Genomic DNA, 230,327 nt, shown 5'->3' on the forward strand with positions numbered 1-230,327 from the left:
ACAATTAATTTTCATAATGGTATGACAGGTTTATATATATATATATATATATATATATATATATATATATATATATATATATATATATATATATATATATATATATATATATATATATATATATATATATATATATATACACACACACACACACACAAAACAAAATATGCACATGTACCAATTTTCCCACAGGAATCAGCGGATGACTGGAGAGCCGGTCTATATAAGTCTGTGGTCACCAATAAAAGACTTTCCCATGCCTGGAGACTTTCCAGCATATCTGCAAAACTCCAAGGTGTTGGAATACCTAAGGCTCTATGCAAAACACTTTGACCTTTTGAAGTACACACAGTTCAGGTGAAGTAAATTTCTCACTCTCATTGATGAAAACTGAATGTAGTTCACACACCATAGGGAAATAGGATCATGGCTTTCTGATCTGCAATGGTCACCATACCAAGCATCATTTACCTCTAGACTCTTTCCCAGGTACGTTTGCATAATAGTATGTAAAATATAAGAAATGGATATGGAATGGCTTCCAAACAATTCCACATAATAGGACATGCAGATCTCAGAGTTTGGTTGTTTCCATCTGAAATGCTTGAACACTTCTTCATAGTGAAGGCACTAATTCAAAAGTTTAAACCTTTACAAATCGCATGCCATTACGTTAAAGTTGAATTTAAACCTGAACAGCCAATGACAAGTGCAAATGGTGGGATCAGGGGACCTTGAAGTAGATTATGTAGAATGACTGGATTGCCCAAAATGGCCATCTTTGTTTCTGGCAAAATACTCTGTACCAAACAAATTGATTGTCTTATACATGGTTCACATGTAGTAGCCTTTCCTTTTCTTAAAAAAGAAAGAGCTGGCGAGTTCAGAAAAACAACACTGTCCATATTTTCCATGCATATGTTATCACCAGAGTAGTGCTACCTATTAGATTGTTGTTCATCGTATAATATAGAGAGTGATATTCTGAAACAATTTGCGATTGGTTTTGATTTTTTATTATTTGTTGTTTTTAAGTCATTTCACTTGTTATTCAGCAGCTCTCCAGTTTGCAATTTCAGCAACCTGATTGCTAGGGTCCAAATTACACTAGCATTTGTTTGAAAGGGACTGGGATTTGTCGAAGAGGGGCCCTGAATGGAAAGATTAGTAGCCTTACAGAGCATTTGTTTTTTTAGATGGGGTCACTGACACCCTTTTGAAAGCAGAAATGAGTCAAAACAAGGCAAATAATGAAAAAACTATATATATATATATATATATATATATATATATATATATATATATATATATATATATATATATATATATATATATATAAAAAAATATTGAAAAGTTGCTTAGAATTAGCCATTCTATAACTAAAAGTTGACAAAGTTAAACAAACCTCTTAAATTTGCACTTATTTACAGCAGTATGAACATACAGTAAATGCAAATTCACTATACAAGTTCTGGTTCTGTCAGATTTGCTGCAGTTTTTTTATATTGCTTTCGTGGAATTCACTCTAAGAAAAAATTTACATTGTGTGACATGCCACTGGCCTGCACAGGCACTTTTTGGGGGATTTAGTGTTTGGTAGGCAGGTAGCATAGGATTTGGAGCTTAGAGACAGGGAAACCAAGGTTTTGGACGAAACACAGCTTTATTAAGCACTGGGCATTCCCACCAAAAAGGCAACAGAAAAATGTTCAGGTTACAGGTTAAGAGAGTTTCTTTTGGGGTGGCAATGTGTTCCGCCCCTGGGTCGAAACAGAGGGGGAGGATATGTGACAGGGTGTTTGGGAAACACCACTGTCTTAGAGGAAAAGGCACATAAAAGAGTGCATTTAAACTGCATTGTATGTGCTGTAAAGGAATATTCGGCTCAAGTAGGGTTAATATTCCCTCTTAGCCAGGTCATTAAGTGGCAGCTGAGAGAGGAGCTACCTGGCAATGTAAAAGGGCTGTGTGAGCAAAGCTCAGGGCTCTCCAGGGAAGTGAGGGGCTGTGAGAGACAGAGCTGGGCAGAAGGAGCTTTGCTGCCAGCAAGAGAGTTCCAGAGCTTGGAGCCTAAATCCCTTGTGGGGAAAGAAAAATAAAAGGACTGGCAGAGGCTATTGAGTGAGTCCCAGGAGGGTAAGCCAGCAGGGCTGAGGGTGAAGCCCAAATACTTCCAAGTGCAAGAGGGTGAGAGTTTCCCTAGATGGTGAGCGACCAGAGGGGGGAAAACCCTGAATGTATTTGCTGAACTGTACCCTGCATGTTCTACAGTGAAGTTGAACTGTAACCTGAACATTTTTCTCTCAACTCACTTTCTTGCAGACACGCCTGCTCTGCTTTCAGGTGTTCCCCACTGTGAATTACCTCATTCACCTTCTCTAGGGGAACATTTACATTGGGGGTCCCCCTTTCACTTTTTACTATGGGTGTTACCTCACACCCCACAGTCACACACGGAAGATTCACATCAGGACATTTGTCAGCAAAATTACACAAGATTTTGCATATCACTGACCTTATTCACTACCTGGTTTGATTGAGCAACATTCAGTGGTTTGTTGTTTCCCCACAACTCCCAGAATAGGGGAAAGTCTGTTCCCAGAACAATTTCCACTTCACCGTCACTCGCAACCATAAGTGAGTGGATAACAGTCCCTTTGGTGGTTTCAAAAGACAGACATACATTCGGTTCAGAGTTCAATTGCATCTCAGGGACCTCCTGCCGTGGTAGAATAAACATTAACAGTTCATGCAACACCACTGACTTAGTTGCGTTAATGTCCAGTGTGACCCAGAGTGAAATCCCATTCACTTTTACCTCTGACTTTTCAGCAATATCTTTAACAGGCACAGTGCACTCTGATTGCGCACTTAACTCTTTAGGTCCCAGGACCTTGCCTTTCCTCACACAGTCCCAGTCTTTTATCCCCCCAGCCTGCCATTCTCTTTCAACCACCCCTTTAAGAACAGTCTCACCATTCCTGTAGGGCATCCGGTGTGGAACCGCTGGGGATGAACTCTGGCCAAATATGCCAGACTGGACTTAGAAATCAGCATAGCCCCTCTCCTGGGACCTGCTGCACTGATGCCACCCGCGGGGGCTCCAACCTTGGGGCACCTCCTCCTTGGAACTGGTTTCCTTGCTTGGATCCAGGTGTAGGGGTCTCCTTTGGCACTCGCAAAGTTGCTCTAACTTCCTTGGCCATCTGTTGCAAACCCACAGGTTGCTGCACCTTTAAGGAATCCTGCTGGAAAAATTTGCTTTGTGGTAGGCAGAAAAAATGAGTCTTTTTTCCTACTCTTGATAAAGGGCCCAGCAGAGGCCTGAAACGTTGCTGCTTTGTTTTGTGAGCTGAATAAAACACTGATCACTGAATCAACCACATCAGCTGTGCCACAGGTTTCTTGTTTTGCATTTTTCCTACTCTTGGCACTCTGACTCTCTACCAGTCACAGTGAAACTGCCTCCACCCATCGCCATATTTCTGCTCCTGTTATTTCTCACAGAACACACTGCCTCCTGCTGAACAGCTGAAGCACAGGGATTTACAGCACCAGTTGCCATATTAGCACAGTCTCTTAAGGGTAATGCTTACCAGGCTTTTAAACAGGTGTATGTCTCTTTAAATCTCTGCCCGCATCCGAGCACCAATATGTGACATGCCACTGGCCTGCACATGCAATTTTTGGGGGAATTAGCGTTTGGTAGGCAGGTAGCATAGGATTTGGAGCTTAGAGACAGGGTACAGTTCAGCAAATACATTCAGGGTTTTCCCCCCTCTGGTCGCTCACCATCAAGGGAAACTCTCACCTTCTTGCACTTTGAAGTATTTGGGCTTCACACTCAGCCCTGCTGGCTTACCCTCCTGGGACTCAGACTCACTAGCCTCTGCCAGTCCTTTCCTCACAAGGGATTTAGGCTCCAAGCTCTGGAACTCTCTTGCTGGCAGCAAAGCTCCTTCTGCCCAGCTCTGTCTCTCACAGCCCCTCACTTCCCTGGAGATCCCTGAGCTTTGCTCACACAGCCCTTTTACATTGCCAGGTAGCTCCTCTCTCAGCTGCCACTTAATTACCTGGCTGAGAGGGAATATTAACCCTACCTGCTGTTTGCAGCACATACAATGCAGTTTAAATGCACTCTTTTATGTGCCTTTTCCTCTAAGACAGTGGTGTTTCCCAAACACCCTGTCACAATTGGTTTTTGTGCCATTTTTTTACATGGCAAAATGTTTTGATACGTGGTGTATTATCCCACCGTTTTTTACACGGCATAATAAATATACTGCTTTTGCTCCCACACACCTTCCTGTTACAGCTAGAGCTGCAGCATTTCTGGTCAGGTGATCTCTGAGGCAGCACAGAGACCATCACAAAATGGTGGTTCAAGGCAAGAGAAGTAAAAAAGAAATATTTACTTAAATACTCTATATATCTGTTAAGTATTCATTTTGGGGGTAAAGTTTTCCTTTAAGTTTAATAATAAAGTTATTAGTATTCCTTTAAGAGTATAATAATATCTTTGCTCGCATTCCTTGCCACCACACTTGGCAGTTAGGTACCAAAAAAATGACAACTGCGTAACAAAATGGAATCGATATGATCCAAAAGAGTATGGGGCATTTTTATCAAAAGTCAAGTGATTTTTTTTAACCTCAAATAAACTCGAATGACCTCGAAACTTGGATGGTATGTTATTTAAGAAAAAACTTGATCAAATTTTACCGTCCCGAAAACCCAAATCGTATTCAAGCGCAATTCAAACACAATTTGAATCGAGTTTTTCCTCAAACTCAAATGTCAGGAAGGCTATTAACGTCTTCAAATAGGTCAGCGGATCTCTGCCATTGACTTCTACATGAACTCGGCAGGTTTTAGGTGGCAAATTATTAAATTCGAGTTACTTCCAGGATAGGGGAAAGATAAATCCCAAATTCGAGTTGATGGTTTTAAACGCAAAATTGGGAGTTTTGACCAAAAACCTTAAATTTGAATTTGCTATTCGAACCATAATAAATCTGCCTCTATGACTTGAGCACTTTTAGGGGGTTATTTATCAAAGGTCGAGTAATTAGAATTTTTTATAAATCTATTTTATTCACAATTCAAATGGTATGTTAATTATGAAAAAATTCGAACATCTAAGATTCGATCTAATAGTCCAGACCCAAAAACTTGAATCAAGGTTGAATCAATTTTCCGCTGAAAAAAACCCTCTACTTTTGGCGCAAACATTTATTTTGATGTGCGACACGCACATTTTTTTTCTCCCATTGGAGCCTACGGGGGGTCATTTTCGCAGTGAAACTTCATCACTACTATTAACATCTTCAAATAGTTCAAGGGACCTCTGCCATTGACTTCTACATGAACTCACATACTCACTAGCTTCAGAGCACTGATCAAAGCACATCCAGGAAGATGGTCAATTTAGTAACAACTTGGCTTTATTAAGGCGCATATTTAGATTACATTCCAACAGTGAAGGTGCAAAACTAATGCGTTTCGTGCCTACATACTGTACTTGGCACTTCATCAGAGTGCCAAGTATGTAGGCATGAAAAAAGTAATGGTTGTTTCCCTTTAGAGACCATTCTCTATATCTGCGTCTGTGCAAAAGAGGGCTGAACATCCAAGCAATATTCTTCTAATAAAACGGAGGTGACCAGTAAGAAAAATACAGTCTTTATAGTTGATAAGTTTCCAGATCTCAGGGAGTGGGCTCTATTAGGAGGAAGCTACAGCAGCTTCTAACTAGTGACCAGTAGCTCCTAAATAGACAGGATTGTGAGAGACAGAGTACCTGTATTATATTTCACACTGGATACATAGGTAGGAATATCGAACATATTTTCTAGTTTGCTCTCCACTTATTGATTTGATTTTTATGTGGGCCTCAACAATTGCCCCCCAGAATCCTTGTCTCCCGCCTGTTCGATCCACAGGTCTCCTACATTCTCCCTCGCAGGTAAGAAAGCGAATGAGAAGGGGGTGAATAATTTCTAACCATAGTGTAACTACTTACCCTGGTGGTCTAGCGGTGCAGTGGGGGCCCCCACCTCGCCGCTCCTCTTCCTCCGCTCCGCAATGGCGCGAATTTCAAATGTATTTAAAGTGCCAGTTTATATTTTTTCATTGCCAGTTATAGGTTCTAACTTTGAGAGTTCCTGGTGCTTCTGTAGTGTTTTCCTATCTGATATCTGATTCCTGTTGTGACCCCTGCCTATTTTTGATTATTCTGACTTCTGTATCCTGACCCCTGCCTGGTAACCAACTTTGCTGTATCCGTATTCCTTCTGATTGATCTCCTGGTTTGACCCTTGCCTGCCTGACTCCGCTTGTACTCTGCCTGCCCCATCCCGGCCTGAATTGACTACACTTTCTGTCTTCGCCTTGTACTGTGACCTTCTGTCCAAAAGACTTTGCCTTACCGTCGTGCCCCTTTGCTCGTTCAGAATCCTTCGTTTGGCACCTCTCTTAATAAGACCTGGCGGCATCCGATTAGCCGAGGGCTCCTCTCGAGGTGAAAGGCGGCTGTTAAAGGTGGAAGCAAAAGCTGAGAACAGGGTTAGCATTGGTTCTGAATTTAGGGTGCCGACCGTGACACATAGAGGAACCAGATCCCATGGTCTGGGCCTCCTTGGTTCCCTCCCGTGACCACTTGGTCTGCTTTCTCTATAGTTATGCCACTGAAATGGGTTAATATAATATAGGTATGCTTGGTTTCTGACTAGGTTTGTTTTCCCAGCAACCAAAACCAGAATATGAAGCGAGTGCCTTAAATGTAATGGAAATTTTCATAAAACATTTTTGACTGGAAAGAAAACAACTTAATTGTAAAGCATAAACAGAACACTTAATCTCATTATGTGAATCAGCTTCCACCCTGTCCAAATATGTTGTGTAACCTTATGTAACATTCAGAGATAAAAGTGTACCAGTTATTAAGCTTTTTAGCTGTAAACAATAAATCTTTTATTCCATCACACTGTAAAGATATCTGCCTAATGGGCCAAACAGTATGCTTTGGTCAAATAAAAGGACAAGGGAAGTCTAATGCAATATGTTAGGTACCCCTGAATCCCCAGTGAATCCTATCCACTTACAGCTGGCAAGTTCAGTATTGTGACTTATAGGCCTCATTAGAATGTGATCCCTTAACAAGCCTTCAAATAATTTGCCAGCCATGGATGTCAAATTTACTGGCCTATAATTGGCAGGCTGAAATTATAATCCCTTTTTACATATAGGAATTACATCATTTTTTCTCCAATCCATAGATAACATACAAGCTGAAAGGGAGTCTGAGAAAATCAGAAATAAAAGATGGCCTAAAACTGAACTAAGCTTTCTTATTACCGAGGATGTTTTCCATCTGGCCCTGGTGCCAAGTTCACATGAATTTTTAGTAAAGTTTTATGAACTATACCCTGAGTCAGCCAAATACTAAATGAGATCACATTATGGCCACTATTAACCAGGAGTTTGATTGCTTGCACATTTACTATACATTCTGGGTCATTACAGGTAATTAGATCTAGTATAGAATGGTTTCTGGTGGGCTTTTCAACAACCTGTGCCATATAATTGTCATGCAACAAGTTATAAACGTGTCCTTGCAGTACTGTCTGTCCAGCCAATATCTTGGTAATTAAAATCCCCCATTATCATTACTTTACTAGCAGCCTTTTCCATTTGAATTTAGGAGCTTAGCCTCTTCCTCCTCACTTACATTAGGGAGTCTTTAGCATACTCCTACAATTAATTTGCTGGACACTGCAATCAGTGAAGACCACCCATAAGTGAGAAGAGCTCAACTGCCATAAAGACCTCCTGGGATCAATTTAGGGTTTTTTCTGAGAATTTAAATTCAATAAAAATTTGATTTGAATTCAGTTCAAGTTTGTGGGTCGATCCCATTCACCCGAGTTTGAAATATTCAATTTTGTTTTAATAAATTGCTGTTGGTCGCATTTTTGTCAAATTTCGAGTTCATGGGAGTTTATGGCAGTTTCAAAAAATCCCATGAACTCTAAATTTGACCCTTGATACATCTGCCCCTAATAGTAGAGAGATAGAAATGGAAATATTCAGAGACACTGTGATTTACATTTGTAATAAGTTTCTTGTTTAGTATTATTATTATGAAACGGATCACTGTATAAAAGACATTTAGGAGCATATTTAATGATGAAAAAGTTCTGTGTAATGATAACACTCTAGAATCTCTATCACAATACATAGCTCTGTCTATTATAGTTCTCTATCACAATGCATTACCTTAATTCCTGGGTAAGGTCAAGTATGTTCCATTTATTTTACACTATGGGGCCGATTCACTAACTTCGAGTGAAGGATTCGAAGTAAAAAAACTTTGAATTTTTGTGCCTCGACTATCGAATTGGCGTAAATTCGCCTGAGTAGAATGATTCGAATAGATCGAGCGCAAAAACGCTGCGACTATTCGCCATTCGATAGTTGAAGTACTGGATCGAGCACAAAAACGCTGCGACTATTCGCCCATTCGATAGTCAAAGTACTGTCTCTTTTAAAAATACTTTGACTGCCTACTTCGCCACCTAAAACCTACCGAATTGCTTTAAAAGCCTATGGGAAAGTTCCATAGGCTTGTTTTCCAAGTTTTTGATCGAATAAAAAGGCATTCGATCGAATGAAATTCCTTCGAGCGAATATTCGATCGAGCCCCTATTCGCCTGGCGAATATTCGCCAATTCGACTATTCGCCAGCGCGTAAATTCGCCCGAATTGCCTATTCGATTCTATTCGATTCTATTCCCCAGTCGAATTTCGAGGGATTTAACCCCTCAAATTCGACCCTTGATGAATTTGCCCCTATGTGTTACACAGTTTAAATAATTCTATACAGCTTTAAAGGAACAGTTCAGTGTGAAAATAAAAACTGTGTAAATCGTGTGTAAAAAAATGTTTCTAATATAGTTAGTTAGCCAGAAATGTAATCTATAAAGGCTGGAGTGAACAGATGTCTAATAAAACAGCCAGAATCCAACTTCCTGCTTTTCAGCTCTATAACTCTGAGTTAGTCAGCGACTTGAAGGGGGGCCACATGGTACATTTCTGTTCAGTGAGTTTACAATTGATCCGTAGCATTCAGCTCAGATTCAAAAGCAACAGAGATGACCCATGTGGCCCCCCCTCAAGTCTCTGATTGGTTACTGCCTGGTAACCACGGTAACCAGTCAGTGTAAACCAAGAGCGCTGAAAAGCAGGAAGTAGTGTTCTGACTGACATGTTCGATATCAAATCACTCCAGCCTTTATACATTACATTCTTGGCTAACTATATTAGAAACATTTTTTATTTTGCACAGCCAAAAATCGACCTGTTACACAGCAGACAACAGATCAGCTCCATAGAATAAAAGAGGTTTATTTCTTACACCAGAAGATAAATAGAGGTCAAATTCCATTTATGTCTTTACAGAAATATAGAATGCTTTCCCATATACGTAAATATACGTTAAAACAGTTTGTTCCATTTATTTTACACTATGGGGCCGATTCATCAAGGGTCGAATATCGAGGGTTAATTAACCCTCAATATTCGACTAGGAACTAAAATCCTTCAACTTCGAAGATCGAAGTCGAAGGATTTAGCGCAAATGCTACGATCGAACGATCGAAGGATTATTCCTTCGATCGAACGATTAAATCCTTCGAATCGAACGATTCGAAGGATTTAAATCCAACGATCGAAGGAATATCCTTCGATCAAAAAAACTTAGGCAAGCCTATGGGGACCTTCCCCATAGGCTAACATTGACTTCGGTAGCTTTTAGCTGCCGAAGTAGGGGGTCGAAGTTTTTTTTAAAGAGGCAGTACTTCGACTATCGAATGGTCGAATAGTCGAACGATTTTTAGTTCGAATCCTTCTATTCGAAGTCGTAGTCGAAGGTCGAAGTAGCCCAAAAAACACTTCGAAATTCAAAGTTTTTTTACTTCGAATCCTTCACTCGAGCTTGATGAATCGGCCCCTTAGTGTTACACAGTTTAAATAATTCTATACAGCTTTAAAGGAACAGTTCAGTGTGAAAATAAAAACTGTGTAAATAGTGTGTAAAAAAATGTTTTTAATATAGTTAGTTAGCCAAAAATGTAATGTATAAAGGCTGGAGTGAACAGATATAATAAAACAGCCAGAATCCAACTTCCTGCTTTTCAGCTCTATAACTCTGAGCTAGTCAGCGACTTGAAGGGGGGCCACATGGTACATTTCTGTTCAGTGAGTTTACAATTGATCTGTAGCATTCAACTCAGATTCAAAAGCAACAGAGATGACCCATGTGGCCCCCCCTCAAGTCTCTGATTGGTTACTGCCTGGTAACCACGGTAACCAGTCAGTGTAAACCAAGAGAGCTGAAAAGCAGGAAGTAGTGTTCTGACTGACATGTTCGACATCAAATCACTCCAGACTTTATACATTACATTCTTGGCTAACTATATTAGAAACATTTTTATTTTGCACAGCCTATCCATTTACCCAGTTTTTATTTTTATACTGAACAATTCCTTTAAAATGTATGCCCTTTTGTGCTAGCATTTATACTTTGGTAAGAACCCACATTGCTATAAAATATACTTGCTTCTGAGGGTTTGGAGGCATTTAAATTACTTACCAAAATGTAATTTTGTACGATAATTTTCATGTCTGTAATAAAACTATCTTAACTTGAATTAACATTCCTGTTGGGTCACTTGAGGATAAGTAAACCATTTTTAAATAATCATCAAAATGTTAGCATGAAGTTGCTTGCTGTCTAAATAAACTCTAAATGAAACCGATATGACAAAAGTGTTCATTATGGAATATATGTCATGAGACTATAATTTGAGGGAGTCTGATTCCATGTGATGCATCCTTCTAAAAGTGTGCAGAGGATCACTAACTCCATGTCTAAAGGGTGTCCAGTTGTTTTCCCAGGGAGCAATAGAGGACTTTGGGGCGTATCAGGAGGCAGGGCACCACCCAGGGTTTTTGGCAAAACTAATCCATTTACCACTTCTGACAACCATTTCAAGTTCTTCCACCACCACAGAGGGTTCACAGGTTTGCCTGACTGCCAGCGACAGCAGGTAGGTGCTCTGTGTGTACTGGAGTGTGTTCCTGCTCTAGAAGTGTTACATTTGGGTATGTCCCTTGATCTAACAACTTGGTCACCAGATATGTACTGTAAACTGCTGTGAGTTGTGAAAAAAAACCCATTCACAATTGTTATTTTGGGTTGTTTACGTATCTATGAAAAAAGTTGAATCAGTTGTTTCCCACAACTCATGTTGTGGGAAATTATTCCATGCTCTATAAAACATATTTAAATCATTTCAAAAAATTCAATTGCCATTGACCTCCGTAGAAGCTTGGCAGGTTTTATCTGCCAAATGTTTTCATTGGAATTTTCAAGATTTTGAGAAAAAATTCAAGATTGCCTCACTTTTCAAGAAAAACACATAGGGGCCGATTCACTAAGCTCGAGTGAAGGATTCGAATGAAAAAAATTCGAATTTCAAAGTATTTTTTTGGTACTTCGACCATCGAATTGGTTAAATTCGTTCGAATACGAACGAAATCGAACGAATCGAATGAAAAATCGTTCGACTATTCGACCATTCGATAGTCTAAGTACTTTCCCTTTAAAAAAAACTTCGACCCCCTACTTCGGCAGGTAAAACCTACCGAAGTCAATGTTAGCCTATGGGGAAGGTCCCCATAGGTTTGCTAACCTTTTTTTGATCAAAGGATTTTCCTTCGATCGTTGGATTAAAATCCTTCGAAATCGTTCGATTCGAAGGATTTAATCGAACGATCGCAGGATTAGCGCTAAATCCTTCGACTTCGATATTCGAAGTCGAAGGATTTCAATTCGAGGGTCGAATTTCGAAGTATTTTTTACTTCGAAATTCGACCCTTAGTGAATCTGCCCCATAATTTCATTCACCCCCTTGGTATGTAAATGTCAAAATCTTACATCTGGAGACAACTGGAAAATGATGCTGTAATATAATACTTCTGTTCAAATCTCTTCCATAGATAAACATCTTCAAACCATGGACATACTCTTATTTATTTCTATTATTAGTCTTGTTTTATGAAAAGTGTACCTTTTTAAAGAAGCCAAGCCTGTGAGTGAGATCTGTGGGGTGGATGTGGCATGAGTCCAAAATTGTTTAAACAAATCTAAAGGTTGGGTGTAATATATATCTTATCCATAATCTATAATACAACCCTCCTCATAACTCATTCAGCAGAAACAACTTTCCTCAAAACCTGATAGTATCTGAATATAACAGCCACAGACCGGAAGGGAAGCTAACTGCAAGTACCATTTGCTCATTGTTTTATTATAAACTCTATTATGTGCACTTCTCTTTCTAAAGCTGGCCATAGACGCAGAGATCTGATCATACGAATCAACGTACGATCGGACTTTCCCATCTCCCGACCTGCCCTAACCATAAAATCTTACCATTCAGAAGTAGTAAGAACAGATCAGCCGATGTTCTGCCCCTGACAGCAATCGTACGTAGTTATGTCCGACAAAGCTAGTGACAGTCTCCCACTGAAAATCATACGATCGGCAATACACGCAGAGATATAACCTGCAGCCGAATTTTCTAACCTGTCCGATCGACCAAACGACCGATCTCCGCCGGAAGAAAAATGTCGGGACTCTCTACACATGGTCTGAATATCGTACAAATCCTTAATTCGTACGATCGGATCTTTGCGTCTATGGCCAGCTTTAATCAGTTCATTTATTTCCTTGGCTCTCTATCATAGTATTATTTTACACTTGACACTAAGGATGGTCGAATTTTTTCACCTTGTTTTGCCGCGGGGAAATGATGGGAAATGAAGCCCATAGAGTTATATGGTGTTGTGCGTCAAAAAAAAAAGGCCCACAACAAAAAAAATTTCGCCACGCGACGCCCAAAGACTTTAATGGACGTCTGCAACATTTCACCGCCGGCTAATTTTTGGCGAAACGAAAAAGGTCAAATTCGCCCATCCCTACTTGAAAAGTGTATATTTCTATAAGCAGGGGCGCTCCACCGATGAGGCGAGTTGAGACACTCACCTCAGGCGGCAGCGCCCCCCTGGTTACCAGGTGAGCGCCGTGAGGAGGGGTCGGGGCGGCAACGGAAGGCCGCCTCTGGCGGCATAAAGACGCGGATCGGCGCTGTCTATAAGTGTTAATGCACAAGGCTATTGCCCTAGTCATTATTATATTAGACAGGCTGCCAGCACTGCATGGAAATACATAAAAAATCAGAACAAAAATAAATATATACATGTATGGCAGGGATTTTTTAATAATAAATAAGGTCCAATCATGGATTCTAGTTTGGCTGGACTTTTTTTTTATTAAAAGACTCAGACTTTGATAAATACAGTTAGGTCCATAAATATTTCTAATTTTGGTTCTGTACATTACCATAATGAATTTTAAATGAAACAACTCAGATGCAGTTGGACTGCAGACTATCATTGTTAAAATAAATGTATACTGGAAAATTGCTTAGAATTGATTTTGGTTTCAAGTATGCAAAATTTTGGATTTATTTAACCTTTATTTAAATTAGGTTAAAATGCATCAATTCAGTGAGCAACAGAGGCCTTTGGTTAAAATGTGCCTTTTTCAGCAGTAAACAAGTGGAGAATTTGGGGCTTATACTGTATATGTTGATCTTTTGTTGATTGACACTATTACTATACAGGTATGGGACCTGTTATCCAGAATGCTCAGGACCTGGGGCTTTCCAGATAAGGGGTCTTTCTTTATAGGGATAAGGGATCTTTATACTTTAAATCAACTAAAAAATCATTGTCTTAGCTGGGATCAAGGACAAGGTATGGTTTTATTATTACAAAGAAAAACTAAATGATTTTTAAAAATTTGAATGAGTTTATTAAAATGAAGTCTACGGGAGATGGTCTTCCTGTAATTCAAAACTTTCTGGATAACGGATTTCCAGATAACGGCTCCCCTACCTGTATTATAAATGTCAGCAATGAAATGCTGTACATGTTCCTTAATTCTGCAGAGAAAAAATGGTTAAGAATGTTGCAGTGATTGGAGCTGGAATCAGTGGTTTGGCTGCCATCAAATCCTGCCTGGAAGAAGATTTGGAGCCCACATGCTTTGAAAGAAGTGATGATATTGGAGGTCTCTGGAGATTTACAGTATGTTTTATTGCTGTACACAGTATACAAAATAATGTGAAATCATTTACTTGTAAAGATAATTTGTTTGGTTTATACTTTTCTAAGAAAAAAAAAATTATAGTATACATGTGTAAAGCATCTTATAGGGGTCTAGTCGAGTTTTTTTAGTGAAAAAAAACCAAACTTTTTAGAGATTTAATAAGCCCCAAAGCAGCAAAAAATCCTAGTCTGAAAATACTCAATGTAAAAGTCAATGAGAGAGATCCCTTTAACCATTTGAAGATGTTTTTTGCCCTAGTGATTTTCGGGTCATTTGGGGTATTTGACGTTGGATTTTCACTCAAAAACTCAAATTATTCAAGTTTTTCAGGTGTCAGACTCAACAAATTTGAGTTTGTTGCACAACAATTCGAAAAAGTCACACAATTCGATTTGACATTTGATTTTTTCTAGGTTTTTTTGATCCGATTATATTGATTTGAATTATCAGTAAATTAGCCAAGTTTGTGGATGGGAGTTAGGTCAAGTTTGTTTTATTCAAATTATGGGAAAAAGTTGTGTTGCTCAGGCAGGTATTACTGGGCACTCTTAAGTTTGTGAGTAGGGTATCATTCACCAGATGTGTTGGTATTTTGCTTTTACATCATCCTACTTGGAAAACAGTGGCAGCCATTCAAGATGAATAGGCCAAAAATCCACCAGTTACACAGCAGACAACAGATCAGCTCCATAGAATAAAAGAGGTTTATTTCTTACACCAGAAGATAAATAGAGGTCAAATTCCATTTATGTCTTTACAGAAATATAGAATGCTTTCCCATATACGTAAATATACATTAAAATAGTTTTTTTTGAAGGTGCTGGGTAAAAATGTTAAATTTAAATAAAATATTTTAACTTTTTTTCACTTTTTTAATGTCATCTGTTTTAGAGAAATTTGAGACCAAACTGGGAAGTATCACACGATAACTTTCCATTCCTTTTGCTCTAGAATTCCATAGTACATTGAAATATTTCCTTCCTGCGCTGCCCATATATATAATTGAACAGGGGACTCCTGGGTACCAAATGCAAATACTGTAAAATTATATTCTTTCACATTAGATCACCGGTGAGAAAATGTTAATTGCCATGACATTTTGACATATTCATCAAGCTTTCTGAGTATTTTTATTTTGATGAAAAAAATAGAAAAAATTTAATAACATGCAAGACTTTGCATGACAGGCAAATTTATCAGGGGTTTGTTTTTTTTTTCAGGTAAAATTTTGTTTTCTTTCATGCTTTTTGGTAAACTTTTACCAGCTTTCTGAAATGTTTCATGTCTTTTGTTTTTTTTGAAAAATGATCAGTCTTGGCCATTTATCAATGCATTTTTGCTTTCACAAAATGTATTGAAAGGTGTTTCTTTATTGTAGTGAAAGTCTATGGGGAAGCCATGCAACTCACAAATATTTTTTTTTGTTCAGGTAAGTTTATTGGAATAGTCATGGTTATACAACAATGTGATCAGCATCATGGTATGCATATACATATTATCCACATGTTATCAAGTCAGGCATTTAGTACAAATAAAAGAGAAACATAAAAATTACAAAAGCATTTGTGATGGCCTGTATCTTGCCTCAGTAGTTCTTTACTGTACCTCGAGGAAACATCTTCAACCAGTGTCAGACCACCAATATTGGTGAGGGGGGAATTTCACTAGCCAGGGGTCCCAGACCCTATGGAACTTGTCCTGGCGGCCCTTTCACTTAGCTAAAAGATATTCTGTATTGGCAAGGCTAGCCATTGCCGCCACCCACTGGTCCACACATGGGGGTGACGCCTGTTTCCAATTCAGGGTGATCAGTCTACGCAATTGGAATAGAGCTTTGCAAATGAATTCTGTCATGTGGGAATCTACTCCCAGCCCTATCTGTATACTTAGTAGGCATACTATTGGATCATTAAGAGTTTCACACCTTGTCAGTTCACCTAGAATCACAAGGGCCTTGTCCCAGTAGTTACGCAGAGCCGGGCAGCTCCAGAGGGTATGCATTAAGTCCCCTACAGCTTGGTCACATCTAAGGCACTGAGATGATGTGTTTGGGTACATTTTGCTTAACCTGCTTCTTGTGTAGTAGGCCCTGTGTATCAAGTATAGCTGCAGCAATTGGTGCCTAGGGATAAATGAGACCTTCCTGGGGGCTCTAAGGGCTGCTTCCCACTGGGTGTCAGTAAGAGCACCGAGGTCGCCCTCCCAGAGATCCCTGCACCCTAACTGGGTGCCCTTAGATCTGTAGTCCACCATGAGTTTGTACACCTTGGAAATCATACCCTGGGGCTTGAGCTTATTAAGCAAAGAAATGAGCGGATGTGCATTTAGTGCAGTTGGTTTGCCTTTAAGCCACTCCATCAACTTACCCCTAAGTCTCATGTAAAACAGCCAGTGTGAGGACGGTACGTTCCACTTATTTCTTAGTTCCAGAAAGGTAAGAGGGCCCCTGAGTCCCCAAACATCAGCTAAGGTACAAATCCCTGTATCTATCCAGTAATGGGGGGTACGAGATCCGCCACTCCACCCAGTTTAGAGTTGTGCCAGAGGGGGGTGGATGGGTCTATTTGAGTAAACCCTGTAGTTTGGTTAATTCTGGCAAATATCCATTTGACATTCCCCAGGACTGGGTTGAGTTTTGCCCTGTTCGGTCCTGTGGGAGCCACTAAGAGGGCTTGCACGGGGGATACACCTGGGGGGAGTAAAGTATGCCATACCTTGAACAAGGCCGAGCAAGGGCCATTCGGTTTGAGAGCTGTCAGATGTGAGATCTGCAAAGCAAGATAAAGGGCCTGAAAGTCAGGCAGAGCCATCCCTCCCACTTTAACCGGTCTTTTTAGTGTTATCATACTTAGCCGGCTCCTGCCGTTCCCCCAAATGAATTTTCTCATTTTCATGTCTAATTTAGTGAAGATACTAAGGGGGAGAGGCAGTGGAGCATGCCACAGTGCATACATTAGCTTAGGTTGTATAAACATTTTGATCAGTTGAATTCTGCCAACTGGGCCAAGAGGAAGGGCCTCCCATGCGTTCAGCTTCCCGTCCACCCAGGCTAAAAGAGGGATGACATTCAGTTCGCAGTAACTTGATATCGGTAGTGCAATTTCCACACCTAGGTACGTAAACTTATCCGATAGCTGTAGGGGGCAATTGGTGAAATCCTCAACAACAGTTAGGGGGTCCACCAAGAATAGTGTGGATTTTGAGGGATTTACTCTCAACCCCGAGACTTTCCCAAACCTCTCAGTCAGGTTAATAAGCTCTGCTAAGGACTGTCCTCTGTCCCCGAGGTATACCAGGGTATCATCTGCATATAGCTGAATTTTATCTTCACCCGCACTTGAGACCCAACCGGTCATACGTGTGTTTATCCTGACCGCCGCAGCAAAGGGTTCGATGGCTATTGCAAACAAGAGCGGGGACAGCGGACAGCCCTGCCTGGTGCCTCTAGTCAAAGCAAAAGGAGTAGTCAATGCAGCCCCCACCCGCAATGCAGTTATTGGTTTGGCATATAGCAGCTGTATAAGGTTTATGAAGTGGTCTCCAAAACCCATAAGTCTTAACACGTTCCACAAATACCCCCACTCCACAGTGTCGAATGCCTTGGCGACATCTAATGCCGCCACTGCACGACCTCCTCTGTTGGAGTGCTCCATAGTGAGGTTAACCAATAATCTGCGGATGTCCATGGCCGTTGTCTTGCCTGGCATAAACCCCAGTTGATCATCTGGTATTAGGAGGTGAATTACTTTTTTTAACCTATTTGCTATGATTTTAGCTAGTATTTTTGCGTCTGCTGTTAGGAGGGAGATTGGCCTATATGATTCCGGTAGGGTTGGATCTTTACCTTGTTTAGCTAATAGTATTACCGCTGCTTCATACATAGACGGTGACAGTGCTTTCGCTTCTAAAGCTTTTTCATACACCCTAAGTAGAAAAGGTGCTAGCGTTTTGGAGTGGCATTTATAGAGTTCAACGGGGAGGCCATCAGCCCCCGCAGCTTTCCCGTTAGGGAAGGAGTCGATTGCTTCGTGTACCTCAGTTAAAGTCAAATTAGAATCTAGATATTCGCTATATTGAGGGTCAAGATGGGGCAGCCTTAGCGAGCCAAGAAAAGATTCCACTTCTGGGAAATCTGCTGGAGTCAAAGTGGAGGTGTATAGCCTAGAGTAAAAGTCCTTGAGAATACTTTGTATTTCTAACGGATCCGAGGTTGGCTTACCGGTGGCGTCTTTTAGGAGCGTGATAGCAGGGGGGGTTGAGTGTTGCCTAGATAGGTGTGCTAAAAGTCTGCCGGCCCTTTCCCCATGCTCCAGGATGTTAAGTTTTGAGAATAGGTGTTGGTGTTTGGCCTTTTCTGTTAGATATGTAGCAAGTGCATCCTGTGCCAATTGCAAGTCCCTGAACCCTTGAGTATCAGGAGCTGTGGTTACAAGAAGTTCCAATCTAGTTACTTCCCCTTCAAGCTGTTGCTGCCTATATGCGAATTGGGCCTTATAGGCATTTATTTCTGAGTTAAAGAATTTTCTGAGGTGGTCTTTCATTATCTCCCAGGCTACAAGATGGTCATTGGGGTCATCCATTGCCTCAATTAGGTCAGTAATGATTTCCTCTACTCTATCGTGGGTCTGGAGGATATTTAACCAGATCGGATTTAGTGACCACCTGGGAGTATTCTGGTGGGATTCCATTCTGAGCACTAGTTCTAAGGGGGCATGGTCTGAGATGCCTCTCGGGAGATATTTAATGCTTTTCACCAGGGGGAGAGCCCTATGGTTCACGAAGGCATGGTCAATCCGAGACAGGGCCAGGTGAGAGGTGGAGAAACAGGAGTAGTTTCTTTCCCCTGGGTGATAATGCCTACATGCCTCCTCCAAGCCCGCCCCTCCCGTTATGGCTAATAAGTTATGATAGGGTGATGTGCCCGGTTTCCCATCCCTCCGTAACCTGTCTAATGTGGGGTCTAAGACAGCATTATAATCCCCCATAGCCACTACTGCGGCATGCGGAAATTGAGCAACAAACTGTATTAATTGTACCACACAGTCATCAGAATATGGGGGAGGGATATATATGGATGCAAACACCACTTCCTGAGCTTGGAGGAAGCCATGTACAAACAAAAATCTGCCTAATTTGTCCGTTTTTATGGATACAAATCGAAATGGTACTGTCTTGTGGATTAGGAGCGCCACCCCCGAGGAATGGGTAGAATAAGGGGCATGGTACATCCAGCCAACCCAGGGGCGCTTAAGGGCCAGTGTCTTTACACCTATCAGGTGAGTTTCTTGCAGGAACATAACCTTAGCGCCGGATTTTTTAAGGTAATCAAGAGCCAGCCTACGCTTAATACTATCATTCAGGCCCCGCACGTTCCAGCTAATGCACGTCAAAGACATTTGTACGAGTTGACATATTATATACCTGAGAGAACACACATCTAGCAAACATGACGACATACCTGAACCATATGCAGCTGACATAGTCTAAGCTACAAAACATACCCCATTCCCAATCCACCCTCCCCACCCCTTCTGCCCAATGCCCATTCCCCCAACTTGTGGCAGAATTTTTCCCAAACTTGCATAACTGCTTAGGAGCGTGAACTCACGCTGGGCCAATATAGGCCGTGAACTGGCAAATACACTTCACCGAGAAATTGGTGATAGACAAGTGTAATCCAAAGTTAACGCATCTCAGTCTCGGACGCTAAAGGTGAACAGCACTAGTGTTGCGAAATAGGATTTCGGAGGCAACACCTAGGGCAAAAAGATCTTACCGTCCCCTTCAATGTCCAAGCTTGTGATATATGATAAAATATAATTTTAAGGGCTGTAGCGGGCCTGCTGGTGCACCCGGTACTCAGGGTGGTATGGCACAGTCCCGACAGTCGCTGAAAGATGTGGGGCATTTTAGGAAAATGATTGCTTGGGAGATAACGAGAAAAAACAAACTAAGTGGAAGGGAGAACTCCCCCACCCACCCCAAAACAGTACTCACGGGGCACTCTCCAAGTGCCGGATTACGCCAGGAGGATGTAGAGTGGACCTGCTCCTTCTAAGGCCTGGGTGTTTCATGCCCGGTTCTGCTGGGTATCCAGCCAGGCACTCAGCTCAGTGGGCGAGGTGAAAAAACGGGTCTGGCCTTCTGCGATGACTTGGAGCCTGGCGGGATATAACATCGCATATTGCAGATTGAGGTCACGTAGCCTCCGTTTCCCATCAAGGAACTTCGCTCTTTGGCGCTGGACCTCCGCAGAGAAGTCTCCAAACACCGAAATCCGTGCATCTTGAAAGTTGAGGGCGTCACGCTTCCTTGCCATCGTCAGTACACCGTCGCGATCCCTGGCGTTGAGGAGGCGCGCAATCAAAGGGCGCGGTGGGGCCCCCGGTATCGGGGCTCTGGTGGGGATCCTGTGGGCCCTCTCGATGGCAAACATTGTGGAGAAGTTGTTTCGCCCAAATTGATCTATAAGCCAGGCTTCTAGAAAGTTCTCTGGGGAGTTGCCTTCAGCCTTTTCAGGAAAGCCAATAAATCGAAGGTTGTTGCGTCGCAACCTGTTTTCCAAGTCATCCGACTTGGAGGTGCATGCGACCACCGCTTGTTGTAAGTGCTGAATACGTTCAGGCAGGGGATGACATAAGTCCTCCACAGAGCTCACCCTTTGTTCCAAGGCCGCCGTCCGTTAGCGCACCTTTTGCAGATCAAGCTTAATAATAGAGAGGTCAACTTTGAGTTCCTCCGTCTTGGAGCAGATAAGGCTGTTGCTAGATTCCTTTGATGCTCTGATTTCATCCAGTAGGTCTGCTAGGGTCGGTTCTTGCGAGTTGCCATCTGCGTGGCTTTGGCCTTCCCTTGCATCCGGCCCACGAGACTGCTCTCTAGCGCCATTTTGATCAGAGAGATTCTCCCGCGCATACTTTTCAAGCTTCGATGCAGCCTCCGAGGCTCTCTTTACTGCCCGGTTTTGCCCCATCAGTGTTCTCAGGGGTAGTCCTTCGGTAGGGGTTGCCTCTGCTGCCGTGATTCTGCTGTTCGTTCAGGATAAAATCAGGGATAATGTGACCGATCACCGGAGCTGCACTAACTCACGTCTGTTCACATGCCGCTCCAAGCCACGCCCCCAACTCACAAATATTTACTACAAACATTGATAAATATGGCTAAAATTGCTGGAGAACAATAATTAATATGGCAATAACTTTTATATCTTTTCCACTGGTTAAAGAATGTGAAAACTCCCTTTTCAGAAGGGGTCTCTTCATATTATAATATTGATTGACATCCTATTACATATATGACTTGTAACTATGTCATTGTGTTACAATTTCTAACCAGGACAATGTGGAGGATGGCAGAGCCAGTATCTACAAGTCTCTAGTCACCAATGCTTCCAAGGAATTAATGTGTCTCAGTGACTTTCCAATGCCAGAGGATTTTCCCAATTTTTTGCCCCATCAGAAATTCTTTGAGTATTGCAGAATGTATGCAGAACATTTCAAACTGCTAAAATATATCAGATTTAAGGTTAGTGATAAAAATAACTGTGATTTAATGAAATCATTATTAATAAAAACATAATTCTAAGCAACTTTCCAGTATAAATTTATTAAACATTTTCAGCACTTTTAAAGTTATTTGTAGAAACAATTGCTATTTTATGTCTTTTCCGAGCATGAGTCTATAAACATCATTCCTTCCAAATCTGCCACCTAAGATGTTTCCAGGTTTGTAGGGTAATAAAACATGTCTCCAGATTTTATAGTGTTTGAGAGCACTTCTCTAAATAAATAAGGGGACATTTACCATGACCCCCTGATGTTTATGCTAGTGCACTAAGGGGTGCAAAATGGCACTGCTTAGTGCTCATTCAAGAAGCATAGGTGTCCATGGTCTTCGACTCTCTGCGTCTCTTGGATTAAAAGTCTGGTGCAGTGAAGGTTGAATTTGATGGACTATTCAGCTCTCTTGGTTTACACTGACTGGTTACTCTGGTTACCAGGCAGTAACCAATCAGAGACTTGAGGGGGGCACATGGGTCATATCTGTTGCTTTTGAATCTGAGCTGAATGCTGAGGATCAATTGCAAACTCACTGAACAGTTATGTACCATGTGGCCCCCCTTCAAGTTGCTGACTAACTCAGAGTTATAGAGCTGAAAAGCAGGAAGTAGTGTTCAGGCTATTATGTTAGACATCCAGTCACTCCAGCCTTTATAGACAAGATTTTGCAAGTGTTTGGATGTGTCTAGTATAACTCCTATGCAATGTGCTTGTGTGGTGGAATGAAAGGTGGTGTTGTTTACTGTGAGTGATATCTGAGGGACAGGGGAAGATTTTGGAGGAAATATAATGAGTTCTGTTTTTGAAAGGTTCAGTTTCAGGTGGCGCTGTGACATCCAGGAGGAGACAGCAGAGAGACAGTCTGTAACTTGGGAAAGGACAGAAGGAGAGAGGTCAGGAGTAGACAAGTAGAGATGGGTGTCATCAGCATAAAGGTGATACTGAAGTCCAAACGACTGAATACGTTTTCCTAGCGAAGTAGTATAGTGTGAGAACAGCAGGGGACCTAGAACAGAGCCTCATGAACTCCAACAGAGAGAGGGAACTCAGTAGAAGTAGAGTTAGAGGAGGCAACTTTAAAGGAATAATCAGACAGATAAGATGTAAACCATGAAAGTGCAGTGCCAGCTAATTATAGAATGGCTCGGAGGAGTGGGTGGTCAACTGTGTCAAAGCCTGCAGAGAGATCTAGAAGGATTAGTATGGAATAGTGACCTTTAGACTTTGCCAGGAGAAGATCATTAGTTACTTTGGTGAGTGCAGATTCAGTTGAGTGTGTTGGGCGGAAGCCAGATTGCAGGGGGTCAAGAAAGGTGTTGTGAGTGAGATGCTGGACCAGACGTTTGTAAACAAGCCTTTCAAGTAATTTGCATGTGAATGTTAGAAGGGAAAATGGATGATAGTTAGCGGGAGAGCTGGGATCAAGGGAAGGTTTTTTGAGGATAAGAGTGATTAGCGCTTGATGCAAAAGTACCAGTAGAGAGTGAAAGGTTATAGGTGGGTAAGTGCAGGAGAGAGTGTATCAGAGATTGGATAAAGGAGGCGAGAGGGTATGGGGTCAAGGGAGAAGGTTGTGGGTTTTGAGCAGGCTAGAAGTTTGTTTACTTCATCTAGTGTTGCAGGGGCGAAGTAGTGCAAAGTGGATGTGAGTGGTTTTTACGATATCTTGATCTGCGATGGGTTTCGCTCAATAATCCAAAGATTTTGTGGTTCTGGGCATCAAATCCAAAAATGTTGAACATCATAACAAATCCAAAAAAGTCACAGTTTTTGGCAACACATCCAATGGGGGGGGGGTCCGTGTGGATTTGTTCAGAGTGGTTTTCAGAAAATAGTGAGAACATTTCGGATTTTGATAAATAACCCCAAAGTTTGCCCAGGTGCAGTAACCCGTAGCAACCGATCAGCTGGTAGCATTTACATGTCACCTGTTTAAATTTGATTTGGTTTCTAAGGGTTCTTGCACCTGGGTGAACTTTGTGCTTTTTATTACAAATGAGGTCAGGTGTTTCTCACCAGAAACATGAGGAAGCTCCTGAAATTTCCACTGCTGGTTAACTTTAGTAGGGTATTGTTTCTTCTGAATAATAAGATAGATGCTGCTAACATTACCAATAACAACAAAACAAATGTTTTTTTTTCTGACATACTGTTCTGGGCATGATATTCACTCGATATTGATATTGCTATTCATTCATTTATATGTATTTTACATTGTTGGTATATTTCTCTTTTTGATTATTCATATGATGAAAAGAAATTGCACAACAGAACAATGTCAATACAAACATTCCTGTCCTGCAATAAATATTTTGCCTTTCTATTTAAGCTTGATTGAAGAATCTCATTTTCTGCCTGCTTGATAGAAAATTCTTAAAATGATCCAGTTTTGATAACTACCAAAAATATATGAAGAACCAATGCAAGCCATGTCATATGTTTTTATAATCATTTCTATGAACTTGATTTGAATACAAGATGTAGGTGATTGTCTATATTTTGTCTATATTTTTTATTTTCTTACATAGACGGAGGTTTGCAATATTCACTGAAAATCAGATTTTTCTGTAACAGGACAATGGGTCATAGAGACCAAAACCAATGGGAAAACAGAGACCACAATCTTTGATGCTGTTATGATATGTACTGGTCAACATGAACAACCCGTGTTCCCTTTGGATTCATTCTCAGGTATACCATTTATTGGAAATTAATGACGTTTATCTTGTACCTTTTAGCTAGACTAGAGCATTGAAACTTGTCCTATATTTCTTTTAAGGTGAGAGGACAATCTTAAAAAGGCCCATCTGTACGAAGTGTAATTTTCAAAAGCATTATACTTTAAATAGAAAGCCTGTATGTACCATATTTAATTTCATTCAAGATAATGGGGCTCTGTAAGTAACAGTGAGCCTATTGGGCACAGTGGGAAGTCTAAAAGAGACTGCAAGATGAATTGCACTGCACCGAGCAAAGCTTTTCTCGGACCTGATCTCAGCATAGGTCAGGCTTGGAAACACTGAAAACAGGAATGTCCTAAACACAGAAGCCTCTTAGGCTAGAGACCCAATACAACTTTTTATTCGAGGTCGATTTTGGGACTTAGTTGCATCCCTCCAATAAGGTCAGGGCAATATTAATACAACTGAATAGAACACTATAGAATGCTGAGGTGGTGGTCTACAAAACAACTACAACATTCATTTATAATATATCAGAAAATTTGATATATATGTTCACTTAGCTACACATATTTGCTGTCAGCATTAGGGTACTATAATAACATCATTTAACAGTCGATTATGACCTTGGAGATCCTCACTCACATAAAAGCAGGAATTGAAACAATAGGGTAAAACTAGGTTGCACGCCAAGGATGCTAGGGTTGCAGCCGGTCGTGGAGAAGAAGAGAAGCTGCCAGCTTTGGAGGATGCAAGGGTCTGAGATAGGGGAATGCGGCAGAAGAGGTATGTGCCTGGCGCCCCTCCACCTTTGCGCCCTAGGAACGTGTCTCTTCTGCCTACCCCTTAGGAGTCATTGCAAATTTACAAACAGAAAATGTGGTTGGCCTGTAATATAAACTGATGTTGCAGGGATGATTATTCAATATTGATGCTAGTTGCACTGATTTCTTTGCTGCCATGTAGGAATTATCTGTATTAATTACTAATCACCCTTATATTGTGACATTTCTATTCTATGGTGCATATTTATTAAGTTGTGAAAACGAAATTCCCTAAGAAAGCTGTGTAAAATATTGCATGGTGTGTGTAAATTTACTCCATGAGAATGCCAGATTTGCCACCGTTATTTTACATTGCTTCTGGCAGAAGTCACTCCTAGGGGAATATTTATTATGCTGTGGGAAACGGAATAATACACTACACATCGCCAGGCTTCGCTGTGTAAAAAACTGTGTAAACGTTTTACACGTTTTTCTTATGTGACTTCCACTGGAAGCAGTGTAAAATAACGGCATCAAATCTGGCGTTTGCATGGAATAAAATTACACACCATGTGATATTTTACACAGCTTGTTTACACAGTTTTTTTCCAGCAAATTTAGTTTTACACAGCATAATAAATATGCCCCTAAAAAAAATGTGTAAACATTTTATGCCATTTTTTACATGACAAAGCCAGGCAATGCGTGGTGTATTATCCCACCGTTTTTTACACAGCATAATAAATATGCCCTATGCGTATTGTATATTGTGAGTGGGTCCCTAAGCTCAGTAAGTGACAGCAGCACAGAGCATGTGCAGTGAATCAGCAGAAAAGAAAATTGGGAGCTACAGAGACACAGATTATTACTGAAAAAAGGGCTGTGCATGGTTGCCTTGGGCTGGTATACAACCCAAACACGCAGGCCCGGATTTGCGCGAGGCCGCAAAGGCCCGGGCCTAGGGTGTTATAAAATAAGGGGCAGCATGTCTCCCAGCCGCTGGGTAATTCTGCTCGATTCTGGAGCACTAAGCAATATACGCTTACCGCTCCAGTCAGATAGTATGTGCGTGCAATCTTCAAGAAGGGAGGGGGCGCCGGAGGCCGCTGGCCTCTGGGCGCCCTCGGCTGAAATCCGCCCCCTGCCAACACGTGGAGACTGGCTAATTTTAGTGTTTTTAGAGCTATTTGAACCCATGACTAAACTCACAAACTCTAAGGGGTTTTTGAAATATATTTCCCCTTATTTATCAATACATTTTCCCAAAAAATTCCAGTGCAGGACAAAACTTGAAAAAAAAAACGTGAAAATCATGCAAAATTTTGAATAGTATGAATTTTTCAGATTTTCCTCCCGAAAACTCGGATTTTTTTTGGATTTCTTTCAATTTATGCACGAAAACCACAAAATCTTATTGCGCAAAACCCAACGCATATCAGGATATCTGTAGGACTTCTCCCATTGACTTATATACAACCTCGCAGGTCTGAGATGCTGGATTTTCGGATTCAGATTTTTTCCATCCTCGGGGGTATAATAAATCCCAAAGAATTTGAGCATTTTTTTCCACTAAGAATTTGGATTTTTATAGTTTTTGGCAATTGGACTTTAATTAAAAAAAACCTTAAACTCAAGAGATTTATTAAAAAATCCAAATAAACAGAGTACAAATGAAAAAGAAGCACTGCATGACCCAAAAAAAAACCCAAATACCTTGAAAACCTCAAAAATTTGGATTTTACAAGCAAGAAAAAAAAGAGAAAAAAAGAGAAAAAATCTGAAAAGTCTGAATTGATTTAAAGTGGTCCAATAGGATCAGCGCAGCTCCCATACATCCATAGCACCTCAACGGCTTTTACTTGGAGACGTTTTGCTTTAGAGATTTTTTTTTGTTTTAATAAATCCCACATTTTTCAAGTTTATTTAGAAATATAGAGAAAACTAATTTTTAGAAATACTTAGAAAAAGCAAATAAAACATGACCCCAGTAATGTACAACATTTCTAACCTACATTTTTATTTAAGCTTTAGTTCTACTAAAGTCTGGCGTGTGGAAAAAAGGACTTTGATAATGTACAGTATCATTGAAAACTTTTGTTGGTGTTTCATAAAAATATGATTGGATTCCCATCTAAGGGTGCTTCTATCTATAAAGGCATTAAGAAGTTTAAGGGGCAGATTATGCATTGCCGAGAATACAAGAGACCTGTTGGTTTTGATGAGAAACAAGTGTTGATTGTGGGAATGGGTAACACTGGAGTTGACATTGCAACGGAGCTCTGTACCAAAGCTGCTAAGGTACTGATGCATTTATTTTACATGTTCTTCATTTACCCAGAAAGTAAACATCAACATCACATTTGCTGAAATATTAGCTAGTAGTAACACACACCTATATAGTATAGGAGGCAGCAATGGAAACGCTGCAGCACCACAGAAACAAACAAGTCTTTCACTGCCACCCAGCCACATAACTAGAGTGCAATGGCCACCCTGCAAAGGTGCAATAAGAGGGCTGCTATTTGACACGCTTTGGGGATGTCACAATGATACAAAAACATCATTGTGAGACCATCTTAAATTTGCTTCCTAAGGTATCTGTCCGATTGCCTTGTGCTTGAGACAGCCCTAAGGTTTCCTGCGTTTAATCGATCGCAGCCAATCAAGAGTAAAAATACTACAGATGAGATTGTGAATCCCCCTGTCTTGTATTTATAACATTTTGTATAGACCATCATTTTCTATAGACCACCATATTTTTGTACGACACTCCCACCATTGTAATTTGGGGTCAATGGGCCCAAATTATATTAATGCATTTTATACAGTAGTAGTCTTAGTAAAACGGAATGCGGTGAAGGTAATTTTGTAAAATGTTTACATTTCTAAATAAGAAGCAGATAGACAAACATGGTGCAACTCTAATCAAGAATATGATTTCAAAGAAAACCAGCAAAAAAAAAAACCCCACACAAAGCACATTTTATATGGCTATTGGCCTTATATTAGTACATGGAACTGTGCACTGAATCTGCAATCTCAGGGTATGTTTGTATAGCAGATGAACATATTTTTAATGAAAAAATAAAACAATTTTTTTAATCATGCAGGTATATCTTAGCACAAAAGCTGGTGTCTGGGTAATCCGTCGACTTGGACAAGATGGATATCCTTGGGATTTAAGTTTCATCACACGATTCAACAGTTGGATTCGAACCATAGCGCCACCATCAATAGTACGATGGCTTCTTAAGAAGTATATGAATGATCAATTTGACCATAGTTTTTATGGAATACAACCTGAAGGGTAAATTGAGGTTCCCAAAATGTGCATGAATATATTACTGACTGGTACCACAATTCCCTTCTGAAGAGCAATGTGATATTGGAGCAAACTGTAATTATATACACTTAGGGGCTATCCACCATCTCATAAAAATTTCAGATCTCTCACAATAGATTATTTGTTAAGAAAAAAAAAAGCAAAGCAATACATGTATGGATTAATTATTCATCTACTCCTTTACAAGGACCCCATGCCACTCAGAGTATAAGGGGCCTAATTATTAGCCTAATGCTGTGTAAAACAAACTCTCCAGAAGAATGGTGTAAAAATAAATGGCGAATTTATCAAGGTGTATGTTATCCTGCACCATAAGAATACCATATTTGCTTCCATTATTTTACACTGCTTAAGACCTTTGTGAGTTTTGGTGGAAGTTGAAAAAAATTACAAAAGTTTTACAACATTTTTTAAATGGCGATGTCAGGTGAATTATTCTACCGTTTTTTATACGACATAATAAATCTGCCCCTAAGTGTTAGGTGACCAGGGTTGATGCTACCTGAAACACATGGTCCCTTCAAAAAAAAGGGATCTGGAAGCTCCTTCTCTATGTTCTGCTCTGTGGACTTGTGGGTGCATTAGTATATGAACAGGGCCTGGGGATTGGCAGAAACAAGTAACAGCATGAAGTTGAAAACCATTAGGCACCAAACAATAAAAAATGCCTTAGCACCATAAACTACAAGAACGAGAGTGTTCTACGTAATACAAGAACGAGAGTGTTCTACGTAATACAATTGTGTAATCATATGAAAATTCAGAAAGAATATTTTTCACGGGATTTCACGTTTGAACTTGTATTTTCCATCTGGGAGTTTGTTGCCTGTGGGGAGATGATTCTGTCTGGACAAACAAAATTAACTGCATCACATTGCCCTGACACACACAATTAAGATAAAACAGGGGGTACTCTATCGTAACAGTTTTTCTAAGACTATAGCACACACATCATGTTGATTAGTGACGACCATAAAGCCATAGGGATCATTTACTTTACCTGGTGGCGAAAGTGCTACTGGGTGCAAGTTCTTCCTAGATAAGTGCTTATGTCCCTTAGGGTAACGGCACAAGGGCAGATTCGGGGAGGAAACTTCGGGCGACTTTTGAAAAATAAGCGCCACGAGTGCCATCCAACTGTCGATTTTTCTTTATAGCCGATGGGAAGGTAGGGGAAGGCAGTTTGGGAGATTCGCACTTGGTGCAGAAAGCTGTTTAAGGAGGCACAGCAGCCCTTTCCTTACTGCCTGCCTCCCCACCACCTTCCCCTCCCCTTCTTGGATTGAGTAGTGCCTAACATAAGCAGTGCTCAATATACGGGCATGAAGCAATATAGGTAAATAACTATGCAGTGTGAAAAGGGCTAATAAATAGGCAATTGCAGCTTTTTTGCACTTACAATCTGTGTGGTGCTCTGCAAATGATGCCTCATGTATTTATGTGGACTTTCACAGAAGACTAAATATGTATATAATACACAAGAGCCATGAATTTCCTGTAAATTATATCCTGTTAAAGGCTTAGTGATGTCATCAGTGCGCACTGAAAATAGAGTATTTTAATAAATAATGTAGCCCCTGCTGAAAATAATGAGGGTATTAAAAGTTACCTTACACTTTGGGGGGAATTCAGTAAAGGGTGAATTTTCGCCAGTGATCGCTCCTCCACACTTCGATCTGCCACACTTCTCTCCACTTTGCCAAACGTAAATTCATTAGCACTTCGCTAATTCACTAAAATGCGAAGATGCGTCTCAGCAGCCGAACAATGGCGAAGTTTCGCTAGCATTAATTCGTCAGCGCGATCATTTCTTAGCAATCTTTTTCTATGGTTCAATTCTGCCTAGCAAAACGTCATTAGTACTTTTACGCTAAGGTCAATTTGAATAGAAAGCGTACACATAGGTCGTATAAACGTCTTTATTAGAGATGCTGGTTAAAATGCTTGAAGTGTCCACTTATTATCACACATGTCCAAGGAAGCAATATAAAGACAAAAGAGATCCTCTAATGCCCTAGACATGAGCCCACCCTAAAACAAATGTGGCATGTCCCTCAAATTGATAAAAAAAAATGTTCAAACTAGGACTTTTGAAGGCAAGTCCGCCACTGTTTTTTACAACTTTTATGACTTTTCGGCATACAGGATATGATGTCACTGACATAAGATTGAGGAGGATGTAGCTTAGTTTTATCAGTTCGCCTGGTCTAAGGTGGTGAAGAAAACTCTGGAAAAAAAGGGTTATTTTCTGTAAAATTTGCACTTTAGTGAATTTAGTGAGTAACGACCGTTCGACTGAGCAAAAATGACCCTGGCGAAAGCTGCACTAGTGACAGTCTCTTTCACTAGAGAATTGTCTTCAACGCATGTTAGTAAATTGGCGATGTCTCTGCGGATGAGATTTCTGGGGAATTGTTGCTAGCGATGGCCACTTCGCCCTTTAGTTAATCTGCCCCAGTCTCACAGTGCGGCCACTGATAGAGAGAGAAAGAGAGTTACAAAAATGTCCCTAAAAAACACATGCTAGATAATTGTGCCTGCAAATATTCAATCAATAACATTGAAAATGTTGTTATTTAATTGACAGCATTGTATGGAAGGAGCCTTTAGTAAATGAGGAGCTCCCAAGTCGCCTTCTTTCTGGAACTATTGTGATAAAACCAGGAGTAAAGGAGTTTACCGAGACGTCAGTCTGTTTTAAAAATGGTGCCAGAATAGATAACCTTGATGTTGTGATCTTTGCGACTGGGTATCAGTTCTCCTTCCCCTTTCTGGAGGAATCTGTTATTAACGTGGATGACAGCAAAGGATTTTTATACAAAAAAGTAATTCCTGTTGGCCTCCAAAAGCCAACCCTTGCTTTCATTGGTCTTATTTTGTCTGTTGGACCAGTTATGGTGGCTGCTGAACTTCAGTGCCGATGGGCCACCAGACTTTTCAAAGGTAAGGACAGTAATTGTTTAACTATTACCAAATATTTCAGTAAAGAAATAAAAATCAAATTACTCACTAATTTTGGGGGCTAATTGAAAAACCACAAAGAGCATAAACATAAATATTAATTTTTTTCTTTCTTTTATTTCATCTCTGAGGCAAATTGGAGAGACTTTTTAAAAAATCAGCTGAGATCACCAAATAATATGTATTTTGTTTTTATATAGATTTTGTATTTTACATTTGCATAACTGTATTACAGACATAAGGCCACAATTAATTAAATCGGTAAGCCCATAAAGAAAGACAGTGGGAGGAGGAAGTTGTTCAAGGTTTCAGTGTAGGCTAATATTGTTTAGATTTAGGCCATTATACTGTAGACTGTATTTTAAAGCTAAAATAATCAATAACTCTGCTAAAACTTTTTGTAGAACTTCCATTTCTATTTACATAAACCTTAATTAGCCTTGCAATGCACCCATACTCCCTTTATATATTTACATGAAAAACTTTGTCTACACATCATAACTGCCAGCTTAGTAAATGTAGTCTACTGATTTCTGACTGTGTCTTAACTTTCCATGTAATATTTTCCAGGATTCATCAAGATGCCTACAGCCAAAGAAATGAACCAAGATTTGGCTAGAGATGAACAACTCAGATACAAATGGTAAGATGACAGCTAAAAGACACCTGTGACTTGTGAAAATATTATATTAATAAACAAATTGTGCTATGCAGAAATGCAGAACAAGTGTAGCATATTGGGTATCACTAACTTACTTTGCAACTAGATTAGTAAACAGGACAAGGAAAGTACCCAGGTCCAAATTTGTGGTGAGGCCATAAAGGCCCGGGCCTAGGGCGGCAAAATATTAGGGACGGCATACCGCCAGCTGCTTTCTGGGGAGCACTGGGGACGCGCATGCTCCCCAGTGCTCCAGCACATTCACACATGTATGAGTGTGCTCGCACAGGGTAGGGGGGGATGTAAGTGCGGATGGGTGTCCAGTAAATCCGGCCCTGAAAATAGCTTTCAGAGGAACATATTTCTAGGTAAGAAGGCAGTGAAAAGGGTTTCCCTCACTGTCAGATTCTGACGGACCTCAGCCTCCTTCACATACTGTCACTAGAATAGCCAGTGAGGAGAAATTGAACACCGCTGTATGGATGGACGCCCTTTCGCCGTTTTAGAAGAGGAGCGGAAGTGGAGTTTTGGTAAGTTATCTCTTAATAAAGGCTTTGCAATTTAAAAGTTTTATTTGCCTTGGTGTTTATTTTTGTTCTATACTAACGAATTTTGAAAAAAAAATATTTAATGTTACTGGTCCTTTAAGAAAGAGGCTAAATAGATGGAATAATAGATTATAGTATATAAAGAAAAGAGACTAGGAGAATAGAGGTTGAGTGAAGAGAGGAAGAAAATAGTACTGAGAGTGGGCCCCTGATCTAAGGTCTTTTGGTGGGCCCCTAGTCTAAGGTTTTTGGGTGAGCCCCTGGTGTCCAAGTCCGATACTGCACATACTGCAGAACCTCGAAGAAGTTAAATAAATATAGAAATGGAGGACTCCAATTGTAACACCATCCTCTGCTAAATGTTATCCATTGATGGAAAGTTGTGAAAAGAAAATGCATCTCTTAATCTAAACATGTGCAAGTCTTAGTTATATACCATCTTAGTCAAGCAATTGGCTTTGTTCCACAAGTCAGTCCATATGTGCCAACTAGGTGCAGCATAAGAAGTGAGATTATATAAACCCACACACAACAGAAGCGAAACAAACAATTCACTACTCTCTCTATAAGTGACTGCTAAAACCATTTAACTGTCTAGTTGATGTAGCAATATTCATATTAGATCTTGTGGTTCCAACTGAAAAATACTTCAGATACTTACAGATGGCACTCAGGATAGTCCATCAAGTTCAACCCCTCCAAATGAAACCCAGCATCCATCCATACATACACACACTCACACTGACCCCTGCATACACTCACATAAACTATATTTAGCCTTGGATATAATGTTTGTCCAAGAAATCATCTAAGCCCCTCTTAAAAGCATTTATAGTATCAGTCATCACAACATCATCCGGCAGTGCATTCCACAACCTCACTGTCCTCACTTTGAAGAAGCACCTACACTGCTGCAATTGAAGGTTCTGTTTCTTTAGTCTTAAGGGGTGGCCTCTGGTGCGGTGATCCATTTTAAGGATTTTCTCACCTAACTAATGACACCAGTGAGGTGTGCTACTACCACAATATTCAGAAACCTACAGTAAATGCAGGCACACTGCTTAACCTGGTAGCCTTCACTGGATCTAATCTCTGATAAGGGGCACCAAATTAATTCCATATCTATTTTAAACCTCCCAGCCTTGAACACTTAACAGACACTTAGGGGCAAACATATTGCAAGGTGTGTGTAATTTTAGGCCATGTGAACGTCAGATTTTCTTAAAATTTTATATAGCTTCCGGCAGAAGTCACTACTAGAACAGGGCTGTCCAACTGGCGACCCCCCCTTCTGTGGTCCCCCACATGCTGTGTCTGTTTACCATATGTAAACTTTAAAAGGTATCAGTACAGAGATTAACTGGCCCCTGCATTGTTTAAACCTCAAATTCGGACTCTAATCCCCTGTATTGTTCACACCTGAGATCCAGACTGAAACTGCCCACATTGTTCACCTGTTCACACCTTATTCAAAATGCTAATGGGGCACCAGCACTGTGTCACTATATGTAGTACATATTAGAATGATAGCTTTCCCTGTCTCCTGCTCTGTTCTGCCTTCCCACCCTGTGTGTGCCATTTTCTGCTTGCCCAGTGCTGCTTGTGTGTGCCATTCTCTGCTTGCCCAGTGCTGCTTGTGTGTGCCATTCTCTGCTTACTCAGTGCTGCTTATGTGTGCCATTCTCTGCTTGCCCAGTGCTGCTTGTGTGTGCCATTCTCTGCTTACTCAGTGCTGCTTGTGTGTGCCATTCTCTGCTTGCCCAGTGCTGCTTGTGTGTGCCATTCTCTGCTTGCCCAATGCTGCTTGTGTGTGTCATTCCCTGCTTGCCCAGTGCTGCTTGTGTGTGCCATTCCCTACTTGCCCAGTGCTGCTTGTGTGTGCCATTCTCTGCTTGCCCAGTGCTGCTTGTGTGTGCCATTCCCTGCTTGCCCAGTGCTGCTTGTGTGTGCCATTCCCTACTTGCCCAGTGCTGCTTGTGTGTGCCATTCTCTGCTTGCCCAGTGCTGCTTGTGTGTGCCATTCCCTGCTTGCCCAGTGCTGCTTGTGTGTGCCATTCCCTACTTGCCCAGTGCTGCTCTGCTTGCCCTACTCTACCTCTGGAGTGAAAGCCTGTTACGGGTTTGTTCTTGGGGTTTGTTAGCATTTGGAAATTGTTGTTAAGGGCCCCTAAGGTGTTTAATCATGTGTTGGGGGGTTGTTGTATTATCCACAGGGGAGGATGAGGCATATGGATTTAAGGGTATGTCTTACCATGACTTACATTTTTCACATATGAGTGATTTCCCTGCAGTGAGCACCAACCATTTGGTTTTTTGGTGTGCTACCACCACTAATGTGGATATGATCTTAAAAGTTCTTATGGTAACATGGGTGTGGTTTACAGTGGGTGTGGTTTAAAAAGGGGAGTGGCCATTACTGACTTCTATTATCGGCCCTCCACCACATAGGCCAGTAAAATGTTGGCCCTCGGTACCACAGAAATTGGACAGCACTGTTCTAGAACAACACTAGGTAAAAGTAATTGCTAGCCTCCCTTCTATCTTGTACAATGTGTTGTCTCATTATTAGAAAACAAAAGCACTCAAAAATTGTTTGCTTACAAGTTACAACATGTCTTTTCATGTGTGATCTGCGATATCACTTTGAGAAATAAAGGAAACAAAAGGTCCCAAGGGAGACCAAAACAATGTATAACATGAAATTAGGTGATTTAGTTAAATTGTTTTTTTACAATAGACCTTACATCCATTCTACAAAAGACATGTATGAACAATGGATTATTATTGTCCGTTCTACTCAGTAAGACCATTTTTACCTCTTATTTTGGTTATAGTTGTAATCTGAATGTAATTCTGGTGTGCAGAGCTGCATATGTGTTATTAAATAATAATAATAATGCGGTTAATCCCATGTTTACCCATTAGGTTTGCAACAGCTAAAGATAATTCTCGACAAACTGAATACACTATGTATATGGATGACCTTGCTTTGCAGATTGGAGTAAAGCCAAACATATTTTAGATGTTTCTTACAGATCCAGTTCTGGCCACAAAAGTTTTGTTTGGACCCTGCAATTCTTACCAGTACCGTCTAACTGGGCCTGGAAAGTGGCTTGGTGCCAGAGAAGCAATATTAACCCAGTGGGAGAGAATTAAGAAACCCTTGCTGACAAGAGTTGCAGAAGATGACTCACATTTGCCTTTAACATTGCATGTTCGTTGGTTTTTTTGGTTTGTGATTTTGCTTGGAGCTGTTTGGATAATGGCATGAGAAAGCCGTAGCGATGCTGTAAAATGCAATATCAATGCTAAATTAGCCTGTTATACCGATTGATAAGATATGTAGTATTGCTTCGTTAAACTATAGAATGTCCAAATTGATTGTTTGAGGTCCATCAAGCCTTTCAGTGCTCATGCCAAACAGAAGATGAACACAAAGTTGCTCACTACCTTTACTTGTGAATATAGGGTAGATGTAACATGAATGCAGATACAGCTAAAAGTGGCCAGGCCTTCATAGGACAGCAAGACCGAATCCTTATCTTTTACAAAGCACTGGGATGCACACTAAATCCCCAGTGTTTGGCAGAAAACCTGCACATGTGTGCACATACATGTGTACGAATGAGAGTGAATCTGGGCCCATGGGTGTCCACAGAAAATTTTCCAGGGAGGCGCAAGGAGACAAAGAAATTGTATATGTATAGCATTCTCATTCTGTTACTGAGACTTTACCATCAATTAGATCATTCCAATTTGGCCCAGTATGTGGGTGGCCTAACCAGGCTTAGATATGCTCATTTAGGGGTCCGTTTACTAAAGTGCGTTAAAAATATTCGCACAATATATAGAAAGAATTTTTGCCAAATATGTTATCGCCAGTTTAGTAACCTGCGGTAAATATGAATTTGCAAATTTTCTTGCGCAAGAATAATAGTTCGCCAGTTATCGCATTCCCTGAAAATAACGCTACGTACACATTAACGGCCGGTTTACTAAACAGCGAAATGTGGTAAAGACAAAATTAACGCCAGAATATTCGCAAAATTTTACCGCCACCTATGTAGTGGCGTAAAAGTATTTTTTTTGCCAGAAAATTCTCAAGGGACAGGAAACATCCCATAATACTGTTTTTTTTTTACCCATCATTCTTTGCTGACAGGAGACAGATCTGTAGCTATTGCTGACAGGATGTTTTGGCTTCTGCTTCTATCTGGTGCAACAGCAGCAGTTTCAGCTCAGAGGCGTATTATTGGCAGCGGCATCACAGTCTAAGGATTCTCAGCTTCTACACTTTTTTGGTTTCATTGTGATTGGCTACATTAAACTGTGCATTTCTATGAAGCAAAGAGATTGACTGGTATGATTTCTTGTTCATATGATTTTATTGGCAGAAGGGTTTATATGATGCAGACATGTTTGATTGGTGTTACTCTGGTAATGTTGTTGGATGGTATAATCATCAGTCAATAAAGTTTATGAGTTTTGAAGATGCATTTCTGGCCATAAATGCCACAGTAAAAATGGTCATGATAACCACCATAAAACATGACTATTTTATAGCATAAATATTCGCAAAAACAATTTTTTTTCGCCAGAAAATGTGCTAAAATTACCGCTAACGTAAGCTGGTTCGTTAATGTAGTTACCGCAAGTGATCACAATGACTTCTGAGCGCATCGCTGTTTAGTAAACTTAGTCGCTGCGAATATTCTGGCATAAAAATATTCTCATTGATAACATGCGGAAACTTAAAGTCAGATTTACCGCACTTTAGTAAACGGATCCCTTAGTGACCTCTCCAAGTGAGCGGATATTGCAGTGTTTGGCCAGCTTAATTGTATTCAGTTCACCAAACAACACACAGTTTACAAGGTTAATTTGAATTCTTTCATAACAGTCTATAATTTAAAGTTTTTCCTTGTTCTTTTCTGTTTTTTAAACCCCAGCATAATAAGGGTCAAGGGTGTCTGCTCTCCGGATTTAAATTTTGACTTTTTGCTATTTCACAAAGCTGGCCAGCATTATACTTATACACACATTATTCTGCGCTAATGTAGCCATCTATATTAGTCAAATCAGTACCTTTGGCATGTAAATTTAGCAAGGTGAGTACGTCAGATAAAATAGCCAATTTGCTAGTCTGTGTATAACCAAAGCAGTGTCTTACATTCAAGAAAAATAAAAATGTTCTTGTGGACTGAGAGTTTGACAAACTGATTATTAACCAACTTTTTAAAGTAACGACAGCAGGAAGATGTGTACAACAAATGTCCTTTACTTTGGCTGCCAACAACCTACTTTCTAGGTGGTTCGCAATGGGGTTACCATAATGACAAGAGCGAAGAATTTATGTTTAAGCATCCGGTTAGCTAGGGGAAAGCTGCATTATTACCAGAGTGGTATGGTGGTTTAGAAGGCCAAGGGTTAAAAGATCCAAATGATATGGCATGATAGTACAGTACTTACATTGTGGGGAGGAATAGGCAAAGGTGGGCTTAAAGCAGAAACAAAGAGGTAGAGGAAGGACAGGAGCGAGAAAGTCTGAGGTTCAAATATATAGATATATTAATATTATAAATCTAATATTATAGATATTTATAGCTATACAACTATATAGATATATTATTATAAATCTAATATTTTAGATATCTATAGCTATACAACTATATAGATATATTATTATAAATCTAATATTATAGATATTTATAGCTATACAACTATATAGATATATTATTATAAATCTAATATTATAGATATTTATAGCTATACAACTATAAAGATATATTATTATAAATCTAATATTTTAGATATCTATAGCTATAGCTATACAAGTGCCCCCCCCTGCCCCTATTTGTGGCACATATTAAAATGCACCAGAGGACACCACACTGAGCACATGGCAGATAATCCATCTGTGCTGTTAGTTTTTGAAGAGTGCAAAAGGGCAGGATGCCCTATTTTTAGACATTAATTCAATAAATAGCACTTATGCTTAATTTTTTTTTGCCTATAGTTTTAATTACAAAGTCAATTTTTACTTACTGAATCATAAAAGCACAATCAAAACAAATCAGCAGTCCATTGAGAAGCTCTGTGTATTAACTGCCCCCCCACCAAATTCCCTAGGCTGCAGCCTGTACAAGGAGCAACTCATTATCTACTGGCTTCTCAGTGAACTGCTGCTTTGCTTTGATTGCACTTGAGTATGGAATGCATCAAAAATGTTGTTTTACTTATTTCTTCTCCTCAAACTTTATATATGCTAGTATTTATCACAAACTGGAATATTAGCTACTATGTTCAAGGCAAGAGATGTAGAAGGACAATATTTACTTAAATATATATTACAGTTTGGTAAGATTTTTTAATATGTCACTCAATATGATATAAACTATCTGTTGCTTAAATATTAATTTTGGGGGTAAAGTTTTCCTTTAAGCTGCATTGAAAAAAGACCAAAGTCCATCAAATGCAACCCCTTCAAATGAAACCCAGCACCCACACATAAATAGGGGCAAATCCACTAAAAGGCAAATTCATGCCAGCTAAGGCTCCATGCCACTTGGCGCTACTTCTCCAGGCGTAAATTCATTACCACTACACTAATTCACTAAAATGCAAAGTTGTGTCTCTGTAGCCGAACGCTGGCAAAGTTTGCCTAGCATTAATTCGTCAGCCTAAGCATTTGATAACAACTTTTGCTTACGTTCATTTCTGCCTAGCGAAACTTCATTATTACTCTTACGCTTAAGTCAATTTGAATAGGGAGGGTACATATAGGTCGTAAAGACGTCTTTATTAGTAATGTTGGTGCAAATGCTTGAAGTGGCCACTTATTACAAATAAAGACAAACGGTAGACATGAGCCCACCCAAATATGGCATGCCCCTCAAATTGGTTAAAAAAATAACACAAAAATCTTTATTAGTTAGAACTTTTGAAGGCAATCCCACTTTAAAATATCCAAAAAACGCCAGCGCTTTTTAGAACTTTTATGACTTTCCAGCATACAGTATATGATGTCACTGACATAAGAATGAAGAGGATATAGTTTCATCTTATCAGTTTGCCAGGTCTAAGGTGGAGAAGGAAACTCCGGCAAAAGAGGTAAGGGCAGATTTATCAGGGGTCGAAGTGAAAATTCCAATTTTGAATTTAAACTTTGAAATTCGAATTTTCGAGTTTATTTAAGTTAAATTAGACTAGGGAATAGTTAAAATTCGATTCGAGTTTTTAAAAAAAAAATTCGGAATTTATCATGTACTGGCCCTTTAAGAATTCGAATTTGCCACGTTAAAAACCTTCTTTTTATTGAATTTGACGTTTTCTTGGAATCCCATTGACCTATACTCTGGAAACTAAACTGGAGTGTTTTGTTATGTTACATTCCAATGTCTGTAATAGACCAATTCAGATACCCTGCTATTATTCTACTTTCAAACTGTGAAAACAAATGCAGCTGCAGTTTTCAATCAATGCCTCAAAAATGTCCAATTTTTTGTGGCACATATATATCCATCCTTCTTCCCCTGTATTTTGGATCAGTAGACAGAGCTCATGAGTGCTAACTCTGTGGTCAGCCCACCTCCATGTGCCTTTTATCAGGCTTTCTCCATGCTCCTTCCTTTATCTTATGTCTACTCTTCTGTATCATTCACCCTAACTCTTAGAGGCCTGTTTATCAAATTGCAGTTAGAGCTGTATATCTAGTTGAAGTAACTCTAGAGCAACTAGACTTGCTGATTAATCATTGAAGACATTTCATTATTCATCTGAGCAACTTCTTCAGTTCAACAAACGTAGTTGGCCAGCTTAAATATATTGCAATATATGGACAAACAATCCCTGTTTTGTTTAAAGGGAAGGGCGTTGTAAGGCACAAAATGTCTCAGTGTCTTAAAAATATTGATAATGGGTTGAGTGCAGAGGACTCTTGTATTTGTCTGTATGAATTTTGTGGTCACAGCCTCATTGCACCCCACTGAATGGTTTAATTAAAATTTTTGGTTCCTTATTTGTTATAGCAGTAATAGACCAACATGCAGAAGACTTATTAGAAATACTCTGACAGCTGACATCCTCCAGCTCACAAAATAGTCACTTAGAAAGGTTATTGATGATTTTCTCTCATATTATTGTCATATTGTCCAAGTATGTCCAAGAATAGATGAATCTAGGAATGTAACCTGGGAATGGGTCTTGTGTGTCAAAAGAAATAAGCAGTACATAATCAGAAAGAGAATTATCGAGTATTCAAATGGGCTGCATTTTTCATCTGCTGATTATTAATTGTACAATGTATGGGTGTACATTATTGATGCAATTGTGCACCAATTGATCTAGCAGACCCACCCTTTTTTATTGGGCTCAGTGAATAACATAAGTAAGTGTTGATGTTATTGTTATTACTATTATGAATGAATGAATGAATGAAGCAAACAACTTTGTAAATATTGTAGTGTAAGGAATATTAGTGCACAGGTTCAGAGAACAATATGTGCTTGTATAGTGAGGTATCTTTAGACATTTGATGCTTGAAATGTTTCCTTTGGTTACAAACAGATTTGAGAATGACCATGTCCTGGAGAGAACCATACTCTTTCTCTATAACCTGTTCAGACGTTCTGTCACTGCATCATTCTCACCAAAGTTTAACATGTCATGAAGTTAAATATATTTTCCTTATCATACTAAGACCCATAAAAATCATCTATTTTAATGTGTTTATTGGTAGGAAAGGGCTTTGGGCTGTTCCCTGAAAAGCCTGTTTATACATAAAAAAATGCAAAAATGCAAAATAACTTCTGTATACATCATTGGAATTAGCTACAAGTATTTGCATACATACATATTTTTCCAATTATTATTTGTAGTTTTACTTGCAGTCTTTCTTATTTCCTAAGATTTTTTCGAGGTCTAGTTAACACAATTTTGATTTACTACTTATATTACATCAACAAGGGTCTTTCAAAAGGATCAAACTGTAGAGCTTTATTTGAGCCTAAATTAAAAATAACGTATTTGCAATAGTTATTTGGATTTCCCCAGTGTCAGAGTGGGGGTTCCGGGCCCCCCTCACTCCAGAGCCCCCCCCTACCCCAGCCATGAGGTTCATCCATCACTGAACTCCACTCCACCTTTGTCTTCCCAGCAGGTACCTTGTTGCATGCCTTGTTTTGTCTTTTTGAGGCTGTAATCATGGCCGGGGGGAGGTCAGGGGGTAGCACCCAGGGTATCAGAGGGAGTGAGACTCTTGGGGGCAAATTCACTAAACTTTGCCAGGTGAAGTTTTGACAGGGCGTCGCTAATTCACTAAAATCCGAAGTTGCACTCAGGGAGGCGAAAGGTAGCGAAGTTGCGCTAGCGTTAATTCGTCAAGCAAAGCGAAGTTACACTAGCGATGCCTAATTTGCATATGGCCCCAAGTTAAAGTACAATGGACGTATATGTTGCAGCAAATACATTACACTACACAAGCCGGGAAAGCTTCATAAAATAAAATAGAGTTGTTATTTTGCCCTATACATGTGCCCACTGTATAGTTTAGGTGCCAAATGTAGGGGGAAAGGAGGGTACCCCCAAAACAATTTACAATCTTTTTCAGCCTATCACCCTTCAAAAAGTAAAAGACGCCACCGTTTTTTGGGACTTTTTTGAAGCAAGCCCTATCTACTCTATTGCACTTTGCCTGGTCATAGGTGGCGAACGCAAGTCTGGCGCAAGAGGTAACGTTCAGTTAAATGCGCAAGTTAGTGAATTAGTGTAGTTACGTCCCTTCGCCATATCGCAACTTCGCCTAGTGTAAGGGTGCGAAGTAGCGATAGAGTAGGTCCACTACACCAGCGCCCGTTAGTAAATCGGCATAGTAATGAAATGATGTCACGCTGGCGAATTTGCGCTAGCGTTAGCCGCTTCACGCTTTAGTGAATTTGCCCCTTGTGGTCCATTGTGGTAATGTAATGGACATTAAACAATGAAGAAAGGGTCCAACAACTTGAAAGTAACTCACCAAGTAATGGAAGAGACCCAGGTGCATTGCCGTGAGCCTTCAGCAAAAGGGAGTGGTCACAATCAGGATTTAGTAGAGCAGGTACTCAAATAAAGGAAATCTTCTCCAGGCAGTAGAATTCAGTAAAACTATATTTATTATGTCATCATTAGCTTTACGCGTTTTGTATTATACACACTTAGTCAGAGGCTACATGTAAGCATACCAAATCACAATATTTAAACACAAATGCACCAATCCGATTAACCAATCCACGGACATCATTAATTAAGAGCATACATATAAATTGGGGCAGTGGCCACACCCATATGAGGTAGTGGGTGCCATCTTTATACTCCTTTAGCCTGAAGAATGTAATGGACATTGCCAAGATCCACTTTAAAAGGCATGAAAAAAGAATGAAGATAGAACACATAAAGAGGACACCAGCAAAGAGACTAGTAGAAAATAAATAATTTTCAGCATATCTGGATGCTGAAATAGAACAATAATGAACGATTATAATCAGTGACTAAAATGTGATAGTGTCCACTTGAATTAGTGCATCACCACTGAACAGAGCCAGATGGGTTAGCAGTTGATAATTTATTATAGAAATAGATTCTCTTAGAAAAAACACAATTGGATGAAACAGACATAATACAAAAGCAAGTCTATGTTTACAAGATCTTGCAGAATAAAAAGGTAAACACTTAAAAGGGATTATTTGCCAAGCATGGCACATGGTACAAAGGAAAAACCACCATCATCTTTGCACTTCTGCCTCCTGCCCTGCAGTTAGTATCAGAAGGCACAGCTCTTTGCACTCCCGATAGCTTTTCAAATTAAAGGTCATAACACAGCTACTGTATTTAATTTCAAATGTATGTATTTTTCTAATTTTGGAGCAGCTTAGAAATTACTCTTTTAGAGAGAAATCACATTTATTGTTATAATATATTCCCTAGAAATATTTGCTGTTTGCTATACTGAAAATGATAATAAGAGGTAGCCTTATTAGTTTTAGTTTAGATGTAGTTATTACTATTATTAGTTGTATGATCTTTTTCATGGATGTTTGTCAGTCACTTGTCACAAAATTACTTCTGATTCCTATATGTATGACAATTTTATACTGTAGTGGATAAAGTATAATTATACTCTGGACTCTGGTAATTAAATCCCAGTTGGATCCATATTTTTAAAGCACCAGGCTTCACCCTTCTTCCTTCCAATCAAAAGACAAATATGGCAACCAGAAGCAATATAAAGCCTAAGATTATTAAAGAGGCCATGGAATTGCCACCTGCTTTATCTACAGTCCGGGTTTGCAGAGGCTTCAAAGCACGATCCCATTGAGTAAGGATGGCCTCCCTGGCTTTTGGCCACTTTCCACGGCCAGTTAGCCGATACTGATATGGAGTACAAGGGCCAAAATACACATTCCAAGCAAGCTTAGGATCTGTGAGAAAAAGATTCCGCAAGTTGGGTTTTACACCCAACAACTCTGCAAGTTCATCCATGTATTCCATGTAGTCCACTTGTATTGTGTGACGCTGACTGGCCACATAGCTGTTAAAAACAGACACAAAGATAACATAAGGCTACAGCACAAATATCACAGAAAGGAATAATATCAAGGACAATCACTGTAGACATATGTGAATAGGTGTCAGGTTAGGCTGTACTATAGATCATGGGGCAAATTCCCTAATCGGCGAAAATTCTCCATCGCCATCGCAACATTCGTTAGGACAACGGCAATTCACTAAAGTTCGAAGTTGCTCCCATTAGGGAATCGGCGTAGTTACGAAATGCTGTCCCACTGGCGAATTTTCGCTAGCGTTAGTCACTTCGCCCTTTAGGGAATCTGCCCCCAATGTTGGGGGAAGATGGAAGCATAGTTTAACAATAGCTGCACATGTGAAAGTGAAGTGCTGTTACCAGTAGGAAATCAGATATAATTGCTGACTGATTGCTATAAGTAATAGTAATGATGCAATTTACCATCTTTATTTGGAAATGTCTTTGTGTTCAGCAATATCTCCATTCCTATACAGTATGAAGGGATTAAATCACATGAAGCTGAGCTGCACATTGAAACTCACAAAATGTAATGCAACACACTCATTTACTAACACTAGGAAGAATTCCTTTAGTGGAGTTACCCACAGCTACCAATCAGATTTTTCTACCCACAGCAGGCTGATTAAAACAATTGCCTATATGGATTACTGTACTGAAACTATACATGAAACTTTACCGTTTTTCCATCTCTTCTTTCTTTTTCATGATATCTTCTTTCATGGCACTGACAGAAGGAAGCAGCTTTTCCCCTGAACATAAAATATTATTGATAGAGTACACTTTCTACTTGGTCTATAAGAATTGTACTATGCTTTAACATATCATTTTATAGGGCTATTTTACATCTACAGTTCGCACAACTTGGTCTTCTAATGGTATGATATATACCTATTTTATTTTTTATCCATAAACTACGATGATTTTTTTCTTTTGCATAGAAAGTCCGGCTTGTTTAATTTAAGCAATCCATTTTTTGTTTTATAAGGTCCCAACCTTGGATCTTGAATGTGTTTTATGTTAACTCGCCTGCCTACTTTTGCCAAGTAAATATCTGAAAGATTTTTGTAGGATTACTATCTATTTACTCTTTATAGAGAAAGAAATTTGCCAGGCATAACTACTGAATTTAATCTAGCATATCATTTTATATGCCAAAGATAATCCAAATCCTTTGTCGGAATGTTCCTCTGTGGGCACTGTGTAATAAATTCCACAAACTTTAGCCCAGGTTTTGTAACTTGCTATGGGGTAATAGGTAAGGTGCAAGCGTTGTGGCTGTTCATTGCATTTATTACATTAGTCTTTGTCTGTTTTGTAAATTGGGGCCCAATTTGGTCAGACAGGGAATCTTCTTTCAAAATAGTAGAGTGCCAATATTTTATTATTATAGAGTGTGTTTGTGTTAAACTACTATAAAAGTGTCAATTTGACAGATTAAGAGATATTTTTTACAGGCTTTAAAACTGCATAGTATGCTCAAGTGCACACCCTTGCACCCAAGTACTGCAGTACTGTACCTGCTTTGGTTTGTTACATGGGTTTACAAACGTAAGTGCATGGCACTAAAATGGGTGCAAACTTTAGCATGCATTGTAACTATTCACAAAGGTACTTGCATTCAAACACTTTAAAAACTCATGGTGAGCTACAATTTGTCTATCTATCTTTTTTTAGGAATGGCACAAAACTAAGTGTATGAATGCAAAGGAATCCTGGAATTACCAGCAGCCAAGACTTGATGGCAATGCATCCATGGTCCTGACTCGTGTCTACTTAATCAAACCCTAATTTAGTTAAATATAGTTTTTAAAGCCACATACCAAAAGTGACATCAAATTTGCAAATTATTTGCCAAAACATGTTAATTTGTGTTGTTGTGTTGCCCACAAGTTTTGGCAGATGCTGCTTAATATTATGCTGGAATTCTAGGGTGTAAAAGAATGACAATTATTGTCTGAATTTTGTGTTTTTAACATTGCACTGTGTTTGTAAATTAACCCTCTAGGTTATACTGTAAATAGCCTGACTCCCAAATCTTCCCCTTTTTTTAACTAAAGTAGATTTGTATCCTTTGATGTATAGTTAACACTAACACGGCTCACTAACATTGTACTGAATATTCACTACGTAATTACAATAATTTTACAATTGAGATCACTTACCATTAAAAATTCTAGTGGCAAGGCGGACTTGAAGTTCTGAGATGGGCATTATAGCCCCGAGTGGCTGTATTAAGCCAATGACAGCTAGTGTTTGTTTCTCAAGTTCTGGTAGAAATGTATATTTAAATAAGGACACCTTGTTGTTTTGGACTTTAAGGTCTTCACAAAATGGGAACCCAAATGTGTATCCTGTTGCAAAGACAACCACATCAATGTTTTTCTCAACTGAACCGTCTTCAAAAATGGCATCTGTCTCTGTAAATCGTTTAACGTTGCATTTCACAACTACTGCTCCCGCAATTATTCGGTTTGGAAGGTCATCATTCACCATTGGGTGTTGGCTAAATATTCTAACACAGAAAACAAAAATCATGTATTTTGCAAATGAAAAGTGTATATATATATATATATATATATATATATATATAAAGCAACAAAAACCGCACACAAAGGACTTGTTTAAGTGAAAAAAGATAACCAATTTATTGCGACGTTTCGGCTCCTGTACTTGAGCCTTCTTCTATATATAGAATTACAATTCAACAAAGAAGGTCCGCACTCTCAGGTCTTAAAAATCAAAAATGGTTTATTAAAAAAAGACTAACGTTTCGGCCTCTCTGAGGCCTTTCTCAAAGAAAGGCCTCGGAGAGGCCGAAACGTTAGTCTTTTTTTAATAAACCATTTTTGATTTTTAAGACCTGAGAGTGCGGACTTTCTTTGTTGAATTGTAATTCTAAATATTTTGGACACTGCACCCAGGCACGCTTATACCATGTTACGTGATCGCTGACTTCTCCATGGATCGTTATATATATATATATATATATATATATATATATATATATATATATATCTCCCACCCTTCCCAGCTATAGTCAGGTGATCCCACTGGTGTCTAATAAAAGGGCAGCCAAGTTTGGGAGTTTTACTTTGAAAGCAGCAAGTAAGTTGCAGGTAAAACCTAGTCCCTTTGTAAAATGTATAATGAAGCAATAGAATTCTTAATGAATCAGATAAAATTGAGCATAGGACTGGCCAGATATGGGATGACTTTGACGTAGTTGGCCAGCTTAAATATATTGCAATATATGGACAAACAATCCCTGTTTTGTTTAAAGGGTAAGGCATTTTTCAGTAGCAGTATGCACAAAATGTCTCTGTCTTAAATATATTGATAATGGGTTGAGTGCAGAGGACTCTTGTATTTGACTATATATATATATATATATATCTATATATAGATATATCTAGATATATATCTCTATATATATATATATATATATATATATATATACATATATATATATATATATATATATTTATATATATATATATGGTGCGCAATATTATGTGACAGCAAGCCTGTGATTAAAATGTGTTTAAAATTGAGCAAGAATCTGGCCTCTTCTACCCTTGGTCTCTTTAGACACTATAAATTCTTCACAGAAGGTCTAATCAAATTAAGAGCATAAAGGTCAAAACATACTATGCTGAGGATGAGTGAAAGTACTGTTTGCTGCTTAAACAACCTGAGAGGAGGATCACACAATTTTTAACCAGTTGGTTCTTATGTAGTTAAGTAAGAAAAGCATGCACAATGAATATGTAGAAATACAGAATGAAAATCGTTACCTATGATTAGGCTTTAAGCCGTAATTAGCATGATCAAACCGTCTGTTAACCGTAGACTCCCCGATCCAGTTCAACACTGATATGGGTAAAGCATTCTTGAGAGTGTTCAGGAAGCGTGTGAGATTCAGCATGTCTATGGGATAACCATAGTCTGAAACACGATTCAGAATCCAGGATCCTTTTCTGGTGCTAAGAAACACCTACAAATAAACACAATCGGAGTTCAGCAAAATATCACGAAGCCTTATTTGTATGCATTTAATTGATTCATGGTAAAATAATTATCAGTTTCAGTGTTTTTGCAGGTGACCACTGCTAGCTAAAATACCTTGAAATAGCTATATATTTAGGTGAATCTGCTAATGAGTCTGAAATTTGCAAACTATGTAGAACAATTACAGTTAAATGGGAACAGAATAACTCAGAAGAATCTCAAGGCATCATCCCATTATTGGGAAGATTCCAGGGCCTGTGTTTCAGCAGCAAGAGGCCCAAGTTAGCAATCACTATGATTTTGAATATGCAATGTAGTAGTTTTAGAGGCTCAAACCTGGGATGCAGTCCTGCTAAGTTCCACTGCAATGTCTCCACCAGAATTACCAATTCCAATAACGATCACATTTTTCCCACTAAACGATTCTGGGTTCTTATAATCACGGCTATGAAAATACTGTCCTTTGAATATCTCAATACCTATCAAGAAAGAAAATAGATGTAAACGCTCTCTCTCTCTTAAAGGGGTTGTTCATCTTCCAAACACTTTTTTATCCGAGTTGTTTTCTGATTGTTCACCATATTTCAACAAAAGACTTTTTTTAAATTGCTTTTTTTGCCGTTTCCCCAAAATTCTAGTGTCTCACTCTGGCAGCCCAGTGATCCAGGGAGCATTCTGAACAATTTGCTACATTTGGTTGATTTCTCCGCAGTATATGTAGGATATTAGCAACTATTGTATCGATACTAAGCTTCCTTTAATGAAAATCAGGGATTCTGGTCAGCAGGGCCAAAGATAGAAAATATATCAACTAAATGTATCAATTTAAAACAGTTAAAGAGTTGGCGACCCCCCCCAAGCTAATTTAGAAGGGGTTAAATGAAACTTTACACTTCAATTTCAAGAAAAGAGCCACAAATATCATCATACTTTTAATGCATCTTCAAAATTTAGGGCCTTATTTTAAAAATCCGGATTTTTCGGACTATTTGAATAATAAGTCCGACCAAACTTGAATCCACTATTGGACCTTTTTTAGTATTAAAAAAGCACAATTTAATCGGATCAGAGGACAAACCCCGAAAAAATCAAAGCAAAAATCCGAATCGTATGATTTTTTCAGAGTTTTTTCCAGAATCGCTAAATCTTTTTCTGGCTTTTTCCCAAAAAGCCCACATTTTTCAGATTTTTGCCCAAAAAGTCAGAAATAGTCGAATTTCCAGGGCTAATTCCAGCACAGACCAAAGGAACTTCCAAATAAGATAGGAACCTCTCCCATTAACTTATAAACAAACTCTGTAGGTCTGAGAGGCCGGAGTTTTGGATTCGGATTTTATGTTAAAAAAAAAAAACTTGAATTTTTCGAGTTTTTGGCATTCAGACTTTATTAAATAACCCTCTTGATTTCTGATGATTTCTGCAAAACAAAACATTACAGTACTTTGAAATCTAATAACTTCAGACTTATTAATAATTCGCTGAACATTAGCAACTTTAAATACTGTTAAACGTTATGCACTTAAACTCAACCTTATCAGTGACTGGGAGATTACCTGGAAATGAATCCAGAGGAAGATGAGCATTTGTATGGTGTCCAGTGCAAACAAGCACAGCATCATAAATAGCAGCCTCCTGGTTTCCTTCTTTTTCAGTGACAACTTCCCATTGTCCAGTCGTTGCAAAATCTGGACATTTTTTAATACTATGAACTGAGGTCTGGTAAAGAAAAAAAACATTATATTAGGTAAATATTTAGTACTTAAGATTTTATTTAGGCCATATCTGTACCTATTTCTCCCTTTAGATGTGCCTATGACCAGGCATTTCAGCTTTTAGGTGCTTTGCATGGTACCAACTCACCTTAAAAATATCTTGCCACTTAGCTTATCAGTTCATTAATCATAATGATTCCTATTGATTGTACTTTAACAAGTATTGCTTATTTATACACAACCTATACAACCAAGAGTCAGTCTATTTCAGTGTCACCAGATGGCAGCAAAAGGAACGATAACATTGAGTTTATATTGCTGTTCATTAAGGCAGTGGTACATGATGACACAGACAGATATTCCAATAGCAAATCTTACCTAATTTATAAAAGAGTTTTTGTAATAGCTTTATATTTTATGCCATTATTGGAGCACCCCTGTGTAGATGGGAGAACCATGCAGAAAAGCACACGCTAAGACTATGTCAGTGTTAGTTGCTTTTAGAAATCCAACAGCGTAGCATTACATTTTGCATACAGCTATCAGATCTCCCCCAATAACTCGTCTTGGTAATCCGTGGCGGAGCCCACTCCGGCACGGCGTCTCGTTGTTGGTCGCAAGCTCTCGCGAGATTTCGCCAACTCGCCCGAAGCTTGAATCGGAAAAGACGATTTACTCACGTACTGAGCGCTGACCATGTCATGTCATTTGTAATTTCAGTGCGGCTTTATTACAGCATACAGTGCTTTACATGCAGTGGGTGTGTAGAAAAATCCTAACCCACTGCATGTAAAGCACTGTATGCTGTAATAAAGCCGCACTGAAATTACACAAGGCGTCCCTTGACATGACTTGGTCAGCGCTCAGTACGTGAGTAAATTGTCTTTTGCTCCACCAATAACTACATATATACAGAAAATCCCACAGTATCAGAGTGTTTGCACATATACTGAATATATATATATATATATATATATATATATATATATATATATATATATATATATATATATATATAGGCAGTGATTCAACGGCACTCACCACTCCAAAGTTAAAGCTGGGTGCTAACCAGAGTATAATAACAAATTGGCAGTCATGAAAGCACTCACAGCAGTTTTCTTCAATACTAAGTATTGAAGAAAACTGCTGTGAGTGCTTTCATGACTGCCAATTTATATATATATATATATATATATGAGATGACGCCTACCATGTACTGTATCATTTTCTTGAGTACAAATATTAACAAAGCAAGCATGCAGATATGATGGCTACCTCAAGCATGATACCTTTCATACAACAAAATTTTCAGGGCCCCCTGGACCTCGCCCTTACAAGTTAAAAAAAATTGGGGCCCCAATATTTTTTAAAAAAACATTAGTGACATGGGCATATAGAATAATGGAATAAAACATTGGTGGCCAGGGGATTTAAAAAAAAACAAAAAAACACACAAATTGGTTTTCAGTAGAATTGAACTCATGGCTTCAGGACTTCAACTTCGCCTCCTTTCGTGACTTTGGGTCTTTTTGCCACTTCTGGACTTCGGTTTCGGCTGTTTTCATGAGTTTTGTGTCTTTTCACCGATTTGGGACTTCAGCTTCGGCTATTTTCGTGGCTTCAGGTCTTTTCGCCACTTCGGGAGTTCGGCTTTGGCTCTTTTCGCCACTTCTGGACTTCGGCTGTTTGGCTTTTCGGCACATCCTCATTTTGGCTGTTCGGGAATTCGGAAATGGCGGCACGGCTTCGGCGCTGTCAAAGGGGGCTCAGCTCTTTTGAAAGTGCAGCACTGCCTGGACCCCCTTGAGGTCAGCCTTTATACATTACATTTTTGGCTAACCAACTATATTAGAAAGATGTTTTTTTTGCACAGCCTATCTATTTATCCAGTTTTTACTTATTTCTGATATGTAATTAAACCCATACATAGAAAAATCCTGTGGATTTCAACTGTTACATAGGTAACAAAAATGAGTTAGTATTCAAAAGCATTATGTGAAAATGTGTTCATAAATATAAACATGCATCACATAAAACACATCCAGTTACCTTGAAGTGGATGTACTTTAACAGCTGGAAATGCTCAGCATACATTCTGAAATAGCTGAAAATTTTGGAATTGTGCATGAAGTTGGGGTAATCTTCTGGAATGGGAAAGTCACTGTAGCACATCATTTCCTTGGAGGTGTTAATAATAACAGATTTGTAGATACTGGCTCTGCCATCCTCTGGGTCACCCTAAATCAGTACAAAGAAACACGGTCAAGTACCAATGTACTTGATTGGAAGTCATGCATGTATAATTTTCTAAGGAGGAAAAAACAAACAATTTAATTTAAATTTTTATCATTTATCATTGCACCACTGCAAAACTTTTATATCGTGAAAATGTAACAGCATTTGAGTTTACAGTAAATGTTAAATAAGCAGTGTTTTTCTCTTACGTTGAATCTCCAAAGTCCACCAATGTCATTGGTTCTTTCGAAGCAAGTGGGCTCCAAACCCTCATCCAGGCAAGTTTTAATCGCAACCAAACCACTTGTTCCTGCTCCTATCACAGCAACCTTTTTGGCCATTGTCCCCTATGAAAAGAAAAAGAAACCTTTGTTAAAATGACTGTTCTGCTCCAGTCCAGTATTACAAAGCATTTACATCACATTTCTCATTTGAAACCTAAAACAGTACACAGTGACAGATGAGGTAGCTTTACATTCCTAGGGAATTCTATGCATAACTTGTCAATGGGAACCACTTGTAGTCTAAGGCTCACTCCTCTCCTGGAAGTACCAAGAAGTGGTGCTGACTGATTTTCAATTGGAGACAAAGAGCAAGTAGAGAGGTTACTTGTTTACCCAGTATAGAAGCAGTGAGAGGATATATAGCATTTGATGCCTTTGAACAGTCGCCTCTTTGTGTTCCTGTGCAGATCAAACTTTGTAAAGATTGGTCACAATAAGGCATCATTATCTCCACAGTTGTACAAAAGCCCTTTGACTAATGTTCCACAATGTAAAAACATACTGCACTCTTTCTGGAGTTACCTTCTTTAGTCAGACCTTATCAGTAACTACTACTATATTGCCCCAAGACCTGCAGTCCCCCACACCACCCTCTCCGCTGGTGAGTGTGCACATATGTGAGCTAGACATTTGCAGGCGCACTGGGGACTTGAGGCTGGAGATTAAAACAACTGTTAAATCTCCTGCACACCAAGTTCCAAGTGGTCTGGGAATTTATACACAAGTGGCCCAGGACTTTGTGGCCTTCCTACAGATCCAGACCTGATTAAATGAATATAAACTCAGTTAAAGTAAATGGCCACTTCAGTGGTTCATTATTTGTATTTATTTAGGGATTTGTCTAATGAAAATATTTGATTTTCCCTCTAGTGCCTGTAAACGTGTTACTGGCTCAACTTGCAGTTTCAGGCTATGGCAATTAAGACCTTTGATCGCTGCTACTTGTTATGGTGATCAAAAGGTTGGAGGCACTTAAAAAGAAAGCATAGGCATTGTCTGTATTCTGCTTCTTCTGCATCAAGCCCACTGCACTCTATTCATATAAAATAACAGGTGGGAATACATTGGCGGCCAAATGCAATCAGTGTGTTTATATGCAGGTTCCTTTAATGAATGGTGTTGATTGTGCAACTACAGAATTGCAATTGTGATTGTTAAATGAGTCCCACAGTGTGTAGGAGATATAAATGCCAAAAGGCTCCTCACAGAAAAATGCCATGGAATCAGACATGTCAACTCCCTCCACTTTCACCATGAGATAACTGGTTTGGTCTTCCTCCCTCTGGTCTCCTGTCACCACTGTTCCCATCAGCTTAGATCTCACCTTAGTTGACCATTAAGTCATATATTTGGATTGATTGGCTGCTATTTCATTGTAAGCTCTCTTCATCCATTCTGTATCAGTGTTGAAACATAACCTGTATATATTCCTACTGTACAGGTCTGGTCGATATGCCAAATAAATGAACTGAGCATGCTAGCAATATACACTGATGTCTGCAGACAAAGTTTCAGTTTTCTCCTGCCTCCCCTGTGTGACACTGTTATCAGGTCAATACAATTTATCACACCTCAACCCTGGAAACAGTTCTAATTAGACTATTCTCCACAAAATACCTCCCACGCTCATGTAGAAGTCAATGGCAGAGGTCCTTCAAACTATTTGAAGATGCTAATAGAAGCGATGAGCCAAATTTTTGCCAAGTTTTGCTTCGACAATGAGGCCCCATACACTCCAATGGGAGGAAAAAATGTTGCGTGTCCAAAAAAAATTGACGCACAAAAGTCGAGTTTTGTTTTCGGAGGAAAACTAGATTCAAATTTGATTGGAGTTTTTGGGTCGTGACTATTTTAAACGTTCACATTTTTCATAAATAACTTACCATATGAAGTGTGAATACAATTTATTAGAGAAATTCACATCACTCTAAAGTTTGACCTTTGATAAATAACCCCCTGAGTTTCATTCACTTGGTCATTGCTTGCACCTTTCACTACACTGTAAACAACACGTACATACCTTGCTCAGGCACTTCTGGAATAGTACAGCAATGATACTTCCTACTTGTCAGCTTGCAAGACCTTCTGTGTGTGAACTTTTAACTGCTTATTCTGTGTTACTAAGCAAGGGGCACGTTCTTTTTCCTCACAGCTTACTGCTCATGCAGGGTTTTCCAGCACTAAAGAAGTTATGGGCTGTGTGTGAGGCCAGTTGAAAGGGACAGCCCTTATTTTCCTAAGCCAATCACAGGCAGAGAGGCAAAGGACATATTTGTAAGAACAGCAACAAAACGGACATTTAGCACTGTACAAACCCAGCAGTGCACAATACTCTTAACACAGACAGCAAATATGACCAAAAATGTGCTGCCTGCATATAACATATAACACATAACTGTAACAATGGCTACAGCACATACAGAATAGTCATACTGTATTAACACCAGACATGTGCACCTCCACCACAAAGCTAACATATTTCTGCTACGTTTGAACGTCACTCTTTTGAAATGAGATAATAAATGAATTGTGGCATGTTAAAAGTAGCAATTTAAAATGAGAAAGAAAATGGCATTTCCTAGTTTAATACTGTGTGAGAAAATAACTTGCAAATTTAAGAAATATATATATTTTTCAAGACCTGCTTGATGTGGACTTATTTTGTCACAATATAGTGATTTTCTAATAAGAGGGGTTGATACACACACTCTGCATTAACACATACAAAAAAGCAGGGGCATGTTTACTAACATTGGAGATATATATCTGGAGAGATTTTTATGGAGATGTTGCCCATGGCAACTAATCAGCAATTAAATTTAAACAGCCACCTATAAGTTAGAAAACAAAAGCAAAGATCTGCTGCTATGGGCAACATCTCCAAAAATCTCTCCAGATATTTATCTCCAATGTTAGTAATTTGCAGGGTCACCAACACACATTGTTTACAAAAAGCAAAATATATGCACATATGTGTTCCCATTAAGGACTAAAATGACATTCCCATCAACCGACAAAAAAAACCTTAGCATTCACAACTGACGTGAGCCCAGAGGCACTATAAAAACAAGGGAATGTTTACCTACGGGGGTCAACTAGAATCACACAGCTATATGCTAAATTGGCTGGAATTCTAGGGAACTATAAGGCGGGTACTACTTTGTCATTGGATACAACTTAAATAGCCCTCAGAGGGTAGTTTTACAAGTTCTTAATCAGTTTAGAACTTGTGTATCCAGAATAACCAGAAACGGATCCAGTTACAAATTCCAATTTCTAATGTTTTTAAAGTGATGAGTTTCAGATAACTACAAGGATAGACCATTACAGGTAAACATACAGTTTTCTTTTTACAGGTGTGAGTGCATGAACCTAGGCTATAGGTAATACCAAGATCTCCCTCCTATGGAAAACAAAGGTTGATGGGTAAAGGCATGATTTATTTATTTTAGAGTAACAACTCCAAGTATGAAGCTGTGCCAAGTCAAAATATTTTTTATCATGATCCTCAGTTCAGGACAATACAAGTGAGAGAATAGGAAGGGCTTGTGACACTTACATTATTTCTGTGAAGCCAGTGGTTGAGGGTTATGAACCGTGCACAAAAAGTGCAGCATGCCACCTTATTGTGTTTGGGCTGCTGGCAATACAGCCAGGGGTGCAGAAGATGACAGGTGTAATTTCTGCCAATATGTTTAAGGGACAGGGCAAGTGCCTATGCAAAGCCTGTTATTTTGCTTGCTCACTGTAATGCTGCCTGTGGGTATTAAGCTGTGGCTAAACAGAAACAATACTTGGTAACTTCCTTTAAAGGGCATGTAAAGTCTAAAATAGAATAAGGCTAGAAATGCTGTATTTTGTATACTAAATATAAACATGAACTTACTGCACCACAAGCCTAATCAAACAAATAATTTATGCTTTCAAAGTTGGCTACAGGGGGTCACCATCTTGTAACTTTGTTAAACATCTTTGCAAGACCAAGACTGTGCACATGCTCAGTGTGGTCTGGGATGCTTAGGGATCATCCTAAACAAAGCTTGAGTTCTGCATGGCTTGGAAGTAAGACAGGGGCTCCCCCTGCTGTTCATAAGTATGATTGTTTCCCTGCTCAGCAGTTAGGGACCATCTGACAATTCCTATCCGCAGCAGTAAATGAAGGGAGAATTTCACTGCATACAGTCAGGTTTCTTATAAAAACGGTACACATTTTTTAATTAAAGTATATTGGACATAGGATTCTTTTTCATTAAAGAAAGTAAAAATGGGATTTTATTTTTTTGCCTTTCATGCCCTTTAAAATGTTAAGGGGATTTAGCTGTGCAGTGTCTCAACAAGATACTGTCTTAAATTGCCACCGGATCTGATAAATATAAATGTAGGTATCAAAAAAATTGCATAAAAATATTAAATTCATCTACCAACATCAAACTGAAGCACACAATATGTTGAAAAGTGATCACAATCATATGTATCAACTTTGATAAATGATTTAGATCATATATATATCTTACCTTGTATTAATACGTTTTTACTCTAGTCGATTGTTGTTCGTTTAAAGTCTAACATAACCAGTATCTGCCTTTTTTCATTGCAGCGTTATCTGATGCTGTGACTTACGTAAGTAACCTTTATACAGAGTAACCAAGGAGATAATGATAGTTTTTATGAAGAACAAGATAAGGGTTGATTAAAAACCTGGGTAGTTCTGGGAGCTTTAGTCTCAACAACATCTAATGGAGTCACAATGTTAAAAGTGAAAAAGTCTGGCAATAAACAGGCTTTATTATACATAGGAAACTGCATTTTCAGATGTCTTGCCACCTACAGTATACTTTAACAGTTTTTAGGTTATGGTGCACCTTGTGTTTGTTGACATGAGATTCATCATACTGCCCAGTAGGGGACCTTCTGAACATTAATGTAACTGCTTCTATTTGGGCACACAAGTCTATTGGATCTCTTTGTACTGCTGTCATGAAGCACAGATTAAACATACTGTACTCTTGGGGATTATGCAGCAAATGCATGCACAAACTCAAAAATATAGAAGCTAATAGTCTCACTAATAAAACAAAAGTGGGGTTGTCTTCACAAAGAGTCAATCCTGAGCTTAAAGTGGCTATTCTATAATATACTTTTAGCATGTTATAGAATGGTAACTTTTAAGCAACTTTTCAACAGGCCATCATATTTTCTTTTCTAATGGGGTCACTGACACCATCTAAAAAACAAATGCTGCTTTGTTTTTGCTACCTTTTATTACTTATCTTTCTATTCAGGCCCTCTCCATATCCCAGTCTCTTTTGTAAACCAGTGCATGGTTGCTAGGGTAATTTGGACACTAGCAACTCAATTGCTGAAATTGCAAACTAAAGCGCTGCTGAATATAAAGCTAAGTAACTCAAAAACCATAAAATATTTTTAAAAAAATGAAAACCAATTGCAATTTTTCTCAGACTATGACTCCCTACATCATACTTAAAGTTAATTTAAAGGTGAATATCCCCTTTCAGGTTCAGCCCAGTGTCAAACATTCTACTTTATAAAACATATTTTCAACATTTTGTACATCTAGTCTACTTTTTATGCTGCCGGTAATATGGGAGAGTTATCTCTTCTTTTTTCACTGAGGTTCATGGCAGGGTTGCATTTTATTTATAAAACTCCTCTATGTTGTGGTCTTTCTTTATGGTATAGGATTATTTTTCTGAATTGTTCCTATGGAAAATACAATTAACCTCTTTGGTTACCAAGCAACATTGCTTAATATTGGGTTTAATGTTTATCTACAGCAACAATATCCAGCACCACAGTGGTTCACACATTAACCTCTTCAAGCACTGGCTGCTGGAAATATGGAGTATAGCTAATAGATGCTAATACCCTTACCTTCTTGTAGCGCCATAGTGAGGTTCCTAAAGTACCCCTTTCTTGAATAGAATCATAAACTATACTGGTAAGTTGTACGAGGTGCCATATGTAGGACCATAACACAAGGTTATGGTCCATAAGTATGTGTCAGAAAATGTATGAAAATACATAATTATTACAGGTACAGGATCCATTATTCAGAAAGCTCCTGATAACAGAAAGGCTATCTCCCATAGACTCTATTTGATCCAAATAATCCAAATATTTCAAAATTATTTCCTTTTTCGCTGTAATAATAAAACAGTACGTTGTACATAATCCAAACTAAGATATCATATAATACTTATTGAAAGCAGAAATAGCCTATTGGGTTTATTTAATGTTCACATGATTTTCTAGTAGACTTAAGGTATGAAGATTCAAATTAAGGAAAGATCCCTTATCTGGAAAGGCCCATATCCCAAGCATTCTGTATAACAGGTCAGATAGCTGTATTTTGTTTACCTGTCAATGAACCATATCTCTTAAACTTCAATTCTAAACCTAAACCCAAAAGACTTCTAAGCATGAAATAACAAATAGTACTCCAATGACTTTATGTAAAGAATGACAAATATCCAGGTAAATACATTTTATTTACACATTTTTTGAGCACACAATGGACCCTGGTGACCAGGCCCCCTTAATTAGGGGTCAGGGTCCAATTCAATAAACCAGGAATGTTTGCAAGGTTGAGTTCGTAAGGTGGAACTAATTTAGTACCAGTCTTTAGTGACACCTTGTGGTCATTTTTAATTATTTTGAAACAATAACATAAGTAACACTGGAGTTTGCAAAAATGAGAATGATACTTATTAATGAATTAATGATTGTTTACTTCAGATTTGTATACTGTAAATAGATAGATAGATAGATAGATAGATAGATAGATAGATAGATAGATAGATAGATAGATAGATGATAGATTTCATTGACCAGCTCTCATTTATTAAGATCTGTGTGAAGGTGGCAAATTTTTCTTGGTGCAAAATAACTTTTTTTGTAGTAAGAAGTTTTATTACGTACACCACAAGCAATGATCAAGCAAGCAATTCTATTGGTGGGTAAGTCACTGTGTAAAACAAAGACTAACTATGCACACAGGAAAAATAGTTTGAGCTGGGGAAAAAATATATGTGTATTCATGATTTTGTTTGTTTCCTTGATCTGCATTTTTTGGTATGACCATGTATGACCATGTATCTGCAATTCCTACTATAATACTAGTACTATAATACTATTTGCTATAACCAGGACAGACACAAACTTAATTAAATTCCCCTAAGAGAATCAAAAGTGAAGTAATTTTTATTTTTTTCCTCTGGCTTCTAACAGGCTCATTTTGCTTCCTTTCTTCCTTTCTTCACTGGATTAGTGCATCTTGTGTGTTTTATCGATTTATTTTATTTTTTTATCTTTTTATAATAAATAATTGTTAATATTATGATATGAATGAAATATTGTTGGTTTTCAAATGCAGATATGTGGTAAGTATTGATGGGAGAGTTAAAGGAATAGTGGTGATATGACCCTGCCATCCCAGAATTTGTATCCCTGAATTTGTATTCCATGTTCAAGCCATAATCCCTCTAGACCAGGGATCCCCAACCTTTTGAGCCCGTGAGCAACATTCAGAAATAAAAGGAGTTGGGGAGCAACGCTAGAATGAAAAATGTTCTTGGGATGCCAAATAAGTGCTGTGATTGGCCATTTAGTAGCCCTTATGTGGATTGTCAACCTAAATTAAGGCTCTGTTTGGCAGGACACCTGGTTTTTATGAAACCAAAACTTGCCTCCAAGCCTGGAATTCAAAAATAAGCCCCTGCTTTGAGACCACTGGGAGCAACATCCAAGAGGTTGGAGAGCAACATGTTGCTCACGAGCTACTGGTTGGGGATCACTGCTCTAGACTACCAGAAGCTGGGTTGTTGCTCACTCTATAAAAATACTAGCAACCCAACTGCCTAAAGAGCTTCTTAAGCAAGTATTTTTGGAATGCTGTAGAACTGCAAACAAAGAATTGCCATATTGGGATGGGATAGTGTTCTTGGGAATGGTTTCTGGAAATATTGTTTTAAAATTACATGTTTTTACAAACATTCATAATGGCTAAATTGTCTGGACATATTGTTAGAATGGTTATTTCATTTTATTGAGCAATAACTAATAACACTCAGTATGCTGTAGTTAGCAACTCCGGTTTTATTGAGCAAGAAAAACAAAATACAAAACTTCTACTTTTCCATATCCATTGCAAGTATATATGCATTAGAAGGTCCATGGAACATACTTACTGCAGGTTTAAATTAACAACACACAGACAATTATTACTAAACACTAAAGGCTCTAGATTAAATATTAAATATAAATAAGACAACAATTATTGACATTAATGAACTATTCAAGTTTTTTGTAGAGAACTGGAAGCTTGCCAATAAAAGGCAGGAATTTATAGCAAGAGTTCTCAGAGAAATACATAATAACAGGTTTAGCCTCCATTTCTCTGCTACTGATTTTCTAATGGTTGCTAGTGGCATACACCTTAAATCATGGCATACATGGCAACAAAAACCATCAGGATTCCAAGAATCTTAAAGCCAAAAGGCTTAAAGCCAAAGGGAAGAGAGGCCTGAGTTATGTCATCATTCTTCAGGACTCTTGTTTTTGTTGGCTTTATGATACGATCCATCTGAGTCAGAATGGCTTGTCTGGCACCTTTCCATTTCCCTGGTCCAAACAGGCGATACTGGTAGGGGGAGCAGGGGCCAAAGAATAGTTCCCAGCCCAGTTTAGGATCGGCCAGCATGACTTTTCTTACATCTGGCTTGCAGCCTATCTCTGTAGCGATTTCATCCATGTAAGATACATAACCCACTTGCAAGGTGTGACGCTTACTTTTGAAATACCTGGAAATGTGATTACAAATTGAAATGTCATTACAGAACTTAATTTTGGATACACTGGGCATATTTAGTGAATTTAGATATCGCCATAGTCCGCTAGAGTGAAATTCCGCCACTCTCCATTCAATGGAGAGAGGAATTCCACTCTAGTGAACTGTGGTGATCTCTTAAGCCCACTTTTTGATAAATATGCTTCATAGTATTACATTTTGTTTTAATGGTTTGTATTCTACTTTACATATACAATAGTTAAACATCAGGCCTGGATTTGTAGAAAGGCTAAAATTCTTACTTAGCTTTGGCAAACATGGTTGGATCCTGTCCTAGATCTTATTAGTAAGATACATTGTTCATTTAAAAAAATGGCTGAGCACTGAACTGTGAAGATGGCTCAAGCAACGCTTGCAAAGGGCTGTTAGCCAATCTGGAGTTAATCAATATCTTCTACCATTTGGAGAACGTTCAGGATAATTTAGAAAAAACAAGGAAGAATAGAATGCCAACACAAGGTTTAGTATTGGAAGCCAAAAGTGTGATTTCATACACAATGTAAGTGCACTTACACTTATTGCAAAAAAACCAACATTGGTTGTTTTGGATTGTATTGCATTGCATTGCAATTCGGTACAAGTAGGGGCAGATTTATCAAGGGTCGAATTTCGAAGTACAAAAAACTTCGAAATTCGACCATCGAATTTAAAAACTTCGAATTCGAATATCGAATTCAAAGTTTTTTCACTGAATTTGGCAATCCTACGACTGAATAAAAATCGAACGATTCGAACAATTTTAGCGTACGATCGAAGGATTTTTATTCGATGTGTAAAGAAGTTGCAGAAAGTCCCCATAGGCTAACATAGCAATTCAGCAGCTTAAATTTGGCGAATTATTGAAGTCGAAGTTTTTTTAAAGAGACAGTACTTCGATTATCAAATATTCGAATATTCAAACTATTTTTACTTCGAATCGAAGTAAATTCGAAGTCATAGTATCCTATTCGATGGTTGAAGTATCCAAAAAATTACTTAGAATTTCGAATTTTTTTACTTCGAAAATTCCCTCGAATTCACTTCAACCCTTGATAAATCTGCCCCGTAGTGTTAGCCCTTAACAATTGCTTTTAGTCTGATAGTGTGGTTTCTGGTCTTTTTTCTTCTTTTAGTTTTCAATTAGTTTGGATTGGAAATCATCAGAATTTCTGAAAAATGCAAGCTGCACCATGCAGTCGATAACTTAAAGTGGCCAATGCACGACCTTCTTGTAGTAGTTATACATACATACATATATATATATATATATATATATATATAGATAGAGTTCAAGAGGACCCGCACACCTTGGTTAGTGAACCAAAAATTTCTTTATTTTTCAAACTTGTGCATCCCACACCTTGGTTAGTGACCCGCACACCTTAGGTGTGCGGGTCCTCTTGAACTCTACATAAATACTTTGACCCAGCACCCACGTTCATGGAAGACTGGTTTAGAGTGCAAGCGTCTGATTCAGGTTATATATATATATATATATATATATATATATATATATATATATATATATATATAGCATTAGCCATTCAACAGTGTATGAAAAAAGTAATGTCATTCCAGTCTCTAGACATTTTACTAAATCTATTTTACTAAGAAATACATACCTGCTCTGTATTTTTTGTTTTCTTTCTGTAATTTCCTTCCTCATTCCTTCCACTAATGGCAATTGGTGAAGGCCTACAAATAAGTATATATAACATTCACATAAAGATTTACTGAAATATTCATACACATACATCATAGGACATTTTATAAAGTATTTATATAACAATGCTTCAATAGAAGACATTGTGTTGATCTTAAAATTATTTGAGTTACCTTTGAACACTCTGGTTGCCCAGCGGGCCTGCATCTCTGCAATGGGCATAAAAGCTCCAGAAGGCTGGATATAACCAATGCATCCCAGAGTTGGCTTTTCCAGGTTAGGAGGAAAGATCATTTTGTACAAAGAAATTTCATTATTTTGGACTTTCAATACTGACTCTTCCAAAAATGGTAAACTGAAAACATAACCTGTGGCAAAAATGACCACGTCTATATCTTTCTCTACTGTCCCATCTTCAAAGATGACATCAGTCTCAGTGAAACGCTTAACATTGGTTTTCAGGAGCACTTTGCCAGAGATAATGCGGTTGGGTAGAGTATCACTGACTGTTGGTTGCTGGCTGAGGAACCTATTGTTTTATAAAATATAGAAGAAGAGAAAATAATTTTTAAAGTATTGTAGAAACACTTTGTTTCATTATTTAATCTGTTTTTGGTACTGAACAATTCTTTGACCATTACCTGTGCTGGGGTGTAAGACCATAGTTGTCATGGTTTACCCTGGCATTGATTTTACTCTCGATTAATTTGTTTGTAAGCACTGGAATCATGCCCTGAACGATGCAATTAAAACGAGTGGACTGGACTGTATCCAGGGGGTAGCCATTGTCACACACACGATTTACAATCCATGCTCCTCTCCTGGTGCTGAGGTAAACCTGGGAAAAAAAGTTCAAAAATGTTAACTTTTGTTAATGATGGCAAAAGATGGTATTATGCTATTTAAAAGCTGGAGCAAATTTTAATTAGAAGTAAAGAAAATACTTGCCATATTGTAACATAGCAATGATTCATATGTTGTAATACATCTGGTAATTATATCCTAGATAATTTAGATTTGATGTGTTTTTAGGGTTTATAATAGGCAATGCATGTGAATACATGTCAAAACATGTAACACACAACATTTTTCTGCATTTACATAGTCATACTGAAGTGATGTTTTCTGCCATTTCAGTTCCAGTGATAGTACTCAGATTCTGCCTTGGTATTTCTTGCATTTAATAATAGTTTAATAATGTTTTGGTGTTTCCAGGGTTGTTAACCAGCTCCCAATAAGCTTGACACATAACAGATTCATAAGTCAATCCAGGTTTAAAACCAATCAGATGTTTGCCTTGCAACATTGAAAGACTAAAAGATACCTGCTGATTGCTATGGTTTTGGAGACCTGGAGTGATATTGCTGCTGCAATTACATTCTTCACTGGCATTTGATGTACATGATACCACTGACTGCAATGCAAGAGTCCTGAATGCATTTCTTTAGATATCAGTTGCTAACTTTTAAAACACTGCTCTCATTTTTATTTACGTGAATAATTTATATTTTTGTCACTCTAATTATGTTCATTATGTTATGTACAGAACCTATGATGTCATTGGTAATTTATTATTGCAACTTCATTTGCTTACCTGTTTAGCCACAGAACTTAATTCCACAACCAGATCAACAGCTGTATTCCCAATGCCAACAACAATAATCCTTTTGTTCTTGAAAGGGTGGGGGTTTTTGTATTGCCGACTGTGCAAATATTGGCCTTTGAAATTCTCAATACCTGCAAGGATAAAGGAAGTTAATGGAAAACAATCACATTATGTTATTTTCACAATTCTAATCAGATTTGCCCTAAGGCATCCTGCACATATACATGTACAGTAGGAATGAGTAGGAACACATTCTGACTATGACATCCTATACGTTTCTATGCACAACATCACCTTAGTATTGCATTATGCTGCAATGTCCATGGGATGGTGCACATCAGATTTTTTATTCTGAATTTACATTATTAGATGCAAGTTCTGGGTGCTCCCGTGAGCCTTGCACACTGTTCTGCATGTAATCATTTATTCTGGGTGCATTCTATATAAATAATATTTATTGCCAAGGCCTAAATGAGGCCATACATGGGCTTCTATGCTATTCCAGTGGATTAGACCATGGATTGAATGAACAGAGAGAATATAAGGGGTCACACATGCTATGGCATCTTTATACCATTCCAAACTGTGGTTCTTCTTCACTTTCTCTTCTGCTAATGTACTATGCACTGGTTGACATGGTGCAGTAGCAGCTGATATTTTCATGCCTGGCCACAAACAAAGCAATAATGCCTGATGAATGATTTATAAATAATACATAAATGAATAATAATCCAAGTCAGTTTTTAGCTGCTACTTGTTACATTTCTGTTCATTAAAAAATAGAAGAAAAATATTATCTGTGCAAATGAGAGTATCATTTTCAAATTGCAAAGTCTAGTGCAGTGGACTGTAAACTCATTATGTAGATTCCATGTAATTTGGAGCAATATCTGTAAATGGTTAACCATGACAGATCCATTTACTCTCTCAGCAGGATCATAGCAGAATCCATGTCTACAGTATACATTGGGATCTGTGGCAGGGAGACGTTCTCCAGGGGAAACAAACCTGAACTATATAAATGTATGCACTGAAGTATACAGTAATATGCCTCTTGCCATTGCATTTTCTCTGCTGTGTCTGTCACCTGCATTGTTCTGGGAAGGCCTACACAGACTACAGGCAGTAAATTAATAGATTTATTGTAGTTTTAGAGGCAATACATCACTATACTGCATTGCTTGTTACAATATTGGTTATTGTACATAAGTGAATGGAGATCAACATATAAAATTTAGAGAGTGTCAGTCTAATGTACATTAAGAATAAAAAAAAAAATCACTTTCATCATACTTCAATTTCCAGGGAATGGGATCCTTGACATGTGGCTCATTAAGAATTGAATTCCTTGTTAATCCACTAGTTTGTAAATTCTTTCAGTCTTTAAGGCTCAATAACAGTTGTTGGAGAAGCCACCTCCACTTAGTATCATAGATGTAATATGGACTGGAGAGCCTTTCAATGAAGTCTGAATTTCTTTATTGAAGAACTACATGTTTCAGACTGCAAGGGTCCTTCCTCGGGTGCATGTTACATGTGGATCAAGCCCAGCTGGACTAAAAACTCTCTGAGTAAATGTATATCATTTACCACTGGACAGCCCATATAATCACAAGACAATATCGATCACCCTTTCTATTAATAGTTCAAAATTATTCAACCCCATGTGAGAAATTGCTAAAAAGCCAGTATTTGAAAAAAACTGCATCCTAAAGCTAAGCACCTTCACTGTATACTTAATAGTTACCTGGAAAGTTATGAAGTGGCAGGTTTTGGGTACAGTGATGTCCAATGCAGATTAAGACAGCATCAAATATTTCTGTTTGTTGTTTTCCATTGCATTCTGAAGTAACATCCCATTGGCCAGTCATGCTGAAGTCCGGGCGCTTCCGTATGCTGCAAACTGTGGTCTGGAAAGTAAAATAGACCAAATATGAAATAAAGATAAGTTTGTGGATTTAATTAGTCTTCCCAGGTTATATTAGTAGAATTTTAAATATTGATGTAGCATAAATAGTAGTTGGATTTACTTGTGCAAAAGCTTATACAGTGAGAAACTGGCCTACACCTTTCCACTACTAGTCTACTAATCATTCACACTTGCATGTGAAATGTATTCCAGGAGGCATCAGTTGAATATTGACAACATCAAAATCTAGTCTAAATTCTAAGCCCCAAAAAGCTAAAATTGACTATAACAGAAGCAACCAGTTACCCCAAACTATTGGGTAGAAGATCTGCTTGACAAATATATATTTAAATTGTGTCACAGGGTCTGCTGCATCTATTGTGTTGCCATCGGGTACCATTACTTCAACAAGTTCTGATGAACTTACCTTGAATCGAATATACTGCAAAAGTTTGAAGTGTTCCGCATAGAGACGGAAGTACTGCAAAAGCTTTGAATTATGCATATAATTTGGATAATCCTCAGGCATTGGGAAATCGCTGTAACATGTCATTTCCTTGGAAGTATTGCTTATAACAGAATTGTAAATGCTGGCTCTTCCCTCCTCAGGGTTTTCCTTTTAATTATAAAAAATACAAAGAATTGTCAAATACCGCAATGTTTGTACATTGTTATACAAGGGCTTAATTGGTTCAGGTATAGGGTAGAATACACAGTCAAAAACGTCCTACTTGTAGTACAAAGTAAAATACACATGTGCATTTATAACTTAGATTTTAACCAATCAAAGTTAGTTATTTGGAGGGAAATATATTTTTAACAATACATAGAGGTTTATGGGAAATCTTACCGCTTTACAGATGCCTAAAATATCTGATTTTTTTCACTATTACATACAAAGTATATTTAATCATTTGGTGCAAATATCTTTTAATCATAACTTAATCTATCTTAATAACTATCCTGCATCTATAAGCTATTCCATAATTTGTTGAATGCATATTATCCAAACACCCACTAATGTCAGTCTCTACTAGAAATGCTGGCAGGTAGATTTAGTTGTTGGTGAATGAGTGTATGTCCCATTATAGGCGTAAGAAGGGAGATTAGAAAAAAAATGGAAACTTTTCCCCGATAAGAATAAGGAAAGTGTATAAATATAATGGGTCTAGTTCTCTCTGGAATTGGCTGGCATTGTAATGAATGGCTAATCTGTAAACATTCAGCTTCTGCATGAAGATATGAGAGCAAGAAAAAGTCACTACCTTAAATCTCCAGAGTCCTCCAATGTCTTCAGTTCTTTCAAAGCATGTTGGCTCCAGTCCTTCATCTAAACAGCATTTAATGGTAGGCAATCCACTGCAACCTGCCCCGACCACTGCTACCTTCTTAACCATTGTATTCTTTATGGCTGACACGTTGAGTATGAAGGCTGTGATGAAAAAAAATAAAGACTGGTGAGTTGGGCAATGCATATTGTTCATTATTATTATTATTATTATTATTAACAAGTATTTGTTAGAGTGCCAACATATTGCACAGCGCTGTAAAATGAATGTGCTTAAACAAAGAAATCACATGAATTACATACATGTAACATACAGAGTTACATACTTAACAAACATGACCGGTACAAAAGGTGAGGAAGGCCCCATGCAAAAGAGCTTTCAATTTAAAGGGGAAGGTAATCAGACACAAGGTGCGGGAGATGAGAGATGTAGCATTTGGTATTGCATTGGGTAGCTAAACAGTGAGGGTAGGCTTCTCTAAATAAGTGTGTTTAAGAGATCTTTTGAAAGTGTAAAGGTTAGCAGAAAGTCTGACAGACTGTGGGAGAGAATTGCAGAGAATGGGTGCAGCCCTTGCAAAGTCTTGAATGCAAGCATGTGAAGAGGTAATGAGAGAAGAGTTAAGGAGCAGGTCAGTAGAGGAGCAAAGTAAGCAGATGGGTGAGTATATAGAGATGTAGGGAGGGCAGAGTTATGAAGTGCTTCAAATAATTTAAGATAATTTAAAAAAAAACATTTTCATTTTCACATCATGTATATCCTGTTACCCAGTCAAATTATTGAAATGTCAGTAAAAAGATATTCTGTAGAGTCTCATTGGTACAATCTGCAAGCAATTATTTGCAATTCTTTAAATACCAGAGCAGAGACTCTAGATGTTGCAGAACTACAATCCTCTGCATCCCTCACCTGCTCTGGGAACTGTTTCTGCTACAGTGGGAGCTGCAGATTTTCTTCTCTCAGAAGACTTGCTTGATGTTTCCAAGTGAAACCACTTCTCTGATGATTCTCTGTCAGATGGGATCTCCAGTTATAAGACCCAGACTCAGAAGCCCCTCCCATTCCTATACGTAATTTATGACGATTACAGTTGAGAAACAAACTTGGCACTTGGTTGAACCTACATTTTTTATTAACGTTTGCAAGTTAATAACCTGTGATTCCTGCCTACTGGGCTGCAGCAAGCATAGATACTGGAAAAACAGCTTTGCATGTGCTAATTGTGAAATGTTAGCAGATTCCACATAGGATTAAGTAACCAATTTACTGCTGGGGAGGTGCCATACAAATGCAATATTCTGGGGACAGGTCATTATTTTCCACAAATTATAGAAATTTGTGTGATACCACAATATTTAATTACAGTAAAGACAAGTAATATTAAGGCCATTCCACTTCACCTTCGTATAGAAGCTATAGCTATGTATTGTAAATCTGTGCTTATTACATATATAATAAACTATTTTGGAAATACATTGATGCTAAATATTCTGTACCCAATGCATCAAGCAAATATCATCTTTTAATACATTTCTTTAGAAAAAAATCCATTCCAACATATAATGCCAACCTGGAACTTAATCACGTTAAAGATACATGTTGGTCTAATCTTATGACAATGATTTGCTGTTGCACACAATTATTTTCATATACTTAGAGCAAAGTTATTTCTAAGCGCTTTATACTTGTACTAGACATTAAGCCCGTTAAATTAACGGGCGCTAGAGGTCCGTGGGGCACATGCGCAGTAGCGCAATCCCACGGACACAAGGACTGGACGCAGAGACACTTCAACTTTATTATATAGGATTATTGATTGTGGGAAATTGCTCATCCTGCCAGGCAACAAAACACAAAAAAACAATTGAAAAGCCTTGTAATTGTTCGTTCCAAATCTAATGAATTTCATAATCACAAGACATTGCTTTGTACAACAAGATTAGAGAAGATTGAGAGAAGATTTTTCTCCCTAATCATTAAAGTGGCAGGACTCCAGGGGAAATCTGTAAATGGACATGTCTTTGTAATGGTTGTTACAAAGCTCCCACCTCTAGTTTAAGATACAAAGCAGAGTAAAACATTACATTTTCACATAAACCTACATTTTTCACATGAAGAATGAGAGTCATTACTTCATATAATGTCATAAAATACGACATAATTGTGCCACACACTCATGTGCAAATCCATTAATTCAAATTTCTGCCTTGACTACAGCTTAGAACCAGCAGCCTACATATTACCATTTACCGGCGTTTACGTAACAAGGTACATGAATTGTTTCCTGGTTTCCCAATCACAGGGTGTATTTTTTTTAACCAGATCACACACGCCTTTACTAACTTCCCATTTCCTGCTGAGTCTAGCATTTATTCTCTACTGACTTTAATTACTGCAGGTCCTGACTCACTGTCAATGTCAATCATCAGTACAAAATAGGCAAAGTACTCTGCCTAATTTGAATCAGTTTACTTATGCTGAATGTTGTTTCCTTATTTCTTTCCTCCTAATTAGTTTGCAACACTGTATGGGGCAAATTCACTAAGATTCGTAGTTGCGCCAGGAGTAACTTCGCCGCACTTCTCCGCACTTCGCCAGGCGTAGTTTCGCCAGCGCTCCGCAAATTCACTAAAATCCAAAGTTGCGCTCAGGGGTAGCGTAAGGTTGCGAAGTTGCGCTAGCATTGATTCGCTAAGCGAAGCGAAGTTATGCTAGCGATGGTTAATTTGCATACGGCGCCAAATTCAAATTTCAATGGAGGAATACGTACAATCACTACAAATGCCTGGGAAACCTTCAAAACATCAAATAAAATTGTTATTTTGCCCTACACATGTGCCCACTGTATAGTTAAGTTGCCATGAGTTAGGAAATGTAGGGGGAAGGAGGGGAGCACCAAAAAAATTTACGATCTTTTTCAGTCTATCACCCATAATATAGAAAAAACGCCAGCGTTTTTTGGGACTTAGAAAAAATGTGAACTTTTTTTTAAGCAATCCCTATCTACTCTATTGCGCTTCGCCTGGTCTGAGGTGGCGAAGGAAGTCTAGCGTAAAAGTTAGCGTTCAGTACAATGCGCGCGTTAGTGAATTTGCGTAGTTACGTCCATTGCGCAAATTCGCCAGGCGTAAGGGTGCGAAGTAACACTAGCGAATTTACGCTAGCGTTCGTTAGTGTCTTGCTACAAGTTCCCTTGGCAGACTTATCACAAACTAAATGTCTAACTGAGCACTTCCTCCAGCAGACTTATCAAATATAGGGGTGGAAATAAAACACACACACATTGATCATCATTAGAGAAGAATAATATATTGTAAGAAAAGTAATACAATACCGATTGAAGACAACGCAACGTCTAGCCGAGCTTCCCTTGGCAGACTTCTGAGAGGAACATCAGCTGGGGGACCCCGGGCCCAAATCAAATACAGCGACTCCCAGAGCACATCAATCGGCCAATGGTCCTTACAAGACCAATTATTCTACACAACACGTCTGCTTGTAGATGAAGTCCCGAAGCCCCCCCCCAGCTGAGCTCCTTTTTATATTGGTACAATAACAAAGTAATAGATCATTACACATAGACATATATAATAATAATAATGGCTACATGCCCAGGACATGGCCATGAGAATGACCATGAAAATGGAAATAACCATGTGAATGAAAATAATTGCTGTGTATAATTGCTGTGTATTTTGATTATAACTATGTGAATAAGATATGAGCTTCCTCCTTAATAAACATATTTATATGTTTATGAGTCTATTACCTTAACTCCTACTATTCCCTGTTCTCCTGCTAATGACTGAATAACTTAACTCCAGTTGTTCCCTGGTCTCCTATTAATACTACTCCGGCTGTTCCTTGGTCTCCTGCTAATATCAGTACATCCATTTTACAACTAAGGAGCCATATTGAATGCACTTGATCACACTCACATTCATACATGGCCTGCCATGTCACATTTGTATCACAGTTAGTGAATTTGCGAAGTAACGAAAATGACCAACGCTAGCAAATTGACGCTAGCGTTAGGCGCTTCGGCGCATAGTGAATTTGCCCCATATGTTTTGTTACTGATGATTTACATTGACATTTCAAATTGCACTTCACTATTCTTATTTCCTTCCACCACCAGATCACTGCACCTGTTTTACATTGGTTTCCCTGGTTACCAAGGACTGGTTTTGGTGCGTTGGATTTTTTGTAATAAAACCTTTTTATTTTTATATTAAGTCCCAGTGTGTGTAGTACTCTGTCTCTCTCTCTAGTTAAACCATGCAACATTTTACATGCCGTATCACACAATATTTTGGATTCCACAGTGCCAGAGTGCACCTTGTTCCCGATAGAACAGATCAGTGATTTCATAGGACATGTAACCATGATTATAATTTTTAAAGTTCAAATGTTTAGGTTTGGTGATGCCTGAATGCTAAGAATGATAGGTATTTGTGATCGGTGAATTGTCTCGGCACAAAAAAACGCCCATAGTTTCCATTGTATTTTGCACTGAAAAAGTTGTCTCAGATTGGAAAAAATTGCTGTGAAAAAACACCCATTGACTCTCTATCTTATGGGCTTTTATTATGAATTATTATTATGAATAATAATGATAATAATAGTAATAATAATGATAATAATAACAATAATAATACATACTTTAAAACACTCATTACGTTTTTCAGGGGACCATAAAAAAATGGTGTAAAAGCCAGAAAAATATAAAACCAGGAAAATGCATTATGCATTATTTATTGGTGGGACCACAAAAACAACAGTGTAAAGTAATGGAAACCATAAAATCACGGTATGTAAAATACAGTTTCACTGTAGATCTCTTTGCTTTTGTTACCAATAAATAAACAAGATTGGAATTCTATATCATTCATTTTCCATTGGATCATTTATTTCTTGCATGATTGCATCCATTAAAGTAGCGAGAGGCGGAAATTTAAAGTTAATACTGCTCAGCTGTTAGAACTTTGCTCCTAATTAATTTTTTAAGCTCCCTCTGTAGATTTGATTCTATTACGCTTTTGAAGTTAATTAATAAAAGTTGTGTTTTATGCTCAGTTAAGACTACAACTCTAAGACAGTATTGCTCTTTTATTTAGTTAATTGCTGTTGAATGGACTTTTACTTCTTATGTGAATGTACAGAATTTGCACTGTAGAAGCAGCTAGAAGTGTCTTGGTTATGTATTAAAGCACAAGTAACCTTAACATGGTGACCATCACAACTTATAACAGTTGAGGTCAAAGAACACGTGTCCATCATATTTCTCTTCTATGTCCTTCTACTAGGTAAATAAAAACAAAAATGTAATTTAGTGCAGCCATAAGCAAGGAATAAATAGGGATCTCCATGCAAATAAACATTTAATTCTGAGTAGCTTTCCAATATACATTAAAAAATAAATAATCCTTATTGGAGGCAAAACAATCCTATTGGGTTTATATAATGTTTAATTATTGTAAGCAGATTTAAGGCATTGAAATCCAAATTACAGCAAGTAATCTGGAAAACTCCAGGTCCCGAGCATTCTGGATGATAAATTATCTAACTGTATATGGCAGACTATAGCAATTCACAGTTTTAGCCAACCAACCATTGTGCACAGTACAGGGAACAAGATACTGAAAAATATAAAAGTGCCCAATATTGCTTGATATACTCAGGGCCCTCAACGTTTTATTCAGGTGTATCAGAATGCTTTCCAATTTATCACAGGTTGACAAGTAAGTAGATATTAATGGCAGCCACTCATTCTCATAAAACATTTATTTACATATTATATACAGCACATGTGCAAACTGCTGCCAGATCTGTCATTTATGAATCAGCACGTTTCTCACTATTTGTGAAAGGCTCTCATTAACTGGCATTACTCAATAAACTGGAGCCATTCTAGGAAAAGCTCAATACACATTGCCACATTTAAAAACAAAGTAGCTTCCTCATTGTACAGTGTTACAGGCCACCAAACAAATTAATTATGATGATATCAATGTGATTTTTTTTCCCTTGGGGCAAATTCTTCCTTTTGTGTGAAATGTAATATTGCTGTGCATAAGAATATTGAGTACATGCAAAACACACTACATCAAAGACATTCAAATTATTGTGCAGGTGTGAGGGGGTGGATTGGTGTTTTTATACCACAAGAAATTAACATTCTTACTTCTCTGAAGGAAGTTAAGTCCTAAAGTCATTAGCTTCATTTGGTTGTTACAATAGGGCACATATACTTAGGTCTGAATATTCGCTTCGGAAAGCTTAGCTATACTTTGCGCAACTACATCAGGCGTTAATTTGCTACGACTATGCGTATTCATTAAAATACATATTTATTTCTCAGCAAAAAAACGATGGCGTACTCATGTCAGCGAAGTTTCTTTGGCGCGAATATTGTTTAACTTTTTTATGCTACCGTAACTTCCTTGGCAGTAAACTTCACACGCTAGTGTCAATTCAAAATTAGTGGGTGTATATAAAGGTCAGATGGAGAGTCTTATTTTTTATGCTGCTGAACTGGAAGCGTTTTTAGCATTGCTCCTGATCTGCTATGGTTTCTAATATTTGGATTAAGCTCCATGATTATCAAGCATCACATATTTCTCTAAACTTGTGCCCTTAAACCTACTGTCAGAGATCAGTAAAAGTACTGTGTCGTTGCTATGGTACATGTACAATTACATTTAGAAATCTGTGTTCCCATGGTGCCATAATATGATGTAACAAAAATAACTTCCAATTAGGATAGGGGCCTCTGCCATTGACTTATACACAACCTCAACATTAAGGGGCAGATTTATCAAGGGTCGAAGGGAATTCGAGGGATTTTTCAAAGTAAAAAAATTTGAATTTCTAAGTAATTTTTTGGTTACTTCGACCATCGAATAGGATACTACGACTTCGAATTTACTTTGAATTAGATTCAAAGTAAAATAGTTTGAATATTCGAATATTCAATAATAGAAGTACTGTCTCTTTAAAAAAACTTCGAATTCAATATTCAGTAGGTTTAATATTATTCAAATTAAACCTACTGAAGTACTATGTTAGCCTATGGGGACCTTCTACAACCATTTTCTAAGTCTTTATACATCGAAGTAAGATTATTTGATTGTACGCTAAAATCGTTTGAATCGTATGATTCGAACAATTTAATCGTTCGATTTTACTTCGATCGTTCGATGGCCAAATTTGGTGAAAAATACTTTGACTTCGATATTCAAATCCTTTGATCGATCGATTAAAATCCTTTGAATCATTCGATTCAAAGGATTTCATAGATTTTTCCTTCGATCGTAGGATTTGCGGTAAATCCTTCGAATTCGATATTCTAATTCGTAGGATTTTACTTTGAGGGTCGAATACTAGGGTTTATTAACCCTCGATATTCGACCCTTAGTAAATGTGCCCCTCAATGTGTCACATATATAGCCTTTCGTGTTTCGTGTTACCAACACAGTCATAGGCTAACTACACACAGTGAAAAGAAAATCATTTATAGCAAATGCAGTACACAGGGGATATAATATAAAATGCTGTATAAAGTGCACATCAGAAAACATCATTTACTGCTTAGAATGTCCTTGTGGACTCCAATACATAGGAAAAACAAACAGGAAGGGAGTGAATAAATAAACATGTAAGGGATATTAAAGTTGGAGTAATGAGTCATAGTGTGTCAAAACATTTTAAAGAACAGCATAAAAAGAACCATCAGGGACTAAAATTTTTGGTTGTATTGAAACTGTTGGAAAATATTGGAAGGAGGGACATAACGCTAAAAACACTGCAAAGGGAAAGCAAATGGATATATGACATGCAGACTTACCCTAGGTTTAAACATTGATATTAATTTAAGTGCTTTTTTTATAGGATATTTTAGACTGGTTTTAGAATTGCTATATTATTATATTTGTATAAGGTATTTATGTATTGTATTTATTCATTGATTGAAGTCAACCTGCGCTCTAAAGGAAAATGTAGTACTTTTGTAGTATAAACAGCCTTTTTAAGATGGATTATATATGGACTGTATGGAGAGGGGTTACCATATCACTGAATGGACTTGCAAAAGAAATGTGGTGACTGCACTGAATATTAACAATATTGCACTAGGTTCTATTTGGGTTTTTTTCCATGGTGCTGAGCTATAATTATATCTTGATTTGAAGATCACAGCAGGCAGACTTTTATGTAAGGCCACACAAGGGGGGGGGGGTCACAGGCCAGATGCAGCCCTTGGGCCGCCAGTTGGTCATCCCTGCTTTACAATATGCAAACATTTATTGCAGTTCACCCTTGGGGAATTCTGCAGCTTTCTGTCTATTTATATGGGATTTTATCCCAAAGGGGAAACCCTCACTTTGACCCATTGATAAAAAAGTCACACAGAAATGAAAAAGAGACTTTGTCAAACCACTCCTAAAAAAAGAGACACTAACAGACAAATAACATTTTAGTCATTAGTAAAAATTATATTTTTATCCAAGGATCAGTTGGCAGCCCAGGGTTAAAAAACTTTTTCCAATGGTTTGAAATTTTTAAATGCAGTTTAGAAGTCTACTTCTACATTGTAAAATGCCTTCCTTCTTTTTTACTTTGTCACTGCTGATATGTGCAATGAGCTGGTTCTAAGAAGAGTATGAATGTCACAGCAAGGCTTTAGGCCTATTTATTTTCTGCATGAGCAATCTTTAAAGGGGACCCGTTTAGTGACGGCGAATTTATTCGCCAGGCGCGAATTCGCGGCAAATTTGCGCGATTCGCCGCCAGCGAATAAATTCACAAAACGCCCACGAAAATTCGCTGCAAAAATTCGTCGGCGTCAAAAAAATGTTTTCGAAAAAACAGCGCCGTTTCGCGAATTTTTCGCCCATCAATAGACCCGTCAAACAAAGAAATTATTCAAAATCCTATTTTATCACATTAATCAAGCAAAATGAACTTTAATTACACCATTTAAATTATTTGAATCTTGTTTCCTTCAGTCTGCGAATTCATTAATAATAGCAAGCAGGCAGGAGCCATTTTGTGGACACTGTTATTAAGGCAAACCTTGCATCATCTCAGAATCTTGTTTGTGCACCAGAATGGGGGGACCTGATGTCTATCACCATGCCATGGCTACGCAATTAAACGGGGAAGAGAACGGGGGAATGTGTAGAGAGCAGTGACATCTATGAAGTGCTGAGTTTAAAGTAAAAGTAATTGTCTGCCCCGCCTCTATGCCTATGCATAAAGGAGGGGCAGACAATATTTGATTGACAGCTGAGATTTTTAAATGGCTATGAATTCTTTAATAAAAATAGAAATTGGATTACATATTTAATTTGAAAAGGACTTTTATTATACAGATGTTTGTGTCTGGGTGACAGGTCCACTTTAAAGAAACCCCTTGTGAGTTTCCTAACTAATGTAGGGGTTGGGGGCAAAAAAGCTTAGCAATATTCATATATTTTTTAAATTTATATCGAAGAAAAACTTTGTCAGCTTTTAGGAGCCAAAGCTTTAATTCATTCCAACAGATGTTCATGGAACATTTAGGATATTGCACATCTCAATAAAATTATTTCAATGTAGTACATTGCAGAATATAGCAAAATTACTCAAAGATATTCAATTTTAACATGAACATGTTGTCAACAGTATCTTTATTTTATAACTTACACCAATTTGAATCTGGTGTATTTTTGGGAGCTATAAAAACATCACATTCAGAAAGATGGATATAAACTGGCAGAACTGGTGAAATTGCATTACTCCAACTTTTGATAAAAAAAAATATTGATGTAGGGTAGAGCAAAAAAATAAATAAATAATAAACAAAATATATATGTAGAAGGGTGTGAATTTGCTATATTATTATGCTGTAAATTAACATTTTACTCCATTTAATGCCAAAGTTGTCTTATCAGCATGTTTGCAAATTTTCCTCAATGAGTATAGATGAAGTGGAAATTACAAAACTGGAGATTAATGTAAATGACATTATTAATGCAAACAAAATGTAATTAATAACACCAAAAAACCAAAGAACAAAAAACCCCACCAACTTCATGTAATTGCAGCATGTTGACAGTCTGAAATAATGTGGTACTCCAAATTCATAAAAGAGGCATTCAAAACAACACATTTACTGCAAAGCGCACAACTGCTATATTTTTTGTTAAGATGTTTGTTCTTTTAACAACAATTTCAAAGAAAAATATGTTCTTGTTCCAATTTTACTTTGATCTACTTATGTGAATACCACCATAGATCTCTCTCTAGCTAGCTTTTGGGCCCCATCCATGGTTTAAGCAAAAGAATACACAGAGGTACTAAAGTGATATTGTGTAAAATTAAATGGATTACACTGAAAAGTTAATTATTGTGTTGGGAAATAATCCATGTTATGTTAAACACAGAGAGTTAAAAGGGAAATACAGCATTATGCAATAGGAAGAGAAACTGGGAGGTGGTACAGTATATGTTCCTAATTAAATTTAAATATGAGCGTTGTTTTGTAAAGTGTATATATATATATATATATATATATATATAACAAACAAGGGAAAGTTGTGCTCACCACTATTTTTTAAAACCATTAGGCGGGGGTGCAATGAGGGTGTGACCACAAAATACATATAGTCAAATACAAGAGTCCTCTGCACTCAACCCATTATCAATATATTTGAGACAGCGACATTTTGTGCATACTGCTACTGAAAAATGCCTTACCCTTTAAACAAAACAGGGATTGTTTGTCCATATATTGCAATATATTTAAGCTGGCCAACTACGTCAAAGTCATCCCACATCTGGCCAGTCCTATGCTCAATTTTATCTGATTCATTAAGGGGCCGATTCATCAATAGTCGAATATCGAGGGTTAATTAACCCTCGATATTCGACTGGGAACTAAAATCGTTCGACTTCGAATATCGAAGTCGAACGATTTAGCGCTAATCCTACGTTCGATCGATCGAAGGATTTTTCGTTCGATCGAACGATTAAATCGTTCGAATCGAACGATTCGAACGATTTTAATCCAACGATCGAAGGAAAATCCTTCGATCAAAAAAAGGTTAGCAAGCCTATGGGGACCTTCCCCATAGGCTAACATTGACTTCGGTAGCTTTTAGCTGCCGAAGTAGGGGGTCGAAGTTTTTTTTAAAGGGAAAGTACTTCGACTATCGAATGGTCGAATAGTCGAACGATTTTTCGTTCGAATCGTTCGATTTCGTTCGAATTCGAACGAATTTAACCAATTCGATGGTCGAAGTACCCAAAAAATACTTCGAAATTCGAATTTTTTTAATTCGAATCCTTCACTCGAGCTTAGTGAATCGGCCCCTTAGAATTCTATTGCTTCATTATACATTTTACAAAGGGACTAGGTATTACCTGCAACTTAACTTGCTGCTTTCAAAGTAAACCTCCATACTTGGCTGCCCTTTTATTAGACACCAGTGGGATCACCTGACTATAGCTGGGAAGGGTGGGAGCTACAACATATATATATGTACCTAGCAGTCTTTCCTACGCCAATTACAACATATAAGAGCAGCACAATCTATTCTTAATTAATTGCATCTGATTAGGGCAGCACAAGGCAAAAATATTAAATATATACGTACAGAAATGTACATTTGCCACATTCCATTTGGCAATATACTAAATCATAACTTCAAAAAACGAAGTAACTACTGTCAAATGTTTTGAGCAAAGGCTGTTTCCTGGAAGACTGTAACATCAATCCTGTGATTTTTTTCAAGGTTCTTGGATTCTAGCAGGTAGCCACTCTGCCCATGTAGGGGCCTATTTATGAAGCCTCGATTTTTTTCTGGGGGAAAACTCAAATTTTTAGAGGGGAAAAAATAAATTTTTACAGATTTATTATGCTTTAAAACTGCTAAAAATCCAAAACCGAAAATACTCCAGCTAAAACCTGTTGAAATCATGTAAAAGTCAATGGCAGATGATTCCTTTAACAATCTCAAGATCTTGCCTTCGTGATCTTTGTTTGATAATCCAAAAAAGTTGCATTGTTCCTGCATCAAATCATATAGTGAGTGAGAGTATAGACGCTGACTCCCTTTCTGCCCAGAAATAGAGATTCCTCTGACAGAATGTACTCTTATCTGGAAGAGAATAATTCAGCAGTCAGTGAAATATGCCATCTGGATAGTAGCTTTAATCTAACTAGAACTTAATATTGTTTCCCCTTGTTTTTTCATGAAAAACCGATGAAGATAATTTTATCAATTCTGAAGTTTTCAGTTGTGGTTATATAGAAATTTCAAATTCTTCCTTTAAAAAGACTTTCATCTTGCTTGTGTTCTTCAGAGAAAAAAAGTAGTATTATCTCCTGGTTTAAATTGGATTAGATGCCATTTGAGGTCTAAAAAGTGGAATTGTTTTCACAACAAAATGAAATCCTATCTGTGGTTCCTTCACAGTTGTAAGTATCTGACTCTTTTGAATGAAGTAATTGCAACCAGATATAAAGTTTTGTGGGAAATGGATTTTACAGGAGTGTCTCTAAGAAATATGGAGTTTTGGAAGACAATAAAACTTAAATGGAAAACAACTCTAAATGCATGTGTGTAAGGCAGTATGGTTGCCCCCTTACCTCTTGAAAAAGAAATATGTTTTAAATCCACATCATACGTGACTAAACAGCAATTAGTTTAGATGCACGCTGCAGACCACTCATTTCGGAATAGAATGGAGAAAAAAAAAAATCTGTCCTACAACCGGATGTAAATTTTCCATTTAATGAGTTTCTGACTTAAGTGTACTTATATGGGGTTATTTACTAAAACTCTTTTTTCTCACTTTAATGAAAAAAAAATTCAACCAAACTTACAAACCTGAATCCCCTTTATTTATCAATCAGCAATTTTTCAAACTGATGCTCTGAAAACTTGACAATTTTTGAGTTGTTGAGTAAAAAATTGATTAATAGATTATCGAAAACCAGCGAAACAACCCAAAATGTTTACCATGAAGGCATAACACATGTTCAAAAGGGACCATCTCCCATTGACTTTTACATGATTTTGACAGGTTTTAGCTGGAGTATTTTCTGATTCAAATTGCTAACAGCTTTGGGGGTATAATAAATCTAGGTTTTCCCCTTTAAAGAAAAATTAGAGTTTTGTTAAATAACCCCCTAATTGTTACTCACAGCGTTGGACTGGGGGCCCAGGGCCCACCGGGCCTGCAGCCTCTGGGACCCCACACCATCCGCCGGGCCCCCCAGCTGCAAAGTTGCCTCTGCACTAACCCCCTCCCACCCCAGAGTGCAATCCCACTCACGTTTATCTCTTGCCAGTGAAGTACGTCCAGCTTCAGGGACGGATGGAGAGGAAGTGCAGTGGGCGCAAAAACCCTCCCCCCCTCCCCTGTGTTGCTTCCCCTCCCCCTGGCCTACCTGTCCCGCTGGGCAAATGCCCCTAACTTGTTACTTACCCTTCTGCGCAGGTCCAGTCTACGGAGTTCACAGACGCCATCTTCTTCCAAGTGATCTTCTTCCTGCTTTGACCGGCGCATGCACAGTAGGAGCATTTCGCCGGTACGGATCTACTGCGCATGCGCCAAAAGTCACGGAAGACTTCGTGACTTTTGGCGCATGCGCAGTAGATCCGTACCAGCAAAATGCTCCTACTGCGCATGCGCCAAAACGCTGGTCAAAGCAGGAAGAAGATCGCGTGGAAGAAGATGGCATCTGTGAACTCCCTGGACTGGACCTGCGCAGAAGGGTAAGTAACAAGTTAGGGGCATTTGCCCAGCGGGACAGGTAGGCCAGGGGGGAGGAGGGAGGGTGGTCAACACGGGGGAGGGGTTTTGCGCCGAGGGGGTTTCCTTCTACTTTAAGTTTCAGCTTGTCAATAGCAGTAATGATCCTGGACTTGTCACTGGTACAGAAGCCCAAAACATAATGTACAATATTTCTAGCTACTTCTTTAGTTACGCTTTAGTTCTCCTTTCAATTACAAATCATGTGCTTTATATTAATGTACATTTTCCTCAGCAATGACTTTGCTATTGATTTTTAAAGGCTACTGCCACGTTTGGAAATTAGTAGCTTCTACAAGAAGATGGTTACATATGGTTGCCAATGTTTCCAGTGTGGCAGGTCACATAGGTTTCTACTCATATTTTCTTTGTCCAACGGCAAAGAATTAAACCAGTGAAGTACAAACAATAGCTACTTATGGTTACGTGTGCCATTATTAGTTTATTTATATTCTCTTAGCATTGCCAACTTTATGTCTTTGGAGATGCTTACTGCAGCCTACATTGCATTGCATTTGACATAATTTTTGTTTCGAAATGCTAAAGTAATGCCCTAAGCACTAAGGTACACATATAAGCAACTTCTAGCTGACTACTTGCAGCAGATTAAAAAAAAAAACAATATCAAGGGCAATGGTACACATTGTTCTTTGTCTCCCCGGGGAGATCTCCCTGCAGCAATGCTTTGTCACCTATGGGAGAGGCCATCTCCTGCAGGCCACAAGCTCTGTGTATGCTATTGCCCTGTATTGGCTATTCAGTGTAGTTCACTATACAAAACAATTAAACCTATTTTAGGCTCCAAACATACAGTAAGCACATCCAAGCACATTAGTACACTCCAGAGGTAGTGTAACCAGCTTTGATACACATCATAACTGTCATTCTTTATCGGACATTACAAGTTGACAAAGAAGTCAATTCTAAATGAATATATTAAAGGAAAACTATACCCCCAAAAGGAACACTTAAGCAACAGATACTTTACATCATATTAAGTGGCATATTAAAGAATCTAACCAAACTGGAATATATATTTAAGTGAATCTTGCCCTTTTACATCTCTTGCCTTGAGCCACAATTTCGTGATGGTCTGTGTGCTGCCTCAGAGATCACCTGACCAGGGGTGGATTTATATAGCAGGCACCCCTAGGCCTGCTGCCGCTCATCGCCCTGTCCCCTCCCCTTCCTTTGTGCACATGCACAAATTTTCAGCATCAGGTTCAGAGTACTGGGGATTGGTGCACAGGAAATTTTAAAAACGATTATATCTCCTGCGAATCCCCAGTGCTTCTTAACCAATGCGGGTGTGGTTAGGCAGCATGCCACCCCCCTAAAATTCTACCGCCCTAGGCCCGGGCCTATATGGCCTTTCCACAAATCCGGGCCTGCACCTGACTAGAAATACTGCAGCTCTAACTGTAACAGGAAGAAGTGTTTAAGCAAAAGACAGAACTCTGTCTGTTAATTGGCTCATGTGACCTAACATGTATAGTATGTTTGTGTGCACAGTGAATCGTACGATCCCATGGGGTGGCCTAGAAATGGCAATTTTCTATTAATCATTACCCAATGGCACATACTAGTAAAAAAGTATATTATTATGAAAATGGAAGCAGGGTTTTACATATGAGCTGTTTTATGCAATATCTTTTTATAGAGACCTACATTGGGGGTATGATTATTTCTGATGCTTTTTCTTTTCTGTGAGTTGCCAGAAATTTTTAAAAGTGTCACTTTAAAAAAATTGGATTCAAATTCAAGTAAAATGTTGATTTAAAACGTATTAAACAACAGATTGACAATCACCTGAATATAATTTTTTTTACTCCACTCTACTGCAAAACATTTTATTTTAACATGTTGAAATAAAACAATTTCTCTAATTTAACTTAATCATTGTTAATCATTGGGGTACGTAAAATTGAGGTTTTACTGCATTTACACCAGACAAATTGAGCTACTAACTCCAAAAATCTCATATCAACTTCAGGCTGGTGTAAATTGTACTCCAGATTTGTCTGGTGAAATTTGGTACTTATATTCACTAAAGAAGAATGACAATCCAACTGCAGAGTAAACAAAATGTTCAGGAAAAAGAGCAAGGCTTTTGTGAATCTGACATTAAAATAACTACAATAATATTTCTTACTTTATGTTTGTGAATTCCTTCTATAAAGCAGAGTAGGATAGCACTGTGGATATGTCAGCCGAAGTATATAGAGAAAAACAATTCATGTACATTGCCAATATTGCTGGTTTAATAATATAGGTGACATATTTAAAGTTTTCATGCAAATTATATCTGCCCTGTTGATTTTGATTACTTAAAAAGCATTGCCAAGAGGCCATTATGAAATCTTACAATGAAATTATACAATATGTGGAGCAGAAAACCCCTGTGTACACGATGCTTTGTTGGCTCCATTTTCCCTTGAGAGAGGATCACCTAGAAAAGACTAGAAAGACTAATGTTTAATTCCAGCAGAGGAAAGGTTTGACCTTACGGTTAAAATGTTCATTTATTTACTAGATTACTGAGCCTTGTTTACTTCTGCCTGCGTCATACGACGCTGACTGTAAAATCTGCCCTTTAAATGATCCTACTTATGTCATCTGCATACCTTTTAATTAAATACTTCATGGTTTAAACTCACCTGAACCATGCACAATAAAAATTAAAGCTTGTTTGGCTTGGCAAAAACCCTAATTTTTAAACTTAGGGTAATAGATGCTTAGATTGCACAAACTGGTTGAAAAACTAGAATTTTGAGACAAGCTAAATATATTAAAATGCAATTAATTTGGAAAGTTAATCCATACTTTCTGAAATGATATTGCTTTTCTCTTTATAACAGAAATTAAATTGCACACGGAGGGGTAAGCCTAATGCAGTGTTTTAGGTAAGTAGTGAAAAAGAATAGGAGAAGAATGCTCCCTGGGAGGAATGGAATTGCAGAAACATTTATGGTCTTCCATAAATAAGAATTACAATTTTAAACTAATCCTTTACAATTGGCCATGGCACTGTAATCCCTAGTGAGTTTGCAAATGATCCTTAGCATGCAGTTCAGATTCATAAGCAAACAGTTATTACCCATGTGCGGGGGGGGCTCAAGTCACTGATTGGTTACTGCCAGTGGAAACTAAGCAGTAAGTAGTGTTCTGGCTATTATGTCACTCCAGACTTTATAGATTACATCTTTGGCTCACTAACTATATTAGAAACATGTTTTATTTTACCCAGTTTTTATTTTTATAATGAACAATTCCTTTAAACTGTTGTTGTTCTCCACTACTCCCCAGCTGTACATTGCATCCCATGACCTGTAGTAGGGGTATGGGAACTGTTTTGCATATTTTAAGTCTACAAAAAATGATTTAAACATTTAGTAAACCCAATGGGATTGTTACTCCAATAAGGATTAAAGGGGTAGTTCACCTTTAAACAAACATTTAATACGATGTAGACATTCATACTAATTTGTAATTGTTCTTAATTTTTTACTTTATATGTTTTTTCAATTATATCGCTTTTTGTATACCAGCTCTCCATTTAGTATTTCAGCTGCTAGGGTTTTATTTGCCCGAGCAACCATGGCAGTGGTTTGAACAAGAGATGGGAATATGAATAGTAGAGGGCCTGCATAGAAAGTTAAGTAATAAAAAGTAACAATAACAATAAAAATGTAGCCTCACAGAGCAACTGTTTTTGGCTGCTGGGGTCAGTGATCCCCATTTAAAAGCTAGAAAGAGGCAGAAGAAAAAGGCAAATAATTAAAAAAATGAAAAATAACCAATAACCAATAACAAAGTTGCTAGGAATAGGGCATTTTATAACATACTAAAAGGTAACTTAATGCACTATTTCATTGTTATAAAGAAAAAGGAAATAATTTATGCATGTATTTATACTTTATAATTTATTTATTAATGTAGTTAAGTGAATTATTTGATTCAAATAGTAGATGGCCTTCCTTTAATTCAAAGCTTTCCAGATCTTACCCATACCGGTATAGTTCATCATTCAGTTCCTACTGCACTTATTTGCATCACACTTAATACAATGTACAAACAGTTATCTAGCAAAACAATGGATTCTTCTGCCCCTGAAAAACATTTCTTTCAGTGACCCTGTCATGCACTGCATATGAGACATCTCCAATGTTCTGCACCCAACACACCAACATAATCCGGCACATTCTGCATTTCTCTGCAAAATATTAGATGGCCTCAGGCATGCATGTACATTACACAGTCTTAATATGCCCCTTTAATAATTCACACCCTATCTTTAAGCCTCATCATTAAATGGTTCTTTCAACAGACTGCAATTTCCTCTCCAGCCCGTGCTGTATTCTCGGCATCTGACTGTTCATATTTTTATTTGAGGAATAATTTGATCAAGAACAAAGAAAATCACATTTTTGGACAGCTTTATAGAGAAATACTGATAGTTATAAAAGTTGAACAGACTGTATTTACAGCCATACGCTGTTTCATGAGGAACCAGGAAATATAAGAAATAAATTCAAACCGAGGGATTAGATATTTCAGCTTCACATCCAAACTGACAGCCTTTCACAAGAAATGACTTCTCTGCCAGATAAAAGTAGTACAAATACCTATAACAAAATGGGCAAGGTTTAAAAATATTCATAAGCAAGCTGATGCAAATTAAATTCCTCCCTGAATAAGTTACTACTTATTCTGCTTATAATAAAAGTAAAAATGCAGCCCCATTTTTGAAACTTCATACTTACATACTGTAAGGAAATCATTTGGAATTACCATAACTACCTCTGCACTACCCAAAGCAAAATCTAAAAATAAAAATCATATATATTTCCTGATTTAAACCATTGGCAAAAAGTATGTTCATCATGAGCCAATTCGTTAAAGGATATGTCCGATTTATATAACAGCAATTTTGTCCCCTTATTGACAACACTTCAGGACAAGGTAAATAAATGGAATAAAATAAACCTGTCATGGATGGGGAGAGTACAAGCATTGAAAATGTTCCTGATGCCTAAACTGAACTACTATCTACAAGTTCTGCCAATTAGATTACCATCTGTTTTTTTCAAGAAAATTAAATCCTTGTTTATAAAATTTATTTGGAATGGCAAACAGGCTAGGATCCAATATAGACAACTAATATAACCATTAGACAGAGGAGGGTTAGCTATTCCAGACGCCAAACTATATTTCAATCCAATTAACACGTATAAAACAATGGGCAGGAGAGGAAAGGAAGAACATCTAGAACATCAGTGGGCCGGGATACCTTTGTTAAATTTTTTATGGTGTGATAGGGTGAAGGCCCACCCTCTTATAGCTCCCACACTTAGGATTTGGTATAGCAACAGAATAAAGATGAACCTGACTAAAACGCCCTTTATTTTACAACCCTTAGTATACAACAGTTCATTTGTACCCAGTTTAGAGAATGGAGCCTTCAAGGATTGGCGGGTACTTGAGGGGAGACCAACAAGAATCAGTGATTTTCTGGAAAACAATAAAATCATTTCATTAAAAGAAATTCAAAAGAAATGGGGAAATCATGTTAGAGATGCATGGAACTACTGCCAATTGCAACATTATATTTATAAATCTAAAGAGGAAGATTGGGATAGAGAACTGACCAAATGGGAAAAATTATTGGAAAGTAAAGAGGTTCCTAATAAAGCAATATCTATTATATATAAACTTTTATTATCAAATATTTCTCTGGGCAAAGACACAGCTCTCAGGGAGTGGGAAAAAGAATTGGATAGTAAGATCCCCCCCGAGATGTGGAATAAGATCCTGTTACAAGCCCACAAATCATCTAGAGCGGTAAGAGTGAGTGAAATGAATTTCAAAATAGTTACTAGATGGCACCTCACACCAACTAAGTTGAATAGGATGTATCCTGAACTCACAGATTTATGTTGGAGATGTGGTAGGGAGAGGGGGACACACGCGCACATATGGTGTAAGTGTAAGGATGTGCAAGATTATTGGGGTAATATCTTGAAAGTAATAAAAGAAATAACGAACACCAATTTGTCGATGGAAGATGTCCCTTTGATTCTGTTAAGCCTAGATATTGATAAAAAGGGTTTATTAAGGGACCCACTTACCTTACATTTGCTGGATGCGGCTAGGTCAATAATCCCAAGACACTGGAGGAAGTCAGTTCCACCCAGCAGCATGGAGTGGCAGCAGGTAGTAGAGCATACTAGGAAGATGGAAGAAATAACACATATTATTCATAATAAGAGTGCTAAATACTGGGAAACCTGGGAACCATGGGTTAGGTTTATAAACAAATCGGGATAAAAGGGACTTCAGGTTGAACGAGGATTAAATGGAGGGTCCTTCTGTGTATAGATAGGAATGTCCTGGGGATGGGGTAAGCGAGTCAGTTGGAGTAATAAAATTTGTAATTGGTCTAAGTAACCTTGAAGGTTTAGGAGATGGCCCGCGGGTTTAGCAAGTGAATTTCGGAAGCAAACAGCTACGAGATAGCTTGGGTCTTATATATTCTCAATCTACTCTATTTTATTCTCATTTTCTTTTCATCTTTCTATCTATTTATATCTATGGTATTGTATTATTTTTGTAAAATCTGTTTAAAAATAAAATAAAAAAAAAATTTGTTAAAGGAACAGTAACACCCAAAAAATGAAAGTGTCCCAATGTAATGAAAATATAATGTACTGTTGTGCTGCACTGGTAAAATTGGTGTGTTTGCTTCAGAAACATAAGTCAAGGATTGTATGCGCTTCCTATACAAAATAAATTGTACCCACGTCTCGTCTCCCTATTAATCATAAGCGGCTTAAATGTCTTTAAGGTATGCAAAGTTGCGAATTAATTCACAATCCTCATCCGATCGTCTGCCAGTGCAACCTCAAAAACATAAGATAACGCACATATATTGAATTTTTTCATATTTGTTTGTTTATATGAACAAGCTGCTGTGTAGACATGGGGGCAGCCATTCAAAGCTAAAAAGGAGAAAAGGATACACAGCAGATAACAGATATGCTCTGTAGCATACAATGGGATTCTTGAGAACTTATCTGTTTTCTTCTATGGGTCCTGTGCTTGAATGTCTGTCCCCAATGCTACACAGCAGCTTGTTTATATAAACTATAGTTGTTTTTCTGAAGCAAACACACCAGTTTTGCAGTGCAGGGCAACACTACATTATATTGGCTTTCCTTTAACACTCTTTCATTTTTGGTGTTACTATGCCTTTAAACTCATGTTGAAAAAAGGACATCATTCCCCTTTAATGAAATTGCCAGTAACATTTGCAATAACCTCTTGTTTTGCCCCTTGCCATCCCACATAAGCCCTAATCATGCCCCAAATGTGACTCCTTCTTACATACAGTATCTATGCCTTCATTGTCGGACTGGGACACCAGGGGCCCACCAAAAAACCTTAGACCAGGGGCCCACTCTTCTATTAATCTTCCTCTCCTCAACCTCTATTCTCCCAGTCTCTTTTCTTTACATACTATACTCTATTATTCCATCTATTTAGCCTCTTTGTTGTCATAGAAATAGAGAATGGCCATGAAATAGGCCAAATGTTTAGCAGCATGAGGTCCCACTGACACCTGGGCCCACCGGGAGTTTTTCTGGTATCCCAGTGGGCCAGTCCGACACTGTGTGCCTTATGTCATCAAAACTCCTAGTCGTGTCAATAGCTTGCCCCTATGTCACCAGACTGCCCGATCACATCCCTTTTTATATCACAGTCCCATCATTTACATCATTGCTCTGTCCCTATGTCACCAACCCGCCCACCCTGGCTGGTAAATTCGTTTTTAAAAAGTGACATCCTCTTTGTCCTGTAAAAATTTAGGGTAATGTAATAAGAAGTGCAAAGTGTAATGTGGCTAACTGTCACATAAATTCATTCCCATTTACTTTGCGAATAGCTTAAACTGGAATGAAAATTAAGAATCTATTATCCAGATAATAATCCACTTTATATCATTAGCACTCTCACTTTAATTTATTAAACTTAATTTCAAAGTCCAGCAGTATTCCCTATTTAGAACTTCCTGTTGAAATTTGCCTTGCATTTATGAAAAAGTTGTTTAGTAATTACACAATACATTGCCATCCAGTAGAGGAACTACTAAGGTGGCTAGGGGTGGCTACCAGCCAGGGCCCACTGGAAGGCTGTCAGTGGCACAGTGATGGTGCAAAGAGAAGTGTGAGGTGGTATGATGATTAGGAAGCAGCCAAGGGAGTTCCTGGTGCAAATTTCTCACCATTGAAACACCATTCATTTCTTTTTTTTTTTTTTAGCGTAAGTCATTTACACGCCTGTAAAAAATAGGCTTCTAAGAGCACAAAGCTTTACTGCCATCTAGTGGATGGTAAAAGTATTGTCCCTCTAAATACTTCAGAATGTAAACATTTTTTTACATAGAGCCAGATTCAATTCAGTCAGAAAAGATTTCTGTCTGAATTGAATCTGACCCGTAGTTGGGCACTGTATTTCCTAGGTGCTAAAATCTGTGTAGCTTTCATCTACAGTGTATTGTACCCACTGACTACCTATGGACTGCCTCATCTGTATGAAATTAAAAAAATATTAGTAGAAGAGGAAATTTATCATGGATGATTAATCCTCTTTGTGTTTCATTGGTCTAAAGCAAGGGCAAACATTTAACGGATACATTGTTGTTTAATATTTTTTCTTCCGCCCAGTAAAGGAACTTTGAATTACTCTGTGAGACTGATTCAAGGGTTGCCAAGATAATACGGGAGCAGAGACAGACCCTCAATATACTTCTACTGACTGTGCCATTGACTGTGCCAAGTATCATTAACCTGATACTTGATACTAACCTGAAACACTTTTTTTTTTAGTTCAGTTGTTTTCAGATTGTTCATCAGAAATAGACTTTTTCCAATTGCTTTCCATCTTTTATTTTTTGCCATTTCTCCAAAATTGAAGTTTAACATTTAAAGGGGAATTCCACACAAACATAATTTAATCTTTTAGAAAAGTCAACATAATTTCAAGCAACTTGTGAAGAAGAACTGAATTTCAGCATAGAAAATGGCATGCATTCTTACTTTTTGAAGAAACATGTAACTGTGATGGATATATTAGGGGTTTCTGTGTTGTGTGGGCCTTTTTTATCAAATTTTGGTTTGGAAGCCGGAGTTCCCCTTTAATGTTCGTGTGTCTGGTATTTCAGTCTGGCAACTCAGTGATCCACATGTAGATTCTAAACGGTTACATTTAATTGTAGCAATTCTTACAATTTGCTATATTTAATTGATCTATTTCTCAGGTGCCTCTGTGGAATATTAGCAATTATTGTATCAAATCTAACAGCTGCCTGTAATGAAACTCAGGGATTCTGCTCAGCAGGGACAAAGATAACAAATGTATCAACTTAATGTATCAGTTTAGAACAGTTACAGTTATAGGAGGAGGGAGTCAGCGACCCCCTCCTCCTATAGCTTCTTTAGAAAGAAATAAGAAGGTGAAAATTGAATCTTCAAACTTCAATATTGGAAAAATGATTGCAAATAGAAAGTAGAATATAAATGGGAAAAAGTCTTTATTTCTTGTGAACTATTTTAAACCAACTGAACAAAGTGTTGGAAGGTGAAAACCCCCTTTAATGATTATGTGCTTAATGTCTATAATATTGATATGCCATATGGTTTCTATTGCATGAGTTACTGGTGTAAAGTATATGGCAATCCAATGAAATTGAACTTATTTTTGGACATTATAGGCATATTTATTGGAATCTTTTTATTTGTTTAAGCCTGGTAATAAAGAAATTTTGCCCTTGCTCTAACAAGGCAATATTTTTTTTATGAATCCGCTAAGGTTAAGGGAAAACTATACCCCCAAACAATGTAGGTCTCTATAAAAAAATATATTGCATAAAACATCATATGTAAATCCCTGCTTCATGTAAATAAACCATTTTCATAATAATATACTTTTTTTTTTTAGCAGTATGTGCCATTGGTTAATCATAGAAATAGAAAATTGCCATTTTAAAAAATAAGGGCTGCGCCCTGGGATCCTAGGATTTGCGGTGCACACAAACAAACCATACTGTATGGGGCAGATTTATCAAGGGTCTAATTTTGAAGTAATGAGAGTTTTTTTGAACTCCAATAACTTGAAATTCGAATAAAAAAAGACCAGCCGAAATTTAACAACAAAATCAAAGGGGTTTTTTTTCAGGTGAATAGGCCGTTTTCATTTGAATTGTACGAATCTAAGTAACATTGTATTTGATCGAATTTGATTAGAGGTTTTTTTTCAATTTTTCAAAGCCCACCAATTGACTCCAAATAGATTCTAGGAGGCCCCCCATAGGCGAAAGCAGCAATTCGGCAGGTTTTAGTTGGCAAATGGTCGAAGTTGAATTTTTAAAGAGACATTACATGATAAATTTTGATATTTGAATTTTCTATTTTTTTTTTAAATTCAAATTGAATATTCCCTAGTAAAAGAACAGAAAAATAGCTTGAAATTCAAATTTTTTTAATTCGAATTTTCACTTTATCCCTTGATAAATCTGCCCTTACACGTTAGGTCACATGAGCCAATTAACAGAGAAAGTTCTGTCTTTTGCTTCCACAATTCTTCCTGTTACAGTTAGAGCTGTAGTATTTCTGGTCAGGTGATCTCCGAGGCAGCATTTTGTGTGTGATGTATTAATTGATCTTGTACACTGATTGTATGTTCGGGGTATTTGAATGTTAATTCACTTCCATTCATTATCCTGATGACGATCCCTTGGGAATCAAAACACGTTGATATACCATGCAATATTAAAGATTTACTGCAGGACATTTGTATCCAACTGCTATCACTGCTTTCTTGGATTGAAATATATATTTATACACACACACACAACAATGACAGATAAAGAAAACCAAACAAGGAATACACATAGATACATAACAATATGTACAATAGTGTTTTTATGCTGTTTGGGGATGACCAGGAAAGATGTTTGGAAATACTGTATATTTTCTTTATGCCTCTGGTCAGGGCCGGACTGGGGGTAAAAAGCAGCCCGGGCAAAAAAAATCAAAGCAGCCCACTTGTAATGGTTTTTGTACACATCCACTCATATATTGGGGTAAAACTGCAAAAAACATATGTGCGTAAAGAGCTGCCTTGTAAAATATGTTTAAGATTCTGCAGCCTTGTGCCTTTATATTCCTTGATAAATATAGTGGGCTGTCCACTGTACGGCACAAGAACCATGACTGGGCCAAGCAGCGTTGGACTGAGGGGCCCCCCAGCCGCTAAGTCCAATCTGCCGGGAAACCACCTCTGTGAGTGTGCACACCTTATCCTTGCGCGACCGGGGTCCGGGAGGTTAGGAGTAAGTACAGGGAGTGGGTCTGGGCTGGCAGGGGCCCCACCGGGTGTACCTACCTTTTGCCGGTGCGACCAGGGTCTGAGAGGTAAGGGGGAAGTGCACGGACTGGGTCTGGGCCAGCAGGGCCCGCCCTAGTAACACGGATACATTGGACAACAAAACATTTTTTTTACTGTTTTATTCATTCTTATAAAAAAAAAAAAAAATGAAGTGAAAAAGTGAAAACAAACAGACAGTCCAGGTTAAATTTTTAAAAAAGACAGATTTAGTCAGTACCTGATACTTTCAGCACAGTTGACTCTTCCTACCCCATAGTGATTTTGCCTGCTCTACAGAAATCCACACCAACCTGATGTTACTGTAACTGATGTGGTGTGTTCACAGGCAGGGAGGATTATGTGCAGGCTCAGCACAGACAGGCAGGCAGGGCAGCAGCTGCAGTATCTCCTATTCATCCGGCTTCCATGCTCATGCTGAGAGTGCTGGGACATACAAACAGCCGGCAGAGGCAGCAGCGTCCGAGCAGAGAGGAGTGGGAGGGGCAGAGCCACAGTGTGAAAAAGGATGGAGGAGCGGTCCTAGAGCCCGCTGGATCAATCAGGAGCAGCAGCCCACTGACACTAAATAAAGAGCGGCCCGTCGGGAAAATGCCCGAACAGGCCAATTGCCAGCAATCAATAGTATCTCGACCCTGTCCTGAATGACCTTCTGCAGTGTATGAAGAATGAGTGGGAATGGAGGAAATGCATACACTAGATGACCTGACCAGCTCTGTAGCAGTGCACTGCTCCCGCTTTCAGACAGAACCTCCTGGAAAAGAAGACTGAACACTGGGTGTTGTGACTTGAAGCCATCAAATTGACCTCTGGTAAGCCCCATCTCTCCAACAGCATCTGAAACACTTCCTGATGCAGAGACCATTCGTGAACCGACAGTGTTTTCTGGTTCTCTATTTCCGGAAGGTAAGCAGCCGTCAAAAGCACCAGATTTCTCTCTGCCCAGGACAGAGTCGGCTGCACCTCTTGGAGCAAGGATCTGCTCTTGGTTCCCCCTTGTTTCCTGATGCAAGCCAACGCTCAGGTGTTGTTTATTAACATCTGGACTGAGGAAACCTGAAGAACTTGGGCGAAAGAAAACAGAGCATTCTTCGCAGCCCTGATTTCCAAAAATATTGGATTGAAACTCCCCTCTGCTGGCAAGACCACTGTCCTTGAACCCATTCTGAGTCCAGATGCGCCCCCCACCCCAACGTGGAAGCATCCGAGACTAGTGTCCTCCATTGAGGTTGAGTTAACTGGAGTCCTCTGCTGAGATTCTTCTCTGATAGCCACCATCTGAGAGACAGCTTAAATGTCCGTAATAACTGGATCTGTTGATTCCAATCTCTCCTCATCCTGTTCCATCGATCCAGAAAAAGCCATTGTGCTGGTCTCATATGCCACCTGGCCCATTTTGTGACTGGAACAGTTGCCGCCATAGAGCCTATCAGGGACATTAACTCCTGAGCCGAGACCTGAGACCTTTCCAGAAACCCTGATGTTTGGCAGATTAAGTCCTGAATTCTCTGTGGAGGCAGAGACACTGCCCCCCCCCCCAACGTGTCGAACAAGGCTTCCAAGTACTGCAATGACTGGGAGGGAATAAGATGGTTCTTCTCCCAATTTATTATCCATCGGTGGGCCTGTAAAAAATTCAAAACTTGATCCCGATGACCAACGAGGGTCTCCCTGCTCCTTGCTGACGCTAGGATGTCGTCCAGGTAATGTCATATGGAGATCCCCTCCAATCTTAGAGCTGCAATTAAAGTTACCAGAACCTTGGAGTAAACCCTTGGTGAGGTTGACAGGTCAAATGGCAGGCAATGGAACTAAAAATGTCTTCCTGCCACGGAAAAACGAAGGAAGCGCTGATGAGCCTCTGACTGGAATATGGAGGTATGCATCTCGAAGGTCTATAGAGAGAAGCCAATCTTTGGGTAGTACTGCTGAAATAATGGAAAAGATGTACTCCATCTTGAACTTCTGAAACTTCAGGTACTTGTTGACCTCCCTGAGATTCAAAATCGGTCTCCAACCTCCTGAAGCCTTTTTTACCAGAAATAAGACCGAATAGATTCCCCTTTTCTCCTCTTGAGAAGTCTAGAAGAACTAGAAGTCACTGAACATACAGAACCAAAGCTTCTCTCTTCTCTCCCGTAGCCGGGTAAGGTGATACCACAAATCTGTTTTCTACTGGGATTGCCGAAAATTCCAGATGATAGCCTCTCGTCAGGATGTCTAGAACCCATTGGTCTGAAATTGGCAAGGTTGTCTTTTTAGGCAAGTGAATGACAGCAGGATCAACCGATGGAGGCACCATCCAGTCTTTAATCTCCGCCTCCTTGAAAGGATACAATGTAGCAAATCTACTGCCTGGAGAAGCAAAGGAGACTTTCTTAGCCGCCTTCTGACATTCTGCTTTAATCAGGTCTGAAACCTCCCCGAACAAAGGAAAGGTTTGACGATTCTTGGAAGGTGTAGGTAAAACTTTAACTGTTTTGGAACCCTCTACTTCCTCTTCTACCCCCAGAGTGAGTCTCAATGCTTTAATTAGGGGAGACACTAAGGAGAAGTCAAAAGACTAATTCAAGGTGTCAGAGTCGTCCTCTGAATCTCTAAAGGTCTCTGTTGCATTCCCTGGGAACCCACTTTCTTCATCAGAAAATTCCTCATTTACTTCCCCTGATTCCAGGACTGGTCCCTGTTCCTCTTCCAGGACCTCCCTGCCCAATCCTGAGGATTCAGAAGCAGACCTGCTTCTAGGAAGGCTCTCTTCAGACAAACTAAGACTAAACCAGAAAAAGACAATCAGAGGAGAGAGAGAGAGAAAAGAAAGAAGAGAACACCCACAGAAAAAAAGGAGGGACTTACCTAGCTTGGAAGGCAGAGGCACCTGAGGCTAAAGGATCCATAATATAACTTCCAACCAACACAGTCTAAAAGAACCCAAAAGAAAACATAAGTCCAAGAAAGAACAAAGAAATGCCACACAAGAAACAAACATACCATACCAGTCCTATAATTCACTCCCCAGAACAGCAGTGAGAATCTCCTCTAGAGATCGCACCAACACTGTGGAGACTATTATAAAACCTCCTAATGCTGACTCCTCCCCCAATATGGCCGTCACAAACTCTGCTGACAGCACCGCCACGCCATCTTGGATGTGGCATTCTAAAACAACCGGCTCCCCGCCTCTCCCCTCCCCATGCACCCTATCTCTCCCTGTAATACATCAGAGATGCACCGGAAGCAGCAGGGAGAGAGAAAAGTAACCGCACTTACACAGCACGTCTATTACCATGATCCGAAGTCAGATGTAGAGGAACGGGGTTAATAAAATGCGACTGCTCTGCTCAGAGGCTCCAATGGGGGAGAACCTCACACAAAAGGGAGATGCGGCAGTAAAAGGGGTTCCTACCAAAAGGAATAAGCCTAATACAAGAACCGCCAATGCCAGTAACTGATCCTCTGTGTCACAAGCAGGGCCGCCATCGGGGGGGACAGGAGGGACAAGTGTCCCGGGCATGAAGGGGGGCCCGGTAGTGCTGCAGTTTAGAAAAGAGCCGGCCCCCCTTGAGAGCGCCGAACAGCCAAAGGACCCGAAGCCACTAAAAAAGCCGAAGCCGAACTCCCGAAGCAACGAAAAGACCCGAAGTCACGAAAATAGCTGAAGCCGAAGTCCCGAAGCAAGACCTGAAGTCACGAAAACAGTCGAAATTGAAGTCCTGAAGCGGCGAAAAGACCCGAAGTCACGAAAGGAGGCGAAGTTGAAGTCCTGAAGCAACAAGTTCAATTCTACTGAAAAACATGTGTGGGTTTTTTTTTTAATCCCCTGGCCACCAATGTATTATTTTAATATTCTATAGGCCCCTGCCACCAATGTTTTTTTTTTTTTTTTTAATTTGGGGCCCCAATTTTTTTTAACTTGTAAGGGGGGCCCTGCTACCAATGTTTTTTTAAAATATATATTTTTGGGGCCATAATTTTTTTAACTTGTAAGGGGGGCCCTGGCACCAATGTTTTTTTAAAAAAATATTTTTTGGAGCGCCAATTTTTTATAACTTGTAAGGGGGGCCCTGGCACCAATGTTTTTTTTAAAAACTATTTTTTGGGGCCCCAATTTTTTTAACTTGTAAGGGGGGCCCTAGCACCAATGTTTTTTTTTTAAATATTTTTTGGGCCACCAATTGTTTTTAACTTGTAAGGGGGGCCGTGGCACCAATGGTTTTTTTAAAAAAGATATTTGAGGCCCCAATTTTATTTTAACTTGTAAAGGAGGCCCTGGCACCAATGCTTTTTTTTAACTTATACCATCAATAGCTTTTTATAACTTGTGTGTGGGGGGTTACTTTTTTAGCGCTGATGTCTGTGTGGTCTTTCGGTGGGATGGCGTGGGGCTTGGGTGGAGTGGGCGGGATCTGGGGTGGGGCTTGGGCGCTAGTGTGGGCGGGGCCCATGGGGCCCTGAAAATGTTGTTGTACGGGGCCCCATGATTTCTAATGGCGGCCCTGGTCACAAGCAACCTACCTGGCCAGTCACATGACACGCCTCTCAGGACAGGAGGAACAACTGACTTATAGTCACTCTAATAGTCAGTAAACAACCCCCTTAAGCATATTCTGCTCCAAACCATACCAGGAAAGGAGGAAGGGTCCCTTACTCTGCCCCATGTTCACCTGCAAGATTTGCCACTCATGCAAGGAACGCAAGCCAGCCCTCCAAAAGTCTAAAGGCAGAAACAGAAAAGACGAGGTAGGTGAGTCTCGTTAGTACCTTTAAAGGAACAGGAATGTCAAAAAATAAAAGTGTTTTAAAGTAATGAAAATATAATGCAGTGTTGCCCTGCACTGGTAAAACTGCTGTGTTTGCTTAAGAAACACTACTATTGTTTATATAAATAAGCTGCTGTGTAGCAATGGGGGCAGCCATTCAAAGGAGAAAAGGCTCAGGTTACACAGCAGATAACAGATAAACTCTGTAGAACATAATGGTGTTATCTGTTATACACTATTGAGCCTGTGCCATATAGCCGTTTTTCAATTTCCGCCATTGCTCCACAGCAGCTTGTTTATATAAACAATAGTAGTGTTTCTGAAGCAAACACATCAGTTTTACCAGTGCAGGGCAACAGTACATGATCTTTTCCTTACTTTAAAACACTTACATTATTTGGTGTTACTGTTCCTTTAAGATTTTTGGAGAGGGAGGGACTATCTGGTCTGGGGGCATGGAAGGGAGGGGCCTCCCGGTTGTAATGCTGATATGGAGTGACAAGGAAATATAGTTTATTTACACTTTGGATGGTGTGTGTCTGAAACAGCAGGTTAAAGAATGTTTTCTCTCTGCAACTTGTTGTACTGAGTACCTGAGGTCTCCATCTCCAGAGCCATGAGACATGGTCCATCCTCTTTCAATGTTGCTATATCCGTCAAGTTCAACTCAAGTCAAGCACGGAAGAGCATTTACATGTTGCTTCTGCCACAAAAGTCTTAAATAGCATTTATTGACAAATAACCCTGCCCCCCCCCCTTAATCTCATGCTAATCTAACCAGACATTATGGTGGCCATTTTAGGACACTGCCAAAGAAAGTCCTGCCTCTAGTATCTCAGTCTGGCAGCTCAGTGATCCAGGAACATTCTGAACTGTTAAAATTTGCTCCATATAGGGGCAGATTTACCAAAGTTCAAGTTTTTGTTTTACTCTAATAAATTCGAATATACTCACAACTCAAATGGGAGGTTATTTAAGAAAAAACTTGAAAGTCTAAAACTCGAATGAATATTACAGAACCAAAATCTCAAATCGAATTGGACTAAACTCGAATCAAGTTTTTTCTCAGAAAAAAACTTGAATGTTAGGAAGGCTATTAACATCTTCAAATCGGTCACTGGACCTCTGCCACTGACTTCTACATGAATTTGGCAAATAGTCGAATTGGAGTTGTTCTCAGGGTCCAAGTATGATAAATCTCGAATTCGAGATTGGACTATTTCCAACTCGAATATGTGAGTTTTGACCAAAAATCCAACTTGAAAATTTGAATTCACAATTTGACCCTTAAAGGAATAGTAACACCAAAAAAGGAGTGTTTTCAAGGAATGACAATGTAATATAGAGTTGCCCTGCACTGGTAAAACTGGTGCGTTTGCATCAGATACACAAATATAGTTTATATAAACAAGTTGCTGTGTAGTCATGGGGGCAGCCATTCATGCACAGGATACACAGTAGATAACCTCTCAAGAATCCCATTGTATACTACAGAGCTTATGTCTTATCTGCTGTGTATACTGTGTCCTTTTTCAGCTTTGAATGGTTGCCCCCATGGCTACATAGCATAGCTACTATAGTAGAGTTTCTGAAGCAATCACGTCAGTTTTACCAATGCAGCACAACAGTACATTACATTTCCATTGCTTTAAAAGACTTTCATTTTTTCGTGTTACTGATCCTTTAATAAATCTGCCCCTTAGTTGATAAATTTGGTTGATAAAATTTCGCTTCTTCCTGTACTGATCGGCGTTTGGTGGCGCATGCGCAGGAGGCATTTGCCAGTTGGATCCAGGGCCGGGCCGCACTGGCGCCCAAGGCAAGCCGCGGATGCGGCGCCAGCTTAGCGCTCCTGCGCATGCGCAGGAGCGCAAAGAGAAGTAAAAAAAATCGGGCACAAAGGGGACCGGACTGGGGGTAGTCGACAGAGGAGGTAGGTGCCTGGCACCCCCCAGCTTTGCGCCCTAAGCACATGCCTACTCCGCCTATCCCTTGGCCCGGCCCTGGTTGGATCTACTGCACATGTGCCCGAATTTTACGATTTCTTTTTTCAGAAACTTCGTGACTTTCAGCGCATGCGCAGTAGATCCAACCGGCAAATGCCTCCTAATGCGTATGCGCCGCAAAATACAGGACAAAGATGGCGCCCGTGAACTCGGCAAGAGAGGACATGCATGTTTGGGGCATTTGCCTGGGGAGGGGGTAGGAGAAGGGAGTGGGCCTATGCAGGGGAGGGATTTTAGCGCTGAAGGGGTTGACTTCTCCTTTAATGAAATGTGATTCTGGTCAGCAGGCACAAAGATAACAAATGGATCAACTAAAGGCATCAATTTAGACCAGTTAAAGAGTCGGCGACCCCCTTCCCAGAGCTGTTTTAGAAGGTGAAAAATGAAACTTTACACTTCAATATTAGAAAAATAGAGAGTAATTGGAAAAAGTCTTTATTTGTAGTGAGCAATCTGAAACCAACTGAAGTGTCTGAAGGTGAACAACCGCTTCAATTACATATCTAACAATTTTATTGTCATATTATTTACGTTTGTATTTGACATACAGTTCACGTTTATGACAAAATTAAAGTATTGGATATGTAGTCAAATAAAAAGAAACATAATTAATAGCACTATTATCACCTTTCAGGGTTCGGTATTACAATATTATAAACAAGATACAGTATACCATCAGTAAGTAATAATAACAGGGCTAAACTGCAAATGAGATTTTGTAGGTATTTTGCACCTAAAATTAGGGGCAATATGATAGATACCAAGAAGACTCCCGGTGGGCCCAGGTGTCAGTACATATTTATGGGCAATATCTTGGCTGCTGCTTGCACAGGTAAACAGATGATATGGGGCAATATGATGGATTGTTGGCTCCTGCTGGCACAAGCACATATTTGGGGGCAATATTGTGGATTTTTTGGCTGATGCTGGCATTGGTACAGATTGAGGGCAATGAGGGATTGGCTGCTACTGGCTCAGGTACATGGGGCAATATGGTGGCTGCTGGCACAGGTACACAGATGTTTGCAATATGATGGATTTTTGGCTCCTGCTGGCACAGGTACAAATTAGGGGCTATATTATGGGTTTTTTTTGGCTGCCGCTGGCATAGGTACAAATTATGGGTAACAATATGATGGATTTTTTGTCTTATGCTCGCACTAGGGTTGCCACCTGGCCGGTATTTTACCGGCCTGGCCGGTAAAAATGATGCTTGATCCCAAAGTTATTAATAGGAAAAAACTGCAAGACTATGTGTGTATGTATGTATATTTTTATTTGTAAAGCGCTCGAGGGCAAAGCACTGTACAGCAAAACAATAAATTAGTAGTAACAAACAAGGTGTCATTGAAATAAAAAGTAACAATTAGTGCATTATTAGAAACACAATTCACATAAATATAAAAAATATAATTACAATACAGATTAAGTGCTCAGTGTCAAGGAAACAAAAGGCTAGAGGACCCTACCCCGTAGGGCTTACAGTCGGAAGGTCGGTATTTTTTTCCAGAAAAGGTGGCAACCCTAGCTGGCACAGGTACAGATTGGTCCAATCTGAGGGATTGACTGCAGACCCGCGCGGTACAGGTACAAATGGGGCATGATAGGTGATGGTACAGGTGGCAACATGATGGCTGCTGGCACAGGGGGCAATATGTATGGTAAGGTGGGAAATAGTAATGCAGGACAGGGTGGGGGGCACTGATTGATGCCTTGCCTAGGGTGCCAAAATTCCTTGGTCCGGCCCTGGCGGAGGGTGGAGTAAAGAGGAGCGGATATCACATAGCGTGTTTACTTTGCTAATGTCCTAAAGTGGCCACCGTATAACGTGCCGCCTTTTTCTCTTCAAGTAGCCGCCCACGTATTTAATTCTTCAGTGTCACTGCATGCCACGCAGCACAGGAAAAGGGGCGGGCTGTACTGTTCACTAACAATAGGAAACGATCAAATGATGTCATAAGACTCTAGCCTATAACAGGGCTGATTTACGGCCAAGCCCATTACTACGTGAGTTCTACGTGTCATGAGGGCTGAACCGAAAGCGCCAATCCCAACGTCACTAAAATGCTATCGCAACCCACCTGGTGTCGGTGTTTATGGGCGGTGCCAAGAGCTGACTCTATAATAGAGCCAAGAAGGCAGTGGGCGTGTCAGTGTGTCCGGCTTTGGTGGGTAAGTATTAGCTGTAAGAACTGTAGTCTCCAAAGCGTGGTGTAATGTAACAATGATTCTAATCATGTTCGGACAGTTTTGGAATATACCAACAGGGGGGGGGGGGCAGAATTAATAGACTGTTCTGTTTGAGTGACTTTAATATTGTACCTTTGCTTCAGGCGTTTCCTTATTGGGAAAGAACATAAACTTGCAGGGCGAGTTGCAGTGTGAGGTCCCAAATAATAGCAGTCTGTTCTTAGACATTCAGCAAAACTTCAGAGATACTGCCTATTATAGGTCCATGGGTGACATCTGTAAGGAGTCCCCAGCCCAGACCCAGAAGGGCACCTTGGCAGGAGGAATTATGCACTTTGGCAAAAATAATATAAATGCAAGTTATACACTAAATGGCAGTGTGTTGGGAGTTTCCTTAAATGAGAAGGATCTAGGGGTCTTTGTAGATAACACGTTGTCTAATTCTGGGCAGTGTCATTCTGTGGTTACTAAAGCAAATAAAGTTCTGTCTTGCATAAAAAAGGGCATTAACTCAAGGGATGAAAACATAATTATGCCTCTTTATAGGTCCCTGGTGAGGCCTCATCTGGAGTATGCAGTGCAGTTTTGGACTCCAGTCCTTAAGAGGGATATAAATGAGCTGGAGAGAGTGCAGAGACGTGCAACTAAATTGGTTAGAGGGATGGAAGACTTAAATTATGAGGGTAGACTGTCAAGGTTGGGGTTGTTTTCTCTGGAAAATAAGGCGCTTGCGAGGGGACATGATTACACTTTACAAGTACATTAGAGGACATTATAGACAAATAGCAGGGGACCTTTTTACCCATAAAGTGGATCACCGTACCAGAGGCCACCCCTTTAGACCAGAAGAAAAGAACTTTCATTTGAAGCAACGTAGGGGGTTCTTCACAGTCAGGACAGTGAGGTTGTGGAATGCACTGCCGGGTGATGTGATGGCTGATTCAGTTAATGCCTTTAAGAATGGCTTGGATGATTTTTTGGACAGACATAATATCAAAGGCTATTGTGATACTAAGTTCTATAGTTAGTATAGATATGGGTATATAGAATTTGTGTGAAAGTAGGGAGGGGTGTGTGTATGGATACTGGGTTTTCATTTGGAGGGGTTGGACTTGATGGACTTTGTCTTTTTTCAACCCGGTATAACTATGTAACTAACTATGTAATTTAAAGGTCCTCAGACTTATTATTTGTTGTTGCATATGATAATAGATGTCTTCAGTATATGCATCCACTAAATTGCATCTTCCGCCATCCAGTGAAGAGCCAGAGAGGATGTGGGACTTATAGTTCAGCCAGACTGTGTAGGGAAGAAGCACACCACATTTTCTGGCAAAGCCTTTATGTCATTTTATTTGCAGAAATTTGAAGCACAAGCTTTCAGGGAGGAAGGGTTGGTCCCCGAAAGCTTCAAATTTCTGCAAATAAAATGACATAAAAAAGGCTTTGCCAGAAAATTTGGTGTGCTTTTTTTCCTACACGGTCTGGATGACATAATTGACTTGGAAGCAGCTTGGGATACAAATGCACCCTGAAGTGATAAGTAAGTGTTGTGCTGCAAGAAATAGTTGTTGCTGGACTTGTAATTCAGTAACAGGCAGAGGTTTCAGTTTGGATATTCCTGAATACTGATTTATTTATCTACCCCCACCTAGTACATTACCATGGTTGTGGGTGCTGGAGCAATGAGTGAATTAGGAATGCTAGAGAGAAGGGGATGCAGAAAGGGAGAAGGACTGTTGGAAAATGGAGAGATGGGAAGCGATACTGGATGATGATGGTTTCCAGGTCAGGGCATACTTCCTAACTTTAACCTTTAAAACAGTCCACCTCTAAGAAAGGAACTATGCACAGTGCACTGAAATCTCTGTAGTGCCAAATCATTCATTCATTGAGACATCATTTTTAAAAAGAGTAGCATTACATGTTAAAGTTGTAGGGGGAAAGAAAGAAAGAGAATATACAGCTAAAAAAGGATGCATAAGAATTAAATTAAATAAGATCAGGATGCAGAAAGGAAGTATATTACACAAGGCATTTTGTTTTGATTTTATTGGAATGGGAAACCCATGCAGTTGTCTCTGCTAACTCTACATTGTGGATACTACAAAAGATGGTATGGCACACCTTCATCACTGTTATAAGAAAACACAGATGGCCATGTTTCCCAAAAAAAACAGTTGTGTAGGAATGCCAGTTTTATTCATGTTTGGTCACTTGCCTTTGCCTGGAATAAGTGATTTATATATGTAGCTAAATAAACAGTGATCAAGACTGTTTGGTGAATTTCTTTATCAGTACAAATTGCAGTTCACATTTGTAAGCAAATCATATGGCCTGCCTGTGCTTGTTGATAAAAATTGCTGACAAAAATGTTTGGGTTAGTTAGAACAAAAGATAATTGTCAAACATTAATTTTCCCTGTTATAGGTATGTAATGATTTGAAACTTGATTTCAGTAAGTGTGATCATGTTTTGCAGATATGCGGCACAGTATGGATGTGGCTGTTGTTCGTCAGCACCTGTCTGAAGCAGGTCAGAGCCACGTGTTACAGTTCTGGGATAAGCTATCCTCGGACCAGCGCAGCAGTCTTTTAGAAGAGCTTCAAGGTTTAGACTTCCTGGAGCTAAATGGCTTCTTCAAACGGGCAATGGCAGGATTTTCAGCCTCCTCTTCCCAAGAGAAAGTAGATACTAGAATGGAGGCTGTGCCTCGGGAGGTTCTTGGCAGTGTGACACGGGACAAGGAGCATCTGCGAGAATGGGAGGCACAAGGTAAATAACAGCATTTAACTGAAGCAACCAAATGAAACCAAGGAGCATATCTAATAAGACAAAAAGTGGTCAGTGAGCTGTTTGGTTCTGTAATCATTGTGGGTCACTGCCCTAAATCTAAACTTGTATTGATTGCAGCACTTCGTATAAAGGCATCGTTGTATTATTACAAACAAAATTGGTGTGGGACCCTACATAACTATGTTTACATACAGGCATGGGACCTATTATTCAGAATGATTGGAACCTGGGGCTTTCCAGATAACAGGTCTTTCCGTGATTTGGATCTTCACACATTAGGACTACTCTAAAATCACGTAAACATTAAATAAACCCACTAGGCTGGTTTTGCTTCCAATCAGGATTCATTCTATTTTAACGGGTTTCCGGATAACGGATCCCATACCTGTAGTGTAGTGTGAGCTGAACTAGTCATAGTTGACTAGGCCAAGAAGAAAACCAAGCTGTCAGGTGACCACATTCAGCATATGTAATGGGTTCCATTTCTGTGTAACAATACAAATAATTTGTTGTGGGCTAGTTGGTCATAAGGTTGTGCATGAGTGGAGCTAGTCACATGTGGCCAGCTTTAGGAAGCCTATGGTATTGAAACTTGAGACCACACACAACTGTCTTTTTTTTAAAAGGCGGGGAGTTGTTAGGACAAAGGTGAATATAAGATTATCCCTATGTCAACAAAGACAGTGACTTAATATTTACTGAACAATCAAAAGTGACGCAAGTGCTTTTAACAGATTTTAAAGGAACGGCTTTGGCAACCAAATTGTAGTGTTAAAGGTAAGTCCACAAAGGGCGTTTTGGGGAGATTTGGTCGCCTTTCGACTAATCGCCTCTTTTTTGCGGCGACCAATCTCCCCAAACGCCTTCCCTGAATCTGCGCCGGCTAAAATGAAAAACCGACGAGGAAAGACCAGATGGTTGTAGAATATCTTTATCTGCAACTTATTAGGCCAATGGCACATGGGATATTTTGTGATCTGAGATTAATCTTAGCTTCCGTAGGAGACAAAATATCACTTGTTTCTTTCCACCGCCTAACATGCAGATAGCCAGTAAGGAAACATATGTTGCATTAAGTTGCCTACATACAGAGTGGATTTTGGCAAAGTATGCGTTTTCATAGATGCAAAGACCAACAAAAAGCCTGCTGTGCCACTGGCATAATCAGTGATGGGAGAAAGCAGAAAATGAGCTGCAAGGGGTCACACTGAACGATGCAGCTAAAAGCTAGCAGATTCTTTTTGATGTGATAAAGGAGAAAGAGTTGTACTTGCTAGTCTATCAATCATTATTGTTCTTTATACTTCCTTATTCCTGTTTCCCACAATTCAGTTATCCACGTGAGTTTACAGAAGATAATTTGTATTATTTTCTTAACAAATATTCCATTAGCCAGGAGCCTGGATCTATTTGTATAATCCTTTCCAACTGTGTGTTTGTCTATCGCCTACCCTATATTGTAAATAGAATTCCTTGATCAGATTACATTTGCTTAATTATGATTGTCAGACAGTCTCCAGCCTAACTGAAAGTTTATATACACAAGTCTTTATTTATCCTGTGGGTTTTTTTTTTAACCTACCTTCCTTCCACAGATATGCCCTTTAAAGGGAATTATACCTGTTTTTCCACATAAGTTCAGTGACTAGGGTTTGTGCTGAACATACATTTTGTCTACTGATTTTAGATCATTAAATTATCAGTATACAACCTTCACTTTCCATTGTGACGTTTTTATTTTTAGTTGGGGTTCATTATGGGGGGGGGGGTAATCAGTGCAATGGTAATCTATCTCACAAGGACCAAACATGGGGTAGATTCAGTCTCCCTTTCTGCCTTTTTCAGCTCAAGAAATGACAAAAACCCATACGTTTTCTGTGAGTGTAAAACAATGGGCAAAAAGTATGTTGAGTACAAGCCCTATTTATTGCACTAATGTTGAACAATGATGTATACCGGCTCTTTAAAGCTCATGGCACATGGGGGAATTTCCCATTCGTGGAAAATCTGTTCTACCTGTAGGTGAACAATTGGCTGATAATACCATTATTTCTGTTTAAAAAAAAAAAAAATCAGTAGTATAATCATGCAAAGTTGCCTTGGAAGAAAACTTTGCTTAATTGCCAAACTCATGCTTTTTACCGGTGAAGCTTCTATTGGCTTTGGCGAAAGGAATTTCATCTAATTTGTTACTCTGGGGTAGCCTAGATTTCCCAGAGGTGACAGATCACCCCATGTGCTATAACCCAAGGGATATTTCATCTTTTTTGCATGTTATAGAATATTCTATCTCTATTTTTTTAATAGTTTTTGAATTATTTGGCCTATGGCACCCAGAGTCTTCCTATGGCACCCAGCTGGTGGATCACACCCATCCCATGAGGATAGTGACAGGAATAAATGTGATCTACTTGTCACTGTGCAGATGGAGCTTATTTCGTACAGATAATGCTAACACAAGCTAACACTAGCCTAAATCATTTCAGTTTATTTTCTGAATCAGGAGCCACATATTAATCTCTAATTACACACACAGGCAGATGGGGGCTGGATCAGCCTTTTCACCACCAACATTTTCACTCTAGCAGAGAAACTGCACATGTGTCATAGGCCTTTCCAGCCTTTAATTAGGGGCCAATGGCCGTGACTATTACTGCATTTTTGCCTGGTTGCTAGGGTAATTAAACCATAGCAACTAGATGCTAGCTGGTTAGTTAAAACGGAAAAAAAACCCCACAAAAAAATTAACTTTTGAAAATCACCATTAAACTATTTCACTGGAAAGTACACGAGCAGGCAGATTCTAGTACTAATATGATAAATGTTTTACTGGTGGTGATTCATACATGCACCAATGGAAAAGTATTTCCCTAGCAGAGCAGGTAATAGATGTTGCATCATTGCCACAGTCACACATTGTACCTTTTTCAGAAAACACATAAACTGTGTTGAGCCTACAAACCATCTTAAGTTTATTCTTTTGTAAGCTCCCCAACGGCAATTGTAAAAGTAATGTGTGGCTGTTTTTTATTCTTTTCCAGGTCTTTTGGAAATCTCTCACGGTAAAGTAGCTGTACTACTGCTAGCTGGGGGGCAAGGAACACGATTGGGGGTATCCTATCCTAAAGGAATGTATGATGTCGGACTGCCCTCTCATAAAAGCCTTTACCAAATACAAGCTGAGCGTATTCTGAAACTACAAAGGTTGGCAAAAGAGCTGCATGGTCTAGAATGCACCATTCCCTGGTGAGACAATTTGTTTTTTTTTTACCTCATTCAATAAAAGCATAAAAGATGGCTAACAATGTAACTTAGTTGACCAAGCTATTCTGTTTCCTATCCTCATTTTGATCAAATGTTATAATAGTCTTTATAGTGCAGGGATCCCCAACCTTTTTTACCCACGAGCCACATGCAAATGTAAAAAGAGTTGGGGAGCAACACAAGCATAAAAAAGTCCCTTGGGGTGCCAAATAAGGGCTGTGATTGGCTATTTGGTAGCTCCTTTGTGGACTGGCAGCCTACAGGAGGCTCTACTTGGCAATATACTTAGTTTTTATGCAATTAAAACTTACTTCAAAGCCTGGAATTCAAAAATAATCGCCTACTTTGAGGACACTGGGAGCAACATCCAAGGGGTTGGAGAGCAACATGTTGCTCACAAGCTACTGGTTGGGGATCACTGCTATAGTGTATTTATGTTCTTGGCAATGAAAAACAAATGAGAATTCATAAATTCATTGTTTCCTTGCAGGTACATCATGACCAGTGGACGCACTATGGAGTCTACTCGTGAATTCTTCCAGAAACATCACTATTTTGGGCTTCGTAAAGAGCATGTAATTCTATTTCAACAAGGCATGCTGCCAGCCATGAGCTTTGATGGCAAACTCCTTTTAGAAGACCAGGACAAGCTCTGCATGGCTCCAGGTTATTAACACAATGGTATCTCAACATTTGTTTTTCCATGTGTCTGTTACTGTTACAATAACCAGTATGCTCTTTTATGTTCAGATGGAAATGGTGGGCTATACAGAGCACTTGGTGCACATGGTGTGCTGAAGGACATGGAGCGGAGAGGAGTGGAGTATATACATGTATACTGTGTAGACAACATTTTGGTGAAAGTGGCAGATCCTGTTTTTATTGGGTTTTGTGTGAAGAAGGAGGCAGACTGTGGGGCCAAGGTAAAAAAATTAATCAGAAAGCAATTTACCTGTACAAGGAAATGTTCTCCTTTGTCAGGTTGTTAACACTTGACATTGTTTCAAGCTATAAAATGCTTGTAATAATATTCGTTATCTTCCCAGAGTGCTCAGATATAAAACATCTTTTGTATGACTCATTGTGTTTAAGGGTTAGTTCACACGAGGAGATTCGGGGAGATTTTGTCGCCTGGCGACTAACCGCCTCGTATTCTGAGCGTCAATCTCCCCGAACTGCCTCAGTGTGTTTTCCCATAGGCTATAATGAATACAATGGATACAATTACCTAAACATTAGCAATAGTTTTGTGTTAACTAAACAAGCAGGTGAATATTGTGATTTGGGTATGTAAAAGGCCAAGTACAATTGTTCAGATGTGAAAAGTAGGGAGGAATAACAAACCCCCCCAAATGACCATGCATTCTCAGCCAAACTGTCTGAATGCATGCAGGAATTTGGCTTAACGCAAAAAGCAGAAATCCTTTGAACGGTAAAGGCTTTATTTCTATCTATAGGTAGTGGAGAAGATGAATCCAACAGAACCCGTGGGTGTTGTGTGCCGTGTGGATGGTGTGTACCAAGTGGTGGAGTACAGTGAGATTACACTGGCAACGGCACAGGCTCGCAGTGCAGATGGACATCTAATGTACAATGCAGGAAATATTGCCAACCACTTTTTCACACGACCGTTTCTTCAGGAGGTTGTGGAGTAAGAACTCTTGCTTTAGTAAATGTGTTCAAAAGTATTTTGATTTGTTGGAGTTAGGTTGAAGGGGGAATGCAAAAGTCTGGTTAAAAAGGGTTGCACTGTTCTTGCACTTTTTTCTTCTTCAGATAAATAGAGTGGAAACATAACATGACAGTGTGACAGTCTGTGTGTACTTGCAAGTTTTAACTTCCAAATCACTGTGCTTTTGTATGTAAACCTTTAGCTGTAAAGCACAGATATAGCCTTTCCCCAGCAGCGTTTGAGAGTTTCTCATAAGATACTTTGCATTTAGTTGCACCCTTAACTGCAGCCAAAGGGAGTTTGTCAAGTATTCCTAAGGTGGCCATACTGCTGCTGTGCAGATGCTGCCCCCCCCCCCCCGTTCTCCTGCTCTCCGCTTAAAAATCAGCGTCGGAGTGGCTCATAGGGGGGCAGCACTGATGTAATGAGCGCAATAGTGCTCTCTGCACTAGTGGAGCCGAATTTACAGGTTAAAACCCAGAAATTTGTCTCTTAAAGAAGAACTATCGCGAAATGAAAATTTAATATAAGGGTCATCCTGAAATAAGAAACGTTATAATTACAATTAATTAAAAATTCTGCATCGTTTCTGAAATAATCAAGTTTATCTTGACGGTTAGATCCAATATATCTTATAGGGAGGGCTTCTTTTTCTAGCAGATGAATTGGAACTCATTCAAATAAAGGATTCCAGTACAAACAAAATCCAACAAAATAACTGCCTTTTGCATAAATTCTACATGTAGAGAGACATGATGTCTGTGATTCTAATAGTTAGCTCTAATGCATCTTCTAGGCAAAAGGAAGCCCCCCTATACGATATAACTGTCTGATTATCTGACACCCAACTACTGCATAAAGGGAGAATGAAGAGAAACGGATGATGAGAGAGGGGTAGTGAAGATAAACTTGATTATTTCAGAAACTGTACAGAATTTTTTATTGTATTTAGAAAGCTTCTTATTTCAGTATGATGAAGCTTATATTAAATTTTCACAATAGTTCCCCTTAATCAGGTTTTTTGCCGCCCCACATACACAGGGCAATAAAAGCTCCTTCTGGCCAAGTCTATAGCTTATTGGCCCATGTATGGGAACTTCGAATAGTCCTGCTCGACAGGAAATTGCCTAGATGTTGTTTGGGCAGGTCTAAAAACAAAAAAACCCATTAGAATGTGGACTGCATTGGATCATGTGGTCCTCTCCCAGTGGCCTGCATTCTCATTGTTGTGATCACTCAGGCCAAACGATCAGATAATTTTGATATTGCCAATATTGGGAAAAGATCTGCTCGTTGGGTGACCTCGCCAAACCAGCAGATCTTTAATTGTATGGCCCATCTTAGTGAAAGCCTCAAATCTGTCCTGGGGAGCACTGATAGTTTTGCTTTCTAATGTTGTGCTTTCTTTATAATTTTTATAGAGTCTATGAACCTCAATTGCAGCATCATGTGGCACTGAAGAAAATTCCATATGTGGACACACAGGGTGTGCGTATTCATCCAGAAAAACCAAATGGGATAAAAATGGAGAAATTTGTTTTTGATATTTTCCAGTTTGCCAAGTAAGTGTTTAATAAAAAAAAAAGTTGTGCTTTTTTTTTTTTTTTTTTTTTAATCCGTTCTACATTTTCAGTAAAATCATATCCACTTTTTTCCCACATTTAGAAAATTTGTAGTTTTTGAGGTATTGCGAGAGGAGGAGTTTTCACCTCTGAAAAATGCAGACAGTCAGAATGGAAAGGACAATCCAACTACAGCCCGCCATGCCCTTATGTCCCTTCATCACTGCTGGGTGCTCAATGCTGGGGGACACTTTGTGGATGAGAATGGCTCAAGGATTCCAGCCATCCCTCTGTAAGTAACTGGTATCCTGGAGAAGATTCAAAGTCAGATAAAATATGGCATATAATAGTTTGTATATGGATATGAAGCACAGTTAGTGAGAAAGTTAGTTGTATTTTCTGTGCATAGTTTTCATAGCCATTAGATGGCAGGAACAGAGTATTCCTGCAATGTAGAAAAAATTTGTCTTTAGGTGTGACTTGGAATGTAAGCTTTGGAATAACTAAATTACTTATTAAGCGAATATTACCCATATACTCTATTTTAACGCTATGTATATGAACACATGGATTTTAACACTAATATTTTGCATTGTCCTTTCATTTTATCTTCACCCTTTTTTGTACTTCAACCTACCTGGGTAGTTATTGGCTTGCCAAAATTTTATTAGGGATGGTTCCTCTGTGCCAAAAGACTTTGTACCCAAAGCTCTTCTCAATTATTTAAAATGCAGTGAAGGTTTTTAATACAAATATTTATCAAAAAATGACTTTACAAAATGACTGGCCAGTATATCCTGAAGCTGTTCTAAGGGCTTTACCTAAAATCCTATATTCATCCTCTTTAGCTGAATGAAAATTCTATTTGTGGTGTTTGGTGTGACTTCTTTCAAAAAAATACTCAGACAAAAGGCTGAGAATACTTTCTAACACAAGACAGATAATCACAGTTGTTATGGCTCATGTAAGTGGACATCATGTGTGTCTGCATCTTCAGAGTAACATCTTACCTGTGTGATAGCAAAGCCATTTTCACTGGCATTTCTTAAAAATGTGTATTTGTCTTGGGAGTTTTTGTATCATTTGTCCACAGGTTAATTTAATCACAGCTAATCCCTTTCCACCATATTAGTATAAGGAATGATCACTCTAGAACTGGAAGATGTCAAAGAAAATTGTGGCAATTGAAACACACCATTTTCCATTGCCCTCCAATTATTCCGTTTTAGTAGGATAAAAAAAAATTCAATTCACACTTTTATGACATTTTTATCTTCAAAACAGCCAAAGCAATGGAGTGTGTGGAGCAGCACAGGACCATGCAGAGAAAAAGTAAATATGTTTGGTACAGGTTCTGTCCTACTGTCTGCTCCTGACGGTGGAGGGGAATAAAATTAATCTTGCTTTTACCTTTTTGACCATTTGCCCTGCATTGCATGCCTTTGTATTAACTAACTTTTCTTCTCAGGCTGAACATCTTAAAAAAAAAAAAAAAAATCTCTCAAAAGGCTGTAGAAAAGGTTTTCACAGTTGGTACTAAATTAAAGTTGGGAATTAAAAAATGTATGAATTCGTTTTAGGTTAGCAACACACATTATCATATATAATCTAAAAATAATTTGTTTACAACACAGTATGGTTAGATATGAATACACCTGAGCTGCTGCTTGGCCTTGACAAACTCATTCTTCATAAACACTGCCCCTTGATATTCTTGATGGCTTATAAAATCTTTTTTCAGTCTGTAATATGTTACACCCGAGCAAGCTAGGGTGTAACCTATTACTCGCATATTACTAGAAATTTGTTCTCTTGTGACTGAAAAACATTTGTGTAACCCTTTTCTAATTTGCTTGTATACACTAGAAGGACATGCCAAACATGCCTTAGATTTGCATGTAATGCAGTGTAATATTATTTCAGCATATGCATAGATTGCTTGTAGGGAGAAGGAGGGGCTTTATCCACAGATATTTAGTACAAGCAATTGCAGTTGACATGCCAGGAAATATTCATATTCTTTCTCACATTAGGTTCAATCTAAAATGTAAAGGCTGCTCGGTAGAACTTGGTACCGCATGGTTACAGCTTCCACTGCAGCTTGTCCCTAATAAAACATGGATGGATTAGCAGTGAATAGCAGTTCTGTGCCACTTATGTAATTTCATCAGACATGGTTGGATCAGGCCATATTAATCACTGACAAAGTGAAAATCTTTCATTTAAAGGGAACTATCACGAATACTGTAATAAGAAACTTTCTAAATACAAATCAATTAAATATTTTGTGTTGTTTCTGAAATAATCAAGTTTATCTTCACTATCCCTCTCTCAGCATCTGTTTCTCTTCATTCTGTCTTCTTGAAGGAGCTGGTGTCAGATATTCATTGACAGTTAGATCCAATATATCTTATGGGGGGGGCTCTCTTTCCTAGCAGATGTATTAGAGCTCACTCAAATAACTGATTCCAGTACAAACAAAATCTAACAAAATAACTGCCTTTTGCACAAGTTCTGCATGTAGAGAGACATGATGTCTGGTGATTTTAATAGAGTGAGCTCTAATACATCTTCTAGGCAAAAGGAGCCCCCCTATAAGATGTATAGGATCTAACTGTCAATGATTATCTGACACCCAACTCCTGCATGAAGACAGAATGAAGAGAAACCGATGCTGAGAGAGGAATAGGAAGATAAAATTGATTATTTCAGAAACAGTACAATATTTTTAATTATATTTAGAAAGCTTCTTATTTCAGTATGCCGAAGCTTAAATTCAATTTTCATTTTAGAGTTCCTCTTTAACCGGGAGACATTGCATAGTAATTGTAAGTCTCAAGTGATCTTTTCTTTTTCTGGCTGTACTCTCTACCCTTATTTTGCACTTTACTCTGCCTATAAATGTACATTTATTTTTTATAGGTGTTATCTGACTTTTCTTTCTGTTTTCTTTCCTCTCCAGTATGAAGGATGTTGGCGACTTGCCAATTCAGTGCGAAATATCCCCTTTGACTTCCTATGCTGGCGAGGTAAGGTCTTAATCCAAATGAAAGTGTAAGAATTCGTATTGGGGTCTTGGGGCATATAATGCCAACTGGTTTCTTTTTACACTTAACGCTTTCTGAATATAGGCTCTGTATTTTGAGAACAGTGATTGAGCATAGCATAAACAGCATCACCTCTGCTTTAATCATTGTATTCCTGGCATGGCACAACAATGAAATGTAAAACAGTGGCACTCCTACCAGGCTGTCACTATTTTCCATAGTGATCTTTGGGAAAAAAAATCAGGTCAATCCCCCATTTGTAATAAAAGGAACTAAGTTTGCCCAGGAGCAGTAACCTATAGCAACCAATAAGATGTTTGCGTTTGATTCCATAGGCTTCTCTGTAGCTCACCCTTGGATTAAATATTGTTCATCCCACAGGGTATCCTGTGCCGATATCCCAAAGTAGATAATCAAAGAGGTTGTAGATGCAGGATGCATCCAGGCAGATGTTTTAAAGCTGCAAAATTCCTTAATAAAGGAAGTGTATCCCACAACATGTTTCGGGCGAAGATGCACTTCCTTAATAAAGGAATTTTGTTGCTTTAAAACATCTGCCTGGATATATCCTGGATCTACAACCGCTTTGAAGATGTTTGCTTTTGAACAGGTGACCAGTAAATTCTACTGTGATTGGTTGTTATTGGTTACTGCTCCTGGGCAAACTTAGTGTCTTTAATGACAACCCCCAAAGTACTTTACCCCTCTGGCCTTACCTATAGAAGTAGAGCAACAGTTAATTATGCTCAAAGCCTTTAGGCGAGCAAAAAAAAGCAGCATTGTAAATTATACCACATTTATTTCCTTGCAAAGAAACTGCAGATTCCAGGGATTGGCTTTCATGAGAAAATTGTGGTGTGTTTTTGCTACTACAGTAAATAAATATTGTAACCTTTTAATAGAGGAGGAACATAACAAATACAAATGCTACTGGATTATGTTTAAACCAAAAAAAATTACGTTTTTTTATAGTAATTGGAATATAATGTACAGTTGGCCTACACTGGTAAAACTAATCTTCAGAAACACTACTGTTGTGTATATATAAAAAACTGCTGTGTATCAATGGAGGCAATATAAATAAGGCTAAATAGCACAGGTTACATAGCTGATAACAGATAATCTCTAAAGAACACCATAATATTCTACAGCGCTTATCTGCTATTTAAACTGAGACTTTTACTTCTTTTAATGGCTGCCCCCAAGGCTACACAGCAGCTTATTTAAATACTGCTATATATCTATCTATAGTAGTGTTTCTGAAGCAATCACCAGTTTTGTCAGTGCAAGGCAACAGTATATTATTTGTAAATTACTTTTAAGGGGTGGTTTACCGTTGAGCTAACTTTTATTATGTTATAGAATGGCTATGGGACATAACTGTTCTGTGAGTTTGCAATTGATCCTTAGCAGGCAGCTCACATTCAAAAGCAAACAGTTATGACCCATGTGCCCCTCCCTCAAGTCACTGATTGGTGGAAACCAAGAGAGTTGAAAAGCAGGAAGTAGTGTTCTGTTCTGTTAGACATCCAGTCACTCCAGCCTTTATACGTTGCATTTTTGGCTAACTAACTATATTAGAAACCTTTTTTTTTATTTTGCACAGCCTATCTGTTTAGCCAGTGTTTATTTTTATACTGCACAATTCCTTTAAAATAAATGCTCTGCACATTTATTGTTAGTTACTTTTTATTACTCATCTTTCTATTCAGGCCCTCTACTATTCATATTCCAGTTTCTCCTTTAAAACAATGCATGGTTGCTAGGGTCATTCAGACCCTAGTAACCAGATGGCTGAAACTACAAACTGATTAAAAAGCTTCTGAATAAAAAACAACAAATAATAAAAAATTAAAACCAATTGCAAATTGTCTCAGAATATCATCCTAAAAGTTCATATAAAGGTGAACAACCCCTTGTTATAAATGTTTCTGTCTTCTGTTGCTTTGTCTCTGCTAGATAGATAGATAGATAGATAGATAGATAGATAGATAGATAGATAGATAGATAGATAGATAGATAGATAGATAGATAGATAGATATCCTTGTGGACATTCAACTAAAAAGCCACGGTCCTCATTTATAAAATAATGTTCTCTTTACTTTAGTTCAGCAGTAGCAATACGCAAAATTTTTCGCCAAATTTAAACTTGACACCCATAGACTCCAATGGGTAAAAAAACAAATGGGTTGTGTCACCAGTAGAATTCAGTGCTTTTGCAGAATTTGTTGCAGTTTCGCCCATTTTTGATGAAATGGGTCAGATTCTCCCATCACTATTGAGCAGGTCACTTTCTATTAGAACTAGGCCAATTTATTATCCCACTTCTCTTTTAAGAGCAAGGAAAGGAAAACATTAATGTGTCCAGCAAAACTCATATTAATTGACCTGCAATATGGGTGCCCAGCCCTCTACTTTGTGTCTCTTCCTATTTCATGTTACCTTCTCTTTTGTTGTTCTTTCCTTTTTTTATCTCTTTTCTTTTTACGTCCAATATTGCCACAAACATGTTTTAGTTACATTCTCGCCTAGTGAATAGTCACTATTTTATTGGATTCTTCTTACTAATATCTGTTTTTATTTCAGGGTCTGGAGCCTTATGTTCACAAACATGAATTTCATGCCCCTCTGATAATAGATGAGAATGGAGTTCACCAGCAGGTTATGAATGGCATCTGCTGTTAGAAACTGAGAGACCTAAAAGTGTCATACGTGATTTACTGGGAGTGGGTATATGAATTGTAAGGTACTAAAGGACAATGTTAATCACTGGGTTCTTCATCGTCATTCTTCTGCCACTACAGGAATGTGAAGGTTTTATTTGAAGCTGGTTTTACTTGCCAAAACATATGTAAGCAAATATAAATATTTATTGCATGTTCTCCATCTTAAAGCAAACATCTATTTTTTTAATATTGTACATAGTAAATACTCTTTTACATTTACAAAATATTTAAAATTTTAATGGTACTAGACAGTCTTTTACTTTCATCTGTACAAGGAATTTTTTTTATTATTATTTTTGAAAGGAATCGGCCGTTTTGAAGTTCAAAAAAATAAACATTTGATCAGTAATGTTATTAAACATCTGTTGTGAATCTTATTTATACCCAAAATGAGCAGTTCATTTTGGGTAATTGTCTACAACTGTTTTTGTACAGTGTCCCTCACAGGAGCTGGGGTGTCTGCTTGTGCTAAACAGGGAATCTTGGAAGAGGAAGAAATGGGGGAATTATAGCATTCTGCATAACAGGTTCCATACCTGTACCAAAATGCTAGACTCCCCCCCCCCCCATTTCTTTAATTAAATAACCCCAATAGAGTTGTTTATCCTCCAAATAATGATTAACATTATCTTGAAATCAAGTGCAAGCTGCTGTTGTATTATAACGGAGAATAGGGAATATTTAAAAAAAAAATTATAATGAATTATATAGGAGATGACCTTCCAGTAATTTGGAGCATTCTGGATATCCCATACCTGTATTTGCTTTTCCAAAATGGGGGCAGATTTACTAAAGGGCGAAGTGGCAAATGCTGGCAACAATTCGCTAGCAAAGGAGATAGACGCTAGCGTTCAGTCGCACTCAATCGCCATCGAAAATTCGCTCTGGCGAATGGACGTTACTCGGCAAATTCACTAAGATGCAGATTTTACTGAACGTTGGCTCTTTCGCCAGACTTGCCTTCGCCACCTCAGACCAGGTGAAGTGCATTGGAGTGCATAGATCTTTCTCATTCTTCTATTACTTTCATCATATTTTGTGAGTGGAAAAACGCTGGAGTCTTTTCCTTTTTTCAAAATGATAGCCTGCAAAAGTCCTTAAAATTTTTGTTGGGTAACCGTGTTCCCCCCATACATTTTCTAACATATGGAACATTAACTATACAGTGGGCTCATGTGTAGGGCATTTTAACAACTCTATTGACTTTATTAAGGTTCCCTGGACATGTCTAGTTATCAGTGTCAATGTAATGTATTAGATGTAACATGTAACAAAGAGGTCTATTCAACTTTATATTTGCAGCCGAATGCAAAGTAGCCTGAGTGCACGAGAATTTGTGTTAGGCAGAATTGAACGCTAGCGCATCTTTGATTTTATTTCCTCGAATTGCCAAAATAACGCTAGCGAAAAATTGTCATCAGCCAGGACGAAACTTTGCATTTTAGTAAATCAGAGTTGTCCCAGTGAATTTTCACCTGGCAAAGTGTTGCGATGGGAGCAAAGCCGTCTCTGGCGAATTTTTGCCACTTAGTAAATATACCCCATGGAATGACTTTTATCTGATGGTTGTATTTTCCACCAAGGAGGGATAAGCACTGACAAAACTTTTGTACTTTTTTTTTTTTTTTACTACTTTTTATACAGCAGGTTAATAGGCATAGGTTTAAAGCTAGTGCAGGTAAAATGTATTAAAATGACAAATTGAATAGTCTTAGTTGCAGTACCACTTCTTCCGCTGATCTTACAGCAGACACCCAATGAAAATCTAATGGAACAGCACCAGATCTGTGTAACAAATAAGACATTAGGGCTTATTTACAACAGACACAAGAGCATGCCCCTTAGTGCTCATTCATGCTTGACTTGTGGCAGGGCCAGTGGTCTTGATCTGCACCATGAACTAGATCAAAGTCCAGTGTGAGATGAAGGACAGGGTCTCATTGCAGCCTTAGCCCAAAACTGCTCCCTAGCTTGTGCATCTCAATGTGCTAGTTAGGGGTTAGGAACCACTACAGGGGATCATTTATAAACACTGGACAAATTTACCTTTGGGTAAACAGCCATTGGCTTTTTTCAGCTGCTGGTTAAACATTGAAAGCAAGAATTTTATTGTTTGCCATGAATTACACATTTGCCCTGTGTGTGTCTTCATCTCATCAACACAGCTCTGCTGAAGATAAACAGGGGCTGTATTCAATGAAATACCTACCAACATTTCGGAAATAAAAAGATTTGCTGTGCGGAGCACTGTAAAATTTTCGATCTCATGTTCATTTTACAAAATTTGGCAGGTTATGAAAGTCTGAACACATTTCGGTGGTTTTTGTGTTAAAACCGTTTTGCTAATTAAGGTGAATTGTCCTTTAAGCTGTAAGTCACAGTTTCCACCAAGAGACCTGCTTATCTTAAAATTTTACAATTTCATCTTTGCTTTAAGTATCCAAGTGCAGCTGCCACATATTCTGGGCTCTGCCAAAAGCCTATTAGACACTTTGTATCTTTTTCTGACTGTTCAGTGCAGGAGATCAAAGAGAAAGTCGCTACATGTCGGTAACAATCCAGGACTGCGGGTTGAGATGTCAAAATCGGGACTGTCCCGTGAAAAACAGGATAGTTGGGAGGTATAAGGGTAGGACTCCAGGATAGATTTTGTCATGATCCGACACGCTGCGACAAAACGCATGCGAATTGTCCCATGCGACAAAAATAAGGTAAGAGATAGAATTGTCATATTGGTTTCGCAGCGTTGATACAACGCAATCTGACTGTCTGATGCAGACACTGCGCACTGCGTCTGCATCCAACAGTTGTGTCGCGTCAGATCAACGCTGCGACACCATGCGACAATTCTATCTCTTACCTTATTTTTGTCGCATCGACAATTCGCATGCGTTTTGTCTGATCGCGACAAAATCGCTCTTGGAGTCCTACCCTAACATTGGGGAGGCCACAGGTCCCTGTACTCCATAAGGAGCAGAGATACCTGTGCCAAATCATTGAGCAAGCAGGGCAAGATGCAAAATGTCAGATTGTGCTTGTTTTTGAATTTTCAACATTGCAAATGAGCCCTATTGACATGGAGTCATTAATAATCCATCTCACAGAACAATAATTTCATCAACTAGAAGCTCCTGAGCGTAAGAACTTCATCAGAAAGCTTCCCTAAGCTACTGCTTCCCAGGCCTAAAGTGCAAAAAACAGTAATGCTTTATTTTATGACTGCAATAAAACAGATGTTAATGTATTTCTAACAATATATAAATGAGACAAAGCATTATAATTATATAGATGTTTTATTGTGCAGCTTATGTAGGAAAGATTACAAAAGTACAGTACAACTCTGCTATAAAATATAAATAAAACATGTAGTCTCCCTAATTTTTAAAGCTCAGAATGGATAAATGGCAATATCTTTAAGAAACATAATATAATTTTACATATACATCATTTTATATATATTCAATGTTTGACAATTTCCCATACAAAAACAAGTGTTTTCACATGGCCCTGCCAATGTGATTTATCCAGTACAGCAGCCTGCCCTATCGAGTTGACAGGTTACTATCCAAGGCACAGCAATATAAAGTCACAAAAGGTAACAGCAAAACAAGCCTGGACTTCACTTCTTCAATATGAAGTGTTTTGTATGAGCCTTTATTTGACAGAACTTCACTGTGTGTCTCAGACCTATAAGTCTGCACTTTGTGGGAATTATTGGTGAGGAACTACAATGAATATTAAATATAAAGCAGCTATTATATCATGTGGGTCCCTAACTGATTAGCAATGCTATAGAGATGCCCTTAAATAGGCAATTTACTTTAAGCCGTCACATGTGAAAATGTTCTGCCTAAACGGTCAGTTCTCTTGTATCGAGCATTTTTACCCAGGTATATATATTGCCTTTTCTGTAATTCATTGTAATCACCCAAAATATTGTGCTTAAATGTACATTTCCCATGAAATAAGGCATTTTGCTGGTCACCTACACCAGCTTTTGGGAAGTTACTATAAAAAAAAAAACAGTAGGCAAGTATGATGGCATTTTTTCTGCCTGAAAATGCACAGTGTGGTGTTTTATGGTACTTTGGGACCCAAACAAAAGCAATTTACACAAACGACACAGACAGTGCTTCTTTGAGAAAATGTGACCTATGACCAACAAAATAGGGAAACATATGGGGAGGCAATTGTTGCAGGTATGGGTATGACAATCCATGCTTTTCTTATTCAGTCTAACAACAAACATCATTCCATTGTGTTGGTTTGGGAAATGTAGATTTTCTAATTTTCTACAGTCTGCTTTCTGGTCACAATTCTTTTGCTGTTTAGCATTTGTAGAGCATTCTTGTGTGTGATTGTAGGGAATCAGATTCAGTTGGTATCCCCCCCAGGTGGCAGTCAAGAGCAGCATTAGCTAAGAGTACTCGGGTCATGGTGAGCCCCACCCCCTGGAATGGTAGTTAGATTATAATGCTACATCAAGCTGTTCTGAAATTGCAAAGGAACACGGCTTGTGATACAAGAAGCATACACTTGCCATTGCAAAGGACTACAGAGCAGATGAGTGTAAACTGCAAGGCGCTTCCGGCAAACTGAAATTCTGTAAGGGAATAAAAAGCAAGAATACAGTATAATCTGCACCATCCAGTTCATTGCTTAAAGACATCATGTGGGATCTATACTATCTCGGTCTAGACATGCTGCCCCTCACTCCCCTTGCATTTTTCCTTATTACTTCTTTATCCATCTTTCACCACTAATCCTTCTAATAATAGATTTACATCCTATTTTTCCTTTTACCTGCTTCTTTCTGGCCACATATGCACAGACAACAGACGACCCAGTCAGGTGTATGCGTTGGGGCACAGGCACATGATTCTGCTGAGTGATCCTATTGGCTAGTTGGTGTCTCCATTAGGGCAGTCCATTTGATAAGCCTTGTGTGTAAACAAATTGCACCGATATACAGCTAACTAGCCCACAGTACAGTTACATATCTAGTAACTTTATCCCAGTATTGCCAACCTTACTGTGTTTCCTGTCAAGCCCCATATTCACCAACACAACCCATTCACAGGCTGTTGTCAGCTTGATTAATTGTGTGACTGCACACAGATCAGATTCAAATCAATAGAGTAGGGACACTGAGCAGAACTGCTTCTCTCAGCCTGCAAAAATACTCAGGCTGACAACAGCTGCTGAAAACAACCTGTGTGCCCATAGCCTAATACTATATATTGCTGTATGGGCACACAGGCTGTTGTCAGCAGTTGTCGTCAGGCTGCGTATGTTTTCAGGCTGAGAGAAGCAGATCTGCTCAGTGCCCCTGCTTCATTGATTTGAATGTGATCAGTCTGCGTGCAGTCACACACAGCGGAGCTGAAGCCGAGGTCAGTATCTGGGGTGACCTCAGCCTGTATGTGACCACACACAAGCTGATCAGATTCAAATCAATGAAGCAGGGGCACTGAGCAGATCTGCTTCTCTCAGCCTGAAAACATACGCAGCCTGACAACAACCCTGACAACAGCCTTGTGTGCCCATAGCCTACAACTATATACTGACAAGACTCCCAAGTGGGGAAACATTACATGGTTTGCACTAAATAAACATGCAGGGTCTATCCCGCTTGCAATGTCTGTTGTACCGGTCTCCATATTCATACATTTTGTGTAATTTACCATACATTCTTTAGGGCTGGTTTGTATTTTATTTTTTCCCTTTTCCCCTGAAGCGAAAAAAAATTGTTCCTAAATATTTTAACTACAAAAAATTCAATATTTGGAGGCACATTTAGCAAGGGTAGAATTTCAAATTCGTTTGTTTTTTTAAACTCCCCTAAACCCCCATAAACTTGAAATTCGACCAATCGAAATGTATTATTAAAATCTAATTTTTTAAAGTCTATTTTTTTAAAGATTAGAATCATAAGTACTTGAATCAAATTTAAAAAAAACTCGATTTGAGTTTTTTTCTCTGAAAAAAACTCGAATGTCAGGAAGGCGGCAAACATCACCAAACTGATCCCTGGACCTCTCCCATTGACTTATACAGCAATTCTGCAGGTTTTAGGTGGCAAATAGTCAAATTAGAGTTCTCAAAGGGCCAGAGTAAGATACATTTTAAAATTCGAATTAAAACTCAAATCAAGTTTGGATAATACACAATTCAAATTTGAGAGTTTTGACCAAAACAAAAATTAGAATTTTCACTTTGGCCCTTAATAAATCTGCCTCCAAGTGTAAAAACCAAAAAAAAAAAAAAGGATTGGGCCAAGCAGACCAGTCGCCCTAGGGTTGTTGGCCCAAGAACACTCCCCTCCCCGCCATGCATGCCCGACCGCAATATTAATGTGCAGTAGCTATAGGAAGAGTGACAGAGGGGAGGGAGGGAAGAATGAAAGGAAGAGGAGAGCGAACATGGGCTAGGGGTAGGCAGAAGACACTTTAATAGTTGCGCCCTAGGCAGGTGCCTCTTTTGCCCACTCCTAGTTCTGGCCCTGCGATAAACGAATATAAAACATCACCATCTAAAAACTGGAAGGTCATATAGATGTCAATGGGAGCTGTGCTTTTCCAGTTGTAAAATCTTTCCTTGCTTTGAGCTTTTAGAGGTTTTCAGGGTGTTTTTTTTGTAATTACACAAAAATTCTTACAAAAATGAGGATTTCATACTCTTATTTGGATTTGTTCCTCATTGTTATTTGTTCATGCTTTTTATATTCAAATCTTTTATTAAATAAGTAGACGACTGTGCTTCTTTAAAATGCGAGTATAGTGGTGGTTTAAAAACACTCCAACTACGCGCACAGGCACTGACTGGCAGAGTAGCCCAGATCACCCCGTCTGCAACAATCATCTAAAAGACACATTTGCTTACAAAACTGACTCAATAGGTCTTCATAGAATTAGACATATAAATTGGATTTTTATTATCCAATTCAACACATGCAGTGCTTAAAAGCACATAATCACCAGATTTTCAAAAGCCAATTCCTTTTTCCTGATATAAACCTGCCAGTTACAAAGGCTGGGAGATCTGAATTCTAAGCATCAACAAAACATGCAGAGATGTTCCCTAGGCAAACACAACTGCTGCCAATAAGTTTAACTGACCCATTATATAGTAAACCTATACTATATTTTTAAATAAGGAATCTATTTCCTCTAACTCATTTCACAATCACCCATCCTACAGAACTGTGCAAGTTTGCACAACATTATATTTTAATTTTAAGCACTAGGGATTTTTTTTCTATTTCTATGTAGTGTTATAATTTCTGGAGAACCTGTCTGGAGAACTCAGTGTGCCCCCAAGACTTGATATTAGCTTTGTTATCATATCCATTGCTGGATTACAATTGTTAAATTACAATAACATGTGAATAACATAACGAGGGATGGCATATTTTTTAAAAAAAGGCTAACATTGTATCTGTTTAACAGAGAACAGAAGAAAGACCAAGACGTGGCAAGCAAAGAAGTATAAAAGTGAAACCAATTTAAAATGTTAAAGCAATTTAAAGCAATGGACAATGGCACACATCCATTAATAACTCGCTCAACCAGCCAATGGTAGGCAACCCGCACCAGCAACCTGTGCAGCGCTCTTTATAACAAACCATTTCTTTGCAGGGGAGACAATGTTCATGATTTATAATAACCATCAAGTTAAAATTCACATTTAAGACATTCCCATAGAAAATAAATGATAAATATGTTTAGAAAATTCACAATGTTGAAATAGTCAATATATGAATATTGGCCCTTTTTGAATTAAAAAACCTTTAATATGAAACAGCAGGAATATCTGTCCCATCAAAGATACCTCCTGCAAGCACTACTCAGGCTTAGCAATATGCTTACAATACTTAAAACTGGCATCGCTATGGACATTAAGACACTGGCACAAACTCTCTACACAAGAGAAAATTAAACAAATGACAGATTTCCATATTACAGTGTATACTAATTGAGATGTATTTCCTTCACTCTCATTTTTATGGCACTTTCATAGCACTAGACTGATATAAAACATACTAAATACATTCAGTATGAAAAAGTTCTAATTAGTTCTATTAGAGGTCAGTGCTTACAAAGAATGCAAAATGTCAGAAAAGTTGTTTTTTTTTTAAAAAAAAAAACAGTTTTACCCAAAAACCCTGAAATGTTTAACAAAAACATGGATATTAAAATGAAGGTCTTCCAGTTGTTTTCCAGTACAGCCCCCACTAGGTACTGATGATGGGAGATATAACACAAAAAAGCTTTGGTAGAGCCTTCAATAATAAAGGCACGCAAGAGATGATTGCAGAATTCTCTGTACCAATGTGTTTGCACAATACAGTTATTGTAGGTTAACTGCAAAGAAGGCATCATGGGAACAGTCAGTGATATGATTTACCCATCATGAGCATACACATAGGTAACTAAATAATGTACTGTACAGCAAAATAGTGAATTGTGGTTCCAGTGATTGGACAGACATCCACCCTAAACTCTAGTCAAAGGAAAGGAGGTCTGGGTGTGGATTGTCGATGTCTAAGGCAGAGTTTCTTGGCCATAAACCCAAATCTGCATTATTATATTCCCCTTCCAGCAGCTCAACCTGGCTGATACTGCTCTTGATGCTCATGGTTTCTATATGGTTGGAGGAAATGACTTTTAGACTTATCTCTGACTTTTCTTTGTGTATGAGGTCAGGTACAACCTCCAAATGATTTCCCTTTAGACTCTCTGTCTGTTGCATAATCTCGCCATCTACTTTTCCATTGATTAATGTTTCTTGCTGGTGGTTGGGCAGTAGTGGTTTATCCTCTTTTGCACGTGATTCAGTAAGTGTTTCTGTAGGCACTTCAGTAGCGGCAGATACAGGCTTCTCTGGGCTGCTTATTATAGGGTTGGGGGAGATCATCATATCTTGGGTGGTTTTCAGAGCACGAGGAATTCGCTTTTTCACAGTTGGTGGAGGAGGTTCAAGCCTAGGAAAACTTTCTAGATTCTTGGACCTAAAATATTTAAAGAAAACACAATGTATTGATTGACTACAAATACAATTGTAAGAAAAAAAATGGTCATACTCTTAACACTCACACTTGTCCCTCTTCAAGGTTCTCACTGCACGTTCTGTCACTGCTGGACCATTCTGCAGCCACCGTCTTGTTGACTTCAGTTACGCCAATGTCTCCTTTATCTGCATCTTTCCTTCGAAGGAAGTCGTTCACCTTGGCTCCAACTGCCTTACCCAAGTTCTTCAGGTGTTGTGTGCTACCGGCGAGAATACTGACCCCTGAAGGTTCTGAGCTAGTGCTGCCGAGTCTGGTCAGTTGCGTGAGAGAATGACTCTGCTGTAGCTTTGGCACTTGAGTTGCATTTGAGTTCTTGAACATGCTTTGATCAACTGTGAATTGAACAGCAATGGAAAAAATAAATGCCAGTGTATTAGCAAAAGCCAATGGAGAATAAAAGCTCAGCATGGATCTGATTAGGACATTGTCACATAATAAGCAGATTACATATAAAAATACACATATAATAAATAAATAAACCAATGCTGTTCGAAGTGAACGTGTTGGAGTTGGGCATTTATATTTACATATAACTCATCAAACTATGAGTGGTTTATAGAGTGTTCTAAATATAGTTATGGAAAATATATGCAAAAAGCAAATATCTTCCATGAAATACAGTAATCATAAAAGATACACAAATACTTTAAGGGTAATGCTACACGGGAAGGGGAGTGTTGCCCATGCAAAATTGTCTTTTACGTGGACTGAAAAAAAAAAGACTGAAAATACCTTTGTACAGAACAAATAAATGGCTCATCCCTGTAAATTGGATTATGTTACCTCAACTGAACTGGTAAGGATACGACAACTCAAATGTTGGTCTTGAGGTTCTGTCATCCGTGGGAAACACAAAATAGCCATTGTGTGCCACTTGCCTAATAATCCAAAAGTGGATCATATTAAAGCAATATATAACACACAAAAGAATGCAAGGTAGTAAAGATGAAACTTATGGAATGCTCTACATGGGTTGTTAATGCCTCAATTATAGAAGAGACATGACTGCTAAAAGGCCAGTATGTGTGTAGCCCAATGGTACAACACAACCTTAAAAGTGGACTCTCAATATTATAGAAATTGTAGCACAGGTATGGGATGTGATATCCCGAAACTTCCAAATTACAGGAGGGTAGTCTCCCCTAAACACAATTTTAATAAAATAATTCACATTTTTAAAAAATGTTTTCCTTTTCCCCTATAATAATAAAACAGTACCTTGTACTATATCCAAGATAAGATATAATTAATCCTTATTTGTGGCATACCAATCCTTTTGGGTTTAATACATATTTAAATGTCTTTTTTAGTAGACTTAAGGTATGGAGATAAGGTATGGAAATTAAGGATGATCACTTCAAAAAAATTAAGAAATTAAGGATGATCACTGAAAACCTCAGGCCCTGAGCATTCTGAATAGCAGACCTGTAGTTGTTTCTTAAATCTGTTTTCATTTTTTTTTTTTATTATACTGCAGTTCTGTATCAATTGGTTTGCAAGTTGCCAACCCAACATTTTTTCCTGGCTACAACCAACACACTCATATTGTGAGTCACTGACAGATTTCATGGGGTCTAATTGGCTGATTTCAGCAGGAGTCAGACATTTATATTGCACTACAGACAAACAGCAGACGTTGAGGAAACAAAAATAAATAATTAATAAATTATTTAATCCATTGGAGAAAAATAATTATTAATCATCCATTACAGTTAAGTGGATTTATAATAAGTGAATATAATCCTTCAGTAGTTGCTGGAAAAGTCTGATTAGGGGTGGAGTAAGTCAATTTATTCAGCCACTAATCATTTACACACACACACAAATGCTATTATTGGTCCTCTATACCAATGATAAGGAACAAAATGTTTAAGCCAAACATAGAAATATAGCATAAACAAATAATACCCATTGTACTAGAATACAATTAATGTATATATATATAGTTGTGTTTAGAATAATAGCAGTGTGTATAAAAAAGTAAATAAAGCTCAAAATCCTTATAATTGGGAACACTGCACATTCTATTCCAAATAAAAACATGAAGAAAACTTGATCAAATTTGTTTTATTCCTTTACAGAAAGTGAAGAAAATGGAATATTAGGCTGTTCCAAAATATAGCTGTATGTATTCTTTTTTACAAACTCATTCACTGTATAAACTGAAAAATATTTCAAGATTTTGCTTTCCTGAACTATTAGTTAGTTGTATAATCAGTGTTTCTGAGAACTGCTGCACATCTGTGTTACATGGAGTCCACCAACTTTTGGCACTTGCTATATTCCACAATTCTTATGCATTTCTTGGTTTTGCTTCAGAAACAGCATTTTTGATGTCACCCACACATTTTCTATTGGATTAAGGTCAGGGGATTGGGCTGGCCACTTGTTGATCAGGAAACAAGATGTTGTTCATTTATTGGTGAGTTTGGGGTTGTTGCCTTGTTGAAACCCATTTCAAGGGCATAAGGCAACATGACCTCCAAGTATTTTGATGTATTGAAACTGATTCATGATCCCTGGTATGAGATAAATAGGCCCAACACCATAGTATGAGAAACATCCCCATATCATGATGCTTGTGCCACCATGTTTCACTGTCTTCACTGTGTACTGTGGCTTGAATTCAGTGTTTGCGGACCGTCTGAAAAACTGTCTGCGGCCCCTAGACCCAAAAAGAACAATCTTGCTTTCATCAGTCCACAAAATGTTGCATCATTTCTCAAGGCCAGTCAATGTGTTCGTTGTCAAATTGTAACCTCTTCAACACTTCTTTTTTTCAACAATGGGACTTTGCGGGGGCTTCTTGCCAATAGCTTGGCTTCAGATAGGCATCTTCTGCTTGTAACAGTACTCACAGGTAATTTTTTTGATCTTCCTGGAGCTGATCATTGGCTGAGTCTTTGCCATTTTGGCTATTCTTTTATCCATTTAAATTACAGTTTCCAGTTTCTGGTAGTTTTGCCATTTTAAAGTCTTTGAGATCATTTCAGCTGAGCAGCCTATCATTTTCTGCACTTTTTTTTACATGTATTCCCTCTCCAATCAACTTTTTATTCAAATGACAATGTTCTTTTGAACAATGCCTGGAATGACCCATTTTACTCTGACTATCAGAGAGAAATGCACTATAACCAGCATGCACAGCATTTGCTCCTTCCTTCCTTAAATAAGGGCCGTAATTGACACCTGTTATTTCACAGAATGAATGACCTCACTAATTGATCTCCACACTGCTATTATTTGGAACAAGCTATTATTATTTTGAACACTGCTGTTATTTTGAACAAGCTTCACTATATGATTCAATTATACAGAATCAGTAGCATGTATGTCATAACTGTTGGGTCTGTTGGTTTTCTATTACTCTACTACACCTACTACTAAATTATTTGCCATGTAGAAATATAATTCCTGTCAAAAACAGTGATTAAACAGGGTAGGACTGCTTTTATTCGAAACACAACTGAATATGTAGTATTTGTATCCTATAAACCAATAAATTAAGTAAAACATAAAACATAGCAAGTAAAAACAATAAAGTATTATTTATATAGGGTACCACACAGGGTTTGATTCGGCTGAAATAGCCACCCGTTTCTCTATAACTTGCCCTGAAAATGTTAGCCACCCTCCACTGAATTAGAACAAACAACATTTTTTTCTCCCCTCCTCTTGGCTTGCAAAAGTCTTCTATCATAAGAAGGCATTTGTCAGAGGAACAGTGCTTACAGCTACCATATTACAGATACAATAACTCATTCACATTGAGAAATAGAATCAATGTAGATATATTTCATGCCCCATAAAGATCTTCTAGTTTGCTGACATTCTACCTCTTCTGTCTTTCTATTTAATATGTGAACCAATTTCTTGCAGATTCTTTTGTGTCACCAAGACAGTTTGTAGTATGAATTACTCCCCAGGAGACAAACACAGTGTTAATATTGGAAAATGTATTACTGCTCACTGTCACTGTGACAAATGCGGCCTGCTTGAACAAAGCCTCTTCTCAATGTCTAAAATCAGATTTATTCAGAAACAGATATGGATGGGCTGTGGAATATCAACAGTGACAGCACACACTGGATGATAGAACTAGAACAACACAATACTATGGCCAGAGCAAATTAGATTGTGCTTCTTAACACACACAATGAGGTTTTACAGGAAAAAAACAGCCAATACTAAAGCTCAGTAGAATTGGGCCACCAGTGGGAGCCACAACATTCTTACCTTATACACACAGCACGGTGTACTCAGAAAGCACATTAGAAAGGAGAGATATAGAAGGCATTTTTTAGACCCAGTGACATTATACACATCAACAGACAGTACTAACAATGAAATACACACAAATTAACTGAAACCTGATTAGTGAAAATCTATGAACAAAGAAGTGGATGCCACAACAACTACTTGTGGCCAAGAGAGTGCCAACTAATCTCCCTACTCTTCAGGCACACAACTAAAGGTGGCCATACACTACAAGATCTGCTTATTTGGCGTGGTCGCCAAAGGAGCAGATCTTTCTCCCAATTTGCCCACCAAAAGCAGGGCAATATCGTGCTACAACAATGGAAATGGGTGCTGACGCAACAAGGTCCTCGATTGCTGGGAAAATTAGACCTGCTCAATTGATATCTGTTTTTTTTTTGGCCCGTTGGAAGGCCCCGTACACTGACAGATAAGCTGCCGAATCAGTCTAAAAGACCCAAATCAGCAGCTTAAATCTGCATGTGTATGGTCACCTAAAGACTGAAAACACTATTGGTCAGGAAAAACAGTGTTATATAACTTATCTCTTAGGAAAAGACCAGAGACACTGTCTTTACAGTTGTGGAACTGCTTAAACCACATGTTTAACTGTAAGCATGATTTAGCCATGGTGCAGCAGCTGAACAAGAAAAATCATTAAGGGGATCAAGTCACAGGCACAGCTGGACTGAGAATTACTTATTGATCTGTAAAATGACAACACCTAGGGGCAAATTTACTAAAGGGCAAAGTGACTAACGCAGGCGAAAATTCTACAGCGTGACGTCATGTAGGTACTTCGCCGACTTACTTACGGTCGCTGACGTAACTTCGATAACGAAGGAGATAGACTCTAGCAGTACTTCGCTCCCTAACGCCTGCCGAATTTGCTCTCTGGCGAATGGACGTAACTACGCAAATTCACAAAGGTGCGGATTTTACTGAACGCTACCTCTTGCACCAGACTTGCCTTATAATATAGCAAATTTATTTTATTAAGGTTTCCCAGGCTTTTTTAGTCTAATGTATTTGCTGCAACATATCCGTCCATTGAACCGATGTATACAAATTAGGCAACGCTAACGCAACTTTGCTTCGCACAGTAACGCTAGTGCAAATTCGCCAGCATTCGGTGCCCTGGACGCAACTTCGGATTTTAGTGAATCAGCGTTGTCCTGGTGAATCTACGCCTTGGAGAAGAGTTGCACTGTGAGCGAAGCCGTCGCTGGCGAATATTCGGAGGTTAGTGAATTTTCGCCCTAGACTGTGAGTGCTGGCACAATGGTTGTAACTGAAAAAAATGCTTCCAAATCAGACTGTAGGACAGAGGCAGTCAGCACTAGATGTCTGTAATCAGTAAACCGTTGTTCCAAGGGTTTATTCAAAGCTCAGAAAGTTTGCTGTCCTTAAGCAAAACACTTTATACACTGACTACTTTTAATCTCATTTGGATGGATATTGGATATGGATGGATAGTATAGAAAGTCTGAATCAAACAGAATGTCTCATTTAAAGGTGAACACAGTCATGCCTGTAGCAACATAAAACTTACCCAGATCATCACTGGGGACAACGGAGCTGCTAGAAAACTGTTTCCACAAAAAGTCATTGAATGTTAGCCAATATGACTGTAAGACCCGTATACACCTTGTGGCTTATTCATCATACTGGGATAGAATGGTTCAAATATGCATTTATGCTTGCTTTTTGATGTGAAACTGGACTTTGGACAATAATACCAGGACATGGACTTTGAGTGTCAAGCCTCATTTTGGAATACCCTGGTGGATTATGGGTAATTGGGCGGTACTCTATGTATCCCTATGCTTTAAAAATGTTTGTAGCACAAATGTTTGTATCCTGACGAAGGGTGGGTTAATCCCCCCCGAAACGTTGATGCACAGGTGATCACTTTAAATAAAAGGGGTAAGCTCCCCACCTGCAACATACATGGCGTTGTGCAATTCTCTTAAATTTTCTACATTGTACTGACGAGTGCCGACCGTCTAGAGAGATCGGCACCACCAGGGCAGGAAACATCGTGGGAAGGGTGAGAGGTGTGGTTCATCTACACACAGAACCAAACTGTACAGAGGCTTGACTTCTTCAACTGTTAGCACACTAGACCATCTGTGTTCTTTCAGCTTCTTCAGGGTTGCAGAAGAGTTGGTTGAAAGTGACCCTCAAGCTCAGACGCATGTCCATGCAGCCACAGCAAAAAATGGTCAAAAGTGACTTAACTTACTAAATTTGTGTCACCAAATTTGTATGACCAGATCAGTCAATTAGCACTTGGTTTACTAAGAAAAACTAAGGAATTATGATGTCTTGAAATATGTCCATGACAAAAATAACATTTAGCAGTCGTTACTAAACTGCCCTTCAAATAATCTCTTATTTTAGATGCCAAGTATGGAGTTTCAGAGATCAGTTTGTCTGCAACAGCATTTAGCTTTGTCATTCTTGATGAAGATTTCTATTATAGAATATTAATATTTATATTTACAATGTGTCTCTTGAAATCATTGTCAAACTTGCCTGAGAGTTTATACACTATTATACTATTCTTTTTCTATCTGGGTTTTAGATAAGGATATTATTATGCTTGGCATTACTTTTAAGTATTCACATTTACTTATCTTCATGCCATAATTCCAGCAGAAGTAAGGAATGACTACATGTAAAACTCTAAAAATAGGCTGAATGTTTGTCTAGATTGCACAGGTCATTATTTCAAACAAATGACTTCACTTTCTAGGCAGAGTATTTCCACTCTACATATCAAGGTCCGCTATGCAGATTTCTTGCTAATAAAAGTTGCACTTAGCCCAGCTCGTTACCTAATCTAAAACACTTCATTAATGACAGCATGTAAAAGTAATGTGCATCTCATTGACTAATCAAAATAATAATAAATATGATTATAGCTGCTGTGCAGAGTCACTGGTCAACACACAGAGTAACTTCATCGAGCTTCATCCTCCCATGAACACATACTTCTGCTGATACAACAGACTGGCCTGTTCTAGTACTTACATTCAAATGGACAAAAAGGTGCTAGAAAAAAAAAAAGCATTCAGGTAATATGATGCCACAAGAGGAGATGCTGATAATTCTTGGTATCCAGAGCGCTAAGGTCAATGACCATAAATTTAAATGATAAAATGATATGCAAGAATATTTGTAAAAATAATAATGATGTTGCACATGCTGCACATAAGATGTATAGATCTATTTTAAGTAAGTACATGATTATTGATCTGATGCTTAGCACAACATTAAGGGGCAGATTTATCAAGAGTCGACGTGAAAATTTGAAGTAAAAAAAAATAGAATTTCAAGCTTTTTTTTGTGTACCTCGACTAAGGAATAGTCCAAATTTGATTCAAATTTGAAAACTTCGACTTCTTCCATTCGCAATCTAAAACCTGCCTAATTGCTGTTTTATCCTATGGGGGACCTCCTAGACCCTATATCTAGTCAATTGGTGGACTTTTTTTTTTTAAATACTCGAATTCCATCTTACTTTGATTCGAATGATCGAATACAGCCTATTCATCCGCAAAAAAAAAACTGGTTGGTCTTTTTTTATTCGAATTTCGAACTCGCATTACTTCGAAATTCGACCCTTGATAAATCTGCCCCTTAGTGTTGATAATTAAAACACTTGTAATTAGCATTGTGGTCATGGTACCGTTACATAGTCATATAGTCAGGGCAAATGCAATAAACATACCCATTTTTATCTGTATTGCTATACATGTGTGGGTGTATATGTGTATATATCACACACAAACAGATTCTTCTCACATGCGTGTTACAATATTAGTTAGTCAGAAGTGATGGGCGAATTTATTCGACAGACGCAAATTCATGGCAAATTCCTGTGATTCGCTGCCGGCGAATAAATGTGTGAAACCGCCGTGAAAATTAGCCAGTGTCAAAAACAAATGGACGCTGGCGTCTGTTTTTTGGAAGCCAACGCATTTTCGCCAGTGAATTTGAGCTGGCGTCGAAAAAACGGACACGGGCGTCAAAAACGAGACTCTGGCGCCGTTTTGCAAATTTTTCGGCGAAGCAAAACGCTCCAAATTCGCCCATCACTTTTAGTCAGGAAGGCAGAGAAAGACAGTTGGAAATCAAGGAAAGGGATTATCATTTTTAATAGCAAAAGAGCTGTTACACAGTGAAAGAAGAGAATACAAGAGGCAAGAAGAAGTGGTAGAAATATACAAGGTTTATTTTTGTTATAACAAAGAAGAGGTAAGTGCACTTAACAGACAACACTGCTCTATAAAGTCACCAACACATGATCTAAGATCCAAGTACCTTCTCTGCAATAGAGCAAAGTAAGCACCATAACACAGACTATAGCCAGTGCATAAACAGACTATTATCCAGTACCTGCCAATGTAAAATATTCAGTGAGTTGTATATATAAGTCTGGATACTGTTTATTACAGTATAGTCCTGTGTGGTTTATTACTTGGTCATATTGCAGCATAGGGCTCATCAGCATCTTGTGCTATTGGGATTAGGGCACTTCCACCTACCATTACATAACAATATTTTACCATCGCTCCTCGATCTAAATTCAAAGAACACACAACATAAATAAGCAAAGAGTATTACCAGAACAGCATTTACTACTTCAAAAAAAACAGTAAGTCCTTGGTTACGCATAGAATCTCCTGCTGGTGACAAAGATGATTAAAACAACAAGAGCAAACGGGAATCAGAAAGACAGCAGAGACATAAACATAAATGCCCTGAATTAGAGAATGTATCTGTCTGCCGAGACACAATAGGACAGCTTTCCTTATCCTGACAGACACATAGGAGCCAATTTATGTATCAGAACAGGTTGCGGTTTTGGACTAAATTTAATAATCATATAATAAAAGGTGAAAGGGAAAAATCAGTAAACACTACTTTCTGAATGGTTGCTAAAGGTGACTAGACCTATAGCAAACTTTGCTTAATCTTATTTATAAGCTTCTTTATATTATTAATACTATTTATACGGTTAATACTGACCCTATTTACCAAATCAAGCCCTGATATGAAGCATTATTAAAGGGCATATTAAAATAAGTATTTTGGCTACAGAGACATGTGAAAATTTTAAGAAACTGAAAAAAAAAATGATTTTTGTTTTAAACAAATGCCCAGTGCCTTTAAGCAATTGATATAAAATGAAATATATTTAGTAGGGTTTTGTTCATTTTTTATTTTTGGTAAATTATAAGGGCTCAAGCTTCTGTGCATATGTTTTCTGAATATCAAGTGAAAATGTTCATGCTGCGTGCACCAGCTGCGCTCAGTTTATTGATTTTATAGAAGTCTACAGTGAATAATCATATTTCATCCTTGGGAAGCAGCATGGCAGCTTACACCCATTTATATCAATGTAAAAAAACTGGGATTTTTATTCACAAATTCACTGCACTTACAGATGTTTAAATGAAGGATATACAGTAGAAAAAACGTACACTTTAGTACCTAGTAAGCTGTGTGTGTATGTGTGAGCACCTTCTAGCTAAGGCATAAAAACTCACAGCAAATGGGGGTGCACAGAAAATGAGTTCAGAGTCAAGCACCACTCTGCAAAATATGATTGAAATTAGAGGGAATATTGTAGTGCTCCTATCTACACATTAAAAGCAATGGCACACAGTGTGTACCAGAAGGACCAATTAACCCTGCTCTATATGTCTCTATCTGTATTACTCCTTCTATACTTTATGTATGTTTCAGTTTGCTGCTTTGTCTGTGAAGCAGGAACAAGCCCTGCAGCCTGATTAGGAAATAAACAAGATGCAATATGACCAGGAAAGAGAGGAAGACAGAGAGGAGATGTCACCTGATTAAGGCAAAAGGCATGAGAAAAGGGAGGATGAGAGAAGATTTTAGTGGAGATAGAATGGAGGTAACAGGTGCTAATAGGACTTTGTCTGTGGAGGTATAGCTTGCAGCAAAGTTAATTGGCTGTGTGTGATCTTACTGTGTAGAAGTATAATCATTTGTGTAGTTTTCACCATGTTTGCTTCCGCCTCATACTCAGGGTTCCTCCACATTCCAAAAACACACAGGAAAGATAGCTGGTTCCCAATGACTCTAATGTGTGAATATGATAGGGACCTTTGATTGTAAGCTCCACAGGGGAATGGAACAGGTGGGAAAGATTATCATCTCTGTAAAGCACTGGGGAATTTACTGATGTCATATGAATATACGGATAATTATTCTATGTAAACCTGCCATCTTGCTGTTCACATGGCCTATGCGGAGCTTAAGCCATTCCTTTGACTTAGTGATATAGATATAATTGGAAACAAACAGACCAAGACATGCAGGATTAACACTGCAAGCTGAGTCAGTAAATATCTTCTGGCTTGGGAAAAAGTAAATAATTATACAGTTGATTCAATAAAGCTAAATAAACACAACAGTATATTGGTCCTTTAAGGGAAATCAATAGTGTAGTATATAATAAGCCTTTACTGGAAATCAATCATCTTTCTTCCTTCTGATAATTAACCCCCTGACATTACAGAAACCTGTCCTAATGACAGAGCAAAATTTCTCCTGACATTACAATCAGTAAGATTTTTGGAAGTTTAGTAGCCAGACTGCCACAGGCTAGCTTATCCCAATATTATTAAAAATGTAATGTGATACTTAAGTAGGTAGTTCAAAAAAATTAATAAACCAACGACAATCCCCAGTATTGGCTAAGGATGCTGGGAGTAAAGTTAAAGTGCTGGAGGGCTGCAAAATAAACATCTGTTTTAGACTGTTCTGATACATATAGATAAAGCACCGTTACATTAGACTGTAATGATGGTGTACACACGTACAACTGTGATGATATCATTGGCAGCACAAAAATACATTAGACTGTCTTTATAAAGACAGATACTACTGAAACACATTAGACTGCCCTGAAGTCATAAGACTAAAGCATAAGATTGTCCTGGTTTTCAGAAACAGATCAGATGTGTACTGTCCTGTGTAAAATAAAACAAAACCCCACAGTGTAGCATCCCTACTGGCAGCAGCCCTTAAAGGGCTACTCCAGCAGAATTCTGCACTGAAATCCATTTCTCAAAAGAGCAAACAGATTTTTTTATGGTAGTAAGACAAAACAGAGGCGCCAAAAAGGATAAAAATAGCTAAAAGCACTTAAAAACCCAATGGGTAATTCAGAGGAGGTAGTAATGAACTTACCTCCTCCAAGCAGACACCAACGAAAGTGGTAATTTTCAATAATAGTTTATTCACAGCAATACTGTTTTGTGAATAAACTATTATTGAAAATTACCACTTTCGTTGGTGTCTGCTTGGAGGAGGTAAGTTCATTACTACCCCCTCTGAATTACCCATTGGGTTTTTAAGTGCTTTTTTGCTATTTTTATCCTTTTTGGCGCCTCTGTTTTGTCTTACTACCATATCGAGTCCACCCCGAGTGGAGGGGTATCATCCCCGTTTTCTTCTTCTACAGAGAGCGACGTTTTATTCCTGAGTGGGGTCAGGATAATCTCCCCACCTGCTTATACAGTGGTTGCCTATCGGTAACCCTGGTTTGTGAGTATTAACTTGTTCACTCTACCATTACTCCTTGTAAAAACATATTACACTATTGGGGCTCTTGGTGTTCCTTTTTGTCTCAGATTTTTTTATATTCAATTTTGAAATCTGACATGAGGCTAGACAATTTTGTCAATTTCCCAGCTGCCCCTGGTCATGTGACTTGTGCCTGCACTTTAGGAGAGAAATGCTTTCTGGCAGGCTGCTGTTTTTCCTTCTCAATGTAACTGAATGTGTCTCAGTGAGACAGGGGTTTTTACTATTGAGTGTTGTTCTTAGATCTACCAGGCAGCTGTTATCTTGTGTTAGGGAGCTGCTATCTGGTTACCTTCCCATTGTTCTTTTGTTTGGTTGCTGGGGGGGGAGGGGGGTGATATCACTCCAACTTACAGTACAGCAGTAAAGAGTGATTGAAGTTTATCAGAGCACAAGTCACATGACTTGGGGCAGCTGGGAAATTGACAAAATGTCTAGCCCCATGTCAGATTTTAAAATTAAATATAAAAAAATCTGTTTGCTCTTTTGAGAAATGGATTTCAGTTCAGAATTCTGCTGGAGCAGCACTATTAACTGATTCATTTTGAAAAATGTTTTTTCCCATGACAGTATCCCTTTAAGTGTTGTACAGGGCGTTGATAAAGAAGAGGAAGCAAAGCTAAAATGGAGGCCGCAGAACATCCACAAATATACTTGCTAATGTAAAAAAAATGGGACTGTTCACACATATGGTAAATCAGTTTGGGAAGTTTCAGTTTATCAATTGTGTGGGCCCTTGGTGTGTGACCCATATGTTTTCCTGTGCAGTATACATACAGTGTGCTGTGATATTGAAGGCAACTCAACTGGCTGTTTGGCCACAGGTAATTCAGTCCCACATTTGGATACATGAATTTGAAAGTGCATGTTATCTGCAGCAGAGGGAGGCAACTGTCATTTGGTCCTGACGGCATCGGAACATGTTCCTAAAGCTGCAACCTATAGTTTCTCTTTAATTACTCTGACTGCCCTTTTATTAAACAAACACAAGGTATAGATAAAATAAAGCTTGCCACCCCAATACAAACATTACATACAAAGCAAATTTTCTTTCAAGTTCTGCCCCATCATTATTTACACTGCAATCTCATCCTCCAGGCTGTCCCCCAGCATGTCCCTATGCAAGACATTTGCCAGTCTTCCTCCCTCATCCTGTACCCAAGAATCTCTCTCCTCGCTATCATCTGTGTTAGATTCATATTCAGATGCTATGCCAGACTCTCTAAACCTATACAGCTCCAGGCTCCCCAGCAGCTCACCGGCCCCTTCCCCATCCCCTGGAAGAAAGCGGTAACACTGCACCTTCACCAGGCAGTCTGTCCTACCTAACGGACTGCAAACTTGAAAAGATGAACCAGGATCAGTCAGTGGGGGCACATCTTCTGGCTTTGGAGTTGAAGGGTCACAAAGCACTGGCAGAATACTTGAACGGAATGTAATCTCTAGGAGGCTGTCCTGAGATCCCACTGCAATAAAAAAAAATTACATCACATCTTATCCATTAGCAATGATGAAATTATCAAGATACTATCTGCAATGCATAAATCAAACACAAACAGTCAATTTATTGCATCGGGAGTGATTTCACCTCTAGTCAACAGTTATGCACTGCTTTGCTAGCACTACATAAGTCTATAAACACAAACATAAAAAAAAAAACATTTACAAAAGGGACTGGAAGAATGGTGAAAAAAAACTGGAAAAGTAGAAGGAGGCATATGAGGATATGGGGTCACGATATCATCGGTTAGAAGATAAGCGGTTCAGGGTCGAAAAGGTAATGAGGAGAGGAGCACAAATAGTAAATAGGTTCCTTCAATATTTTTCCAAACCTCAATATCCTCCACCTTAGCATGTACCTTTCTAGGGGGGGGATCAGGACACTGTTGAATGCTGAACAATAAAATCGATACCTAGCTGCAACATTCCACCATCTAAAGGACCGATGAGAACAGAACACTGGCATTTCTTGGCTTGATCCTGTGCAAAACTACCACTGGATTGAGAGCTGGCCCCACTAAAGTCTGCACAAATTGTGAGAACAAATTTGCTTCCTGTGGTATTAGCAACTTTACTGTATTTTGGCACTTACTGGCATTGTGTCCTGATAGTTTATACTCCAGTTCCTGCACTTGTCTGACCAGCAGGGAGATATGCTGCAGCAGGTCTTTGTTCTGCAGGAGCAACTGATGGACCCTGGCTTGAGATTCCAGTCTTGCAGCAGCCTCAGCAGACAACTGGTCTTTCAGTAAATGGACCTGATGGAAAAATGCAATGGTGACTTTAAATTAAGTGGTTGGAGCTAAAACAAATGCAAAAGTGTGGGCTAAAGACAGCACCAGATGGATATGTGTAGCAGGATAGGGAAGACTTTCCAAGTACAAGAGATATAAAGAAAGAAAGATAGAAAGAAGATATCATGCTAAAAGGCAGGAACCATACACAGGTTATGGAAACACAAAAAACAAGATAAATAATAATAATAATAATGGAAAACAGTGTACTTACCTGAGCAACTGCCACCTGGGTCTGTTGCTGCTGCTGTTGTAATTGCTGTTGTAGAAGCTGTATCTGGTGATGAACAGATAGGGGGGTCCCAGGGGGCATGTCACTGTTAGATGGAAGTAGCATCTTGGGGAAAGCTGGTATGACCTGCTCCTAGAAAAAGATACGTCAATTCTGTATGTAGCTATAGTGCAATGGAGACAAATATAGGGCGTATTAAAGGGGTGTTACCATTTCTTAATTCTATTATGCCATTTTGGTCTTCCACATAAACATCTAATTATTGCTGATACTTGATGTCACATAGGAGATTAGGGCTTTCTTTTTTCCTCATTTTAAAAGGACCTTTACACGAGTCCTTATAGATTTACTATTCACCTTGTTCTCAATAGTGCCGTCATTCTCCTTATGTACAGCGTCCAAATCGGTCACTCCCCGGTTGATCACTGGCTCCTCCCTCTCAGGCAAAGGAATATCCAGTGCATCAATATCTGTCTCTTCAGCAGCCTGAACCACACTGGCTACAGTTTGTGTCACTGGTAAGATCAGGGACAAATAAAGAGCTTAGGAAGGGACTGCCGTCACAAAGCAATTAACAACATTACCATAATAAGGCAAAATGTGGGTGCTGGATAATGAACCGGAACCGGCACAAAGGAAACTGAAAGCAAAGAGAAGCAGCTATCTGACAATACACTTCTCTTCTCTTCTTACTGTGCATCTTGCACCAAATAAAGATGCCCTACATATCTCATGTTCTGCTCCTTCAGCATGTGCACCATGCACATAACATGGGGTAACAAGCCTTGTAAAACTGGCTTGAACTGCAGATGACAGGCCCATTACTGCATATTAGGACTAAATGCTGCATAAGATGCCTCATCAACCCTCCTACCTTCCCACCTTATTCACCAAATGTCTGCCCCCACACCTCTCTTTCTCTCTCAATGGGCTTGATTGGGCTTGTGGTGCAGTAAGTTCATATTTATGTTTAGTACACAAAATACAGCATTTTATAGCCTTATTCTATTTTAGACTTTACTTCCCCTTTAAAAACACATTTAAATAGTGGAAAACTTGCAGATGTAGACTTCAGACTGTTAATATTAACTCCACTTAAAACATTTCCCCATTTATGTCAAAATACAGAGGCTTTTTTGCCTAGCATAACAGTGAATAAGTACAAAAAAAAAATATCTGATATCTTACAAAGAAATATTAATTTGCTGTCTGTCAGTTACCTTGCCCTTCAGAGTCTGTGCTTCTGTCACTATCTTCATCCTCTCTCCCATCCCCATTCTGCTCAGTGTGCTGTAGGCTCAGCTTGTGACAAACCTCAAAGGCTTGGCCCACGGTCCGCACAATACGCATTGCATGGCTCTGTTTGATAAGGCACATGAAAATAAGTCTGTCACCAAAGGAGAACATGTCATTCCAAAACACTGTACTAATTAGACAATCGTCAAACATGTCATAGGTCTTTAGCTCCTGTTACAAATCCCAGCAACCAACAGCAGCAAGGCCTTGCATCTCACATGTTAGGAAAATTACATTATATGACCTGTGCCATTATAGTAACCCTTCTATTAAATGCAAGTATTTTCCTTAGGTGTGATGGGGAGATATAGCTTGCAATTCTGGCCGTGAATAGTGAAATCCAAATGCTAAATATCACATGGATATCACATTAATATTCTTATCACATGGAGCTTGTAGGGATTCACTAGACTGTTATGACTATGGCAACAACTATGGTTCAGTAGAATGCATAGGCGCACAAGACAAACAGAACTTATTAACACTTTCTTAAAAGCCATCTTTTATTAATCCAGCATTAAAAACATATACATATAGGCAGGGAGAGGCTCTGGCCTAACTAGTTTTGTGGCAATAGAGAGGCTCTTCCTCAGAGAACATTCTAATTTTGACCATGAATGTGTGTATTTTTAGAAGTAAGGTTGGTGAATGAAGGGTTATATCACTACACAAAGTACTACACATTTATAAATCAGTCATGTCAGCTAAATAACCAAAGGGATATTTTTTAAATACCACTGCCTCAAACAGTTAATAAAAATGATATATATTGCTCCATAAAACATTTTGTTGCGGAGCTCATGTAAATGCTTAAGGCTAAATGTAAGCCCCACTGCCATCAGTTTCTGGGAAAGACAACAGCAGGTTCTACCTCTACTCCCATTTAAGCACAGAAGTCCCTGAGGACCAATCACTCCCTAAACTTTACCTTTTTCTTGGACTTAAATACATTGCAGCGGAAGATGTTATTGGCCCCGTCCCTTGCAATATAACTAAATATCTTCAGATCCTGGGAGTCATGAGACACATAGAATATTCTGTAAGGGAACGAGAACAGATTGGAATACGAAGCATAGGGAAGATAGGAATGGTCGGTTTGTTATCATTATAGTGCTGACATGATTCAGAGAGTTATACACCCTGGCCAACTATGCAGAATTAAATGGCAAGTAAGTGAGATCCATTTGCACAAATTAGGTTTCTTTTCCCTAGATTTTACATATGAAACTACATATAACTACATATACAGGAGCAGTGACCAGCTCCATGTTGTAGCTCCCACCCTCTCCAACTATAGTCCGGTGATCCCACTGGTGTCTAATAAAAGGGCAGCCAAGTTTGGAAGTTTTACTTTGAAAGCAGCTAGAAAGTTGCAGGTAAAACTTAGTCCCTTTGTAAAATGTATAATAAAGCAATAGAATTCTTAATGAATCAGATGAAAATTGAGCGCAGGACTGGCCAGATATGGGATGACTTTGACGTATTTGGCCAGCTTAAATATATTGTAATATATGGACAAACAATCCCTGTTTTGTTTAAAGGGTCAGGCATTTTTTAGTAGCAGTATGCACAAAATGTCTTAAATATATTGATAATGGGTTGAGGACCTCTTGTATTTGTCTATATGTATTTTGTGCCTCATTGCACCCCCACCTAATGGTTTTAAAAATTAATGGTGAGCACAACTTTTCCATGTTTGTTATAGTTCCAATGGAATGTCCAACTTCAGTGATGTCACTTTCCCTGCAACTGGTAGCAAAAAGAGGAACATAAAGGCTTCTGGGAATTCTTGGGGGGGTAATAGGAGTACTAAAGGACTTTTAAGAAGTGGGGATGGCCAAGGAGGAGCTTAAATTTAGAACCCTTGAGGAAGAGGGTTCCCAGAGTCCACTACAAGTCCTAGTAACCACCCTGTTCAAGGAAACTAGGAAGGAACTGCATGGAAGAACCTAAGGGTTAGTCACTGCATTGATGGGCCAGGCCCACACTGAAGACGTGGAAAATGTGTTTCAAAGCACCATATTATGGCACATAGTTTTTTTGCATACAGTACTTATAAAGCAAACAAGATCTGTGGCACACATACGTTTAGGAAAACAATTAGACATTTCTTGGCAAAACTTATTGATGCTTGTGCAAGTTAAGGCAAATGTGGAGGATTTGTGTCTCAAATACACCTTTGTTAACACCTTTCTATGTGCCATAACCACAAAGCTTATCCCTATTTTCTCAGATTATTCGCTAGCATTTTTTCCTTGCAGCTTTTTACTGTGAGCCTTAGAGAAAGGGTATGACAAGGATGAGGTGTAGGGAGTACAACAGGATGAGCAACGTTAGGCAGGAACTCCAATACTTATCCTACACTAAAAATAAAGGATTTTGTCTTGTGTAGACTGGCAACATTTAATTATTTTTCAGAACATTGGTAACTACCGGCTCTATTTTTATTTCCCACATAAAACCATAAGATGCAGGCAAATATATTTGTATGGCATTTTTTTCTGGGTACCCAGTAGGAGTGTTTGAAGTGCCAGTCACAAAATGTTGTCACTGCAAATAAAATTAAGCACCAAGGATATAATGTGACTTTATCTGAGCAATATCCCTACAGAAAATAAGATCTCCTGGTCCACTTCATGACTTCTCCAAAGGGTATAGGGATTCTGCAATTTTAAATGAATGCACTTGTATTTTAAACAAAGTTTTATTCCATAATTGGTAGTCTGTATGCCAGGAACACTAACCTGTATATAGGATCTTGCATAACCAGCATCTTGCTTTCATCCCAGACCAAGTCATTTTTCTGCAAAAAAAAAAAAAAATATTTTCATATGTACATGAGAAAAATTATGCTCCAGGACATAAAAACACAGAAAAAATGGGAGCACATTCCTACTGGATTGGACATTTGAATGTTCCTCTATGCTACGGGCTCAAGGCTGCAGCACCTGGCCCACCTACACCTCCCACTGAGTTCTAATCTACAGATGGGATCCATACAGTCACATAGATATGTTTCTGTACACACATAAAACAATCTAATTCACATTGTCACATCTGATTAAAAGTCATTACAATGAAATGTGATACTTTTAAAGAAAGTATGGCGGGTGCTTTTGGGCAAAGACACATAGAGATATGAGTAGCAGCTACTTTTTGTGGCTACAAAATACCCTGCCATAGACAATACCGAGAATTGCCTCTGCTAAAACTTGTATGGGGGAATGCAATAAAAGTTGCAAAAAGTAAAAAAATTTGCAGATATAAGATAAAACTGGAGTTCACCCCCTCAAGTTCATCATTGAGACAGATGCCACACCTGTGTTAATTATCCTGATAGCAATAGCAAGAATAGACTGCATTTTTGGAAAGGCCACAAAGGCCCGGGCTTAGGGCAGCAGCATTTTAGGGGTGGCATGCTGCCCAATCACATTGCAATGGATTCAGAAGCACTAGGGACATGCAGGAGATTTTGTAGATAAAGTACAAGGAAAGGCTAAAACGAAGTAAGTTTTATCAGAAATGTCTATATAAATACACCAGTAAACCCTCAAAGCAATGCTGCTCTGAGTCCTCTCTCAAAATAAACACAGCATTTCTTTCTTTCTATTGTGCATACATGGGCTTCTGTATCAGACTTCCTGTTTTCAGCTTAAACCTCCAGGGCTTGGGCTTGAGCATGCTCAATTTGCCCCCCTCCCTTTTTTCTCCTCCCTCCTCCCCTCCCTGCTGTAATCTGAGCCCAGAGCTATGAGTGAGCAGGAAGAGACTAAGGCAGAAAGTGATGTCACACCAAGCTAATACTGCAGCTGCTATCCTAAACAGACAGAGAAAGCTTCTATAGTTGTTTACTCAGGTATGGTAAAGCATTTTGCACAATAAATATAGTGTTATAGCTTGCACTATTGAGGCTAATCTATTGGCAATAAACTGCTTCGGTAGCTTTCCTTCTCCTTTAAATCTCCATGCTCCGGACCTGAAGAGGTAAGACTTGGATGGGGGAGGCAAGAAAGGGCAAAGGGAAAAAGGAGGCGACTAGTGGTCCCAGCCTAGAGTTGGCCAAGGTATAAACCCAGCTCCGGAAATAATGTCACTCTACAAAAGCAGACTTACCCACTTGCTGGTGAATAACCTTAATCACTCTATGATATAGACATTGCTATAAATACTCAGCTACACGACAATCAAAGACAAAAGAGGACTTACTTTTCTCTTCTTCTTCCTTAGAATGACTTTCACACCATCCACTGACACCAGGATGCTTACTTTCTTCTTCTTGATGTTTTTTGCTTTAAATTCATACTGTGAGAAAAAACATACAATCAGACATACCCCAAGAGGTAAAAAGACAGGGATGCAATTAAGAGTTTCACCAACACGAAAAAAAGGTGTAATCTACTGAGGGACAATTCATTTATTTTTAACCTGACACTGTGAATAATGTCAGAGCTTTAATTTTTATTGTGCCAGCTCAGTGCAGAACATTGGACTAGAGAGGTACAGAAACCCAGCCATACTTTAATGATTATTGCTTGCTCTGATACTTTTTTATTAGCTTTGCACACAACTTCTGTGAATGGTTATGTAAATGGTTTATTTGCTGAGAAAATAATTATGATTAGAATGCCTGTACTACAAAAGCCAAAGTCTAAATAATAAATTAATTGCATCAATTTAACCCATTCCAGACTGCCGCTCATAAATAGGTACACAAGTGAATCTAGGTACCCCTGCTATTGTACACATCCATTTCTTAAAAATTAAACGTAATGGCTGACCTATTTCGTAATTCATTGTAAGCCTGAGAATAAGACCAACCATCCCCAAACTGAAAGTCATATTCAATTAATTGCCATGATAAATACAAATAGAAGAGGATATATAAAAAGCTAAAGAAATTCTGTTTATGAGCTCAGTAACATACATTGGCTAGAATAGGAGGCACTGTCACAACTTTGAAAATTCATATAAAGTGGCATGATATTATATTGATGGAATGTATAATGATATAAGTTAAATGTGGTATATATAGTCATATAGGTTTAAAAAAGCCTTTACATACAAAAGGATGCATAATTCTGAGCATTATATGTGTGAGATATATATCACTTAGACTGTAAGCTCTATGGGGCAGGGACCTCCTACCCACTATGTCTCTTACCACATAGCACTTAAGCACTTTGTCCTATGATTCTGTATATATTTATTATGTGAATTGTCTCCCCCATGTATACTTTTATATATATATTGTACTTTTACTCACTGTACAGCGAGTAAAAGTATACATGGGGGAGACAATTCACATAATAAATATGTATATATATATATATATATATATATATATATACACACACACACACACACACACACACACACACACACACACACACACACACACAATCTTTAAAGTTTCTGTTGAACAGGGATGTAAACACAAGAATAATTTTTGGCCTAATGAAAGAAAATATCTTTGTAAGAAGCTTTCCAAAATACATTATTTGTAAATGCAATTTCAGTTCAAATAAGTAGATTTTTGTCTCTCTCTCTCTCTCTCTCTCTCTCTCTCTCTGCACTGCTGTTTCTGTGTGAAGTCATCCATGCATGTCTTCACTACAACAGTTACTACTCTAAACAGCAACGATATATTCAATTAACTTTACAACTGATGAAATGTTGCATTTAATGTATGCTGGAAAGATTATTTGAATTAATTTGTTTTAAAATGTTTGGGGATAACATGCTCTTTAAAAACAAAAAGGGTACATGGCAAATCTGTGGCTCAATAAAAATGGATCAAAGCCTTATATGAACATAGTGTTGTTCCTGTTGTTAGTTATTCATGATAATGCTTAACCACACATTACTATTCCTGTATCACCCATACTATGTCCATGGCTATACACAAGTGTTTCCTCTCCCTACCCCTCATGTCCATACAAGTCTTCAGGTTATAAGCGAATACTTCACATTATATTCTGTATTCTTTTCAAGTTTAGTGGTCAAACATTGCTTACTGCTGAAGGATTTCACAGCTTAAATAGAATTTTAGTCAGAGCAGAGGTAGCTGTAGGAGCTACATGTCAAGATTTATTTAATGAGATTTTAAAAAGAAACTGACCTTTAAATATTTCTGGCTATGTATAAAATGTATATACGTTTTTAATTAAGATCCACTTGTGGCAGGAGGTGCAGAATAAAATGCTAAACATGCTACTGTCCCCTTAGGCCAGAAGACAAAAGATACAAATATAGCACACATTTGTTGTTTCTTAATTTTACTCAGTTATTCATTTGACGACACATTCCATTAGAAATACATGATCATTGTCAAATCTGTTCTTCAGAGTCTCTTGAAATACTTCAGCTCAGGCAATTTAGACTCCAATATAAATGCAAATGTTGCTTTTGTCTGATGTGCTAACACTGGATAACCGGGCCTGTTTCTACCAATGGCTCCTAGAGTATACTTTAAAGTTTATGAACTGAGGAGAGAAGTAGGAGCTGAAAATAGTTTTTAATCAACAGATGTGTGTGGAGAGTCCCGACATTTTTCGTCCGGCGGAGATCGGTCGTTTGGTCGATCGGACAGGTTAAAAGATTTCTGTCGGCTGCAGGTTATATCTCTGCATGTATTGCCGATCGTACGATTTTCAGTGGGAGACTGTCACTAGCTTTGTCGGACTTAGCTATCGTACGATTGCTGTCAGGGGCAGAACATCGGCTGATCTGTTCTTACTACTTCTGAATGGTAAGACTTTGATCTTTATGGTTAGTGGAGGGTCGGGAGATGGGAAAGTCCGATCGTACATTGATTCGTACGATCGGATCTTTGCGTCTGTGGAGAGCTAAAGTAAAATAAAGGCAACCTGCAGCCGTGCTTTTGGATGTCATGGGGGTTTCAGAAGTTTCACTAAATAAACTGCTGCAGAATAACCAGTTGCTCGTATATGGTGCCCGGTCATTACAAGGCAACACAAGCGAAAGTTCTAGTACCCAGTTTCCTAGTTTGACACTGCTGGTGAAAAAATAGAACCTCAAAAATAATTTAAGCAGGGAAAATTGTGTCAATTGTAGTTCTTGCCCAGTTGTATTTTGGTTACAGCAGCTTTAGTTGTAAAAGAAGTAAACTGGAACAGTTATTTCTGCACATAGAAGATGGTTATTTCTATTTAATTTCTTACATTGATGCAGTTGCCAACAAGCATGCCATTAATCCAGAGTCTCCCAGCCCGCACCCCTCTGGCTGATGTTGGTATGCACCTCCCAGCTTCCCCCAACAGCCACAGCAGCTGTACAAGCTCAGGTTGGACATATTTGTAAACTGATTAACTAATAGGGTAGAACAGGGCAATTCATGTCCCATTGTATTGGAGGAAAACCAGAGCTAAGAGTCATACTTCCCAAGAAAGGCAAGAGTCACAGATCCCTTTAATATACATATAATTATTAAAATCCACCCGTGGTGAGCAAGTAATTATACAAATGGGCAGGAATGTAAACAATATAAGGGGGTAATTTCACTGTACATTACCCAACCCATTGGGAAGACATGCAAACTCCAGATCCTTATTAACTCATAACTAGGCAATACTAATAGACTTTTTCTGTCTTTCAGAAAATTAAAAGATCAAAGCCGCACAGATTGACAGTGCTAGACAAAATCCCAGAGTAAGGATTTCCTGAGATAAAGGAAAGTCTGGCAGATGTGGCAGTGCAGTGATGAGACAGCCCTAGACAACTTGCAGGACTGCAATAAATATAGAATAAAAAAAAGAGTCTGCTCTAAGAAAAGCTTGGCAAAGCAATGATCAGATCAAGGCTTATTCTAATACTGATTGGAAAACCACAAAATCCAGGTGAATGAAAATATTTTTGGTAAAGGCTATTAATAAAAGTGTTTTGATTCAGCATTCATACTGTAGTAATAAAAGGAGCAACATAAAAAAATAATTAGTACATCCCATCCATTTTAAAAAATGTACCATGCAATACACAGCACTAGAGAGGTCAGGAGAGAGCAATCATACAATGCAAATTATCAACACATGCCCTCTAGAATGCACTGATAAAATATGACAGGCTATATAAATATGAATATAATACATTTGGGGTAGTGAAATGCAAAGACAGAAGCTGCACATTAGCAGTACTTTAAACCTCAGCAAAATGGTTGCAAACAGATTTAGAGAACAGGTATGAGACCTGTTATCCAGAATGCTTAGAATAACGGATCTTTCTATCATACCTTAAGTCTGCCAGAAAATCATGTAAACATTAAATAAACCCAATAGGCTGGTTTTGCTTCCAATAAGGATTAATTATATCTTAGTTGGGCTCAAGTACTAGCTACTGTTTTATTATTACAGAGAAAAAGGAAATCATTTTTAAAAATCTGAATTATTTGATTATAATGGAGTCTATGGGAGACGGCCTTTCTGTAATTTTGAACTTTTTGGATAATGGGTTTCCGGATAACAGATCCTATACCTGTACAAACAGTAAAATAGGTTTCTATCATAGAAGTATACTGGACACCTCTAGTAGAACACTGTCTGAATCGACATGTAAAATCTGCCTTCTTGCAAGCATTATCATCAGCATATGCTGAACAGGCACAGCAAACTCCCAAATTAATTCAGTCCCTACACAGACTCCCCTCCATCCAGTGACCCCTCATGAACTCTGCCCAGTGAATTCCATGGCTCACCCTCCCACACTACGGAATTCTTTAGATTCCTCTATAATATTGAAGCCTGGTACAAAACTTTAACCTCCCACCTCTGCTTGCAACAGCCCTTCCCAGCCCATTTTCCAGTCTTTTGTAAGGGTTCCATTCACAGCTTTTTGTTCAGAGAATAAAACATTTAACAACTACCGCTTATGACCACGAGCTGAATGCTCTTATGCGGAAGCCTGGTAACAAAGCTGACATCAGAGAAAGAACACTGTCTGCACTATGTTGCAAGGTTAAACAAAATTATGGGCAAGTTACCCCATCCTCAGAACTAATACGGCTTAATGAAGATGCCAAAAGGTCCTTCAGTTGGTCGCAGTAAAAGCTTTGCAGCCTTTATGAACAGAAAAAGGCATTGTGTAACATAATAGCAATGCTTAACACTACGCTGAAGTCACATGAGGAGACAGGTCAGGAGATATATCATGACCAACTTCTCAGCAAACTCATTGCAACTGGTCACTTGGTAACTAGGCTGGGCAGTTAACTGCTACTTCTACAATATATCTTACCAGACTCACAACCATTGCCTGGATCTTGCACGCAACACACAAGGCTTTGCCAGAGGAGTGGTCAGGGCCGGATTTACATAGTGGCCACCCCTAGGCCCACCGCCGTTTGTCGCCCCTATCCCCTTCCCTTTATTTGTGCAAATTTTCATCATCTGAACTGGAGCAATGGGGATTGGTGCATGGGAAATTTAAAAAAAATATTGTATCTCCAGCACATCCCCAGTGTTTTTGAACCAATGTGGTTGTGGTTGGGCAGCATGCCGACCCCTAAAATCCTAGGTGGCCTTTCCACAAATCCGGGCCTGGGAGTGATCATCTGTCCAGGGCAAAAGGAGACAAATTAAAAGGCCCAGACTATTCTGGTAGATAGCGTAAGCCTACATTATTTCATAGCTGTCAGGTACATTGAGCAGAACTGCAATCTACTTATTAGAAGTTTTTCAGTAAGTCCACAGGTCAGCACATACAAAGTTCCAATAACTGTAACAACAGCTTTTTAATCTTCCATCTCCCAAAGGACACAGCATTCCCGATCTGAGGCAAATTGGAGAGGCTTCAAATGGGGTTTTCGACTTCCTCTGGATCAACTAGCAGTTAGGCAGGCTAAAATAGAGTTAATAAGGTTGAACTTGATGGACTTGTGTCTTTTTTCAACCTACTATGTTACTATGTATGTAATACTCATTAGTGCTCCAGACTTCTGTTGCAGTGTGGTTATGTGCTAGAAAAGCTTCTTTTGCTATTATCCCCAATATCCTTTGTAACCTAAAAGTACATTAAAACTCACATCCCTCTAATCTCAGCGGATAACATCTGTCGGTGACAGAATAGAATCAGAAACAGAAAGCCTGTATTGAGCTGAACAAGAAGGAAAAAATGTTATTCTATGTAATGACCATTACCTTCCTGAACAAACACAGCAATATGCAAATATATGTTTTTTTTCCCTTTTATGTCACGCTTAACTTAGCATGCCTGATTTCCTCGACCTTGTGGATCCAGGGTTTGCTTTCAATCTGTATATTCACCACATTTCCCTCTCTGGATTAAATATCTGGCACTACATGGCAAGTTACAGTATTCCGTAACCAGAAAGCAAAGAATATGACATCAAACCCACTGCAGACAATGAGCACTAAAAAAAAAAGATTAAAAACATCCTGACCAACTGCAAAAAAAATGTATTACTAATGGAAGCGCGTCGCCTTCTTACTTTTATACAAACGGTTCATACCATTTTAGCCATAACCTTATGGGGGTACTTTTTAAGAACTTTTTTTTGGAAAGCGACACTGTTGCTCCTTCTTTTTAGCCCTAACTAAGGAGATCTTCTCTTTATTCTTACAACCTGTTTTCACTATAAATGCTCTGGGATTTGTGGTTTTTTAGAACGTTAGCTCTCAACTACAGCTAGATAAGGTTAAAATTTGAGACCACAATCCCAGAGTTCTCCCTCTTTGTGGGGTCCAGCAGTTAGCCAAATGATCAGTCAGATTACACAGGACTTCTCCACCCTTCTTTATTTCCTTTAACTACTTTTCTCACTAAATCAGAGCTACCAAATCCTTTTTTTAAAAAAAATGGATTAATTGGACAACTTAATTAACTTTTTTGGCACTGCAGCACTCCATTATTGGAATATTAATTATTTATTAACTCTTTAATGTTCACAATTTGAAACAAGAACTGGGAATGAATTACAAATGAGTGTATATAGTAATTAATTGTAAATCAATTTTATTTATTTATTTACAAACCATTTCAGCTCTGAATCACTTTATAAATACAATTTTTTGTTTAAAAGCCTCAACAGAGATCGATGAATTAATTAAATTAATTCAAGCACGTGCACTTTAATAGAAGTAATTACTTGGTGAGAATTAGGGCTCTTACTGACGAGCGGTTGAAGCTGCGCTCCCCTGCGTTCTGTTTTTCTGCGTTCATCCGCAGGGGAGCGCAGGAATAGACGCATTAAGCTTTTTTCAATGGGGCTGTACTCACACAGGCGCATGTAGGTGCCGAACGCAGGAAAAATGCAGCATGTTGCGTCTCAACCTGCGTTTGGCGCCTACACGCGCCTGTGTGAGTACAGCCCCGTTGAAAAAAGTTTAATGCGTCTATTCCTGCGCTCCCCTGCGGATGAACGCAGAAAAGGGGAGCGCAGCTTCAACCGCTTGTCAGTAAGAGCCCTAAGGAACATAGAAGGAGCCAACTGATCTAAGTGTTAAGCACAATACAAACTCACTAACAGGGCACATTCATTACCCCCTGTTCCGTGTTTAGTCGCTTCAATAGAAACAGTGGGGATTAAAGATTCACCCTAGGTGTTTCCTTTGATTGAAAGGGGATACTTTCTTTCTTTTTCTTTCTTCCATACAAACTAAATATACTGACATAAGTCAGATCCCTTTTTCAATCTATTCATAATATCTGGCATTAGATCAATTTTCCTTTTAATCCAGCTGCAATAAAATGTGAAGGTGGAAGGACAGATGGAGAAGGGGTTTGGAGGTTAAAGCAAGTGAAAGAAAGCTTACAAAATATGAACAGAGCTTAGAAAAGTGTCAGTCTTAATGCCTTACTGTTTACTATGTACAACTCCCAAGCATCCATGTTCTAGATACCTATCCTCAAGGCATTTATTGAACTGCCACATTATACCAAAACTCTGTTGCTGTAGACAAGTCGAATACCGAGTTCCTGTTTTCACAGCTGTTCAGTTACACAAAAACAGTGGCTCCCAAGCTGTGGGCCTTGCCATCATAGGGGTGTTTGAAGCAGGGACAGTGAGTTAGGGTGAAAAAGCCATTTTGCTCTCCTAGATTAATCTTAAAGTTCATATTGAAGGTCAGTTAGGGTGGGGTTTGGGATGAAAACACAGTTTCATGAAATGTCTAAACAAGTGATACCCCAATGTTATCCTGTAATCTTGTCATTAGCTAGGGGGCCAAAAAAACTCCGACTTCCAAGAGGGCAATGAACAACTACTTCTCTAAAGCATGGGCTTTTAATCTAGTAATTGGGTCTCATGCGATTTAGGTTGGTTCACCACAATCTCGTTTAAACGGGTGGTTCACCTCTAAGTTTACTTTTAGTATGCTATAGAATGGCCAATTTTCAGCAACTTTTAATTAACCTCATCTTTCCTTTCTTTTTCATAGTTTTTGATTTATTTGCATTTTTCCTCTAAATCTCTCCAGTGGTCACTGACCCCATCTAAAAAACAAATGCTCTGTAAGCCTACAAATGTATTGTTGTTTTTACATTTTATTGCTCATCATTCCATTCAGGCATTCTCTTATTCTAATTAATGCATGGATACTAGGGTAGTTTGGACCCTAGCAACCAGATTGCTAAAAATTCCAAACAGGAGAGTTGCTGAATAAAAAGCTAAATAACCCAAAAACCACAAACAATAAAAAATGAAAACTGATTGCGAATTGTTTTAGAATATCACCCTCTACATCATACTAAAAGGTTATTTAATGGTAAACAACCCCTTTAATACAATAACTCTTCCTGCATGCAATATTACAGCAGCAATCATGAATTCTGTACTTAATCTTGATTTGCAAAGCTGATCCCTATATTTAATTTTGCGCCTATATGAAGGAACAAAAACAAAGAAACATGGGTGAGAGCAACTTGTGAATGCAAAACAGTTCCTCTAAATTCATCTGACATTGATAGAGCAATCCATCGGAAGTGTTGCTCCTAGAAGGCTGATACAGTAGTTTAACTAGTATGTAAGAAACATAGAACAAACTTTAGACTGACCCTTGTGGCCACCAGAGACAAATGTATCAAATTCCAAGAGGAAAATCTGTTCAGTTATGAGTCTTGTGGCTCCGCTTAGACAGGTGCTCTTTTTCTCCCCAGATTTCCAATTAGATTACTCAATATAATTACCATTGATCAGCACTGAGTGGCTGCTAATCCCTTCTTATTTGCTCCATGAAACACAAGACTCGTCCAGCTGCTGCGGTTTAATGATAAATACTGTTGGCATTTGTACACTGTTTGGAGGGCACTGAAAATTCCCTTTTAAACATGTGCAAATCTAGTATTGATACATCTGCTTCTCTACATGGAAAGGGCATGCTCCCTTTATATTAATTTTAATATGTTAAAGACAGGCTTATTATTCATTCAGTTGGTCTTTATTAGCAAAACTGTATGGCATTTGAATCAGTGTTCCTATTTCTTGACAACAACTGAAAATGCTTTGATCACTAACTCCAGCACCAGAAAAAAAGACTGACCGAGGGCTCATTTTAGTTGTTTAACTGTTTAATTTAACTGTTATGATGGGCCTCTTACTGTACATGAAATCTATCAGGATGTTTACCTTGTCAGTCTCCTAATAAAAGGTAATCCTTTCTTGCATTTGATTTGATACTCTTGTACGCAATTTAACCCTTCTTAACAATTTAGGTCTACTCCTACCCCAACAAGGACAGTACTCTGTTTTTGATAAATTATGATACTATATTAAATAAAAAATCATGTTAAAAGACTAAAAAGATACATCTTCTTACTGGCAAAAATAATCATTATCAATATTTGCCCAGACAGATGCATCTTTCCCTACGTTTTCAGAAGTTTGTTTTGAAATGGTTGTGTATATCCAATTGCAATTTTAAAATATACTGTGTGATTGCTTATGTGCTAAAAATTCAACATAAAGCTGCTGCTGCCAAACCATTCTGCGCTTGACAAGAAGTGGCATTGTGTAATGGCCACAAAATCCTGGACATTCAATATGTGGAACAAATGAATCAACTTATAGGGCAAGCACAGGCATCTGTGATTGAGATCCAGTGCATTTTGGCAGTGAATACGTTTGTCAACAAGGCAGTAAAACACTAGTGTAGAAAATTACAGGAAAACCTGAATGCGGTTCTGAGTCACATACTTCCCATTGGTGTTTCATCTCAGCAGGTGCTGCCATGGTGATGCTTAGAGTATGCCCAAAGATTCTGGTACAGATTAAACAAAATTGCTTTAATGACGTCCAAACACAGACATTTTCAAAGAAAGGCAATTGAGAACAGAAAATATATAGATGTATGACAAACACACACAAATGAATCAACCCATTTCCAGAAAATTTGTGGTCTCCTTGAGATTTATTCCTTGACGCAATAAACCTTCTTCCTCAAATACATTAGTCTATACTAGTGTCAACAATGTTTTTGTTCTGAAAGAAATTACAGCAGTGGTTCTCTAGGAGGGGTGGTATATTACTGGGGACTTGGCTACCACAACACATATTAATAAGCATCCCTTTTATTTCCCTTTGGTGAGATCTACGACCCAGACTGACTAGATTTTTAAGCAGCAGAAAATGATTAAAAGCATATCAAAAACATTTTGAAAATATGTTTAATCTTAAAAGGTTTACATACATATTTGTGACTTTGTCTATATTCTCCACAGGGAAAGAACTAGTAGAATGTAAATATAATTTCCAAACAGCAATTTCTATATGTCCCGACTTCAGTTCTTTCAGTGTTCTGGGTTTTATTGTGCACTTGGCACAATTATAAAAAAGGTAAAAGGAGAGTTTTTACAAAAGAGGTTAAGGGAGAAAGTCTGTGCCTCTAGTGTGTGTGTGGTCTCAGCAAAAAGGGGTCTGCTGTGTGTTTGGCGCCCTGGTGATTCAAAAGTTTTCCTTAGTCTGAAAACAAACACAGTGGTCCTGAAGACTTCGTTTCAGCTTAAAACTCTTTTCTCAGCACACTGGCCATAAACACTGGCCCATACAATGAAGTTGCCATTATGACTGGACTGCACAAGTGGCCCCAGAGCACCAGCCTAGTGAAAACCATTATATTCTTTGTGGGAACACTCATGCCCATCAATCCTTTTTTTTGTGTAGTTTTACTTAATATGGACGCAAAGCAATTACTGCTTCTAAGATTGGTCTTCAGCCGGTAGCACATTGGGCAATCCCGGTTGAAGGCAATCAGTAATCAACAAGAGGTAACAACCAGATATTATGAAAGTTTGACAAATACATGATGCCCAAATTGTACTGATTAATAATACTACCTGCAAAATCACTGCATGAGGGTAGTGGTACCCCTGTTAGATTGATGACCCTGAACACCTTCATATGGAATTTAGTCCTGCACAAGGGTGCAGTAAATAACCTAAAACCATCACAGTTCTACATGTCCAAGGTGGTTTTTATGACCCATGGTTATATATGTAGCCTTCAGACAGATGATAAAATTCATAGTCAACTAAATTAACTTCATTGTTACCCTGGTTCTCATGACGATGGATCACAATCTAAAAGTCTTGTTTAAAATAGCAGCGGCAACACATTTAAAAGGAACAGTTCAGTGTAAAAATAAAAACTGGATGAATAAATAGGCTGTGCAAAACATGTTTCTAATATAGTTAGTTGGCCAAAAATGTAATGTATAAAGGATGGAGTGACTGGATGTCTGATGTAATAGCCACTACTTCCTTCTCTAACTCTGAGTTAGTTAGTGACTTGAAGGGGGCCACATGGAACAAAACTGTTCAGTGAGTTTGCAATTGATCCTTAGGCAGATCTATTGCGAAAATGGAAATGTAATATAAACTTCAGCATACTGAAATAAGAAACTTTGTAAATACAATCAATTAAATATTCAACATTGTTTCTGAAATAATCAAGTTTATCTTCGCTATCCCTTTCTCAGCATCTGTTTCTCTTCATTCTGTCTTCATGCAGGAGTTGGGTGTCAGATAGTCATTGCCAGTTAGTTCCAATATAACTTATAGAGGGGTTTCCTTTCCTAGCAGATGTATTAGAGCTCTTTCAAATGACGGAACAAAATCTAACAAAATAACTGCCTTTTGCACAAATTCTGCATGTAGAGAGACATGATGTCTGGTGATTTAATTAGAGCAAGCTCTAATACATCTGCTAGGCAAAAGGAGCCCCCTATAAGATATATTGGATCACTCATCTGACACCAAATTCCTGCATGAAGACAGAATGAGGTGAAACAGATGCTGAGAGAGGAATAGTGAAGATGAACTTGAAAGTTTCTTATTTCAGTATGCTGAAGCTTATATTAAATTTTAATTTTTGTGATAGTTCCCCTTTAGCATGCAGGTTAGATTCAAAAGCAAACAGTTATGGCCCATGTGGCCTCCCCTCAAGGTAGTAACCAGTGGAAACTAAGAGAGCTGCAAAGCAGTAAGTATGGCTATTATGTTAAACATCCAGTCACTCCAGCCTTTATACATTACATTTTTGGCTAACTATATTGAAAACATTTTTTTATTTTGAACAGGCTATCTATTTACCCAGTTTTTATTTTTATACTGAACAATTCCTTGAAACCACAGCATTGTCTATTACACATATGCCACCCTGTCACAAAAACAAATAAAACAAACAAATGAAGAAGCAATAAATATTTAACATACCCGGATCCGTCTCATGGCTGCCACAATCTCAACTCTGCTGTTAGGTCGTTGGACATCCAAACTTCCAATATACTGTAAAACACAGACAGACATTATTTAATGTGCACAGGTGCAATTACAACACAGGCCTGTGAATGTTCTTTGCTCATCTTGCTGCTTCCATTGTTTCACTAAGGTAGTGATTTGTTTACACGGCACTTGGCTCCCGCAGCCGAAATTCAAGAAATACCAGGTTGGGTGACAATGATGGAGCATGGAGATGACATCACTGCTACAAAGCATATATGCATGTGTGTTTTTATTTGGGTAGTAATTCTCTGGTAGGCACTGCAAATATTCCTATGTTTATAATTTAACCGCATGGAATAACTACAGTTACCAGTGCAAATGAGTAAACAAGCCATTAGTACAAAGTTGTTGTATCCAGGCTGAAATGTAACTGTTTGCTACTGTGTTAATCCATAAGGGCAATGGTACACACCCACAGGGCATATTCAGGCATCTAGTGTCTGCAACTTTTCTTCGGACCAAAAAAAATATGGAGCCAAAAGAGAAGGTCTTATTGTCTCTCTCTGGTGCGTGTGGGGTAGGTAATAAACCTAAAATTGGCTACCTGTTATTTGACACAAAATGTGGGAACCATAATCATACTGTTTTCTTTTTTCTTGGCATTTTATACCTGATGAAAGCTTCCAAACCAGAAAATCACATTTTCCATAAATCTAACGGGACACTATAATGTATAAAATGTATTTCTGATTGAAAACAAAAATTTACGTTCAGTAGAAGCATTTTTGGAAAAACCAATTTAGTTAAATTGGACTTACAACTTACCAGCTTGTTACTTCTCTGTTAAATTGCAAAAAATTTAACCCTTTTATGCTTGGATACAAAAGCACAATCAGAGGATTAAGTCTTCTTCCTAGATTTTATAAAGCATCACTTTTGTGTTGGTCTATGATTGAGGTTGTAGCTATCTTTATACGGCTCCTGGCATGTTTTGACCAACTGCAGAAGATTCCTATTCATTTGCAAACACACTCCCTATACCAGTGGTCACTACGGAGGTCAGGTGGTGATGGTGACAGTTTCCAATCTGCTACATAAGAATGAAATAAATATTGCAAAATGAGAATAAGGAATAAAAGAATTACAATATTTTTGTAGGTTTTTCTTGCTGAGCAACCAGAGTTTTTGCCAGGAGATTGTTAGTACAAACGTTACTGTCTTGTACAGGTAAACAAACTTTTTATTGAATAAATTGTGCTACTGTAGGGCAGGGTTCCATGTAAGTCACATGGAATCGATTCCAAGTAAAGGTAGTGTAGAACAGTGGTACTCACTAACCAACTACAGTGATGTTGCGGTGCGTAATTCACTGGAAGGAAAGGTCAGAGCCTAAGGAAGTACAACAATGACTCAATGTCTCATGCAGGAAACCTAACTTCTCAAGGTCATATAAGAGTATGTGAACACAGCCTGTTTTGGGGCATTTATATTTGGCTAAAAAGAATTGACGGAAAATATGCAATTTAGGAAAAGGCACGCTTGCTAGATGCCAACATCAGAATTTGTTTGCTGCTTTAAATCGCAATTGTTTTTACAAATAACTTTAAAAGCACTAAAGAAAATGTTAATAAATGTATATCGGTAAGTTGCTTAAAATGATGGGTTTTTTATTGGGTAATTGTTTACCATATAGTACAGCTCTTCGGTAACCCGGTAACCTTGCTTCTGACACCGAAAAAAATGACAGTATTTTACATGTAAAAAGAGAATAATAATGTTTCCAAACATCTTTACCACAACTAGGATGCTCTTCCTCTAGATTATATCTAGTATAACAAGTAAGATGTTGTAGAACTCTACCATTATAACAGATGCAGAATTTCTGGGTAATTATACATTGTTTTATTCGTACCACAAGTCAGACTCCTGCATTGTTCTATTGCAGCCCTATAGGATATCCTGTTTCAATTGGTGCAGTGTGAGACTTCAGCTAATTCTATAAGCCATTTAAAACATTGCACTTATTAACATTATTTCGTCATCACTTTATAGACATTCTTAGCGGTAACATTCAAGCCTTTGCCTCCCCTACAGCACTTATGTTCATACCAGTTCTGGACTTTAATAGCCTTTCACCTCTGGCTGCTGAACTAAAAATGTACCCACAATACCTGGGTGATGGGCAACCTGATAGTTGAAGCATCAAACTAAACTGTGCCTTTATCATTCTTTATTTATCTGCAAAAACACAGGGTGTGAACAATCTTCCAGAATCAGCATGTCACTTTTTTATCATCAGAAGGAAGTTTACATCATACCCATTCTAATAAAATAAATTGATATTTTTCTGCAATAGGCATTTCGGAGATGTCGCTCTGAATCCAGACATATCTGGAGAGTGCAGGAGACAGTAGAATATGCAAACACAGGCTCTTGTAAAGAACTCCACAATGTGTCTGCTCTCACTATACAGCCCCCCTTTCAGGTGAAGTCTCCTTTTCCTTGACCTCCTGTACCCTGCACATACCAACCAGTCAAATGACCCCCAGAAACATGTTACTGTTTCAATGTTATTTCACTTCAATAAGAATCTGTACCTCATGTGGCTTTATTTGCTATTCACATAACCTTTGCTTTGATAACTTACCAACTGGCTTTTTACCGCACAAAACAAAGAATGTCTTGCCCTTCCCTATAGTGATCCACTGGCTAGACTTTGTAGTACCAAAGTTTATCTGTGGCAAATCTGCCATAAATAAGGCATAAAATGCTACTTTACATGAGTGAGAACTTCCAAGATGTCATGTGATTTACAGAAAGTTCCCTACACCATGTAAGTAATAAAATCCTTGTATCTCAACCAGCTCAAGACTAATTATGGCTCTTTAGACAAGGTTTTATTATTGTATACGCTACACCTGGCACCATGGGACGTTTACATGACTATATATGACCTCTAAGGTGGTTCAGAACACTCTCTCTACAACAACCATACCATGCTTTCCACCTTTCAATTTAATTAACAGACATTAAAAAAAATAATTTCCAGAAATCTGTAGGTACTTTTGTATGCTTTGTTTTTATAGTATTATCATCGGCCATCAATATTAATCTCCTATCTGTGATTTAAAAAAGGATGTGTCCTTAACACCAGACCAGTATGGTCTACCTTGATCCATATCATGGACTTTCATAGCGAGGTCACACGATGCGTTTTTTATGTTGCTGTCAAGAATAAATACCCCAATGAAACCACATATGCAATTGTGCTTTGATTGGAGTGTTTACTCTCGACAGCTCGTTTTTAAAATAATGTGATGAGTTCTTCTTTCTTTACATACAAAATGTAGCCAGACTGATCATCAATACGCATTGTGATTACGTCACCAGCAGATATGCCGCAAATACATATCTGTGCAATCCATCCAGAGAGTTTGGCTGCCATATTGAAAATATGCAGCGTATTTTAACAAAGTGAATTTTCAAACCTGCGGTTCCCATAGAGCTCAATAATATGGCATTTCCTAGGCATATTGGAGTTTCTCGTGGTGGATGTTGACCATCAAACGCCCAGCGGGAATTGCTATTGCGCTTATTCCATTATTTTCATTAGAGCTTAATTTTCTGCATATTTACGCTCAACCGCATGTTTTTAAAAAAATGCAACTTAAAAACAACCTTGCCCTCAGCCCAATATTGCACTACTGCATGATTCAGAGACTGCATTATTACCTGTAAGGCCAAAGTCATATTAAACCTATGCCTGCATTGTGTAGGTAGGCGGAGAGAAATAGATCAACTCCTAGATGCCACCACAAAAATGAACTTGTAAATCTATTAGTTTCTTGTTTCCTGTGCTCTGCACTCATTCCTCTGACTCTTGAAACCATAAAGCAGAAGATAGGTTTCAAGTTTGTTAATCAGCTGGCTTCTGCTACAAAGTTTGTGTCAGAACAAAGTGAACAAAGAAAATAAACAGCCAAACTGCTTTCAATAGCAACTGCATTTGCAAATAACTTGTAAACCTCTAAAACGGTTTAATTAACCTTTATTTGGGAGTTGGGTAAAATTGTATTTTCTTTAATTATGCAAAAAAAAACTGTAGATATCCCTCTAACTTTAATATTTGAATATTAGTGCTTGTTTATTTAACAATTTGCAGCTAGTAATTTCAGCATATGAGATTTCTACATGTTTGATCCCAACGATATCCCTTTTTTATTGCTCTATAAAGTTTCCAAAGAGCCCTGCAGGTTTACACAGAGTGACAAAGTATCCTTAGGTGACATGCGTGTGGCCTTGGGGAGACCCTACGGAAGGAAAGCTGAGCCAAGCTTTAGGAAACTGTAAAAAGCACTTTATTTTTCCAGTGTGGAGGCCAAAGGGACTACTTATTTGTTCTTAAGGTTTTTATATAGATGAAGGAACAAATCACTCAGTTATGAATCAGACCATGAAGAATTTATAAGCTGGTCTCCTGCTGACAATGCAAGACAGGCATATTTCCCAAATAAGCAGTATATTCAAATTACAACCCAGCCCTGGGGAGGTTTGAGAGTATCAAATCATATTAATATCAGAAGTACTAGGAAATGCAGCGCACAATAATATGCCTTGTTCTGAGAAAGCTACCAGGCACCTATTTGTTATGAAAGGACATCTAGCAAAAAACAAGGCCTGTCCCTGCACACATGAATCAAAATATATCAGAGTAAGGAGCATTACAGGCATACACTGGAACATGCCCAGCACTGATCTAGGGCAACAGGGAGCAGAACATAAAGGCAACATATCTGGCAGCACTTTCCACTGCCCCCAGAGGAGCTTAAAGTCTATAACAAACACACACAGACTGCAATTAATTTTATCAAGAGCCAAGTAATTTTATCAAGACCCCCAGCACTACTAGGAAGCACTCCTGTCCCGACAAGAGTTCTACAGCTTTCCCTGGTAATAAGATCACTGACGGTACATTTTCTATGGCGTTCCAATGATATTTCTGTGCAGAATAACCTTTGCACAGACATTCCACTTAACATGTGGCATAAAAGTAAATACTACAATATGTAAATAGGGCATATTTTCCTTTCGGCTGTTCCTTATCAATTCCTGTCTTGCCATAGAAAATTACAGCTTCCTGATAACTAAGTCAATCTATTCGTTGAGGTGGTAGAAAAATAGCCAAAGTCCTGTCATTATTATGTCACAACTTTGCTGTTTCTAAACCCCAATGCTGCAACATGTGCAGTTATAGAAAAGCAGTACTATAGTGAGTGGATGTGTTCCCCAAGCCACTAAATGAAATAAGTGGATTGTAACTACATTTAAATAAATAACAATCTTTGGGGTTTTGGTTTTTAATAATGGACCTTAAACTAGTAATGCCACGCTAGTTCACAAATGGCCCTTTCTGTCAGTTTGTATCCCTCCATATTGTTTACAATGACTTTTTTCATTGGCTCTCCATTTGGTATCGTTTTTCTAAATTATGCCTTTGACATTAATTTGTCTCATTCTGCCCCTTCTCATTTACCATTGGTAGGTTGCCAAATCTGTTAAGAGTATGATTACAATCTAATGTATAGTTTGGCCATATTTCAGAACTGAGCATTCACCGAGATTTACCAGCAAACTGACAATAACATTTAAACGGCTCCTCTGTAACAGCCTTGGGTAAAAGCAACTTATGTATCAAAGTGTAACAGATAGGAGAGTCCGTGATCAGGCTTGAAGAGCTGCTACTCAAAATTAAAATAAAAAGCCTTGTCCCGTTTACCCCTACTTTCAGATTCTTTACTACAGCCACATCTCTGTATGTGATCTTCTAATTCTCTATAGACAATGGGGTTAAATATACCATAAAAATGCAGTAAGGATTTGTCAACACATAAATAAAGAAAAGAAAACTTTGCAGGGAACAAAATTCCCCATCAATGCGTGGTAGTGCCCTGGATCCACCTGGTCATTACTTAGTTGTGCTAAAACCCTACCTACAAACCGCCTGAACCCTGCTAACTCCATACAAGCCTCCCCACTTTTCACAACCCTCAAATCAAATTTTTATCCATCTAGGCATCCCTAACTACTAAACTAGCCAGCCTACTAACTATACAACAAATACATCTGCTTAGCTGCTTTGGGAAATAATTTTTAAAATGAACATTTCTGAAACTCTCAGTGGAATTATCCTCACTATACTGAGTGAACTCATGGGCACCCCTAGGCCCGCTGCAGTTCATCACCCCTGTCCCCTCCCCTTAATTTGTGCACATGAGCAAATTTTCATCCCCAGGTCAGGAGCACTGGGGGTTGGCGCACAGGAAATTAAAAAAACGATTGTATTTCCCACTGATCCCCAGTTTTCTGAACCAATGTGGATGTGGTTGAGCAGCATGCCGCCCACTAAAATCATGCCACGATGGGCCCGGGCCTTGGTGGCCTTTCCAGAAATCCGGGCCTAAGTGAAAAGCAGACATGTTCTGTTCTGTACAAGTACACTAACTTATGTAAGTTAGTTCAGGTTTGACACTGCTACTTTACAGCTTTCTCACATATATGGCTGAAAGCACCAATATGATCAAAAGCACCTTCAAACAAGAAATCTGGGATCTGAGTATGAAACTGTACATATTCTGAGCTGTTGAGCCAAAATTGTGCATTGGTCACCCCAGCTAACCTTATACAAAATTTCAGGACCAGTTTTCCCCTTGCACCCATACGCTATACAAAGCTATTACCAGTCCCAGTTAGGGTTGCCACCTGGCCGGTAAAAATTATGGTTGATCCCAATGTTATTAATAAGGAAAAAATATAGGCCAGTATTTTTTTCCAGAAAAGGTGGCGACCCTAGTCCAAGTCCATATGACTCACTAACAGAATGAATGGGCTCATTTATTGGTTTCAGCTATACAAGATGTTTGTGCAATGACTTAAGACTAGCACAAAGCTAAACAATGTCAGTCTTTCTACAAGTGTTACATTACACTCAATATGTACCCTAACAATTACTGAGTAAATGAAGCCACTAAGAAACCTATGCCAACAGTAAAGCAGCACAAGCCATTGTTCCTCATTATAGTTCCAATAATCAGCATTCTTGAATTTTGTACAATGTGAAAATGATACATTGCTTTCAAAGCATTTCCCCTTACCATAAAATACTGCTGATTGAACATCTCCATCCATTACACAGCTTGCACTGATGTTGCTACTCTGAGAATCCTTCCTATTAACCTTGCCAGAACATGCTTATCTTCCGGACAGACCAGTAGAATAAAAAATCTCTTCCCCTTCTTATCTCACTTTCTGTTACTTCTTAGCAATATGCTTTGCTGGACTTTCCCATCAAGCTTCCAGCTCCCTACAACTTAATTCACTGCTCTGTACTGTGACTTCATTGTACAATAGGCTCTGGTTTTTCCCATCTATAAACATCTATATACGTTTAAAATAGGAAGCACTATCTCAAGCAATATTGTGTAAAATATACACCAATGACTTTATTTACCTTACCCTCATCTCACAACTTCAAATTAGCACTTAGCTGAATGACAGGTAATGAAGTCTGTATAAACAAACCCCCTCCCTTGGAGCGTTTATTATACAGGGAGTGAAATTGAAAGTTTGATTACTTGTGTTCTCTCCCTGCCATGCTTGCTCTTTCAAACAAAAGAGATAGGATCAAGTTTTTGCAATGTTGCATTTTTTTACTTTTAAGTGCAATCCCTATAAATGATAGGCATGTCAGCATCAATGTAATCAAAATGGGCAGAATGCATCTGCAACATAAGTACAATGTATACTGCCAATTTAAGATATATATATATATATATATATATATATATATATATATATATATATATATATATATATATATATATATAAAGACTATACTAATTCTCCTATAGTAATTAAAAAGACGCATTGTGTACTAGGTTGCAATGAAGTTTACTGATGACACAAGATAATTTTATGAGTAGGTCTGTAGAGCCAAAACCTATAACTGCAACTACTCATTCTAATAATGGAAATGTTGCAAGCAGGAAAATTTCCATGTTGTGCCAGTTTAGATATTACCAAGATAGTTTGTACGTTTCTCGCAGCAATGGGCTTGTCTAGAACTCTAAGTCTCACATACAATGAGAGAATGAAAATTCTGCAGTATTCTGCAGCAAACATCTATACCTGTACTTGAAGGCAAATAATGCCCTTTATCATCTATATTTTTATACAGAGGCCATATTGCATGGAACTCTTTTGGAAAAGTCAGTACTGCCTTGCAAATTCCCAGTGACATGTAAGGTAACTTCAAAGTCAGTACGTGGGTTATACAGAAATCTGGGGATGCTGCTAAACTCAGTCTTGCATTAATGATGAGTAGCTTATCAGTGTAGTAGGCATAAAGTACAGTTGGCATTTAGATTCCCTTAAAAAATTTTGACATAACTTTTTTTAAAAATGAAACAAACAATGCATCAATCAGATGTATACTTTAATCATCAGAACAGTAAATGTCACCTTCTGATTGGCTGCTATAGGTTACTAAAAATAGGCACATTTTCCACCTATCATTACTTCCTTATTAGTTTTTCTAACTAGAAACGGAGTCAGCCTTGTCCCTAATATTATCCCCTTATTTGGCATAGGACCACAATTAATACAGCAATGATCTAGCACCTCTATTACACAACATTGCATCTAAGCTGCACTACTAGCACTGCTACGTATAAATGATTTGGAAATGGAGCACAAACCAGTAACTTGCCCTTGGCAGGATATCTAGCTCCAAATTTGCTCTCCAGTTCTTCCTGATAGGCAATGTGTCATATCTCCCTTACAACACCATAAGTAGCAGGCTGATCATATCTACACACAATACAGCCAATGGTGCCCTTATGAGCACAACTTTGAGTAGGGGAGCAATGGTGCAAAACTGCACATTGAGGAAAAATGATGAGAAGCTGCTCATCCAGATGTTATTCTGTACCTCACTACTTGTATTCAGATCCTTTCCCTTTATAGATCAGCTTACTCTCAGTCTAGGTAACTACTTACCCCATAGGACCAGACTACTAACCCTGCAAATTCACCACGATGGGTACCCCAGCACTTTCCTAATACATTATTTAGACGCAGAAGCCTCCAGAGCCCCAAAACCTGCATTAGAACTGGAGAGCACCAGTAACTTAAGTCTGCTTTGGTCTGAGATGCCTTTCGGTCCCTGCTGTAGGCTGAGATGTCTGTAGCTCCCAGTTCAGGGACAGTGTCAGACTGGCCCACTGGAACACTAGGAAAACTCCCGGTGGGCCCAGATATCAGTGGGACCTCATGCTGCTAAACATTTGGCCTATTTCATGGTCATTCCCTATTTCTATGACAACAAAGAGGCTAAATAGATGGAATAATAGAATATAGTATGTAAAGAAAAGAGACTGGGAGAATAGAGGTTGAGGAGAGGAAGAATAATAGTAGAGTGGGTCCCTGGTCTAAGGCTTTTTGGTGGGCCCCTGGTGTTCCAGTCCGAAACTGTTCAGGGAGATGAACTATCTCACCCCCCTGACTCACTGGGGCTCATTTATAAACAGTGGGCAAATTTGCACCATGGCAGTAACCCATAGCAACCAATGAACTTTTTTCAGCTAACGGAAAGCAATCTTCTGATTGGTTGCCATGGGTTACTGCCCAAGTGCAAATTTGCCCAGTGTTAATAAATAAGCCCCACTGATCTATGTATGGATAATAATAGCGCAACTTGCGCACTTAGCGCTGTATTGACGAGAATAGATGGCAAAGAGAGGAGGGGGCAGCTGTAAATTAACAGGTATTCCGAGGAATTGAGGTGACTTGGCTATACTATAGGGAGGGAATAGAGCCCCTCAATCTGTGCCCTTTATTACAGAACAAACACCTGCTCCGGGTCCAACAGAAGCAGCGACTGTGCCGCTCTATGGAGCCAATGGCTCAGTCGCACAGACACAGGTACAGACACAGGTACAGACACAGGTACAATGGGCAGAGGGGGAAATCTACATTTGGGGCCACACAGTTCCAATGAGGAGACAGCGCTCACCTTGGCCTCGAAGCTGATGCCATGCTGGAAAGCCTCCTCATTGTGCATCGGGACCCGCAGGTCGTGGCCGTCGTCCACCAGGTTGTAGCGGCTTTTAGCCGGCATGTTGCGGAGCTTTCCCCGAGACAGAAGCCCAGGCAGGACAGGTAGAGCGAGCAGCGATCCCCCGACTACATCAGTCCCTCCTGCTGCTGCTGCTGGAAATGGGAGGATCCGGGAATGAGGAAGCGCGATCCTGTCGGTGGGAGGGAGTTAGACCGACTGGCCATTGCTACTGCTGCCGCCTGTGTGGGGAACTGACCCTCCAGCTATGAACTCACAGTGGTCCCTGTGTCCCGATACCGATACCTGCTGTACATCAGATGGACCCAGGGCACGGCCCAATGACACTTGTATTATTGTAATCATTATCCCAAGCTTGTACTATACATTGCTCTAGCATACCCTCCTCCTCCGTTTCAACGCTGCATGCTGGGAACTGTAGTTTTACAACATAAAGAGTAGCAGGTGGCAGATTCCTCCCCTGTGTGTCTGTCAGCAGCTGCTTCCCTCCCCTCATCTCTGAGTCGCGCTGGCTCCCTCCTCTTAGTTCCCTGCCTCTTCCTAAACCGGCTCCCTCTCTGCTCTCAGTTGTTCCCTCCCCTCATCTCGGCTCCCTCCCTGCTCTCTGTTCACTCTCTCCTGTCAGTCGCGCTGGCTCCCTCTCTGCTCTCAGTTCCCTCACCTTGGAGTCACGTCGGCCTGCTCCTTCCCTGGGGGGGTTGCCTAGGGCGCCCACCTGACCTGGCCCGGCCCTGATGACACTCATCTTATTCCATGACACTCATTTTATTCCCTGACACTCATCTTATTCTTTGACACACATTTTATTCCCTGACACTCATTTTATTCCATGACACTCATTTTATTCCTTGACACACATTTTATTCCCTGACACACATTTTATTCCCTGATACTCCGTGTCTTCCCTGACACTCATTTTATTCATTGACACACATTTTATTCCTTGATACTCAGTTTATTCCGACACTCATTTTATTCATTGACACACATTTTATTTATTGACATTCATTTTATTCATTGACACACATTTTATTCCCTGACACACATTTTATTCCCTGATACTCATTTTATTCCCTGACACACATTTTATTCCCTGACATTCATTTTATTCCCTGACACTCAGTTTATTCCCTGGCACTAATCTTATTTCCCCAACACTCAGTTTATTCCCTGACACTCATTTTATTCCCTGACACACATTTTATTCCCTGACACTCATTTTATTCTTTGACACACATTTTATTCCCTGACACTCATTTTATTCCATGACACTCATTTTATTCCCTGACACTCATTTTATTCCCTGACACTCATTTTATTCCCTGACACTCATCTTATTCCCTGACACACATTTTATTCCCTGACACTCATTTTATTCCATGACACTCATTTTATTCCTTGACACACATTTTATTCCCTGATACTCATTTTATTCCCTGACACACATTTTATTCCCTGACATTCATCGTATTCCCTGACATTCATTTTATCCCCTGACACTCAGTTTATTCCCTGGCACTAATCTTATTTCCCCAACACTCAGTTTATTCCCTGTCACTCATTTTATTCCCTGTCACTCATCTTATTCCCTGGCACTGAGTTTATTCCCTGACACTAATTTTATTTCCTGACATTCATTTTACTTCCTGGCACTCATCTTATTCCCTGACATTCAGTTTATTCCCTGACACTCATCTTATTCTCTGGCACTGAGTTTATTCCCTGACACTAATCTTATTCCCTGACACACATCTTATTCTTTGACACACATTTTATTCCCTGACACTCATTTTATTCCATGACACTCATTTTATTCCTTGACACACATTTTATTCCCTGATACTCCGTGTCTTCCCTGACACTCATTTTATTCATTGACACACATTTTATTCCTTGATACTCAGTTTATTCCGACACTCATTTTATTCATTGACACACATTTTATTCATTGACACACATTTTATTTATTGACATTCATTTTATTCACTGACACACATTTTATTCCCTGACATTCATCGTATTCCCTGACATTCATTTTATTCCCTAACACTCAGTTTATTCCCTGGCACTAATCTTATTTCCCCAACACTCAGTTTATTCCCTGACACTCAGTTTATTCCCTGTCACTCATTTTATTCCCTGACACACATTTTATTCCCTGACACTCATCTTATTCTTTGACAGACATTTTATTCCCTGACACTCATTTTATTCCATGACACTCATTTTATTCCCTGACACTCATTTTATTCCCTGACACTCATTTTATTCCCTGACACTCATCTTATTCCCTGACACACATTTTATTCCCTGACACTCATTTTATTCCATTACACTCATTTTATTCCTTGACACATTTTATTCCCTGACACACATTTTATTCCCTGATACTCCGTGTCTTCCCTGACACTCATTTTATTCATTGACACACATTTTATTCCTTGATACTCAGTTTATTCCGACACTCATTTTATTCATTGACACTCATTTTATTCATTGACACACATTTTATTCCCTGACTCACATTTTATTCCCTGATACTCATTTTATTCCCTGACACACATTTTATTCCCTGACACTCATCGTATTCCCTGACATTCATTTTATTCCCTGACACTCAGTTTATTCCCTGGCACTAATCTTATTTCCCCAACACTCAGTTTATTCCCTGACACTCAGTTTATTCCCTGTCACTCATTTTATTCCCTGTCACTCATTTTATTCCCTGGCACTGAGTTTATTCCCTGACACTAATTTTATTTCCTGACATTCATTTTACTTCCTGGCACTCATCTTATTCCCTGACATTCAGTTTATTCCCTGACACTCATCTTATTCTCTGGCACTGAGTTTATTCCCTGACACTCAGTTTATTCCCTCGCACTAATCTTATTCCCCCAACACTCATTTTATTCCCTGACACTCAGTTTATTCCCTGACACTCATTTTATTCCCTGTCACACATCTTATTCCCTGACACTCAGTTTATTCCCTGGCACTGAGTTTATTCCCTGACACTGATTTTATTCCCTGGCACTCAATTTATTCCTTAACACTCAGTTTATTCCCTCACACTCAGTTTGTTCCCTGACACTCAGTTTATTCCCTCACACTCAGTTTTATTTCCTCACACTCAGTTTTATTCCCTCACACTCAGTTTATTCCCTGGCACTCATTTTATTCCCTGACACTCATTTTATTCCCTGACACTCATTTTATTCCCTGACACTCATTTTATTACCTCGCACCTAGTTTATTCCCTGACACTCATCTTATTCCCTGGCACTCAGTTTGTTCCCTGACACTCAACTTATTCCCTCATACTCATCTTATTCCCTTACACTTATCTTATTCCCTGACACTTTTTTTTTTGCAGGAAAAATTGCTAATTCGAATTTCAGTAACGCAAATATTTAAGTTTCATTAAGCACAAAAAAATGCAAACGCTTCGATACAAAAATATACCATTCAAAAGCTGGTGAGTCCATGAAGAAGTCAGTTGTGAATTGTATTAGCAAAATGACCACTGATTAATTTGAAATCTTACAGTCTTACAGACTCATTAAAAATAAAGGCTAGAATGTGATTTCACTGTGTTCTAGCAGCTTTTCCCTGTTTTTTTATGAGTTTTTCGAAATTCAATTTTTTTTTTAATAAATAAGCACACATTCAAGACTTTTGAATTTCAAATTTGAAATTTTACAGACTCATTAAAAATAAAGGCTAGAATGTGATTTTTTTACTGTGTTCTAGCAGTTTTTCCCTGTTTTTATATGAGTTTTCAAAATTCAAGTTGTTTTTTTTTTTTTTAATAAATAAGCACACATTCAAGACTTTTTCAAATCAGTCTCTAGGAGCCACCTTGGAATTCAGCGTCTGGTTAAAAATATGTTTTGCCGTCAGCCTGGATTTATACTTACTCAAAATTACAAGCTACTATATATATATATTATATGAATACAGAGAAACAGAAAACCAGGCACACATGCAGAATTGTCTGTTTAAATGGAACCCTCTGGAAACGACACTAATATTTCAGAGCTTCCTGGATGATAAGTTTACAGATAAAAGATATGACAGTCAATACATACAAATATAAGACACGTTTTTTCCTTGAATAGCAACATTTAAGTTCTCATAAATCTCTAGTGTGCTAGAATGGGAACATACCTCATTAAATAGAAATCATAAAAGTGTCAGTTTTTAAATACCATATTCTGAAATGAGTTGCCTTTCCATGTCAGACCTTAAAAGAATTTGCCCTTGGCTGGACTCATACACTTCACTTGTTCTCAGCACATGATAAGTGTGCAAAAGTGGGCAGGGCACTGGATCATCCAGCAGTGCTCTATTAAGTCTCTATATGCAGAAGGTATTTCTTTAAAAATATCAGAAAATATAAAATTAGTAAAAAAAAACAACCTCTCCAGTACTAGTAACTGGTATTCAGAAGACTTGACAGTTTATTATATATCCTACACCCTAAGGTCTCAGGGGCAGGGATTGTCTGACTTGTTTTTGGGATTTTAACACTACTGCACTTATACTCGTAAATGAGAATTTTTGTCTCCCTCCTGCCGAGCTGGAAAACAAAACTGGCATCAAAATTTGCAAAATCACTGCACAATGTACAATTGCCTTAAACAATTGCCTTAAACAAATAAATATAATTTTTTTACCATTTTAAATACTAAATGCCTGTCTCTGTGGTTTCAGTCTGGCAACTCAGTGATCCAGGAACATCTGAACTGTTATATTTAGTTGATACAATTAGTTGATACATTTCTAAGCAGTATCTGTGGGAATATTAGCAACTATTGTATCAATTCTAACAGCTACCTTTAATAAAACTCAGGGATTGTGCCCAGAAGCTCCCAGAGCTGCTTAAGAAAGATAATAAGAAGGTGAAAGATTAAACTTTAAACCCTAAACTATAAAAATGGTCGCACAACTTGTGTTTTGGGCTTTCATATAGAGAGTGTTATTACAGCAGAATTATTAAATGCAAGTACTAACATTATAAACAAGTACTAACATTATTTAAAAAAAGTGATTTTTCCCTGATTCAAATGTGCATGAAAAGCATGGGCATGCGTTAGTTAATGTGTAAGCAAATTAAAGGGCAAAATGAATAGAACAGTTTTAGAATGTTTACTAAATTGATGATCAAAATTAGATGATCAAATCATTTCCGGCATGTGTCAAGTCATCACATATTATGGATATTGGTAGGTTTGGAGATTGGCATGTTGAAAAATCTAACCTGCTGCAGCTCCTCTTTACTTCCTGCTATTCCCATGTGCCTGTTGGTTGGATATCTAATGTATGTTATATATGTAATGTTTTTCTTTATTCTTAACTGAATGGCTGATGCCCTTTGCTTTCATTAAACTCCACCACACACAGATATGCCTCTTGTACCTTTGCCATTGGCATGAAGGCATTAATGTGCAGGTCCTGCATAACCCAGAGTGTGTTTTGATGAGTGCCTCTTGGAAAGACCATGAGTGGATCAGAACATACTCATTTATCTAATTTGGTTACGTTCTGAACCAATTCATGAAACAACATTTCAACAGTTAAATATTACTATATTTTTTAAAATGTAGTGACTTACTTATGATTACAGATTTTGCCATTTTATGAGTTGGTTGCCATGGCTGCCTCACTTTGAGAATAATAACAGCCTAGCAGATCTGTATTTTTCTCTAAAAAAAGAACATAAAAAATATCAGTAATATTGGTATTTTGGACAGGGTCAGTTTTACTAGCACACCATCATCTGTTTCATAAAAAGTAGAAAAACTGGATATTTGCTTGTTTGAGAAGATCTTTATGAGAGAGTCACCAGACCTGTTTGAAAACAGAGCACAAAGGAAAAGATAAAAGGTTTATTATATGTGAGTCCATTTTTCCGCAACAATGGAAGAAATATAAGGATATAGGACAATATACAGACAAGATTTGGCCTGGAAGTTGTATATGGCTATTCTTGTTGTGTAAAGCAACTGTGAGGTGTGCTTTGCTCAAAAGTTATAAGATCAAGCAAAGATAATTTCATTTTAATTTCACCTCCAGGGACACTGTGTCTTTTGTGTCTGTAGATGATATTTTGTTTTATCTGAGCAAGGGAAGCAGAAAGACAAAATTTTGCACAGTGGGTGCTTTGCTGTCAGTAGCTTGCATCTGCTCATGTGGTGGCCTTAAAAAGATGCTACGAAAAGTGAGATGAAAATGCCAGAAAATATATATATACATATATTTTCCCCCTTTCCTTTAAATTTCAATGGTCCAGTGACTCAAGCCAAGCCTGTACTTGGTTATCTGTTGGTTCGCTAAGGGCAGAGACACATGCAAAGATTTGGGGAGATTAGTTGCACTTCGGGAGATTTCAGAAAACAAAGCGCTCCGAGTGCCATACCACCAGTGATTTCGATTCTAGCCGGCGGGAAGGCTTTTTCGGGGAGATTATTTGCCCGAAGAAGAGGCAATCTGTTGCCGGGCAACTAAATCTCCGCCCGCCCGAATCTTCACATGTGTCTCTACCTTTACAGCACTAATAAGCTGTCATAAAAGCAAGAGGAAAAGCCTGTCACCTTTGTATGTTTGTTTAGCATCAGCAGGATTAACTGCAGATAGTATCTTCCCTTTAAAACATAGTAGCATAGCTACATAAGACATTGTATTCATGAGAAACTGTTAAGAATTACAGGACACAGACATACCCATTTTTTCAGATGCTAATCTTTACCTGAAATAAGTGTATTGTATTCACACATTACCTAATGTATTTCATGTGTTTTACCTGTAAAGCTCTTTATTTAGACTCTTTGGGTCAAAGGGCAAGTCAGATGATAAGCAATTAGCATTCAGAAATACTTGCCTAATGACACAGTCAGACTGACTTAAAGGAACAGTAATATCAAAAAATGAAGTAATGAATAAATAATGTAGTGTTGCCTTGCACTGGTAAAAGTGGGGTGTTTGCTTCAGAAAGATTATTCTAGTTGAAACAAGCTGCTGTGTAGCCATGGGGGAAGCCATTCAAGCAAATAATAGATTGCCGCGTGTGCATTAGCACAGGCGACTTTTCATTCTAGCCTATGGGGAAAAAGGCTGAGGCAGTTCGGGGAGATAGTCGCTCAAAAGACGAGGCGATTAGTCGCCAGGCAACAAAATCTCCCCGAATCTCCTTGTGTGGACTAGATCATCCATTATACGGAAACCGTTATCCAGAAAGCTCCAAATAACGGAATGGCCATCTCCCATAGGCTTCCTTTTATCCAAATAATCCAAATTGTTTCCAAATAATCCAAATTTTTTACAATGATTTCCTTTTAAGATATAATTAATTCTTATTGGAAGCAGAATTAATTAATGGTTAAGCCTTTCTAGTAGATTAAATGTATGAAGATCCAAATTACAGAAAGATCCATTATCTGGAAAACCACAGGTCCTGAGCATTCTGGATAACAGGTCCCATATCTGTACTATAGCAGAGTTGCTAAAGCAAACAAACCAGTTTTATCAGTGCAGGCCTACAGTGCATTATATTTTAATTTATTGAATACACTTTAATTTGTTGGTGTTACTGATTCTTTAAAGGAGTGATTTACCTTTAAATTAACTTTTATTATGTACATACCTACTTTTCAGTTGGCCTTCATTCTCAATTTTTTTTTACAGTTATTGAATTATTTGTTCTCTTTTTTGACTATTTCCAACTTTCCAACAGGGGTCGCTGATCCCAACACAAAAGGTTTTTTTTATGCTACTGTTTAATTGCTCCTTAATTTTTATCACTTATCTTTCTCTTCGGGTCCTTCCTATTTATTTTCCAGTCTGTCATTAATACCACTGCCTGGTTGATAGGGTAACTCGGACTCTAGCAACCAGATAGCTATTGACATACCAAACTGAAGAGCTACTGAACAAAAAGCTAAATGATGAAAACAAAACACATAAAAAAAACAATTGCAATTTGCAAAATATCAATCTCTACATCATACTCAGTGGCATATTCACCAAAAATTTCCCGCATAGCCAATCAACCAAAAGGAGATTATGACAAGTTTTGGAGAATTAACTTCACATTGGTGAAAATTCTTTTCATATCTTTTCTCCAGGAAGCTTTTTTCAATTGATATTGACACAGTTGGACTGGGAGACCCGGGGCCTTCCTGGGGCTGCTGCCTTAGGGCCTCCCACACATCACCTGCAGCCCCTCGCCACAGCCACAAAGTTCCCTCTGCCACTTCCTACTTGAGCCCCAATCCCACAAAGCCCCCTGCTCAGTGGCGGAACTACCGGGGGAGCAGGGGGTGCGAGCGGGCCAGGGCCCGCACCCCCTCAGGGACCCCCTGGCACTTCACGCACCGCTAATTCCCAGCCAGTTCCGGACATACAGAGGGGGGCCGGGGGCCCGGCTGCACGTCCTGTGCCAGGGCCCGCCCCCCTCTAGTTACTTTTTTCTGCCCATGCTCATGTACTTTTTCTTCTTGCAGCCACGCAGGGAGCCAGTAGGGAAGTTGGAATCAGCGACGGCATGCAGGGAGCAGGTCTGACTGGGGCCCACAAGGGCCAGGGCACACCGGGCAAGATTCTTTAATAGAGATTGGTGAATTTCTCCTGTTTTGCTTCGCCGGAAAATTTGTGAATTTCCAGTGAAATTCGTGGAACAGTGAAAAATTAGCAAAACACGAAATATGACGCCGGCATCCATTTTTTATACACCAGCGACAAATTTTGAGGCGGCTAAATGCGGAAATTCACAGCGAATTCGCACTTGGCGAACACCTTCGCCCATCACTATTCTTTAATATGCTACCTGTTGCTTAAGTAATCATTTTGGGAGTATAGTTTTCCTTTAAACCAAAAGAAAACTAACTTTGGAAAAATCACTTATGGTTTTTAGTTGATATGAAATGTGTTATGAAAATACACCTGCCAAATTAAAGTGAACTTTGTTGTTAGATGGATTTTAGTTAAAATGAAAATGAAAACGAGTCAGAAAGTGAGCGCAGAGCTAACAGCATGACTGTTCGTGCTAATAGTTTGACACTTGACAGAAATGGCATTCAAGAGCATCTCATCAAATGAATCTGGCCCTCTATCATTAGAGAGTAGCAGGACTCACAATACCCAAACCAGCATACAGTCGGCTACTTGTTATTGATGAAAATAGTAAGTTGCAAGTTGCATATTATATTAGCTGAAGTATAGGATGCACCACATCATCATTTTCAAACAATGTGTTAAATCTTAAATACTGCTCTTAAATCCTGCCACTAATGAAGCATCTGAAATTTAAATCTCCCAAAAAACTGACTGGCGGCAACTACACAGAAATGTTCTGTAATGGGAATTTTCTTGAGTTTGATATTTGTTTCTTCATAAAGCCTAGGGGTTGTTACTGACACATTATTTTAGGAATAAGTATGAGAATTGCCGTTAACAAAAATTCTACAGAGAGCAAGTCAGAGAATTGCCGCCTAGTGCATCTGCTTCAGACTTTGCTTGGAGTCAATTCCTGTATAATTGCTGAGACTTGTCTCAGGAAAAATCACAACAATCAAAATTCAAATTTGTGTAATTTTAGAGGGTTTTTTCAACCACGACTATACTCAAACTTCGAAAAGCCCGAAAGCCTACTTAGTTACTAAAAGATATAAATATAAAAACACAAATAAAAATGCAGAATGAATCTAAATAAGAATAAGAAAACCTCTAAATCCTCATTTACTCCTTATTTTCCATGCGTTTACAATCACAAAACAACAAATAGTAAAAGAAATTCTAACACCTCAAAGTAAATAAAAAATTTGAAATTTGCCAAGGACAGCTCCCATTGACTTCTACATAAACTGGGCAGCTTCTAGCATACTATCACATTAGAGTTTCTTGTGGTTTTTACATGTGACCCTTGTGACATCTGTGCAGTATAGGATATACATGCTCAAATAAAATATCTAGCTATATAAGTATCTAGCTATATGAAAGATACTGGGAATTTTTAATGTAGTGCCTCCACCTAGTGGACACTGAAGACCAACACCTCAGGGCAATTACTTTAGGAACAAATAAAACACACAAGTACAGCAAACAGATAGAACTTCATATAAACTTTTAAAAAGGTAAAATACAATTACATATCAATAAAACCTCTGCCCTGTGGAACACTTGTGGTAAGTCCAACCCTGGCACAGTCTCTACCAGTTCTCAGTCCCACGCTCCACTCTGTGTGGGCAAAGACAGTCACAGTCCCTTTTCCCAAGAGTTCTTAACTTTCCCCAGGTAGCGCTACCTGCCCCAAGTACCTCTCTTTCGAACTTAGGTAGTAGCACCCACGCAGCAGGCTCTCAAGCAAAACCTCTTTCTCACACAGAGCACCACACTCTGGACAAGACATACACAGCGTCACTCACAAATCCTAGTATATTGGATCTATTGCCACAATAATATCGTCATGGTGCTCTTATAGTAACATGGAAATTGTAACCTTATATTATTATATTACATTGAAATATAATACCATACAAACCGGTATATGGACAGACTGGGCCAGCAGGACAGCAGGAAAAAACCTGATGGGCCTCGCCGTCCCAGACCAGCTCCCTACGTGAAGCTTTTGCCGCAGCTTCCGACCTCCCTCCCTGGTTCCTAGCACAGCCATAAGAAGAAGAGGGTAGGCACATTGGGGATGGGGGCTACAGCTTGGGCAGGGGGGATAGAGGGGGGCTGGGGCTTTGCTTATTTGGAACTGGAGACTGATTTCAGTTATGAGAATTCATGAGCAGACATATTTTCAAACAGTAAAAAAAGCACCCTATTGTATAAACCAACTAATTTACCTTTCAGGTGTTAATAACATTTAGGGCCTTATTGAAGATTGCCTGGGCCTGATTTAAGAAGTTTTTTTGGCTTGAGCAATCTTTAGGGAAACCCTGAGTGAGTTTAATAACTCACGCTGGTTTTCGGGCTGAAAAATCTTTGCATAATTTCCATAATTTTACCCAAATGGGTTTAGAAAATTATCGCCGGTATCTATTCATTCTTATGGGCCAGGGGCGTAACTACAGAGAAAGAAGACCCTGCAGATGCAGGGGAGCCCAGGAAGTATAGGGGGCCCAGAAACGTAACTAGAGGGGGGCGGGCCCTGGCGCAGGACGCGTAGCCGGGCCCCCCGCCCCCCTCCGTACACCCGGAACTGGCCGGGAGTATGCACAAAGCGGCGCGCGGACTGCCGGGGGGCCCTGAGGGGGTGCGGGCCCTGGCCCGCTTGCACCCCCTGCTCCCCCGGTAGTTCTGCCACTGAGGGGGCCCATGAGGCCAAATAATGGGCAATTCGAACATATGTTGGTAAAACATGAAAACCTCTGGATATGTTGGGGGTCTTAAAATTAATTTGCTGTGGTGTCCAGTAACATCTAACATCACTGCTTTTGGGATTTTTAGAATTGTATTTATCAACAAGTGCAAGTTAGAATCACCACCTGATAAATACAAAACTATAAATCCCATAGGAATAAACAGATTTTGATAAATCTGCCCCTTCGTGTCTCTGGGCCAATTTAGCTCTCTTTTATGTATCCTTATGCCTGGACTATTTTCTAAGGAAGTGATGCATAGTATGGCAGGCTGCCAGTCATGTTCCACTTGTACTTGCTATTGTCTCAGTAAATGGTTTGTTTCATGCAGCTCTGTGTCATCAGTCACTTCTTTCCAGGTATGGAAGTATCTTTAACAGGCTTGTCTAGTACATGGGTACATGGAGGACAGGGGATCTAGACTGATGCTCAATGCAATATAAATAAAGGATAATAATAACAATGGCTCTCTCTTTTTCCACTATAATTGTATTATATGTTTTTTATGCAGGCAAGTCCTGCTTTTAAAATTGTTCCCTTTTGTAACAAACCATGGGGGTTATGTAACATAAGGAGAAACATTTGCTGCAGTTTTTATCATCTCAATTGGAAGGCAGTGCTAAGGTTGGAAGATAGTGCTAGGGTTGGAAGATAGTGCTAGGGTTGCTACCTGGCCCCTATTTACCAGCCTAGCTGGTAAAAATTATGCTTCATGCTAATTTTACTAATAGTGAGGAAAACAAAATAATAGGAAGGATGGCATTTTTTCTAACCCAGGTTACTGAGCAAACTTTGCGCCTTTTATTATATATGGGGCTTACTTGCAGTCAGGCACAATGTTTTCTTCAGGTCTAGCAACCAATCAGATCAGTGGATGGCCAAACTAGCCTTCCGGCCGACCATGTTACCCCTCACTTTGTGGGTGTTCGCAGACAAGCTTGTGGAAGAGTGCACACACACAGGGATCTTTGTAAATAAAATAAGAAGAGCTGCTATCTGTGGGGGACACAAGGGCCTGGACTAGTGGAAAATAGCAGAAGAGGTATGTGTCTGGCACCCCCTTACCTTTGTGCCCTAGGCACATGCTTCTTCTCCCTACTGCTAGTTTTGGCCAGGAATCAGATACTGTACCTGCTTGCACAGAGATGGCCAGTAATTGGTGCTTGCGGATTGATTGTTATGGTTCAATATAAATGCTGCTTTGTCACAGGCTATAACAATGTTGGACTGAGACACCAGGGGCCCACCCAAAAACATTAGACCAGGGGCCACTTTCAGTACTATTATTCTTCTTCTCCTCACTCAACCTCTATTCTCCTAGTCTCTTTTCTTTATATACTATAATACTATAATCTATTATTTAATCTATTTAGCCTTTTGGTTCTCATATAAATAGGGAATTGCAATGAAATAGGCCAAATGTGTAGCAGCATGAGGTCCCACTGACACCTGCGCCCACCTGGAGTTTTCCTGGTATCACACTGGGCTATAAGGGTTTATTCACTTTCGTAGTTATGAAGTACAACTGAACCTACTGGCCAATTAAAACCACACACCCTTACTGGAGGTGGTACCAACTAACTAATCAAGACAGCCATATTTCGTGAGAATGTATAGGCCTTCTAATGCAACATATGCTCAGCCAAATGGTACCTGTTCTTGTTCACACAGCATTTTATGGGGGTATCATTGTGCATCGGGGTGCATTTCAGAACCAGCAGGTGGTAGGTCCTAGAGTTGCCAGTTACACTTCAGGTACACACCCATTTTTACTTAAAAAAAGATACCCTACTTTATACCACCATATATTATCTAATATTATTAGGTGGAGTTTGAAGTATTGGGGATGTGGCTTGCTGTGATCACAGTACATCAGGGTTATTGATTGATTTTTGTGGCTTTCCAGTTGGGAATGTTGTCAGAGAAGCACCCAGGGCATATTTTCATGTAGGGCATCCATAGCTATCACTTAAAACTCCCATCAGCCCACCAACAGCTGAAGACAGCCAGGGAGAACTATAAGTTGTGTTAGATATAGATATATATAGGTAGCATACACAGGTTAAGTAACAGCAGCAAAGTCATGGCTGGACACCGGCAATATATATTTATAGAGTATATTGCGAACAAGAATTGCAGTCTCCAGTGATGTTATAAAAATAGAAACACCTCCATCTAGTGACTGTTCAACAGAATTGCAAATGTGTTGTATACAAATGTACCAGTTGAGTAGTACAGTAGTAGGAAAACAAAACAAAACAAGAATTAAGAAAACATACAAAGCAAAATCAAACACATCCACTACATTGAAGTCAGATTATTTCTAGTCTACTATAAGTTGTCTGTGTTATTACTACAAACCATAGCTATTATCACAAATGATCAGTACGCATAAGTGACTTTCTGTTGGACACTCCTGAAAAATTGTTGGCAAAACAACGGCGGTGGAATGATCATTTGGAATATTTGTAATATGGCTACATGAATTGGGTGACCAAATTGCACCTATCTGCAGAATGGAGAGACCATCTACAATTCTTTTAGATTTTGCAGCTGTTAAGTCAGCATTATACACAGCACAAAGTCATGCTAAATTTCATAAAATAGCAAAGATAGAATTAGGAGCAATGCAGAGTGATTCGATAATATACCTTTTACAAATAGAGAGAATGCTGATTTTCTATGCCATTAGAAGTTAGCTTAGGAAAAGCAAGTTGGTGTTAGTGTGTTATGATCTTACAGTATATATGCATGAGTGTATTCATTTTTTTGTTTAAACTCCTTTTATTATTATTTAATTATCCTGCTAGGTTCATGATTCAGTGTGCTACTAGAATGTGGGGCAAGAATGGGTGGGGAAAATATATGGATGGCAAGGAATTGGGGTGCCTTTGTCCATTAATTCCCATAGGCAAATAATAATGTCCTTGGGCAAAAATGCAGCATATTTAGAGGTACATATATTTTATATAGAGATCTACAATCGGAGGTATAGATATCTGGCAGATGTCTTCAGACTATCTGAAGGTTGGCCACCTGGCTGATATTTACTGGCTGATGTTTGTTGACAATGTTATTGATGGGAAAGATATATATATATATATATATATATATATATATATATATATATATATATATATATATATATATATATATATATATATATATATATATATATATATATATATATATATATGGGATGGCCAGTATTTTTTTCAAAAAAGGGGGCAACCCTATTCCAAATACTAGATGTGAGTGATATAACTGAGGAAAATAATGCAGATGCATAGCAGATGCTACTCTCTTAAGATATAAGAAAAGTGAATAACTGTTAGTATTTATTTTGTAACAATGTTTCTAGGACTCATTTACAAACAGAAAATCCAGGACAAATCAGAAAGAATACGGGCAACTGGCCAAAGGGTACACTAGTAAGTGCACAGCCCCAACATGTCTTTTGCCCCTGGTCTATGTGTGCTTAGGTAGCCAGAAAAAGTTGATCCAGCACTAACCACATGTTAAAACTAAAACATTAAATCAGTTTTGCTGACAACACACTGGCCTATATATATATATATATATATATATATATATATATATATATATATATATATATATATATATATATATATATATATATTTATATTTATATCAGAAGCTGGATTAAAAGGCTGTGAGCAATTTATCTTTAGCATTTATCTGTTCCCAAGGCAGATAATACCAGTTTTTCATTGCTCTGGAACATTTCCAACATCCTTGAGAATTAAAAACATCTGTTAATGGAAATCAGAAAAGCTATTTCCATTTTTTCCAGTAAAATCCAGTAAATAGTGTAACTGTGTGGCAACATTCCTTTATATTTGTGTTTACCAAGTAGCTATGGAACATTTTGTAAATAGCTAATTACCGATTAGCTCACTGACATACTAACATCATACAAAATGGGTTTAAAGCACGAGCATGAAAGGCTAGCATGTCAAATACCCATACTTAGTGCAGAGTTGTTGTGCACTTGTTGTTGTGTAACTCACCCCAGTTATACCCCTCTGCTTGGCTACGTGCCACTCATATACCTCTAGAAAAACATAGATTTGGTGCATAGGTTAATATCACTACATTTATGCTATTTATTTGGCATCAGCTAAGTAATGCACTTATAATGGGGCATTAATCTGACCTATAAGGCAGATGGTCAGATGTTTAAGGAGGAGGACACCTGCATGCCACCCCATCCCACACTTCATTAATGCATTGCTGTCAAACACAGCACAGGTTCTTGCTCTCTATTGGGGAGAACAATGACCTGTACTGGTAGGCACTCAATGTGGGGCAGTGTGCAAGCTGTGAAAAAATGGGACTTCTTTTTTCACTTTGCATCCTTACATGTCTCACATGACTGGACCTAGAAGGTAGATTGCTTCTTACTTTTCCCTTGCCCTTGTGTCCACTCTCTTCCCATTTCCTTCTTTATGTGGTGGAATGATCCATTCTAAAAGTTACTGCCAGTATTTAACATTTTGAAGCAGTAAATTTTAATAAAAAAATCAAGAAAATGTTTACAGATCCCTGCCTCTACTACTTCTTGCATAGATCAGTAGTGCCTGTCAGGAAGGAGCCAGGGCACAGCCACTACTGCATACAGTATGTCCCATTCCTTCTTTGCTCATTTGAATAGCAAGAATCATATTGTCGAATATGATGCAGCACTGAGTCTTTGCAAAGTCTGAAGGGAACAGCCCTGGAACCTCCTATAAGCTATAACTGATTTTAGTTCTCATTTGTCAAAATATTTTATTTAATCAATAGGGACTTGTTGAAGAAAAGTTTCTTTAACAGTTATTACCTAACATCTTGATTGTCTACAATGGAAGTATGTAGGGCACAGTTGCTAACAAAGTCTAGTAATCCATTAGCATTTCATTTTAGTCTTCTGCACTTCAAATTCATTAATACTAATAGCTTAGAACACTGATATGGCCCCATCTAGAATATGCCCAGCACTCAAACAGGACATTAGAGAGGGTATAGAGAAGGGCAACTAAGCTGGTAAAAGGTATGGAAAATCTTAGCTATGAGAAAAGACTGGCCAAATTGGGGTTGTTCACGCTGGACAAGAGGCGCTCAAGGGGTGATATGATAACTATGCTCCCTGAATCAGTTGTACAGGCTGATACATTAGATAGCTTTAAGAAGGGATTAAATGGCTTTTTAGCAAGTCAAGGAATACAGGGTTATAGAAGATAGCTCAGAGTACTACTTGATCCAGGGACTGGTCCGATTGCCACCTTGGAGTCCGGAAGCAATTTTTTCCCCTCTGAGGCAAATTGGAGAGGCTTCAAATGGGGTTTTTGCCTTTCTCTGGATCAACTAGCAGTTAACTAGCAGTTAGGCCGGTTAAAATAGAGTTAAAAGGTTGAACTTGATGGATGTGTGCCTTTTTTCAACCTAACTTACTATGTTACTATGTTATTGGTTGTTATGTTTAAATTAAAGTCACACCTTTTTAGCCAAAATTAAGTAATTATTTAAAAAAATCCTAAAACTGTTTTGTTGATAAATATAAAGATAACTCATGGCCCCAGAGTAACATAGGATAAATATCCTTTAATAAAATACAAAATCTGGGGATGTCATTCTGTGGTGCTCTATCTGGGAACTTTGCTGCTCCTCAGTTTCATATACATAACAATACTCCAAAGTTAATCAGATGGCACTCACACAGCAAAATGTGCTTATACTTTGTGGTTTATTCTGATCTCAGAATAAACCACAAATTATAAGCACATTTTGCTGTCTGAGTGCCATCTGATTACCTTTGGAGTATTGTTAAAGTAGGATAAATATGACCCAACATCTTGGAAACCACAAGGTTAGACAGAGGCACTGATACATATACTAAAAATCACTTGTTTTCTTCAAACTGCAGGGCAATAAATCTACGTTATTGGAAGCCATTGGTTACAAGAACAGGAGCAATTTTGTGTCCCTTCTCCCAATATGTTTACCCTAATAGGCTCCTATGAAGCTATAGACGGAGCAAACACCATCTCTACCCTACTCTAAATCCAGCCTTACTTCTGGCCCTTATATTTATTGCTGATTTTATCTTATTATAGCATATTGCAATCAAATGAGTTCAAATCCTTGGTTACTCTGACATCTAAACAGTAAGGGAGCAGATAGAACTGGTTTTCCATTTCCTGTAAATTAGTAATAAGATTACCAGTACCAGTAATTGAAACTATATTTTAGGAGATGAAAGAACAACCATCCAGTCATTACTTGTAATATCCTGTAATGTCCTGTCGCCCAGTCACATAAATACATCAGGGTGACTAATGACATTGTAGCGCTATAGTAAATTTAATGCACCATTCTCTACTATGAGCTCCACTCCCAATACTGTGCTCCGGATGAGATATTAAATCTTAGGGAGTTAGTCCTCGCAAACGGTGTGGAGGCAGGGAGTAGTGTAACTGTAACTTGATAAATAATTGGGCGCCAGTGGTTCTTTTAACTCAACCAATGAACATATTTATTGAATAATACAATCCTCAATGGAGTGTACATAAGAGCAAAACAGGATCATACATCAACAGTGGATAGGCATATACTCACAGCACCTTTGGTCAGTTTCAGTCCCCACTAGGGATGTCGCGGACTGTTCGCCCGCGAACTAATTCGCGCGAACATCGGCTGTTCGCGTCCGCCGAATGTTCGCGAACGTCGCGCCACATTTGCCAATTTGGGTTCGCCTTAGCTGGCGCTTATTTTTGGCAGCCAATCAGGAAGCTCTCCCTCCTGGACCACCCCCACACCCCCTGGACCACTCCCCTTCCATATATAAACTGAAGCCCTGCAGCGTTTTTTCATTCTGCCTGTGTGTGCTTGGAAGAGCTAGTGTAGGGAGAGAGCTGTTAGTGATTTGAGGGACAGTTGATAGTAACTTTGCTGGCTAGTAATCTACTTGATACTGCTCTGTATTGGAGGGACAGAAGTCTGCAGGGATTTGAGGGACATTTTAGGTTAGGTAGCTTTGCTGGCTAGTAATCTACCTTCTACTGCAGTGCTCTGTATGTAGCTGCTGTGGGCAGCTGTCCTGCTGCTGATCTCTCATCTGCTGACTGCTGCCTGTAACCCAATAGTCCTTGCAAGGACTGCTTTTATTTTCTTTTTTGTTTTTTTTACTTTGCTACTGTAAGAGCCCAGTGCTATTAGTCTAGCTGTGTTGGGGAGTGGGACTGGTGTGCTGCTCCTCCTATTAGTTCACCACTACCAGCACCAACCAGCACCAACCAGAGTCAAAATTGTTGCTAATTAAGTTAGAAACTGTTTTTTTTCTGGCTGTTCAGTTCAGAGAAAAGAGGGACTTTCCAGTACAAAAGAGGGACAGGGGGTTGAGTGGTCAAAAGAGGGACAGTTGGGAGGTATGCAAGTGCCACCTAGCTGTGTGAGCTTTTTCACATTCTGTCTAAATAACAATAATAATTCCGTGTCCGTAAACATCACCTGAGTGATGTTTTTACAGCAGCAATAATATATTCCGTATCCACTACTGTATACGTTGCCCTTGCAGGCATTGTTTGCCCAGTCTTTAACCAAGTGCCACCTAGCTGTGTGAGCTTTTTCACATTCCGTGTCCAGAAACATCACCTGAGTGACGTAGTGTGATTTCTGCCCTTTACAGCACAAAACGCAGCGCTGTGTCAACAATGTATTTTTCAGATACATTTTTGCCCTTGATCCCCCTCTGGCATGCCACTGTCCAGGTCGTTGCACCCTTTAAACAACTTTAAAATCATTTTTCTGGCCAGAAATGTCTTTTCTAGCTTTTAAAATTCGCCTTCCCATATGTTCCCATACGAATATGTTCGCGAACATTTTTTCCGCCGTTCGCTACATCCCTAGTCCCCACAGGGAAGAGAACATGCACAGCAGAAATTAAAGGTACAACCAGCTTTCAGCCTTTTCCCTAAGTGGAACCCAGCAGAATCACTACATCCCTAAGTCTATGCACGTATTCACTACTTCTGGGCAATTAGTACCTGGGATCTTAATCCCTCTGACTCTCCTTGTTGGAGCCTTGAGCTGCTCAGCTAAATAGCCTGTCTATCTGTAACTCCTAGAGAGACCTCTTAAGGTGAGTAGCCTAATCCTTACTAGGCCTGACCCATTTAGGTTCCACTTGAGCTCTGCCTGCCTGCTCAGACTAGAGCCAGCACAAGATGGACCCTGAGACATGGCTACAAAGGGTTTTATACTTTAGCACAGTACCATCAACTGGTCACTATGAGAACAGCAGGGGCATAGCATAATGCAGAATAATGAAATAGGTCCCCTGTTAGGACCCATTTAGGCATCTATACCACTGTGGACTTGCCTGGCCATATTATTAGTAGCGGCTAATTTACCAGACCCCTACAACAACTTTTAGGAAATGTTCAAGTTTTGAACTGTCATTGGTACTCTAATAAGGAGAGGTGTTAAACCTACCCGAAACCATCCATCAATCAACTGCTGGGGAGGCTTTTTGGAGACCACACCTCTGTTCACTCGCTGCCTGAGCAAACAGGTTTTGTGTGTTGAAGTGGGGTGATGTGGAACGCTTATTTCGATTAGTCAGTGCGTTCCAGCCATCAGTTATCAGCAAATGTGTGTTTATATGTGGGCAAGCAATTCTATTGTAATGTATTTTTCAGAAGACATTGTTTGGCCTGGTGGAGATACTTTGATGACGTGTTTATCCGCCTGGGGGGGGGCTTCATGGAGCCATTGGTAAAATTGGTTAATTCTCTAAATGAACGTAAACCATTTATCAAATTTACTTGGCTAGTTACAGTAAACTACCTTTTTTTGGATGTTCTTGTAAACTACCAGAATGGGACATTAGTGACAAATATTTATAGAAAGGAGACTGACTATACATCGTTGCTTCTCTTTTCTAGCTATCATACAGAGCATGTTGAAAAATATATCCCCTGTAACTAATTTACACTCATTACAAGGATTATACAAGATGATGCCTAAATCATGATTCAAAGCTAAAAAAGGAGAAAAGGCACATGTTACATAACAGATAGATAAGCTCTGTAGTATACAATGGGATTCTTCAGAATGTATCTGTTATCTATTGTCTATCCTGTGCTTGAATGGTTGCCCCCATGTGCACCGTTCTTTCCTCTAGCCGCGCCAGCGTGTATGCGCTTGCGCCGGCTCTTCTCTAAGGGTGCGCGCGGCGCGTCTCCTCTTATTTAAAGGCGCTGGCGCCTGGCGCGCTGACATATGACGTGAAATTCAAATATATTTAAGGACATTTCTGTCCACAGCACCTTGCCCCGTGATAGGATCTTGTTCCTGGTGCTTTGTTGCGATTCTGATTCTGATCTCTGATTCTGGTTTTGACCCCTGCCTGGCTTTTCGATTATTCTGACTTCCGGATCCTGACCCTTGCCTGATTACCGACTACCTCTTTTGATTAACCCTTTAATTGACAACCCTTGCCTGCCTGACTATTCTTGATATCTGCCTGCCTCGACCCAGCCTGTCTGACGATTCTCTTGCCTGCTCCATTTGTACCGTGACCTTCGGCCCAAAAGACTCTGCTACCTGCCCTGCCCCTCTGCTTGGCCAGAACATCTCGCCTTGTACCCCTCGTTAAGTCCAGGTGGCACCCAAGTAAGCTGAGGGCTCCTCCCGAAGCCCAACCGTGGTCACACTACTGGTGAAGCCGAGCCGAGACCAGGGTACTTGGCACCTGTTCTGGTGTTGGGCTTGTTTATATAAACTATAGTTGTGTTTCTGAAGCAAAAACACCTGTTTTACAAGAGCCTTAATAATATCATAATAACTTGTACTTGAAGGTAACTAAGCTGCATAAATCCATATTGGTGGCAAAACAATTCTAATGGGTTTATTTAATGTTTAGATGTTTTCAGCAGAATTAAGGTACAGTATGTTGATCCAAATGATAGCAAATCCATATTATGCAGAAAATCCCAGGTCCCAAGCATTTCAGATGATATAAATATATATTTATATATACACACACGTCTACATATGGAAAACCATATCAACCACAGACAGCAAATATGCTCAGTATGAATTTTCACGTCACGGTGCATAAGGACAGATACCAGTGCTAGCATAATTAAGAAAAAACTGCTAGAATAGTTTGCACACCCAAATATTCAGCAAAATGTCTAGAAAACATGATTGGATTATCTAAGGTACAACACAATGTTAATAAGTACTGAGCTACACATCTCTCAAACATGGTACTGACATTACGTAAACACTGGCCTCCTGTTCCCTATACAGTCCTGTCAAGTGTCAGGTATTTAGTGACCAAATGATACATTTTCACCTGCACCCCTGTTCTCATGCCGGCGGCCAGAAAATCACCTATTCTCACCCCCAGGCCCTGCAAGGCAGCAAAAAAAAACTCAAACAGGTGTGTTGATTTTATTTTGGCATGTACTACTTATATTATAGCAGATGTAAGAGTTGCTTAAATGTATCTGTGATGTGTTTTTGGGCAGTTTCCCCTATGCTCCAACAGAGGTCACTTTTTGACATTCTGGAGCTGGGAAATCATGGCGTTAGCTATGACAACCCTCCGTGCCAGCAATTCACACTACAGTAACCATTTCCTAATGCCAATCATTTCAGCATCAGTAATGACAACACTGACGGACAGAGTACACTTCAACAAATTTTTGCTAAATAAAACCCAGAGAACTCAAGCTATATGATAATTGGGAGAATGTTTGTAGCACACTACATTGTTTATAAATACATTTGTAGGTTAATACAGAAGTAAAAAAAACAAACATTTTTTTCGGTAGAAAACATGAACCATGGAACTACTACCACATCCAGACATTTCAGGGTTCTCTAGTATCAATGCCTGGCTGCAACTGCAAACTGTTCATTAGAAGAGGCTTAACAGCACATTGGCACTTCCTGCAAGAACATGCAAATAGTCAAGTATAGTCAAGTAGTTGTTTATTGCCATTTGTACTAAAAGTACATACGGTAAGAATTTCTTGTGCCGCATAGGGCAGTAAGACACATCTAGATTTTTACAATATAATACAGAATATCAGAATACAACAATTATATAGTGCAGCTAATAAAATGTAATGCAGAAGTGTGAAGTATGATAGTAAGTACAGTGAGTACAGATATACTATACAGATATTATGAATAATTCTGCTGTTACACGCTTTTATGGACAGTAGGCTTGCACATGTAATTGATGATCATATCATGCAGAGAAATCACACTTGTGGTTGCATTCATTAATAAACCATTCTTCCTTGTGTTCTAGTTATGACTTTGATAAAGAAGTCGCTTCTCAGACTGGAATTCTTCTCTGAGGCCACAGACATGTGACTGTGGTCATTCACTATCTTCTTACATAGGGAAATGCCATATTGCCAGGCAAGAGCTTCAACCCTGTACCTTTCTAGGGACACATATGACTGTTCTTTCTTTGGAGTGACCACAACTGTGGTTGCTGCCATAAATAAGACCTTTAGAAACTGTTCAGATGCAAATTGCCTTGTTTTTTATCCAGAGTTGTTTTCCATAATCCCAAGATTATTGCAGCTATGAGGGGGAGTTGCGTCCAATGCTTCAAAACCTTTGCAATTGCTGGGGTTATGGAAGTTTTGCTTGAATGAGTAAATGAAGCCTATAATCTCATAAGTAAACATCTTTGAGAACTCTCATGCTAACTGTTATAGTTGTGGTGGAAGTGAGTGTTAAATGCTTTGGTACAGTAAAGCACAATTAACACTTAATCCCTGTGCCCATTATTTATTTCTTACTAAAAGGAACAGAGTTTGGGCACACAATATGTTCATATGCTGCCTTATTAGCCAGGAAAGAATAAATATGTCATGGTGCAATACAATATTCTTTTTTTAGACTGTCAGTGCATTTTGTGTAATGCAAACTCCTTATACTGCATTACACCATAGCAAAACTATTACAGCATGTTTTCTCAGTAAATAAGCTTTCTACACAGACAAATTAGAGCAACGTTTTAAAGGATTAATAATTGCACCCACAGGTGTAAATCCTAATGCTGCTGGCTGATATTTCTTGAGCACTCCTGCAGAAGGTGTAATGGTGGCACAGCCCCAAACATCTCATTCTTATTGCTAACATTAGTAGGAAATTGATTGAATGGTCTCCACATTATGAGAAGATTCTGCAATGATCAGGCGGATTAATAAAATGTGAGGCCCCTAGGCTACATCCACACACCCCTTCTAGGTTACTGCTGGTTTCTGATTGAGTGCAGATCCAGGCATGAGTGCATCCGAGCTCCCTGCGCCAGGTAGGTTAGGTGGACCCTAGTGATGTAACTGGATCTGCACACATTCAGGAGTGCAAATAAAAATAAATATTAAACAAAAATAGAATTAAAAAAAGGAACAAAAATCTAGATCCTTAGACCCTTAGTCTAGAGTCTGGGGGGTCTGTGCATTAATCCGCCCCTGGCTAATATATACAAAGGTGCTTTCGTGAGTTGAAATCCTGTCCAACCAATCAGATGTTTTCTTTCAGCTGACCAAATATTGTCACCTACTGCTTGGTTGTTAGAAGTACTAGATATAGAGGAAAACTGTATAAATGTCACTATATTAGTAGTATTAGTAGTGGAATGCCTGTTGCTTCTGAGCTATTCTCCTGTGAACATTTCCCATACTAGCAATTACCTTTAGTGTCATTCTGAGCTGTCCATCACATAAAGTTGCTGCCAAGATTTGAGCACAGGGTCAAATGCCTCACTTATGCTAGTGTGAGAGTCACGATCAAGTTAGGAGTCCAAAATGGAAAAAACAGGTTATTAAAGGGCATGAAAAGGCAAAAAAATAAAATCCCATTTTTACATTCTTTAATGAAAAAGAAACCTGTCTCCAATATACTTTAATTAAAAAATGTGTACCGTTTTTATAAGAAACCTGACTGTATGCAGTGAAATTCTCCCTTCATTTACTGCTGTGGATAGGAATTGTCAGATGGTCCCTAACTTCTGAGCAGGGAAACAATCATACTTATGAACAGCAGGGGGAGCCCTCGTCTTACTTCCCAGCCATGCAGAACTCCAGCAGCTTTGTTTATGACGATCCCTAAGCAGCCCAGACCACACTGAGCATGTGCACAGTCTTAGTCTTGCAAAGATGTTTAACAAAGTTACAAGATGGTGACCCCCTGTAGCCAACTTTGAAAGCATAAATTATTTGTTTAATTAGTCTTTGTGGTGCAGTAAGTTCATGTTTATATTTAGTATATAAAATACAGCATTTCTAGCCTTATTCTATTTTAGACTTTACATGCCCTCTAAGGGACAGACTGAGGTCATCACTGGCAGCAAAAAGCGAAAATACAATGCAGACGGAAGTCACAACCAGGAGATACTGTATATACTGAATAAAGTACCCCCTATTGTAAAATATAAGGATATTTTAAGTCACCGAGGAGTCCTATGACCACATTAAAGCACAAGGCTAAAGGGCGAGTGCTTTTATACAGGTCATGGAACGAGGTTACTTCTAATATCATCATATTTTCATATGGTGTGTTTGATTCAGATATCTGTTATCTGTTGTTTAGCCTGTGCCTTTTCTCCTTTTTCAGACTGAATGGCTGCCCCCATAGCTACACAGCAGCTTGTTTATTTAAACTACAGTATTGTTCCTGAAGCAAACAAATCAGTTTTATAAGTAAAGAGCAACAACACATTATATTTTAATTACTTTAAAACACTTTAATTTTTTGGTGTTATGGTTCCTTTAAAAACTAATTAGGATCATCCTGTCATGACTTGTTCCTTTTTATATAAGACCTATATTTCCCTCCTTTCTGGGCTTGATCATTATGACTGAAACTCCTTGCATGTGTATCCTGACTTGTGAAATCTGATCCGAGTATCCTGAGCTAAAAACCTTAATTTTGGAATCCATATATTTTATATGTATATTTATACATATGCTTGATTACCACCTGTATAGACATTGGCTTGTTCCTTTCTCTGTTTGACTCCTGTTTGTAAATTCAGGTCTCTAAATCATTGCATCGCATTGCCCTCTCTTCCTTTTACCAAATCTGTGATGATTTATATCTGTTCTTTGCTGTTTTAGTTTGTCCTTGTTGTGCCCATCCCAATCTTTGTTGCATACATTTTGTAGTGGAGAAATTAAAGTAATTAGTAGGGATGTCGCGGACTGTTCGCCCGCGAACTAATTCGCGCGAACATCGGCTGTTTGCGTCCGCCAAATGTTCGCGAACGTCGCGCGACGTTCGCCAATTTGGGTTCGCCTTAGCTGGCGCTTATTTTTGCCCTCTCACCCCAGACCAGCAGATACATGGCAGCCAATCAGGAAGCTCTCCCTCCTGGACCACCCCCACACCCCCTGGACCACTCCCCTTCCATATATAAACTGAAGCCCTGCAGCGTTTTTTCATTCTGCCTGTGTGTGCTTGGAAGAGCTAGTGTAGGGAGAGAGCTGTTTAGTGATTTGAGGGACAGTTGATTAACTTTGCTGGCTAGTAATCTACTTGATACTGCTCTGTATTGTAGGGACAGAACTCTGCAGGGATTTGAGGGACAGTGAGTTTAGGTTAGTTAGCTTTGCTGACTAGTAATCTACCTTCTACTGCAGTGCTCTGTATGTAGCTGCTGTGGGCACTGCTTCTGATCTCATCTGCTGACTGCTGTAATAACCCAATAGTCCTTGTAAGGACTGCTTTTATTTTCTTTTTTGTTTTTTTACTTTGCTACTATAAGAGCCCAGTGCTATTAGTCTAGCTGTGTTGGGGAGTGGGACTGGTGTGCTGCTCCTCCTAGTAGTTCACCACTACCAGCACCAACCAGAGTCAAAATTGTTACAAAGTATCTTATTTGCACCTGTTAGCTGTTCTGAGCTCTCTGCCAAAAGCTAATTAAGTTAGAAACTGTTTTTTTTCTGGCTGTTCAGTTCAGAGAAAAGAGGGACTGGTGTGCTGCTCCTCCTAGTAGTTCACCACCACCAGCACCAACCAGAGTCAAAATTGTTACAAAGTATCTTATTTGCACCTGTTAGCTGTTCTGAGCTCTCTGCCAAAAGCCAATTAAGTTAGAAACTGGTTTTTTTCTGGCTGTTCAGTGCAGAGAAAAGAGGGACTTTCCAGTACAAAAGAGGGACAGGGGGTTGAGTGGTCAAAAGAGGGAAAGTTGGGAGGTATGCAAGTGCCACCTAGCTGTGTGAGCTTTTTCACATTCTGTCTAAATAACAATAATAATTCCGTGTCCGTAAACATCACCTGAGTGATGTTTTTACAGCAGCAATAATATATTCCGTATCCACTACTGTATACGTTGCCCTTGCAGGCATTGTTTGCCCAGCCTTTAACCAAGTGCCACCTAGCTGTGTGAGCTTTTTCACATTCCGTGTCCAGAAACATCACCTGAGTGACGTAGTGTGATTTCTGCCCTTTACAGCACAAAACGCAGCGCTGTGTCAACAATGTATTTTTCAGATACATTTTTGCCCTTGATCCCCCTCTGGCATGCCACTGTCCAGGTTGTTGCACCCTTTAAACAACTTTAAAATCATTTTTCTGGCCAGAAATGTCTTTTCTAGCTTTTAAAATTCGCCTTCCCATTGAAGTCTATAGGGTTCGCAAGGTTCGCGAACCGTTCGCATTTTTGGACGCAAGTTCGCGAATATGTTCGCGAACATTTTTTCCACCGTTCGCTACATCCCTAGTAATTAGTAAATGTGTTATGTTGCATGTTGCATGTTGCAAGCTTCACACACAGCTACAGGTATAAGTATGAGTCATGTATGAGTCATTGTCAGAGCAAGGCATGAGTGAGCAAAGATAAGACCTAAGTGCTGATAATGAAAAAGTTTCATATGTTCTACATTACATAATTTTTTCAGTTAACAATTGATGGCTTATCCTTGTTCCTAATAATGCTTAACAAGGGATATATAACTATACTTTTCTAAAACGTAGAAGTTAATTTAATAAGTATAAAGTATTGTCACTCTATGAACAAATATAACATTTTAGGGAGATAAATTATTCTTTTCTCCATGTCCAAAAGATGCCTGTGCATTTGGTGAGTGGGCCTGACACTATAACAGCTGAGCAGTAGCTCCCTTAAACATTGTAGTACCTTAGTCATATCTTGGATATCAACATCAATAAAAATATCAACGTTTTGCTGCGGAATAACATGTCCTTATCCTTCTCTGTATTTTAAAGTGATTAAAGCCTTATGCAATTTAGTTTCTTGGAAAGCTGCTGAACAATCAAGCAGATAATTGATATTGTTTTATCTTTGATGTGATGCTTCACTAATGATAGGCTTTTATGAAAAAGAGAAAAGACTGTACAATCTTAATATATGAGAAGATACAGAGTTTAGAGCAGGATGTTTATATTCATTTGTTCATATTTGTATATGGAATTTAATGGTGCAATACTGTCAGGCATGGGATATATTACCTACAAACCAATCTCGAAAACAAAGCATTGCCTTTTTCCATACAGTCCAAATCATGCAAACATTTCATACTTTTTTTTAACGATTTCCCTTTTTTCATTATATTAAAACAGCTACCTGTATGTTTACTTGATAGTAATTATACTGCATAATTTCTTGGTGGTAACTAGGCTACATAAATCCATGCTGATGGCAAAACAACCCACTTGGGTTTTCTGTTATGCTGAAATACTCTTAGTAGCTCCAGTACTGAAAAAAACACCCCTTATGTGGACAACCTCAGCCCCCAAGACCTGGTAGATAAATTTGGGCCACTAAAAAACTTTAATTTACACAGCTACCTAAATGTTTATGTTAGTCCTTGAAAAAGCAGTGTTTGAATGTGTATCTGCTAAATGTTTTCCTAGAACTATGCAGGTTATCCTTTTTGTCTACTTTCTGGTTTCTGTGACTTGACTCACTAAATGTTATAAATAAATTCTGGAAACTAATAATCTGAAAAAGTCTGACTACAGAACCAAACAGTCTTCTCATAGCTGAGCAGTGGAAAGAGCTAATCTGTCAAACACAAAACTGCACGGTGCCGGGAACCTTCAGCATCTCTGCTAATGGCACTGAGTGTTTATTAGATGTTTGCAGAAAGGATAGGGCAGTGCCAGTTACGATGGCAATATCATTTCCTCAGGTATTTGCTGTACAAGTACTTTGGTGAGAGAACACACTGTTCAAAATAGAAGATACATTTATACGTGCTATCTCTAGGAAGATTTCTGTACTGAACAGTGTGTACCAGATGAAGAGATTATGCACTGATGTATAGTTTAGGCTCTTGTATTTTCCATTATCCCTTGAAACTTCCTGTCTGCACTGGAATTCTCCAGGATCTCCACCATAACATAACATTGGCTTTGGGAAGCCCCAAGATAATACTGCATGATATTAGAGGAGAGGAATTTGGAGTCAGAAAATGCAAATTCCATTTCACTTTTAATAAAAAAGGAATGGATAGTTGGCAATGCATAGAAGATATGGGAGCAGATTGAGGGTAGACAGTAAACAAACATCGCCAAGAAACTCTGTGGGGCAAATGAAGGAATTAGTAGTACTTGTGAGACTGCACAGAGGAGCAGAAGTTACACTTGGAAATATTCATTAGCCGCCGTTCACACAACATCAGTCTTTGTGAGGAGAAAGACAAACTGAACACTACTTAATATTAAAAAGTATTACTCTAAAGTATGACTTAGACTCATAGACAATCCTTACATAGCATACATTTTTAAATCACCCATATATGCATAAAAGTACTTTTGATAGCACAAATGCTTCAGTTCCAGATGTTTATGCAATGGATATGTCTTGTGGAATCCTCTGTTTTAAAAATATCACTCTAAAGTTTCAACCTTTCATTAACTTCCTCCCTATGGACTAGCAAAACGCCACCTTGTCATGAAAGGGAGGCCATCCCGCAGATGTATTGAGGTATGGTCTAATTAACTATAAATTTAGGCAGTTTTCACTTGGAGAGAAAAGTGAACTTGATGTGTCTTTTTTATAAATCATTTACTATATACAGTAATTGCGTAAGAAAAAAGCATTCCATTCCCTTTACCAGTTGTTGCACATTTGTGCACTATTTTAAGGTCATTAATATCCTTTTTGGAGGACTGGTGGCCAAAACTGCCACACTGAAAGATAGGCCTTATGAGGAATTTATAAATGGGCAAAATTTTGTGTGTAGCCCTCAAGCCAATGCCTTCTTTTAAACAATAGAGAGCATCTTTTTAGCATTAAAGTGGATGTAAAAGCAAAAAAAATCAAATTTTTACTTTCTTTACTGAAAAAGCAATCTATCTCCGATATACATTAATTAAAAAATGTGTACCACTTTTATAAGAAACCTAACTGCATGCAGTGAAATTCAGCCTTCGTTTTACTTGACTGCTGAGAATAGGAAACTTCAGATGGTTCCTAAGTGCTGCAGGGAAACGATCATTCTTTCAAACAGCAAGGGGGAGCCCACCCTCCTTACTTCCCAGAACTCAAACAACTTTCTTTGTTTCCCTGTAGAGCAGCCGGAAACCATGTAGAAATTTGTAGAAATCTGCAGACCCAGTGCAGTCTGCATATTCTGATTATTAATCATGTTTTCCTAATTTATGATAATTTATGACGATCCCTAAGCTTAACCTCTCAACTGAAGCCCAGACCACACTGAGCATGTACTAGTCTTGGTTTTGCAAAGATGTTTAACAAAGTTACAAGATGACAGCCCCCTGCGGCCAACTTTGAAGCCATAAATAATTTGTTTAATTGGACTTCTGGTGTAGTTAGTTCATGTTTACATTTAGTATACAAAATACAGCATTTCTAACATTATTCTATGTTAGACTTTAGTTCCCCTTTAAGGACTTTAATTTTGTTTTTATAAAGATTTTTACCTCTGTCCCTCCTAAAAAGATAACGCCATTGAAATATATAGCTCAGTTTCATCCCATCCAGTCTCAGTAATACCAATGATATTGTAGGTCCCTGCAGGCTATACAGTATGCAGTTTACTACGCTAGCTCTTTCATTTTGCCTGACCATTAGGTAGATCTCAATACTACTCACTGGTAGAATAGCCTTAATTATTGTAGTAGTGTTGGAGCCTGCTGGTAGCTGGACTGCAACCAATCTGTAACAAATGACACTAGCAATGCAACTGTGCACAATTCAACAATTTATATATGCAGTAAGGCCTTCATAGAACAAGGATTAGAGGAGGGATAATTGGGGGCGTAGTAATAATTATAGTTCTCTGGACAAGAGCAGTGAGCATTGCCAGGCAAGATTCTATTAGATTGGCACCATGATCATTAGATCACTGATTACCAAGAAGTCATAACCCTGCCCCTGATATCACCCACCACTCCCTTGCACACACACACAAACGCACTAAGGTCAATCTTGTTTTATTAGGATATAATTAACTGTATTTGGGGGGGGGGGTGGGAACTGTAGTATCTAGAGAAAATCCATTTATGCAATCCAAGAAAATAGTGCCTGGGTAGAGGGAAACCGTCTCCTAGTGGCAGTCTGTTACACACACTTAGGGGCCGATTCATGAAGCTCGAGTAAAGGATTCGAATGAAAAAAATTCGAATTTCGAAGTATTTTTTTCATACTTCGACCATCGAATTGGTTAAATTCGTTCGAATTCGAACGAAATCGAACGAATCGAACGAAAAATCGTTCGACTATTCAACCATTCGATAGTCGAAGTACTTCCCCTTTAAAAAAAACTTCGACCCTTTACTTCGGCAGGTAAAACCTACCGAAGTCAATGTTAGCCTATGGGGAAGGTCCCCATAGGCTTGCCTGTGATTTTTTGATCGAAGGATTTTCCTTCGATCGTTGGATTAAAATCCTTCGAATCGTTCGGTTCGAAGGATTTAATCGTTCGATCGAACGAAAAATCCTTCGATCGATCGATCGCAGGATTAGCGCTAAATCCTTCGACTTCGATATTCGAAGTCGAAGGATTTCAATTCGAGGGTCGAATTTCGAAGTATTTTTAACTTCGAAATTCGACCCTTAATGAATCTGCCCCTTACAGACTGCAAAAGGCAAGATGAAGCCTAGGAAAAAAGCTGGTCCATACAGGGCTGGATTTACATAGTGGGCCCCCCTAGGCCCACTGCTGTTTGTCTCCCCTGTACCCTCCCTTTTATTCATGCAAATTTTCATCATCTGTACTGGAGCAATGGGGATTTAAAAAATAATTGTATCTCCAGTGCATCCCCAGTGTGTTTGAACCAATGTGGGTGTGGTTGGGCAGCATGCCGCCCCCTAAAATACTGCCGCCCTTGGCCCGGGCCTAGGTGGCCTTTCCACAAATCTGGGCCTGGGTCCATGACCTATGTTTCTTCTATTTACATTTTTATGACCGTATGAGACCTCTCACTCCAGGCTGAATTTAAATATTGAGAGTAGGGGATACATTATTTCCTTTAATACACAAAAGTTTATTGAGTCATGTGATACAAATGTCATCACTTAACTCCAACTGTAACTGATGACTTCACATAGATATATTTGCTTATTCATGTCTTTTATCTGCAATGCTGAGAGTGACTTTACTTTCTCAGTGTATTCAACGTTTTTCACTCATGTTTCCGGCGCATTGACGTGTGACAAAATGCTTCACATCACCTTTCTTTCATTCCTATAGGATTTAATTACACTTAGAAGGATGCCCAGACTAAGGACAAATATATATACTGTATGTGCAGTGTTCGCACTCTTACCGGATCACAAGTTGATCGCGGGTTCAGGGTCAAAAGTGTATCATATAATATCGCAGAGGAACTCACACTCCATTTGTAATAAATCAAACGTGTTTATTTAATGATGCATATCCAATGTTTCGGACCACATATATATATATATATATATATATATATATATATATATATATAAACAAATACAAGATTCCTCTGCACTCAACCCATTATCAATATATTTAAGACAGAGACATTTTGTGCATACTGCTACTGAAAAATGCCTTACCCTTTAAACAAAACAGGGATTGTTTGTCCATATATTGCAATATATTTAAGCTGGCCAACTACGTCAAAGTCATCCCATATCTGGCCAGTCCTATGCTCAATTTTCATCTGATTCATTAAGAATTCTATGGTTTAATTATACAATTAAACCATAAAATGTATAATTAAACCATAGAATTCTTAATGAATCAGATGAAAATTGAGCATAGGACTGGCCAGATATGGGATGACTTTGACGTAGTTGGCCAGCTTAAATATATTGCAATATATGGACAAACAATCCCTGTTTTGTTTAAAGGGTAAGGCATTTTTCAGTAGCAGTATGCACAAAATGTCTCTGTCTTAAATATATTGATAATGGGTTGAGTGCAGAGGAATCTTGTATTTGTTTATATGTATTTTGTGGTCACACCCTCATTGCACCCCCGCCTAATGTTTTTAAAAACTAGTGGTGAGCACAACTTTCCCTTGTTTGTTATAGTTCTACAAGAGCAGTGACCAGCTCCATGTTGTAGCTCCCACCCCCTCCAACTATAGTCAGGTGATCCCACTGGTGTCTAATAAAAGGGCAGCCAAGTTTGGGAGTTTTACTTTGAAAGCAGCTAGTAAGTTGCAGGTAAAACGTATTCGTCCCTTTTATAAAATGTATAATTAAACCATAGAATTCTTAATGAATCAGATGAAAATTGAGCATAGGACTGGCCAGATATGGGATGACTTTGACGTAGTTGGCCAGCTTAAATATATTGCAATATATGGACAAACAATCCCTGTTTTGTTTAAAGGGTAAGGCATTTTTCAGTAGCAGTATGCACAAAATGTCTCTGTCTTAAATATATTGATAATGGGTTGAGTGCAGAGGAATCTTGTATTTGTTTATATGTATTTTGTGGTCACACCCTCATTGCACCCCCGCCTAATGTTTTTAAAAACTAGTGGTGAGCACAACTTTCCCTTGTTTGTTATATATATATATATATATATATATATATATATATATATATATATATATATATATATATATATATATACACACACACACACAAATAAAGACAAATATAATGTACTTTTCTATACTACTGAGTACACTGAATATTAATACGATACACATTATAAAACAGCTTGGGATTTAATTATCCAAACAATTGCTAGATCATTATGTAAAATATCCCTGTAAGTAATAAGGGTCTGATAAATGTTCAGACAAAAAATAATCTTCATGTTAAATATCATCCTACGATGTTGCTAAAATAAAAACTAAAAGTTAAATGAGTGAAATGGTATATTTTTTTGAATAAAACATTTTAAATTAAGTTAGCTTGTTTCAGTTTTACTAAAAGTTCTTGAGCAGTGATGGTAACCAAATTTCTGCTTTTATTAAGGAGAATCTCGACTGACTGATTAATTCTATTGCATACCATAGGCCATTACACCAATGGGTTTGGAGCTAGTCTATTCTGTAAATGTCTTCTGTCAGTTGCTGTAGGTGCTCACCTGCTGGGTGGTAATAGAAAAGGTATATGGTGTTGCTTTGGCTTATTATATATATATATATATATATATATATATATATATATATATATATATATATATATATATATATATAGCTTGTGTTCACAAGCTAAATAGATTTTCACTGTTGTGTATATGTATATATATATATATATATATATATATATATATATATATATATATATATATATATATATATATATATATATATATATATATATATATATATATATATATAATATCAAAACAGGGGGGTTGTGGGAGCACTCTAAAGGCTTTAAAGTATATATAAGTATAATAAATGCTATTGCATATGTACCCAAAACAGGGGTTATTTTGTTACAAAGTTATGATCATAAAATTGATAAGCCACCATACCACGTCAAGGTAAACCCCGAATGGCGGTCCCTAACTTGTTTTATATTTTATGTGCATTTATATATATATATATACATATACACAACAGTGAAAATCTATTTAGCTTGTGAACACAAGGAGAACGGAAAAATAATCTTTAGAATCCTAGATTCTAGATATAGCGGTGAAAGGATTTTGTGGACTGTTGGTCAAACAATTCACAGCTCTGAAAAGAAGCTAAACGCATTACCAAAAGCTGTTACAAACCCAGGAAAATATATTTTTTTAATCATTCCCTACCAAGCTCTGGGTACATTTCACCATAAACTAATGCCTGAAGAAAGCTCTAGTCATTTAATTGTGTCATGTAATGATAACAAAATGGCTGGAAACAATGTCTAAATATATTAATTTTGTAATGTAAATGTAAAGTAATGTTAAGGCGTTAAAACAGGCTTCTTGAAATAAAGTTTGTAAATACATGGCATTACCCCAAATAGCCAGATTGCTAATATTTGGAGAGTACAAAATACAAATAAGTAAATAAATTTACACCTGAATCTCTCTCACTGGCCTTAAAATATAGCTAAACCCTAAAAATTAAAATGGCTAGAAATGTCATATTTTCTATATTAAACTTATTAAACCAACCAAAGGTTTAGCATCTACTATATGTAGTAGCAATGATCCAGTTCTTACAGGATTTTCCCATCTTAGATTGAGTCAAGAGTGTCAGTGACAGTGGGCTTTGAGCAGCTGTTGAGAATCCAAGCTTAGGGGTCGTCACAAATCATCAAACAGAAAATGAGGTTTGCCCGTTGTAGAAGCTGATGCTACAGGACTGATTATGAATTCTGATGCTAATTTGTTGGTTTCTGAGCTGCCATGCTCCTATTATTATGGACTATTATCAGCCTCAGCCTTATATTGTGATGTTAATATTATATTATATATATATATATATAGAAAGACACTAAACCTGGAGATAAAGCTAAAAATGATTTGTTCTATATGTGTACATATGGACCTAGTACCTCACTGGTTAAAAAATCTCTTACACAGTTTTGGCCTTTGATTAACACAGATCCGGAGATGTCCAAACTAGTGAATAGGAAACTACGTTTTGGGCACAAACGAAACAGAAATTTGAAAGAAATACTGTCACCAGCTGATCCAGCAAGTAAATATACACAGTCAACAGGAGGCAGTTTGCTCAAACCAGGTGTGTACAAATGCAACAATTGCGTGATGTGCAATACACTTATTTTAGGTGATAAATTTTACCATCCACATAATGGCAGATCTTATAATATTCGGCAGAGACTAACATGTCAGTCCCAAAATGTTGTGTACATTATTAAATGTCCATGTGGGATGTTGTACTGTGGAAAAACCACAAGACAATTGAAGGATAGAATTAGCATGCACCGTTCCACTATACGGGCAGCATTAGATCCTAATTATGCCAGTAAAAAGATGAATCAGGATATCTCTAAGCAACCATTGGCACAACACTGGCTAAACGCACACCATCCCATTGCCTCATTCAAATGCATGCCTATAGACTGTGTGAGAATACCACGTAGGGGAGGAGATGTGGATCAGTTGCTGCTACAAAGGGAGGCATTTTGGAATTTTTCGAATTGGGATGTGTTTCCCCTAAAGGACTGAACTCTACACTACAGTTAAATGGCTTTCTGAACAAAAGATAATGTCTCTCAATGAAGGGTTGAGGAAACAGTGTTACAATCTTATCTCTAAAAAAATTTTTTTTGATTGGAGTTATTTATGTTGAATAGATTGTATCTAAAGTTAATATTGTTACTTTCACATAGTTACATAACAGATTAGAGATAAATATCGGTCTAAAGTATCCATCTGTGATGTTTTTAAATGTGTTAACACAAGGTTTTAAATTGAGTTTTAACTTAAATTTGAAACTGTACACTATACGTAATTTTATGACTGCTTACTTACAGAGGAATTTTAGCAGTTTTATATTTCACTATTGCTGTTATTCAGCCTTACAAGGGGTTAATAATGCACATGATGTCACAGACACGATCACATGAGGGGGGTGTGTTCTTTATTTAATGGACATTTTTATATGTATTTGTACCTTGAAAAAGGTCCCAACAGGGACCGAAACGTCGGTGATACATATGTTTTAAATACAATTTTTTTGCATACTTGAAGTCCCCTGGTGCTGGTTTTTCTTGATTGAATTATATATATATATATATATATATATATATATATATATATATATATATATATATATATATATATTGTGAGCTTCCGGTAGCGAAACCCTAGGCTCCGGCACAGATTTCAGCACATAAATGGAGACTGACCACCTTAAAGAGTTCAAATTGCCGCTTTGCTGGCTTTTATTTGCAAGAAACACAAAATCTTCAGCCCACTGGCTTCACATGAGGAATCACATATGCTTCACATCATAGCAATAACAGTCCCACTTCACACCCTCACTGGGGTTCACCTTACTCACAGTGGAGTTTAGCCCTCAATGGCTTTCAGCAGACCACAAATCCCAGAATCCTCTCTGGGCACACTTGAGACACTCTTGTCTCCTGGGAGTGGTTTCTCTGGTCCTCTCTCCAGCTTAGGGGAATCACTCTTGTTCCCTGTTGCTCACAAGCACATGTAGCCCCTCACCCTCCTTCACTCCAGGGGTATCAGGAAGCAGCAGCCCTTAGGTGTTGCTCCACACCTCCTTTTAACTATCCTTAATTAACACTAACTGCCTTTAGCTTGGCAGCTGCAAAACCCTTACATGGAGCAAGGGATGGAAGCCCACCCTGCTCTCTTCCATCCACTCCAGGGACCCTTAATCCAGTTTTTACCAAGCTGGTGCAGAATTAAGCAGCATTACATGCTGCAGCAACACAGTTTTCCCTGGAGTTTTGATTTCATCAGCTTAATGCTGGTGAAATACACACAATATCATGCCCTTTAGACGCCTATATCTTACAATATATATATATATAATTTTGTGCAACAGTGCCTAGGCTCAGTAAGTGACAGCAGCACAGAGCATGTGCAGTGAATCAGCAGAAAAGAAGATGGGGAGCTACTGGGGCATCTTTGGAGACACAGATCTTTACTGCTAAAGTGCTTTGGTTGACTGGGGCTGGTACAGAAGCCCAAAACATAATGTACAACATTACTGCCCTACTTCTATAGTTAAGTTTAAGTTCTGCTTTAATACTGGCGGTCCCTATTCATCATGCAAGTTCAAAAGTCATCTGCTTTTTTTTTTTGGTGATACGATTTACAGCGATGATATAAAAAAAGTAAAGAATCTAAAGCATTTGCAATGGTAATGTTATGTGGAGGCCATTGATTACATTCAAAGAGCATATTTAAGAAAAGCATTACAGTTTAAAATATTAAATTTAAGTTGTAGCTAAGGACAAGATGAAAGAGAATTAGAGAAATACAAGATGGACTAATGAGCTGGATCTGTTGATAAGCACTTGTAATAAAGCTCTTGCGGCAGACACTTGCTGGTAGAGGTAGAAGTATCCACAAGTAGCCAGGGTCAATTACTTTAAGTTATCAGGAGGATAAAGGTAAAGGAAAACAGTGAACATAAAATTAGCAAAAATCTGACTAATAAGAAATAATTTGAGCAGAATACAGCTGGCTAAAAGCTAGATTGCTAGAGTTTTAAGTAACTCACATACTGCCTGCCACAGAAAAAAAGGTATTTTATATATTGAAATTTATATTTTATATACCATATTACACTGGAGCTTATCATGTAGAGAGGAAAAGACTAATGAGGTAGAGATCAATGAGCTCTAGTTTGAGGTGGATACAGGCTTGTCTGCTAAAAGAATGCATTTAGAAACTATTTCCACTGCTGTGCTTCATATCACAAAGACATGTTCAAGAAAAAAAACAGTTTCCACATGTTCAACTTGGCCAATGGTAGAGAACTAATTTGGGTGTATACATTTACACATTTTAATTTCATTTAAATATTGGAATAATGAAGGCCTGCCATAGGCACAGAATGGTAATTGTGAATGTTGTACTTGAGAAAGACCACCGCCATACTCCTACTTTATTAAGACTCTTGTCTGAGATGGAAATGTTTTTGTATGTCTTTATTCTTTAAATGCTGATTAGGCTTAGGATGAACCAGCATTGGTTTTAATTGTCGCTTAATTAGTGCTTAATAGCACTGAGCACTGTGTCAGTAATAAGATTTAATTTTAATCATTGCTCCTGTTAGCCAAAGTTGTGATTCGTGAACGATTATGAAGTGGAATATGGTGGAAAGAGAAACCTAACTGTTACTTTAAAGAACAAAGACTATGAAGACTATGAATTGTACATCAATGATCTAGTTGAAATATTATTTCTAAAGGATTTTTACCCTCCAGGCAGAAATCAAGGATAATCTAATCAGTCTCAGGAGTTCAATAATGTTGGAAATTGAGTTGTTTTTAAACAATTGCTCCAGTCTATTAAGTTTTTACCAAATCAGATAAATAGAGAAAATATGCTAAGTTACTGCCAAAATGCTTATTGAAGTGCTAAGGACAGGTTTTTGTAAGAATCTGTAACATGTTAGTATGACATCAAATAACAACATTTTGCTGGAAGCCCTCAGCTAACTAAAGACACAAAGGACTGAAGCAACTGAATTTAATGTTTATGTTCTTAAAGATTGTTGGAATTAAAACCAGGGCTAAACTAGCAGGGCTCAGTAATTCTCAGTTACAATATATTGACCCCCGAAAACTGCAAACTAATGGGGTAATAGTGTGAAAAAACAAACACCCTACACAATTATCTATATAAATATCCCCCTAATTATGACTATTGTCTCATAATGGCTCATGTACAAGTTTCTGGGTTTGTAAATACCTTGATTCCAGTTTGCCTGTTGTAGTGGTGTGTAACTAAGCTACTTGCTACACTTTCACCCAAATGTAATAAAAGGCATTAAGTTTGCCCTGAGCAATCAAATAAGATGTTTGCTTTTAAGCAGGGCCCAGAAAACCTGCTGATTGGTTGCTATGAGTTACTTACTGCTCCTGGGTAAACCTAGTGCATTTTATTACATCAACCCTTTTAAATCTTAATGCCAAATAAACATAATTTGTTGTATTAAATAAATCTGTTTTTAATTGTTTCCACATATTTCTTGATTTCATGGGCATTTTCCAGGGGCTTTTTTTTTCTGACTAGGTAAGCTTCTTTGCAGAATGATTTTTAAGATTATCATTTTGTATGCAGCATGATTATTTCACAGTTTTTTTTAGTTCTAATTACATGTCATGTCTTTGATATGAATTCTTTGATTATTTTTGTTGCATATGTAGTAGCTTTCATGACACACAACATTTATTTGGTTTATAATTGTTGCAAATCTATAATAGTGGCACTTCTAGTTAGACATTTGGTAGCATGTATCCTGAGTGTCATAAAATATGACCTGATTCCGTTGAATTTATTGCTGTTTGCATCAGTTAAGCAGCTGTAGTCATGTTAAGAAGAAATTGATGTGACCCCTTTTTCTATGTCTATTAGAGTCCTGCGCGGGTCCAAGTACCTTATCCGCAACCCGGACCCGCGACCTGCTGACCATCAAGAATCAGGAAGTGCTGTCCTTGTAAACCGGAAGTGACGTCATTGGACGTAGCCGTGACAAGGAAAAAGGAGTAAATATCACTATTGAGAAGACCCGCGGCCGACCCACAAACCCACAGAACCGCCGACCCGCGTCTTTACCCGGACCCAGAACTTCTCCCCTCAACCCGTAAGGTACCGCAGGTTTTTTCCGGTAACCCGCATGTACCCGATCCACTGCAGGACTCTAATGTATATAGACTTATTTTGTTTAATATTTATTTTTATTTAATTTATATTATTTTTAATTTATATTATTTATTAATTATTATACTATTTTCCACTGTTTACTTCCTAAAGTGCTGAAGAGCATGCAGGAGTCCTTGCTGTTTACTAATGGATGGACTTCATTTGAGGGGAACTACAGTAACTAAAAAAAGCAAGAGGCCAGAATGAAGTTCCCAGGAAAGAAGTTACTTCTAGGAACACAGATCAAAATGTTCTGTTGCTTTCTTAGAGGGCTGCTATTTTGAGCTACGTATAATGGGTCTGGGTGTTACATATTTAGAAAAGTTGCAGAAAAGTAGGGGGCAGTGACATGGGCCTGGAATATTCCTATTCCCGAAAAAAATGCTTTTGAGGAATGAGGAGAAAATATTTGTAGAGTTTTCCTTGCTCGGTTGCACAGTTCTTTATATGGTTTCCTAATACAGGTCAGAAGTGGTGTATATGTTTTTTTATACATTTTTACCTAGATATTATTAGGCAGTTTTGATATGGAACTTGAAATGTGACTGGTGTTTTGGTTTGCTTCCCACTTTATACCTAATTTACCTTGGTTACCAGATCACCTGAAAATTCATGGACACTTGCGATCAGTGCAGCCCTTCTAGATAGATTTTCTAGACATGTCCCTAAATTTTCAAGTGATCAATTAACTTACTGACACAGCAGTGTAGGAGCTCCAGGGCCAGAAAATAAGCCACTATCTCCTGTGATACACTTATGACTAGGTGCAATAATCAGTAATCAACTCTCAGTATGTATTTAATTCATGCTTTATTATATACTACTGTATAATGAAAATGATGATTACAGGGGTATTGCACTCCCTCTTTAAAATGGAGAGTGTGTTCAGATTGGTGCAAAAATTACTTATATGGGTTGACTTGAAAACCATTTATCAACATAAATCCTTATCCTCCAGGGTGTTCAGTAAGGTCTCCTGCCCCAGTTATACATATTCAGTGAGGTCTATTGGTATCCAATGCAATGGATGCATATCTGCTCTCCTCATGAAGGAAATTCTGAAGAAAATTCATGGCTAGTTTCTTCCTTTTTATACAAACTAATGTAAAACAACTCAAACCCCTCTACCAATGGAAATGAAACCCGACTTCAAGGACTGACCACCTAAATGATCTACTATCCCACCCATGCTTCACCCATACTTATATTAACACTTAATTGGGTGAAATGTGTTGGTGAAAAAAAATGAAAATTAAGGGAAAAGAAAACTCTAAGGGGCTTATTTATTAAAGGGGACCTGTCACCCAAAAAATATTCAAAATCCTATTATATCTACTATCACATTAGACAAGCAAAATGAACTTTAATTACACTATATAAATTATTTGAATCTTGTTTCCTTCAGTCTGGGAATTCATAAATACAGCAAGCAGGCAGGAGCCATTTTGTGGACACTGTTATTAAGACAAGCCTTGCGTCATCTCAGAATCTTGTTTGTGCACCAGAATGGGGGACCTGATGTCCATCCCCATGCACTGGTTACACAATTAAATGGTGAAGAGAACAGGGGACATGTGTGGAGAGCAGTGATATCTAGGAAGTGCTGAATGGAAAGTGAAAGTAATTATCTGCCCCACCTCTATGTCTAAGGCATAGAGAAGGGACAGACAATATTTGATTGACAGTTGAGAATTTAAATGAGCTTACAACAGCTATGAAGGCTTTAATAAAACATAGATATTGCATTTCATGTTTAATTTGAAAAGGACTTTTATTATATAGATTATTATGTCTGGGTGACAAGTCCACTTTAAGGTGTGATTTTTTCGCAGCAAAAAGATGCAATTTTTTTGAGATTTATTATACCGCGAAGCGGTATAATAAATCCGAATCCAAAAATATGCCTTCTAAAACCTGCAGATTTTATGTAAAAGTCAATGGCAGATGTCAGCTTAACCATTTGAAGATGTTTTAACCCTCACAAAATGTTTGGAGTTTTCGAGAGTTTGACGCTGGTTTTTCAATTTTCAATTTTTTAACGTTTTTTTTATTGATAAATAAGGGCAAATTGTGGATTCTAGTTTGGTTAGACTTTTTTTAGTTCAGAAATCAGAATTCGGATTTCGATAAATAACCCCCCTAAATGTGTGCATAATACCTGTATCTACAATGAATAGTGAAGCCTTTCTAAACCGATGTTCCTACCTACTCACACAACATACAAGACCACTGAATGGAACGATGAACATAGGAATAATGTACTTATATACTGTATATACATATACTGTATGTAATCTGGTTGACACAGTAACTTGCTCTCTTCCATCTGAGCATTTATGGCAATTCCTTTCACAGGGCATGAGAGCATTTGCCCCAGAACAACAGATTCTGAGACACTTTTTTTTTTTTAAAAGTTTTTATTTTTGTTTTTCAAATAACATTTAAAGTACAACAAGCACAGGGCCGCCATCAGGGGGGGACAGGTGGGACTGTTGTCCCGGGCCTGCATGGTTTGGGGAGTTAAGGGGGGCCTCACCGTGCTGCACTTACTTGCACTTACTTGCACAGCCGGGCCCCTGCATCTGAGCTCCGATGACTGCTTCTTGAGTTCTGATTCGCCATGAAATGTAAGTCCCGGTAAAGCCACATGCGGATTGGTTGGGAGAAGTTTGAACCTCCCCTCTACTTTATCCAATCACCATGCAGCTTTACCGGAACTTACATTTCACTGGCGAATCAGAGCACAAGAAACTGAAGATACCGGCATCTGAACTCCCTGGCTAAGGTATGTGCAGTTTTTTTTTCTTTTAACTTGTAGGGGCCCTGACCAATTGTTTTTTTTAAATGTGTGGTGGCCCTGGCTAATAGTTTTTTTTTTAAATGTGTGGGGGCCCTTTGCTAGTTTTTGTTTTTTTTAAAGATGCGTGGGGGCCCTGGCTAATTGTTTTTTTTTTTTAAAAAAAATGTGTGGGGGCCCTGGCTAACTGTTTTTTTTTTAAATGTGTGTGGGCCCTTTGCTAGTTTTTTTTTTTTTTTTTTAAAGATGCGTGGGGGCCCTGGCTAATTGTTTTTTTTTCTAAAAAAATGTGTGGGGGCCCTGGCCAATTGTTTTTTTTCTAAAAAAAATGTGTGGGGGTCCTGGCTAATTTTTTTTAAAAAGATGCGTGGGGGCCCTGGCTATTTGTTGTTTTTTAAAAAAAATGTGTGGTGGCCCTGGCTAATTTTTTTTTAAAAAGATGCGTGGGGGCCCTGGCTATTTGTTGTTTTTTAAAAAAAATGTGTGGGGGCCCTGGCCAATTGTTTTTTTTCTAAAAAAAATGTGTGGGGGTCCTGGCTTATTTTTTTTTAAAAAGATGCGTGGGGGCCCTGGCTATTTGTTGTTTTTTAAAAAAAATGTGTGGTGGCCCTGGCTAATTGTTTTTTTAAAAAAAATGTGTGTGGGCCCTGGCTAATTGGTTTTTTTTAAAGATGCGTGGGGGCCCTGGCTAATTGTTTTTTTTAAATGTGTGGGGCCCTGGCTAATTGTTTTTTTTTAATGTGTGGGGCCCTGGCTAATTGTTTTTTTTTTAAATGTGTGGGGCCCTGGCCACCAATGTTTTTTTTTCTTTAACCACCAACTGACCACCAAAACTTGTAGGAGGGGTCTGGGCACCAAAGTTATTTTTTTGAGTGGGGGCCCTGGCTAACTGTTTTTTAAATGTGTGGGGACCCTTTGCTAGTTTTTTTTAAAGATGCGTGGGGGCCCTGGCTAATTGTTTTTTTTTTATAAATGTGTGTGGGCCCTTTGCTAGTTTTTTTTTTTTTTAAAGATGCGTGGGGGCCCTGGCTAATTGTTTTTTTTTCGAAAAAAATGTGTGGGGCCCTGGCCAATTGCTTTTTTTCTAAAAAAAAAATGTGTGGGGGCCCTGGCTAATTTTTTTTTAAAAAAAATGTGTGGTGGCCCTGGCTAATTGTTTTTTTAAAAAAAATGTGTGTGGGCCCTGGCTAATTGTTTTTTTTTTTTAATTGTGTGGGGGCCCTGGCTAATTGTTTTTTTTAAATGTGTGGGGGCCCTGGCTAATTGTTTTTTTTTTAAATGTGTGGGGCCCTGGCCACCAATGTTTTTTTTTCTTTAACCACCACCTGACCACCAAAACTTGTAGGAGGGGTCTGGGCACCAAAGTTATTTTTTTGAATTGTAGGGGGGCACGTAATGTTTTAATGCCTGTGTCTTGTGTGACCTTCATACTGACGGAGGGGTGTTGAGGGGGCCCAGAAAATTTTGTTGTGCGGGGCCCCGTGATTTCTGATGGCAGCCCTGAACAAGCATCAAGCTAAATTATTCCAGGTAAAGTTGGTAGAATATAAGTTTTTATTACATTCTTATCCATTACATAAGAGTATATGTATAGTAGAGTACCATTCCTGTTTTAGATCTAAGTTGGTAGGGTCCCTCTACTGGGTGGATCATCTCGTAATTCGAGATGTAGATATTTATTAATTTTTTTGAGATTGGTCTGCCTTCCATCGTGTTTGCTACCAGCAGGTCACACTTTATCAAGTTTTCTTGCTGCTGTGGCAGTCAGGACACTCAAGCTAATATGGAGCTCTTGCAAACATGTGTGATTAGGATGCCATCTTGGCCACACCTCCCCACAGACACTTTTATTTGATAATGGAGGTATAATCTGTTGTTTTAATAGATATTTTATGCAGAATCTCCAAACATTTATAAATAGAATACCACCAATACAGTTCAGTTCTGGCGACTAGAGATTTTTTACCTCTCAGCATGTAAATAAACCACAAGGACACAGTGCAATGACCTTTATACAGCAGTCATATATCCCAACTATTGTGGCATTTTTCTTTTCAACAGATCATTGTGATGGTAGCTCACCAAACTGCCTCCAATAAAAGTGAATTGGCGTGTTATGAAATTATGAAACTAAAAAGAACTTTCACCTTAAAGGGGTACTATCGCGGAAATTAAAATTTAATAAATTTAATCTGACACCCAACTGCTGCATGAAAACAGAATAAAGAGAAATAGATGCTGAGAGAGGAATAGTGAATATAAACATGATTATTTCAGAAACAATGCAGAATATTTAATTGCTTGTATTTAGAAAGTTTCTTATTTCAGTATGAGAAAGCTTATATTAAATTTTCATTTCTGCGATAGTTCCCCTTTAAAGATTTGTTACATTGGGTAAATAAAGTACAAAAAATACAATTCTATGAGATTCTTGCCAAGATAATGCAGTACAGGCATGGGACCTGTTATCCAGAATGCTTGGGACTTAGGGTTTTCCAGATAAGGGGTGTTTCTGTAAATTGAGTAGGAATGTTTTCCCTCCAATAAGCATTAATTATATCTTAGTTATGATCAGTTGCAATTTATTATGTTATTATTACAGAGAAATCATTTTTAAAAAATTGAAGCATTTGATTAAAATAGAGTCTGTGAGTGATGGCCTTCCCATAATTTGGAGCTTTCTGGATAGTGGGTTTCTAGATAACAGATCCCATACCTGTATATCCAAACATTCCTGAACTCTAGCACACATACACTCCAAAGCCTCTTTTTACTAAATGCCAGGTCCCTGGATTAATACATCACTGAAAAATCAGACATGCATACTAAAGCACGCATGATGACTTATTAGTAATCAATTTCACTTAAGAAGAATCAATTTACAATCAGGTCAGCAATGCGTAATATTGTTATGACCTCCAATCATCTTCTAATGTAGTAACCAAAAGACCGCTAGCCACCCCCCTATTAGCAGAAGGAATATGACTCATAGTGCAAGTCATTTTCTAACATCATTAACTGTCCATTTTGGTCTCCTGATATAGCAGTTTAAACATAGTATAAAAACATTATCTTTTAATGATTCTATTTTTTTCTTTCTAATGTAGATGTTGAAACGTAATTGAAATTGTGCGTGAACAGATAGCTTTTACTGCTTTTAGACTAACAAAACTAGACTTTTGATTGGTGGTTGTAGGTTGGATTAGGGTTATCTAATTTCACTATTTATTTTTAACTGTTAGGGCCAGAAAATACTGTTTTTTTTTTATCTTGCCTGCCAACATCACTTGTCTTGCAATGCTTTAGTGGACCCTTTTGCTTCTAAACATTTGGCCAATTTCATGGCCATTCCCTATTTCTTTATGGGAAATAAATGCATAATAATGGAAGAATATTGTAAGTAGATATAAAAGACTTGGAAAATAAAGGAGTTGAGTGAGGAAGGTCTAAGGTTTTCTGCTGGGCCCCTGGCATCCCTGTCCGACACTGAGCCACAGCAATTTGTGTCTTGTGTCTTCCATACCTTGTGTTCCAAGGTTACACACCTGCTGCAAAGATCAGAGTGCATGTTAAATAAACATTGGGGTTATGTAATAAAATGCACTACAGCATCAGCAGGAAGCATTTACTAATCACCTGTTTAAAAGCAAACTTATTGGTTGCTATAGATTACTGCTCCTGGGCAAACTTAGTGCCTTTTACTACATATGGGGGAATTGTTTCAGGATGCCCTCTCTGTTGGGGGAACACTTGTTGTGCTTCCCCCCTACATTTTTCTCTACAGTTTTTATTTTCTGTAATGTTAAAGACAGTTAATTAGAGGTCATAGTCAACAGGTTCCAGCCTCTGATTACAAAGCTCCTGCACTGAGCCTATCCTCATGCATCTGGGCTCATGATTCATAGAGTGATAACTCTTCAACATATATTGTTGGAGTTTCTGGCTGCTGCATAAGCTGCCCAAAGTCTAACCTTCATTCCTAGAGTGTGAGTTCTATCTTGCTCTCCCTGCTGATACCTGCTAGCCTAAGACTTCCATCACCACCATTATCCACTGATGGGAGTCCAGAAGAGATCTAAGCCCCTCCTCTTATAGCCTAAGTGAAACTGCTGGACACCCCAGGGTCAGTAATGAATTTCCACATCTACAGTACATACCTAACCTGGATGAAGTTCTACTCATACCACCCATACTCATACCTACACATACCCATAATCATACTCATACCTACCATACTCATAACTACTCATACTTCTACAGACCCAACCCAATAGAAAAGCTAAACATAACAGAGAATGGGAAGAACAACATCCATTTGACTAATCTAAGCACACTAAGCATACTGTCTAAGCATTGTAGACAGTTAATAAAGGCCCTAGTGTGGGTCTAAACGTTAGATGCACAAGTATGAATAATAAAATGTGATAGGAAGTTTTATTCACATTATTGAAGACTATAAGAATAAATATCTCTGTAGTCTAGGTTGTTGGGATCAGACTACCACATTGGGGGAGACATGTTCTCTATTATGATTAAAGCAGTTTGTCGATGTTACATTGATTTATTTATTGATCGCTGGGACATGAAAAAGAGACTCAGTTGATGTTAACTTTGTACATGGCCTTAGTGTTGTGAAGAAAAATCAAAGTGATTTCTATAGAAAAGTCAATTCTTGTGACAATTTTATGGATAGTAGAGAAATATGACTGCTATGACCAAGAAACTTTACTCACAAAGCAGTTACACATATTAAATCAAAATATCAACATAAATGACATTTAATTACAGTTCATTAAATTACAGAAGTCCTAAGGGGCCATTTTTTTCTCCCCTGAGGGCATGTTCATTCAGGAAGCACTTCTGTTCAGCACAGTGTCTGAGGGACATAGGGCAGGTGTAAAGACAGGGCAGTTGCAGCTTCCATCTTCTTACTCCCTAATTTGCACATTTGAATTTAGCGCATACACGTCTCGTCCAGGTGAGCTGGAAGTGGATAAATCAAAATGAATACACTAGAAAGAATGTTAAATCTCTTTCAGTTTAATAAAAAGTCTACCATTTCTGGGGGATGCTTCAATCAAAACTTATAGCAGCCAAATCTCTGATTGTGGGCCCCCTTTCCTGAACATGTCTATCTATCTATCCTTCCATCTATCTGTCTATCCCCTTCTATTCACCAAGGATTGTCATAAAGCCATGACCTTATGTCCTTTACTTGGGCTCTGGGTCTAGATTTTGTTCTGAAAAGCTTTCGAATAGCTCAAGCCTTGTTTGTTTGTGTACCTTCCCTTCTGCACAAGATGATGGAAAAAAACAGACCCCTGGTGTAGAAAATAAGCCCATTTGGGAGCAGCATAGTGTATGGGAAAGCAGAATGTGCCTGTGCCACTGGGAAAGCTTCTCTGATGTATGACTTGAAGGCATTTCTGACCTGAGCAGCAGAGGACTCCATTGACGACCGTTCCCAGGTGGCTAATAATGAGGTTAGATGAGGTGCCTGTGAATCTGGCTGAGAGGAAGAGAGAAAAATGGACAGTGTAACATAGACTATTCTGATATAACTGTTATGTGAAAAGAAACTTGTACCAAGTGCATGGGGTCTGATTTGGAAGGTGCTGGTAGTGCCAGTGTTGTACATGGAGGTGACTTGCAATGTGCAAGAGAAAACTGATGATTCCCCTTGGAATCCCCTTGGTAAAAATGACTGATGAGGAGGAATTCTGGATAGGTGGTTGGAAAGTGAAGTGGAAGTGAAGCTGAGGATACAGAATAATGCGCCAAACCACCTGCCTAATTCCCTATGGACTATTGAGAATTCAGTGTGTCTCAGCTCATGCAAGGCTCCTCCAACTGCAATTATCCAAGACTAATTGAAAAAAAGGAGTTTGTAGGCACACTGTCTTATAGAGTAAAACCCACTGTTTATTATACCATTAAAAATAAGTGGCTGCTGTGTAATGAATGCCAAACGTGTTTTGGGAACAGCCCTTAATCATGATCATAATCAGTGTGACAAAATCAGGTTCAACCACTGACCAGGTAGAGGCTATCAGAATGGCAAAGGGGACAATGCGGGAAGAGGAGAGCCGTACCTGTTGCAGGAAATGAGAGAAAATGCTGGTGAGAAGAAGAGACTGGAGGGTGACAGTTGGAGGTGTAGGGCATGAGACCCTTCAGGGAACCCAAGAACAATTTCAATGTGATTGAGACAAGGAACTGATTTGTGCTTCCTGAAGTGAGAACCTTGAGGGGCTCAGCTGAAGAGAAATAGGAAAATGGAGAAGCAGTAGACAACAAGGGGCAGAAAGATGAGGGAGACAGAAGCCTTATTAGAGGAAGGACATTTGAGGGAGGGGGCCCCTGAGGATGAGTGTGTGTCCTTAGATGAAAAAGAGATAGTGGTTCTTGAAAATGAAGACATTGAAAGATTCAGGCATGTGGATGGCAAGGTATGGGGAAGGTAATACTATTGTAGGATTTGGAAGCCATAAAGTCTGCCCCCTAAAGCACATAGGTACCAGTATATTTTGAAAAAATAAATGGCAATCAAGGAAAGAAGAAATTAAAATAGCAGCAGAATAAAGGATTACCTGATGCAAATCTGAGAAATAGCTTCATTAAATTGCTTTGGTTTGTTATTTAACAAGGGACTCAGAGTATTGATGTTCGGATCGGGTTTTTCCGAAGCTCGCCCTTCCTCCACCCTACTGGCTTCCTTTTATAGACCCGCACGGCCCGCCCTGCCGATGATGTCACAAAAGGGGCAGGGTGAGCTGCGTTTATAAAAAAGAACCCGGAATTCGGAAGCTGGCACTGCAACGTGGCGGGTGGGGAGAGCAGGAGAAGAGCTCAACCCTCACCCACCTGCAAAGAGGAGTGCGAGGTCCGACCGAACCTGCGGCTAATGGGCCAGTCCGCACATCACTAACTCAGAGGACGTAATTAAAACTATGTGAATAAAAAATGCACAAGCTGACGCGACATTGCAGAGCAGAGATGATTAAAATAAGTTGATGCTAAGTATTGTTACTGTTCTTAGGGTAGTGTAAGTGGGTGCTGATCAGTGTAACAGTGCTAATATGGGATGGGAACAACAGCACTAGGACTTGATTTTACTGCACCAATATGATCCATACAGGGTCACTGTACGCCAGTAGGAGGATGGGGGTCACTGTGCCAGTAGGGGTTGTTCACCTTTGAGATAACTTTTAGTATGATGTATTGTACACAGTGATATTCTGAGACAATTTGCAACTGGATTTAATTTTTTATTACTTTTGGTTTTTGAGTTATTTAGTCTTTTATGCAACAGCTCTCCAGATTGCTATTTCAGAAATCCGGTTGCTAAGGTCCAAATTACCCTAGTACCATTCAAATCATTACCATTGATTTGAATAAGAGATTGGAATATGCATAGTAGAGGGCCTGAAAAGAAAGATGAGTGAGAAAAAAAACCCAATACATTTGTAGCTTTACAGAGCATTTTTTTTTAGATGGGGTCACTGACCCCCATTTGAAAGCTGGAAAGAGTCTGAAGAAAAAGGCAACCAATTAAAAAATCATAAAAGCCCTCAGCTAATTAGCTAGCTTGGCTAAGCAATGCAGATACTCACTTGATAATAATAAGCCAGCCATAGAGGATGCTGAACTCTAAAAGAGGAGGGGAGAAGAAAAAGAAAAAAAAAGAAAGAAAATGGATTTCTGTGCAGATTCTGTGCAACACAGTTACCTGTTGTTGCTATTTATGTTTTATCATACTGTAATAATGTTAACCTTGATTTAGTACTAAACTTTCCTTTTACCTATGGTGCCTTTAAGGTGTTTTGCATGTCTAAATAAGGCTGACATACATATGATAATATTAGGCTTGCCTGAATTCAAGTTTATTTGCTGCACTTATGTAGATGTCACTAATTCCCTTTTTCATTATCTTTTTATAACAGATTTAAGGTAGTATTTACCCTATTTTTTATACTTTTTATTTAATGTTCTGGGTATCATCTCTGACCCATTAGGTCAGCTCAGGAACGGAAACCCTGTAGACATGGTTAACAAACACCAAAATTTCTACTGGAGACCATTGGGAATATCATGGATGTGACAAAGGGATGAGTCACATGTTTGGCATATTCATCCCTCCCCACTTTGACTATCTGAAAACATCAGCACCTCCTTTCTTTCCTTCTCCCAGATTGTCGCCCGAAGAAGAGGAGATTTGTTGCTGGGGCGACTAATCTCCCCGAATCTGCTTGTGTGGCCAGACCCTTAAGCATTTTGCATTCCACACCTACACAGCTACCCAGACAGGACTATCCGCCCTTCCTAGTCCTTCATCCCTCACCAGTACCAAGTTCCTGTACCCCTACACTTACCCCCCCAACTTTCCTTTCTCCCCTCTATTCCATCCTTCTTTTTTATTTTAACTGATACTTTTAAGACTTTTACCTGCATTGACACACTGAAAACATTCTTTACAGGCTCGCTTTATTAGTGGTATATACATTACATAAAGGTTATTGTACATAAGTAATTTGCTACATGCATTGAATGTATCAAATGGGCTCTTTGTACATTTGTTGAAAACTAAATAAAAATTATAATTAAAACAAAAAAATAAAAATGAAGACCAATTAAAAAGTTAATTAGAACTGGCCAAACTAAAAGTCAACTGAAGGGTGAACCACCTCTTTAATTGTAGTAGACGTGTATACCTGGTTTTTGGTATTTCTTGCGCTAAACAGGGAATCATCTGTGCTTTAGTAATCTAATTATCTACTTCACAAGGACCAAATATAAAGTAGCTTCAGTCTCCCTGTTTGCCCTCTTTAGCTAAAGAAATAACAAAACCCATAGATATGTAGTGATTAAAATAATAGACAATTTATTTGTATTATTATTATTATTATTACAAACAGTAAGTTCACCCCAAGCACTATTCAAAATAATAGACAATTTATTTGTATTATTATTATTATTATTACAAACAGTAAGTTCACCCCAAGCACTATTCATTGAGCTCATGTTGAAAATGTGAAAAGGGGAAATACTATCCCTTTAGTAGTTAATTTAGAGTATCATTTAGAGAATGCACCTCTATATCAAACAAAGTTCTTATGTGCAGCATGTTGGATATGACAATTAGTAAATTTGACCATTATGATGTATTGTGGGCTCAGTTACTGAATCGTTCATGATATGTACAACTTGCAGACATTGCTCTACTGAGCCTAAACCAAGCATAAACATCTGTTCTAGTTACCATTCAAACAGAAGAATATTTATTGTACCTAATATTGCAGACATAGATAGACCATAAAAATACTACTCCGTGAAGCATCGTTCCTACTGAGTTTCACTGAACGACCTTGACCTTACCACGTTCCAAAACCAGTAGAAGATTGGAAAAGGCTGTCATACCCTTGTCACTGTTCTTTCTCAGCAAGATTCTGTAGTACAGATACAGAAGTAATCCAACTGTGAAGACATCAATAATTGGAAAAGCTGGAAGCAAATTCACATTATCCCCCTCTAGTACATTCTAATCCAATTGTTGTAAAGACTGTACTTCAAAGGTTTTCTTTCAACTATGTATATGTAACATGGTTGCTTGCTCTTTGATGGTATTCAGTCATAAATGGACATATTCCAATTCTTGAAAAATCAGGAGATTTCTAAGCACATTTACATCTTTCACTCTAGCCTTTGCTAGTCAAGAGGATGCCTGTTTCTTTCTTTTTATGTCCATCTATGAGTACATGTATGAGACCCTGTTATCCAGAAGGTGTGTTCACTTGCTGGGGTTAAATAAATGACCCTCGTGTATTTTGCCCCATCCTAATAAATAAAACATATTTACAGCCAGTCATGTGCATCTCAGAAACATTTTGTACATGTAATGCTAAACCATGGGTAATTGAGTACCATTGGGAAGAAAAATGTCATAATGATATAATGCAAGTACAATGCAGCTACAGCAGACAGTAAAGCCTACTGATTTAATTATAATTTTGTAGCACTAAATCTGTTTTGAAAGGGAAAATGCCTATTTAGACATAATATACCAACAGGAATATTTGATAATATTTTGGTTGCTGAATATGAGTTTGGCATAGTGAATTTGTCCTGCAGGGTTTTGCATATTTTGGCAAAACCATGTTCAGAACAACAACATTGGGTTTACTTGGAAATATAATGAGGTTTATAACAATTCTTGGTTTCCTAGTTCCACATTAATATAAAAATGCCTCTCAGCAGCTCAAGTAATCCATACAATGTTGCATAAACACACTTTCCATTCTTCTTGTGTAATAAGCAGTACTAACTGACTCCCTACACCCACTCTTTTATTCTATGACCTAAAGCATGAGACTCACCCCCTTTAAGCTACCTGAGAATAGGCTCTATCATCTGCTTTATAAATTATGCACTTGTACATTATTATTTCTCCTGCAGACAGTTAAGCTTCATGCATTATTAATCTCCTGAAGTGTTGTGTACATACATGGGTTTACAAGATTGATACTTAGATACATATTCACAATAATAATATCATTATGATAGATTGCTTATGAATTCATATTGGTTGCTAGGTGTTTTTCCAAATATTTTCTTCTGGGCTCTCCATTAAATGCAAAATATAGCGTTAAGTGTTTACTATTTAAATGCAACCAAATGGGGAACTTAATAAAAGTCATAAAATGGAAAAGTCTTTCTTTTATTTTTGCATTGTATAGTTTGGAAATGGCAAGGTACTAGCCATCATGTTTTTTGAACTTTGCACCCTGCACTCCACAGTCACAGTCAATCCCAGACGATATATAAAACCTCAAAATCGAGTAGCATGACATCTTTGCAGGTTTGCCATCATCTGTGATTTTCAGCCACCTTTTATCTGTTTTCTTGCATTGACCCACTTGGACTATTGTGTTTAATGGTGGAACATTAGTAAACATGAACTTCCCCCCAAAATCCACCATAAAAACTACACTGGTTGGTGTGTTGCTCTCAGGGTCAAATAACCATTCCCTGTCTGTTTGCACTTTAAATAAAAATGTACATAATCTGCAATGTACACTTCAGGCTTGCAGGTTACTGTCCTGAGCAAGAGGAAACCAACAAGTGTCTCTTAAATTTCTTGCACCAAGGACAATGGGATTTTAGTTTTGAATACGCTTGAATAAAACAAATGGATTTTAATATAAAATATTGTAAAGGGTTCATATGTGCATTTTTATCTTACATTCTAAAAAGAAGTATGCTGTTGCAGACATCTGTTGTGCTGTGGTGTACCAGTTAAATTGTGTTTTTATGTTTAACTGGGAATGGTTCCAGTGCTGTGCATGCACTCGTCCTTTTTTCTCTGTTGAAAAAGGAATTTGTGATTTCCTGTTATTTGAACCAAGTTCATTAAAACATGGTGAAAGGTAGTCAAGCACTCTTTGTACTCAAGTTCTTTTTTGCTCAACATAAACTGGGAATAGCTATATACTAAAGGGGTTGGCCACCTTTAAATGATCCTTTAGTATGATGTAAAGAGATAGTCTGAGATAATTCACCAGCTTTCTAGTTTGCAATTTCAGCAATCTGATTGCTAGGGTCCAAATTACCCTAGCAACCATGATTTGATTTGAATAAGTAACTGGCATATGAATTGAAAGATAATTAATATAAAGTAGCAATAACAATACTTTTGTAGCCTTAAAAGTATTTGTTTTTTTGTGAAGATGAGGTCAGTGATTCCCATTGAAAGCTGGGAAGATTCAGAAAAGGAAGGCAACGCATTCACTTGTGTGGTTAATGTATGTTTGCTTGAAGCAAAAAGAGGATAATGTTCTCACATTGTCATTTCAGGTTCCTGTTATTTATACACAAGTTGAGTTCATGTAATACAGGGTACAACGTTTGCTGCAGGTCATATCACCTATAGCAACCAATCAGCAAGTGGCATTCACTAATAATCTGTATAAAATGTAACATTTTTTGATGGGTTACTGTCCCAGGAGGAAGTCTTAATGGTCATATGTGAATTGGGGTAGTTTGGTGATAGGTGAGAAACCCCTTTTTCTCTCATTTGAGATTGAACATAGGTGTTTGGCTAGCCTTTGTATTTTGTGGGGATTTGGAATCATTATTTTAATTAATCTATTATATATTGTTGATATGTTGCTATATTGGTCATTAGGGTGATCTATGATCCTCCCGGGTACCCGGGTACTTTTGTATATCATTTTAATAGGGTGCATTTTTTAATTGTTGAAATAATAAAGTGTGCCCATTTTTGATAACCAACATACCTGTGTGAGCCCTCATTATGGAATTCTCTGTTCTTTAACGGTTTTCTTATTTTCTCATGATGGGTTACTGCACCTGAGCAGATTTGTGCATCTTATTACACACGAGGGATAAAATCACTGGCATATTAGCATTCTCTAGCAAGCACTTTACCTACTGTATACTCTAAGGAACCATAAAGTTATGACTGCAAACATGGGCACAGTAAGATGGACGCAGTGCACTTCATTCTTTGTGGCTACCCAAAGACAGTTATACAACTTACAGTTGTTTCTTATTATTCAGCTATTTAATTCACTAGACAGCAAGCATGCTGGCATTCTCATGTGCTATTTAGGGGTTCTGTCCTCTCCATTTAATTTAATTTAGCCCTAGTATCAGGTCCTCCCTCTGCGGCTGTGGGGGGTTATCAACTAGAGAATCAGTTTTAAAGATACCAGAGGTTGGAGCAGATATTTTATGTTCCTTTCCCTTTTGTTTCCTTAGTTAATAAACACTCCATCCATGCAGATGTGCTTAGATATTATACATTGCTGCATGACATGCTTTCACAATACTCCTTGGCATAAAGCACAAAAGATCCTTGCTTAACAGTAGAACTTCCAATGCTAATCTCTACCAGTAAAGTCGCAGCATGTAAATCTGTGAGTGACGAATGATTCATGAGACAGCGCAGCCTATCAGAATTAATCTTAAGAAAAAAATCTAGCATTTTCTACACTCTTAAGTCTAAGGTCATAGAATTGCTCTTTTGCACTTCCCGTCATATTACTGGAAAGATCCCAGAAACGTGCATACAGAACACTTTGCATAAACAAGTCTGCTCTTCTCCCACGGCAAAGACGTTTATTATTATTCAAGGGAAAGAAATAAATTAAGGTCCCCGATTGAGTAATTTGGTCTGGTGACAACAGATACATTGAAGCAATAGAAATGTTAAAACCTGCGTATGCCTAAAAGTGGCCATACACAGGCAGATTTAAGCTGCAACTCAGCTTCGTCAGACCAGTTTGGCAACTGCCTGTAAATGGGGCCCTCTGATGGACCTACCCAATTGCTATCTTGCCAAAAATTGTCCAAATGTTGATTGGTCAGGTTTTTTTAGGCTCATTGATGCAGCCCTTGCCCTGACAGTTGTATTCCCATCATTGTGAGCCAGCCAGATCAACCCAATATTGTCCACCTTAAGATGGGGAAATCTGAGAAAGATTGGTTTGACTGGATTTTTAAATCATTGGTCAGTTTTAGAAGTTGAACAAATGATCACAAGTGCATATGCAAAGAACTAAAATGGATGCAAAATTAAGCAAGCATTGATGGCATAGGTACTTGCACCAATACAGGATCGGTGCAAGGGAGGGCTTCATCGCCTGCACAGCCTACAATTTACAAAATGTGCTTTCTGATCAGTGCTCTCACATTTACAAAATTCTGGGAAAACACAACATTTGGGGTAAAAAAAAACATTGCGATTTGCATCTGAGAATTGCACTTTGCACCATTTATCTTGTTGGTAAATGAGCTTTTAGGTATTAGGTTCTACTATACCATACAGTAATAGGGTAGTGTATGAACTATATCTATTGAAGTGCTGGTACCAAAGAACCCGTAAACTGCAGTGTTCAATTTAAACATTCCCATGAGTCTTCACCATATTGTAGTGTGTCCTTAGCAGCAGCAATGTTACTTTTTAATACAAAAACATTGCATGTGTGAACAGGACCGCCATCGGGGGGCACAGAGTGTACTCCTGTACCGGGCCTAAAGGGGGGCCCAGCTGTACTGCACTTTTAGAAATATCCCGGCCCCCCATTGGCAGTGCCGAAGCTGTGCTGCCTCTTCGGAAGTCCTGAACCGCCGAAAAGCCGAAGTCCCGATGTTCCGAAGCCGCAAAAAGACCCAAAGTCACTAAAAGAGCCATACTTGAAGTCCTGAAGCTGCGAAAAGACCCAGAGTCATGAAAATAGCTGAACTTGAAGTCCTGCAGCTGCGAAAAGATGGTCCCTCCTAGCCATAATAAAGCATCTTTCAGCTGAAAAAGCTGCTGTAGCAGCAGACAAAAGAATAATCCAAAACATCTTTGATTATCCTGTCACTTCTCTCTTCTCCTGTCAGGAATGGCAACAGGAACAGAATGATGGGTAAAACAAGGTATTATGGAATATTTCCTGTCCCCTTGAGAATTTTCTGGCGAAAAAATTAATTACCGCCACTATATAGATGGCAAATGCTATAACTGGTGAAAACATATTCTTGCGCAAGAAAATTCGCAAATGTATATTTACCGTAGGTTAGTAAACTGGCGAAAACATATTCGGTGACAAATTTGTCTATATTTTGTGCACATATTTTTACCGCTCAGGCACATTTCAGGAGCTGCTGCCGCCCCCTCCTGCTCCGCTCTTCTAAGCGTCGGAGCGGGGGCCGCATCGCTAGTGCAGCGAGCGCTATTGCACTCGCTGCACTAGAAGAGCAGGATTTCTGTTTTAAAAAACGGAAATTCGTCTCTTAAAGTTACCAGAGGTGGCTTTTTGCCACACTTGGTAAGTGGCCGCTCCGTGCTGCCTGAGGCAAGATTCTCACCTTGCCTCATGGCCAGTGCCGATCCGCGCCTTTATGCCGCCTGAGGCGGCCTTCCGTTGCCGCCCCGACCCCTCCTCACGGCGCTCACATTTTCTGCGCAGGAGGGGGTCGGGGCGCTGCACGACGCTAGTGCAGAGAGCGCGTTTGCTCTCTCTGCACTAGAAGAGCCGAATTTCCGGGTTGAAAACCGGAAATTCGGCTCTTAGTTACCAGGAGCGGCATTTTTGCCGCCCCTGGTAACCAGGGGGGCGCTGCCGCCTGAGGCGAGTGTCTCAACTCGCCTCATTGGTGGAGCGCCCCTGCTCATGGCCGGAGCGGCCCTGTTACCGCTCTTTAGTAAATGGAAAGTACTATATTAACATTATAGTAAGCCCTTCTTGTGAAATAATATAACTAACAGGAACAGGACAGACGTAGCTGTTACAGGGATCAGAGTAAATCAAAGTGTATTTTGAAAGGGTGACTGTGCTTATTGTTTTATTGTGATTCAAGCCATTACTACACTTATCTCTGTTTTGTGTCTGTTCTCAGCCCTCACTTTTTTCCATTCTCCCTTTCTTTGATATTGCTTTATAACCACTGCTGTCAGAGCTTTATGTTTTTACTCTTGTATTTCATTTACTGTTCATGCTTTTAGTCTAATCCATTCTCTCTTCTTTCCCCTTTTTATGTCCCCTTATATCACCTCTCCTTCTCTTCATGCTGATTCAGGAGGCTGGAAGATGTATGGACTCATGACTAATAACTCACAGGCCTTCCAGTAATAGATGAATGGGTAAAGCCTATTATGTTTTAGTTTCCCAGCAACTCTAAAGAAGGATTGCAAACAGACTATGCTCAGTACCCAGACCAGTAACAGTAACTTGTAGTTTCATTGAATTTATTCTAAAAATACATGGCGACTACGCTTTGTCTGTTTAATATTCTGGCAACTTTTGACAGAAGTTTCTTTCCATTGTGTGTGTGTGTATATATACAGTATATATATGTCTATGGGAGAGAAAGGGGTTGATTGGCAGCAGATCGGTGGACTACACATTCAATTTGGTGGAGCGCAGCGCAATGGCAGGACGCGCGCCGCTCACCATAGTAACAGGGGCGGAGCTGTTGTGAACTACCGGATGTAAGGGAAGAAGGCGCAACGGAAGGTTATTCCAGCTATCCATACCGGTATGTGCACCCTGCGCTGGCGGGACCAACAAGGGCCAGTACAGCCTCTTCTCTCTTTCCCTCGGGTAAGAGTGCCCTGGATGATATCTGGGACACTTATGTTTTTTGGCTGATGTTTTTAAGTCACGGCACTTATCTATTTGGACACAAGTAGTCACAGATCAAACGCAAGGTGATGTGTGTACACAAAATGAGGCACTGATTTATAAGTTTGTCACTATAGATGACGCACTGCACTAAACCTGTTTATAAGATCACAATCAACAATGTGAATACTATATGAGGGTAAATATGCTAATTAATTGACGCACAGTGATGATGTCACATATGATGATTGGACACCATTTTGTTCACCTATAAAGTTTGGAGCACATGTATGGGGTTTTTCACTTCCTGAAGACGGCGCCAGTAGAGGAGCCGAAACGTTGAAATAAAAGTTTTTTGATTTTTTCCACAAGAAATTCCTTGGAGTGCGGTTTGTTACTACTATACATGAATGCAATTATTGTTTAACCAGCACCCAGGTTGCTGCAGCTATTGGTTATGAGTGCACCCAATTCGGACTAATATATATATATATATATATATATATATATATATATATATATATATATATAATTCTCCAATGAGTATCCGCGCTCCAAGGCAATATAGATAAAGAGAGGGGTGCACGGTAATTTTGCATACACCAACACCAATAGTTTCCAAACCAGCACTCCCTTTAATGAAAAAATGTAATTTTTATTATTACATAGTATCTGCTTCCAACGTTTTGGTTGGACCTTTTTCAAGGATTATATTTTTTCATTAAAGGGAGTGCTGGTTTGGAAACTATTGGTATATATATATCTATATATATATATATATATATATATATATACCTGTATATATATATATATACCTGTATATATATATATATATATATATATATATATATACCTGTATATATATATATATATATATATATATATATACCTGTATATATATATATATATCAAAAAAGTCCAGACAACTTGCTTGTTCATCAAGAAAAAACTTTTATCAAGCAAGTAATAAGTACAACGTTTCGAAGCTCCCGCCTCTTTATCAAGCAATAAAGATTTAAATGACATCACATCCTTTTAAAGCCATAAGTTCAAGCCACTCCCATAGGTGGGATGTGGTTAACCATGTGATACACATAGACCAATGACCATATACTTAAACAATATAACACAACAGTGTCAATTAGACCATAGTAATAGAAACATCCAACATAGAGAAACATATTGGTCAAAAATAACAATGTGATAAGTGAAACAAAAGTTTTAAGGTTATAAGGACTATGCGTGATGCCATATTCAACTAGCCCCAACCACCCAAAGGAAAATGCTACAGAAATTCTTAGCAATCACATGAAAGCATATAGATCATACTCTCTGTTAAGCCCCTTAGGGGACAATGTTTGCAATGTATGTATCCAAAATTTTTCTCTTTTTTGGAGTTGTAGGAGTTGCCACGGAATGTCGTGCCGAGTGAAAATGGGCTGGTACTGGTAATTTTAGTACCTCCTTCCTGATCGTGGATTTATGTTGACTGATACGATCTCGTATAGGTTGAACCGTCTCCCCAACATATGCAAGCCCGCAAGGGCACTTGAGCATATAGACCACATATTCGGTATCACATGTATAGTGACCTCGCAATTCAAACTTCTTTCCTGTATGTGGGTGGGTAAAGACATTAGTGCGTATAACACTTGAACATTGATTACACCTGCGACATGGAAACATACCATTTGTCAGTGGTGCTAAGACCCTTTGTGTATTGACCCGTTGAGTGCCCAGATCGGCTTTCACTAGCCTATCCCTGAGATTTCGTGGCCGTTTATAGGACAACAGTGGAGGTTCCTGAAATTCTGGGATATCCGGATATGCTGTACGTAGTAAGGGCCAATGTTTGTAAATTACATGGTGAATTTTCCTAGTACAGGGATGGTAAGAATGTACAAATGGTATACGGGAACTTTTTGTCCTATTTGGTAATTTGTCCTGTATGATGGACTCACGATCCATATATATATATATATATACCTATATATATATATATATATATATATATATATATATATATATATATATAGGCACATAGTACAGAGGATTTGCTCAACTACATTGGTTGAACTGTAGAATTCAGAGTAACTGAGTCTGTAGCAGTTTTTGCTGAGAAATATAGCATCGTTACTAGCAGTCCCCATTTGTACCCCTTGACATTGCATCACCTGCTTAACAAAATCCAGACCATTTCTCAGAATCACATCAGTGTTAAAGGGTGAATACTATTTGCTTTAAAATTATATAATCACCAGTCTACATCAGGTCAAGTCAGAAGGCAATGTTTTTTGCTTCAGCAAATGTTATTACCTCAAATCGTATTAGGGCATTTGAATCACAAACCCATACAGCTCATTTTACTCCTCAGTTTATCATGGAACAAAAAATCCTAAGGCTTGTCTGTGTCATGAAAATGTTAGACCCAGTGGTTTGACCTTTAGGGATAGGGGTGATGTAAGAAATTGAATTATCTAGTAATATCCCATACCAGCCAAGCAACAGGTAAGATCT

The 230,327-nt window shown here is 38.6% G+C and overlaps 4 protein-coding genes and 1 pseudogene across 11 annotated transcripts; 2 read left to right on the forward strand and 3 right to left on the reverse strand.

Moving 5' to 3' along the window:
- The first annotated feature begins 14,065 nt into the window (after positions 1-14,065).
- Positions 14,066-36,190, forward strand: LOC108715677 (annotated as a pseudogene).
- Positions 36,191-42,883: 6,693 nt separating this feature from the next.
- LOC108715678 (flavin-containing monooxygenase 5) lies at positions 42,884-57,146 on the reverse strand. Of its 2 annotated transcripts, none has more exons than XM_041561536.1 (9): positions 57,085-57,146; positions 52,496-52,633; positions 52,101-52,289; positions 49,893-50,055; positions 48,676-48,818; positions 48,126-48,325; positions 46,494-46,843; positions 45,008-45,080; positions 42,884-44,316 (listed from the first exon to the last, which is right to left on the reverse strand). In XM_041561536.1, exons 2-9 carry the CDS (start codon positions 52,625-52,627, stop codon positions 43,980-43,982), a joined length of 1,587 nt encoding a protein of 528 aa, XP_041417470.1. In that variant the 5' UTR covers positions 52,628-52,633; positions 57,085-57,146; the 3' UTR covers positions 42,884-43,979. The 2 variants fall into 2 exon arrangements, with proteins under 2 accessions (XP_041417470.1, XP_018116545.1); XM_018261056.2 differs by lacking the exon at positions 57,085-57,146 and adding an exon at positions 54,591-54,762.
- A 3,519-nt stretch (positions 57,147-60,665) lies between these two features.
- On the reverse strand, positions 60,666-93,538 carry LOC108715679 (dimethylaniline monooxygenase [N-oxide-forming] 2). Of its 4 annotated transcripts, XM_018261057.2 has the most exons (11): positions 93,345-93,538; positions 87,811-87,908; positions 87,123-87,193; positions 67,859-68,025; positions 67,021-67,209; positions 66,432-66,594; positions 64,673-64,815; positions 63,720-63,916; positions 63,252-63,607; positions 63,038-63,110; positions 60,666-61,389 (listed from the first exon to the last, which is right to left on the reverse strand). In XM_018261057.2, the coding sequence occupies exons 4-11, from the start codon at positions 67,988-67,990 to the stop codon at positions 61,026-61,028; spliced, it is 1,617 nt and encodes a 538-aa protein (XP_018116546.1). In that variant the 5' UTR covers positions 67,991-68,025; positions 87,123-87,193; positions 87,811-87,908; positions 93,345-93,538; the 3' UTR covers positions 60,666-61,025. The 4 variants fall into 4 exon arrangements, with proteins under 4 accessions (XP_018116546.1, XP_018116549.1, XP_018116547.2 ...); XM_018261060.2 differs by lacking the exons at positions 87,123-87,193; positions 87,811-87,908; XM_018261058.2 differs by lacking the exons at positions 87,811-87,908; positions 93,345-93,538 and having other exon boundaries at positions 87,123-87,228.
- An 8,365-nt stretch (positions 93,539-101,903) lies between these two features.
- uap1.S (UDP-N-acetylglucosamine pyrophosphorylase 1 S homeolog) lies at positions 101,904-117,499 on the forward strand. Of its 2 annotated transcripts, XM_018259634.2 has the most exons (11): positions 101,908-102,059; positions 104,559-104,852; positions 107,915-108,119; positions 108,628-108,803; positions 108,888-109,060; positions 109,595-109,788; positions 111,231-111,371; positions 111,475-111,663; positions 112,656-112,703; positions 114,334-114,400; positions 117,006-117,499. In XM_018259634.2, the coding sequence occupies exons 2-11, from the start codon at positions 104,561-104,563 to the stop codon at positions 117,102-117,104; spliced, it is 1,584 nt and encodes a 527-aa protein (XP_018115123.1). In that variant the 5' UTR covers positions 101,908-102,059; positions 104,559-104,560; the 3' UTR covers positions 117,105-117,499.
- Positions 117,500-124,788: 7,289 nt separating this feature from the next.
- On the reverse strand, positions 124,789-169,329 carry nos1ap.S (nitric oxide synthase 1 adaptor protein S homeolog). Of its 3 annotated transcripts, XM_018261062.2 has the most exons (12): positions 168,676-169,323; positions 158,598-158,669; positions 146,127-146,222; positions 144,665-144,723; positions 142,849-142,957; positions 141,845-141,983; positions 140,982-141,139; positions 140,607-140,756; positions 140,191-140,356; positions 139,424-139,564; positions 126,241-126,547; positions 124,789-126,155 (listed from the first exon to the last, which is right to left on the reverse strand). In XM_018261062.2, the coding sequence occupies exons 1-12, from the start codon at positions 168,778-168,780 to the stop codon at positions 125,648-125,650; spliced, it is 2,010 nt and encodes a 669-aa protein (XP_018116551.1). In that variant the 5' UTR covers positions 168,781-169,323; the 3' UTR covers positions 124,789-125,647. The 3 variants fall into 3 exon arrangements, with proteins under 3 accessions (XP_018116551.1, XP_041417471.1, XP_018116554.1); XM_041561537.1 differs by lacking the exons at positions 158,598-158,669; positions 168,676-169,323 and having other exon boundaries at positions 146,123-146,223; XM_018261065.2 differs by lacking the exons at positions 124,789-126,155; positions 126,241-126,547 and having other exon boundaries at positions 138,610-139,564; positions 168,676-169,329.
- Between the last annotated feature and the right edge of the window lie 60,998 nt (positions 169,330-230,327).

This window comes from Xenopus laevis, chromosome 4S (assembly GCF_017654675.1).
Source record: "Xenopus laevis strain J_2021 chromosome 4S, Xenopus_laevis_v10.1, whole genome shotgun sequence".
Taxonomy (NCBI): domain Eukaryota; kingdom Metazoa; phylum Chordata; class Amphibia; order Anura; family Pipidae; genus Xenopus; species Xenopus laevis.

Excerpts from the sequence above, each read along its gene's own strand:
- LOC108715678 (XM_041561536.1), bottom strand. The coding sequence starts at position 52,627 with ATGGCCAAAAAGGTTGCTGTGATAGGAGCAGGAACAAGTGGTTTGGTT. Across the intron at positions 52,290-52,495 it reads GTGGACTTTGGAGATTCAAC|GGTGACCCAGAGGATGGCAG; the intron begins GTAAGAGAAAAA and ends GTACTGATTTAG. Across the intron at positions 44,317-45,007 it reads AAAGAAGAGATGGAAAAACG|CTATGTGGCCAGTCAGCGTC; the intron begins GTAAAGTTTCAT and ends TGTTTTTAACAG.
- LOC108715679 (XM_018261058.2), bottom strand. The coding sequence starts at position 87,213 with ATGATTTTATTGTTTTCCAGAAAATCACTGATTCTTGTTGGTCTCCCC. Across the intron at positions 67,210-67,858 it reads GAGGACTCTGGAGATTTAAG|GAAAACCCTGAGGAGGGAAG; the intron begins GTAGTGACTTTT and ends TATAATTAAAAG. Across the intron at positions 64,816-66,431 it reads GCCACTTCATAACTTTCCAG|GTATTGAGAATTTCAAAGGC; the intron begins GTAACTATTAAG and ends TTATCCTTGCAG.
- uap1.S (XM_018259634.2), top strand. The coding sequence starts at position 104,561 with ATGCGGCACAGTATGGATGTGGCTGTTGTTCGTCAGCACCTGTCTGAA. Across the intron at positions 108,804-108,887 it reads CAAGCTCTGCATGGCTCCAG|ATGGAAATGGTGGGCTATAC; the intron begins GTTATTAACACA and ends TTTTATGTTCAG. Across the intron at positions 109,061-109,594 it reads AGGCAGACTGTGGGGCCAAG|GTAGTGGAGAAGATGAATCC; the intron begins GTAAAAAAATTA and ends TTCTATCTATAG.
- nos1ap.S (XM_018261062.2), bottom strand. The coding sequence starts at position 168,780 with ATGCCGGCTAAAAGCCGCTACAACCTGGTGGACGACGGCCACGACCTG. Across the intron at positions 139,565-140,190 it reads ACTATCAGGACACAATGCCA|TGGGATCTCAGGACAGCCTC; the intron begins GTAAGTGCCAAA and ends TTTTTATTGCAG. Across the intron at positions 126,548-139,423 it reads TCAAGTTTGCAGTCCGTTAG|TTGATCAAAGCATGTTCAAG; the intron begins GTAGGACAGACT and ends TTCAATTCACAG.